The sequence below is a fragment of the Panthera tigris genome, chromosome A3, assembly GCF_018350195.1.
Source record: "Panthera tigris isolate Pti1 chromosome A3, P.tigris_Pti1_mat1.1, whole genome shotgun sequence".
Lineage (NCBI taxonomy): Eukaryota > Metazoa > Chordata > Mammalia > Carnivora > Felidae > Panthera > Panthera tigris.
In genome coordinates, this window is record NC_056662.1 from 63,108,715 (window position 1) to 63,397,072 (window position 288,358).

At 40.4% G+C, this 288,358-nt stretch overlaps 4 protein-coding genes across 11 annotated transcripts; 2 read left to right on the forward strand and 2 right to left on the reverse strand.

Annotated features, from left to right (window-relative positions):
• Positions 1–1,795: 1,795 nt before the first annotated feature.
• DYNC2LI1 (dynein cytoplasmic 2 light intermediate chain 1) lies at positions 1,796–44,251 on the forward strand. Of its 2 annotated transcripts, XM_042981295.1 has the most exons (14): positions 1,796–1,929; positions 4,212–4,329; positions 15,587–15,621; positions 18,449–18,518; positions 20,528–20,616; positions 26,194–26,380; positions 27,550–27,618; positions 28,225–28,302; positions 32,701–32,777; positions 33,380–33,450; positions 36,612–36,709; positions 37,058–37,150; positions 40,889–40,997; positions 44,155–44,251. In XM_042981295.1, exons 1-13 carry the CDS (start codon positions 1,922–1,924, stop codon positions 40,949–40,951), a joined length of 1,056 nt encoding a protein of 351 aa, XP_042837229.1. In that variant the 5' UTR covers positions 1,796–1,921; the 3' UTR covers positions 40,952–40,997; positions 44,155–44,251. The 2 variants fall into 2 exon arrangements, with proteins under 2 accessions (XP_042837229.1, XP_007097902.1); XM_007097840.3 differs by lacking the exon at positions 44,155–44,251 and having other exon boundaries at positions 1,797–1,929; positions 40,889–41,187.
• ABCG5 (ATP binding cassette subfamily G member 5) lies at positions 38,259–85,831 on the reverse strand. Of its 7 annotated transcripts, none has more exons than XM_042981293.1 (16): positions 85,569–85,831; positions 81,224–81,356; positions 79,756–79,902; positions 75,237–76,906; positions 74,477–74,598; positions 67,644–67,780; positions 67,464–67,562; positions 62,145–62,277; positions 60,842–60,981; positions 59,955–60,084; positions 59,279–59,492; positions 58,991–59,196; positions 58,070–58,208; positions 52,324–52,509; positions 45,470–45,582; positions 38,259–38,313 (listed from the first exon to the last, which is right to left on the reverse strand). In XM_042981293.1, exons 4-16 carry the CDS (start codon positions 75,380–75,382, stop codon positions 38,291–38,293), a joined length of 1,788 nt encoding a protein of 595 aa, XP_042837227.1. In that variant the 5' UTR covers positions 75,383–76,906; positions 79,756–79,902; positions 81,224–81,356; positions 85,569–85,831; the 3' UTR covers positions 38,259–38,290. The 7 variants fall into 7 exon arrangements, with proteins under 7 accessions (XP_042837227.1, XP_007097946.1, XP_042837223.1 ...); XM_007097884.3 differs by lacking the exon at positions 38,259–38,313 and adding an exon at positions 43,175–44,300; XM_042981289.1 differs by lacking the exons at positions 38,259–38,313; positions 75,237–76,906; positions 79,756–79,902 and adding exons at positions 43,175–44,300; positions 67,877–68,022 and having other exon boundaries at positions 74,477–74,591.
• On the forward strand, positions 75,764–93,230 carry ABCG8 (ATP binding cassette subfamily G member 8). Its single transcript, XM_007097841.3, has 13 exons — positions 75,764–75,826; positions 81,243–81,344; positions 82,515–82,665; positions 85,083–85,321; positions 85,857–85,989; positions 86,091–86,360; positions 88,768–88,930; positions 89,020–89,103; positions 89,989–90,188; positions 90,633–90,709; positions 91,422–91,689; positions 92,658–92,785; positions 92,871–93,230. The coding sequence occupies exons 1-13, from the start codon at positions 75,764–75,766 to the stop codon at positions 93,006–93,008; spliced, it is 2,016 nt and encodes a 671-aa protein (XP_007097903.3). The 3' UTR covers positions 93,009–93,230.
• Positions 93,231–99,802: 6,572 nt separating this feature from the next.
• Positions 99,803–211,657, reverse strand: LRPPRC (leucine rich pentatricopeptide repeat containing). The gene is made up of 38 exons (XM_007097885.2): positions 211,486–211,657; positions 196,257–196,453; positions 194,815–194,937; positions 191,750–191,871; positions 191,585–191,643; positions 190,774–190,860; positions 189,814–189,940; positions 189,321–189,465; positions 188,858–189,003; positions 188,499–188,604; positions 188,310–188,417; positions 179,191–179,309; positions 177,352–177,445; positions 174,241–174,307; positions 161,936–161,963; positions 159,853–159,910; positions 158,659–158,765; positions 158,359–158,436; positions 157,981–158,025; positions 157,520–157,633; positions 156,354–156,484; positions 155,561–155,646; positions 153,934–154,141; positions 144,287–144,411; positions 143,700–143,806; positions 134,487–134,555; positions 133,604–133,694; positions 126,484–126,626; positions 126,240–126,348; positions 123,035–123,161; positions 116,929–117,017; positions 113,034–113,238; positions 111,130–111,269; positions 110,882–110,997; positions 108,266–108,340; positions 106,310–106,394; positions 103,966–104,108; positions 99,803–101,855 (listed from the first exon to the last, which is right to left on the reverse strand). Exons 1-38 carry the CDS (start codon positions 211,632–211,634, stop codon positions 101,799–101,801), a joined length of 4,185 nt encoding a protein of 1,394 aa, XP_007097947.2. The 5' UTR covers positions 211,635–211,657; the 3' UTR covers positions 99,803–101,798.
• Positions 211,658–288,358: the final 76,701 nt, after the last annotated feature.

A 288,358-nucleotide genomic window follows, 5' to 3' on the forward strand; every position in this document is an offset into this window, starting at 1 on the left:
CCACGTTGGGCTCTGTGCTAACAGCTTGGAGCCTGCAGCCTGCTTCGGATCCTGTGTCTCCCTCTCTCTGCCCACCCCCCTCAAAAATAAATAAACATTTAAATAAATAAATAAACAAACATTTAAAAAAATTTTTTAAAAGATGCTAGTAGTGTGCCTGGATCATAGCAAGCAAAAATATTAGCTGCCGCTTTTGTTATTCATATCAACAGGGCTTTCTAATTAACACACAGAAGAGTTCCAAAGTTCCAGAACCCAAATTATCACACTGTCTCACATCAGTTTGTAAGCTTATAGGCAAGCTACGCCCAGGATGTAGATGCTGATTCAACGATAGATGTACCAATCTCACTTGCGATCATCCTCGATTGAACCACACTCCTGTTATATTCCTTTCTATGTGCAAATGTAGCCTTCTAGGTCTTCAAAATGCTCCTAGGTGTTGGGAGGATTTTGTTCTTAAAGATTTTATCTCAAGCAAATGCTTTCTTTTCCCCCTTAAAAATTTGCCAGGTGCCTGGGTGGCTTAGACAGTTGGGCATCCAACTCTTGATTTCAGCTCAGGTCATGATCTCATGGTTCATGAGATCAAGCCTGGGGGTCAGGCTCTGCACTGACAGCATGGAGCCTGCTTGGGATTCTCTCTCTCCTCTCTCCTCTATCTGCCCACGTGCTCTCTCAAAATAAACATTTTTTTTAATTAAAAAAAATTTTTGCTTCATTTCCAAGAATGTGATCTTTGTTTTCGTTCAAAGTTGCTGATCAGTAGCTTACAACTGATAATAACAAGCATGAAGCACTTGTAAGGTGTCAGGCACACATAATTTATATTTTACATATATTTATTTCATTTAAAACTCACAAATTTCCCCTGGTTTACATGATCAGATACTGAGGCTCAGAGATATTGAGTAATCTACCCACTGTGTCAATGTGGCAACTTAGCCAGTGTGACTTAGGACATAAAAGTCCATCTCACTCTAAAAGCCCATGTTCTTGAACATCACACCATCCATCACCCAAAACCAAATGGCAGAAATGTAGAAGGAGAGTATCTCCTTCAAATATTCAAGACATCCTGGGCTATAGAGGCTGGGTCTACCCAGCCTTCAAAACAGATCAAATGTTGTCACTGCCATGAATGTTTCAACAACTCCCTTAAGCATAATTACTTATTCTTATGTAATTTTTTGTACCTCTCTACAATAGCTTATATCACTGGTTTCCTTTGGGTTATTATATTTAGTTGTGTACATCTTTCTCAAGAGTAGGATCTTGTCTTACTCATCACTTCATTCCTTACTCTGTGTAGCACAGAGTCTTGCATATAGTAATAACTCAATATTTGTTATTGATTTAGAGGTAAAGTAAATGAAGTATAGTGGAGATGCATTTGCTTTATTAGCTTATTAATAAATGATGTGCTATTGCATAAAACTCAAAACAACTAAACAGAACGTTGGAAAATACTAATATCACAAATATTCTTTGCCTCTAGTAAATCGCTAGAAAACAGCTCAGGAATTTGATTCACCCTCCATTCCCAAAGCACTGCTATTGGAGATTGAAAAGTAACTGAAGAGAGAGAGCAGAGATCTCTGACATATAGTCCGGTACTCAGTGGAATATGTTTTAAGTAAAAGAACACTTCCAACCATGGGCTTTTAGGTCCCAGGTTTGTCAGACGCGTCACCTCGTTCTCTCACATCCTAGCCTTCGAGGCGTTGAGCAAGACTTGAAGAGCAACGCCTGGAACTACATTTCCCATGATGCCCCTCGTGTGCACGCAACCCAGCCTGCAACGTCGCTCCCATGGCAACCCAAGAGTCCGCACAGTTCCGCCCGCCTGGGTGATCACCGGCCTGCTTATTTTAGGCGAGTCCCAACGCCGAGTTCACGACACCGGGGTGGTGGAGCCAGGATGCCCAGGTATCCCCGCAGCCGTGCCCGCAGCCGTGCTTGGGTCCGGCTTACGTTTCCCTCGATAGCCTAGCTTTCCCTTCTTTCCCACCCCGCCAGGAAGGGGCAGGAGAGGGAGGGCAGCTGCGGGCATATTTAGGGAGAGGAAACCGGGCGGGAGCTGCCTGTGGAAAACAATTGTGGGTCTGTTCTGCATGCAACCTCTGTCTGGATGGTCAGGAATCCGTAGGAACTACCCTTGAACATGTGGGTTCGGCCACAAGCAGGTAGAAAAGTTCCCCAGGTATAAAAGATTTTGAAAGTTCAACTCCAACCATTCACTTGGTAAAAATTTTTTGCAGGCCAAGGAATGTTCTAGATGCAGGGGTTCAGGCGGTGAATTAGACCACAAAGCCTCCTTCTCGGAGATGTCCCTGACTCCTCTCCTGGTTGCAAGAGTTCAGGACAATAATAAGTGAGGGAAAGTTGAGAAAGCTGTGTGAAAAGCGTAAGATGACGTTTAAAGGGGGCCTGGAAAATACATTTTAGCTCTTCAGTTCTGTGATGTCAGTTTTAATTTCCTGCTTTCAAGATCACGCCTAAACCTTCTCTGAACAACTTAGAAGGACGTCAGGGAGAGAGGGGTTCTGGAGTCCATCACAGAGCGGGGTAAATCTGTTTTTCTCACCTTGTGGATCATGGCCTGATCTCTGTTGAGTTTAATGAACCTTAATGTGAAAAATTGTCAGCTTCCTTCCCATGGGGGTATAATTGGTTGCAGTTATGAAGTTATGGTTATAGTTACAGATTTCACCAGTGGCATGACTGGTCGCTGCACCACCTGCTCTCCTCTCTGCTGGGAATTTGGAAAGCAGATCATCAGTTTGAAAGAATGGTGTATACCCGCGCCAGGTGGCTCAGTTGGTTAATCGTCTGACTCTTGGTTTCTGCTGAGGTCAGGAGCTCTCAGTTCCTGGGATAGGGCCCCATGTTATTGGGCTCTGTGATAACAGTGCGGAGTTTGCTTGGGATTCTCTCTCTCTCTTAAATAAACTTTTTTAAAATGTTAAGAAAAAGAAAGGTGTGTAAATGAAGAGCAGACAAGCCTGGGCTGAGTTCCTGGGGATTCACCTGTGAAAGAAATGCATGCATTTGGTACAAATAATTAGGGACACCTTTATTGATCTTGTATAGCCCCTTTCTTCATCTCTGTTTCTTGAATAATAATTAGGAGCTCCCAGTAATTTTCAATAACTATATATAGGTCAAGCCCAAAATGAATTATCACATTTTAACAATCGTGACCATCTTATAAGGTTGGTATTTTTCTTTAATTGGCAGTTTAGAGATGAAGAAACAGAAATAAGCCTGGAGAAAAGCACAAAATCTTGCCTATATTAGGTGCTCAATAAATAATTGTTGAATTAATTAAAGGAATGAAGGATCCAGAGAGGTTGGGTAATTTGCCATGTAGAAAGCCGCAAATTCTGGCTTAGAACAATTAGATCTCGTCTCTTTTTTTTTTTTTTTTTTTTTAGTTCAAGACTCCATTTTTCATTTTCGCTTTAGTAAAAGGTATAATCTGTGAAAAATTACATATGTTTATAGAGAGATGAATGGAAGGATTATTTTCAAAATGTGATTTTAGGTGATTTTCTTTCTTTCATTACATTTTATATATTAAAACAGGTAATCTTGAGCCAGAAATATAATTTAAAAAACAAAAAAGAGGGGCACCTGGGTGGCTCAGATGGCTAAGCGGCTAAGTGCCTGACTTCGGCTCAGGTCATGATCTCACAGTTTGTGAGTTCAAGCCCCACATCGGGCTCTGGGCTGACAGCTCAGAGCCTGGAGCCTGCTTTGGATTCTGTGTCTCTCTCTCTCCTCCCTTCCTCTACTAGCACATTAAAAAAACAAAAAACACAAGAAATATCTCAGAAAGCAAAGATTATTGGGCTCCCCATTTTCCTAGATGTTGGTGGTTTTCAAGTTGTAAATTTCCAAAATTCTGTGTACCTTCATATACATGTCTGAGAAGCTAACATACACAGCTTTCGACCTCGGCTGGAAGCCCCAAACTAAGGCAGCCTCAAATCCTAGTGGCAAAGACGTGGCTTATTATTTTCAGCTGATATGAACCAGTGCAAGGAAAATGACTAATCCTCAGAGGTTCTATCAGCTTATTGTCCCCCAAGAAAATGCTGTTGATTTGCTCTATAAATTTAACTAAACTAAAATTTCTCTGAGCATGAAACAGAAATTGGAAAAGATTCTCTTTGATTGTCTGAATTTTCTTTTTCTGCCTCTCATAGTGAAACTCTCTGGGAAATTGCAAAAGCAGAAGTGGAAAAACGGGGAAGCAGTGGAGGTGAAGGTGATGGAGTTGAAATTGGAGAAAAATCTGTTTTCTTCATTGGCAGTAAAAATGGGGTAATGCATTTTTTCCTCCTTTTTTTCCCCCTCAAGTATTATGCTGATTTAGCAACTAGTGGTAAAATTTATTTTAATACTTTGGTAAACATTTGGATACTTCAACTCTTTAACCAGATGACCAGTCTCTGGCCTGCTGGTTACCTGCTGGCTGTGCCCTCCCTGGAGAGGGGGCCCTGCTCATAGGTGAGTGGGGAATAACATCTAGCCTCAGCATTTCTTGTCAAGTGGTATGCTCCCGCATGAGCCATAGCAGCCCAGAGGAAGGAGCGATTGATTCTAATTCGACTACTCAAAGGCACCATAAATACTAATCTGATGACCAATAGTTCTGGTAACTTGTACAACTGAAACAGGCATATAGATAACAAAAACATGAACCGTGTAGAATATGATACATTTAATCTTAACCAGAGTCATAGAAACCGAAGGAAACCTGGCACTGCCCTAGTCTTCTACAGTGGGGATTCTCACTCTGGGCCCCATGGGGGTACTTCTTGGGGCCAGGGAACTCTCTAGAAATGTATCCAGAATTGTGTGTGATTGTGTATCAGTGCATTTTTATGGGAAATTAGATTCTCCCAGCGTTCTAGCACTTCAAAAAGGTTAAGAGCCACTATAAAGAGTGGTTATATAGTTCGATTATCTCTAGAAATGGGGGAGTTATCTTTCACAAAGCAGGCTGGTTTCATTTTGTTAATTCCCGGTTACTGGAAAACCTGTGTTTTATTGGAACATCCAGTGTTCCCATTTCTGACCTGTAAAAGTGTCCGGAGAGTTGGTATTTCTGATTCCAAGAACCTAATTCTTGGTCTTAATTCTGATCTGTAAAAGTCTGATTTCTCTTTTACTTGTTACATCTTTAAGTATTTTTAAATTGCCCTTCGAATAATTATAGACAACCATTTTGTTTCCCTGAGTCTGTTTCAGCTTTCGTATCTTCATTTCTTTTGCTCATGCCTTCTGTGTTATGGATTCCATATCAGTCATAGATTCTCTGTCATGATTTTAATTAACTCTCACCTGGAATTATTCTACTGTGTCATTCTCAGGAGGGAACAGAGTTTGTGAGGTTTTGCTTAACTGCAGTAGACTAGGTGTGCCACCTTCTCTTTTTCCAGACGCTGTGCTCCTATTATTGCATAGAAAAATCCTAGTAATCACGTAACCCTGTTCACTAAGGTTGAGCTTGAGGTCTGTAAGCCTTTTTCATTTACATTGTTTTGTCCTTAATTTTCTTAGATTGGGCCCTTTGTTACAGTCTGGTTTTATTTTTAATTATTTTTATTAAAATGATTCACAGATGAGGTTTATAAGCTCAAAGATAATCAAAAGGTGCATAAAGCAGTAAACTTCTCCACATTGTTCAGAGCCTCTCCTTAAAGCAGCCTCTTTCCTTTTTTTCTATAATTTACCTCTGAATGTCTGAAATCACTGATGGGCTATTTTTAGACTTAAAATGTTAGACATTATCTGTTGAATTTTTGATAATAGTAGAAGAGTATTTAGTTCTATCTCTCTTTTTTTTTTTTTAAGACTTTTTTATTTTTAAGTAATCTCTACACCCAGCACGGGGCTCAAATTTACAATCCTGAGATCAAGAGTTGCAAGCTTTGTTGACTGAGCCAGCCAGGTGCCCCTATTTCTGTCTCCTTTGTTTGTTTGTTTGTTTGTTTATTTACTTATAAAAGCTTATGTATTTATTTTGAGAGACAGCTCAAGTGCGGGAGGGGCAGAGAGAGAGTGAGAGCGTCCCAAGCAGGTTCCACGCTATCAGCACAGAGCCCATAGTTCTGTCTCTTTTAAACGCTCACCTCCAGCCCTGGTCTGCAGTATGATTCCTATTATAATTTTGGGCTAAATCAATATTCAGTGGATTACTTTCTTTACCTTGAGTAACTTCTTCCAAAAGTTTCAAAATGCCTTGTTTTTTTATTTGTTTAGCTCTTATATGTACCTTAGTTTTTATATCCATTAGTTATTTGTTGCTATGTAATAAATTACTCTAAAACTTGGCAGCTTTTAAAACAGCAAACATCATCTCACCTAGTTTGTGAGGGTCAGGAATCTGAGAGCAGCTTAGTTATGTGGTTCTGGCTCCCAGTCTTTCATGAAGTTGTAGTCAAGATGTCATCTGGGACTAAAGTCATCTCACAGCTCAGCTAAACTGGAGAAGCAGTTTCGCTCACTGACATGGCTGTTGGCAAGAGGCCTCAGTTCATTGCTGACTGTTGACCAGGCTTCAATTCTTCACCATATAGGCCTCTCCATAGGGCTGCTTACAACATGGCAGTTTGCTTTCCCCAAAGCCAGAAATCCAAAAGAGAAAGGGTGCCCAGGACAGAAACTGCTGTCTTTTATAACCTAATCTTGGAAGTGACATGCCATCACTTCTGCCATATGCCATATGGGTCACAAAGACCCAACTCTGGTACAGTGTGAGGGACCTCACATGGGTGGGAATACCAGGAAGTGGGGACCATTTGGAACCATCCTGGAAGCTAGCTCCCCGGATATCTATTGCTAATTCTTTACACAATCCCCAACAGACATTCAGTATAATTTTCATCTAGGCAGTTGTATCAGATCATCTGAAATTTCCCCTCTCCAGCCGGAGTCCTGCCATCTTTTAACCCGCTGTGTTGATCTCTACTGTTGTCAGGAGTGGCGGCATAGCTACCATCCTTCCCCAACATCTCGGGAATTCCCTTTTCCTCTTTCTTGAGTTGGAACTTCAGTTTCCTGGATCCTGTTTCTTCCCTATTCTTGGTTCACTCACTTATCTTGGTGGAGCACATTCTCTTGTAGTTTCCGGGGAAAGCGTTACATGGGAAGTAAAATTTATGAGATACTGCATGTCTAAAAATGCCTTTATTTTCCCTCACTCTGGGTAGAATGTTTATCTGGGTATAGAATTCTGTGTTGGAATGAGTCACTTCACCTCTCTCTTTGATCCTAGTTTCTGAGTCTGGACTGTTTCCTTTGGGAATGACAGAAAATTCAAACTGAGGGAGGCACTTTTTGAATAGTTGGTATCCTTGGGGCACCTGGGTGGCTCAGTCGGTTAAGCGTCCAATTTCAGCTTAGGTCATGATCTCACGGTCTGTGGGTTCCAGCCCTGCATTGAGCTCTGTGCTGACAACTTGAAGCCTGGAGCCTGCTTCGGATTCTGTGTCTCCCTCTCTCTCTGCCCCTCCCCCGCTCATGCTCTGTTTCTCTCCATCTCTCAAAAATGAGTAAACATTAAAAAATTTTTTGAAAGGTTGGTCTCCTCTTCACTGTTAGACTTTACCTGTATTCCTCTTGTGATGTGTGCCATGGGACATCATACGATAATTCATTTCATACGGTCAGGCAACAGTCTAATTACATACATCACATTCTGCTCTTTGTATAGTATTCCTTCATGCATGTTTGTAAGTTTCCATATAAATACACAAAATGCTGTATTTTCTCTCTCCTTCTGTCTCTTTACATCAATATGTTGAACTCATGGGGCCCCTGGGTGGCTCAGTCAGTTAAGCATCTGACTCTTGATTTTGGCTCAGGTCATAATCTTATAGTTTGTGAGTTTGAGCCCCACATAGGGCTCCGGACTGACAGTGTGGAGCTTACTAGGGATTCTCTCTCTCTCCTTCTGTCTCTGCTCCTCCCTCCCTCTCTCTCTCAAAATAAATAAATAAACTTAAAAAATATTTAATATGTTGCACTCATAAGTCTCTGACACAAGTTTTGGTAGTTCCTATGAGGTCGTTTACTCCCCTGTGATAATACTGCAGTTATTGTTACCTGCACTGTTGTGCATCTGTCGCTGTAAATATTCTTTCCAGGCCTTGTCTCAGCTGTTTTCTCTTGTGAATTACTTGGGCCCTCTTCCATTATTGTCTTTAAATTTTTCTTAATGTCATATGTAATGACATCTCAATTTATCTGCACATTTTTTTCTGATTCTCTCCACTCAGATTTAAATTGTCAAGTCTCTAGGCATGGTCTTGTGATCCTCTGAACGTAGGTTTCTTCTCTTATCAAGTGATAATCACTCAAGTATTCTTAGGGTATTGGCCAGAAAACTTAGTCATTGAGCATTTTACTTCCCAGAGCTTCTGTTCTCTTCCCAAACTTCAATCTCTGGATAGAAGAAAAGTGGGAAGGAAATGTCTTGACTTCTAAATTTTTCCTTTTCTAGTTTCTACAATCTGGTTGTAAGAAGATGCTTTCTAGGGTTCCTTAAGAGATAGCAAATACGAGTTACACATCTTCCACACACATTTTATTGATCACAGCACCCTTTTCCACTGAGCCTGAAGATGACTTCTGATCCATAACATTCCAGGAAGGTGTTGGCACTTGAGATAAAATTGGTTTATCATTTCTGACTCTAGTAATGTCATTTATCACCACACAATTAGAAGAAGTCAGCCAAAATCCATAGGTTAATATATGCACAGGTATAGCATATCCTTCAGATCAACAGAGAGCTGATTTCATTTGGAATGCCACAGTATGTCACTTGAGGACTTTAAGTATTGTGCACCATAGGGGGGAATTTAATTAAGAAATAATTTTGATTACCATATGAATATTCTGACTAAAACATGTGATTGAAAAATATCCAGATGAAATAATTTTAATATGAAATGAAGAATTAATTTTTTTGCTGTTTTTAACATCTAATGTTATAATAACTACATTAAAAAATAATATTTAGACATTTTGCTCAAATTTATGGTAACAAACCCATTGAATTTGAAGTTGGTAAACTCACTTTTACCTAGCTAATACCATATTTAGCAGGAATTAGAAAGTACTTATTGGGGCGCCTGGGTGGCTCAGCCGGTTGGACGTCTGACTTCAGCTCAGGTCATGACCTCCCACTCTGTGAGTTCGAGCCCCACTTTGGGCTATGTGCTGACAGCTCAGAGCTTGGAGCCTGCTTTGGATTCTGTGTCTCCCTCTTTCTCTGCCCCTCTCTCACTCATACTCTGTCTCTCAAAAATGAATAAATGTTAAAAACATTCTTTAAAAAAGTACTTATTGATCTAAGAACAATTATAGTAAACAAAATTTTAAAAAATGTTTAAACTATTGTTTTTCATTTCACAATTTGAAAACATTCAAGTTTTCTATCTGATTTGAATATAAAAGCCAGGATTCTTTTTTTTTTTTTTTATGTTTATTTTTGAGAGAGAGAGAGACAGAGTGTGAGCAGGGTAGGGGAAGAGTGAGAGGGAGACACAGAGTCTGAAGCAGGCTACAGGCTCTGAGATTGTCAGCATAGAGCCCGACACGGGGCTCAACCTCGAGCCGGTTGAGTGCTGAGTGTCTGACTTTAGCTCAGGTCATGATATCACAGTTCATGAGTTCGAGCCCCACATCAAGCTCACTGCTGGCAGCCTGTCAATGCAGAGCCAGCTTCAGATCCTCTGTCCCCCTGTGTCTGCCCCTCCTCCACTGTGCTCTCCCCAAAATAAATAAATATTTTTAAAAAATAAACAACTGTCCAAGTTAGAAAAATAAATAAATAAGTCAGCATCTAAGTGGGTAAGTCAGTATCTTAGTAATCATATTTTGGAATCAGTTACTTTACTTTTAGGATTGTCATTTAAGGAATCATTGAGTTACAATAATGATGTAATGACACAGGGTTATTTGTTATTGTGAAAAACATGTAGAAAATATGGCAGCCTGTCCCCAGGACCACTGATTATTAGTGAGAGACCTCTCCCCACTCATTGTGAGTTTCTGTTTTATTTAGCCAAGGATACAAAGGGGTTTTGGAAGTGGCGATACAGAGCAAGAACAGATGTATCCTATCTTCATCCAACTTTGCTTGGCTCACAAAGTTCTTGCCAGGAAGGCAGGACTGCTGGTGACACTGTCTGCAAAAGATCGGGCTTACAGATCCAAGAGGCTGAAATTTATGTGGCATTATGTTTTGTGTCTATTTGGGTTCATATTACACTTTTATTTTTGTGCTTCATGCTTCCACTGAAGCATATATTGACAAATTAAACTTTCTGAATCTAAGCTGTGCATCAACGAGGCTACATCTTTACCAGATGATGTCAGTGCCCAGGTAGCCAGAACACTCCTCTGTCTTGGGCTGTGTCTTGGAAGGACCCCCCCACACACAAATAGACATCCTTCATTGGGAGATATTATATATACTATCAACATTATAATTAAGGGGGGAAATGTTATACAACTGCAAAAGAGTTGTTAGTGATGTAAGGAAAAACTATAATGTTAATTGAAAAAAGCAGGACATGGGGCGCCTGGGTGGCTCAGTTGGTTAAGCGTCTGACTTTGGCTCAGGTCATGAGCTCACAGTTCGTGAGTTTGAGCCCCACATTGGGCTCTGTGCTGACATCCCACAGCCTGGAGCCTGCTTTGGATTCTGTATCTCGCTCTGTCTCTGCCCCTCCCCTGCTCGTGCTCTATCTCTGTCTCTCAAAAATAAACAAAAAAAATTTTTAATTAAGAAAAAGAAAAAAGCATGACAAATTTTATATACAACATGATCTCAACTTTGTAAAAATGCAAAGATGAAAAAGAGAAATGCATATGGTAAAATTTTAATCACTGTTTTTATTTTGTTTTTAATTTCTGTATTTTACCAAGTTTTCTTGTTGGCCCACTTTAAAAAATCTGAACTATTTAAATTAGCTTAAATAAAACTTTCATAGGTATCATTATACTTTAAAATTTTTAACCCAACTACAGTATATAAACATTTCATCTCATGAGTTTATTGTGAGGAGAGTGATGTTTTCATCGGATGTGGTACATTACCAATTTCCTGCTTACCGCCATATAGATAAATATGTGGATTTAAATAAGCGGGTCAAGTAACTAGTACTAGTCTTCTGGTACAAGTAAATTCCTATCACATAAAGTCTTCCGTGTAAGAAGCTGCTTCCATACCTTTCAGGTGGCTTAAACTAGTAGTACTGATCACAGCACACAAAGGCTCACACGCAAAACGCCCCACCAGCATCCCGCTAGGACTCTCTGTAACTGTTGTTCTAGGCTTTGTTGCAGTGACAGCACATTCATGTTTTATTTGTTGTTTATGGAAGAACCACCCATTTTTTAAAATAGGAGACTGTGGGCATACACAAGCTCCTTTTTATTTTCATTTATGTAAATTAAAACTAATTTTGCTTTTGAAGACGGGCAAACTCTCTTGAGATATGTAGAACTTTTGAAGATATTATTCTTTAAAAAGTATCTGATTCCGTGCTTTATACAGAACATGATTTTGAAAAATAAAGAGAGGCAAGCAAGTAATGCTTCTGTTGTTCAGCTAATAGTAATCACCCTTTACCAAAGAAAATAACTGCCTCGATGCCTTCTCTCTCTTTTTGCCAAACCTCTGTCCATTCAGTGGACACTTACTGAACATCTTCTGTGTGCCGGGTATTCTGCCCGATGCTGGGGAAACAGAAAAGCAAGTCATACTCTGCTGTGCAGGAACTTAGGTGCTAGTACTTGTACAACAGTAGCAACACATGAGACAGATCTATGATGGAAACAAGGGCTTTTCACTCAGTCCAAGAGGCTGGAAGAGGAAAGCCTCCTTATGAGAGCATGATGTCCAGAGCTTGAAGAGCAAGAAGTAAGGAAAGAGAGGTAATTCAGGTGAAGAGGGTCAAGTGGGTATTCTGAGGAGAAAATCAAGAAAAGTGTACGAAACAGCAGTTACAACCAATGGGAGAGAGAACACACTAGACAAACTTTACAGGATTGCTCGTCATTGTTGACTGCTGTTTTGATGATGGGGATTCAGAATTTAGGTGACACCAATCTGCACAGTATGTATAATTTTTCTCCATCATCACTCACTTGTGTGGGTACAAACATGGAGGTGAAGGGAAGGTGATTGGGTTTACCAGGGTTGGTTTTTGCCAACCAAGTGGGTGCAATACAGAGCGAGAAAGCCTAGGGAGGGGGTAATATTTGCAAGGGTGATTGTAATAATAAACTGTGGACTCTAAGATGGAAAAGGTGAGATGTGGAGGTAGGACGGGGCTGATGGAGAAGGAGAAATGTTGACAGGTCAGTGGACTTTTGAGGCCTCTCACTAAGGCCACAGGATGGTTACTCTGGGGATTCCTGAAGAAGTAGTTGGAGAAATGCATTGTTTGTGTGTGTGATTTTGGAAGTGGTGCAATTTCCAGTGGTGAAGTGATTCAAGATATAACCTTGGAAGTGATGTATGGCAGAAGCAGAGTGAAGGAAAGGGTCTCTGTGAGGAGGCAAAGTCACTGAGAGGTCAGAGTGTTAGGTGGATTGCCTGTGCCCACATGGATATGAAGTTAGCAAGACTAATGACAGCAGCTGAGAGGGAAAGGGAGACTGAGCCAGAAGAGGTGACAACAGCCGTCATGGTAGACTGGTACCAGCCTGTAAGACTTGCAAAACAAGGGAAGTAGAATAATTGTTTAAAGGTGGCACTGGGGAGCAAGGAGGGCCCTGTAGTACATGGGGTGGTAAAAAAAAAAAGAAAAAAAAAGCCTTCTTTAACAAGAATGTAGAGGAAATGGTCCAGAAGCAGCCATATTTTAGGTAAGGCCAACAGGTAGAACATTCTGAAGAAGAGGTTGATATTAGGGAGTTTTGGGGGGAGAAATGGGGGGGATTATTGCGCCAGATGAAGGGATGTGTAGAAGACTGTGGAATTAGAGCTCCAGGGATAATGGATCAGAAGAAAAGACTGGATTTCCAGTGTGTCTGAGGTAATGGGAGGGAAGATAGGATTCCTTTTGATAATCCCTGAATGAACTTGTACTAAGTCAGTGTTTATTGAACCAGGAAACCTAGGGGTCTCAGAGGGCAACAGTTTACTAGTGAATTTTTAAAATTTGGATCATATTTTAATGATAGTCTAAAAGCGTATTTCAGTGCCCAGAGTTGAGTTTATGTTTATTTGGAATTGCCACCAAGTAGTACATTTACATGAAATTATAATCAAAATTTAAATCAACGCTATGGAACTATGAGCATCTGAGAAAAATGGCTAGTTATATCTAAGATTCCTTCCAATCTGGAATCTTTTATCTAAGATTCCAGTAATTCTGATTCTGTGCTTTCTTGTACATAGAATACAATAATTTTTAGGTATAGCAGCCTCCCCCCTATCTGCGGGGCATATGTTCCAAGACCCCCAGTGGATGCCTAAAACTGCAGAGAGAACTGAATCCTGTACATACTCTGTTTTTTCCTATACATACACACCTATGATAAAGTTGAATTTATAAATGAGGCACGGGAAGAGATAACTAAAAATAACTAAAAGTAAAACAATTATTACAACATACTCTAATACAAGCTATGTAATGTGGCCTTTCTGTCACAGAATACCTTGCTGTACTACACTCATCCTTCTTATGATGTGAGATGCTAAAACGTCCTCTTGACGAGATGAAGCGGGGTAAATGGTGTAGGCACAGTGATGCAGCGCTAGGGTACTCCTGACCTGATGATGACATGTCCAAAGGAGGGTCATCTGCTTCCAGACTGCCGTTGACCATGAGTAGCTGAAACTGTGGAAAGTGGAATCATGGATAAGAGGAGACCACTGTACTACAGTCTTCATTTATCTCAAACTTCGAAAATATGCTACATGTGATACATGTTCAGTATATGAAAATTAGAAAATCCTGATTTTCTTAAAAAAAGAAAAAATTACCAGAGGTGCCTGGGTGGCTCAGTCGGTTAAACGTCTGACTCTTAATTTAGGCTCAGGTCATGATCTCATGGTTCATGAGATCAGGCCCCACATTGGGCTCTGCACTGACAGAGCCTGCTTAGGATTCTCTCTCTCTCTCTCTCTCTCTCTCTCTCTCTCTCTCTCTCTCTCTCTCTCTCACACACACACACACACACACACACACACACACACACACAAACTAAACAAACAAAAAAAACCCAAATAATATAAATTACCAACAAATCCATCACCTAGAAATGTTTACTGTTAGCTTAGTGATATCCCTCTAGATCTATTTATTTGTGTGTGTGTGTTTCTGTGTCTTTCTCTGAATCTGTTAATGTGTATGCGTATGTATGTACGTATATCTCAAAGAAGCAGGAAAAGATATTTTAAAATTGAAAACAGTTATGCTAATCTGTCATAAATGTTTTACCATGTCAATAAGTATCTTCGTAGATCGTCATTCCTAACAGCTGCATGCTATTTCATTATAAGGATTGTCATAATTAAATTAGCCAATCCCCATTGGGGGAAATTTAGGGTATTTCTTGTTTTTCACTTTGAAAGAATACCTGCCAGCAAACATCCTTCAGTAATATACATTTTTGGTCGTATGCCAATTATTTATGTTTCCCGTCATTTAAAAAAAAAAGTCATTCAATTTGATCATATCCCAGATATAATCCAGAGTAATTTATTTGTGATCATCTTTTTCTTTTGGTAAAAAAATTAAAGGTTTTAGGAAAAAAACCTACCTAGTCAAATGGTCTGTGTTTTTGTCAGTCCGGCATTTTCCGAACTATTTTCCTTGGAACCCAGCAGCTTCCTCCATTAGAGCTTTCCCTGCTGCTCCTCTTTTATCTGTCTTCTTGTAAGAGATCTTTTTTTGGCTTGTTTTTTGTTTTTAAGTTTTACTATTAAAAAAAAAAGAAAGTGTGATTAAACCACTGAGCCAATCCCTGGCTAAAATGTGAGGTTAACTTTCGTGTGGTAGAGATGCCCAGAACCTATATTTTCTGACTCCTAACACAAAACTTAGAACGAGTACCTTCTCTACAAATAAAAAGACAGACAAAAAAATACTCTAACCCAGTATTTGGATTGCCTACTTTGAACATATTTGCAATATGTCCTTTATTTGTATGTTACCTTTTTTCTTTATTTCCACTTCAACAATTGGAATTAAAACATTTTAGAAGACACTAATCATCTGCTTAACCAGTAATTAGCATTGATGAATAGAGAGAAAATTTCAGACAGCTGCCAAGTTGACCACTAAAGTGAGGTATGATTTGCTAGTATTTGTCATCTGCAGGACTTCATAATTATAATAATAGCAGTGTAGTTACACTGTGATGGAAAGTTGACAGTTAACTTTTTCTACTTATCAAACTTAGGAACAATTCTGAAAGTTTCTAGTTTCCAGGTAATTTATCATTCGAGTGATTAAAAGCTATTTTTGGCCACAATTACGAATAACAAAATTTTACATATGGGTGACATTAACACAGTATTCTTTTTTTTTTTTTTTTCTATTTCCAGGGAAAGACTACTATTATTCTAAGGTGTCTTGACAGGTAAGTGTTATGTTAACCTTTAGACTATGTTTTTTGTTTATTCTAGTTATACAGGGCAAGTTAAATTCTGAAAGACTTGGGAACGTGAATAATTTTGAGATTCAAACAATAACTTCTTAGTGAATTCTTTGTATGGCCTTTAAAATCTCCTTAAAAAATTTTTTTTAACATTTATTCATTTTTTGAGAGACAGAGCATGAGCAGAGGAGGTGCAGAGAGAGCTGGAGACACACAATCCAAAGCAGGCTCCAGACTCTGAGCTGTCAGCACAGAGCCCAATGCAGGGCTCAAATCCCCCAACCGTGAGATCATGACCTGAGCCGAAGTCAAACGATTAACTGACTGAGCCACCCAGGAGCCCCAAAATCTCCTTTAAAGATAAAACCAACAATAAGCAAAAGTAAATAAATAAAATTATACAGGATTAATGCTGAGTTTCCCTATTATATGGGGAAGCAACGAACGTAACTCTGATAGTACTTGGCTGCTTTTTGGCTGTGCTACTCTGGTATTTGATTTACTTCTATTTTACCTAGTCCATTATTATCTGAACATTAATTATAATCTTTAAATTGGTCATGGAAACATTTTTGAAGCACAGTGTTGATCCTCAAACTGTACTTTTTATCATTTGTTTCTTATACTTCCTAACCTATATGGTCATCAGATTAAGTTTTAGGATTATGATTTAGGATATTGCAGGAAACTGCTTGTTCCCTTCATTCCAATACCTACTTCTTATAACTTCTCCAAAAAATATCAAAATAGATGTAATTTTGTCTCAAGGTCACATTAAAGAAACGTCATCCATTTGAAAAATACTAGTAAAGAATTCAAATAATAGAATCCTGACTTTGTGTAATTCCTTTCACCAACAAAATTGTTTCTTAGAAGAACCGTCTATAGTGACACCTGCATCATATTTCCATCCCCTGGAATCATGGCTCTCTTTTGACCATATGTGTTTCTTTCTACAAACAAGTTCTGTAACACAACATCAGCTTAGGATGAAATACTTTGAAATACAACACTGAACTGAAAATTCTTCATTTCAGTTCCTTGATAGTTTACTTGGAAAAAAAAAATAGTTCTATTATACGTTGAATATCAGAGCTTATAAATTTTGTCTTAAAAGTAGCATTTTGTTTCATAAAAGAAAATTTGTATCTTTTATAAAAGCAAATATAACCAAATATTCTATATATGTATCAAAAAATATGTATGTAGGGATGATATGCAAGATATTTAATAAAGATAAATATATAAATCACAAATTTAAAAATTCTCTTCTCCACATTAAAAAGATATATACCAGTATTATTCAGCCTTAAAGAGGAATGAAATTCTGACGCATGCTACAACACGGATGAACCTTGAGGACATTATGCTAAGTGAAATAAGCCAGTCACGAAAAGATGTATACTGTATGATTCCATTTATATGATGTATCTCAGAGCAGTCAGATTCACAGAAACAAAAAGTAGAATGGTGTTTGCCAGGGTCTGGAGGGAGGGGAAAATGGCGAATTACTGTGTAATGGGTATAGACTTTCAGTTTTGGGAGCTGAAAAAGTTCTAGAGTTTGTGCAACAAGGTGAATATACTTAACATGCTACTGAACCATACACTGAAAAATGGTGACGAAGGCAAATTTATGATACACATTTGTACTATAAGAAATTGAAGTAAATAAGTACGTATGTACAATAAAGCTGTTTACCAAACAATGTAAGCTGCAGTGTAAATAATTCATCAAACCATTTGTCAGTTTTTAGGACTTGTTGATGTCATTTGTTACTTTGCAGCTCTCGCTAGTTAAATGATGCCCATGTTCGGGCTGGGATTTAAAATAGAGAATTGTGGGGCGCCTGGGTGGCTCAGTTGGTTAAGTGTCCGACTTGGGGTCAGGTCATGATCTCATGGTTTGTGAGTTCGAGCCCCACATTGGGCTCTGTGCTGACAGCTCAGAGCCTGGAGCCTGCTTCAGATTCTGTGTCTCCCTCTCTCTCTGCCCCTTCCCCACTCACACTCTGTCTCTCTCTCTCAAAAATAAATAAACATTAAAAAAATAAAAGAATTGCATTAAAGTCTGTTGATATCTCCATTAAATTGATAATCATAAGATTCACAGCTCCCCACATTGAGGCCGAGCAAAACCTGGTATAAGTGCTCCCCACATGACCTGAATGCCAAGAGCTTCCCCTAACATGGCCACCAGCATTGCCAGCTGCACTCCATTCTCCACTCGCTCCAACAGTGCCTGTAAAGACTACGACATTGTGCCGGTGCCATTAGTCATCGTTGCAGCTGTGACAAAAATCCTCGAAGATGGTTTTTTGAGGGCTTGTCTTTTACATCAAATTTTTTATCATTTTTACTTCAGTGCTATTCCACAAAGTAACTTTTCTACTAATAGATTAACATTTTTAAGAGGAAGCAAAAATGAATTGGGTAATATGATAGCATGAGAAAACCCATAATGGGGTCGCCTGGGTGGTCCTATCGGTTAAGCATCCAACTCTTGGCTTTGGCTCAGGTCACAATCTCCCACTTCGTGAGATCGAGCCCTGCATCCAGCTCTGTGCTGACAGCATGGAGACTGCTTGAGATTCTCTCTCTCTCTCTCTCTCTCTCTCTCTCTCTCTCTCCCTCTCCCTCTCCCTCTCTCTCCCTCTCTCTCCCTCCCTCTCTCCCTCCCTCTCTCCCTCCCTCTCTCTCTCTGCTCCTCCCCCACTAGTGCTTTCTCTCAGGATAAACAAATAAACATTAAAAAAAGAAAAGAAAAAAGAAAACCCATGATGGTAATACTATCTGTCTTTATTGTGCAGGGATGAGCCACCAAAACCAACCTTAGCTTTGGAATATACATATGGAAGAAGAACAAAAGGGCATAATATAGTGAGTGTCTTAAGTGATATTGCTGTGCCTGGGGATGGAGAAGTAATGATGCTGACTTTGTTTTATATTTTCATCTTATCTGTAATCAATAAACATATCTAGTTGTACACTTCATAGCTATGTGCTTTTAAGTCAGATTCAACTCAGCAGACATGAAGTCAACCTGAATAGGAAAATAATTTAGCCGTCTCATTTGTTGTGTCTTAAAATGTGGAATAAGATTCCTTTGTAACTTTAATTTACAGTTTTTGGACATATTTATATTAATTGTGTTAATGTGGCTTTTTCTTCTTTCAAGTGGGAATAATATTGTGAGTTACATCCTGTCTCCCAAAAAATCTGCGAAAAATAGGAGTTTGACTTGTAGAATATTTATGAAAATGTACTACTCAGAGTCCAAATTCTTAGCATTTTTACAAACATATCTTGAAGTTAGTAATACTACTTGAGACTGAGGCTCTAATTTGTTACAGTCCTATTTTCACTAGAGTGTCTCTTCAGAGGAAAGTTGGAGATTATTCAGAACGGAAGGAGAGTGCACGGTGTATATTGGATAAAAACATTCAAAATAGAATCCTCTTTTGGAGTTCTCCCATGAAAAGGTCTTTTCTTTTCTTTTATTTTTTTTTTATTTAAAAAAATTTTTTTTTTAACGTTTTTATTTATTTTTGAGACAGAGAGAGACAGAGCATGAATGGGGAGGGGCAGGGAGAGAGGGAGACACAGAATCGGAAGCAGGCTCCAGGCTCTGAGCCATCAGCCCAGAGCCCGACGCGGGGCTCAAACTCACGGACCATGAGATCGTGACCTGAGCCAAAGTCGGACGCTTAACCAACTGAGCCACCCAGGCGCCCCAAGGTCTTTTCTTAAATAGAGTTAGGTGTAGGGAAGAACCATCTATAACAGAAGGCCCCACTTCTGTCACACAGGCAGATTTTTACAGATTGATCTAGTCCAAATGTTTGATCATTAATAAGAGTTAACATTGCCTGTTGCTGCTTTCTAGATAAGTCAGTGAAAGTTCATTATTAAAACTGTGAGGTTAAAAAGAAAAGAAAAGAAAAAACATTAATATATTGAGATGTGGGAGAACTCTATGTTTGTGACTTACGTGAATTTTGACATGAGTGATGACCTATAAATGAGATTGCCCTTTTCACTGGAAATGCTGAAACTGCTTTCACCGCTTCACTGTGGAGAAGAGCTCTAAGAACTGCCCTTCGTCAAATGGTGAATCAAGGGGGATTTTCCAATGCAAAACTGCCTCCCCCACGAACATTAATAATTCAGATATCAACAGCAAATATTCAAATATCAACAGAACAATTTTAGTGAGTATGAGATGATAATTTGTCAAAAATCTATATATTCATCTAAAACTTGCTTCAATGACTATCTCTTCCAAGTTCATGGCAACAGATATATTAAAAAGGTGATTTTTCTTCACCTATTTTCTCTAACACTTTGTGTTAGCAAGTTGGGCTTTTCCATATTCATTCTGGAAGATCCATGTCTTTCTCAGATTTCATGTTCCCTGAGTTCTAAGTGGAAGCAGTTAGTTCCTCCCACAATCGTGGTGTTACTGAAGGCTCCTCAGCAGCAGGATGGAAGCAGAGATGCAATTAGCTAGTCGTCCAAGAAGGTTGTCATGGAATAGATGGTCGTATTCCTAAGCCACGTGGCTGCCTCACTGTTTCACTCCCCTAATACTTAAAGAATCCTATAAAAAGGGAATCGGTTGTTCAGTCTCTTCTTGTTCCCCACCTACCATGTTAATGTTTCATCTTTGTTTTTTGGAATAGATGTTTTGGTGCATTTTGAGGGATGGGATAGAGAAAGGGGAAAGTTTTGATTGCCAAGGTTTATTGAGGACTACAGTATTTTGTATCCATAATTATTACTGACTGATGTTAATGAGGTGTAAGAAGTATTTAACATTCAAAAAAGATTTTAAAAATTTAATATGAAAAATGCCTGTTTTTGTTTGTTTGTTTGTTTGTTTGTTTCAGCCAAAAGATATTGCTCACTTTTGGGAACTAGGTGGAGGGACCTCTTTATTGGACTTAATCAGTATACCCATCACAAGTGACACCTTACGGTAAGTGAGCCAGATCCAGGAACGGTTGTTAGTAAGTACCCAGTGGTGTCCACAGGATGAGTATGAGTAGGCTTTCAGGAATCGGAATTTGGGGGGACAGTTTTATGTTGCTGAAGGTTTATACTCTCTTCCTTTCTATGCGCTTAAAGTATAATGCTTTCAAAGAGATTTTAAAAGAACCAGGGTTCTGGCCTGTGCTGACAGCTGGCATTCCAACCAGTAACATATTTTGCAAGCCTGCAAACAAAGTATGTCAAATAACACTTGAGCAATGAATTCACTTGGCAAACATGAATTTGAAAAGCTTAATTCTTTTGAATACCCATCCAAGTGTAAGCTGATTCAACCCTGAGTTTTTTCTTCAGCTGGATATGGTAAGTCTACCTTTGAATTTAATGCTAATTAGTACTGTTGAAGCTTCACCCAGGGAACAATGAGTTTGTGGAGGGAGAAAGTCTATTTGCTGACCGAAAAGAAATAGAAACTTGGGGAAAACCTCAAACTCTTTGGTCGCGTTTCCTGACAATGACTCCCACATGTTGGCCAAATCAGATGTGGAAAATTGTGACATTTCTCACAATGTTCCTGGGAATGTGTCTCAGCCAAGGAAAACAGATTTTTACATCTGAAAGATCTTACTTTTGTCAGAGTTTAACACAAACCATTGCTGCTGCCTGGACCAAATACAAAGGGCTGCACTATTATTTGTTACATTTCAGCCACTTAGATCTTTAGGGTATGGAATTGTTTCCGGTTAACGCAATTGTTTTTCCATAGCTAGTTGGGTACAGATAATGTTGGCTTTATTTTTTCAGCGATATTTTTTCTTTTAAATAAATTTAATTTACTGTCTTTTACTTATTATAAAAATAGTACCGTATATGTTCATGTAGAAATCTTGGAAAAACGTTGAAAGGTATGAAGAAAGTAAGAGCGCCCTTAATCACCTGAGAAATAACCACTGTTAACATGCCGAGGTAGTTCTTTCAGTGTTTTCAGCATTTGTAAATATATTGTATGGGGGCGCCTGGGTGGGTCAGTCAGTTAGGCGTCTGATTTTTGATTTTGGCTCAAGTCATGATCTCACAGTTCCTGAGATTAAGCCCCATGTCGGGTCCTGCACTGAGCGTGGAGCCTGCTTAGGACTGACTCTCTCTCTTTTTGCCTCTCCACTCCTTCCACATACATGTGCACTCTTTCTGTCTCTCTCAAATAAATAAACTTTAAAAAATGACATTATAAATATACTTTGTACAGATTTGGGATGTTTTATAGATATGTTTAGATCTTTCTTTTTCATTTGTAACCACCATATGCCCCTGACATACTTTTTCAGAAACATGGAATTTTACGGCTATATTGATTTTCGTTTGTCCTCCTTTAACAGAGAAAAATAATTGAGGCCACTGGGAGTTAGGACCGCTCCTGGTGGTGTGGTTGAGAGAAGGCAAGGACGGGAGTTGCTGAGGAACCAGAGCTGCCAGTCAGTGTGCCCAGGGGCAGAAAGGAGTGAAAATGGCTGGGAGCTGCTCTTATCTGGGGTCTGAGCTGACTTCAGCTCTGGCCCTGACTTTGTCACTCACTTCCTCTGGTCCAAGAGGCTTTGCACCTGATGGCCTTGTGGAAATTCTGGTTTCTGCAGGAAGCCACATTTTTGCACAGCTTCTTTAGTTTTTTATTTAAAAAAAATTTTTTTTAGTGTTTATTTTTGAGAGAGAGAGAGAGAGAGAGAGCATGAGCAGAGGAGGGACAGAGAGAGAGGAAGACACAGAATCCAAAGCAGGCCCCAGGCTCTGAGCTGTCAGCACAGAGCCCGCCGAGGGGCTTGAACTCACAAACCATGAGATCATGACCTGAGCCAAAGTCGGAGGCCCAACCAACTGAGCCATCCAGGTGCCCCTGCACAGCTTCTTTAATGCCTCACTTTGTGAGTTCTTGGGTCTTCTTCATTCCCCTGGTTCTACCCCAGGGCAGCCACAGCTTGCTTTAGGAGAGAGGGGAGGTCAAGGTTTTGATGAACAGAGGGAAGGGGAGCAGTAGGCCTGCGTCCAAAGTAGGTTGCTGAGTGGTTAAGAAATTCATGAAGAACATTTCACTCCTAATGTTGCAAATCTCAAGAGTGTTTTGTGACTGGAATCAATCTGACACATAATTAACTTCCTTGTGTTGGACAAAGCCTAGCAACTTGAGAAAAATAATATTGCCAAATGCTATTAGATACTGTTTGTCTTTAAAATGATTGTTCATAGAATAATTATAAATACATTGAACAGAGTTTAGATAATTTGTAATGGAGCATTTCCTGTGGTTTCATTCCCTGTTTAAAGAGCTGTTGAGTTTTTTAAAAAAACTTTTTTTAAGGATGATACTGTGCCATTTGAGACAACATGGACGGACCGAGAGGGTATGCTAAGTGAAATAAATTAGAGAAAGACAAATACCATAAGATTCCACTCATAAATGGAATTAAAAAAAAAAAAAGAGAGAGAATAAACCAAAAGCAGAATCAGACCTGTAAATACAGAGAACAGACTGATGGTTGCCAGAGGGGAAGTGGGTAGGGGCTGGGCACAACGGGTAAAGGGTGCGAGATACTGGCTTCCAGTTATGGAATGAGTAAGTCACAGGAATAAAAGGCACAGCGTAAGAAACACAGTGAATGATATTGTGATGGCGATGTAATGGGACAGATAGCAGCTACACTTGTGGTGAGCACAGCATCATGTAGACACTTGTCAATTACTAAGTTGTACACCTGAAACTAACGTGACATCCTATGTCAACTACACTCATATAAAAAAAAGTTAGCTGTCATCTGCTATGAAGGTAAAGGTAACACAAGTGTTTCCAGTGCAATGGAAACAAATTTTAATCTTGGAAAAAAGTCGAGAATTCTGTCTTGTTTTCACTTAAATTTTTTATTTTTCATTTGGAAAAATGATGAATTTTATGTTATATACATCTTACCACAATAAGAAAAAGTGAAACCACAGTCGTTTTTTAAAAGCATTTAACCATACCAAACCTCTGAAATAAAATTGATTTCTTTACTATTAAAAAATATATATTATTTGTTATAGTCAAGCAAAGCTATTATGAGTTTATTGAAATGATGTAGATATGATTGGCTGGACAGTTTAATGGCACACTAATTTTATAGAAAATCCTGATAATTACTGTCTAAAAGACTATTTTCTGAAGTGACACCTATATAGTAAAGTACTGTTTCGCTTCAATTACACAAAATAGCTGGTTTGCTCAAACTGAGCAAAATAACTGACAATATTATAAAATAAGTAACATGTATTATAATTCCTTGCTACACATACTAGCAGGATGTTTGTCCTGTTGATCGAGGATACAGTAGCCCATGGTTATGGCTCTCCATGCTTATTATGACCACTTTCTGAAATAGTCCTAGATCTATTTTTTATTTTGATAAAATATCATAACATTTATCATTTTAGCCATTTTTAAGTGTGCAGTTTATTGACACTATGTATATTCGCATTGATGTGCAACCAGCACCACCATCCATCTCAGAACTTTTTCATCTTCCTGAACTGAAACTCTGTCCCCATGAATTAATAACTCTCTACTTTCCCCTTCCCCAGCCCTTGGCAGTCATCTTTATACTTTCTGTCTCTAGGAATCTGGCCACTCTAGGTACCTCCTGTAAATGAAATCATGTAATACTTGTCCTTTGAGCCTGGCTTATTTCACTTTGCATAATGTCTTCCAGGTTCACCCATGTTGTAGGCTGCGTTAGAATTTCTTTCCTTTGTAAGGATGTTCCACTGATCTTCTTTTGTGTGTGTATAACACGTTATGTTGATGCATTCATCCATGGATGGATATTTGGGTTGTTTCCACCTTTTGACTGTTGTGAATAGTGCTGCTAGGAGCGCTGGTGTACAAATGTCTGTTTGAGTCCCTGATTTCAAATACGCCTGGAAGTGGAATTACTGAATCATATGGTAATTCTATGTTTAATTTTTTGAGGAACCAGCATACTGTTTAACAAATGTAGGAATTTTACATTCCCACCAGCAATGCACAAGGGTTTCAATTTCTCTATATCCTTTTTTTAAAATTTTTTTAAATATTTATTTATTATTGAGAGACAGAGAGACACAGAGCGTGAGCAGGGGAGGGGCAGAGAGAGGGGTAGACACAGAATCTGAAATAGGCTCCAGGCTCTGAGCTGTCAGCACAGAGCCTGACGTGGGGCTCAAACTCACAAACTGTGAGATCATGACCTGAGCTGAAGTCAGTCGCCCAACCAACTGAGCCACCCAGGTGCCCCTCTCTATATCCTTTTTAAAAATATTTCTTTATTTTTTTGAGAGACACCCATGAGTATGGGAGGGGCAGAGAGAGAGGGAGAGAGGAAACCCCACGCAGGCTCTGCACTGTCAGTACAGAGTCTGATGTGGGGATCGAACCCACAAACCATGAGATCCGAATCAAAGGCTTAACCGACTGAACAACCTGGGTGCCCTCAATTTCTCTATATCCTTACCGACACTTGTTACTGTTTTGTTTTGGGTTTGGTTTACCATAGCTATCCTAATGGGTATGCGGTAGCATCTCATTGCGGTTTTGATTTGCATTTCTGTAATGATTAGGGATGTTGGGCATCTTTTCATATGTTGATGGCCATCTGTACATCTTCTTTGGAGAAATGTCTATTTGAGTCTTTTACCCATTTTTAAACCGGTTTGTTGTTGCTGAGTTCACATGAACACAGGTACACATTCACGTGGCGGTGGCAGTGGTGTGTGTGGTGGTCAGAGGTGTGCTTTCAGAGAGGCACCACAGTATGGCAGAAACGTGTGGCTTTGGATCTCCAGCTCTACAATTTACTAGTCATATGAACCTGTGTCTCAGCTTTCTAATCCATAAAATGGACATCATAGCATCTTCCAGGAGGGGTTGTTGTGAAGATGGCATAAATGATGTAGTCCACTGGCTGAGTCCATCAGTAAGTGTGTTCTTCACCTAATGGTGTGTTGTTGCTGCTGCTCTTACTGTTTTTGCTTCCCTTCTCTGGCGCATACAGTGAAATCAGATCTAAACATGACACTGTTGAACCCATCTGCTTGCAGATTCTTTGAACTGGATTATTATCAGTACAAATGAAACCTTCAGTGCCACTGGTGGTTGTAACATTTAAATACCACTAGAGAAAAGCACTGGAATAAATTAGGCTGTAACTTTGGAGGTGCCTGGGTGGCTCAATCAGTTGAGTGTCCCATTTCAGCTCAGGTCATGATCTTACTGTTCATGAGTCTGAGCCGCGCATCAGGCTCACTGCCGTCAGCGCAGAGCCCACTTCAGATCCTCTGTCCCCCTCTCTCTGTCCCTCCCCCGCTCACACTTCCTCTCAAAAATAAAAACATTTAAAGAAAAAATAAGGCTATGACTTTGGAGGGTGTGTGTGTGTGTTTTCTTAGAAAATTGCTGTTTTATTTTTTCCTTAAGCTGTAGTGTTCTTAAATAATAAATTTCAGTATAATAGGGTTTCAAAACAGTAATTATTGTGAGTCTTCTTTAAGAGATGTTTTTGTTTTTTAGGACATTTTCTATTGTTCTTGTTCTGGATCTTTCAAAACCTAATGACCTTTGGCCCACCATGGAAAATCTGTTGCAAGCCATGAAAAGCCATGTAGATAAAATGGTAATGAAACTGGGGAAGACAAATTCCAAAGCAGCCTCTGAGATGAGACAGAGGATATGGAGTAATATGCAGAAGGACCATCCGGTGAGTTGCTGTTGGGATTATTCCCGGAATCCTTAGCCCAATACATAGCTAAAGACAACATCACAAACAACTTGCTGAGGTTTTTATGCGTGATTGGAAATTCATTTGATGTAGATGAACTTGTTCACTGGAAAATTATAGCAATTTGATAAAACCTCAGTGAGAGCAAAACCAGGAGAAAGATGTCTTATGTCTTCTTGGTAGACGTCCACTGTGACTGTTACGGCATATTATACCAATCAAAAGAAATAGGGTGAAGTAGTTTGATATTGATTTTATAATCTCTATAAAATGAAGATAAAAAAACAGACTGTACAAAAACTCACCTGGCAAAACTAGATGAAGCTACACATTTAAGCAAGGAGTAGAGTTTTAACAGCCTTTCTCGCCACCCTCTGTTTTACATTCATTTGGTATCTGTCCCATATTCCGTGTCCTTTGATCTTCTGACAACTAATAAAATTACAAAGGTGCAATGATGGTAACACAGGTCCTTTAAATACAGTCATGAGGGGCGCCTGGGTGGCTCAGTCGGTTAAGCGGCCGACTTCGGCTCAGGTCATGATCTCACGGTCCGTGAGTTCGAGCCCCGCATCAGGCTCTGTGCTGACCTCTCAGAGCCTGGAGGCTGTTTCGGATTCTGTGTCTCCCTCTCTCCCTGACCCTCCCCCATTCACGCTCGCTCGCTCTCTGTCTCAAAAATAAATAAACGTTAAAAAATTTTTTATAAATAAATAAATAAATACAGTCATGAATATCATCTTCTGGAAAACCCACAGCAGTATTTGGCATTGTCCAGGGTTTATAGGAGTGTGTTTTACATCACGAATATCAGGACAAAAGTAACAGCTTATGGTTCACATCTATGCAGTGTAAATGCTATAGCAACAAAAGATAATACCAAGTAGTAAGAAACAAAAACGGGAAGATGGCATGTTATTTAAGAGAATAGGACAGAACATGATGGTAACTTAGGGAACTGCCATTTCTAGTTTTACACTTGAGAAATATAACTTAGTAGAAGTTAAATATTAGAACATGTCAAGCAAACAAAGTCAACATCTACGAAGGGACTAAAAAGGTGTATTTTTGGAAGTAAATAGAATTTGCTGAATCCATAGTATTAAACAGTTAATTACAATAAATCAATGAAATATGTTTGTTAACAGGATCGTGAATTAGTCGACCCATTTCTGATACCTCTGGTCATAATTGGAAGTAAATATGATATTTTTCAGGTAAGCTTTTCCACTTCTAGTTAAGGTGGTTGTTTATGCTTGGGACAGGAGCAAAAATAATAGTGAAATGAGAACAATGACTCTGGAAGGGAGAGGTCAAGGAGTCACACATCTTAAAGATCTGGAAAAGAGGATATAGTTGGGAAAGTGAAAATATGTAAAGAACAATAAAAATACAGTGGACTGGGGATGAAGCAGAATGGGGATAAGGTAGCTCAAGAAACTGAATCTTTCACCCAGTCACTGAGGGAAAGAACTTCCTCCCCAACTTTTAAATTGAAGAAAGCAGAAAATTGGTTTCTTCTTATCTTTGCTTGTCAGAGAATCCCTAGGGTATTCCACACTATAAAATGTGTGCTCATATCTCAATTCTGTTGAGCTACATGTTTAAACAAGGAAAGATCTGACAGCTATAGTTCTGGAAGGCCGCAGCTATTGTTCAACTCTGTATAGAAACAAATATCAAGGTAATGGAATCCTACTCCTCAGAGTACGTTCCAAAAAAAAAAAAAAAATCATCTATTTCCACACTTAATAATTTGTACCTTCCTGCTACAGATATTTAATTCTCTCAACTTTTTTCTTTTTAATAATGTATTTCTTCAGGATTTTGACTCTGAGAAGAGAAAGGTTATATGCAAGACACTTCGATTTGTTGCACATTATTATGGAGCATCATTAATGGTTTGTACCTTTCCTACCCTTTGGCTTGAGTAGACAGCACCAAATTTAGAAAGGTTAGCAACTTGATGCACAGTTATAAATACTAGTGCTTTTACTAATGCACATAATCCCCTCCTTTCCTTTCCCATTGCCCCCAAACCCTCTTGTTACAGTGTTTGATAATGTATTTCTAGAACACCCTTTGCTAGATGGCCTTCCATGTCTTTGGAGCAGCTGCTTATGCCCATAAGCCCCAGTCCATCTTAAAGAGATAAACTGGCTATTAACTTATTCATTTTTAGTTTCCCCTTAAGAATGAAAATCTGTATTTTCTTTTTTTTTTTAATTTTTTTTTAATGTTTATTTATTTTTGAGACAGAGAGAAACAGAGCATGAATGGGGGGAGGGTCAGAGAGAGAGGGAGACACAGAATCTGAAACAGGTTCCAGGCTCTGAGCTGTCATCACAGAGCCCGATGCGGGGCTCAAACTCAGGGACCGCGAGATCATGACCTGAGCCAAAGTTGGAAGCTTAACAGACTGAGCCACCCAGGCGCCCCGAGAATCTGTATTTTCTTAAGAGAAAAGGGGGAAAAAAAACCTTAACAAAATATTCTTTTTTAAACTTAAAAAAAAAAAAAACACTGCTCTTTGTTGTAGAAGTTAAAAACATGAACTCGGGAGTCTTGCTGCCTGGGTTTGAATCTGAGGACAACTTTCTAGATGTGTGATCTCAGACTGGTCACATAATCTCACTTAAGCCTCAGTCTCCAACAGGGTAAAATAGACAAAAATAGTGCCTTCTTCATAGGGTTGTTGTGATAAAAGAAAGTAACGTGACATGCTCACCACAGTGCCTGAAACAAAGTGTTCCTTAATAAATGTTGCTTATTATAACTGTTACCATTACGTTCCACAGCAGGACCAAAGGATAAAGGATATCCTTTAATGCAATAAGATATAAAAGCACTTTTATTTAAAAGAAATAGTATCTTCCCATTTGAATGGTTTCTTTTTCCCCCTAAATGAAAGTGCTCAGGGGAAGCGGGAGACAACATGGGCTAGCCCCTAGCCTTCATGGGTAGTATATTATGACTAAAGGTAACATTTTAAACTTTTCAGAATACTCCAAATAAATTGCATTGTGTATTTTCTTAAAACTCAGTACCTTTTATGTTTATACTGTATCTGCTTACATATTAAATTGACAGAGTACTTTGGAAATATTCTTTTTTAGAGTTTTTAAAAAAAGTTTATTTATTTTGAGAGAGTGTGCATGCGTGAGTGTGGGAGGGGCAGAGAGGGAGAGAGAATCTCAAACAGACTCCATGCTGTCAGCGCTGACCCCGATGTGGGTCTTGATCCCACAAACCGTGAGACTACGACTTGAGCTGAAATCAAGAGACACTTAATCGACGAGCCATCCAGGCACCCCTAATTTTTTTTAAAGTTTTTATTTATTAGAGAGAGACAGACGGACAGCACAAGCGGGGGAGGGGCAGACAGGGAGAGAGAGAATCCCAAGCAGGCTCTGTGCTGCTAGGGCAGAGCCCAACATAGAGCTCAAACTCACGAAACTATGAGATCATGACCCAAGCCAAAACCAAGAGTCAGACGCTTAATCAGCTGAGGCACCTAGCCCCGCCCCCCCACCCCGCCTAATTTTTTTAAAGTAATCTCTACACCCAATGTGGGGCTCAAACTCACAACCCCGAGATCAAGAGTCGCATGCTCTACTAACTGAGCCAGCCAGGCGCCCTAGAAATACTCATTTTTACTATTTCAAAAAGATAGGGGAGTTTAAAAATGAATGATTCCTCCAAGATACAGAAGCAGAGACGATGGATCTTGTAGTTTCTTATTTTTACCACAAGATAAAGCCCCACAGATCTGGTTAGTTAGCTGAGGGAAATCTCTTTCTTTAAGAGCAGATCACACCTGATGATCAGTCAGGGCCCAGTCTGGTCTTGAGGGTACAAATTTAGATGAAGTCAGACCAAGCCAGGACCCAGCAGGCCTAGATGGCCCTAAATCATCAGGGTTTTCTAGGGAACGGATTTGAGAAAGGCTTCATCTCAGCTTTCAGTAAGCCTGAGGGATGAGAGGTTGGGTTAGAGGAGCACTTCTAGACCATCAAGAGAACCATACAGCTTGCCTAGCTTCCCAGACCAAGAAGACAGTAGCCAAAGTTTCAAAGCCCCGTCTTTCAGTTTCACTTCAAGGAGGACAGTTTGGGGTTGCTTTACAAGATTGCCAGATCCTTTAAAATTCAGTCAAGAAAATGGATTCACTATTATGAGCAATCTGATAAAGTTATTAAAAATAAAAATAGAAAAACATTGAGAGGTAGGACCAGATTCAGTGGAGAGCTGCCAGGATGGTTGGAGATTTAAAAATGTGATATATGAGGAGGAGTATCAAATCATCTAGAATGTGATAATGCTTTTTAAATATTCAAAGGACTGTTCCATGGAAGAGGGAATAGGTATATTCTTTGCTCTCTTACAGTCAAGAACAAGGAATCAATAGAGTTTAGATCAAAATAAGAAAGAACTCTCTAATCCTACCATTATCTGAAAATGGAATGAACCGCTTTGGGAGGTGATGAGTTCCCATTGAGTTGATACAAGCAGAGGCTCTACAGCTATTTGAGGAGGATGTTTCAAGGCAATTGATGCAGCAGATAGGGAAGTTGAGTCAGAAAACTTCTCATGTCCTCCCAGCCCTACAGTTAGTTCTATGAAATATGTTTGTGATGAGGTATTTTCCTTTCCACACATATTCATCATCATCATCATCATGAAGTTGTGTTTTAAAAATTCAGTTAGTTTTTATACTTTTAAGCCTTCTTTCAAAGGAAGTATTAAAATTATTTCAATTTTGAAAAGTCAATGTATTAAATTTTATATATTCACATGAATAAATAATTTGCCTGGGAGCCTGTTCTTTTTTTTTTTATTATTTTGTTATTTTATTTTATTTTTGAGAGAGAGAACGCGCGCGCATGAGTGGGGGAGGGGCAGAGAGAGAGGGAGACACAGAATCTGAAGCAGGCTCCAGGCTCCCAGCTGTCAGCACAGAGCCTAACGTGGGGCTTGAACCCACGAACTGTGAGATCATGACCTGAGCTCAAGTCGGACACTTAATCGACTGAGCCACCCAGGTGCCCGGAGAGAGTCTGTTCTTAATCCAGAATGAATCTTATCCTGAAAACTGATTTCTTTGCCTTATAAAATTCCATGTCATTTTGGTTCATGGTTGTTTTTCCCACTTTCATACATGTTAACTATTCTTATTTGGCTGAATAACTTTTGATATTTCCAAAAAACAAATCTAGTCTTAAAAGATTTGTAGGGTAACCAACCACATATCCTGATTTTCACCTGATGTCTCAACTTAATTATTACTATTTTTTTTAACGTTTATTTATTTTTGAGACCGAGACAGAGCATGAACAGGGGAGGGGCAGAGAGAGAGGAAGACACAGAATCTGAAGCAGGCTCCAGGTTCTGAGCTGTCAGCACAGAGCCCGACGCGGGGCTCGAACCCATGAACCATGAAATCATGACCTGAGCCAAAGTCGGACACTTAACTGACTGAGCCACTCGGGTGCCTCAAGCTATATGATATTTCTTTTTTTTTTTTTTAATTTTTGTTTAATGTTTATTTATTTTTGAGACAGAGAGAGACAGCATGAACAGGGGAGGAGCAGAGAGAGAGGGAGACACAGAATCTGAAACAGGCTCCAGGCTCTGAGCTGTCAGCACAGAGCCCGACGCGGGGCTTGAACTCACGGACCGTGAGATCATGACCTGAGCCGAAGTCGGACGCTTAACCGACCAAGCCACCCAGGTGCCCCTCAACTTAATTATTAATAGTACCCACCCACTTTCATTCTCTGAAGTGTTATGGTTATGGTCACTCTAGTTATTATATACCACCACTGAGAATCTTCAGGAACTTGTTTTGCAGGCTCAAAGGCAATTCTGAAAAGTTAAATGATCATTTTAATGACTATCAGTATTGTTGAATTAGTCTGTAGCCTCCATGTTGGCCTTTTGGAAGACAGTACTATGCCCTTGGATGGAAAAGTTATTTATGATGTAAACCTATTTTCTACCAACCAGATTGCATTTGGGCAATAGTTATGAGCCATATGTGGGAGTAGCCAAAATGACCAGTGCATAAACACCAGTCCCTTCCGTATCATGCACTCATAAAATGTGAAGAGTGAGTTAAAATTTATTGAGACTTCTTTATTTTCCTTTATTCAGGTTTTTTGTCTACTCAAACAAGTGTGTGTTGGGCAAATAAATAGTAATTCTGTCTGCAATTTGCACGTGTTCAAAGCCATATTTATTTTACCTGTTTCTGTGATCTGAAAGCAGAGCATATAATTTGTTCTCTTGATTTTTTTTAGTTTACCAGTAAATCAGAAGCTCTATTACTAAAAATACGTGGAGTTATCAACCAATTAGCATTTGGCATTGACAGAAGGTACTGTTAAAATAGATTTTTTATATCTTTTTATTATTTTTTGCCAATAATCTCCTCTGATTATTGCTCATATCAGGCTTTTGTTTCTTGATAGGAAAGGGCCTCCAGGTGGCTCTTCTTAGAGAAATAATTTCATATTATTTCTCATTTCCTATGTTAAATATTTCTCAAATATTATAACTAAAATGTTATGTAATGCTTAAAGATTAGAATAAAATAATCATACTACTACCCTTGTTTCCCTGATTTACTTTATTTCTGTAATCTTAGTAGCTTTCCCTGTATTATCATTTTCTTATATTGATTATAGAAATTGAATTGATAATTGTAGTATGTATATTTTTCTTAAACTTGCTCCTTTTCTTGGTTGTCATTTAAGGTAATTTATGTCTGTCACTTTTTTCCCCCCCATAAAGCCTTTATTAATGCCAGACTTTAATATTTGAAATAATTTAAATTGATATTCACTCATTCATTTAGGAGCAGTGTGCTCTCTCACCAGCAGCTAGACGTAAAACCTGGCTCTTGTATTTACAGTAGAGCATGGCAGGATATTCGATTGCTAAACTAAATTAGACTCTTTTTTCTTCTTATCCATGTAGCAAATCAATATGTGTGGATCAAAATAAACCACTGTTTATCACAGCAGGATTGGATTCTTTAAGTCAAATAGGTTGGTGAACTTATTAAGATTGTTCAATCTTTTTTTAATTGCTTATTGATTTTTATCCTACCCTACGTTCACTTAATCTCCAACATACCACCATTTCGATTTCATTATCATTGCTGTTATTTCTTATGCGTTTATTTGTATACACGGTATTGATGCAACATGCATCACACTGACATATTTGGGATGGAAGGAATGTTGCACCTAAGAGACTGGTTTTGGATTTCTAGTTCACTAAAAAATTTGCATGTATTTCTTTTCCCTTGCTGATTTCCAGGTACTTTTAAATTTTAGCTTGTTGGGTGTAGAAGAAAACCAGAAACAGAGTGGTCAGGAAATTCAAAGCTACAGATTATGGGCAGTGATGAAAAATATGAGATTCAAGTGTTGGAATAAACCAAAAAAGAACAGTTGTACTAATTATGTATCCTTTAATTCATTATGAAAATAGCTTGCTTCAAAAATAATGGGATATATTTCCTAAACGTATGGATATGTTAGGCTCATGAAGTGAAAATAATTTTTTTTGGTTTTTTGTTTTGTTTTGTTCTGTTTTTTGCGAAAACAATTGTTAAGAGTTTATATAATCAAGCTCCTTATCTTCCCACAGAAGCTATTTTCATTGTGGAGGTTTGGGCCCTAGCAAACTTCTACTCTGTAGCTAGAAGTTTGGTTTTAACACTCTAGTAGATAGGAGTTTTCTTTTTTATTTCCCATCACCTATTACTCTTACTAAAGTTGACTGGACTTCAAATGTAGATCTTTGTAATATAGATTGAATTGGAATGAAAAGAATAGAGGTGGTTAATGAGTGATCACAAAGACTTAATTTCATTAGCAGTGAGAATCACGGTATGTACTGCCAGGTAATGCCCCTGTAAATAGCTGGAGGTCGGACAAGGAACGAGAATGACTGAATTTAAAAAACAGGGAGGGTGCAAAACATAAGAGATTCTCAAATATAGAGACCAAACAGGGTTGCTGGAGGGGTTTGGGGGGGGTGGGCTAAATGGGCAAAGGGCATTAAGAAGGACATTTGTTGGGATGAGCACTAGGTGTATATGTAGGGGATGAATCACTGGACTCTATTGAAATCATTATTGCACTACATGCTAACTAACTTGGATGTAAAATAAATCATGGAGCTTAGACCTCATCAAAATTAAAACTTTTTGCTCTTAAAATCCCACTTGAAAAGAATAAAAAGACATGCCACATTCTGGGAGAAAATATTTTCAACTGCATATTTGACAAAGGACTAGTATCTAGAATATATAACTTAACGGTAAAAACAGAATCCAACTAAAAAATAGGCAAAAGATATGAGCGGGCATCTCACCAAAGAGGATATAGAAATGGCAAACAAGCATATGAAAAGATGTTTAATATCTTTAATCATTAGGGAAATCAAATTGAAACCACAATTTGCTAATCAGAATAGCTCACAAAAAATAGTGACAATGCCAAATGCTGGCAAGGATACAGAGAAACTGGATACTCACATTGCTGGTGGGAATGTCAGATGGTAGTTTTCACTCTTGAAAACAGTTTGACAGTTTCTTATAAAACTAAACATGCACCTACCATATGACCTAGAAATTGCATTATTGGGCATTTAAGAGAAATTAAAACTTATGTTCATATTAAAATCTTTACACAGATATTCACCGTGGCTTCATTTGTAATAGCACAAAACTAGAAACAACCAGAGATGTTGTTTAAAACTATGTACTATGGTATGGTATATCCATACAATAAAATACTACTCAGCAAAAAGGAGGAACAAACTGTTGATACACACAATAATTTGGATTAATCCAAGTGTATACTGAATGGGAAAAAAGCCAATCAGGAAAGGTTCTACACAATAGGACTCTATTTATTTAAATTTTTTGTAATGAAAAAAATGTTAGAAATGGAGGAAAGATTAATGGTGATCAGAGGTTAGGGACAGGACTGTAGATGGGGAGGTAGAAGAGATTGGGAAGAGAGTGGTGTGGTTATAAAAGGCCAACACATAGGATCCTGAAACAATGGCACTATACAGTAAGTATCTTAACTGAGGTACTGGATGTTTACCTACAAAGGTGATAAAATTGTATAGAACTTACTACACACACACATACACACACACACACACACACACACAAATGAGGACAAACAGAAACTTAGGAAAGCTGAATTAGATTGGTGGATCGCATTACTGTCTTTCCCACCAAAGTGGTAAAGAGGTACTGAAAGATCAACAATGTAGATGGTAGAAGAGAAAGAATTAGAAATCTCAAGATTATAGACAACTGCCAAGAAGTGGCAGCAATTTTTCAAATTGAATTATATAATCAATACATAAAGGCATGCTCATTATAAAATGTTAAAACAGTACATAAGAATCAAGTTTGATATGTGTACTTCCAGACCACTTTCTAGATGTGTGAATGTTGTAGAAAAAACTATTTGTTTGAACATAATTGTATCATTCTCTAGCTATTATTTTTAAAGTTTCCTTTTCTACTCAATGTGTGTTAGTGGTTTTTCCACAGTAGTGCCACAGCTAGGTCTGTTTGGTATTTTGACTGCTGGACACAGTTACAGAGCATGGCTGTGCATAATTTAGTTTACTATGCCTTTACTGATGGACAGTTTGGTTGTGGCCAATTTTTCACTAACACTAACGATGGTGCAGTGTGAAACTGTTAATACGTGTGTGCAGGTGTTTCTGGGTTAAACACCAAAAACGGGTTTCTGGGTAATAACATACGACTTTTTTCTGTATTTACATAGGAGGTAGTAGTGCCAAATTACCTCCCCGAATTAGTTGTCCCAATTTGCATTCTAATGAGTAGCATGTTAAGACAGTCTGTTTACATACAAATTCACAAACACATGAGAATACCAAACTCGGTATTTTTGCTGGACACCAGTGTACGTGTGGGGAAAGAGAATCACAGTTGACCCATTACTCTTGTCTCCTCTTCCTCTGGTGCTAGAATCTGGGGCAAGTGGTCTTGCTATACTGTGTTGGGGTAAATTTTAATAGCGGCTATGTTAGGGAGAAGGGAAATGACTGATCTAGGATTTATGCTTTTCTAAGTGCCATCTGTTTTATTGATAGTTTGTCAAGTTTTAATCAGTGCAGTCATTTGGAGTACAACTTCCAATTCTAGGATCTCCTCCTGTTCCTGATAATGACATTGGAAAGCTTCATGCCCATTCACCAATGGAATTGTGGAAAAAAGTGTATGAAAGGGTCTTTCCACCAAAGGTATAGATTTCTAGTTCTTTTAAAGCAAGACTTTTTTGTACTACTCAGTTATTGGGAAGTGTTCCTGAGTTTATTATGATTACTTTGCTTTCTATTCACATGCTCAAAAATCAAGTATGTGCCAAAAGTCTATTGTACACAAGGCACTGGGACTTAAAAGGTGGGCAAGACATAGCTCCCACTCCACTTTCAAATGCAGCTTGCAGGCTTCCTGAGAGGGAGAGATAGTGGCTAGAAGGAAAGGGCGGGAGAGGGCCTGGTAGAATTTGAATGGGCCCCAATGGCTGGCTGAGGCAGGCAGTAGTCACTGGGGGTCTGGGCATGAAATGACTCGAATTGTAATTTCAGAGTATCAACACACTAAAAGATACCAAGGACCCCGCAAGAGACCCTCAGTATGCTGAAAGAGAAGTTGACGAAATGAGAATGCAGAAGGATCAGGTATTATCCTAAACACTTATTTTATTGCATCTTGAGTTTTATCACAAAATACATCTGGAATTACATAGATTTTTCTTATTTAATGTTTGTTTTTTACTTTTAAAATTATTGAGGGGCGCCTGGGTGGCTAAGTTGGTTAAGCGTCTTTGGCTCAAATCATGATCTCACAGTTCATGAGTTCAAGCCTCACACTGGGCTCTGTACTGACATCTCAGAGCCTGGAGCCTGCTTTGAAATTCTCTCTCTCTTGCCCCAACCCTGCTCACACTCTCTCTCCAAAAATAAACATTAAAAAAAATAATAAAATTGAAATAGCACATCTTCACTCTATAAAACAATAAAATTCTGATGTGCACAAAGAAGGAATTTAAGCCACCTGCCATTCCAGCACCGAGACATGACGTAATGTTCACATACTGTTTTTGGATTCTCCCGTTTACTTTATGTTGAAGAGGGGTAGTGATTCTTACCTTGCTGTTGGGGAGACAGTTTCATAATATGCTTTTGTTTGTGGGATTAAAAGGTTTTGTTTTTTGTTAAAACATTACATACTTAAAACTTTTCTTGTACCAGAAAAACTCAGAACTATCCAGTCTGAAACCACATAAACATAGGATCTCCCAGGAAAGTGATTAAAAATGGACACTGAATGGGGCATCTGGGTGGCTCAGTTGGTTAAGCGTCTGACTTTGGCTCAGGTCATGATCTCCTGGTTTGTGAGTTCGAGCCTCAAGTTCGGCTCTGTGCTGACAGCTCAGAGCCTGGAGCCTGCTTCAGATTCTGTGTCTCCCTCTCTCTCTGCCCCTCCCCTGCTCGTTCTCTCTCAAACATTAAAAAAAGAGAGATGGAGTTCCATATATGCCTAGCTAGTACCATTTGTGATACACAAGTCATGTAAGAATGCAGAAGCTGGTAAATTCATCATGACCCAATACTTAGATTTTCTTAGATTTCCTTCTAGTTTGATAAAGTGGGACACTGTGCAGAATCCAACCTTACACAAGTAGGCACTATAAATGGGATGCCCTAACAACCTCTCAGGTGGGATTTGTAGTGCTATGTCACTCGGGACAGTCACACTGCTGTGTAACCTGAACACAACCATCCACTGGAGCAGTGACCAGAGTGATTTTCTCAGCACTAGCCTTTCATCTTCAGGGGCCCTAGAATAAGAAAGCAAAGCATTTTATTTAAACAGAGTCCACAAGACTTTTGAAAACTGTGTCATGAATAGAGGGTTTCATTGCTGTAGCAAAGTGAGAGGCATGATGTAGAAACAGATGACCTCATGTAACCTTTATTATGTGTGCAATTGACTAAAGATTAGTTGGAAATCATCGTGAATTAGTATCTAGGAGTCAATGACTTAACTGCTGTTGTTATGTTTATGTCACATAGTTTGATCTCTTTTATTACATTTACATGCACAGGTATTATAAAAGGGCTGGGATGTTTCTCAGCATCATGACTTTTCACATTCAGATCCATCTTCCCTGACCTAAAACCGAAGGAATTTGGAGTGGAGCTGGAAAGCAACCCCACAATACCTAGCATTCTTCACTATTAACACAGCCTATGAAAGAATTTGTCTATGTTAGGTGAAAATCTAGCCAGTTGTCCTCAGCTCTTTCTTCACGTTGCTGTTTTCTTGCTCTTTTTAAGCTTATCCTGAGAGAGTAAGTGTGAGTGGGGGGAGGGACAGAGAGAGAGGGAGAGAAAGAATCTAAAGCAGATTCTGCACTGTCACTAGAATGCCCCATTCAGGGTTTAGTCTCACCGTGAGCTCATGACCTGAGCTGAAATCAAGAGTCTGACGCTTAACTACAGCCCCAGTTTTTTTCCTTTGTTCATTTCTTAAATTCCACATGAGTGAAATCATATGGTATTTACCTTTCTCTGACTTGTTTCACTTAGCATTACACTCTCTAGCTCCATCCATGTTGTTGCAAATGGCAAGATTTCATTCTGTCTTTGGCTGAGTAATGTTGTGTATATACCACATCTTTTTTATTTTTTTAATGTTTATTTCCGAGACAGAGCATGAGCAGGGGAGGGTCAGAGAGAGAGAGAGAGAGAGAGAGAGAGAGAGAGAGAGACAGAATCCGAAGCAGGCTCCAGGCTCTAAGCTGTCAGCACAGACCCTGAACATGGGACTCAAACCCAATAACTGTGAGATCATAACCTGAGCTAAAGTTGGACGCTCAACCGACTAAGCCACCCAGGCGCCCTTAAAACTTTAGAGGTTCTTGAGACAAATTGAAAACCTTTCTTAGTTTTGTGTTCACTTTTAAAATGGCTTTCTAAAATAGCCGTGAAGAATTGCAGTATAAGGAAAATCTTACTTCTTCTTCCTTTAAAGCATCATCATATTATTTTGAATTCCTATGACAGCAGTACTGAAGGTCTTGTGGATATGGTGAGTTGTGTATCACACCAGTCATTCTTTATTTTCCCTGACATGACCTGTGTGACCAGCCCAATTCTTCTCTCAGTTTGCTGTCTGCAGAAGGGAGGTATCTCTAGCAAAGAATTTTAAACAATGTCCTCACCCTTACCATTGGTAAAAATAATTCAGTGCTTGCAGTTAAAAACAAGATAACTGATTACTGTTTATTCCTTGGGAGTTAAACATCTTTGAACTCTTTGATAACTGATGAACCGAATTAATTTCCTTTAAAAAAAAAAAAAAAACAACAACCAAGCTGTGATCTAAAAACTAAGTCTTCAGTTTTAAAAGTTTTAACATTTAAATTGAAACAACTTGAGTACAGGTATGAAAGAGACAATCTGCAGTTTTTCTGAAAATGAGAATGGAATTTTCTTTTCATAGGAACTGTGAACTTCAATTATGTTAGCCAAAGGGCAGTGGTTGCCTTATCTTGCAGAATAACCACTTTTCACTCATCTGAAATAATCTACTTTGTACAGTTATTGAGACAAGGAACAACAAGAGGCCAGGAGGCAATCCCCTTAGGGATGGTCCCTTTGCATATCAATCATCTCATGCAGGGTATCCACCCATACTGGATTTTATGAATTGTCAAAGTAACATATACTTGTCGTGGGAAAAAAAACCCTCAAAAGACATAGAAGTATGTAACATAGAAAGTGGAAGTATCCTATCCTCTCTCCACCTATCTGCTTTCTTCGTGTGACACATAGGACTGCTGTTACTTTCGCCAGATGCCCATGAAGCCATGTGCGAATGAGCACTGATGTCTTCCCTTACTGGGAAAGTTGCCTTCATGTGTGCGCCAGTATACACAGTGCAGTGAATATCCTTCTGTTTATGTTCTTGCACTCTTCTCTATTATTCTGTGAGACACGTTTTGAAAGGTACAAGCACTGGGTCAAAGGATATATACATTTTAAATACAGATATTTTGCTGACTTCAACAGTTTTGACAAATAGGAAACAAAAAATAAGATCACTTTTAAATACTTAAAGTATGACAAATGCATTTAATAGTTGAAAGACAATTTATATGTATATATAGTATGTAATTTCGTCTTTAAGAAGTGGATCTCTAAAGTGTTGCTTAGGCTACCCAGAAACACTGAAGACTACATTTCTAGAAAATCCTAATTGTAAGAATTTACAGAATTGTCCAGAAATTTTGAAAATGATAATACCACAAAGGATATACTGTCATATCTAAAAGATGCTAAGGCAGCATTAAGGCGCCTAGTTTAATTTTTAAAGTTTTTCTCTTCAAGTAATACATATTTTTGTTTTAGGAACTGGAACAATACAAAAGAAGTTCCTGCAAGTCTTGGAAACAAATTGAGCTTGATTCTTGAACATAATTCAACTATAGTGTATTTATTTATTCTTTCCCAAATACAAGTAAGTTTATTTTATTAATTAGCTATTATGGTAATAAGTGAAGAAAGTTAAGATGTCTAATTTGTTAAAGGAAAAGTGGAATTTCTTGTATTAGTGCAACTCCCTGGATACTTTTAAGTCTATAAAAAGGGGGAAAAGTTGTGTAATTACATGCAGTATTTTTTTTTAAATAAAAAGAATCTTCTGCCTGCCTCTAATGTGTTTATCTAGTATGTCCTCAGTTCAGCATTTATAGGTTTCTGCTTATATGGTTTGAGGACTGTGAAAGCGAGAGCCTTTAGTAACAGTTACAAGTGTGAGTTTAAGCATTTATATTAGACACATTCCTTCTTGAAGTATGTTCTCAGGTATGTCTGATAGGAAACCAGAATCCGGGTCACATGCACAGGTGCTATCATTTAATTCTGAAACACAGGCACAAGAAGCACCTGAAGTAAACTATTAGCGGGGAGAGAGAGAGAGACCACAAAGGAGGGGGGGGGGGGCGGCAGACAGAGAAAGAGAGAACCCCAAGCAGGCTCCACATGGAGCCTGACGTGGGTCTCAATCCCACAATCCTGGGATCACGACCCAATCCCAAATCAAAAGTCTCAACTGACTGAGCCACCCAGAACCCTCTCAAGTACCTATTTAAAATGCACATTCCTGGAGCTCCTGGGTGGCTCAGTCTGTTAAGTGTCTGGCTCTTGATCTCGGCTCAGGTCATGATCCTGTGAGATTGAGCCCCATATCGGGCTCTGCGCTGACAGTGTGAACCCTGCTTGGGATTCTCTCTCTGCCCCTCCCCCCGCTCACTCTCTCAAAATAAATAAATGAACTTAAATAAAATGCACATTCCTGACTCCCCACACACAGAGTTCCTGAATCAGTGGGTCTGGAATGGGGTACAGTAATCTGCATTTTTAATCAGCACCTGCAATGATTCTGGCATAGTTATTATGAATATAACTTTTTGAAGAACAGGTAAATTTAAGGAGATATGTTATTAGTAAGCAGGCCAAAGCTTCATGAACTGGTAATAACGGAGATCATTTCCAAGGTGAAAGAGCCTTTACGAAGCTTTCTCGAGCCTATGAATTTGTGTGTCTGCTAGCCAAGTTCAATTTGGAGTAAGCAGAATTATTGTCATTAACCAGGAAAGTCACTGACTCTGTGTTCTTCCCCTTCCATTATAAAATATGTTTGCTCTAATATACCATACCCAGCTTCAAATAAGCACACTAACCCCAAGAACACCAAAATGGATGAGCGGTATCTGAGTGGATAGCAAACTACCTGATCACTGCAGTGAAGTAAGACTTCATCAACTAGTTGCAATGCATGTGGGTCCAGCCCTCTTAACAACAGGATTTTTAGCATGTTTCTGAAGAACCTCAGTCTTAGCAGCAGACAGGCACCCTGACTGAGTACTGTGGAGAAAGAGCTCCCTTTAACAGTGAACATTATAATCTCAGAAACATCACTGACTTGGTGGGAAGAAACAGCCTATTCCACAATAGAAATTTCTATTATATAATTTGATTGTCTTACACATCACTGTCCATTTTTGACTTAAGACACAGACTGTCGCATGTTGAAAGTCATTGTGTTCTTCTAAGGTGGTATCACTAACATTTAATAGCTTGAAGTCACATGCTATGTCAATTTTCCAAATGTTTCTGAGCTAGAATGAAATTCATCTGCATATGAATAGTAGAAATGTTTCCACTTACAGTGCACACCCATATCTTTAGTAAGTTGAAATCAGAGATTTCAAAAGAGGTTCCTGTGGGACTCTCTTTGAACTACTTTAGTAGATTATCATCTCCAGAATTATCTATAACTGATGTGACATATATAATCTGTAAGGTATTATGTAACTATTACACCATAATCATCAGTGTCAAAGACCTTTTACAAAAATTGACAATACTATTCTGGTAATTTGCCAATGTCTCCAGATCCTTAAATACTATTCTAAGAAACAGAATTTTACTATGGTCTCCTTAATGAAATGATCTTTTCTACTATAATGTAAGACATTTCAAATGCTATAATTTATCATTCTTTATAAGTTAGGTCACAGCAATTGAACAAGTTCATGTACTCACTAAGATGGTCTCCCTTGGAATTACCATGGTAACACTGAGACAGTGTCTTTTCAGACTTGTGCATGAATTACTTGACAATCAGAAAGATAGTACAGAACTCATTTTTAATCATCTATATACATCATTTCATCCCGAAAAATATGTAAAATAAGTGTATTTGTATTTATCAGCATTCTTTCCCTTTACAATTCAAGAATCTGAATTCCACATGTGTAACCTGGTTCTTCTTAGTGTAAATGTTGTGTCAGTTGAACATCTTTTCTGTATGGACTTTAATACCTGCTCTCTAGCCTTAAGATGCCATTACTCAATGCATACACTTTAGTAACATACACAAGTGAAAAGTGGAAAAATAGCAAACTCATCTTTAAAAACATTACCAGAGGTTTGTCTGGTATGTGATGTTCTCAGTTCAGCCCATTCCTAGTTTTTCATTTTAACTACCCCCAAAAAATCACCAGGTGCTCTGTTTCAGGGGTCTTCATCATCCAGCATCTGCCTAACATCCTTTTAATGTGGTTGAGTAACTCAGCCCCCTCATGTAGGTTTTTAAATGATAATGAAAGAATTCCTACCTAATTCTGCATGATGCGTGCTTTAGTCAAACCCACAATTCTCTTTTCTGTTATTTACAGTGAGTGATCATTCACATGTCGTCTTCTTACCAAATCTTGTATCAAGTGTAAGCCTAATTTTTTTTGTTTGTAAGCATAATTTTTTAACATGTATTTTTCTGCACTTGGAACAAAGAAAAATAATCTCACCAGTCTCCCATAACTTTATGAATTCTTGATATTTACATATCAAGAATTGGACCAGCTCAGTCACAATTTCCAAATATCACATGTCCCTGCAAGTTGGAATATCATGACCTGTGTGGATCTGAGGGGCACAGATGGGAGTTTTAATGTTTAAAAGACTTTATATTATCAAGAAACATGTGACTTTCTTAGTTTAGACATTCCAAGTAGTCATGCACATTTGGGGTGTAAGGTCCATTTTTGCAGCAATGTTCTTTACTATCTGCTAATGAGATGATCCCTTACTTTAAAAACAACTATTCCTAGGATAACAAGAACTGGGATAAAGGCATACAAAATCAGAAAGTTTGTCGTGAATCTGGATGTTGCACCTGGGCAGGTTCTCTCAATGAATTGAATTCCTTGAGTGAAGGCACACATTGGATTAGTTGTCACAGAACCATTTGAGCTGCCTGCCAGGAAGATTGACAGTGTCAGATATGATGCTTCCCAGGTAATTTAATCAACAAGTATTTACCAACTGTCTGCTAAGTATCTTTTGTCATGAAAGATATAGGACATTAAATTTAGAGAATCCAGAATTCATTATTAGATGAAGCAATAGTGGGTGCTCTGGGTCCTGGCTTCATTTGAAGATGGAAATGGGTTTGTTTCCATTTGGGGTATAAACTCATTATCATAGTACTGATAAAAATCATGATCTCTTATGATCACCTAGTACTGAATATCCTAAGGTTAGATGTTACCACCTAAAAATATCTAAAATAGCTACTAAATTCTGCCCTGTTCTTTAGCTGTTTTCACAAAGTGGCCTGGGATTTCCATGGCCAGAAGGACCTTACTATGTTCCCACTGCCTCTCATGGGATTAGGAAAACAGACTTTTGCCAAAAATGGCTTTACTCAGCTATATATATATTACATACATTTTAGGAAGGAAGCCACTGCAATTTGCTTCAATCTGTTCTGTTCAGTAGGTATAGAAACTGACTCCATCCAGAGTATACAGGGGTTTACCTCAGCATACATTAGGTCTATCTTTTTTTTTTTTTTTTTTTTGAAGATTTTATTAAGTAATCTCTACACCCAATGTGGGACTCAAATTCACAACCCCGAGATCAAGAGTCACATGCTCTTTTGACTGACCCATCCAGGCACCCCAGGGCTATCATTTTCTACAAACAAAAGAGTGGCCTTAAGCTATTGGCCTTTGACAGGTGACTAACTTGACTTTTATTTTAAAAATCAAAGAAACTGGGGCGCCTGGGCGGCTCAGTCGGTTAAGCACCCAACTTCGGCTCAGGTCATGATCTCACAGTTTGTGAGTTAGAGCCTCGTGTCGGGCTCTGTGCTGACAGCTTGGAGCCTGGAGCCTGCTTCACATTCTGTGTCTCCCTCTCTCTCTGCCCCTTCCCTGCTCATGCTCTGTCTCTCTCTGTCTCAAAAATAAATAAACATCAAAAAAAATTAAAAAAAAAAATCAAAGAAACAGACTTTTATTTCAAAACAGGTTTTAAATCTATTATAAAATATAGCTTTTGTTTAAAAAATACATTTCCTCAGGGAATTGCTTCCTCGGAGGAGTATGTAAAAAAGATTATATTCCAAAATAGAGTACTTACCACAAATGAAATTCTGTCCATAAAACTCATTGACTATAAGAATCTCAGAGCAATATTTTTGGAATGTAAAGTAACTGAGGATTTTAAAAGGAAGGGACATTTCTTCTGTGTTTCTGAAGAGAAAGAAATAGAGATGAAATTCAATAGGCTCTGGTAATAGTCCTACCAAATGAAAAGAAAGACAACCCTCATTTTACATTTCCTGTTATGAATATAGTTTTTATCTCATTATAAAAATTGCACTCACTATACAAAACATCAAACAATACTGAGAAGTACAAAGAAATACCACTGCCCAGAAATAACCATGGTTAATATTTTGATGATATATGTAATGTGTGTACGTATGTTTATAAAATTTTACATAATTGGAATCATATTCTTCATGCTCTTTTCTAACCTGCTTTTTTCAACCAAACATATGTCAGACAGCCTTCCAAGTCAGTAAGCATAGCACTCCATCATTTTTAATTATAGCTCAGTGGTCCATTATAGTAGAAACCTTAATTTAACAATCCCCTGATGATGGATTGGTGTCTAATTTTTTTTTTTGATAAGCACCACTGATATAAACATGAAAGAGAAAACACACCTAACACATCACTTTAAAGGAGGATATTTGTGATTAAACAAAGATTTGAAGGAGCTAGTGTGTGAAGTGAAAATTAACTGTAAGAGGAGAGGATGGAGGGAGCAAGCAGACACTCATTGTGAAAATGAACTCTGTCCCCTCGGTTCAGTCTATTTCAGGAGAAACTCCATGCTGACCCTATGGCCTCCTTTGTCCACTATATAACTTCTGTCAATCAAAAAATATGTAATAAATTCTATATGCAAGGCACTAGTTCTAAGTGCTTGAGGAATTCAAAAGAAATTTCCCCTAGAGAACTCACAGTGTAATTGGGGACACAGAATATATACCCTTAAGACTATAAAAATACATAGTGGTAAACGATTTGTGCCAAGTATAAAAATCTAGCACCACATGTCCATGACATTCTCATACTTAGTATTTATGGGGTTTTGTTTTTTTTTTTTTTTAACCTATTCTCAAGGGACTCCCAAGCCCCATGACTTTGAGTTACTGGCAATATTCTAAGGCACAAAATTGAATTTGCCAACTTAGAGGCTGCTAATTGGAAAGGACAGGCAGGAATCTGGGGAGGAAGGAGGGAAGAGGAAGGACACTCCAGGAAGGAAGGGCGGCATGAGCACAGGCATGTCAAGGACTGCACATGGGACTCAAGGGCCAGAAGGGCTAGAACAGAGGCTATGAAGCCATGGGAGCTGGGTTTGGAATGACAGCCAGGCCTTTCAGTGAGCTGACACTGAAAGACCATGAAAATAGTGTTTTAAGGTAATTAATGTGGCACCAGCAAGTAGAAGGGGCCAGAATAAGGACAGATTAGGAAAAGCAGAAAAGCAAAAGGGAGGTTACAGCAGTAGTTCAAGTATGAGATGACAAAGGCCTGCAACAGGATGATGGCATGACAGGCTGATTGCTCAGCTAGCCAGAGGGTTACCTCCTTGAGGTAGGAACCGTGTGCCTTCATCTTGCAGTGCACTACACAGGGTGAAATAGAAGTAAAGGCTCCACATGCATTTGTGATTTGACAGCAAAGAATAAACCCAACAGAAGTTGGTGACTGATCCAGTATGTACACAGTCCAAGGAGAGAGTAGTCATTCATTCATTCACTCAATTCAGCAAATATTTTTTGCCAACCTGTTTGGTTCAAGGCCTTGGGCTGGCCACTGAGAACTATAATGATGAATGAGGCACTGCTGCTGCCCTCAAGAGGATGCCATCCTTTTAAAGGAAGGATGCAAAGAAACTGAATCAGTTATCAAAAGTCTCCCAACAAAGTCATAGGCCAGATGGCTTCCCAAGGGAATTCTACCAGACATTTAAAGAAGAGTTAATACCTGTTCTCCTCAAACTGTTCCAAAAATTGAAATGGAAGGAACACTTCCAAACCCCTTCTATGAAGCCAGCATTACCTTGATTCTAAAATCAAAGACCCCACTAAAACGGAGAATTACAGGCCAATATCCCTGATGAATCTGGATGCAAAAATTTTCAACAAGATACTAGAAAATTGAATTCAACAGTACATTAAAAGAATTATTCACCATGATCAAGTGGGATTTATTCCTGGGTTACAGGGCTGGTTCAGTATTTGCAAATCAGTCAACATAAGACACCACATTAATAAAAGAAAGGATAAGAATCATATGATCCTTTCAGTAGATGCAGAAAAAGCATTTAACAAAATACAGCATCTTTCTTGATAAAAATCCTCAAGAAAGTAGGAATAGAAGGAACATACCTTAACATCATAAAAGCCATATATGAAAGGCCCACAGCTAATATTATCCTCAATGGGGAAAAACTGAGAGCTTTCCCCCTGAGATCAGGAACACGACAGGATGTCCACTCTGACCACTGTTGTTCAACATAGTACTGGAAGTCCTAGCCTCAGCAATCAGACAACAAAAAGAAATAAAAGGCATACAAATCATCAAGGAAGAAGTCAAACTTTCACTCTTTTCAGATGACATGATACTCTACATGGGACACCCAAAAGACTCCACCAAAAAACTGCTAGAACTGATACAAGAATTCAGCAAAGTCGCAGGTACAAAATCAGTGTACAGTAATCAGCTGCATTTCTATATGCCAGTAATCAATCAGCAGAAGGAAATATCAAGGAATCAATCCCATTTACAGTTGCACCAAATACTATAAAATACCTAGGAATAAACCTAACCAAAAGTAAAGGATCTGTATGCTGAAAACCATAGAAAGTGTACGAAAGAAACTGAAGACGACACAAATAAATGGAAAAACATTCCATACTCATGGATTGGAAGAACAAATATTGTCAAAATGTCAATCTACACATTCAGTGCAATCCATATCAAAATAACAACAGCATTCTTTACAAAGCTAGAGCAAAAAATCCTAAAATTTGTATGGAACCAGAAAATATCCCAAATAGCCAAATTAATGTTGAAAAACAAAACTAAAGTGGGAGGCATCATATTTCTAGACTTTATGCTGTATTACAAAGCTGTAATCATCAAGACAGTATGGTACTGGCACAAAAACAGACACCTAGATCAATGGGAGAGAATACAGAACCCAGAAATGGACCCACAAATATATGGCCAACTCATCTTCAACAAAGCAAGAAAGAGTATCCAATGGAAAAAAAGACAGCCTCTTCAGCAAATAGTGCTGGGAAAACTAAACAGTGACATACAAAAGAATGAAACTGGACCATTTCCTTACACCATGTACAAAAATAAATCCAAAATGGATGAAAGACCTAACTGTGAGACAGGAAAGTCATCAAAATCCTACAGGAGAAAACAGGCAGCAACCTCTTTGACCTTGGACGCAGCAACTTCTTACTTGACATGTCTCCAGAGGCAAGGGAAATAAAAGCAAAAATGAACTACTGGGACCACTTCAAGATAAAAAACCTTCTGCACAGCTAAGGAAACAATGAACAAAACTAAAAAGCAACTGAAGGGATGGTAGAAGATATTTGTAAATAACATATCAGATAAAGGGTTAGTATCCAAAATCTATACAGAACTTCCCAAACTCAACACCCAAAAAACAAATAATCCAGTGAAGAAATGGGCAAAGGACACAAATACACATTTTTCAAAAGAAGACATCCAGATGGCTAACAGACACATGAAAAGACGCTCAACATCGCTCATTGTCAGGGAACTACAAATCAAAACCACAATGAGATACTACCTCACACCTGTCAGAATGGCTAAAATTAACAACTCAGGAAACAACAGATGTTGGTGGAACCCTTGTTCACTGCTGGTGGGAATGCAGATTGGTGCAGCCACTCTAGAAAACACTATGTAGGTTCCTCAAAAAATTAAAAATAGAACTACCTTATGACCCAGGAATTGCACTACTAGGAATTTATCCAAAGGATACAAAAATGCTGATACAAAGGGGCACATGCATCCCAATGTTTATTGCAGTGCTATCAACAATAGCCAAATTATGGAAAGAGACCAAATGTCCATTGACTGATGAATGGATAAAGAAATGTGTGTATGTATATGTATATATTATATATATGTATGTATATTATGTATGTACATTATGTATGTATATATAATATATACATCTTTACCACATCTACACACACACACACACACACACACACACACACACACACACACAGGAATACTACTCAGTGATGAAAAAGAATGAAATCTTACCATTTGCAACAATGTGGATGGAACCAGAATGTATTATGCTAAGCGAAATCAGTCAGAGAAAATCAAATACCATGATTTCACTCATATGTGGAATTTAAGAAACACAACAGATAAACATAGGGGAAGGGAAGTTTTGAAAAATAAGATAAAAACAGAGAGGGAGGCAAACCATAACAAAGTTTTAAACACAGAGAACAAGCTGAGGGTTGCTGGAGGGGAGGTGGGTAGGGGTATGGCCTAAATGGGTAATGGGCATGAAGGAGGGCACTTTTCGGGATGAACACTGGGTGTCAAATGTAAGAGATGAATCACTGGGTTCTATTCCTGAAACCAAGACTACACTGTATTATAACTAACTTGAATTTAAGTTAAAAAAAAAAAAAAAAAACAACAAAAACAGAGGTGTCTGGGTGGTTCAGTCGGTTAAGTGTCTGACTCCAGTTCAGGTCATGATCTCACAGCTTGTGAATTCAAGCCCCACGTCAGGCTCTGTGCTGACAGCTCACAGCCTGAAGCCTGCTTCAGATGCTGTGTCTCCCTCTCTCTCTGCCTCTCCCCCCCACTCATGCTGTCTCTCTCAAAAATAAATAAACATTAAACAAAAAATTAAATTAAATTTAAATTAAATTAAATTAAAAAAAAAATAAAATAAAGGAAGGAAGGCTGCAACCTAAGCGGCACTTGACAGGCTCCCAGAGAGCTGATCTAGCCAAGGGACCAGCAGAGAGGCTTCGTGCAGGTGGCAAACGGAGACAAATGGATCCATGAAAGACACAGGAGGACAATCAGGCTACATTATAGAAGCCCCTGGAGTACTTTAGAGAGGAAGGAAACATAGATCTAAATTTACTGACATGGGACTGTCCAACATTATACTGTTAAATGCATCCTTAACTCCTCTACAACAGCATAAGCTCATTCCTATTAAAGATTATATAAAAGTCTAACAAGATACACAACAAAATTTAACTGAAGGTTGCAATACTTCAGGTAACTTTTAGTCTTCCTTATGCACTTCTGTATTGTGTACATTTTTTCCCCCAAGAACGTGCATTATTTTGTAAGCAGAAAGAACAAAGCTATTTCTGTTTGTGTTTAAAGGAGGAGACAGCCAAAAATGGAAATGTTGCGGGCAGTCAGTCAGGAAAGGTGATGACTTGGAAAAACGTGAACTTTATGATTAGGAGGTTGATGTGGTCCTTGAAGAGCAGATTTTCATTTCAGTGATGGGAGTGGAACCCAGGTGAAACCTTGGGATATTGAGGTTTTGCAAAAAGCCCCAGAGTCTTTGGTAATGTTGGCCACTGCCTCTCTTTCAAACAATGAATTCCCTTTTCCAACAAACCAAATACATAAAATAGTGCCAGACGGACTGGAATATGTAATGATTCAAATATTCAAGTGGAGATCCTGCCCAAGGTGGGTCTATCTATACCTTGCTGGCTTGATTGCATACCCTTGGGGTGATTTGACTTGGGCATTTTTTATAGATGCTAACAATCCACTTAAGCAACACAAATACAGTGTAATAATGGTGGTGTAAAAATAATCCTCTTTGATCAAAACCAGCTCACTTCACTTTGTAACACTTCACTTTCTAGAACTCACTACAGCTTATGAAGTGTCTTCCTGTTGATTATCTCATTTGCTCCTCATACTCCCCTGAGGAAGGTGGGACCAAGATCATTAGTTTCATTTATTAAGTGAGGAAACTTAATGTAGATAGAAGTGACTTGCCCATGTGGCAGCTAAGTGCTTAGAGGAAATCTCTAACTCCGGGCAGCCTTGCTCTCCAGGGAGCCGCGTGTGGCCTGTGAGTCTTCACAGTGGTTTGACTGGAGCAAAGTTAAGTATGAGGTGAGTTTAAGTCAAAGAAGCAACCACCGTCACATGTTCTCAGGGACCCGTAGTGTACTTACAGGTCCTGCTCACATTACCTGCCTGGGACTACTGGCACCCTTCAAAAAATTTTCACCCTTTCTGCTACTGCTTTTTTAAAATGTATGTATGTGCGTATATATACTTCTTGCTTATAAAATGATGTTTATTATAGAAATTTACAAAATAAAGGAAAATATGAAGAAAAAATATTACCAGAGATAATTTCTGTTAACATTCAGCGTGTGTCATCTATTCCTAGTATTTTCTTGATCGGTCCTTTATCATACAAGCTCTTATCTGACTGTTCTTACTTCTTAAAAGAAACTGGGAACTGAGAACCAGAATAGAGACTCCACAGTGCCAGGGCAAAAATGGATTAAATGCATGCTATTTAGCTTGCAATACAGGCAGGGAGTTTTTCTGGAGGATGGATTGGTTTTCCTCCTCTTGTTATTACATGTGAATCAAATACGGATAACATGCCTCAACTGTCATTTCCTGATCCTCAGTGTGAAGACACTTTACTGAACAAATAGTAAACAGTTCAAGGTCTAAATAACAATGGTAAACAAGCACTATAAATACTCCAGACCACAAGGTGATACCTTTAGCCAGTATCACATAGCTCTCCTCTGGAATGCCTTATAACGTCATTATCAAGTGACCATTAACAACAAATCATCCATGAAAATCCTTTGAATTGTTGTATCTTACCTTATTAATCCAGATCCTACAAATATCCCAGCAACAGAGAGCAGAGCCACCATGCTATTGACCACATTTGGGTTTTGGACCATACCAAGTAGCACAAGACTTAGAAATTCACCGATCAAGTGGGGAGCCAAGAGAGCAGCAGAGAAATACCCAAATCTGGCAACCTCAGGATATAAACCCAGAGTCCTAGAAAAACATAAAATCTTTAGTTTCCTCTCCAAGAGTTATCTAATAAAAATATCACACTTGCCTTCTACGAATAAGTTCATGGTGGTTAGTGGGTGGGAAGCGTTTGCAGGGTAAGCCAAACTCCCCTTGGAAAGGCCTTTTCGAAACACAGCCAACATCTGAGACCATTCATTACCACACATTGTTTCTGTTGGCTCCAACTCAGTGTGCCACCTTTTCCAGCTCCTTCAGTCCTCACAGGAAAATATTAATACTTAGACAATGGTTGCAACTAGTGCAATAAATAGGGTTGTTGAACTCTCCAGGCTTCTCCATAATTAACCATGTTCTGCCTAGTTAGCACTGCTCCTACTCTAGGTAGCCTACTTTCCCAGGCTCACTCCATGGGCTTCTCTGCCCCTCCATCCCTGCACTTCATCCCCATCATGCGGGGTTGTTGCCCACGTGAAAACCCTTTGCTACCTCCATTGATTCTATTCCATTCTTGTCTTTTATTCTACCAGCCCCTTCCACTGATTTGATCTTCATTTTCATAAACACACTTCCCTATATCCATACCCCTTAACTCTTACATTCCTTCCACTACATACATTTCCCCTGGTGATAGCATGTCCTCAACAACCATTAGACATGGCTGCCCTTTCTTCCATTTGTAGAGTAAGGAAAAGGAGTTGGCATGTCTTATAAGCATGCCTGCTTACCACTCTTCAAGGCCTTCCATCCTTATACAAATCACAAGGTTTGCTTATACTGTTAATTCTCTTTCCCCGTGTAATCCTTTGTGGCTTTTACAACATTCTCTCACCTTTGAGGATTTTATAGCATCTGGACCAGGGTCAGTCTTTGCACTCCTGTCCACTATCATTATCCTCAAGGTCTTTAACCTTCTTGATGAACCACCAACATCAGTGCCTCCTAATTAGGTAACCTGATCAATTCCAGTGGTTCCATCCACCTAATCTTCATTATTCATCATGTCTTAAACTTCAATGTTACTCAAAACTGTTCTACTTCCAAAATTTCAGATTCTAAAAGTGCTCTCTCAGGGCACCTGGGTGGCTCAGTCGGTTAAGCGTCCGACTTTGGCTCAGGTCGTGATCTTGTGGTCCGTGAGTTCGAGCCCCGCGTCGGGCTCTGTGCTGACAGCTCAGAGCCTGGAGCCTGTTTCAGATTCTGTGTCTCCCTCTCTCTGACCCTCCCCCATTCATGCTCGGTCTCTCTCTGTCTCAAAAATAAATAAACGTTAAAAAATAAAAATAAAAATAAAAAAATAAAAGTGCTCTCTCTGATCATGGCATCCCTCCTGTCTCCTGTTTCCCCTAAGCCCTCATTGCCTCAGATCCTTACCTGCTTCTGCTATTCTTTGCCTTCCCAATCCCCACACCTGGGAGCCCTGTTATTTCACTTAGGTTCTCTCCCTGTAGGTGTGCTGAACAGGGCGTAATCCTGTACTAATCAGATCCACTATGCCTCAGCCGGCCCCAAGACCCCTTACTTTTTCTCATTGCTTATTGGGTTCCAATAACACTTCCCTCATGGCTAATATATACCTGTATTTTAAATTATCTCCCCAATTTCAAACTCTCTCCAGTGCTCAGCAGATGGAATCCTCTCCCATTTTATGAATTTCTTGCTAACTTTATCTTCCCTATTTTTTATCTTCCATGTATTGTGCTCATTCTTTCTCTTTTCCCCCTATCATTGCCAAGTTGATCCTATCTACTTGCTCCTTGATTTCATGTTTCCTGATTCCACTATCCCTAACCTGCTCTACTCTGGAAACGTGATCTGTGACTTATCCTATTTTGCTATAGTTTCATCTATTCTCGATCTAATGGTTTTTCCAGATGGTGTTATTTACCATATCCTGAAATATCAATTCCCTGAGCCTGATAACCATGTGAGCAAATTGCCTTCCCTTCATCCTACCCTACACCACCAAGCTTCCCAAGCAGCATCTGCTTCTTCCATCTCTTGGAAGCAAGAGCTTCCAAGCAGCATCTTCTTCTTACTTGTTCCCTTGTAAATCTGACTTGCACCTCCACCAACCTATTGAAGCTTGTTTTTGGAAGACTGCCAATGACATCCTAATCTGATGCTTCATCTCCTCGAACCCCTGCAATATGAATGAGTTTACTACACTTCCTTGAAATGCTCTCCTCCCTCGGTTTCTCTGATGCTGCCTGGTCCTGTTACTCCTTCTACCTCCCTGATCACCCTTCTGTTTCCCACACTCTAAAGGTGCCTCCTAAGGTTTGCACTTGGGGCACCTGGGTGGCTCAGTCACTTAAGCGTCCGACTTCAGCTCAGGTCATGATCACACGGTTCATGGGTTGGAGCCCCATGTCGGGCTCTGTGCTGACAGCTCAGAGCCTGGAGCCTGCTTCTCGGATTCTGTGTCTCCCTCGCTCTCTGCCTCTCCCCCACTAATGCTCTGTCTCAAAAATAAACATTAAAATGTTTTCAAAAAAATAAATAAATAAGGTTTACACTCAAGACTACCTTCTCCCCTTCCAATATTCTCTCCTATAAAATCTATTCCCAGGCCTTTACTCTTATTCCTCTTTTTCTTTCTGCTGTAGCCTACCACCAAAACCTCAGCATGACGTGTCTCATCTGATGTCCTGTAGCATACCAGATGCAACATGTTCAAAACCAAGTCCGTGCTCTTTCCTGTCAAGATGCTGTCACCATCCCATTCCCTCAGATGGAAAACTCAGGCATTCTCTATGACTTTCTTTACCACCAACAAATCCATGGTTTCTAAGCCCATTTGATTCTACTTTCCTAGTATTTCAAAGTGAATCCCCTTTTGTTGCCACTGCTCCTCTCTTCAGTAAGGCCTCTGCCTTTCCCATAGGCTGCTGCCAAGGCTCCAGGGTCTCTGCCCTAACTCCAGTCTGCTGCCAAAGCGGGCCAGCCTCACCCTCCAGAGTCCATCACAGATGGGTCACTCACTGGTTCAGACTTCTCTCCTATGTCCCATCCCATTATCAAATCCACTTCAGCTCCTTAGCCTGGCATTCACCACCTCACCAGAGGGGCCAGTCAGATCTTTCACTACTCTTTATAATCCTTCATTCCCACAGCACAACTGCATCTTTTCTCTGGAAAGGTTTTATGTCGTTTTGCTCCTGAACTTATGCCCCTGCTCTTTCTTTTCCTGGAATGCCCTTGCTCCCTTTTCCATCCATTGGAATTCTGCTCATCTGTCCTCCAAGAGTTTTGTCCTCCAAGAGTTGTCCTCCAAGAGTTGCTCTCCCCGCTCAAACAAATCGGCTCTTGGTCTCCTTTGTAATTGGCTGGGATGGGGAAGATACCCCATCTGTACCTCAGTTTGCTCACCTACAAACAAGGATAGGTATAGTACCACCCTTATAGAATGATTGAAAGGATTACATGAATTGGTATATTTAAAGCTCTTAGTGCCTGACATAAAGCAAGTGCTCAGTATGTGTTAGTTGTTATTATTGTTATATTCCTCAACATAGTGACTGTGCTTCTTTATAACACTAATCTTAACACTTTCTTGAATAAAAGTCATCTGGAGATTTATGTCCACAATCCATCATATGAAATGCTTTAGGGCCAGATGTATTTTGGAATGTGGCAATTTACAGATTTTGGAAAGTCTGTACACTGCACAGACCATACTTGTCACAGTGGGATTAGGGACTCCACCTGTAACCAAGCACATTGATATTTCTGCTGAACAGGAGTGTTTACATAGGAAAAGTACAGAGAACATCGTGTGGGTTCACATCTGATTTTGCCACTGAGTTCATGTCAGCATGTTGCTAGAAGAGTTACAAATACATTCTGACTTTCAGAGATGTTTAACTTTCAGAATTGCAAGCCTGAGGGCAGCACCTCCTGTTCATTCCTCTTTGAGTCTTCTGTTGCACCTAGTATTGTGCTGGCTAAGCTGGTGCTTAGTAGGCATTCAACAAACATTGCTGTCATTTAATCGAAGTGTTTGCTATGTTGCTAACAGCATGCTACCACTGGAAATGATTCTGACTTTCTATATCTGACTTTAATCAAAAATAGTCCTGACCTGTATGCTTACACTTCCCTGTTTTCTTAAATCTTACAGAACTTTCTCATGGGCAGTTTTTCAAAGACTGTATGGTCTTCAAGATCAGTGCTTCACACATTTTAAAGTGCACATGAACCACCAGGAGGATCCTGTTAAATGCAGAATCCAATTCAGTAGCTGGGCCTGAGATTCTACATGTTAAACAAGTTCAAAAGCAAAGCTGACACTGGTCTGTGGGCTACACTGAGTAGCAAGAGTCTAAATTACCGAGGTCTTCAATTTTCAGCCAACCCTGATTTACTCAAAAATGATCAGGTTGTAAACGATCTGTTCCTGGATCATTCAGCCTGAACTAGACAGGCTCATGGTTTATTTACATCAAGGATTAGAGTCAACATGTTCCTGAGTGTCAGAGAATGAGGCTTCATCAGGTCCAGCAGGGAGGCCCCATGGTCCCTGCCATCGCCCTCAGCAGGGAGCCCAATCTGCTAACTCAGAGCAAGTGGCTTTGCCTCTGTCACTCTCCAGAGTGATACCAACTTCTAAGCACCTGCACCAAGACCTTCCCAGTCCTCATCTGGGAGCTCAAACTAACTAGGTCCTGGTTTATCTTTTACCTATGTATCACTTAATTCATAGTTATTATTGGTATTACATATCATGGGTCTGAATACTGGCTATGTTAGGAGCACCTATAATTATTCAGGCAGTCATGAATCCCGCGGCCTGAAGACAACATCTCAAGACTGCCTGAAGTTCTCCTGGGATGACAAGCTGGGCACATTTACACTACTAGAGTCACAGAATACCAAGTAATGCCCCCATCTTTTCTTATGGGAAAGCCACAGGGATTAGGAAAGATACCTCTCCCTATGATGATAAATCATGCAAATAACTACACATTTTCAGATTTATATCTTTTAAAAGCTCTAAGAAACAAAAAAAAACAAACAAAAAGAAGCATTGTCTATAAGCCATCAATCAAAACCTAACAGCATCAGGGATGCTTCATGGCTCCTCAGTGCCTCTTCCCATAGTCATTCTTCCATTGCTCAAACCCCCTCACACCAGCCCAACTGTGATGTCACAGGTGGGTCAGTGGAAACGTCAGGCAGAGTTGCTGTTCCAGCTGACAGGTGCTCGGAAGCCTTGCTTAATGTTGAGCCATGCTTAACAGCTGCTTGTCACCTCCCCCCCCCCCCCCCCCCGGCATCCCAGCTACTTAAGAGCGATCTTCTCTGGCCAGGCCCTGCAGGAGATGTGGGACATGCCTGTCCCTGGCACATGTAGTCCTGCTGATCTGCTCTCAGGTCCCATGCAGCCCCCAGCTGGGTTCTTTTATTTGTCCTGAAGGACAGGACATTGTACTAGACACTGATGGGCAAAGACAGACCCCCCAGGGCCAAGAGCAAGGAGTTGTCCACCCTGGAGCTCCCCCTCCATTGGTCCCAGTGGCCATCTGGGACTCCCCAGGAGGCCTGGCCCAGGGGGACTAAACACCTTTGAACAACCCCTTACCAATAGCACACACTGCTGAACATCATGGTTGCAATGACACTGAAGGGGAGGACGTGCAGCACATAGGCCAGCAGCATCTGCCACTTCTGGTACAGGCCGTCTTGGCTCTCCTGGTCACTGACAGCTCGCAGCACAGGAACTGGGCATGGAAAGCAGGTTTCAGAACAGCTGGCCACCACACAGCTAAGGAAGGAGGGCTAGCCAAAACTAAACCTGAGGCTGTACAGTGGGAACCAGCCGGGGCTCCCTAGTCCTGGAAAGGGGAACCTGCCATCCACAGAACTATAAATACCTTCCACCACAGAAATCTACTCTACTTGAATTACAGTATGGTTGCAAAGGCTGTCCTAATTTATTTCCTTCTAAAATCAAAGGAAGGGTGTCACAAATTCAAGAACACACGTGCAAAACGGTCATGAATGATGTGAGGTACTTTGTCCTCTTTTTGTGCAGGGTTTTGGCACAGAACATCAGGCAACTAGGTATTGCTTCTGGATTATCTGAGTTTTAAAATTAGGTGCTGGCTATCCTAAAATAGTCTCCAAAAAGAATTTAATGGTGCAAAGTTGGCAGGTATCTGGGTTCCCAGGGGCTGTACATCCTAATGGCCGAGAAAGGGATAACAGGGATGATCTTTTTTAAAAAAAAAACCCTTCCCAAACCCTGCCCCATCAGCAGCTCATAATTTCATGTTTCCCTGGATCCTTAGACCCTCAGAGATCTACTTGGTGAACTAATTCACACTAAGATATCAGTAACTTAGTAGTTACCATTCCCCAGGGAGAGAATCTGGAGAGGGCCAAGTTTAGCTCAGCAAAATACCCTTATAATCATGGAGTCTTGCAAGGTGCCAGCTGGAGAAGGGAGATATTCAGGAAGAGAGGAAGTGCCCCCCCCCCAGCCCTAGGCACAGGCACGTACACAGATTCACAGCGTTGAGCATGCCTGTATATGGGGTGGCACCTACAAACTGGTATAGAAGACCCACGCGATCCTGGACAGCACCCTTCAGCACATCGTTCTGGACCCGCAGAAGATAGAAAACGACGAACAAACCCATGATCAGATTCTGAACAAGACGCATAATCACTGCCAGCTTATTTCTCAGTAAGTTTCTTGTCACTCTCCTGAAAACCAAACAACCCTGTTTTAATTCCTTTTCTTTCACTGGTGGATGCCTAACCACCTAAAATGGGCTGAGGCTCTTACCTTAAGAGAACACCCAGTTTAGAGAGAGCTCCAGGAGAATCTTTGGTTTTAAACGGAACCGTTGACAATGTTTTCAGGTGTTTTGCTCTTTCAATATTCTCCAAGGTTTTGTGATAAATTGCTGATTCTTTGTAGGCAGATTCAATCATCTGGACTCTCTTGTAGGTTTCCATTTCCCGTTCTTTGCTTTGAGTATCCACTGATGTCAGGTCCACTAATTTTTTCCCAAAAGAAATGGCCCATGAGTTTTTAAATGCAAATATATGCACAATGGCTTATAATACATGTTTCATCATTGATTCAGGAGTACTAGCCCACCTATAAAATCAAAATATTTTCTGTTCATGCCCACCTATAAAATCAGAATTCTTTTAAAGTTACCTGCAAGGCCTTGAGGATTCAACTGAGGCTGTCTGTGAGAATTTAGAAGCTCAGCTATTTTTCTCTGACAAAGTGGACATGCACCCATTTAAGAGAGATCTCCCACCTCAGTCTGACAGGTCATCTATCAGATGGTAAGTTAAGGGACCCAGCCAAACTAATTCCTTAAAGAGTGAAAACACCGAAACAAAAACAAGAATAAAATCCACCAGTGCTGTTGACATCCAGGCAGAAATCTGAGATGGTTAAGTTTAATAAACATTCATGATGGGAAAGGTGAAAAAAAAAAACTTACTATAAAAGTCAAAAGGGTTTGAATGTTCAGGACAAGGGTAATTGCAGCCATTGAAGAAATCAAGCATTTCCACCGGTGTCCCACAGAAAACCAGCTCTCCACAGCTCAGAATGGCGATTTTATCAAAGAGCTGATTGGAAAATAGATGGTATTAGTGTATAATCAGGTTACCATATTCTTCAGGAGAATAAATTTCCAAGCAGTGAGTCCTTGATTATCTTAGCCATGCATCAGTATTCTTATTGTGTCCCCTGGAGACACACAGAGCATGTCCCTATTTTTTTCAGCTGGGGTTGCTCCTGTGCACAATGCTGCATCCGGCCTGGGCTCAGCATCACATCTGGGGTGGAGGAGAACTCCTGGAGCTGGCCAGTGGACCTGGGTCTGAGTCCTAGTCATGCCACTGAGTGACCTTGGACAAGATGTCCATGTGTTTAATCTCAGATCCTTGTCTACAAGAGGCAAATAACAGCTCCTGGGAAAGTATCCTGGGAAGTATCCTGGGAAGATGAAGTGAGATTTTTGGAAGGAAATCTATATGATTCAGTGGAAAGACACAGCTTTTGAAGCCAACTGGACCATGAATGCCACTTCCAGCTTTTTTACTGTGTGGTATTGACTAAATTTGGCATCATTTCTAAGGCTCCCTCTTCTCTATTAAGTGACAGTACAGATGCCCACCTCATAGGACTGTTGTGTGGACTAAATGAGCTAGTGCACAGAAGGTATTTGGTACATGGTAGGTACCCTTCCTATATCAGGAAGCCCATACTGGCTCCAATTGCTCTGGTTGACAAGTACTAATCTCTCCCTCATGATCCCCATCTCAACACACTCATCTACCCACCCCTGATGAGTTAAGCAGGAACAAGAGACGTCCCTCTCACCTGAAAGAGCTCAGAGCGTGGCTGGTGGATGGTGATAATCACAATGCGGTTCCTGCGAGCCAGCTCTGCCAGGAGGACAACGATCTGATTTGCTGTCATGCAGTCCAGACCTGTGGTGGGCTCATCAAACAGCATGACCTCTGCGGGCAAGGAAGGGTCAGGTTTCTGAGTCACTGATGAGCCTGGGCTTTGGGCTCTAAACTCAGAATTTTGAATAGTTCTTTATGGAGATGTCTCATCCCATCTTACTCCATCCAAATAGTATGCTGTGAGGAGTACCTGCATGTAAACCGGCTTTCAGCCCAAGCCCAAGACAGAGAACCTGACCTAGTAAGACCCAACTCCCAGCTGCATAGCACATTTTGGCTTTAATCCTTGAGGGAACAGGGCAGAAACAAGATCAGCCTCTCACATGGTACTGTGGACTGTTGGGGCTCTGTCCAGAGGACCAATGACAAAGCACGAGGGCTGGTGAGCAGGCACCAAGTTGTTTTCAAAAGGTTGAGAGGAGGCTGGTTAAAAAGACATAACCTCACTTTATGTGGAGCACTTTCCAATACTGACACGGTTTCTGTGCTGCAAAAAACTCTGACCCATACAACAAAGTCCGAGGTGGGACAGGGGCTTAGATTCTTTAGAGAGTTTAAATGTGGTTCTTTCTACCTAAAAAGTGAGATGGGCTGTTAAGAACATCTCTCTTCCTTGTCTTCTAGTGATCAACCACCATCTGAAGAGCAGGCAGTCTTAGTCTCTGCCTCAGTGTAGTATCCAAATGTAGTATGTCCTCTTCTAGGGGCATGTAAGTGCTGAGGTTCCCCCAGTGGCAGGGAGAATGACCAAACTCAGCAGGAGAGGCAGGTGACTGGCTACCTCATCTTGATACTTCTCCCTCCAAAATACACACTTTTTTGTGTATCAAAGTCCTGCTTTAATTCCTGCCATTTCATTAGTACCTCTAGTCACACCAAAACTCACTGGTTTTCCACAGCACACACAGTGGTGCTGCTCTAGTAAGAAGTTAGGATGGACAGGCCAGGCCCATGTGTTCATGGAAGACCTTCACTGCACATTAAAACACAAATGCAGTGTTTCCAAGTCTAAGAGCTGTTTTGTACTCAGATGGTGGAATGGCATCAGGAACTACATAGTATTTCCAAAGAAACTGGGTCCCTGGTTTGATGTCAGGGACGTCAGTTCCACACAAACCTCTCTGCAAATGGAGACTATGAAAAAAGGGACCGAAAACGTCTCCAGACCTATGGAAGATGGGCAGCAGCCGGTAGTAGTTCTGAGTTCCACTTACTGGGATCCTGGAGAAGCTGGGCTGCGATGGAGACCCGGCGCCTCTCGCCATTGGAAATACCCCCAAGGTTGTAATTGCCAATCAGTCGATCTGCCACATGGCTCAGACTCAGCTCTACCATGACTGCATCCACCTGTTTGAGACACAAAGTCCCAGAAGGCTGGTCTGCTGGGCTGCTGCCCTAATTCATGGCCTGCAGGTGGCATGGGAGAGGCAACACACTTCCAGGGAGTGCTCAGCCACTTTCACCACACTCTAGGGAGAACATGCCTATTATGGTAAAATTCAATTTGGTCTAAATCATAATACATGTGTCAGATTAGAACAAATAATAAAACTGTTTTTTAAAAGTCTCTAGAGCAACAAAACTGTTTACATTTGTTTCAGGGAAATTCACCAGGAAACACTGGAGACTTCACTGGACTCCTATTTTCACAGAAATCGTTTTTTTAATTTTTTAAATGTTTATTTATTTTTGAGAGAGAGAGAGAGAGAGAGAGAGAGAGAGAGAGAGAGAGAATGAATGAGACTGACTGGGGGAGGGGGAGAGACAGAGGGAGACACAGAATCCAAAGCAGGCTCCAAGCTCTGAGCTGAGAGCACAGAGCACAACATGGCGTTCGAACTCACGAACCAGAAGATCACGACCTGAGCTGAAGCTGGATGCTTAACCAACTGAGCCACCCAGGCGCCCCTGTTGGACCCCTATTTTCCGATGTTGCATTGAGTCCAGCATAAAGATCCTCCAAAGGTACAGTTACAACATACTTTTTAAAATATGTTTTGGGGGCACCTGGATGGCTCAGTCGGGTAAGCATCTGACTTCGGCTCAGATCATGATCTCACAGCTCATGAGTTTGAGCTCCAGGTTGGGCTCTGTGCTGACAGCTCAGAGCCTGGAGCCTGCTTCCGATTCTGTGTCTCCCTCCCTCTCTGCCCCTCTCCTGCTCGCACTCTCTCAAAAATAAACATTTAAAAAAATATGTCTGGTTTTTGAAATTTTATTATAATAAATGTTTTATATACCAAAAAAAAACCTAATTTGGTTTGAACTGAACCTGACTACCCTTATATAACCCAAATAAGTCCTGGAGTCCCACCTGGCCCACTTTCAGTGTGGTTTTGCATCAAATATAATCCAGTTATCAAAAGTAATTAAAAATAATGCCAATTCTTTACTTGAATATCTTTAAGGACTTTACAGAGGACCCAGTTTATTACCTACAGCCACACTTCATGTCCTGTTCCAGTTCTCTCTCCACTTCTCTTAGACTCTGCCACTCCCTGACACCCTCTCCTTACTCCTCCTCCTCAACTTCCCCAAAACTAGAAACATTCTTTAATGACTGTCTAATCAAGAAGGTTGGCCCTTTCCCTCCCATTCCTTCTTTCCTTCCTCAGCTTAACCCATCTCCAGAGACTCAAAAACCTCTACTTCTGGCCCTGCCTTGCTGATTACCCATATCTACATAGGGCCTGGGGAAAGCAGCTAGAAACAGACTGAAAATACCTACATATATGGTAATGAGTTGCATTCCCATACACATCCAAAGAGACTGTGTTACTTTTACCATGAAAAAAGAAACAAAACACTACATTAAAAAATAACAACAGGGGTTCCTGGGTAGGTCAGTAGTGAGTCTGACTTCAGCTCAGGTCATGATCTCACCACTCGTGAATTCGAGCCCTGCATTGCGCTCTGTGCTGACAGCTCAGAGCCTGGAGCCTGCTTCAGATTCTATGTCTCCCTCTCTCTGCCCCTCCCCTGCTCGCATTCTGTATCTCTCTCAAAAAGAAACATTAAAAAAATATGTAACAACAAAGTAGGGGCGCCTGGGTGACTTAGTTAAGCACCCGACTGTTGATTTCAACTCAGGTCATTATCTCACACTCATAAGATCAAGCCCTGCATCCGACTCAGTGTGGAATGCAGAGCTTTCTTGGAATTCTCTCTCTCCTTCCCTCTGCCCTCCCTGACTTGTGCTTGCTCTCTCTCTCAAAATAAGTAAAAACTTTAAAAAAATAACAACAAAGTAGATTGGAGTAAAAGAGGAGATAATTTGTGGAACAAAGTTCCAGAAGAGCCAGGAGCGGGATCAAAAGCATAGATGTAGATTTGACCACAAGAAGGAATACATCTATATTACATCCAAAGAAAAATGAGGTTAATAATGCATAAATAAACCAGTATGATTTATTTTGGAAAAAAGGGTCTCCTCTTGCCATCAGAGTAGAAGGATCCTGGAATTGAGTTTTGCTTGATATGGCCAGGCTGATGTGCTCACCTGCCAGGGCAGATTCCTGAGCATCCCTGTCATTTGCTCTGCAACAACCAGAATAAAGGAGTAAACTTGCTCTCCTGGCTTGGAAGGGATAGAGAGAGGAGGCATTTATTTAACCTGTTTCAGATGTCTCATACTCTATCCCAAAGCCTCTCTGTTTGGTGAACACTACTGGGAATGGAATTCACAATGTCTTAGAAAAGGAACCCTTGGGATCACTGGGATCAACAACCTCTATGCTATGTGTTCTCAAAATGGACTCATTCCTCACATTAATACCAGGAGAGATGCATTATTATTTATTCATTATGGAGGAGGAAACAGATGCTCAGAGAGGTACATAACTTGCCCAAGGTCACACCACTAGCAAGTGACAGACTGGGACTGAGAGAACTGTCTGGGTTCTCAAGTGGCCCATGAAGCACAAGGTTTAGCCCACAATCCAGCAGACAGAGACTGCCCATGTCAACCACAGCTTTATGTTCAGGTTCCTTAGAGGAGAGATCTGCTGTGCTCTGCCCTCTATTACCACCATTTCCTTCTTACTACTTTGTCCAGATTTTATGTTCTGTGGACTAGATTTGCTCAGAAAGTACTTTCTCAGGCAGAGGAACTTTCACAGGACTTTTAGGGGCTGCCAGTGCCAAGAGAACAGTTACTGGGGGCAGGGGGGGACAATTTTGCCATCAATTGATTGCAAGGCATCCGTGAATTTTCTGAATGTTTATGCATATATGTGCATTTCCTGGGGAAAAGATCCATGGCTTTCTTAGATTCATTCTCTCATTGGGATATGTGACATAAGTGGATCACTAACTCAGAAGAATCTGTTTATGATTTCATTTCTCCCACTCAGATACCAATAGGATCTTTTTCTGCCCTTTTTAGAAACAGAAATACTAAAGCAAGCAGAGACAAAGTCCATAGATGGACTCATCTGTTACTCACTGTCAGGGGTAAGTCACGTGAATATGTATGTGCCTCAGTGTGGGCTGAACTCGACCTCCATCTTCTCTCATCACAATGCAGCTCGGGAGATCCCAGGAGCTCAGGAAGGCATGATAGAACTAGACAGCCTAGGGTCACATCCCAGCTCTGCCATTCCCAACTATCTGATCTTAATCTTGTGTGTTAGGAGATAATGCCTCCCTCATAGGGTTGATGCCAGAATGAAATGCAATACTATGTGTGAACAAAGCCTGACTAATGTCAGCCAGCTATGAGAGTTCAGAGTACAGACACACCTTGTTTCACTGTTCTTCACTTTACTGGGCTTCACAGATACTGTATTTTCTACAAAGTAATGATTTGTGGCAACCTTGTGTCAAACAAGTCTACTGGCACCATTTTTTCCAACAGCATTTGCTTATTTCGTGTGTCAAAGTATTTTTACTTTTTTTAAGTTTATTTTTAGGTATTTTGAAAAAGGGGGAGCAGGGAGAACGAGCATGTGCAAGCATGGGAAGGGCAGAGAGAGAGGGAGACAGAATCCCAAGCAGGCTCTGTGCTGCCAGATGTGGGGCTTGAACTGACTAACCATGAGATCACGACCTGAGCCAAAATCAAGAGTCGGATTCTTAACTGACCAAACCACATAGGTGCCCCTAAAACATTCTTAAATTAAGATGTGCATTGTTTATTTTAAACATAATGCTACTGTACACCTAACAGACTACAGTATAGTATAAATATAACTTTTACATGCACTGGGAAACCAAAAACTTCACCTGACTCCATGGATTTTGGGATTTGCCTTACTGCAGTGGTCTGGAACCAAACCTACAGTATCTCCAAGGAATGCCTGTATAACCTAGTAGAGTAGCAAGAACCTCACCATGCGTTCTGAGTACTCTAAGGTAACCTCCAGGAACAGAGCTAAGTATCACTCTGTGAGGCTGATGGTCCTTTTTGAGGGCCAGGCTCCTTGCTAAGACTCCTCTGGAGTAAAAGCTTATCCTCTAGCACTGTCTAGGACTCTCAAACAGAAGAATGCTCTTTACTCACCCAGGTATTTTATCAAACAAATCTGCTGGCACTTGGGACACAGCTTAGACCTAATTCCACTCTCTAAGCCCTGTCTGAAAGTCCAATGCCAGGGACAAATTGAGCAAGTTCCTGGGGCAGACTCAGCAGTGCTTGATAAAGATGGGGCGCCCTCAGCCGAGATGGAGGATTTCCTTGGAGCCCCAATGGCATTAAAGGAGGCTAACCTTGGAGTCTGGACAGCAGTTACAATTTGTGTGCCCAGGAGGAACCTCGCTGTGGCTTTGCTGAAGCCTCTGAAACAGATGTTGCTGGCCTCCTCTGGTGACCCTCCTCTGAGGGCCTATTTCCCAGGGAACTGCACCTGCTTTGTAGGTGGCACACCTACCCACACACCCTTAGTCCCTGTGGGCTTACCTCTGACTACTTCCAAATTAGATACACTTAAAGAAACAGACTGAAACCCAGAAAGAGTTGACAAGTCAATAGTCCCTTCATTAACTTAATCCAGTTTGGATAAGGCACATTCAAAATGCCTCAAAGAAAGTTGAGAAAAGTCTCAACAGGGCTGCAGAGCAAAGTACTGTGAGGAAAATAACTACTCAAACACTGAGCTCCTAGAACGATGCCATTCCATAGAAATATAATACAAGCCACGTATAGAATTTAAATGTTTTAGTAGTGACATTTTAAAAAGAAACCAGTAAAATTAATTTTAATATAATTTATTTAACCCAATACAGCCAAAATACTACCATTTCAACCTGTAACCAGTATTTCAAAAATTAATAAGATAGTTCATATTTTTTTTCAGACTAATTTCCAAAAACCCCTGGGCGTTTCCCACTCATAGCACATCTCAAGTGGGCCTGGCCATGTGTTGAGTGCTCAAGGCCACAGGTGACCAGTGGGTGCCATACTGGGCAGCGCAAGTCCCCACTAAAGAGGTAAAGAGTGAAGGGGAGGAATGGATACGTGGAGGGAAGGGGGGTGCAGAACCATCGTGGGGTGATACCCTAGGGGGCAGGGCTGCAGAAGGCCAGATGCTACCTACCTTCTTCTGGAGGAAACCTGGGGAGCAGCGACGGACAGCCAGCAGTGCTGCATAGCGCAGAGTCTCCCGCACCGTCAGGTTGCTCAGCAGCGTGTCACTCTGCGAAAGAGGGAGGCATCAGCATGGCAGTGGCCGAGGCCAGGCTGCAGCAGCTGGGGCGGGAACTGGGGATGCGCCCACCTGCTGGACGTAGGAGAAGCAGTCCTGGAACTGGTCCTTGTGCAGCAGCCGGCCGTTCATGAACACCTCCCCAAGGAAGGTCCCCATGCGCCGCAGCCTCCCAGACATGGCATCTAGCAGCGTGGTTTTCCCGGAGCCTGGGAGACAAAAAGACAAGGCCCAAGAAGACTCCCTCCATGAGGTATTGCCAGGCCATCCCCAGACCCTCTGTGGGCCCCTGGTCTAGCACTAACTTGCTCTCTCTTTAGCCTCTTGAGTCAAATGCTCATGCCACCAAATGAGTCTTTCCGGCTTGTCCAAAAAAGTCACAGAGAGACGAGGCATTTCTTTCATCCCAGTCAGGACTGGAGGGGCTTTATCTGCCTATTTGCTTCTAAAGCTATTTTGAGTTGAAAAAGAAAAAAATAGGATCAGAATAAAAAGAAAACCTAGGCTCTTGGAAAACGTTTGGATCTAGGACATCTGAATTTCTTTCTGCACCTGCCTCCCCCAACCAGGGATCAGTTAGTGATTCCTGAAAATAGGGAACACTGCCTAGAACCTTGCTAATCAAGTGTGGTCGGAATACCAACACCACCACCTGAGCACCTGGTACAAATGCAAACTCTCAGCCCCAGCCCAGGCCTACTGAATCAGATTCTGATTTCTGTGTGTGTGTGTGTGTGTGTGTGTGTGTGTGTGTGTGTGTGTGTAAAATACATACTTTTTAAAAGTTTATTTATTTTTGAGAGAGAGAGAGAGAGAGAGAGAGAGGGAGAGAGAACAAGCAGAGGAGGGGCAGAAAGAGAGGGGAACAAAGAATCTGAAGCCGGCTCTGTGCTGACAGCAGAGAACTCGATGTGGGGCTCAAACTGATGAACCATGAGATCATGATCTGAGCTGGAGTTGGATACTTAACCAACTGAGCCACTCAGGTGCCCCTAAATATATATCTTAGTGTTCATTTATTTTGAAGGGGGGGGAGGGCAGAGGGAGAGGGAGAATCCTAAGCAGGCTCTGCACTGTCAGCGCACAGCCCAGCACAGGACTCCATCTCACGAACCATGAGATCATGACCTGAGCCAAAATCAAAAGTCAAATGCTTAACTGACTGAGCCACCCAGGTGCCCCAAGATTCTGCTTTTTAATAAAATTTCTGGCTAATTACCACACATATCAGAGTTTCAGAAGCACTAACCTAACAAGTCCTTTAGTAAAATCAAGTTGGCCTCAGCCTACACTGAGAACCTCACTAACAGCTTTCCCCTGGTTTCATTCTTCTAGTGTTAGAGGTTAGGTGATACAGTTAGGATAAGACACGAGCTGGCCCCTCGTTTTCATACTGGACATAAACCTACATGAGCCCAGAGAGTCAATGGACACAGGAATTAGCAAGGCCAGGCTGCTAAGAAGTTAACAGGCAAGAGGTTCTGAACTGCCTGAAAAGAGAGAATTCTACCAAGGATATGATGATTTGTGCAAAACCGCAGAGAAGATCTTTTGTTCAAATACTGTAAAGCAATTGCTTGTTGCTGTGAGGGGTACAAAGATGAATGAGCCAAACTCCATTAGCGGTGGTGTTCTTATTTAACCCATGGGCTGACCAAGATCAGAGTTAGCTCCAGCATGTTCAGTAGAGGTCAGTGTGGGAAGAGGGGAGGGAGTGTAAAAAAACAAAATGTGACTTTATTCAAGTTGTCTTTCAAAACATGCTCTAAAATTTCCCAGTCATGATCCTAAGCCTCGTATATGGTTCCTCTAACTAGAAGCTTCCTTGACCTTCTATTTCTGTGATCCAACCTCAACTCTGACAGAAGCTCCAAATATCTTCGGGCCTGGATTCCAGTCCCATCACATCAAAACTGGCCTCCCTGAGGTCATCAAGGTTGCCTCCTTGCTGCTGTATCTGGTGGGTACTTTCCTCCCAAAAGCATTTGATACTGTTGCCTGCCTTGCTCTATAAATCTCTCTCCCTTGGCTTTGATGCCACTTCATCCTCTTTGTTTTATCCTGCTGGTCTGGCTGCTCCCTCCCAGCCTCCTGTGGGTGACACTCAGGGTTCTCTCCTGGGCCTTTGGCTCTTCTCATGTTATACATTCTCAGTAAGCAACAGCAAGCACCAACTTGCCAGCCAGCATGCAGGGGAGCTGCCTTGCATGTGGATTCTCCAGCTCTGCTCAAGCCCTCAGATAACTGCAGCCCAGCAGGCTTCTGACTATAATCTCATGAGACACTCCAGACAGAACTACCCAACAAAGTCTCTTTCAAATTTCTGACTCATAGAAACCCTGAGAGATAGTAATGATTTTTATTGTTTGAAGCCACTTAGTTCTGGGATACTTTTTACATAGAAATACATAGCTAACCTCTTTTTAAAGATATCTCAACTTTATTACCTATCAACTCATTAGTCATTGACCAGCAGGATGAAAAAGTTTATTCAAAAAAAATAATACAAGAAACTGATATGTATAATCAGTGGAAAATAAAAAGAAGAAGATGCAAAGTTAGACACAAAAATGCTTAATGTCCTAGAATATGACACCAAAAGTACAGTTAACAAAAGAAAAAATAGACAAATTGGACTTCATGAAAATTAAAAAATTCTGTGCATCAAAAGACACTATCCCCACTGTAAAAGGGCAACCCACAGAATAGGAAAAATATCTGCGATCATGTATCTGATGAGGGATTAATATCCAGAATACACAGAGAGCTTTAAAGCTCAGAAACAACAACAGCAACAACCCAATTCAAGATTGGGCAAAGAACTTAAGTAGACATTTCTCCAAAGAAGATGTATGAATGGCCAAGCAGCACATGAAAAGATGCTCAACAGCACTAAGCATTAGGGAACTGCAAATTTAAACTGCAATGAGATATCACCTCACACTCTTTAGGATGGCACTATCAAAAAATTGGAAAACAACAAGTGTCAGTGAGGATGTAGAGAAATTGGAACCCATGTGCAGTGTTAGTGGGGATATAAAATGGTATAGCCACTGCAGAAACAACAGTAGTTTCTTAAAAAATTAAAAACAGAATTACAATATGACCCAGAAATTCTACTTCTTGGTAGAAAAAGTAGAAGAACTGGGGTGCCTGGGTGGCTCAGTTGGTTGAGCATCCGACTTTGGCTCAGGTCATGATCTCACGGCCTGTGAGTTCGAGTCCCGTCTCAGGCCCTGTGCTGACAGCTCAGAGCCTGGAGCCTGCTTCGGATTCTGTGTCCCTCTCTCGCTCTGCCCCTCCCCCGCTCATGCTCACTTGCTCTCAAGAATAAATAAAACATTAAAAATTTTTAAAAAAAGAAGAAGAATTCTACTTCTTGGCAGAAGAATTGAAAACAGTTTCAAACAGATATTTGTACACCCATCTTCATTGCATTATTCACAATAGCTAAAATGTGGAAGCAACTCAGGTATCCTTTAATGAATGCATTAATGGATGAACAGACCAGCAAATATGGTATAGTTATCAATGGAATTTAAAAGGGCTTTAAAAGGGAAGGAGATTCTGATACAGGCTACAACATGGATGAACCTTGAGGACATTATGCTAAGTGAAATAAGCCTGACACAAAAAGACAAATACTGTATGATTCCACTTTTATGAGGCTGGGTAGTCAAAATCATACAGACAAAGTATAATGGTGGGGCTGGAGGCAAGAGGAATGGAGAGTTATTGCTTAATGAGTGTAGAGTTTGTTTTACAAGATGAAGAGCTTTACAAGAGCTTTGCAAGATGGATGGTGGAGATGGCTGCACAACAATGTGAATGTATCTATTACCACTGAACTGTACACTTAAAAATGGTTAAGATGGTAAAATTTATGTGTACTTTACCACAATAAAAAAAGAAAACAAAAGGTTAATGCCCTATAGGGCAATAAAACCATGACCTTTGGAGTTATCTTCCCTAAACAGACAGAAATTGTTTATAACTAAATAGTCCTCTACAAGGGAGCAAGCAGCCCAGAGTCTGGGTCCCAACTGATAGCAAATAATGAGTCAAATATATTTACCCTCCCCCGGAATGTTGGGTGACCCTAGGCAGGCTTACATTAGACCATTCTGTTGTGAGACTTTGACCATCTAAGTCTTCTTTTGCTTCACTAATAAAGATTTGACAAACAGCGCTGTGTGAGGTAAGACACCAATGGAATCATATGTCATTTTGTGAAATGCTAACATACCACTGATTCAACACATATTACTAAGCACCTACTATGTGGCTAGTCCTATTCTAGTTGTTGAGAATACAGAAAGAAAACAAAATAAAACAAAACCTCACCCCCAGGTGAATTTGCAGTCTACTATGAATTCATAGCCAGTATAATAGGATAGACATTGTTATAAAACTACGATTAGGTATGATCACAAACCAGCCCATGAGCTCCCAGATCAAGGCCTCCCACCTGCTGTCCTGCTGAGATGTGCATGAAGCATGACACTGGCCTGTGGGACACCCTTCTGAGAATGTGAAGTCATTCTTTGTTGTGTGCCACACACCATTCTAATCCTACAGAAAGAAGACAAGCAAAAAACTACAGGAATAACTCAGGTTTTCTTATTTTTAAAGAATGTAATAATTAACAAAAGGAAAATTAGAATGACCCTGAATGTCACAGTACATGCATATAGTTAGAAATATTGAAAAACTGGAAATAGGAACTGACAAGAAATCTCAGCAAAGAGTTAACACTTTTTGTCACTGAATTCCTTCTCATTTAATCTTAATGCTACTATTGCCACCCAGTTGTTTACCTGCTGTAGCAGGGGAATGGCTATGGATTTAACTCCCAGGTCAAATGAGGCTGACTGTGCTGGACTTTTGCAGACTTGTGTTACCCATTGCTATTACAGAGAAGAACGCAAGTAGGTAGTGCCAGGAAATGTCAACAATGCAGTGCAAACAAGAACTCAACCAGGAAACTCCTCTGAAGCCAGTCTGTCAGAATCTTTTACCCTGAAAGTGTATGGGATAACCTAGTGTAGTAGTGGACCCTGTAGTGTCCATGCAGATCCACTCGTCAGGGTCAATGCTGAGGAGTCAACAGCTGTGATCCCCATGGGCCATTGCCCTCAGACACAAGGATCTGCCTCTCTGGAGGCTACACCTGCCCAGAGCAATGACTGGCTGATGTAGGGACACAGAGACAAACAGTGAATTCAGCCTCAAGTGTAGATAACCCAAAATAGAGAAGGAGGATAGAGTGGGAAATGGGCACAAAGATAGCCTCAGTGAAGTGTGTAATATTTAATTCCTTAAAAAAAAGGATGTGATGAAGAAAAAAAAAAAAAGGATGTGATGAAAAGATGCTCAACATCACTCATCATCAGGAAACTACAAATCAAAACCACAATGAGATACCACCTCACACCAGTCAGAATGGCTAAAAATAACTCAGGAAACAACAGATATTGGTGAGGATGTGGAGAAAGGGGAACACTTGCAGTGTTGGTGGGAATGCATCTGATGTAGCCACTCTGGAAATCAGTGTGGAGATTCCTCAAGAAACTAAAAATAGAACTACCCTACGACCCAACAATTGCACTACTGGGAATTTATCCAAGGGATAAAAAAATGCTGATACAAAAGAGGACACATGTACCCCAATGTTTATAGCAGCACTATCAACAATAGCCAAATTATGGAAAGAGCCCAAATGTCCATCAACTGACAAATGGATAAAGAAGATATGGTATATATATATACAATGGAATATTACTCCACGATCAAAAAAAATGAAATCTTGCCATTTGCAACAACATGGATGGAATCAGAGTGTATTATGCTAAGCAAAATCAGTCAAAGAAAGACAAATATCATTTCACTCATATGGAATTTAAGAAACAAAACAGATGAACAGAGGAGATGGGAAAGAAAAATAAGAAAAACAGAGAGAGAGAGAGACAAACCATAAGAGACTCTTAAATACAGAGAACTGAGGGTTGCTGGAGGGGTGATGGGTGGGGGGATGGGCTAAATGGCTGATGGGCATTCAGGAGGGCACTTGTTGGGATCAGCACTGGGTGTTATATGTGATGAATCACTAAATTCTACTCCTGAAACCATTATTACACTATATGTTGACTTGGATTTAAAAAAAAAAAAAGGACATGAAGCAAATACGGTATAATGTTGATGTTAAGATTTGATAAAGCCAGATGTTAATACATGAACTTTCTCTATTCTCTACTCTTGACTGTATATTTGAAATGCATCATAAAAAACAAAACAAAACAATGGATATGGGGATAAGTGGGTATCTTTGTGCTTAATTTTTTTCCTGCCCCTGAGCACAGTATAAAAATCCGGGAAATTGTGTTTACTGGGTACTTCTACATGCCAGGCACCATGTTAGGGGCTTTCCATACTTTGAAATATGAACTAACTAATATGTTAGGCAGGACTTTATTTTTTTTAAGTTGATTTATTTTGAGAGAGAGACAGAGAGAGAGAGAGAGACAGACACTATGTGAGTGGGGGAGGGGCAGAGAGAGAAAGAGAGAGAGAGGATCCCAAGCAGGCTCTGCGCCGCCAGCACAGAGCCCAATGCAGGGCTCGAATCCATGAACCTTGAAATCATGACCTGAGCCAAAGTCGGACACTTAACCAACTGAGCCACCCAGGCTCCCCAGGAGTTTATTCTTTTCCAAGGATCTTTCTAAAGGCGTCACATTAGTACCAGATTCCATTCAGTCAGACATGTCATTTGATTTCATTCTAATACCAAACTTGTGGCCCTCTTGCTACAACTTAAACCTGTTTTCCCAATGTGTTCAAAGCAAGCCAAAGCCTTTTCTGAATGCTCACTGAGAACGTAAATTTAAAGTACTTCCCAAGCTTACCTGAGCTCCCTAAGATGCACAAGATCTGCCCACTCTCGATGTACAAGGAGACATCCTTGAGGATCTGCCTGTCCCACTGCTGCCGGCAAGATGTAAAGTCCCACCAGGGTCCAACCTGGTGACTTTAAAGGAAAGGCAGTGTGGGGTTCCTGAAGGTGCCAAACCCTTGTGCCTCAGCACTAATCCCAGTGGTTTCTGGACAGGTTCTTAAATGTGGTTGCGGTTCAGTGCCTCTCTCTTAAATGTGGTTGCAGTTCAGTGCCCCTCTCTGTGGACACTGGCAGGTAGTAACCGAGAAAGCTCATCTGTGTAAAACGCCTGCCTGGGAGCTGCTCTGAATACCAGCTCTCTTTGATCCTGTATTCCTTCACCAGGCTCCATTACACTTTGTGTTGTAAGTACATTCCCCAAGCCCTCTCCATCCCCATGGGGCAGGCTGTACACGGGGGAACACAAAGGAAGGGGTAAGAGGCCCAAAGCTCGGGCACATGGCAGAGCACAGCTGCCTCACTGTTAGAGCTTCCATGTCCTGCCATGGGCAAGAGGGGGGCCATTCACCATTGTTCATTTACCACTGGCAGCCCTTCCCCTCTCCTCTCTCCACCCTGATCCACTGAGGGAGCCCAAAGCCTCCATGTATGCTCCCCATTAGCAAGGAAAGCCAGCAGAGGGGGTGAGAGGCCCACTCACCTCAGGCCATGACCACAAAAACAAAGCCCAGCCTCAAGTTCCCAGCAGGAAGAAGAGGCATCAACCTTACCTGACACTGTAGGAGGCATGGAGAATGCCCAGGCTGTGTCGAGGCCTTGAACAAGCTGTAGGAACCTCCTCTGGGGAGCTCTGGGGGCCACTGTTTACTTGGAGCCCCAAGGACCCCACAGAGGTCAGAGATGGGAGTTCAGTCATCGCCAAGAGGCAGAAGAGGTGAATTTTTGGGTGGCCGGACCCTTCCTGGGGGAGCCCCAACAGAGGAGTGAGCAGCACAGTGCCCTGCTTGTTCCTCACAGGGCTCTGGAGTCCCTCTCCAGACCTTTGCAGCAGCTGGACTGGGGTTTGGTAATGGATGCCATTATCTGATGTACCTTTACCCAGAGCATGTGCACTATCTTGGCAGCAGGCAGAACACACAGCCTGTGTTTGTAGGAGGGCCTGCCTGAGAGGAGTGCTGGGAGGCACAGTGAACCAGGGCCAGAGATTGCCCAACTCTGAGAAAGAGAAAACACTGGCACAGGTAGCAGCTAAGGTGAAGGAAGCTTCAGCAAAGTGGCACTGACACCGCTGGGCCCCATGGCTGAGACAGTCCCAGAAGATAGAGGGCTGCGGAATAGGGCTGCTCCCCAGGATGCCTCCGTGAGTGATGGGCAGTCACCTCAGTCATGGGGGGTGGGGGCAAATCAGACCTTTCTTTCCTCTCTCCAGAACTTTGTTTTAACTCACCACCAGGACCACAAGCAGAGGGAGAACATGGCAGCAGGACTCTACTTCCTGGGCATCAAAGGGCTGAGGGGAAGGGATTCAGGGGTCAGGGGTGGGTGGGGGGCCTCTGAGGTCACTTCCTGCCCTAAGGCACACTCCTACAGGGAAATGATGTTCCTGTTTGTTACTTGGGCTGATGCAGCTTTTTCTGAATGAGACTCCAAACAGAGATGTGTTCACACACACCGGGGACTCTGCAGTGTTTCCTTCATCAGTGTGTCTGTCAGGCTCAGAGTCTCAGAGGCAGTAAACTGATGACATATGATGGCAGGCAACTTTTATGGGAATATAATAACATGACCACAACAGGCAGATATAAGACCCCAGAAAGAGGTGAAAGGGACAGACAGCAAGTCTGGGGGCCAAGAGGTTGGGGTACAAGTTCTCCACCCAAGTTACATGGAGAAATGTTTACTTGAGAAATGGCCTTTGACTAAAGTAAGGATGTGGGTGGGATTTGAAGCAGGAGGCTAAACTGGAAGACAGAAAGGAAGCACCCCACCTCACCCCAGCCCACCTTTCCATCTTGCCTGCTGTGGGGAGGAGGGAGAGAAAGACAAGAAAGGTCTGCGGACTCCACATCCAAAAGGGAAGGCCACAGGCCACTTGGTCTGGTCCTCACTTGCTAGGACAGGACTTCAACCCAGTCCATTCCTAGTCTGCCCTGCAGCCATAACTAATAGCCAGCTCTGATCTGGGAACATGGCCAGCTCCTGCTGAGAAATGCCTCGTAGGAGCTGACTGCAGTGCTCACAGCCTGAACAGTATATAAAGTCAGTAATGGCTTTAGGGACATTTTCTGCCTAAAAGGCTGACAAATCAGCTACCACAGCATGGAATGCAAATAACTGCCCAAATCCAACATCTGGGAAAGCTTGCCATTTCCAATTTCCTTTTCTCCAATTCTGTAACTCAAGGTTCCAAGTGATAATCTTCCCCCAACATATATGGCACCTAGAACAAGAGGATGGATGAGGGATACATATCTTATGTCTAGTTATTTTAAAGTTATCAATCAAGCTAACAACTGTTAAGTTTCTATCTTCCTATTTTGACATACCTTCCTCACAACCTGAAAGGCCAGATGTAAGTTTAGATATCCTAGGGCCTTTTGGAGCAGCAGCTAGAATGTGGTGGCACAGGGGAGCCAGCTTCTGGCTCCCTTCTCTGTCCCCTTCTCTGCCCACCCCTGTGCTACAGTCTGTCCCCCTTCTCTGCCCACCCCTAGTGCAACATGTGACTCACACACCCCTATGTGGTCATGCCATCCTGCCTACCCACATTCCATTCGCTCTCCACAGACAAATGCCCCTTGGGCCTGGGGTGCCTGGAGTGGCAAGTGCCCTTGGCCCACAGTCCATGGGCAGGAGTGTGGCTAGAGGAGGACTAGAGGGGCTCAGTCCTCAGGACAAAGATGTGTAAGATCTGGTCTGAGCATTTTAATAAAGGCCCAGGCTCATCCCCTCAGCCAAGAACAAACCCTGCATGCTTTTGCACAGACACTGAGTCATCAGCACATCACTACTACTCAAGGGCATGGATTCCTCATCTTAGAAAAAGGAACTTGGGCTCTGTGCTCCCTAAGTTCCCTTCTAATTTGTGCTTCTGACTCAGGCATTTGATCAGAAGTTAATACAAGGAGAAATTACAATGTAGCCCAGCAGGAGCTGAACAGGTTACCTACAAATAAACCTGCTTTTGCTTTTTTGGATGTCACCTGTCAGAAATTTAAGTGATATTCTGACAGTCATACTGATTAAGATGTCAACTGAATAGATATTTAAGTATTTGAAAAATACAGAGAATTTGTCAAAACCTCAAAACCTAACAAATCCATCCTGGGAGTCAAGGAAATACTTAAAAATGGAGCAGAGGCTGTCTCCAACCCAGAAACGAATTCTCTTCCTCTGAAAGTTGTGCTGCATGTGTAGCTCCAGGAAGTCACAATCCCCCCTTTTTCTTTTTAACGTTATTTTTGAGAAAGAGAAACAGAGCACGAGCCAGGGAGGGGCAGAGAGAGAGGGAGACACAGAATCCAAAGCAGGCTCCCAAGTTCTGAGTTGTTAGCACAGAGCTGGAGGCGGGGCTCAAACCCACGAACCAGGAGATCACCACCTGAGCCAAAGTCGGCTGCTTAACCAACTACAGGTGACCCAGAAGTCATGGTCCCTTGATGGCAGCTAAGGTCCCTGGCTGCCTGTGCCCAGCCTACTTAGCCTAAGATGAGGGGTACTGCCCACCCCCCAGCAACAGGGAGCACCTCTTTCCTTTTATCTGTCTTCCTATTGTGACACCTCTTTCCCCAGGGCCCCAGCATGCTCCACCTTTCCAAAGCACTTATCTGGAAAGTGGAACCCACTCAGGCATTAGGTCACCTGCACATATTGCTCCAGAGCCCAAAATGTCCAATGTCCCTTTCTTAGCTGCCCCTCCACTTGAAATATAACCTGGCCAGGTGTTAGTTCACAGAAGCAATTTCTAAGCTGAGTCATATCTTATATCAATCGACTTAATGTCCCTCCTGCAGATGTTTACTTTTTATAACCAAACAAATAAGCATCTTATGTTAGCTCAATGAGTCTCTCAGTAATTGCCAGAATTTCTGATAGTTTAATAGAATTAAATGGAGAAACTAGGCAGTATGAGTGCTAGTGGTGGAAGTGGTGAGCAAGGGTCAGGTGCAGGGTTGACCTGCCTGAAATTCAGCACCTTCTGTAGCTGGCCTAAATCTCCCCCAGGAGAGATCTCCCTTTCCATCTCTGAGGGCACAGACCTTCACCCCTCCTCCATCTCCATAGCCAGCTCCTGCCTTGGAGGCATTGGCACTTGAGGGGCTAGGCGGGAGTACTACTCTGGAGTTCCACTCAAAGGTTCATTCTCTTAGATGGAAAACAAACGTTGAGATAGTTCAGATCAGCTGAAAAAACAGTGATCTCTTATGTACCTGCAACTTAACTACCAAGAACTGTGAAGTTCACTCCCCTCGTTCTTCCCTGTACCCTTCTCTCTTGCATTCCTCTCTATTCCACAGAGATAGTCCTTCTGCTAAAGTAGGTATTCAGGTTTCCCAGTTTCTTCTGTATAATTTAGGATCTTTATGGTAATAATTCTAACATCAGATAAGATAAGTAGCCATGGTCTGCTGTTTTCATACTGCCCTGCAATTCTGGGGACTACTCACTGATAGTTACTGTCATAGATGACCACCTGTATTGATCTTCCATTTCTGTGGTCCTTTCCAAGGACTTCTGACCTCTGCCACTACAGGGGAAGTTTGACAGAGACTTCTGGAGACTATTTTCACATAATGTAAGTCATTTTATTTTCACACAAAGCACATGTAGGCATTGTGTACACAGTATAAATATACCCTGAATGGATGCTTGAGGTCAGCCTGCTCTACACCTGGCCTGTCTTGCTCCATCTTGACCACCTGTCCCATTCATTAAAATCTAAGCTTTTCTGGGGCACCTGGGTAGCTCAGTTGGTTGGGCATCTGACTTTGGCTCAGGTCATGATCTCATGGTTTGTGGGTTTGAGCCCTGCATCAGGCTCTGTGCTGACAGCTCAAAGCCTGGAGCCTGCTTTGGATTCTGGGTCTCCCTCTCTGCCCCTCCCCTGCTCACATTCTGTCTCTGTCTCTCTCTCAAAAATAAACATTAAAAAAATTTTTTTTCATCTAAGTTTCTTTGCATGATGAGAGATGGTAACTACACATATTGTAGTGACTTTGCAGTATACACAAATCTTAAATTGCTGTGTTGTGCACCTGACACTAGCATAATGTTATATACCAATTTTACCTCAATAAAAAGTTTAAGTTTCTCAGAGACCACCTTTTTCACTGTCATATCCCAAACTCCAAACTTGTAGCATCATGTGGGCTCCCAATAAGTATTGGATGCTTGCTTGCTTACTTGACTGAACACATCAGTGCGTGAGTGGCAACTCTGAGGAGGAAACATCATGGGGTCAACTGGAACTTGTTAAAAAATACACTTTTTCCTGCACTAAGAAACAAAAGGAAAAATTGTATGCATTTAAAAACGGAAACCTGAGGGGCACCTGGGTGGCTCAGTCGGTTAAGTGTCTGACTTTGGCTCAGGTCATGATCTCATGGCTCGTGAGTTTGAGCCCCACATCAGGCTCTATGAGGACAGATCAGAGCCTGAAGTCTGCTTCAGATTCTGTCTCCCTCTCTCTCTGCCCTTCCCTGCTCATGCTCTGTCGCTCTCTCAAAAATAAACATTAAAGGGGTGCCCGGGTGGCTCAGTTGGTTTGAGTGTCTGACTTCGGCTCAGGTCATGATCTCACAGTCTGTGAGTTCGAGCCCCGTGTCGGGCTCTGTGCTGACAGCTCAGAGCCTGGAGCCTGCTTCGTTTGGATTCTGTGTCTCTCTGCCCCTCCCCCGCTCATGCTCTGTCTGTCTCTCTCTCTCTCTCTCTGTCAAAAAGAAACATTAAAAAAAATAAAAATAAAATAAACATTAAAAAAAAAAAATAAAAATGGAAATGTTAGTAGGCAGGTTCTTCTTCTGGGGGAGCCTCAATAATTTAAATGATTGAATTGATAAAATGGAAAGAATTTAGATATGCTGATAGCTAATACCATTCAAAGGTATCAGTGATACCACAAAACATCGATTTACTTGATGTACAAATACAACATCACACCAACAACAGCAACAAGATATTGACAATGACGATGACATAACAATGGTGCTTCTTCCAAAATCATCTTGAATGGCTTTGTTATGCAAAACTCCTCATTTAAATAAGATGCAACTTTTCTAAGGATTGTGTCTTCCAAATATTGAGCACTAGTTTTTTGATAGCTGCATCCCTTCACATACCAGGTATGGGAAGTCTGTTTGGCATCAGGAAATAGTAAGTCAGAGGCAGGGAAGAGAAAAGTTAAGGACATGCCCCAGCTAAGGTCTCCCCAAAGCATAGCAGCTCACAAAGCTCTCTCTAGTCCAGAGTCTGGGTCTCATCCACCATAGGGTGCCTGGGTTCGGGCTCCACCAATTTGGGTTGAGGTTCTCTGGAGCCAGGAGCTGTGCTAGAGGGAAGCCGCAAAGCTCCCTCTGAAGGGAAAAAAAGATTGCCCTCACTGATGCTCCTATTTTCTCAGAGCCCTTGGGCTCTACCTGCCTAAACCCTTGTTGCCAGTTCAGGATCTCAACCACACTAGCTGCTGCTAGCTCTCACCTCTTGGGTCTCCTCCCTGTTTTCTCCTAAGTCCTAAGTGGCTTTTGAAGAAGCCCCTCACCTGTCATGTTTCTCAGCAGGGCCTCCAGGACAGCTTGTTCTCCTCTGAAAATGACAACAGCCTATACTTCACCTACAGTGGCCAGTCCAACACCTTGGAGGTCCAGGATCTCAGCTACCAGGTAGAGGCATACCTGAGGACAAGGTGGGAGGAGTGGGCAGGGAAGGCCAAATGATTCCCCAAGTGGAAGGTAAGGGTGAGCCCATCCTGAGGGCCCTCTGCCAAGTTGATGTCTCACATGTTGGATCAAAGTACCACAAGACTTCCTTCAGCTATATATACTGTAGCTGGAAGTTGAGAGGCATTAGAGAACAAGACCTCTGTAAAAACATAAAGAAATTATGTGACCCTGTTGGGGAAAAAACAAATCTCTCAAACTTTAACTTCAGATTTTGAAGTAAGTTTAGACTTTTGGGAAAGTTACAAAAATAGTACAGAGTTTCCATGTAACCTTTGCCCAACTTCCCCTAATGTTAACATCTTGCATACCCAGAGCAAAATAATGAAAACCAAGAAATTAACAATGCCGTGACGCTATTCACTAAACTACAGACTTTCAGGTTTCACTAAACTATAGACTTTCAGGTTTCACCAGCTTCGGGTTTTGTTATTTGTTTGCTTGCAAAGTACACTGTCCCTGGAGCTAATAAAATATCCAAAGTGCAAGGACTCCTGGCCTTTCAGAGGCTCTGAAGGACCCCCTGGTCAGATTCAAGACCCCATTTACCAGACCTCCTTGGGGTAGACCCCTGGCAGTTCAGATGGAATACGGTGGGGGGGCAGAATGGTAAACTTCAGAGGCCCAACTCTGGCTTCCTGTGAATGTGAATTAGGACAAGCTAATGAGCCTCACCATAAGCATTTTCTGTTCTGCCACTTGTTAGCTGTGCGACCTTGAACAAGTAACTGCTCTGAGCCTCACCTGTAAAAACAGCGATTATAATGGTACCTATGTTATAGGTCTGCAAGGAGGACTGAATGGGATAATAAATAGATTTACACAATGCCTTGCACGTAATAAACATTTAACAAATCATTAGTAAATTATCATTAACTGAAGAACTGAAGACATTGTTTTGCTTTATGTTTTTGTTTCCATTCTGCTATTACACATGCTTCCCATGTCTTAACTTCAGACTTGGAAATGGCAGCTTCAGGTTCTCAGCATGGTAGGTGGGGGCCCCTCAGGCCTTTTGTGCAACAGCAGGAGGATGTCTCCTGTACAGTTGAACAGAAGTTGCTGAAACCCTCTATTCCGCCCTCTGAAGAACCTTGCAATATCTCCCCACAGGTGGACATGGACTCCCAGGTGCCCTGGTTTGAGAAGCTGGCTCAGTTCAAGATGCCTTGGGCATCTCACAAGGATTCTTGTGAGCTGGGCATCCAAAATCTGAGCTTCAAAGTGAGAAGTGGGCAGATGCTGGCCATCATAGGGAGCTCAGGTACCATTAAGGGCAAACAGTGAGGCGATGGGTTCTGTCTCTTCTGGAATGCAGAATGGTCCCTCAGACAGATGGATGCTTCTCACAGAATTCTTTGCTGACTAGTAGAATAACCACAGCAGAGTGGGTGAGAAGCACAGGTTCTGGGTCAGGTGGACCTGGGTTCAAATCCCAGTTCAAGTCCCTCCATTTAGTAGCTGTCAGATAGCTGCCACCATTATGAATCATGAGTGTGCCTCTTGAAGCTGCATCCAGAGCAAAAACCTTTGTAAGATCTTCAGAATTGAATGTTCTTCTCAGGGGACTCTTCCATGCCAGGGGCATTCATTCACTCTTCTCCCACAACCTGGTAGGCACAGCACCCACCACAGCTCCCACTTCTTTGAGAGTCCCTCCAAGTCTTAGTGCAGCCTTCAACCATCTGCAAAGATCCAGAATCTTGGAGTGCCTCAGAGTGACTTCTGCAAGCCAAACTTAAAATTATGCAATGCTAAAGCTGAAAGGGGTCTTGGAGAATGGTGTTCACTCTCTCCACTGTATTATTTCTTTCTCCTTACCAGTCTGGAAGCCTCTTTAATGGAGGGTTTTTAAGTTATCTGGTCCTCAATATTTCTAGAGTGTCCTCCTGTCCCCCGCCCCAACATATGAACACCTTCATTTAACAGATGGGGAGACTAAAGTCTAGACAAAGTGAGTGATTCACCTAAGGGCATACATTTAATGCAGAGCTGGAACTAGAACTTTGGTCTTCTGATTCTCATATCAAGGTGTTTCTCTTTTAGATGGTGTTAGAACACTTTATTCTTTTTGATTAATCATTTCCAGAAGTAAAGATTACTGAACTTTTGAACATCTTCAATTTTTTAGTCTTCTGATAAGAAAATTCTGTTTATTGTCCAACCAAAGATCAAACAAGATAATGTATGTCAATGCACTTTGTAACTGAAATAACACCACAGGTCAAGTCCTGCCCACTTTTGGCTCTGCCTCTGCAATTCTTATCTAAAAAAGAAAACAGACACTTCAGAAGCCAATTTTGTTTTTGTTTGTAACTCCTGGTGGCTTTTCCTGTTATATGTGCTTTTCTTCATGAACTGAGAATCTGGGAGATACACGGGCCTTCCAAGGCACTTCCATAAAGCCTAAGAGTCCCCACAATTAATACTCGCTACACATGACCCTGCAGGTGTTAGCATCCCTGAGGCAAGTGAAGTTTGGAGAGGCTGAGCAGTCTCCAGGACTCTTGACTCTAGGTTCAGTGTTGTTTAGCTTCAGGTTTACTTGACTGAATTTATTTAAATGATTTCTTAGAAACACTTATCAATTAGGGGCACCTGGGTGGCTCAGTCAGTTCTAAGCATCTGCTCCTGGTTTTGGGTCAGGCGATGATCTCATGGTTTGTGAGTTCGAGCCCCACATCAGGCTCTGCACCACTAGCGTGGAGCCTGCTTGGGATTCTCTCTCTCTCTCCCTCTCTCACTGTCCCTCCTGTGCTCTCTTTCTTCTTCCCTCTCAAAATAAATAAACTTTTTTTTAAAAGAAACACTTAACGGGGCACCTGGGTGGCTCAGTCGGTTAAGCGTCCGACTTCAGCTCAGGTCATGATCTTGCGGTCCGTGAGTTCGAGCCCCGCGTCGGGCTCTGGGCTGATGGCTCAGAGCCTGGAGCCTGCTTCCGATTCTGTGTCTCCCTCTCTCTCTGCCCCTCCCCAGTTCATGCTCTCTCTCTGTCTCAAAAATAAACGTTAAAAAAAAAAATTTTTTTTTTAAATAAAAAAAAAAGAAACACTTATCAATTATACTTCCTGAGGCTTAACAAAGAATAAAACAAATTATGAAGACTCATTATAATTTATAATAAATCCAAACAGCCTCAGGCATTTTGGCTGCTTCTGTAGAATCAGCAGTAGTGGCAGCAGTGTTTGCCAATGAAGGAGTTTACGGAATTGGAGATTCCAGCCAACTGAATGCCTTTGGTGTTCTCTCCTGATTCATGGAAGGTCTCTCCAGTTGCACTAGGCGGTCTCCACAGCAAAGGCCACCCACACCTCTCCTAAAGTGCTGTTTAGGAAAGTGGACTTCCCACTTGGACTGGGAACCCCAGTGTCCCTGTGAATACTGACAAAGTCCCCTGCCATCTCAGAGCCTGGATCCACTAGTTGAGCGGCTTGAACCCCCGACATTAATGTACCTCCAGCTCCCCAAAGGTGCTCAAGTTGGCTGCAGGTGAAAGCCCTGGAGCTCCAGGTGCTGAGGCTGACCCATCCGGGTCCAAGAGCTGTGCCACTTTCTCTAGGGCCTCGGTCACTTCTGAAAGGACAGAGAAGTCCAGGGTGGTTGAAAGAGTGTGCGGGCAGCCAGGGCTTCCAGGCTAGCGCCCGCAGCTCTGCTCTCAGGAGGTCTCTGGTGGCTTCACAGGGTGTGGGAGAGCCTCTTTGCTGGACGTGATCACCGGGAGAGGCCACGGCAGCAAAATTAAGTCAGGTCAAATCTGGATCAACGGGCAGCCCAGCACGCCTCAGCTCGTGAGGAAGTATGTGGCCCATGTGCGCCAGCACGACCACCTGCTCCCCAACCTAACCGTCCGCGAGACCCTGGCTTTTGTTGCCCAGCTACGCCTGCCCAGAACCTTCTCCCAGGCCCAGCGTGACAAAAGGGTAACTGCCTGACCCTGGTGACCCCAAGAAGCCATGACATCCTTCCCCTTGTCGACCTTCCCCCCCCCCCCCCCCCCCCCCCCCCGCCTCAGGGCCCAGTCACAGGTCAACTCTAAGCAGCCCAGCTCGCCATCCTTCCATAGGTACCCTGCCCTCTGTCCGCCTTTAAACCCATCCTTCTGTAAGCCGCCTACGCCCTGGCCGGGTCCCTTCACAGCACAGGACAAAACGTGAGAGGAGTGTCTACCTGTTTTCCGGTCCTCCGTGTGGGCAGAGTGCCCTGCTGTCCTGTCCCCAGGTCGCGGCCAGGTTCCCAAGATGGCACCGCCCTCTGCGCGTGAGAGCCACTCAGGATATGCAGAAAAAATGCAGGAGCAAACACTGCATGGGGCAGCGAAGGCTACAGCACAAACCCACCCGGAGGGGGTGGGGCGGGGGGCAAGGGTGGGCAGCCGCTTTCTACTCCAGGACAGCACCCACGTAACCTGGAGCGAGGCGGGCAGCGCCGCGCCTAAACCTACGTCCTCCCGCGCAGGTGGACGATGTGATTGCGGAGCTGCGCCTGCGCCAGTGCGCCCACACGCGCGTGGGCAACGCGTACGTGCGGGGCGTGTCTGGGGGCGAGCGGCGCAGAGTCAGCATCGCGGTGCAGCTCCTGTGGAACCCAGGTGAGGGGGCGGGGGGGAGGGTGGACAGAGGCGCCCCCGCGGCTTGGCTCCCACCAGCCACAGTCCTGACGGCTCACTAGGCCCCTGTCTCCGCTGGGAAGGAATCCTCATTCTGGATGAGCCCACCTCCGGCCTCGACAGCTTCACGGCCCACAACCTGGTGAAAACGCTGTACCGCCTGGCCAAAGGCAACCGGTTGGTGCTCATCTCCCTCCACCAGCCTCGGTCTGACATTTTCAGGCTTTTTGATTTGGTCCTCCTGATGACGTCCGGCACCACCATCTACTTGGGGGCAGCCCAGCACATGGTGCAGTATTTCACAGCCATCGGCCACCCCTGTCCTCGCTACAGCAACCCTGCAGACTTCTATGGTGAGCCCCCAAGCAGTGCCCCCCCTCCCCCACCCCCACCCCCCCCCCCCCCCCCCACCCCCGAAGCTCCAGCAGGGCCTGATGGAGAGCTTCAGGAGGGAAGCTGTCAGAGGTTTCAGGGGAGTAGGATATAGGAGCAGGGCGGCCCAGCGGGCTGGAGAATGTGTGTCACTTTGCCAAGTATCAAATACTAGAAACAAGGGCCCAAGAAAATCCAGCTTCTGACATAGCCACTCTTGTGTGCATGATAAGAAACCTGTGAGTTCCAAAGTGGGTGGTGGGGGGATAGAATTCAAGAGGGTTTGGGTCAATCTTCTAGAATTGTGGTCTTTATTCAGACTCTTTAGGGAAATTTAGGAGGCCACCTGGAAATCTTCAAGCTGTGCCCTGGTGCCCCCGCAGAGGCAGGGAGCCTGAAAGCACTGTATGGTGGAGGGACCCCAGGGCCCGGAGAGTTCAGGGCCTTTTGGAGGTCTTGGTCAATGAGGCACTAGGTCTGAAAATTGCTTTGTCACCCCCAGAAAGGCCTTCCTGCTGAGGGTCCTGAGCCCTCAATTGTATAGCCCTCAGGGAAAGCGTGGGCTGGTTCCTGGAGAGATAGTTCCTTTGTTCCTGGAGAGATAGTTGCCTTTACAGGTGTGTGACCCGAAAGCGGATCCCTGAACCCTGAATGCTGAGGCGTGCCATGGCTGCTGGCCAGGCCACACAGCTTTACCAGGGCGGCTGGGGGGAGGGGGCGGGGAGACAGTAGCTGTGGCTTGTCCAATATGCCACCTGGAGCCCCAGCCTTCCTCCCAAGATGGCCCAGTGTAGCAAGGCCTCACCAATAACCATGACAACAGGGACCATGTCCTTGAGGGCAGACATTGGGCCCAAAGGCACCAAGCTACAGAGGGTGTCCCTTTGACTCTCACAGCCCTGTCAGGCCAAGGCCATTTCCATCCATACAGATGAGAAGACAGAAGTCTGAAGAGTTAAACCTTTGGCAGAGAATTTGTAAGACGCAGAACTGGGACTCCCAGCCAGTGTGTCCAGCCCCCAACTTGACTCCTGGCCCTGGGCCCACATCCTCCTGTCAGCATCCAGTGCTCTTCCCCACCCCAGGGGGACTCTCTCCAGTCTGCCAGCCCTTGCCCTGTGCACTCACAGCGTGTGAACTCACATAGAGGTCACCCTCCCTCCCAGTGCTCAGGAGCCAGCTTGGCTTCCTGGCAGCGTATCATCCTGAGGCTAGCCATTTCCAGATAAAGGGGGCAGAGGGCATCTGTCAACCTGGCCACGGGAGCAACATGCAGTAACTCCAGAGCGGGGTTACCAGAAGTCAAATGCCTAGAACAGACCTGAACAGAAGTTTTTCTTTATTTTATATTTTTATCACTTTTGGTGGGGGGCTCTTGCCTACCACCTACCAATCTGGGGTACAGGGCCTGGCAGTACCCAGAGAATCTGGTGTTCTGATCTACAGCCCTGCACACCAAGGAGACATGTTGCATTTTACAAGACCGCTCCTAGACATTATCCTGCCATGGGACGTGTCATGAAAATGGTAGGAAGGAAGAGACAGAGGTTAAGAGGAGAAATGGAGGGAGGTGAGCCACCCTCCAGCCTGCAGTGAGGCTGGGTTCAGAAGGGTCCTGGTGGTGACTGTGTGGATGTGCCTTTCTGACATCGCAGGAGCCCCATGAGAGTAGAGCTGTGGCTGGGACTACCAGATGCTCCCCACAAGTAACATAGAGGTGGGTGCACAGTAGCCTGGTTCTCCAGCTGGTCATGCCAGCTCCTTCCCCTGGAGGGCGGTGACAACTCTGCTTAGAGTTGGCCAGACATTGGCAACCTCCAGCCAAAACATTCTCCCCTTCTAGACAGGTTGCTTAGGGAGCCAAATTACTAATCTACAGTGAGAACTAGAATTTCCCAGTGCCCAGACTTCCCAGCTGTCCTATGGCCAGCCTCCCTTCCCCTCATGGGTAGAAGGCACACCTGGAAGGCTGAGTCCCTGTCACAAGCTTTAATGGCTTGAGCTGGAGTCAGGGCATAACTGTGTCATGACCTTTGGCTCCAAAGGCCCAGTGCATCCTGTTCTGTCCTAGGGATGTCCCCATAATGAGCCTGGGTGTTGGGATGGAGGCCAGGGCCCACAGGGCCTCTGCTGTTGCCTTTTCCCTGAAGCAGGCTTTCCCCTGAAGTGGATGTGGCTAGGCCCAGCACGGGGGAGGCCAGCCCTGGGTATCTCTCTGCCTCTCTCTGCTTTTCCCATCACTTCATGGTCTACCCTCACAGGGTGGGGAGCATGTCCCAGAACCTCCAAGGGCTGACCAGTGTTGTGAGCTGGCCTTGCAGTGAGCTCCTCACCTGTGAGCAGGTGCAGAGACCTGGCCACACATGGCCCCACATCCTCTACTTACAGTGGACTTGACTAGCATCGACAGGCGAAGCAGAGAACAGGAAGTGGCCACCAGGGAGAAGGCTTGGTCCCTTGCAGCCGTGTTCCGAGAAAAAGTTCGTGGCTTCGATGACTTTCTGTGGAGAGCAGAGGCAAAGGAGCTGGGTGAGGGCACTTGCCTGGAGAGGTAAGGCAGGCCAGGGCGGCTCTGGGTGGAGAGCTCCTTGCAGAAGGCAGCCGCCCCCATGTCCCATGACACCCTCTGCCTCTTGACAGCCAGGCCCTCCCCCAGGACACTCACCAGCCCCTGACTTCCACTGAGCTGCCTGGCCCTGTGCAGCAGTTTACCATGCTGATCCGGTAATTATCTGCCATTTCATCCCACCACCACCTCCCCTACCCCAGACCTCTTTATTGTGTCAAATTAAGCCCTTTCTATCTAAAGTGAATTTGAAGGAGAAAGCAAAAGGTAGAATTCTTAAAAACCAGTATCGTCAAGACTAGCACTAGCTCTCTCTCTATAATACAGAACACTCCTGTTACTTTTATTCTTTAAACAAAATCAAAATGTTCTTATTGGCTGAATGATTGTAGAAATTACATAGGATCATTATGAAAAATTCAGACAATACAGGAGAACCTCAGTGGAAGGAGAAGGTCTCCTGTTAGGCCAGCCCTCAGAGTAAACGAGACCCAAGTGTTTGGTGGGTGATATTCCCATGCACACAAGCATTGTAATTCATAAATGGGATCATACTCTGTATATGGTTCTGTAACCATTTTTTTTGTTTTTGGTTGCACATAGAATAGGCCTGTACCTGTCATCCGGTTAGGTCTTCCTCAGCATTCCAATCTAGCCATAATTCATTTTCCTGCAAACTGTATATTGATGGTCAGATTTTTTTAGGCTTATGCTATGACAAGTAACACTGCAACAAACATCCTTGTAGGTGCATCTTTACACACGTGATTGGTTATTTCCTTAAGATAATGTGTTTAAGTAAAATTGCAAGGCTGATACACTGACAGTAAAGTAACAATTGTTTATTATGCACATACGGTGAGACAGATGCTTTCATCCACGATCTCATTTGAGCCTCAGAATCCTTGCGAGGGGGGTACTGCTGTTCCCCCATTTTATGAGAGAGTAAAGTGAGCCTTTCATCCCTGCATAGACAGAAGGGCATCGCTAGTGTCACGGGGCTGGTGTATGTTATTCCCTTGGCACCTCTTTTGTTTTTTAAGTCGTCAGATTTTCAACGATTTCCGAGACCTGCCAACTCTCCTCATCCATGCAGCAGAGGCCTGCCTGATGTCCCTGGTCATTGGGTTCCTCTATTATGGCCATGGGGCCATCAAGCTCTCCTTTATGGACACAGCTGCCCTCTTGTTCATGATTGGAGCTCTTATCCCTTTCAACGTGATTCTGGATGTCATATCCAAATGTGAGTGTGCCTTGCTCTCTGTGGCCCACACCCGGAGCAACCAGAGGACACGGTGGTAGTCACCCCTCTGAGCTGGTCCAAGGCCGACCTCTCTTCCTCCAAACTCCTGGGGAAAATGGGTTTGCTGACTGTTTTCACCATGATTGTGAAATAAAAGAAGATGATGATTTTTAAGGTTCGCACATTAATATTAGTATGCAAATGAACACAGAGTGCCAAGCAGTCTTAGACATTCCTGTAATAGCGGGATTTATATTTGACAGCAGTTCATAAGTTACAGAATTACAAACACCTTAAATTAGGATGGTTTAACTCTGCCTGCTTTTTAAAAATAGGAGACATTTAGGCCACAGGAATATTTACAATTGTACTAAAAGAGACTCAAAAACAGAAACACTGAAAATTAATGTCACTTTTTCATTCTCCTTTTCTCCCCTTTTTTAGGTCACTCAGAGAGGGCAATGCTTTACTATGAACTAGAAGACGGGCTGTACACTGCTGGTCCATATTTCTTTACCAAGGTGACTGGTCAGGGCTGAGAGCAAGTTACCAGGTGGGGGTGCAGGGACAGAGAAAGCTACACTGCATTGTACAGAAGCTCCAGAGTAGTATTTTGCTGAACCAGGGGCCATGCATCATCTATGGTTGCTGCTGTCACGTTCCCTAGGGGGTTATAGAGACTTGCTATTTTTTAAACATTTACCCGAAGACCAGGACTGTAGACCAAGAGTGACACTTTCCTGGTCAGCAGAAATCTGAAAAAAGAAAAGAAAAGATGGGAAACATCCAGCATACTTTACCTCTCCAGTCTCCCCACATCTCCAGGAAGCAGGTCAGCAGGTGTTACTGTACTTATTTCCAGGAAGTGGAGGCTCAGAGATGTTATACGGCTGTCTCAAAGCCCCACAGCTATTTGGTCTGGGCAGGCAGGGTGGGGACTTTGAAACAGGAGAATAGATACACAACTGCCATTTTCACCAGGCCACGCTGCTTCCGCGGGGGAAACTGTTCTGAACTCTCCCAGATGGAGCACGTGGCATCTGCAGTGGGAAACCAGCAGTGAGCTCACGTTCCAGGGTCCCATGGGCCCCTCACGGGCCCTCCTGCTGCAGTCTGGCTATTAGCAGGAGGGAAGGTTGACATCCTTGAGGGTTACACTATCTTCAAACATTTAAAGAACAATTGGCAATGAAGGCATTAGCTCCACGTCCTTGCAAGGGCTATTCTTTGCAGATCTTAGGGGAGCTTCCAGAGCACTGTGTCTACATCATAATCTATGGGATGCCCATCTACTGGCTGGCTAACCTGCGCCCGGGCCTGGAGCCTTTTCTACTGCACTTCCTGCTGGTGTGGCTGGTGGTCTTCTGCTGCAGGATCATGGCCCTGGGTGCCGCTGCCCTGCTCCCCACATTTCATACATCCTCCTTCTTTGGGAATGCTCTCTACAACTCCTTCTACCTCACCGGGGGCTTCATGATAAGCTTGGATAACCTGTGGATAGGTAAGGCGTGCTCCCCTCCCCTGGTCAAGCTTTTTGAGGCCTTCTGGGGTTGGATGAAGCCTATATTCACTTGGGGATGAGGACTCATCACTTAGATCCATTTAAAGCCTGGTTTTTCTGGGAGCAGGTGTCCTTGCCAACTGTCCTGTGTGTCAAAGGAATGTCTCCATGAGAGGGTGCAGATGGCACCTTCCCATATCCCTCAGCTGACACTTGGAAGCCACCCTTGACTCTCACTCTCCACATTCACCTGGGAGTCAGGTTAATTCTGCCTCCCACATCTTTCTCAGATCTGTCGCCTTGCCTGATCTCCCCCAGCCCTGGCCTTACTGTCTGGTGTCAGACCACAGCTACGGTCTCTGTGACCCTGATCCCTCCACATCCCTCTCGACCCTTGCCCATGGAAAGGGCTTTTTGTAAGGCGGAAATCCATGTTGCTGCTTTGCTTGAGTCCTCTAGTTAGGGCTGCTGACTCTCCACTGCCTCCACCTAGCTCTTCTGAAGTCCCCAACACCCTCCATGCACTCACATCTGAGCCTGTGAGGCTCTTCTCTGTAGGGCGCCATTCCCCCATTTCCACAGCTGCTCTCTTCTGCCAGGCCTTTCCTGACCATTCAGGGCAAGTTTGTTCCTTCCTCCTACTCCTAGCTCTGTGATACCACCATTGGGTCAGGGCACAGACTCAGAAATGTCAGTTGTACCTCCATGGAGCTGAGAACATGCTGGGACATTTAATAAGTTACTCTCTCAAATTGTTACCAATCAAACGTGTGGTGACTCCTGTAGCCACTTGGACCTTCTGTCCCAATCCATGTCCCAAGCTACCCCTCTCACCCTTTTGCCCTCTCCCTGCCCTCCTGCTCCCTCAGGGACCTTGCTGCCCTTGCGTAAGAGCCCCATCTCCAGGAGTATTTCCCAGGGAGCAGGTGGTTAGCCTGTGTGAATAACATGAGTCTCGCTATTTTCAGTGCCCGCTTGGATTTCCAAAGTCTCCTTCCTCCGCTGGTGTTTTGAAGGGCTGATGCAGATTCAGTTTAAAGGGCACACTTACCACATGGCCATCGGCAACCTCACCATCCCTATCCGGGGAGACGTAGTAAGTAGCTGAGGCCTTCAACTCTAAAAAGATAACATTCATCTGAACGTCTTCTCAGTGGGTTTACTGATATCTGTGTCCCCAGATCCTCAGCTCCATGGGCCTGAACTCATACCCGCTCTACATCATCTACTTCATCCTTATTGGCATCAGTGGTGGCTTTGTGATCCTGTACTATGTGGCCCTGAGATTCATCAAACAGAAGTCCAGTCAAGACTGGTGATTCATGCCCAGACTGCTGCTTGCTGGTGGGGACTCTAGGAGACCTTTCAACTGCACTCCTTTCCTTCCTCCCAAGGAGCCCCATCCCGGGCACCAGGAGGACAGCACAGGGAGCTCAGCTACACCAGCCCTCAATGTGCAGTGGCACAGGCTGGCCACAGGATGGCAGTAGAATAAAGACAGTGGAAGGGGATTTCTGATCACTGGCCAGAGCTTGCGATTTCTGGGATGGGGACATCTACAATGTTGCTAATTTATTTCCTTTTCGTATGTATTTATATAGGCAACTCAGTGCAAGATGGGAGCGAGTTAGGAATGAATTGAGTAGGCTGTGTGGGAACTGGTAGGATCCATAGGAATCAATAACAATGCCTAGCAAAATGTTTGGCCTCGTCTTCCAGGATCCTCAAACTCTGTGTTAAGTCACTCTCAATACAGAAGATGACCTAAAACATACCGGTGAGATGCCATTCTTTTTGTATGGGATCATGGGCTCCAAAAGCCAAACTGAACAATTAAAGATTTATTGAACATCTGATCTATACCAGGGACAGCTCAAAACACTTATGTGGAGGAGTATCCTAGAATTCTCCACCCTTTGAGGGGTGGTATCCCGTTTTATAGATGAGGAAACTGAGGCAAAAATTCAGTTTGCTAGGTAAGGTCACATGGCTACTATGTGGTAGAGTCCAATGTGGGGGTTGGAAAGCCTTGGAGGCCTTTAGGAGTTGGAGGGCAAAAGGCAAGTCCTGAGCCACTGTAAGGCTTGGAAATTCTAAGAAGGCTCTAAAAGATGAAGATGGTTGTAGAGGCTGTGTGAGCTCAGCCAGGCCTCTCAGAGTTGCCTCTCACTGGCCCTGGCTGGGTCTGAGGACCAGTGTTGAACCTTTCACAGTGGCCAGGGTACGGGATAGATGACACCCAGGTTACGTGCTTCGTTGCCTGGGCACTGAGGACCATCTGATCCAAAACAGGAACACCAAGGGGAGCAGATTGTTCCCAAAGGAAACACCACAGTCTGGGACCAAAAAAGGGAGGAAGGTGAGTGGGAGGCAAATAGTAAATGTTCACCCCAGGTTTCCTTGGGCCCTTACTACTAACTGCTCTGGACAGGCAGCATGGGTCTTAACCTCGGAGCTGCTCCGACAGGCAGAAGCTCACACTCTACCTAGACCTACTGAATCCAAATCTGCATTTTAGGAAAATCCCCAGGTGGTTTATGTACCTGAGTTTGAAAGGCAGTGCTCTAGCACACTGCCCTTTTACAGTACAGCCATGAAACTCAGGGTATTTACACTGCCATTATTTACACTGCCACACTATAACACGGCACATTATGATATTGATACCTGGCCACTGTCGAATGGGCAGGCCCCATTCAAGATTCACTGATTGTTCTGACAAGGTCCTTCATAGCAAAAGGATCAAGACCAGAATCATACATTGGATCTGGTCGTCAACTCTCCTTGGTCTCCTTTAGTTTAGAACAGTCTTTAACTTTCCTTGACTTGTGTGACCTTGACACTTGAAGATTCTGCAAATTAGCTGTCAGCTTGAGTTTGATACATTTTCATGACAAAATTCAGGTCATGGATTTAACGGGATATCACAGGCACTTCTTTTGGCAGGGATGTTGCAGAAGTGATGCACCCTTCTCATTGCATCCTGTCGGTGGTGAGGATTTCAATTTGTCCTATACCAAAGATGTCCACTTGGATCACTTGATCAAGGGAGTGTCTGCCAGCCCTCTCCACAGCCAATCCCCCCTTTGGTAATTAAGCATTCTATTGGTAGGTGCTTTATAAATATGTAAGTTGCCTATATCTCATTAAACCTTCCACTTAGCCATTTTTCAATTTATAGCAATATAAACCTGTAGTGTCCTGTTTTATTCAGTGGGTTATAATCCCTTAGTCTCATGATTAATTTTCACATTCAAATTGTCCCTGTTTTGGCCCTGGGGCCCATTCAAGCTGGTTTCTGCATCCTTTTGATATGTCTCTATCATTGTGTGAACATTTTCTTTCACAAAAAAGTGTTTCAGGCTCATTTTGTTCTTTTCTACCCCCCAGTCCTTAGTCCCAGTGCTTGGAAATGCAGACATTTCTCTAAGAATTCTTTGTTCCTTTTAGTGGAAAATGGCATTTAGAAGCAAAGATCTGAGTGATAAATATGCCCATTGCTATTGCAGCATCACTGCCCCCAGATCCTCTCGGGAGGCAAAACAGGGAATGCATACATGTGGATATATGTACACAGGTCTGTATACATGTGTATGTACACACACACACAAACACATCTACCTGTACATGTGAGTTCACATTAATACATCCAATTCCCAAATACCAGCACACCATAGAGTTGATTCTAATTTTCTCCCTTTCTGCATTTGTATCTGGGTTTTGTTTTGTTTTGTTTTGTTTTGTTAGAACACAAGTGATGGAGGGGCAGAGAGAGAGAGAATCTGAAGCAGGCTCCAGGCTCTATTCTGTCAGCACAGAATCCAGTGTGGGGCTAAACTCACTAACGATGAGACCATGACCTGAGCTGAAGTCAGACACTTAACCAACTAAGCCACCCAGGTGCCCCTGTAACTCCCTTTTCCAATTGTGACAAACCTGGCTTCCACTGTCCGTCATATTTTCACTCATTTGGTTAATCCCCTGTATGTAACCAATCTCCCATCTGCACCCTACTCACTCTGCTGGGGCTGTGTTATCAAGCTGTCCCCTAGTCTGCACAGACGCCATTCTCACCCTACTGCCACCTACCCCACTCTCAATCCCACATCCATACACAGTCACCTAATGGCTTTAGGCCTGAATGGAGGAGATAGAGGACACTGGGCTTTTTTATGAACTCCACAGTGATTCCAATGTGCAGTGAGGGCTGGCAGCCAGTGGGGTACATCATCTAACTGAGTTATGGCTACTCAGTCTACAAGGGGCTTTAATGATTCAGTGGACTCTGGTGCACAGGGCTGTGGGGGAAAGGGGCAAAGTGCTGAGGCAGGAGAATTGGAGAAACTCCAGCAGCCACGGTTTCTTTCTTTCTTTTCTTCTTTTTTTTGTTACAGCATCCTGGTTCTCCACCCCACAGCTTTAACAAATACCACTATGGACCCCAATCCCAGAGATTCTGATTTCACAGGTCTGTTTTTTGAAACCAAAACAAAAAAACAACAAAAACTGCTCCCTGGGGCATGCAGGCTGTCGACTCAGCCCCTCCCTGCATTGAAAGGGAGAGAGGTCGGCTTGTGAGTAATTATCAAAGGCAGGGGATGCAAACTCTTCCGGTTAAGAGTCAGACAGTATTTCAGGCTTTGGGGGCCAGAGTATCTGTTGCGACTACCCAACTCTGTTGCAGCGTGAAAGCCACTGCAGACAATTCTGAAACATGGATGGTGTGGCTGTGAAACATTATGTACAAAAACAGGCAGTGCATTGGATTTTGCCCAAGGTTGTAAGCTTTGCACACTCTTGATCAGAAGGCAAAGGTTTTGAAATTTGTATTTTAAGCCCTCCAATTTCAAATTATGCTATTGACAGGGACATTTTAATTAAGCAGAAAGTAATTACCTATATGGACTCAAATATTTCCTGATGTGATTTTTATTTTCCTGCTCTTGTTCTTACAAAAATGATTTAAAACCTAATCTTGCCCCCCGGTCAAGCTAATCTCCCGGGTCAGGTTCACAGAGATCTTGCATTTGCTGTGTTCCCACCCCCCACCCCCCCTCCACTTGTCTTCTTGTTTTGATTCCAGATTAAACAGCTAGCAGCAGGCATATTTAAATGGACACCAAATCCAAGCGCTAACTACAGACCTGGTAGACATAGGCGTTCTACTGAGACTCAAGTATGTCATTCACAGAGGGGTGCAGCACAGCCACCATGTGCCATTTCCTGCTTCCCTTGGCCCAGCCACAGGCCTGGAGCACCCATCAGGCTCCAGAGGAACAGGGCAAGGGACTGGGAAGCCGAAAGTGAGGAAGCATCTTGCTGACTGACCTGTTCTTTGGAAAATACATCCAGTGCTTACGCCTGAAAGTAAAGGCCCCTATTTTCATAGTCTAAACTAGGTCATTCAAATCTCAAGTTATCTGTCACTTGTTTTTTTATTTTTCAATTTTTTTTTAATGATTGTTTATTTTTGACAGTGTGAGCAGGGGAGGGGCAGAGAGAGAGGGAGACACAGAATCGGAAGCTGGCTCCAGACTCTCAGCTGTCAACACAGAGCCCAACGGACCTGAGCTGAAGTCAGACGCTTACCCCACTGAACCACCCAGGAACCCCTGACACTTGCTTTTGATAGGATAGGTTCTTCCTTTAAAATGGCCAGGGTATAGAGCAATATCCTGGTCCCTATCACATGGTGTCTGCCCAAGACACTGGGGCAGGGGAGGTGAGAGGCAGGTGGAGCACAGCCCATTTCTGTTGGCAACTGGGGAACAGCAGCAGCCATGTGGTATCAGCAGCTAACAAAACAGTAATTTTTAAGCAGCAGGTTGAGATTTTTTAGCACACACCAACTCAAAGACCAGAAAAACACTTCCCAGCTTTCTATGTAGTAATAGTGCCGTTTATTGTATGATAGTCTTGCCATTTTGTAAAGTTGGAGCGATTCCTTGTTTCCCCAAACCGCCAAAAAGCTCCACTGTCCCTCATTTTGTTGATTCCACTCTTAACACTGAGCTGCACCATCACACATTTGAGAGCCCTCCTCATGGCAATAAAGTTGAGTGTGTTTTCATTTGGGCACATGGGTTTTAAAGAACTTGTTGGGCTTCAGCCCCCAATATCCGAGCTCCTAGCTACCGAGTGGCATCTTTGATCTCTTGGGAAGAAGTGTGAGGAAACCCACCAATGCATGCAAGGCACACATCTCAGAATAGGACTTGAAAAGCGGGACAGGTGCTGTGTTGTTCATTGTCATTCAACGATGCTCACTGGGTTGTCAGTGCCAGGTTCTGGTTCTAACTGGTGGCCCTGCAAAGCACCAGGAGACCTCAGTTTAGGGGAGGAAACGACAAAAGCAAGTAAATAATGAGAATTTCAGTAAGTGTATGCCTGGGGCAGGGTTGGTGAAGATACTACTTTCAAGAGATCTTTGTAAGCATGGATCCCAACAGCCAGCCATTGTCCAAACTAATGTGCAGGGATGGTTAAGTATGAAGTCGGTTAAATGTTTTTGCTCTGCCTGAACCGGATGATGTTTCTTTGTGCAAAAAAGAAAAAGATAAGTGCCTATTTTGAATTTGCAAATGCAGCCATTTCCTTTATTTGTACTAAGGCTGCATAATGTGGGCTTTGTAAAGTCCACAGGTCTGAAAGCAGGATACATTTCTAATAGAAACAGCAAAGCGATAAATTACCATGATTTTGTACCCCCTGCAGCTATTAGCTCCACCATACTTCAGGAATGTTGCTTTCATTTTATAGAAACTCTACAAATATTGGTTTGTCAGAAAGACAAATATTAAATGAAAATTGTCCTCAAACACGAGAAAAAGTATAGAGTACACACATGGCAGACTTGTGGAATAAATTGTATGGGGCAGAACAATGTGCAATACAATTTACTGGAATTCACAAACTCGGGTGATTATGCCAGAAACCGAGTATTCGACTAAATGGAAGAAAATAACTTTACAATGTAAAGCTGTCCAGACTGGGAACACTTGTGTTAAATGTGAAAGCTTGCTTTTTAAAAAACAATACCCTAACAGTTTAGAGATTCTGATTTGACTTTCAACGGGATTTTTAACTGAATTTAAAATTTAACTGGATTGCTTGTTTTTTTGAAAGTCAATCCCAGCCATATCACAGCACTGTGATACCGGGGGGGGGGGGGGGTACATTAACTTCTGTAAGCCCCAACTTTCTCATTGTGAATGTCAGGTAAGAGGAGCGTCCGATGCACAGTAGCGGGTACCCATGGTTAAACCCACAGAACACGTGGCCCTGACAACGGTACATGGGGGCTTGCAGCCAGGTCTGTGTGAGGTCCAGGGGTGCAAACACGACACAGAGAACTGGTCCTCAAGGAATTCACGAGCTGCCTGACACCTGCTCTTTTAAGTGGCTACAGGAGCCCTGGAGAGACAGCGAATGTGCTGGGTGGGGAGAAGGGCCAAGAAGCTGCAAAGAGAAGACCCCGATGCTGGCCACAATGAGCACGCCCAAGAAAGGAACAGGAGGGTAGGGAGGAGGGAAGTGTGCCCGGGACTGATCCGTGGTGGTCCCAGTCACCTGCATGGCGTGGAATGCTGCTGACACTCAATGCAGATAAAACCCCCTTCATTTTCAGTGTCCACTTACCATGCGTCCAACTCTACTAATTCTTGCCAACTCTGTACCTCAGAGATCTCAAATTAAATATCCACTTGTCCTTACAACAGAGAAGCTATGATTTCATTTGGTTCTCCACACACAAACCATACACCATTTAACAAAGAAATTCTGGTCGCAACAGAGGCCACCACACAATTTTTAATTTAAAATTTTAAGACTACGGGGCACCTGGGTGGCTCAGTCGGGTAAACGTCCAGCTTCGGCTCAGGTCATGATCTCACAGTTCATGAGTTCAGGCCCCGCATCGGGCTCTGCGCTGACAGCTCGGATCCTGGAGCCTGCTTCAAATTCTGTGCCTCCCTCTCTGTCTTTGTCCCTCCCCTGCTCACACTCTGTTTCTCTCTCAAAAATAAACATAAAATAAAAAAAAAAAAAAAAAATTTAGGACTAAAGTCCTTGAAATGATAAAAGTGGTTATACAAAAATTTGATAGAATTAAAAATGAAGAAGCTCACAAGTTTTTGGGGTACAATTTATTCAAAGCATTTCACAATAAAATTATATTAGGTTCAAATACATGAACATACAATTACATATAAAACACTGTACTTTCCAAAAGTTTACAATGATGTTTACTTTTTAGACTGTTTCCTTGTAATTTTAGTCTAAAACATTATTGAGTTCTAGAATTGTGTCTGCTCTCTACTATTTGTTTCAGTTTTGCAATTAGACATTTAGAAAGCATTTATTAGCCCACCTAGAATATACAATTATATTTTAAATATTTAAATTCGAGGGGGAAGCAGTTATAGTGCTGTTTAGAGTGCTAATGATAGACAATAGATAATAATAATAGAATGCTAGATAATGCTATTTCCTCTGTACTACCCTGCATTTTATCAGAGTCCATATACAAGGCTGGCTTAGAGTCACTTCATACAAATAAGACTACATTCTGTACTCTCAAGTCTCTGGCCCAGGCAACTGAGAAGTCCAGGGTAAGCCCCAAGACCGTGCCTCATCTGAGAGAACTGTTTCAATGGAGATCAGTAAAATATTGCTCAACTAACTTTTGGTTAGTGTGACTGCAAAAAATAAGGCCAGTGGAATTCACTGGTGGAGTGAGGCTCTTGGCAAATCCAACAATATCAAAACCACAACAGGTACGGGTCCTGCACCTGGAGCAAACAAAGGAGAGCTTCATTAAGTCCTCTAGGCCAGGACTCGACATTGGCTGAGGCCTCTGATGCGTTAGGTCTAACTGCACAAAACAGAGACAAAGGAAACAATGCCACGATGACATTTACTTCTTGGCTTCCCTCCTTCAGCCTCCTCTTTCATGCTACTTGCAGGCTCTAGATGAAGGATGGTTGGTTCCATGAAGACTCAGGTTAGCAGTACAACCAGCATGAGGCCAGCTTACTTCCTGTAAGGCAAGGCCTCGCCTCGTGTGGATAGTGGGAACCACTGATTTCAAATGGGAGAAGCAATACGCCAAAACAAGGATAAACCTCCAATAAAACATTTTCAGCTTTCTTGGTAATTAATTACCTAATCCCCAAATAGGTCACTGTTACATATTAAGATACTTTTGTAATGGTAAACTGTTTCACAACCCAGCCTGCATTCTTTTACAGTAATTACTAAACGATTTGGGGATAACTTTGACAAAACTGAATACAAACCACAATCTCCTTCCTATATAAGATCACACATTCATAGGATGAGCATGAAGTAACAAGCCTGGTATGGGATGTACCTATGCTGACAAACACCCGAAACCAAGACAAGAGGAAATGAGCTGCTCGGTTTCATGACCAAAGTCATGGCTAGGACTCAGAGGCATCTATGAACAGAGGCCCTCGGAATTCTTCGTGATAGAAGGGAAAGCATAGTGGGGAGTGTCCAGGCGTTGGCAAATAGCACCCCGACCAAGAGCAAGCAACAGGCTGAGTTTCTGCTTTTCACTGGAAAACAAGTGCTAGATGACTTACAACATGGCTGCTAGTGCCAGCATTTTACAAAATTGGAAAATTATGCAGGGTTTCACACATGAAGAGAATTTCCTATCAAATAGCAAAGCCTTAGAAGGCGCACTGAGCATCATTTTGTCTAGCTCCAAAATTTTCACGTAAACAATATTAACAAGCAAGTCTTAAATAAAGGAATAACATTTTATGAAAATAATGAACAAAACAGAGCAGGGGAGACATCAAGAGTGTTAGAGAGAAGAACCTTGAAAAGGTACAGCTTCAAACATCAGACACCATGAAGAAAATGCTGTGTATTTATGTTGTAGGCAAAACCCCAACAAAGCCTAGTGACTAAGTGCACGCCATTGCTGTCAATAAGGTGTTGAACATGTACTTTATGAATAAAAAAACAATACACAAAGTAACTTTTCATTTATTTATTCTGTCCTCTCAAATATATTTAAAAAATAACATTTTAGACATTGAACCACAAATACACACAAAATAAAGTAGTGACTGCTTATTTCACAGAGGATTTCCCCTTGATTCCTTTAGCTGCTTTGCATAAAATTCGAAGCTTTCCTGTTGAGACAAAAAGGGAGGGAAGTTACAGGTACAGTTTCTAGCAAGAGCTGATGGCACAAAACTCAGAAGTCATAAAATGCTGCAAAGTGATAGCAAAGACCACCGAGCCCGTGGCAGCTGCTGTCTTCTCAAGCCTCCGCACTCCTTTCTATTCATGAAATCACCAGTTCAAGGGCCCCAAGTCCAGAGTTAAAGCCAGCACCAAGAGCCTCCACCGTGTGGGCACATAGGTATTTACGCCTGGGTACAGAAGGTTCAAATAAACATGGTGTACTAACTTGCAAATTAATGACACAATAAAAAGGAATTTGGCATGTATGATTTCTCTTATTAGAACAAAGCAAAACAAAATTTACTGGGCAACCAATTAAAAATGGGCAGAGGACCTGAACAGACATTTTTTCCAAAGAAGACATCCAGATGGCCAACAGACCCAAGAAAAGGTGCTCAACATCACTCATCATCAGGAAAAAGGCAAATCAAAACCACAATGAGGTAGCACCTAATACCTGGCTAGTATCAGAAAGACAAGAAGTTAAGTGATGGCAAGGATGTGGAGATAAGGGAACCCTTGTGCACTGCTGGTGAGAATGCAAACTGGTATAGCGAGTGGAAAAGGCAGTATGGAGGGGTTCTTCAAAAAACTAAAAATGGAAATACCATATGATCCAGTAAGTCCACTACTGAGTATTCACCAAAAGAAACAAAAACAGCAATTTGAAAAGACCTGCACCCTCATGTTCACCGCAGTATTATTTACAGTAGCCAAGACACGGAGACAACTTAAGTGTGCACGAGCAGATGAATGGATAAAGAAAATGTGATGTCCGTATCATTATATGTATGACACATACAACGGATTATTATTCAGCCACAAGAAGAATAAAATCTTCTCATTTGCAACAACATGGATGGACCCTTGAGAATGTTAAGCGAAACGGAATAAATCAGAAAACGTAGATACTGTATAGCCTCACTTACATGTGGAATATATAAAAACAAAACAAAAATCAAAAAACATAAAGCCTCAAGCTCATGGATATAGAGAACAGACTTGTGGTTGCCTCAGGTGGGTGAAGGGGGTCAAAAGGTACAAATTTCTGGTTATAAATGATGAAATCATGGGGATGTAATGTATAGGGCTAGAATATTGTAGTGCATGTCTTTTTTTTTTTTTTTTTAAATAGGCTCCACGTCCAACATGGGGCTTGAACTCAAAACTCTGAGGTTAAGAATCAGATGCTCTACCAACTGGGCCAAACAGGTGCCCCACATATTTTAAAGTAGCTAGGAGAGTGGATCTTGAAAATTCTCATCACAAGAAAAAAAAAATTTATAACTATGTGTGGTGTGGATGTTAATGGATTTACTGTGATCATTATAAAAAAAAATACCGAATCATTACGTTGTACTTCTGAAACTATTATAAGGTAACGTCAATTACACCTCAATAAAAAAAGAAACCGTCCTAGATGAAGAAATAAAAACCAACTTGTTTAAAATGAACAAGTAGGGGCGCCTGGGTGGCTTGGTCAGTTAAGCGTCCGACTTCGGCTCAGGTCATGATCTCACAGTCCGTGAGTTCGAGCCCCGCGTCGGGCTCTGTGCTGACAGCTCAGAGCCTGGAGCCTGTTTCAGATTCTGTGTCTCCCTCTCTCTCTGCCCCTCCCCTGTTCATGCTCTGTCTCTCTCTGTCTCAAAAATGAATAAATGTTAAAAAAAAAAAAAAATTAAAAAAAAATAAATAAAATGAACAAGTAATTAATAGGGACACAATATACTAGGCTATTGAAATACAGGCCATTAAATCCTATTTCAAGTTGAAATGATGACAGAACTGCCCCAAGGACATTTGATAAATCCATACCTATAGTTGAAGGTCTGAGACTGACCTTGTGTTTTAAACCTCAGCCCCAGAGTGCTCCGTTCTCCCACAGCCAAACTCACGGCAGGACTATTCAGTTCCTGAAGCTCTCCCCTGAGGGTTCTTCACAGAGATCTAATCCTCATGTAATTAAGTATTCAACTTATTTTTTTTTTACACATTAATATGAAGCATACGTAAATCTGTAGAGGTATTTTTTCTCCTTAATTAAGAAATACTCACAGGGGGTTCGGTGAAAGGGACAGGCTCACCAGCATTCTTCAGCAAAACTGCATAACGCTTTAGAAACAGATCATTCAATTTTATATTCCTTGCAGTCAAATTTTCATACAGTGCTTTAGCAGACGCAGCATCCTTGTCTAAGACTGAAAAAAAAGATATTAATCATAGATAAAGACCACCTACCTTACTCTCTTCTCAAAACACAGCCGTTCAAGGACTCCCGAATCCCTTTATCCCAAGGCAAATGAATAGTTAACTACTTTCAGCAAAAAGCCACATTCAGAAACTACCAGCTCCCTCCCTCGCTCTTCCCCACACCTCTAATTCAGCATTATTCAGTATAAAAGAGAAGATGATAAATGAGGCTATTAAGAGACCCAGGATAGTTAAAGTGGCCATAAACCAAAGTAAACATACACCATTCAACACTCTTCTGCTTAAAACCATACTTAAAAAAAGAAAAATTTTTTAACGTTTATTTATTTTTGAGAGAGACAGAGACAGAGTGTGAGTGGGAGAGGGGCAGAGAGAGAGGGAGACAGAATCCAAAGCAGGCTCCAGGCTCTGAGCTTGTTAGCACAGAGCCCTAGGCGGGGCTTAAACTCAAGGACCACAAGATCACGCTCTAAGCCGAAGTCGAACACTTAACCGACTGAGCCACCCAGGCACCCCTTAATCCACACCTCGAAATCAAGCCAATTCAAGGACTATTGTGGGGAGGGTCATGTAAATTATGTGGAAATCTAGATCTACATCATGGTGAAGATCATCAGCTAAACACCACCAAAAAGACTTTCAATACATTCTCCTATTGTGAACTAAGCAAGTATGAGGGATATGCAGTTAGCTAAAATGACAAAAATAATCTAAATACGTTAATCAATCTACATTAAAAAAACTACACACATCTACATAACATTAACGACTTACACTAATATTTCACTTAAATGGATGATGAAGTAGCCTAGGAGCTAAGTTTAGCTGGCTTTCCAGTTGTAGCTGATGTGCAGAAATTTTACTTTGAGGTTTACTATTGGGATCACAAGGTCTCTGCTAACAATCACTGTTGGTAACTCAACTCTTTAACATTTAAGCACCTAACAATCTCCTACCCTACACCAGTGCTGTATAACCAATCCCAACTCCAGCACAGCCAGGGCAAGCCTGCAGGATGGATAGGAGAAGTCTAGGGATCAATCTCAGGATCTCCGAAAAGGGAGCGAGTGTGGGTGATTCATCAGCTCTCACTGGGCTTGAACAGATCTTTGCAGTTTGGGTGAAGTCAATTTCCTATCTATAAATCCTTTGTTATCCTCCCTCGGGGACCAAATCCTTTCCCTGACACTGTCAAGGGCACAGCCCAAACTCTACCATCTTCCAGGAAGCTATTCAGAAAACTCTTCCCTCTTGCCTTTCACTACCTTCCTGGTCTCCCTGCTCTTTCCTGTCCCAATTCCCAAGTGGGATTACAAAAGTCAGTAGCAGTTTTATGCTGTTTGACACTACTTTGTGGTATTTAGTCATTATTTAACATCTCCCAATCCCCCAAATGGAACTTTGAGAAATTCTGTGATTATTGTCTCTATTTTGAAATAGATCATGGTCACCTTGTAAGGTGGGGAGAAACGAAGAACCAGATGACGAATTCTGATTGCAGTTTGTTGTCCTGACAACAATAAAATCAACAAAGCAATTCTTTATTTAGCCCTTGCCTCATGTGAGCAAATCAGTTCGTGGCAGGTGGATAGGTGATCATCACTTAGAAATGAAATGCTTACATTTATCTTGACTACTGAGGAAACTTTAGCATGGTTCCCTTTCATGTGTGATGAGCTGGCAATCAGGGAGCAAAGTGCTTAAAAGAGTGGAATTTCAACTGTGGTTTAAAGTAAAATCTTGGGGCCCACTTTTAATGAAGAAGTCTGTTATTTCAGAAATGTAGGCAGGTGGGGAGGGTACTGAAGAGGCAAGAAGGCAAGTCACGTGACAGTCTCAAATATGTGCCTATTTCATGTTTTGTTTCAGGTGGCCTTGGGGAGACTGGATGGGTGCCCAGTGTGTACACTCAAGTGGACTTCCAAGTCTTGCCAGGAGCCCGGGATCCTATTCAACAAAGCTGGGCCCCTCTGAAGATGCCCAGTGATACTTTTTAATGTTAAAATTAGACAAATAATTGCCTATTTTTCTTAAATGTGCTTTTAAAACATACTCTGAAGCTAAGTCAATTATTTATATCATGATTACCTGATATTTAGGATTACTGTCTTTGAGCCAAAGACTTAGTTGACAACACTACAAATATCTAAATGACTTAAATACAACATAGTCAGATTAAACTTATTACCATAGCTTTTCATGATAGAAGTGTATGCTTCTTCCTTTTCAATTAATTCAGGAATCAATTCTAATAAAGAATTCAGAGTTGATGCCTAGGAAATTAAATACAGGAAATGTTACCACAGCTCAAAAGAAGAGTGAAATAAAACACTGGTATACGTACATTATATCAGAGAATCTTCACAACAGTTAGAACAGAACTGCCTATTCAATTTAATAAACTTTTTTCCCTTCTAGTGTATCTTAGTATTTTATTGCTGATTGGATAACTGACAGCCAAACATTTTTCAAAAGTTAATGCAATTCCACTTACACTTCTATAAATTGTTTTCTAAAATATCATAAAGACTGCTTGCTTCTTTTGTCAACTAGTAACCTTACCAAGAAATTACGAAATCCTAAAGAGCAGAAACAGATATCAACGATGTCTCAAGGTGCCAAGATTTTTAAACAAAATGTGAAGAATTCAGTCCTTCTGAGTTTTCATGCTTTGAATATAAACAGAGCATTTCCAGATATCCCTGGAATGTTTACTTGGTTACTTTCAGAGGTATCTAGACACGCCAGTGGGTTTGGTTCCTATAGTGAAGACAGACCTGCCATACTCTAGTGAGTAACCAAACACATTCCAATATTGCTGGATAAACCAAGGATGGATTTTATACATGACCTGGCTTAATTATTCTACTGTCAAACAGGCAGACACTGTAACTGGAATTTTTAAAAATCCTAATTCACTTTTTACATGTTTTCTCAACCTATATATCTGGACCTGCATCCTTCCAGGACTTCCTGCAATTTAAAGTCTCCTGGGAGGAACGTCCTCAACAGGTGTTTTACTGTACATTTCCTGTCCATCTTCCAAGCAAGGCAGTAGGTACTTGGCATGTGGGCGCAGACCTGTGTGTAGAGCGACAAATGCCTTTTAGATTCCTTATACTTTTTAATCCACAAATTAAAAAAAAAAAGTCTCTTTGAAAGGAAAAAGAGCAACCAATAAGTACTTCTGAAAAGCTGTTTGCTGTAAATAAATATGAGTAAGAGATAAAAAGTGCAACTGGGTAAATTAAAAACACCCCAAAACCAGTGTGTTAGCATGAGGGAAATTAAGGAGAACTAGACAGACTCTCAAACTAGAAACCTAAATGTTTTGCATAAAACAAACATTACAACTGGCACTTGGTTTAAAACTTTGTATGTGCCCAAATAAACTGACAATGAGGTTTATGTTGCTTCAGAGGTAAAATCAGACCTACAAATATTTTTTGGAACTGTACTTTTATTTTTTTTCACATCAAAAATAGGACTTGGCTTTGTTTTGTACACACATACACACACGTAGCTTTTTAGTGTGAATGAGGTAACCACACAAATTGAGAACATTAATTTGTGGCACGTGCCAGTTTTAAAGCCAAGTGGCTCATCTACCTGACGGCTTGGACCTGAGAAATGGCTGGCATAGCCACCAGCACAGAGACACTCTGCAGGAGGACAGCTCCCTCTGTAGGGCTTCCCCACTGTTAAATGGACCAAGTGACCTAAGCAACAGGATTTTTATCTTCCTTTCTAGGGCCCTGTCTTTCTTCTTCTTTTATTTTTAAAAGTCATCTCTGCTTATAATGAGGGGCTCAAACTTACAACCCTGAGATCAAGACTCGCACGCTCCATCGACTGAGCCAGCTGGGTGCCCCTGTAAGGGCCCTTTCTTGAGGCTCTTCACACACAACTACGTGAACGGGCGATTCACTGCATGAACGTGTTTTGCATTTCCAGGACAAAAGGAGCCTGGACTGACTCTGTCTCAGTATCTAAAAAAGTGAACAAGTATAGACAAGCAAAATCTTTGGTCTCTGTAGTGTTTTTATGTAAGGCACTGAACCAACAAGCTCTTCTGTGAAACTCAGGTCCCCGAACAAGACTGGCTTCTAGCCTCCCTGACTGGCCAGCAAATCCCGCACAGTACCTTTCCTGGTTTCCGAGAACTCCTAACGCAGAACACCAAGAAAATTGCAGTTTGTTCAGCAATCGCGCCGCATCTCTAAAAATTGAAACGTTATTCAGTAAGCGAAGGTTTTTGATAAACAAGGAGACCAAGGTGAATATTTCCAATTAACAAAGTTCACAATAATACAGTAATGTGTCATTACCAACAGGAAGGCCTAATTGTCAACCACTTTTTTTAAGGCAAGAAAAAGAAAACAAACTCCAGCTATGCCAAGCTTTTGTGAGTGGAGTGCTGTCCTTGGCACCGCGAGTATGAAGTTTGTTTAAAAAGAAAAGGGAAAAATTAAACCGATGCTTCAACAACCACAGAATAAGGTTTAGGACTGCAAAGAAAGAGGGGAAAAAAGAAGCACTATTCCTCTCCAATTATTCTGCCAAGCATTCACAAGTGAGCTAGGGATCATAAGGTTAATTATACATTTAATAAGGTGTCAGGGAGATAACTGCTCGTTTCTTTATAAAAATTAAAATGTACAAAGCAAGTTCTCTTTAAAGTATAATTACCTACACTTATGCATACAAAAGGACTGATTTCAATCTCTCTATTTTATAAAAGGCTTTCATTGCAACAGACAGCCAGCGCTTGAGAAAGAGACAAAAGTTAAACTCAAAAAAAAAAAGTTTATATGACAGACCAGAGAAATCAAGTGTCTATCCCATCTTAGATGCTATAGTAAAATCAAATATGGCAAGACAATATTTTAGTTTACACTCATCACAGATGTCATTCTCTTAAGTTTCTAAGAGCACACTGTTCTTTCAAAGCTTTAAGACATTGTCAATACTAAAACGAATAGTCTAAAAAGAACTTTTGCGGACACACAGAGCATTTACATTATAAACTGATGTTTTCGACATCTGTGAACAAAATATTCTTCACCGCGGCAAGAATAATCTTTTACTGTTTGACAAGCAGGTAAAGGACAGGTGAAGGGTTTATCATCCAAAGCGTCTGTCTGCTGAAGGGGTTGACAACGAAGAGACTGTGGCCGATGTCTCAACGCACAGCTGCCACCAAGAGCCCTGCAGAGGCCGCCGTGTGAGTGCGGCTCCGAGGGCACAGGCACCCACCTCACCCACTGGCCGCTGTGCATGCTAAGAGCCAGGGCGATGATGGCTCAGGACAAGCTGGCAGATAAAACAGCAAGTGCCACTTTCTGAAGAACTATCAAAATAGTGTGTTGAAATGGAGTGAATACTATCACATGTATAATTAGAGACACGTAACTCCCCCGGTAGGTACACTTAGATATGTACAGATACGTACACGCAAAGATAAAGCTTTAGAGTTTATTTCTTTTAGGTGGAACTTTTAACACTAAAGGCAGCAAGACAAAACCACGAAAAGATTCCTGAAATCCCTATGTATGATCAACTGCCTTTGCTGTTTAGTTTAAAAAAAAAAAAAAAAAAAAAAAAAAAGGCGGGGAAGGGGAGAGGAGAAAAAAGTAACCAAACCAAACAAGAACATTCCCAATTAACTAGAATTTCTCTCTGTCCAGGAACAAAAAGTAAAAACAAACAAACAAACAAAAAAAAAACAAAAAAAAACCCAAAAAAAACAACCTCAGAGGCACATGCCAATTTCCACCTTTTGCAAAACTGTTCACACAGGAATTTCTCAAGAACTCCTTTTAAAAATGGCTTGGGTTCTGTTGTCAAACTAGCTGAACTTCAAGGATTAAAACTAGGGCTCCAGCACAGGGGTACGGTTTCCCCTTCCCCATCTACCACTTAATATGTTTCGCATCTCGTAAAAATGGAATGGAATATAGTACTACTTACTATCAGAAATTGGTCCCAGGCCTCAATTTGACACAGGGAGTCTACACAAACACTGCTGTTGGAGGGATCACGGTGACTGTTTGACTGCCACCTGCTGGGAAGGGCTCCCCAGCGGTGCCTGTTTGTGTACATTGCCAGTGGCAGCTCCGATCACCCACCGTTCTGTCGGCACTTGGCACAGCTTTATATTTAGTGCTGTTAAAATGGCATGAATGCAGTTGTCTCCTTCCCTGAAGATTGCTAATTTAACTGCAAGTGCGGGCCACAGAGACCTGCATTTGTCATTTAATGTGTCTGTGACACACAAGTGAATAGAAAGCAAATTCAACTCTTAATAAACCTTGAATAAGGCACTGAGAATGTTTGAGTATTCAAGTGAGAAGCTGTACTTGAAAAGCAAACATTTCCTACTTTTTGTTTGCAAACTGTGTTGCCATGGTGATGCAGTCTTTAGAGCATTAGAGAAATTAAAGTAGGAAATCAAAGGAAGGGCTTTGCATTACCTATCTGCACAAAAGCATTTGTCTTTAAATCGTTCAGCAAAACACATCTTCCCTCACTCCCCCTGAAATCGAAGGGCAGTTCTAGTCCAGTCTGGCATCTTTCAAACCAACAACCTCCCGCTTACAAGCCAGTCTTTGTCATGTGACCTGGATCCACAGTGAATTTAAATGTACTAGCAGCACTATGCTCTATTTCCAGTATGCTACCCTATACTTAGGTCTAGTAATTTCTCAGTTTATTTCCCATAAGCCACAAGCCCCACTGTCCAGATGTGGCGACTCGTTACCTGTAGGAGAGCTCTGGCGTCATCCACTTTGCCTGAATCCAGAAGCTGAAGGAAAAGATCAGTGACAGGTTTGTAAACTGCAAACTGATTGGCCAGTCTCTCTGCCATGATGCTTACTGAAAAAATAACAGGTAAGAAAACTCTTTTGTTTAAACTGTAGTATAACTCATCCACCAAAGAAATCTGGTCCAGCCTCACCAGAGAGAAAATGTGCTTCTGTGTTCTTTTAGCAAGAACAGCTCACTTACTCTTTTCAACTGCTGGTTCCAACTGCTCCTCTATTACTTTTCTGAATAAGTATGTCAAGCCAAAGTACTGGGGTTTCACGGTTTCATTTCCAGAAGTAAGCATATTTTCAATGTTTTCAATTGCAACATCTATGTTATTGCTGTCAAAGAGTAAAACAAATTATTAAAGAAGTATTTGCTTTTGTATTAATCTTGTAGGCAGTTTCAGTATAAGAACTTAAGAGATTGACACATACAAATACTTTAGGAAAAAGTGAAAACAGATTTACAACTAACCAGATAAAAACCACTAGGCAAAGCTGAACTCCACTTTTAGGTCACAAAAGCAATCGCTAGGCAGTTTATGCTACAATAATCGAAGTAGTTGCTTATTGTAAAACACTGCCCTAGAGACAAGATCAAACAGCTAATCAATGACAGTCCCTTAAGAAATAGTTTACCTTAAATATCTAATTTGATTTTGTAGCTCTTTGGGTATCAAATGAAAACTTGTTTAAGTGCTCTAACTTCAGCTTTCTGATCTACAACTGCTTCCTGCTGCATGAGGTGAAGATAATAATTGCATAACACCTCAGGATTCTTCAAGCTGCTGCTGAGGTCTTCGAAGGGCTATCTGCATGTCTTTCAACCAGTCACATCAATTTGTTTTTGTCAGGTATCATACATTTGAAAAATAATTAATTTATACTAAGATTCTCAGAAAAAAGTACCTCTACACTCAAAAAAAAAAAAAATCAATTACATGGCCCTATTTAACAAGTTATGATAAAAAATGATCTGTATGACTATCTTTTTGGCCAAGGTACTCCTAACTGATACTTTACAGTCATGATATGGTACTCAGAATCCAAATAATCAATTTTTTGTTGGAATTCTTACCTAAAACATAAGAACCCTCTAATAAAAATGAACACCCTGTTACAGTAAGTTTTTCTCATGGGTTTCAGTGAGATAGTTCCTTAATAGTGAATAAAATCACATTCTCTACATCATATAAAACTGTGTTTAATATGGTAGCATTTTAAAATTCATCCAGATCTTACTTGGAAAGTTTCCTTGATCTTCTAACCTAAAATAATCACATTCTCTTATTAAGGGAAAATTCAAAGTTCTATCTGGCAGGGGGTGGGAACCATTTTAAAAGGAAAAAACAAAACAAAACACAGCTTTTCTGCCCAAAGAAATAGAAACAAACAAAAGACCCTGCAAAAACAAACATTATATTTTGATTATCGCAACCCATCAACTGTATGTGAGATTAACTACTCAAGAACAAAGCACGCAGAGTGTCGATTCCATAATTATCCCATGAATCTTTAACTTAGGCAACGTACTTTGCTAGAGACGTTAATAAAAATCAAGTTCTGATTTACTGCTACAGTGGCATGCATGTCTCCATAAGGAATCTAGAGGTGATGGTAAAAGAACCACCTCTAAACACCTCGCTTCCTATGCGTGTGTGCTGACAGCAGGGATGGGAAGGACGGTGGGGGAAACAGAAATGCCTGTTTTTAACAAGCTTGCTTGTCCCTCCGCACTCACAATGTTCTAGCAGAGTGTCACCCTCAGTGTTGCTGACAATCACATGAACTCATTTTTCACGTTTGTAATAGTGTTTCAACACAAGGGCCTGGCATGCACATGAAGAAAGTTACCGCCATGGAGAAAGTTTCACAATTTTGAAAAATTTGATAAATGTCATTCGTTGGTCTAATTTAAAGCTAAAACACATTTTGTAACACATAATTATTCCCTAATAGTTCGAGGACAATCAGCAACTGACATCAATATTTCCTCTGTGTTGATATGGCTTCTAATAGCCTAAGAAAAGTTTTTAAAGGTGGTATTTGAGATAATGCTCCTTCTAGTATCCAGTGAAAGAAAAGAAACTTGAAAATACTCACTTCTTTATTTGTGCCAAAGCAATGTTATTGATGAAAACCATATTTGAAAGTCCAATTGAATCTTCAAGTCCATTTACCATCTTCTGAATCTCCTGTATACTTTCTACATCACCCTTCAAGGCACATGCCTGAATAAGGCGGGTCACTGCTATCCTAGAAGGTGTTTGCTCCAGATCTAAGGCGGTTTTTAGCGTTTTTAGAGCCTCTACAACAGAAAAGCAGGCGACAGAGTTCTTCTTTTATGAACCGTACTGACTAATGCATTTTGAAAACCAGCTTTTAGATATGAGTACCAAATGGCTACACACAAAAAGCTATGAATAATTTATTCTAGATTACAGAAAACATTAATACTTTATGAGAAACCTAAAAAAAATAATGATCTATTTGGCTATCTATAAAATATCAGAGGCCAGAGAAATTTCTTCTTTAAATCTCAGAGAAAACACAAATGTTACTGACAGAACATGGGTTCCCTTCAGGGATAACATTTAGTGACCAATTTTAAGGAAACTGACAAGTTCAGAAAAATAGAAATAATTTTAAAAATTAAAGAGTCTCCATAAATACTGTAACTTCTACCACATTCATACTTTACCAGATTTTATTACATTCAAACATTACCTGCTTATCCAAATCTAATATCCCAAAGATTCATCTTTGGAAACAATGTCTCTCTCTAAATAGGAGCGATTACACAGAAGCAGCCAAACTAGAACATTCAACTTCCACACTAACAAATTCATTTTAAATGACTGAACACTTGGTAGATACAGAAAATAAAGATCATCAGATTCCCATGGATATAGCCACAGGTTTTTTTTTTTAAGTATCATACTTGTAAGTACTTGATTACGGATAAATACGAAATATCTTGATTTACTGACTCATGTGCCAGTGTAGCGAAATCATTACATTAAAGTAAAGTGGTAGACTGGGGGGAAAATTTAACACTTAGCCTAACAATCACTACTGCTATCAAGAAAAACTTCACGGCTTTTTAGAATTAAAGCAATGTAACCTAGAAAAAATGGAGACTCTGAAGGCAGCTTCCAAATGAGAACAAACCTATCTTTTACAGAAGAATGAGGGAAAGGGAATAACTAAACAGTCTATTAAAAGTGCTAAAATAAAAAAAAAATACGCTCAGTGTTTATTATTGAGGAAACCATTTTTAACTACTACAAACAAAAAATCCAAATCCGTGATTCTCAAATGGGAAAAATAGGTACTTCAAAAGGCACATTCTCTAATATTTTGTAAATACACATGTATAACTAGGAAACAAAATGTTATTGATATTGTTTTAATAATATAATCTATGAAACAAGCTTGATAAAATCTTCTTTAACTGGTAATCACACATAGATAATCAACTTAAAAATATTCTTTTAACTAAGAATACAGGCTGCTAGGGAGGATCTTCCCACGACTGGATCAAAACAGTACCAAAAACAAGATAACAATAGTGTTGAGCATTTACTACACGTAGACACAATAGTCAGCAGCTACAATCACAACTACCCTTCTGAAGTAAGTACCAATTTTATAAGTGAGAAACTGAGACAACAGAGTTTAAATAATTTGCCCAAGGTCATATTGCTAGACAGCAACCCAAGAATCCAACACCCCTACACCTGCATCTACGGGTGCATGTGTGAGTGCGAGAGAAGGACTGGGACAACAGACCATTTTATGTCCACTCAAAGGGAGCATGGGACCTTAGAACCTAAATCAAATTCCCAGAACAGGAATTGCCTTCCATATAGTTTAGGACCCAAGAGACACTCAAACGGTACCCATCCACACTCTCTCCCTGAGTCCTTTTCACAGTCTCCTTAATTTACTAGTAACACTGATTATATTGCCAAGATGCCATATAAATCAGCTATTAATATTCCAGAACAGTATATGCTTACAAAATTAGATTAAGATTGAACTGGCTTTATTTTTCTGCTTTAGATGGCATTGAGAAAAAGAAACCTGAAAAAGAGAAGGGAATTTTAAAAACTGGGAGCCCTAGTCAGCCATGGAGCAAGATAAGGAGATGGGGACTGTACCAACACCATTGCCATCCTTGCCGACGACCACGGGACTCTAACAACAGGTTAGCCGACGGCGACGGTGGCATGGGGGGGTGGAGGCGGGAGTGTGGCAGGGCTCCCACTCTCGGCCAACTTCCTGCTGAACTGAACAACTGAGAGGAGTAGATAGGAAATCACATCGTAAAGTTTCTTGTAGTTTTCATAGGGTATCTAATATACAAGCGAAGGACAGTAGTCAAGTTAAAAAAATTCAGTTCAGGGGCGCCTGGGTGGCGCAGTCGGTTAAGCGTCCGACTTCAGCCAGGTCACGATCTCACGGTCTGTGGGTTCGAGCCCCGCGTCAGGCTCTGGGCTGATGGCTCGGAGCCTGGAGCCTGTTTCCGATTCTGTGTCTCCCTCTCTCTCTGCCCCTCCCCCGTTCATGCTCTGTCTCTCTCTGTCCCAAAAATAAAATAAAAAACGTTGAAAAAAAAAAATTAAAAAAAAAAAAATTCAGTTCAGATTCAGCTCAAAAACTAACCCCTCAAAATTAAAAAAATGTTGTGTCTTTATCTCCATGTCTACAGAAATATTTATATGGGGAGCAAGTTTACAATGTTTTAAAACTCTTTTTCATTCTACATTAAATGTCAACTTGACAAAAAGCCTTTTTTTTTTTTTTTTACATTGAAAATGAAATGACAGCTTTAAAGTTTTAGTAACAAGCCCTGTCCAAAAGGACTGTCTAGATGGGCTGGCCCTGCCTGTGGAGTGCTGCGATAGAAATTTTGCAAAAGAGAAAAATCATCATTTACCTACTCTGTCCTAATCAATGAGAAGACCTCTAAAGACCAGCGTATTTAAATATTACAGGCCAACATTAAAGATGCACAATTAACAACTTTCTCTCAGGCATGGGAAATTATTTTATAAACGTGCAAGTGAAGAATCACATCATTACTACAGAGCGAGGAAGAAAGGAGACACCATACTGAACAGTGAGAGTTTTTTCAACGTTCCTTAAAGATTTCCTAAGTGGGTTTTGTTAGATTGGAAAACTGTGGTTTTAATGGTTTTACTGTACTGACTAAAATTCAAACGTAAAGCCTGAGAGAGGACGCTTACCTACATTTAAGAGAGTCATCGTTTTCCTCCTGGGGAGCTCACTCATAAGATCTCCAGATCCAAATCCATCCACAAATACCCTCTACCAAACAAACAGCCCCCTTTCCAGTCTTCCCCAAAGTCCTCTCCGCAGCTTTCTGGGGTTATTTTCTTAACGTTAATTTAAAAACACTAAACGCTAAACTCCAAACACTGTATTTTATTGCTGTTGGTATTATGAACTATTGAAAAAGTATTAGATTAAGTTTTAAAAATCAATATTATAATCATTTGGTGCACAACCCCACACATTTAACACTCAATTTAACTCATTTGCTATCTCACACACAACCAACACAATATGCAAGAAACAACTGCTGGGAATTGTTTCAGATGCTCTAAAGTATGTTAATTTCCAAAGCAAAATGACTTGTGCTGTGAATTTTAACGCACTTGAAAGCCTGTACTTTCTCTCGTTCTGGAACACAAATTTTGCATGTCTGAAGAGCTGTGATTCATCTTAAGAAAACCCATCTTGTGTTAAATGGAATGGAAACTGGACTAAGTGGTCAAATGACAAGTACATTCATATTCAAGCTGTATTATAAATGCATGTACAGTAATTTACGTCTCTCAGCTACCACAAAAGGCTCTTGATAAGCAGGTAATTTGCTAAATGGACTCCTTTATCCAAGTATTCGAAGGGCGTTACAAGAAAAATCTGCAGAGGCATTAATGTGACGTAAAGGTCAAGCATTGTGACATACCTTTCAAATAATCCCGCCTAACTTGCGTTATGATGAGGAGGCTGTTGGCAGCATCGTTCAGTGTGAAGCCCTTGATGTGGGTCTCAGCGCTAAAAGAAGCAGACATTTAGAAAGGAATTACTGACATGCTTCTGATACGATAATAAATGGTTGAGCACCAAGGTGAAATTATAAAAACTACTGTTCGTATGTTAAAAATATTGCTGCAAAATATCGACCTGGAGACAGCTTTTGTGTTATCCTGTCAATGGTTATAGAAGGATAATTTTTTTTTGCATTCTGACAGATGACAAAGTTGGAAATGAGCAACAAAAGAAACAAAGTACAAGATTTTTTTTAAACAATCGGTTCAGATTCTTGAATGCTGACATATTAGATGACTAAAATAACTGCATGCCCTGCATTGTTCGGCTGTATCCTAAGCTGGATACTTTTTCCTCTTTTTTCTACATTCACCATAATTATAAAATGTAAAACTATTCTTTCGGCAACAAAAATGAACATTTATTTCCAGCGCTGTATATTTTAAATATAAATGAAAGCATATTACTAACACCGTATCATTTGGTTGATTAATTTTCAAATTTCTGTCATCTAGATACATACAGGTTTTAAAGGTGAGCATACTGCACAACTAAATCCATCGTGACATTAAAATTGAAAATTTCACTCAACAATCTTGTCCCAGCCTTTTAATTTGGCAACCCCCCACCCCCAACTTTTTAAAACTCAAGAACAAAAATCGCTTGACTTCTGGCTAAAACCGACATGATTAAAAAACCCTAGCCTGGGATGATTTCTGTTTGCTACACTGTTTGCACATCTCCTGTGATGAAATTTCAGTACCCTTAATGCCCCCAAGGGTTCATCTCCCGATGAGGAAATCCCCACAGGTCACGAGGAGCAAAAGCAATCGCCGCCATTTGCCTTAGCAAGCTTGGTGCTGATCTTGCTGCCAACAACCTCAGCCTGTCGACGTGAACATCGAAGCTGAGCAGATTGCGAGAAAAGCAGGGTCACTCGTAAATTATTCTCGTCAATCCCAAGAAAATCCTCCAAAGACACGGTGACGTGCCCAGCCTCTCAGTCACTTCCAGCCTCTGAGATTCACCCCTGCAGTCCCCGGGCACAGGATTTTCTTATCCCCCCCACCCCCTGCCTGACCAATCCTCTTAATCCCACCAAAGCACCCATTGCTCAGTTTGACTTTTTTCCTTTGTCCCATCTGTCAAAGCTTTTAAGTCAACAACTCATGCATGAGACTATAAACTGCATAAAGGATTTACTTTCTCATTCTTTAGCATGATTAAATAAACAGAAGACACATTAAAATTAAGCTCACTTCTTAAGTCAACATTATTACATGTATTATACCATATTTACATGAAAATATTACCTAAAATTCATTGAGACCATGCGGTAACAAAACTTCCCTTTTAACTGACATTAAGAGTGAACTATCAACCTTTCAAAAACCTCAGAACACAGAACATTTTCTTTCAATAATTTCTTTCAATCTCAAGAAACTGCCTTTTCTATACAAATATGAAAGTGGGGATCAACAGAAAGAAACTCTCCTCAGTTCTATAATACACTGAGCATCTATATTTTACATATGTACAAACTGACCAATCACAATAAAAATATATTACAAACTGGCAAAAGGAAAAAAAAAAAACTACAAAAAGTTACTGGCAGAGATCTTTGTGTCGGACAATAAAAGTTTACTTCTGACCTATACTTTGGATCTTTCCTTTTATAAAAAAAAAAAAAAATCTAGTTCAGAGCCATCAAATCAAACTTCCTGTGATGATGGGAATATTCCTTATCCATGTTGTCCAGCACGGTCGTTAGCCACCAGCCACACGTGGTTATACGGCTACTGTGATGGAGGAATGGAAATGTCAATTTCCTAAAAACGCAGTTTAGTGTTATCAGAGATTTAAAACAGTATTTTATCTCCCTTACTGCTCTTTGGATAAGCACTTCTCCTCCCTTGAAAGCATTCATTATATCTAAATTTTTATTTTGAAACATGAGGAAGTGTAATTCTAACTAAAAATGAAAGAAAGTTGACTTCTTTAATTTTTTAAAGGCTGCTGTCACTGTTGAGGTGACATACTTTTGAGGTGCCATTATTTGTGGGGAAGGTTTAAATGACCTTCTGAAAATGAAGAAATCTCATTAGAGGTCAAGTAAATGCAACGTATCAGAGGGTACAGCAAGGGTACAGCAAAAAAGACTGCATTCTTTAGTTCACAGAGAAAACTGCTCTGAAGACTGGACAAGAGGCGTCATGCAGGTAAAGTAACAATAGGTTGCTATCTATGGACTGCCAATAACAGTGCCAAAATACATGGGGGCACTGCCACTTGCTCATTTGGTCACGCTACATCACAATAAAGAAGGCCATTTAAAAAAAGCAACCGTTCTTTTTTACTCAGAGCACTGGTACGAAACTGGAAGAAGTGATGACCTCATTAGAAACGTGAACTTCAACTACCATTTCTGAAGTTCCAGGCCAGAGTTATTTTCAAAACAACCCAATGTAGATCTAACCCAAGGTACAATTCTTCAGAGTTCGATATAACATCTCAGTTCAAGGGAAAGGATGTGCATCCAATCCCCAGATTAGGTGCTTATGGCATGGTAAGGCTTTGCATCTAGGATTCTCTTAGGTGCACCCAGCTGCATGTGGAAGGCAGCTACAAAATCCTCCTGGAAGGATAACACAGCTAAGATAAAAGTGCCCTCAGAGTACAGAAAGGCTTCATGGAGATCCAGAGAAGGAGGAAAAGTCAACATACATTTTACACGTTGTGCACATAAGGGGAAACAGGAGGGCTGTGATTGTAGGCATCTTCTACCATCTTCTAGATCAGCAGCTTTCACAACAACTTGTATGATCAAGATCCCCATCACACAGGGTAAGGAACGTTTCACACAACCTACTAGTGTACATTTTACTAAATAAAACTCACAAAACCATCTTTATCACATGGAGTGCTTCGATATTTTCTATTCTATTTCATTTACACAAAATGTTGGTCCTGTCTCACTAAAGAGATTCCATGACCCTTACTGGTTACAACTGCAGTTTGAAAAACCACTTCAATGAAAGATGTGCACACTGCACGAGCACTCTAGGGGGGAGGCAAGAGGCTGTTTAGTCCTCTATTTTTAAATCTTATCCTCTGAAAAGTATCTATTTTTTAAAGTTTATTTATTTATTTTGAGAGAGAGTGAGTGCATGCAAGTGAGGGAGGGGCAGAAAGAGAGAGGGAGAGAATCCCAAGCAGGCTCTGCGCTGTCAGCACAGAGCCCGACATGGGGCTTGATCTCAATGAACCATGAGATCATAACTTGAGCCAAGATCAAGAGTCAGATGCCCAACAACTGAGTTACCCAGATGCCCCTCAATTTTTTGAGTATGTTTTATAATATACTTAACATGTGCTACATTAGTACAATTCATTACTAATGGATATGATCAAAATGTTTATGACATGTGATTATTGAATCACTTGGGGTGTTTAGTAATTCTGGGCCCCAAACCATTGCTGGGTGGATGGACTGAGTCAGATGGACTGAATCAGAACTTTTGGAGTGGGCTGTGGGGAATCTTCATGCTACCAGAATGTGAGGCTTGCAGTTCTAGAACAAACCCAATTAAAATGAGAAAAAATTACAATCTGTACTTTGGGGAATTTCAGAGATCTCTGTGACCAACCCCAGAATTAAAAGTTTAAAAAAATAAGTTTGGGGGCGCCTAGCTGGCTCAGTCAGTTAAGTGTCTGACTTCGGCTCAGGCAGGTCATGATCTCACGGTTCATGGGCTTGAGCCCCACGTTGGGCTCTATGCTGATAGCTCAGAGCCTAGAGCCTGCTGTGGAATCTGTGTCTCCCTCTCTCTCTCTCGGCCCTTCCCCTGCTCATGCTGTCTCTTTCTCTCTCTCTTTCTCAAAAATAAATATGTTTTCTTTTTAAAGTTAAAAAAAAAAACCAAACTTTTCTTCTTTGCTTCTATCCCTTCACTTAATCACACCCAGTTCACAACACAAAATGCTCTTCTCTTTACGCTGCCTCCCTTTCCTCCTAAATCACTATTGCTTCAGAATGCCTTTGATTACTATGGGCAGTGTTAGGATAGAGAGTTTAGGTAATAATTTTCTGAGAAAAGTAATTTTAGGAAAATACCACATCCCCTTGATGACTTCAATGATTACAGATGGCAATAGGCTGTTCAATGTAAAATTTTCCAAGTCACTAATGGAGCATGTCTCGAGTATTCTAGAGATACGTAATTTAATTAGCAACTGAGTAAAAACACAAATGGGATACAGAATACATTAAAAACCTGAACTTTCAAAAAGTCTTAGTGTGTCTATCCTTGATATAGGACATACAAATGATGGCTGAAGACCACAGATATATATGGTGTGCATGTGTGTGTATAAGTATATATTATACTTGTATATATACATCTATATATACTATACGTATACACACTGTACATGGGTGTGTTATGTATTTCCAGACAAGTACAGTCAGATACATTTTTCAAAATGTAATGAAATACAAACAGTAAATATGACCCTATGGTGCATAACTTTTTTTTTTTTTAATTTTTTTTTTTTTTAACGTTTATTTATTTTTGAGACAGGGAGAGACAGAGCATGAACTGCAGAGGGTCAGAGAGGGGGAGACACAGAATCTGAAACAGGCTCCAGGCTCTGAGCTGTCAGCACAGAGCCCGACACGGGGCTCGAACTCATGGACAGTGAGATCATGACCTGAGCCGAAGTCGGACGCTTAACCGACTGAGCCACCCAGGCGCCCCTATGGTGCATAACTTTAATGTAACACTAGCATTAACACCAAATTTTCCAGCAAACTGCAAGAATGCCAAGCATCCACTTTCTATTCAGGATTCTAATATTCCAAAAGTACTGTGACTTAAAAATTTTGAAGGCCAACGTTGAGCCAAGAGAGATTATTTAAGAACTTGTAATACGTTAGGAAAAGGCTGACCTTTGCCACTGAAAGTAAGGTTATTGACTCATCACCAGGACAGCTCTATATTCCCGGGCAGGTGACTGTGATCTATTCCTTTCTAGGCCCTTTCTGGTTACTAACTCAACTTTTCACATTAACTTCTTGGGGATAAGACAACAGAGTACATTACCTGACACACCAGGTAAGAAAACTTCACTCTTGTTCTGAATAATGAAGTATTTTACTCTGAGGAACTAGCCAGAGAAACAAAACCCCTACCATGACCACCACACAGATATTTTTTTTTTTTTTTTTGTAAAAAGTCCAAAATCAAACAAAAAACGCAACAGAAGGGCAAAGAGAAAGGCATTTAAAATGTGCTGAGGGGCGCCTGGGTGGCTCAGTTGGTTAAGCCCCTGACTTGATTTCGGCTCAGGTCATGATCTCGTGGTTTGTGAGACAGAGCCCTGCATGGGCTCTGTGCCGACAGAGATTCTCTCTTTCCCTCCCACCCCCCAAATAAACATTTTTTAAAAAATAAGTAAAATCAGTCATTCAATAAAATGTGTTGAGCACCTATATTTTCTCTACTTCACTCTATGTTCTTCAACACCTAGAAGAGATCTTTAATATAAGTCTTGTTATCATCTCCTCATCACATAAAAGAAAAAATGAGGCTCACAGATGGGAGGCAATTTCCCCAATAGAAATTTCAAGTAAGATTCGAACCCTTGCCTAAGTTCAAAGCCTTTGGGTGTTTTCATTATATTAGGGTCCTCCCACCAAAAAAGGTTCACAGATCTAGCTGCTGAACAAGAAACAGAGTATGATGAAGAAAAAGCAATTACTTTTCTGTATATGGACATCATAAATGAGTGGCAAAGTTATATTAGGCAAATAAAATGTACTGCACTGTGCAGGGCCAGTAAAGGTTTTTTTTTTTTTTGTAGGTTAAAAAGAAACCCATAAAATTAGAAAACCATTTCATAGGATTTTTGTGTGTAGTTGAGGATAATTAAGCAGCTGCTACCAGTACAAATCATTAGAAAAAGTCTAATGAGAGCTGATACTTTTTTTAAGTGACAGGTTTAATAAAGAGACTAATACTTACACATCTTTCACTTGCATTGCTTGTAAGAAGCTATCCTTCTCCAAAAGTAATTTTATCAGACTGCCATAAGTTTCATTGTTCAGCACAATGTTTTGCTTGTGTGCTTTCAGGAAAATACTATATGCATCTATGAAGGAAAAAAACATAAAATGAGGTGACATTACTCTGAAATGGCAAAAAAGGAGGGAAGAAACCCTAGAACATGGCCCCCAAACCACATTATTTCTCCTTGTTTCAATACTCATCCACCATACCACTCTCCACACACACAATGACCTAAACAGCAGATGCCGTCACCCTTCTCATCTTTGTAAACACAAAGTCACAGCTTTGGAAACTCTACTTAAGCCACATGGAAGGTACCTGAAAGGACTTCCTTTTAAAATGACTTTTCATACTAGTTTTCTGAAGTCAATAAATTATTCTCATGGCAATAAAAATGAAAAAGAGCTCTTCTGAATTTGTTTGTCAAAAGATGATACCAGTTTCAAAATAAGCTGCAAAATGTGTGTTAAAGTCCAAATAAACCACAGTTATAATTTAGATTGAGGGGAGCAAAAGATGCATTTTAAAGCACTCTTTAATCTATAAGTGGGTGGTTACAATGGTTAACATTTCAACACAATAGCATTAAAATGAATATAGCCTATAATTCTAAAATTAGGAGATCAAATTATTTGGCTACGACAGGACTTATACAAAAACATACAATTTTCAAATATACAGGTATCTAACAAGTAAACTAAGCAACATTTGTTTGACTGATTAACAGTTTTATTTCACTTGTTCACAATAACTGTCAGTGAATGAAAAGATGTTACCAAAAGAGAAGTAACTACACTTTTCAGTCACTTACTTTTCTGAAATAAAATTGCCTGGCTATAAACATCCAACTGAAACTATAATCCACTCTCCGGTGTGTATAAACAAACCACAAAAGAGAGGGCATAAGTGAACTACACGTACGAACTTCTATAGGTATAAAGCTCAATGTAAGGAAATGCAGTACATACAATTAGGAGGGAACACGATATTGATGCTCAAAAAAACATTCAGAGCCACTTTAGAGGTTTCTGAACAAGCAGACATTACACTTGTATTTCTAAGTTAGGGGAGTTTGTATGAGCCCTTCAATTTAAACTGAGGTGACATTGTGAAAAACCCTCTTTCAAGGTAAACTCAGAGAAAACAAGAGAGAAAAGGTATGACATTAATATCTGCGTCTTAACCAAGGAGAACAGATAAAATCTGTCATTCTGTACACAGTGCTCCCTTTTAAGGGAGCTAAGAGGTTAAATGCAGTGCAATTTTTGTTTACTCCCCAACAAGCATGGTTTCCTGAATGGAAATATAAAATAAGTATAATTCGAATATTTAAGATTGACAAAACAATCTAGAAAATCTTACTGTTTTCTAAAACTACAGGCATTGTAAGAAATCGGTATGTCTGTTTATTATTCTCTACTAGTTGAAGGAAGGAAGGATGGAAGGAGGGAAGGAAGGAGGGAAAAGAAGGAAGGGGCTATCATTGTAAAGTGCCACACTCATTCACCACAGGTTTCTGGTGTAAAAGTTGGTAAGGAGGCTAAACTACCAGAAATTCGATAAAGTGCTATTATGCAAAGCATTCAAATTCCAAAGTATTGATATTTTGCTAAGCACTCAAATCCTGAGATTTGTGAATAAAAACTCTGAAGAATTAACAGGATAAAACAAGTACAATAAATGTAAGTTGCATACTAAAACCAGAATTGGGGTATATCTCCATGTTTATAATAAACACTACATTATATTTATCTAGTTAACTAGTTAAGGTTTTCATTTAAAAACAATTTTTTTAATTAAAAAAATGTTTATTTAATTTCTGAGAGAGACAGAGCGTGAGTGGGGGAGGGGCAGAGAGAGTGAGGGAGACACAGAATCTGAAGCAGGCTCCAGGCTCTGAGCTGTCAGCACAGAGCCTGATGCGGGGCTCAAACCCACCAACCACAAGATCATGACCTGAGCTGAAGTCAGATGCTTTCACTGACTGAGCCAACCAGGTGCCCCCCAAAACAACAATTTTTAAAAAGGTAATATATGAAGGAGCTCTAGAGTCTTCACAAAGTAACTATATACTAATTTCATATTTGTTTCAGTCAAATAAAAACTCCACTGGAATATTTAAATAGTATTGATGATCATAATTAATTTTATATTTAGGTTTACCATATATAAGGTAAGGACTCAAGGATGTATAGGGTGAGTATGCAGCAAAGGAAAATGACACAAAGGATAAAGTTACTCTTCGTGACCCTGTACACTTTACGTCAGTGTCACAAAATTTCCAGTTAAGAAATAAGAGGAAATTATAAATTTCTAAATTGATTCCTTTCTATTGAACACAGCGCATAATGATCAATACTAAAATGAATAAAAATCTACATAACAGTTTAAGTATCATAAAGCATACTTGAAAATCCACACAAAACTGAAAGAATTAAAGAGCATGCTAGCATGCTATGGAGAAAAATTAACAACAAAAAAAGGGAAACAACAGTAATGTATGATTCTGAAAGAGTACAATGAAGTCTAAATGGAAATGTCTACAATGTAATAGGCAAGCTGCTACCAGAGTGTTCAAGATGGTCATAAAATTTTTAAAGTAGTCATAAAGGTGGTAGGCACGTCACGTCAGAAGTTTACTGCTAGAAAACAGGAAGATGAGCAAGACACAGGGTTCACGTCCAGCCTCTAACCTTGAAATGGTGCTTGATCACTTTGGCTTAGATATTTTAAAACAAGTTATAGATATCTTGATTTTTTTTTCATCTCTCAGTACTTCATTATAGATCTCAACATTTAAGGATACTGTCCTATAAGTCATAAATTCCACTATCAAACCTAATAAAAATGAGATGGGGCACCTGGCTAGCTCAGTCAGAAGAGCATGCGACTCTTGATCTCAGGGTCATGAGTTCAAGCCCCACACTAGACATAAAGATTACTAAAAAAATAAACATAAAAACAAAATGAGATAATTCCTTATTATTATCTACTCCTCAGTTTATATTTAAGTTTTCCCAACTGCCCCAAAATATCTTTGTTAATTTAAAAAATGAAAGAAAGTAATTTATACAAGTTCCATCTCTGTCCTAGAGCACTTCTAATTTGTTAAATGGACTTGGATCTCATGCTACTATTAGACCCCTGTGTACAGGTTTACCTTTGCTTTTCTTTCGTTGGCAGGCATTCAACAGATCTTTCTGGATATTTGTTTCTTCACGTGAAGGTGGTGATGAACTCAGGGAATGCTTTTCATCTTCATACCACAACTTAAAAACAAAATTCTTCAGTTAAACAAAAACTGGTATACACAGTGATTTTTTTAGTATAAAACCGGGCTCACCTATGCCCTAACGTTATACTGACAACAAAATCTGTTATGCTTACAGTTAAAAACAAATTACCTCAGGTACATCAAATGGAACCTCCTGATTATTGTTTCTAAGGATTTCTGCTAATAATCTTAAGGTCTTTGCACGAGGAATAATATTTTCTTCTTGCATTTTATTCCAGACAGCATCAGCTCTTTGCCAGTCACCATTTATTTCTGTAAAATTTGATTAGGCAGAAATTAATGAGCATACGAAGTAGAATTCATAAAAATGTTTAGAATTTCCTCCTATTTGATGTTGAATTGTAAGCATTACCCCCAAATTACTGCTACCAGGGAAAGGAACAGGATGATTGTGGACCAAAGATGAGAAGACTTCTTTATGTATACCTCTTGAATTTTCAAATTCAAATAGAAATCCCTTACCTATTAAAAAATAACAACAAACCTCCTACCCTTTACTACATACTCTGAAAACCTTTTTAAAGTAACTGAGAAGTTGCCCATTTCTGAAATCAAAATCAGAAATAGCTAACAATTCAACTATGTCCGTGAAACTCTGGAAAGATGATGGGTACATGTATGCAGTATAATACACAGCCGAAGGTCTAAAGGGAGTGAATACGGGTAGATGTATGATTTTCTTCAAAGGGGACGAATCAACAAATGCTTTTCACTTAGTCGAATAGGGAGAATTCTGTCTCTTCTGCTGACTTGAAGAATGTCTGTGACGTTGTGTGACAGATTTCTCATCCCAACAAATAATGCCACCAGAGTATAAGTATTATAGGGCAAGGGAAGTTTACTGGAAGGAAATAGGCAGATTCCTTCATACTGAATATGTGGTATTCCTTTTATGTTCCTTTTATGTGGTAACCTAGTCTTCACAAATAGCAAAAATTTAATAATCAAGACGTTGTTTTTTAAAACCTTCTAATGGGTTTTAAAAAGAGAAAAGGTCAAAGTCATTTAATATAATAAACTTTTACTTGTGAAAAACTAGACCAAAATATGAAAAATATCATGACACTAATTAAGTTCAATATAACTATTAAGCACAAAGAAATACTCCTTTAAAAGTGTTTTTTAAATTTTCAAATATGAATAAAGAGTATCTTCATTGTGTACCATCAGCTCTAGGAAAGGGGTTATTTCAGAGCACAAAATGTTCCAGAAAACATAAATAAATGTTTCTCAGGAATTCCAAAATATTAAAACAAATGGGATTTTCCTAGATTCTCCCTGACCCCTCCAACTGAAAAGCTAAGTTTTTTGATAACTAATGACTCCTAAAAGTAAACAACTCAAAGAAGAAAAACAAAACACATTCATGCTCCATCAGAAACCTAAGTAAAAGGGTAGTAAGTAGGAAAATTTCACCAGGTCATACACAAATTGCAGTGATTTTGTACATACTTTGATAATAAAATCATTTGTATATAAAACGCTTACATTTACAACCTATTTTCAAAACAAGATTCACATAAGCTAATTATGCTTATCCTTCATTAGAATGTTCTTATGTAATGTAAAATTCAGCTGCAACTTTTCAATTATGTGAATATATAAAACTAATTGAACTAAACACATTAAAAGCAAAACGCCAAGCTCCAGTATCTTTAATCCTGTAGAAAAGGTGGAACACTTCTGTTCCCTGCCAGAGTACTATGGACTATACAAGACACAGGAAAGGTTTCCAAGAACTAGAAACAGCACTGCTAAGGTGCTTTCTAAAGAGATTCATTTTGACACTAACATAACTATTCCAAACACTGAAGAGAAGATGGGTGGAGGATGTACAAGTCTGTGCCTTCAACTGTAAGAATTAGAGGAAGACAATTTTCTTCTAAAAGAGGCACATGTATATGGAAGCTTCCAGTTTGGGGGTACAAGATATTACAGAGATGTACCTTTAATTAACTAGCAACTTATACAAGAGAATATTTCAAAATACATGAAAATTAGATAGTGTTTATACCATGAAACAACTCATTTATATTTACACACACACACACACACACACACACACACACACACACACACACACAAAACACAGACACTTTTTTTTTGTTTAAAGGGAAAAAACTTCTTGGAAATATGCCTGGATCACAAAATATATAACAAACCTTTGAGGCAAACTAGTCAGCGTGCCAACATTTGCACCTGTGTACAAAAACTCACAAAGGCACAGAAAGGCCATGCCTTTCTTGTATAATATCCCTCTGGGGCTTAAAATGCCTTCTACCAAGACAACAACAATCCTACTCGTTGCCTGGGCTGTGGCCAGGGAATGGACACTCTGCCTCTATAATCCCATCACCACCCTCCTGGCACTCTTGGTTCCCCCTCTTTAAAGAATGAGAGGACTGACCACTACACAATCTCTGAGGATTGTTAAGCTACACAACCAACGATTCTGGACACCACTAGTGATTTTACCAGAATACACACTGTTGTGGGATTGTAATTTATGGCAATAGGACCAGTGTGTAACAAGTTGTCACTGTATGCGCAGCCGCTATGGTAATGAACTAAGAGATGAAAATGTCTAGTTTGGGGTTTTGGTTGAAATTGAAAGTTTTTACATATTACTGATCAGAGGGGGTAATTTCCAAATGATGGTTCCACTCTAAAATAACAAATCTAGGGCTCGGACAGGGATCTCGCTATGCAAGCCTGCACAGTCTTGCTTTGCCTGAATACAATCCAAGACTAGCGAGAGGTGTTCTATGACCTGGGAGACAAGGGAAAGGAGTCCCCACTGGTCAAAGATGGAACAATGTGAGCACCTAGAAAACAATGATCGCAATAAACTGAAACACAAATAAATTTTTAAAATATGAACTCACGAATTGAAAAAAAAAAATCAATGTTCAACTTTGGAGATTCCAAGGACACCAGCACTTAAATATGGTAATTAAAGAGAGAAAAGGCACTGATCTTTCCCTGTGAATTTATTTCACATTAAGTAAAAAAGGAAGCCACAGACCATAACGTAGAGTATGAAACATGTAAACAATAAAATAATCAAAATAATAGGTGTATATGTAAAAACTATATGGATACAAATATACAGAAAAAAGGCTGGAAGGCTGGCCAATTGACAAGTTACTTCTGAGGGGTGGACAAAAGGACATTTCCACATTTTGTTCTGTATACTACACTACTGCATTGCTTGACTCTTTAGTAATTTGGAATATACTCATGCCTTATTTGTATAATAAATGCACAGTGCGAAAAGAAATGTCAATGGAAGTACTTGAAAAAAAGGGAAAAAAAAGCACATAAATAACTTCAGAGGTAGAATAAATGCTAAAGTGTAAATGTTGGCTTTTTAAAAATCGATTTGTAAGTCATATAGAGAAGGACAGATTCCATATGTTTTCACTCCTATGTGGATCCCGAGAAACTTGACAGAAGACCATGGGGGAGGGGAAGGAAAAAAAAATGGTTAGAGAGGGAGGGAGCCAAAATATAAGAGACTCCTAAAAACTGAGAACAAACTGAGGGTTTATGGGGGGTGGGAGGGAAGGGTGGGTGGGTGATGGGTATTGAGGAGGGCACCTGTTGGGATGAGCACTGGGTATTGTATGGAAACCAATTTGACAATAAATTTCCCATTAAAAAAATAATAAATAAATAAAAATAAAAATCGATTTGTAAAATTTTAAGACAAAATTACAAACAAACATAAAGCAGTCTGTTTTCCAATAATGTACACAAATAATAAGCTATCTGTATATATATAAAAAGAAATTGACATGTTTAGAATATAAGAAAATGTTCAATAAGGTAAAAATACTATCTCAAAATAATAGTATATTCATTATGCAGATGAGGGGGCTGCTTCATTCATGTTTGTTACAGGTCTTAGGAACTAATTTTGCAAGACTATCACCATGAAAGGTGATATTAGAAAGTGTATTAGAAAAGATAGAGGGGCACCTGGGTGGCTCAGTTGGTTAAGCGTCCAACTTCGGCTCAGGTCATGATCTCAGGGTTTGTGAGTTCGAGCCCTGCATCAGGCTCTGTGCTGACAGCTTGTTCAGAGCCTGGAGCCTGCTCCAGATTCTGTCTCCCTTTCTCTCTGGCCCTACCCTGCTCATACTCTGTCTCTGTCTCTCTCAAAAATAAATAAACATTAAAAAAAAAAAAATTAAAAAAAAAAAAGAAAGAAAAGATAGTTCAAACTAAAATTTGAATTGTGACAGATTCTTTTTAACAGATCACCTATGGACATCATACTGTATACAGTAAGTAGAAAATGAAACGCGTTTAGTACAACTAGTATTTAAAGATATGAAAAGTTTCATTTTCTATTTCTTCATCTAGATTACAGTTACATGAATGTTGGCTATCATAAACCACTGAGCCATGTGTATCGTTGTTTTGTGCCTGTTTCTGTAGTATGCTGTAATTCACAACCTGAAGGGTGTGGTGGGTGGGGGATACTCTTAAAACAAAACAAAACCGCTCTTCGACAAATATCCCAAAATAATCAGGCCAATCGCTTTTAACGACTAAAATTACACCATGAGAAAGAATGAATTCATAAAAAGTTCTGGTAGGTCAAACAAATTACTTTCTCAGAAATCCACAATCCAAGATAGGGATTTTTCAAGTATGATAGCACCACATCTCATACATCATTCCATATTATATGTTCCTTTTCAAACAAATTGAGTCCATAGTGCTTTATACATTATTTAACACGTTTAAGTAGTGGTCCAAGTCAGAGGGCAAAAAGGAGAGCACTGGTTTATTCGGCAGAAAGGGAAGGATTAGGATTATCACAACCGTATTATCTATTTGTAGCACTACAAAGGTTATGAAGTACACCAACCGGGTTAAAAAGTATACTTCATTATAACGATTCCTCTGGCTTCCAGCCTCACAAGAGGCTACTCTCACGTGACTGTGCTCTTCAGACTGCTGGCTCAAATATAGAGCAAAACACTGGAGGGAGGTGTCCAACAGAGCAAAGAGAGGGTGAAGGAGAAAAAATGGTGATAAACTTCAGAGACTGCTTATCCCTAAAGGAAAGTTGAACTTAGAAATTGTTTTCTTTTCTTTAAAAAACAAAACAAAACAAAACAAAACAAAACAAAACAGCAAAGGTCATCTGGACAGGGAAACAGAAGTCTGTGAGGCTGGCTACTTCCACCTTCCCCAGACTAGTACTGTACCTCGTACATTCTTCCAGTTGTTCTTTCACTCTGTATAGCTAGTCTTTAGTCTTGGTCACAGGCCTAACTCTTTCCACAGGGCACTACCTTTTTATCTGCAGGGCCCTCCTCAATGTCTAGCACAGTAAGGGATTAGGGTCTTCTATGGGGATGACTTTAAACGCTGGGACTTGTGTGGAAACATAAATTCAGGGTCTTTTTTCTTTTCCAGTTTGCATAAAATTAAAATTTAAGTGTGAAACTGTTCCTCAAAAGGAAGAAAAAGGGGGTGGGGAAGGGAAAGAATTAGCACCTGAATGAATACAGGTTATAATCCACCGACTGAGGACTAAACTCCTAAAATGTAAGTTTTCTAATTATATATTCAATAACAACCACCTCAGTATTATATGCCAGAATTCATTCAAACCAAAGAATTGAATTTTAAGAATTTTGAGACTTTTAAGAACTACATAGTGAAGTCTGTACTTCAATGCAGCCAACAAGTGAAATGTAAATTTTATGGAAAGTCTTATTTATACCATCAACATAGAAGACAAAGCTTCTAAAGATAATAAATACAAATTCAAAAAGACAAATGAACTAACTTATTCACTGCTGTCTATGGTGTTTGGTGAAGGAAAATTTCCCATGAGAAAAAGAAAATAATCTAGAGCAGATATCTATGAAGTGAAAAAGGGAGGGGAGGGAGAGGAGGGGAGGGGAGGTCAGGTCACTATTCTTTTTTTTTTTTTATTTATTTAAAAAAAATTTTTTTTATGTTTATTTTTGACAGAGAAAGAGAGAGAGAGAGAGAGAGACAGAGAGTGAGCAGGGGAGGGGCAGAGAGAGCGGGAGACACAGAATCTGAAACAAGCTCCAGGCTCTGAGCTGTCAGCAGAGCCCGATGTGGGGCTCGAACTCACAGACCGCGAGATCATGACCTGAGCTTTCAAAGTCGGACGCTCAACCGACTGAGCCACCCAAACGCCCCAGGGTCACTGACTATTATAAGTGTTGTTCCTCTCTACCCAAATACCTTAAAAGAGACTACCAAGTTCCCAGATGTATAAACTGGAATCAACACACTAGAGCAATGTTTGGTAATAGAGATCAAAAGTTTCAGAACACAGGGGAGCCTGGGTGGCTCAGTCAGTTGGGTGGCCGACTTCAGCTCAGGTCATGATCTCATGGTCCGTGAGTCTGTGAGTTTGAGCCCCACGTCGGGCTCTGTGCTCACAGCTCGGAGCCTGGAGTCTGCTTCGAGTTCTGTGTCTCCCTCTCTCTCTGCACGTCCCCCACTTGCACTCTGTCTCTCTCTCTCAAAAATAAATAAACATTAAAAAAAAAAGTTTCAGGACACAAATATAAATGCAGTACAAGGAAACAACTAAGAGTATGCGCAAAGATTACGGCACACAGATGGTTAATGCAGCGCTATTTTATAACATGGGAAACTGAATTCTATTCCAACGTCTAGCATTAGGAGATTGGCTGGGTAAATCTAGTATATCCATTCAATGAAGTTATTTGTAGGTAATAAAATATAAGAAAATGTCTATAATATAGAAGCAGTCAAAACCGTATTATAACATAATCACATTTTAAAAACTAGCAATGAGTTTGTATATCAATATGCGTTCTTCTGGAAAAGGATCTTGTAGACATGAACAGGTCAATGATTATGCTATTTATAGAAGTGACTGATTGATAAGTCTACTAGAGCACTTAAATAAAAAGAAAACATTAGTCTCTCCTCAAAAAGTCCCATTAAATTCTGTGGCCCTGATGAAGATTTTTCTCATCTTCTGATTACTGCAGTAAGATTGTCAGAAATTATGAAACTTGTATGGTATCTAGTGATACAATGTAACATTCTGTGATAAAACTCAATCTGGCCTCTACTTAAGCCTCCGTTAAAGGCTACACATCTAACAATCCCTGGACCTTCCTTATACTTTCTAGCACCTGCCTTCAACAGAATAAATGTCACAAGATGAAAACATGAGGAATGGTCAGATTACTTACTATATAGTTTTAGCAGACTGTAGTACAGCTGGTCTCTATCACATTCAAATAGCTTCTGCGTTAGCTCCACTAATTTTTCTAGAGTCTCAACCTTAAAAATAAGAGTAACAGATGGATCTAGACTGTGTAAAGGATGTATTTTATAATTCACAAATGTCAGTTGAATAATCCTTCAAATAAGCTTTACCCAAAGGGCAGATTAACTTCATTTAAAAATTTAAAGAGCCAAACAGAACAATGTGAATGTAATTAATGCTTAAAAATGGCTAAAATGATAAATTTTATTAGATGTATTTTACCACCATTAAAAAAAATGTTTTAGGTTGAAAAGCTGAAGGACTCTGCAGTCAAGAACAAAACATGAACAATCACCTAACTGAGGGAATCTTCATGAACATGCATTTTGAAGAATTCAAAGATACTTGGGGTAGAGGGTAGAATTAGCACATCCTCTATTTATTAATAAGAATATCCCTCCACCCAATATACTCCTCTTCCCCTGTGGCTTTTACTTTGCAGGATATGAACAAATATCTGCACTGGAGGAGACAGAAAGTAGAAATTCGACTTGGGCTCCCATCAAGTGACTCCTCTGGTCACTAAGAACTGAAGCAGATTTAAACTGCCAAGGAAACAAGGTTAGCCTGCTCAAGCCAACAACTAGGATAAAGCAAGTGAAAATCTTCAGGGCCCCAATTAAAATTTTTTGGGATTCTACGGCACCTCAGAAACAAGGATTAAGCTACCGCTTACCTGGAAAACAACGAAGATAACGCTGCTTCCATTAATAATGCTGTATGTCCCCAAATGCTCATATGACATGGAGGACACTTGCTTTCTACTCACAGTTTTAGGTGCTTGAGACCAGAAATTAAACACAAACCTGATTACTTGAAATGCATCTATCACAAAACCACTGAAGTCTTGAAGATCGAGCTCTAATGCCTGGAGTCTATAAAATAAAATAATTATATAGCACGTGAGGTAAAACTTAGCTAAATGTTAATTTTCCTTCAAAGTTTTCCTTCTACTGAATTTGCCACTTCCTTCCCAAATATATATAATAAAAGAAACCTGTAACTTAATACCATAGTTATCAAAGACTTTTAGGATTAAAACAGCATAAATGGTAACCGATATTTAACCAGTATCTAGAAGATTTGATTTACATCAAAATGTTGCTTTGTAGGTCAATTCTCATTCAATAAATCATTTTTTAAATATTAAAATGGTTAAGCTTTCTTTAGTTCAAAAAGAAACCTTGACTCGAACTAAACTCCAAAAGATGTCAAATCAAATACACACACACTGTTTCTCTCTCTTTCTCAGAGATCCCAATGGACTCAAGAAGCAAAAACTATTGTTACAAAAACTTATTAACCATTATCACAACCATAAACCAATGGCTTTTACTTTTTCCTTTAACATGCTTTGTGAAGTTTAGTGATCAAAAAGTACTGACTACCACAAATGTCTGCCTAGTATCTAAAACTAAATGTTTAAAGAGCTAGGTACTTAAAACAAACTTAGTACTTTAAACTAGCTCACAGTCTTAGTTTACTTTAATTACTGAGACATAGGTTATATCCTCAATCAGAAATCACTAAGGTTGAGTCAATAACTGTGGCTGTAAAACAATTATTTTACAATTCTCATACTGGAATAAAAGGAAAACCAATTCACACATAATTCCAAGGATTTGTCACTCTAACTATAGTATTTTCATCATCTGTAAGAGGGTTTCACCATTAAATACTACATTTCAATCACAGCATTATGATAAGAAAACTACACACTCATTAGCCCTGGCTGCTCCAGTCTAGAGGAGGTACCTTTACTGCTTCCTCCACTCCGCTTTGTTGACTAAACCAGGTACCCCTCCAATCTGATCTCTTATTTATAAGTCTTCATTATTTTTTACCTCTGAAAATAATATTGTACAATGTTAAATTAAGGAACGAAGCAGACACTAACACCTCAGAGTTTTGGCAGAATGACAGAAAAGCTGGTACAGCAGAAGCTGTGTAAGTGTTCTCATTCTAACTGTGCAAGTATGCACACTTGGGGATACAAGAACGAAATGCTGAATAAATTACTTGTTTAAATATATTCTCAAATATCATTAATATTTACATTTGCACACAATTTCTACTCAAGGGTTTTCTCATCTAATTACCTGTTTTGTTTCACATGAATTACACTGAAAATGAAACCAAATGAAATCTAACGTATCCAAAAAGCCCTTGCAAAAATTCTGGACAGTCTTCATTAGAAGAAGGCAAAATGCCAGGACTACTACATTCATTCACTTATAACTTTCAACGTTAACGCTGATCCAAATGCCAACAATCTAAAGAGCACAACTTCTATGGTAAACTCTTCCTTTTTGTGGCTGATTAATCTGCCTGTCACTGGCAGGACAGCTTATACAGCAGATATTCCTATGTTTCATTTTGAAATTGAGAACTGTTTTCACATTATAAATCTCAATCATCAAAAGAACATCTAGGTCAGATTAACTAAATCTCCTAGGCTGCTGTAATAGTCTACATTTCTGGCTTATCTCTTAACATCTTATTGAATTTTAAACACTACAAGTTGAAAGCAAAAATAGAAAATGTAATAAAAATATGGAGAACAGAATTCTAATTGGGATGTTAAATATAACTTATCAAAAAAATCGGTTAACACTTAATTAAAACAATGAACTTACCTAGTTTTTTTTTTCTCGTTTTGCGACAATCTAATTAATGGACAGTGAGGATAAAGTAATTACTGTAATAAAAAACCTGGCATGTTTGTTTCCCCCTGGGTTACTGGGCTTCAAAACATTCTTTGTGATGTTCCAATTTAGTAGTAAGTTCACTTGTATAAGAATAATAGTAATCCAAAAGAAAAAATAATTTTCATTTAATTTCATTACATTACTCTAATATAAATTTCCTGTTATTGTAATAGGCTTCTATACATACTAGTAAAAATACCTATCAAGTAATTATTGTCTTTAAAGCAGAAAGAGATGAAGATTCTTCTACTTCAAATCGATCTCAAGGAAAACTATCTTAAATTTGACTCAAATAGAAGTTTTTACCTGTTTTGATTTTTCCTGCCATTAGTGCTAGAAACATGAAACGGAAAACAAACAACTACCCTAGCCCCACACCCTCTAGGCAGCATGGGAGGAAAACCAAGTGCATGAGACGGACCGGACACACGAAAACAACAAAAACCCAACTATTTATGTCCATAGCTAGAATAGCAAAGGAGGAAAAGGGTATCATGGAACTTACTAAATCTTCCAATATTTGTCCTTTTCTCTAAAATCTTCAGAGATTGACATAAAGACCATGTCTAGAGTAGTAAGGAAAATATGGCTGAGCAAGTCAAACTAGCAGACTAACTATGGTAAAGTAAACACGACCCATTTAACCAGGCATTACAGGAGATACTAAAGAGAGGGGGTATGAACTGGTATGAGAACTGACATCCATCTCTTGAAATGTGGGAGATCACAGGGGAAAAAACTAGCTCTAAAAATCCTTCTGAGGGGCGTCTAGCTGGCTCAGTGGGAAGAGCGTGCAACTCCTGATCTCCAGGTTGTGAGTCTGAGTCCCACATGAGGTGGAGAGATTTCTTAAAAATAAAATCTTTTTTAAGATTTGGTGCAGAGCCCAATGCAGGGGGCTCGAAGTCACAAACTGTGAGATCATGACCTGGGCCAAAATCAAGAGTCAGACGCTTAAGCAACTGTGCCACCCAGGCGCCCCTAACCTTTTGGTTCTAAACACAAAACCATAAAAAGAAGAAAGGTTTTGCCCCCTGAGAAGATAGCAAACTTATTCTGGCTACAATGTGATGGAAGGGTAACAGCAGATAAGAAGAGGGAGAAAAATCAAGAGAATAATCTGGAGAAAGGATAATTTCTTTTGATGGCTTAGATTACTAAGGGGTCAAGAGATCATGGAGGTCATACTGCAATATATAAATGCATCAAATCAACATGCTGCATGCCTTAAACTTATGCAATGCTGTATCTTATCTCAATTTTAAAAAGAGAGAGAGATCACAGAGATAGGAATTGGTGTAAAAGAACCAAGAGAAAATATGAAATCAGGACCCAATTTCAAATTCCATGCCTACTACTAACTAAACCAGCTCCACATGGACACTCCGAACTAGTTTCTTTGCCCTAATTACTTCTCAGAGTTGTTTTGTGAGAGAACCCCAAGCAGGCGCTGCACTATCAGTGTAGAGCCTGATGTGGGGCTCAAATTCACAAACCGTGAGATCATGACCTGAGCTGCCACTAGGAGTCAGATGCTTAACCAACTAAGCCACCCAGGTGCCCCCATAATAAAGTCCTTTCTTAAATGAGAAAATACCATTACACTATATGCCAACAAATTGGAGAACCAAGAAAAAATGGATAAATTTCTGGAAACATACAACCTTCCAAAACCAAATCAGGAAGAAATAGAATATTTGAACAGATCAATTCCTAGCAATGAAATCGATTCAGTAAACAAATAAGTCCCAGGACCAGATAGCTTCACAGGTAAATTCTACCAAACATCGGAAGAAGAGTAAATACCTATTCTTCTCAAATTCAAAAAAAAAACAGAAAAGAAAGCTTCCAAATTCATTCTATGAGGGCAGCATTACCCAGATTTAAAAAAGTAAAACCATTTTAGTTTATGATAATTTCTAGCTATGGGACTAGAACTTGGGAGGTACCTCTAAAGTACCAAGAGGTACCTTAGACCAAATCTCTGTTAAGATAATCATAAAAGAGGTATCATCTACAAAGACAGAACCGGGGCACCCAGGTGGCTCAGTCGGTTAAGCAGCTGACTTCGGCTCAGGTCACGATCTCACGGTCTGTGGGTTCAAGCCCTGCATTGGGCCAGGTTCTGTGCTGACAGCTCAGAGCCTGGAGCCTGTTTTGGATTCTGTGTCTCCCTCTCTCTCTGCCCCTCCCCAGCTCACACTCTGTCTCTCTCTCTCTCTCTCTCAAAAATAAACAAACATTAAAAAAATTTTTTTTAAATAAATAAAATAAAGACATAACAAAGTTTCTGTCTCTGTGTATCAGGGGCCTTAATGGTAATAACATTTCACCTACTTCTAAGAAATGGTCCTATGTAAATAATCTGAAAACCAAATATACCTGTATCTATAGCTTAAGATGTGAGTTATGATTTCTTTGTAATAGTAAACATTTTTCTCAAAAGAAAAATGGGCAAATAAACTTTAGCTTCACTTATACAATGGAATGATAAGGTCATTAAAAATAATGCTTAGAAGAGTTCTTAATTACATGGAGGGAAATGCAGAAGCAGTGATGTAGGGTAAAGCTATGGTACGATTTATTTCAATTATATATAAAAGAAACAGGCACTGAATAAAGTACAGAAAAACCACAGGGATGACTAGACGAGTAGTGAGATTAATAGTGTGTCTTCGGACTTGAAATATTTTAAACAGTAACATGTGTAGTAAATTTTGTTTGAGTCTATTCACAGGGGAAAAAACAAACGTCAGATTGATCATCATAACTGGTACAACACAGAATACAGTTCACAAAATATTTACCTGATATTATTAAATAAGTTTGTAAAAATAATTTGTGAACATTCCCAATTTCATTCCAGAATGTGCCAGAAGAACACTGAGAGGAACTAGGGATAGTTAGCCTGCAGAGGATGAGACTGCAGGAGAGAGACAAAAGGTCTGACTTCAACACAGGGAAGGTCACGCAGAAGGAAGGGAATAAAACTAACATTTATTAAGTGTTTGATAATGCTGCCCCTCACCTGCTTGTGCTCTCTCTCAAAATAAATAAATAAACCTTATTTAAGGGGGGAAAAAAAAAGGCACCTGGGTGGCTCTGTCGGTTAAGCGTCTGACTCTTGACCTCAGTTCAGGTCATGATCTCACAGTTCATGAGTTCAGGCCCCACATCAAGCTCTGAGCTGATGGCTCAGAGCCTGCTTGAGATTCTGTCACTCTTTCTCTCTGCCCCTCACCTGCTGTGCTCTCTTTCTCTCTCTCAAAATAAACAAATAAACTTTATATTTAAAAAAAGTGTTTGATAATGTACCACTCTTTGAGTGTTATCTGATAGAGTCCTGAGAGACAGAACAAGACAGAAGCACTTTTCTACCTCAGAGCCTTTGCACGGGGAGTTCCCTCTACATGAAATGTTTTTGCCGCCACTCTACGTGGCTGGCTCCCAATCCATCCTTTAGTTCTCATCCCAAACATCACTTTCCCAGAAAGACTGAGTCTGGAACAGACCCTTTTTATGGCAATTACTACATTATATAGACTCATTTTTTTAAAGTCTTTCTCTAGGATTAGATTGCAAGATGTCATCAGTAATTATTTGTTAATGATATAAAGAAGAAAGGGAGAGAGGGAAGAAAGAGACAGGGAGGGAAAGAGGGAAGAAAGGAAGAAGGGAGGGAGGGGAAATTGGTCAAACAGGATTGACCTGGAGGGCATTATGCTAAGTGAAGTCAGGCAGAGAAAAGACAAATACAGTATAATCTCAAACTCCTAGAACAGTGGTTGTCAGGGGCTCAGAGAAAATGAGGAGACGTTGGTCAAAGGGTACAAACTTCCTCTAGAAGATGAACAGGTTCTGGGGACCTAATGTACAACACAGTGATAGTATAATATTTGAAAGCTGCTGAGAGTAAATCGTAAATGTTCTCACCATAAAAAAGAAATGTAATTATGTGAGGTGACAGAGGCGCTAACTAACATTACTGAGGTAATCATTTTGTAAAACATAAGCAATCAGAGGCGCCTGGGTGGCTCAGCTGGTTAAGTGTCTGACTCTCGGTTTCAGCTCAGGTCATGATCTCATGGTTCGTGAGTTCGAGCCCTTCAACGGACTCTGCACTGACAATGGAGAGCCTGCTTGAGATTCCCTCTCTCCCTCTCCTCTCTCTCTCTGCCCCACTCTCTCTCTCAAAATAAATAAATAAACTTAAAAAATACAAGTAATCAAATCAACATAATGTACACTTAAACTGACACACTGTTATATGTCAGTTATCGCAATAAAGCTGGGGAAAAAGAACTATTTAGAGATTTCCCTTTCTACTTCTTTGCTCTACCTCTAATACCTGTAGTAACCTTCCCAGACCCCATCAGACTCTCAAATGTTAAAGTACTACTATATTCATCAACCCCCACCTCATACTCTATTTTCTCCAGAAAGTCTTGCCTAATTTCCTTCACTGGGAGTAAGTTCCACCCTTGAACTTTCAGAACGATTCATACTTTTCTTGTAGCAGTTAACATTTCTCAGTCTCATATAGTAATTATCCTCACGCGTTAATCTCACATTCAAAGAGCTTCACATTAGTTCTTAGTCTGATTTCCTTTTCTCTCTTACTTTCATTTGGAAGAGAATACTTTCTCCGAGTATTAAGAATATGTATGCTCATTATAGAAAACTCAGAATATACAGAAAAGTATAAAGTAAAATAGCTATAAATCCAATCTCCTGCAATAATCCATGTGTAGAAATAAAATATAAAGGCTATGTTAAAAGGTATTCTATATGATATATGTACATGGGCTCATTTAAAAAACAACACAAGTTGCTGTTACACTGAATACTGTAATACACACTGAATCCTGTCTCTTCTTTCTTCATTTAATGTGAACATTTTCATAACTGGTTTATCTGATCTCTCACAGTCCATGAAATACAAAGAAGCTTCACCGTACATTCTGCTTTGAAAACTCAACCCCAGCACATCTACCCACTGATAAGACACTATTGGCATTTTTGGAAATGATAAAGAATGTTGCTCACTGTTTACAATATTCTTTCATACACTGATACAGTTGATTAATTTTTATTATTTTTTATATTTCAACAATTCTTAGAAAACTATGAGAGAGAATTCCAGGTCTTGAATTTTTTTATTTTTTTTTTTGGCGGGGGGGAGTATGTGAGAAACAGAGAGAGAGAGAGAGAGAGAGAGAGAGAGAGAGAGAGAGAATCCTAAGCAGGCTCCCTACTCTCAGCATGGAACCAGACGCGGGGCTCAATCTCACCAACCATGAAATCATGACCTGAGCCGAAATCAAGAGTCAGGCACTTAACTCAGCCACCCAGGTGCCCCTGGGTATTGAATTTTAATAGTGAAAAAAATAAGTAAGTTCCCACTTTAATTCAATTCCAACTAACCATCAAAAAAAGAAACTAAAAATGTGCTTCAGTCTATTCTCATGTATTACACACCTGCTGTCCTACCCTACAACACGGCAGGGGTTCCACAAAGCCATTCTTTATCCTTTAAGCAATTTTGTACACATCCACTATGAAAATTCTGTCATCAGTAGACAGCCATCCCTAAATGATTATGCTCAATGATGTGGCATTTGGCAAAGCTTTAAAGTAATTAAGAGGCAGTTTTCTCTTGCCTATTCATGTGACAACATGTACCTTTCTACTGAGCATCATATTGTGAATTGCGCAGGGTAAAGAAGATAACACAATCCCTACTTTTGAGGGGCAAAGAGAATTAATATTATTGATTACTACCATAATCCAGGAAACATGCAAGCTGCTTTACATACATTATGTGATTGAATCTTAAAGAAAGATACTATATTACCTTTTATAGATGAGGAAGCTTAAAAAGGTTTAGTAAACTGTCCATTACCACACTAGCAAGTAGATGGCAAAAGGCAAACTCACTCTTATGCCTTTGGCTCTTCCTATAACGTGTTGCTTATTCCATAAAAAGACACGCATGATTTCCTACTGTAGAGCCACTCGCCACTATTATCTGAATACCTGAGCTTCATTTCTCCTCTGATCAGTGCCCTAATACTGATACCATGCATACAGAGCAGAAGAACTCAAAAGACTTCTGAAGAGGTGAATCTTAAGAGCTTCCTGCATTTTCAGATACACTGTGCACTTTCAATGAAAGAATTTATACTATTTTCTAGAAAATTCAAATGGACTACTTGAGCTACAGAAGCACCTGTCCAAGACAGCACATCCCACTTCCCTCTGACAGGAGGACAGATTGAGTTGTAAGACAGACAGACAGACAGACAGACAGACAGGGAGGAACATTCTGAATCAGTATCACAGTCTTCCCTTTGCATATTTTTCTGCGAAAAACATCAAGAGAAACTAAAGATTTTCTGGGTTATATAACTACATTTTCAATTTCATGATAAGCAGTCATCAATATACAAACAAGGAAGCCACACATCACCTTTGGGAAGTTTTGGAAAAAGACACAGAATAATGGCAAAGTATGATCTGACAGAAACATGATTAAGGATATATTTACAAGTCTATTGTATTTATTTCACATTAAGTATTTTTTCTTAAGGTAATGGGTCTATCCTCTGTGGAATGTTTTATGTAGAGGAAACAGAATTGTTTAATAGTGAAATTAATCATAATTTGGACAGACTTTATAGAGTTGCCCTTTGACTTATCAATTTCAGTAAGCAAAATTTCAATCAAGCCTAGATAAAATACACTAATCCTAAGTAGGCCAGGTTTGTCACCTACCATTTCCCATAAGCTGCTTACATAGTTTAAAAAAAAAAAAAAAAAAAGGAGAAGAAGAAGAAGAAGAAATTTTAAATTAAATGCCAAACAGTTGCAGACAGCACTTGTTTGGCTGATTAACTTGTAGACAAGCATTACAAATAAATCTGAGCATGGTCTGCAGCAAATTAAATTCCACTGCTTTTAAGAACAAAGAATTCCTTGGCAAAGAGGATTAGCAACTTTACACCCAGGAATGCCAGTTTAATTTAATTGTTCCACAATCCAAGATTTAATATGCAAATATCATTTTGATACATAACAGTGAATTTAACAAAGTGAGGAAACAAATTCAATATACAACCAGGCTGCCTTTTCTGAACTGTAATTACATACAATAAAGAAGCTGGCCGAGTACCCCCCAGCCCCCATTACTGGGATTGAATTATATTAACATGAATCAGAACAACTGTAATTAAAGGTTAAAATTCTTAAACATATTCCAATTAAGAGTCTAAATAGCTGTCCAATTAGAATACTGTAGCTAAAAAATCGTACCTCAATGATCTTCTTGGCCTCTTTGTAATTTCCTGTTTGTAGGAAGGCGAAAAAGAGATCATACAGCATTGTCATTTCACCTTGTTCTTGGCTCACAAAGTTCATTGCTAGAGAGGAAAGAAAAAAACAAAGCAGAGGAAAAAATACTAAAACACTTGAAGTTCTGGACAAATACAAGAAAACTTTAAAACAAATACTTAGAATGACTTAAAGACTGATGCTGTATCAACCTATTTTCTGTCACATTCCTTATCTAAGGGTATACATTTATGCCAGTGAGGACCTAAGATTAGCTTCACGGAGGACTGGTGAGGGTGAGGGGGAAAAACTCCTCCTAAAGGCAGATTACCAAGAAGCAGAGCAAAAAATAATAGAGGGGCAAGTTTGCAAAATGAACAGTTGTTACAATCAAGGACATTTATAGCATTGAAAATCTACCTTTTTAATTTAGAATTTAATTTAGAAGCACAACAAAGTTTCTCTGGATGTGCTTCCCTTCCTGTTAAATTTTCTCTTCACAGCAATGCATTAAGATTAAGCAAGCAAGAGGGGGAAAAGAATACACCAAGATACTGGAGGTGACCAACCTTTCTGAATTAGATCAGTCTCGCCTTTCTCTATTAGTTTACATAAGACATCATGAATCCTTGGTAATACTTTATACTTTTCATAGCAGTCAATGGTGACTTCAAGAGCGGCACTTAAGTCATCCCTTGGAAACATCAAAATATTAACAATGAATACACAATGACCAGTCAAAATGTACAAGATGAGCTTTACTCAATAAAGCCAAAATGGGGAGGGGGGAGGGAGAGAAAATAATCCTTATATAGTATAAATAAATGTTCAGAGTACAGACATCATGAGCAGTTCCCTATTGTCCCTCCTTTATCTTTTATTATTTTGTTTGCTAAACAGCACTCTTAAAAATAAGTCCAGGTGCACCTGGGTGGCTCAGTCGGTTGACTGTCTCAATTTAGCTTAGGTCATGGTCTCGCGGTTCATGAGCTCGAGCCCCACGTTGGGCTCACAGCTCTCAGCACAGAGCCAGCTTCAGATCCTCTGTCCCACTTTCTCTGCCCTTCCCCCACTTGCCCTCTCCCTCAAAAATAAGCAAACATTAAAAAAAAAAAAAAATCCAAATGGGGGAGCCTGGGTGGCTCAGTCGGTTAAGCATCTGACTCTTAATTTAGGTTCAGGTTATGATCCCAGGGTTGTGAGACCAAGCCCCACATTTGGCTCTGTGCTGGGTGTGGAGCCTGTTTAGATTCTCTCTGTTTTTCTATCACACATGCACGCGTACTCCCTGTCTCTCAAAAAACCCAAAAAGTCCAAATAAATGAAGGCATTCTCTGAGATTATTACAAATAAAACCTGATTTCACATATTAAGATGCTATAAGAACACATTATTTCTAAAAATAAGGACTACTATCAAATATTTTTTCCAAATACTTATGTATGTTCATGGCCCTTAATAATTCTAGATTCGGGAAACTTTATGAAATGCCCAGCAATAACTACCAAGGAATTTTTGAGTACTTTTTTCTTTTTTTAAGTAATTTCTACACCCCGTATGGGGCTCAAACTCACGACCCCAAGACCAAGAGTTGCACACTCCTCCGACTGAGCCAGTCAGGTGCCCCTTGAGTACTTTCAACTTTATCATCCTAGTTTTCATACTGCCACCTCTCCAGACAAGGAGAAAATAACTTCAGGATTCATAATACAGAAACCTTACTGTGGATAAAAACTAGGATATTCTTAAGATCAGTGAATTCCAGGAGAACCCTGAAGAAATTTCTCATTAGAGGGTGAGGTTTTCAAAATTATTTCCAGGAGTACCTGACTGGCTCAATCAGTGGAGCATGCAACTCTTGATCAAAAAGAGTTGTGACTTTGAGACCCACAATGGGCATAGAGATTACTTAAAAATAAGACCTTAAAAAAACATTATTTCTAATTGTAAAGTTAGGGCTTCTTTTCTGTGGTAATAAATTACAATAAAAAGATATTTTCTAAGTCAGAGTTTCTTCAGGTTTTTTTTTTAATGTTTATTTTTGAGAGAAAGAGAGACAGAGGGCGAGCAGAGGAGGCAGAGAGAGAGAGAGAGAGAGAGAGAGAGAGAGAGAGAGAGACAGAATCCGAAGCAGGCTCCAGGCTCTGAGCTGTTGGCACAGAGCCCAACACAGGGCTCGAACCCATAGGCTGCAAGATCATGACCTGAGCCAAAGTCGGCCGCTCAACCGAGTGAGCCACCCAGGTGCCCCAAGCCAGAGTTTCTTAAACAAGAGGGTGAAAAAACATCGTTATGAGTCCTCAAAAACCACTTTTTCCTTTAAAAGGAAAATGACAGTGTGAGAAATGTGTAAGACCTTAGAAAAACTGTAGAAATTGTGTGATCCAATTCTACATCCCATCCTCCTTTATTTTAAAATAGATGAGGAAATGAAGGCATGTACAGACTGAATGATTAGCCTAAGGCTACTAGGTAAACAGAGGAAGGCACTGCCTTCGGGTCCCTAGACTTCTCACTTTCGGCTAACTACCTCTACTTATACATTATGCTCTATTTACAGTACTGCTGTTTGTTTAACCTTATAATAAGGTGGTGCAATTTGGAAGAGGAAATTAAGGAGTTTTGAAGAGAATGTATGAAATATAGACAGACAGGCATGGTTAGTGACAGTTCATAACAAGCTCTGCGGAGAAAACACCTTTCTCTCACACATGCAACAGTTTTCAAAAGGAAGAAAGCATTTTTAAATTTTCTGTTGAAGCCCTAACATTTTGGTCCATTATACAAATGTTCTGTTGCCCGAGACTGAATTACTATTTTATCTAGATTAAGATTTTAAGCTCTACTGAAAGGAAAATACCACGAAGAAGTGTTAATTTTACTGCAATAATACTGACACAGTGAAAACGAGCCGATCCTGAGGGAGCTCTACCTTCTCCCCTTCCTAAGCCCTGTTTACAGTGCATCTTCTGGCACCCCACAGAGTCATTTGAATTTTTGTCATTTGGGGTGAAGACTAAATTACAGGTTAATTTCAAAACTGCAAGTAGATGTTGCAGGCTAGATTACTGTCATACAAGAGAAATGCTACAGTAGCTACCACATACGCTATAAACCTTTATATAATCAGTATTTCCCCTTGCTTCAGACACAAGTTCAGTTACTAGCTTTCTACAATTCCACTTAACGGAAAACCACTAAAATATTTTCAAGAGAATAACTAACACATACTGATTTTTCTAAAGCAGTACGATCTGCTTTTTCAGATCAACTCCCAAACTAGAATAGTATGTCTCAATTGTATTTCCTCTACATTAGGTCAAAGCTATCAATAAATGAATGAATAATTGTTCTGTCAATCAAAGAGACATGTTAACAGTCTTTGGTCTCCAAATACATGCTTCTGAAGATTATACATACTCAGAACAACAACAGAAAAGACAAGAATAGCAAACTGGAAATAATTCATATATTTGTTAGTAATTTTAAGTACCACTGTTACTGTTCTCAGGTTGCCAACAACATGAGTTAGAAATCTATAATGAAACATTTCATACAAAGTGTACTCATGACAGAAATGAACTAATGTAATGACCTGGGGTGGGGGGGTGGGGGGAGGGAGGAATGAACTAATAATTAGCCGGCTCTTTTCAATCCCTATCATCTACATTCTGACTTGTGGCTGATTATGTCATTTTAAAAAGAGATAAAAATATCCATGTTTCATATGATATGATGTCATCATTAATCTTTCCTATTAAAGCTTAAAAACTTGGGTGATAAAAATTAAAAATATGAAAAAGTATCTAAAATCAACACAAATAGTTGTATACTCACAGGACTTTTGAATTTCAATCCCACTTGGTTGGTAAGTACTACATGCAGCTTTGGCTGTAGCCATGTGATAAATTTCCAGAAGTGGTGATGAAAGGCAGATTATCACAATGGCTGAACTCAAGGATCTATGGGTTCCCTCCCAGTTCTAATTCTCTAATGTGAGGTTCTGTGAATTTGAGCTTATTAGATTCATCAACTCAAATGTTTCACACCACCAGAGAAAATCATCACATGAAAGTACGACTTTTATTAGACAAGATGAAATCAGTAAGAACAGCAAAACATAAAAAGGAAAAAGTGGAACTGCTTTATACCCAAGATGTGGGACAGCACTTTATCAGTGTGCTTCGAGGTTCCGTGACCTCAAATGATTCCATGATCTCCTTTGCACACTTTAAACCCTAGAATGGATTTAAAACCCTACTCTAAAATAACAATAATGCTTTGAAGAAATCTTGTTGATAACATTAATTCTGGATCCAAAGCTTTTGATTCTATGCTTACTTCAGCATATATTCATAACTCTGAAAGTTTTATGTACAATTGAATCACAAATTTTTAAAAGCCCATTCCTGATAAAAATTTAGCCACCGCTGTCACAAACCTCAAATGATGCTAAAAGAAAACCAACTCTATAACATATTGGTATCTCTAAAAATAGGGGGGGGGGTGGCCCCTAGGTGGCTCAGTCTGTTAAGGTTCCGTCTGTGGCTCAGGTCATGATCTCACAGTTCATGGCTTCAAGCTCCACATCAGCTTACATGCTGCGAGTGTGAAGCCTGCTTGGGACTGTCTCTGTCTCTCCCTGTCCCTCTCCCACTGAGGCTTTCTCCCTCAAATTAAATAAACTTGAAAAAAAAAAAACAGAAAAAAGAAAAAAAAAACCGTAACTAAGACTTTTTTTCAATGACTAGACCCTCCCCCCCAAATATTTCAATGAAGTACATAAAACAATTTTCATGAATGAAACTATATATGACAATAAGCAATCATTTAAAAACTTTTTTTCATTGATGCAAACATAAGGTTTATCAAATTCTGTGAGTCTACGAAATGAGGCAGAAGAGAGGAAAGGAATATTCTAAATTCTCAATTTTAAGAACAAGTATCTAAGATAGGTTGAGTCCAGTAAGTAATTTGAACATTTAAAAGAGAGTTCTGAGGCTTCAGTTGGTTAAGCCTCCGACTTTGGCTCAGGTCATGATCTCACGGTTCGGGAGTTTGAGCACCGTGTCAGGCTCTGCCCTGACAGCGCAGAGCCTGGAGCCTATTTCGGATTGTGTGTCTCCCTCTCTCTCTCCGCCCCTCCCCTGCTCACGCGCTGTCCCTCTCTCAAAAATAAACATTAAAAAAAATTAAAGAAAAAATAAAAGAGAGTTTTATTTATCAACGTGAATGGACTTGGCCCATATTAAAATTCACTCTAGAATCTCTAATTCACTTTTTAAGGGAACATGACTGAACATAAAACTACTACAAACTGTAATTTTCCATTATTACTTGGAGGAATATCCAAAATGGCAAGCTTGAAGCTCAGATAGCAAATCTGTTGCCACCTTTTGTTTCGGTCATTATTATGAAATTAAAGTATGTTATAATGTCACTGATGGAAAAACAAACACTGGACATACATCCATATGAGGCATCCACTGAACACAAAAATACCTTCTCAAAGATACTAGGAAACAAAGCACTCTTAAGTCAAATTCCTCGCTCTACATAACTGTAAAAACCACAAATGCATCTCACAGAATCTCATGTTGTTAGAACTAGTGACAACGATCTATTCACCTATCAGTAGCCTCAAACTTAATCTCCTTACTTATCGTAAATAACTTTCCAATCCAGAGAGTATACTTGATTTAAACAACGAAAAAGGGACAAATATTGATTTTTAATTGGAATAAGGTGCTTCGACATTATGCATAAGGTGTTCGTGAGGTGGTAATTTACCTAAAGGGCATACTGCCTGAAAAGCTCTCAAAATCGGAAATCACTAGAGAAAAGGGGAGTCTGGGGGAGAAAAAAGTTTAAAACAAGAAAAAAAAAATCAATTCACTCTAAGAACAAACTATTCTATAAATCTTAAGCAGTTGTTCAGTGTGGAAAGAAATCAATTCAAGAGAAACCATCGTCCTCATAAAAATTATTCTGTAAGGAGAACCAGCCTTTGAAAGAGCTAAATGTTTTTTTTCTGTTCATCATCTATAAATGAGGAATCTTCAAGTAGACTGGTGTTGCAATTACAACTAATCCTCCCCAAAAAATTAACTGTGTTGAAGGCTTTGTAATTTCCCTAGGTACAATTTAGCTGTCACTTACTTTAAAATTTACTCAAACATGCGTTCGGAACAGCACTAACTTCACATGTCAAGAGCTTTCCAGCCAATTGAGTCTAAACTGGAAGTCGGTGTTAAACAACTGAATGATTAGACAAGATAGCTCATTTCCCTGCTCTTTTGTTCAGAATAAAATGCCACATTTACATTATCAGGCTCAACAGGATTTTCTGACAGAGGGAGAAAAAACCCTACTGAACACTGTCCGTACTAAGCACATGAAGCCTGTCATTTACCAATCATCCTTCAAAAAGCAATAGCCATGAATGTAACTTAATTACGACCCAATGATCCTTGACGAAAAATCATCTTATCACTGTCCTGTCCCCCTAGGGCAAATGAACCACTTTTGTCCTTTGGCACTGATGATGCTAAATTCTTAATTGCAATAATGGAGTAAAAGAGCCAAACCTCCTTAATTTCCTTTCAGCACATAAAGAGTTTTACTCTAGAAGGCAAGCATTCCCATAAATAATAAAAGTATCTAGTACAAATGAAGATGCTAAAATTGAAGGGGAGCAAATATGACAGAATAACCAGCATTTTAAAAAATATATTTCCCATTTACATAACATTCTAAAGTGCTACAATGAGTTTTAAAACTTTTATTATTATAGGTTCATCTTACAGAAATTGTGACCTTTATGAAGAACTCCAGATTAACTTAGCAAGAGTTCTGGGATGATTAAATATACAAAGTCCATGATTCACTTAAATGAAATGCATGTGGACATATACAGATTATAGCACAAATCAGCACAGAAAAGTCCTTAATGGAAAGCAGAAATTAAAGCTTCTTTGATCATTTGCACTAAATAATCCAGTTAAACAGCTTCAGATAGTTTTTCCACATGCGATGAAACCAAAATGGATAAGCTGTAAGACACGTGAATCTGAAACTACATCATACAAATTTTTATGCTTTTAAACCTAATGGCCCAGATTTTATTAATTTCATTTCCTTTACCATGGCATAAAGACAAATCAAAAGCTCTTTTAACCTATTTTAAAGCATTTCTTTCTTCCTTAATATGGAGGGCCCAGATCATCTTCCAGAATCAGGCATGATTTCAATGAAAAGAAAAAAAATTTTAAGTAGTTACCTAAAATAAAGTAGCATTCATTTGGCCTACAGGTAGACACGTGGCTTATAAAATAATCCTAATGTAAATGAAACACCTGAAAGTTTTGTTCAACTCGGCTTATTTTTCCATTCAATACAAGTATTATAATTTTGATAATACAAAAACAGATTAGTTAACCAACTTCTTTACAATTTTCCAAAAGTGTTATTATTACTTTGTATTTCTCTTTGCAAATAAATGAAAACAAAGTGTATTGTTTTCCACACCCATAAACTTTTTATACACTTTCCAAGTAACAAACTGACACAGGATTACTTTCTCCTGTGTTTTATCTAATGCTGGAAAAGTCAGCATTATCTTTCAAAATTAAGATATTACGGAATCCGAAACATCATCTTTCTAAAAAACCCAATCTCACAGATTTGTTCCAGAATTACAGTATCTAAGTGGTAGTCTCTTTAGAGTCTTTGCAGTGGCATTCCAAAATGATGCTTGTCTTTGAATGAAAAGATGAAGAGTCTATATGATGTTCTGAAACGTGTTTCATAATTTTATCTCAAGTCTGAATAAATAAGGCTCATTCTCTAGATGAGCTCACACCTGCTGAGGTCAATTACATGATATTATTGAAGATTAAACATATTTAATCAAATCAAATACATGTGGACTTTTTAGCAGGCTAGTGTAGTTAATCCCTGTACTGCTCTCGTCATGATTCTGAATTAATTAGTTATGTTCCACCAGTTACGGAAAACACAACAGAAAAAAAGTTTCAAAGACAATTTTTTCCTCCAACTTATCCCAGACTAGAAGTGCAACTACTGTTTTCTGCAATTCTATAAAAAGGAAATTTCCTTTGTCTTCTCTTTATTACTCTCATGACTTATCTAAAACAGTCAACAAAACCTTTTTATTAAGATAAACTGAAAGATTCTGTCATGGAGACTGCCTCTGCAGAGATACCAAAAAAAAAAAAAAAAAGACTAGGCAAATCAAAATAGTGGGTAATAATTTCTCTATGTATCTGAAAGTAGTAAGAAATCAAAAAGCAAAGATACTAATTTAGATTTCTCTAGCCCAATTAAGAGAGACAGCCCAATTTTCCTGAGATCTACAAATCTCTGACTGTCCTCTATAATCAGAAGCACAGAGCATGCTCTAGGTTAACATGTAGATTCCATGTTATTTCATTTTCCTGTGGATAAGCTCTCCTTGGTTCATGAGCCCCATCTGCAGACCTCTTTCAGAAAACTTTCATGTCTTCTCTGTATTCAAAGTATTTCTATTTGTAAGATACTATTCTACCATGGCCTCGTTTTCATTGTTAATTATTTTATTTTTGCCCAGTAGTGGAGGAGGGCCTAATTCTTCTGGGCACTGGGCCCATTTCTTTCAAATCCCTAAGCAGAGCTTCACATGCAATTTGCAGAGATGGGTCTCTCAAACAATCAAAAAAATTCTAGTAGGAAGCATATTAATTATAGGATTTCGATATAAAGTTGGCTGTGAACATGAGAACTCAGTAACACAGTAATTGTTTGAATCGCTATTTCTTTAAAAGGATGTAATGCTGAGATTGTAGAGGTTAAGATGTGGCCAATCATCTAACTTGATAAGCTTTTTTTTGATTGGATGACAAATTGTTTCATCAAACATATATATGTATGTATGTATCTGTGTGTGTATAAATATATATATATATCTACATTTCCTAACATGGAGCCAAGATGATTTTTATTCCCCATTTTGAATTCAATACTAGGGGCACCTGGCTGGCTTCAGTGGGAAAGCATGTGCTTCCTGATCCTGGGGTCATGAGTTCGAGCCCCACGCTGAGTGTAGAGATTAAATAAATAAAACTTAAAAAAAAAATTCAATAATAAACCATTCATTATATTCAATTAATTATACCCTCTAATTAATAAAGGAAAACTACCAGAAATTTGGGAAGAATATGAGAACGATTAAGATGTATCTTTTATTTTTCCTGGCATTGATAGGGCAGTATCTATACTAAAATCAGAAAAATCCCTACACTTATCTTGATGAGCACTGACTAACATAAGGAACTGCTGAATCACTGTATTGTACACCTGAAACTAATATAACTCTATGTTAACTACAGTGGAATTAAAATAAAATCAGAAAATCAGAAAATCCCAATCACAAAACAGGCAAATTAAAAACTGCATTAAACCATGAAAAAGATGATAAAGAGGAAAGATGTAAGAAATTTTTTTTAAAAAGGCAAAAAAAAGGGAAAACAAATGCAAAAGGAAAAGAAGATATAATAAAGGGTGCATAGTGGTCTTACTAAAATGTTTTACTCACTGCAAGAGAGCAGGGTTGATTTTTATGATTTGTATTGCAAATAATACCTTAAATTGGGCATATTAAAGCATATCAGTTGCTATCAAATGTAAAAATTTTCAAACTAAGTAAACCTCACCCTATCAACAAAATTCATCTTCCTCCTCCAATGCACAGAGACATCCTCTACAGCATTTATCAAAGCTAGAAAACCTGTAATGGCACATACTATTAAAATCAATTACAACATGGAGAAAAGGAGCACCAAAGAGATGCTGCTACATTACTACTCGAATAACAATCAGGATGCAGAATCAAAAGCCCCAGAGAATCCTTCCTTCTTATATTAATAATTAACACCTCTAAGGCTCATAACTGGGAAAAATTAGATTCAATTTCATGTGATATCATCACATGCCCCACAAAAAAAATCAGCGCAGACCAATCCATTGAGAAGTAAGCCATAGGGCCACAGAGCTGCTGGTCATTTTAAATGTCATCTAGCCCATAAAAGTCCTCTTATTTGTGGTAAATAACCTCCAAGGCTTCCATAGCACCACAGAGTATTTACAAAGTGTAATTCCCAAATGATTAGCCTCATTATTTGAATACCAAGATTTAAAATTCATAATTCACTTAACTTACTTTTCCAGATACAGAGTGACCAGTGGGGAACTTAAGGCAGTGGATGGTTTCGCTAACCCCAGAGTCATGATGGCTTTGTGCAACTGTTGTACTGTTTCAGTTTCACCTCTTAAAGCTGCGCCATTCAGGATGTGGAAAAAGGACAAGACTGTTGCATCTTTGATAAGAACATCCTTCTCTTTCATCTCCTTTAGAATGTTAATAGCATCTACAATGAAGTAACACAAAAGACCCTTAGGTAATTTCATGTAGGGAAAACAAACTGCTATTAAAACAGCATTTCAAGCCCAGCAGGAATGTAAATTCTAGTGTATAATGCCGATTTCAAGTTAATTACTACTTGCATTTCTAAACGAGACTACAATTATAAATCCACAATAGCATGGTTTTATCATTTCCCTGCAACTTTGACTACAAATTATAGATAGGGACTGTGTGCCCACTCTGCACCACATAACCCTGTACGGTCTGCCCTATAGCTGTAAGATCCTCCTAAATGGAGGCTTTTATCGTTCAAAGCTAACATCTGCTAAATCACATCATTGTTTCTTCAGCAGATGGCTTGTCAGGAGGCCAGATAATAAAGATGTGTTTACACTGTATATACAGCCAGACTAATGGTCTGATACCGATAGGGCCTGTTTGCTATGTCGATACTAATTAGCCAAGCAGAGCCAATGAAAGCTTTCCAAAAGACTGCATGTTAATACATTAGATTCATTAAGCTTCATTAGGAAGGCAGAAACAAACATTTTAGGATATGGAATAAGTGCGTTTTTATAATGTTGTTCTTAATTATTGCCCAGACAAAATGTTTTGACCGTTTTACAAAAAGTGATTTTTAAAAAGCAGGCTAATGCTTATAAAGAGTTTTCTGTATTAGAAGGACGTCCCAAGAAAAAATTCAACGTTCAGATCAAGTATTTCCTCCTTACATTTTTCACTGTAAAATTTTTCTTTAAATATATTCTCTATAAATAAAAAGGAGAGGAAGGCTAAAAAGGAAGTTTCAAAATCAAGCTCAATGAGAAATTTAAGAAACAAGCAAACAGTACGAATATATGATCAAGTGTAAGTAATTAGGCTTAGTATTATCTCAACAGTGAGAAAATTACAGCATGCATCTCAGTTGTAAAATCAGCAAGGTTTTCCCTGCAAACTTCTAAATGAAAACTTATTAAGGTATATACATTTTTTGTTAATGTTATTAAAAGTTAAGACAAAGACTACAACAGAAATCATATTCTTAAATAAAGGGTATGTTTATAGGTTTTACGTTCAGCCTTCAGATGTTCTTAAGCAAAAACAAAGCCATTAGTGCAGGCATATAAGCAAATTGTGCCATAAGTCATGATCTTCAAACTCAATCCAAACAGCAATGCTAATAAAAACTAGCTGTAGAAATGCAAAAAGCACTGAGCTGTGCAAATGTAAATGACAAGCTTGCCAATCCATTAAAACTAATGGCCTACACTGTCCACGCAGCTCTGGATGGATTCACATGCAAATCTGTATGCAAAGTGTTCAAGCACTTTGCAGGACATGATATACCATTAATATCAATTCACATGTTATTCCAGTGGCAAGATACTTGCATCACCTATTTCCTTTATGTGCCGAGGCTTACCTTGGAGCTTGCCATGTTTTCCCAATACTTTTACAAGGCCTACATACTTGCTGGTGTCAAGGACAGCAGATGGATTTAAACGGTCACTAAAAATTAAAGGCACATTTATGTTATGTTAAAAGTTGATTGTGAAAAGAACTGCAATATCCATGTTATCACTTTTCAAAAACTCATCAGTTGTTCTGAACTGTTATTAGCGTAGGCCTCTACATTTCTGTGAAGGTTTATTTTTGAAGCCATATTCAAATTCACATGTAATTATACTCAAAGTGACAAAAGGGTAAAAACCTAACACTACATGTTTATTGCATCACACCATCTGCAAATGTTACAAACGAAGGAACTCTTTGCTTCGTGGCACTTTACGTGATTCTAACTTTGTGATAAACATTGAAATACTCAAAGACATTATTTTTAATTAAAAAATCTATCAGGATGGGAAACCAAAGATACCTGAGAAATGGACAGAATGTTGTTCACACTACAGAACAGAAAGGGGAATGTTAAGCCTTATAATCACCCCTGTTGTGATATGCAGTTGTAAAATAATCAATTGGGAAAAATCCTTGGCTTTCAGGCACAGGATGTCTTATCATATTTAAACAAAGACTCTTTGCTGAAAACAAGCTGCAATTAATCAAAGGGAGTCATTTTATGAAATTTCAAAAAACACTGACAAAAAAGATTTTTTAAAAATTACATTCTATAAGAGGAATATTCAATTTACATGATCCATGAAGGACTGACTATCCGCATAAATGCTGATGATTTGTTCCAGTGCCAGGGTACTCACAATTCTTGTTTCAGGTTCAATGCATCTTCTGCATTATCATGTCGACAGCACAAATTTATTAAAGCTGCATAGCCACCAACAACCATGTCCGATTCATATTTTGCTTTCAATTCAAGAGCTTTTTGCATGTTCTAAAATAAAGGACAGAAGTAAAAAAGAAAGAAGGAAGATGGTATAAAATGATATAAAAGTAAAAATGTAAAATCTCTAAGCTTAACACTCGGAGTGTAGAAAAAGTTAATAGCACTTTAAAAACAAATGGATCCGGTGTTAATAATTTCACCTTTCTCCTTGGGGTGTTTTTATTCACCTTTCAAAAGCAGCCAAGATACATATGTAGGGTTTAAAAGATTTGTTACATGTAACGCAACATGAGCTGCTACGCCAAATCTGATGTTTTAGCTTTGTAGGTACTGTAGGTACTGTATTGTAAAAAAGATGTCCAAATTAAATGTGTACCAAGTCAGCTCCTACTCACAGTCCAATGTCCACACAGAGAAATATGTATCATCGCAAAGCTCCTCACAGTCTACTTTAATATCCAAGTGAAGCAATATTTTACAATTCAACAGTACCATGTTATAATCTTAAAGTCAGTTATGCTTTTTTCCCCTAAAAACACAGGCATACAACCAAATCATATTGAACTAGAAACTGAAAAAGTCTAGTGATATACCACAAATTGCAGACACACACTAAAACGAACACAAAGTACAGCTGGACGCCTGCTGAAAAAATGCAAGAGACCCTTTATCTCAGAAAGAGCTTTTTTCCAGCAGGAAAATGGAATTTCAATCCCTGCATTAACAACCTAGTAATATTTGACTTGCAAATGACTACTGCATGTATCAGTTGCTTGACAATCTAGATATAAGAGACCGGAGCCATGGCTTGAAAGGACATTTGGCATGTATGATAAACCTATCACGGCTGTTACTATCATTCACTTTGCAGATTATCGTAAACAAACTACAGCAACCCGAAAACATGCCATTCAAGGTGTAGCTGAAATTAGTTAACCTTTCATTTAATTGCACTCTTCACACATGATGTATAATAATCAATTGTGAAAATCATAAATATTATATTTGGCTTTCTTACTTTTATCTATAAGAATTTTTTTTTTTACCTTAATAGCATATTTGAAATACTTAAACAAATATTACCTCTTCTGAACAAAGTACTAGTATGAGTTGTTTTAGGACATCTCCTATAGGTTGATTTTCAGCTTTTAGTTTTTCAAGTGTAGACTCCAAAACAGATGATGTAAGCTGCGTAGTCTGCAGGAAGGGAAAAAGAAAAATTTACTACAAAAAGAAAATGTACCCCTTGTCATTCTTCCCTTTAAACTGACCTTTCCTAGATGTCAAAAGTGCTATCAAGGATATTAATCTGGGGAGCTGGATGTGGATGGACTCCAAGGGTTTTTGAAGTTCCTGAGATACATATGCGAATTTCTTAGATATGCTGATTTTTCTAAGATAGGGAATAGCTGTTACTAACTTCTTAGATATGTACTGATGACAAAAATGTTAGGAATCACTGGTTTCATAAGGACACAATCTAGAATTCTCATTAAATGTGGTGGTTATATAGCATCTAGAATCTACTCAAAAAACCTACTTACTTTTCGAGAGTCTATCTTCTCTCTGTCAACCAACATATTAACATCCTAAAATTGAGATTTAAATTAGAATTAAAAAACATATGGAAAAGTATATCAGCAAATGTCAAAAGCAGATTTTAGGAGTTTCAGCTCATTTTACTATTTTTTCATATTTTCAATCTTCCAGAAATTCTATTCATACTTCATTAACCATTGTAATTAATCTTTTAAACACATTCTTTGAGATATATAATATTTACCAACCATCAATGAAAAAAACCTTATTTCCATGGTTGCCACGTAAACTTTTTTTGTCCAAAAGCATCACACTTAAGTCAAATTTTAACATGCTTTTATATATAAATCAAGCATTTTGAAAAAGTTTACTATTTCACACACCTTAATCAATTCAGGAACGTGGTAGCTATCCAGTAGATTACGAATGCCTCTGTAGATATTTTCAGGAATTTTTACATTCTGTGCAAAGGGAAAGGAGGAAGAAAAAAAAAACAAACATCCTGAGTTTTAGACAACCAAACTGAAATTTGTCTAACAGAAATTATCTCAGACATAATTTAAGTCTCCAACTCGTGTATGTCATTGAGAAGTGGTCTGGTTGTACTTAAAAGCAGCAATTTCAAATCTAATAGATACATGTCAGACAGGACAGGCATTATATAGCAAAAAATGAAATGGTACCATCTCCTTCAGCTGATGGAAGTATTGTCTCAAACGCTCCTCCTTGGCCTGTACCTCTGAGTCACTCATGCTGTCAATCAAGTTATAAAGAAAATAGCCAACAGCTTCTGTGGAAAAAAACAAGAGAAAGCATTCCACTAAAATTACTGAGACTGTCATGTTATCAAGATTAATTTATAAGAAATCATTTTGGTGTGAGATGTCACCCTGATGAGAGGCTCTGAAATGGCAACAATGATCACTGAGGCATAGAGATTATGTGGTTTGGGAGCACATATCTAACTGGTGAGTGAAAGGAATATTAATTATTTTCAGACCGAGTGACAGCTTTTCAGTACTGAATCTTACTTCAATCTATTTTTTTCCACCACTCTGTGACAGAAGTGGTCCTGCCCAAGGCCTTACCCCTTTCCTGTCCAAACCACGAGTAGGAAGAATAAATAAATGCCTTGTACACATTTCGGTACTAATTTTTTTTTTGTGGACAATATTTGGGGAACACGTAAAATTAGAAATGGCTGCTAAATGTTGAGTACAGAAAGTTAAATAATTTTAATAAGCAGATACAGTAATCCTGTGGAGAGCTGCCTATTAGCCAATGAAAAACCAAGATTAACAAAGATGTTTTGTAACAACAGTAATTTTCCTATGCGTTCAAGCATAAAATGTAGAGGGCCATATGTTAATACCTAGAATAGAAAATCTGCACTTTCAAGAAGGGTACCTTCTTAAAGAAAACCATATATTCTAGGCTTCATTAGGTGGAAAACAAAAACCATTAAATGTCAAAATAAGGCATTTTGGATAATAAATTGTATTTACGTAGGAATAAATCTAAAGATCTCTTTTACTATCTTACAAATTTAAAATTAACTATACCTCCAAAACATTAAAATAACAAACACTAAGAATACTGGTTTGTAAGCCTATTTTGGTAGGTGCTATAAGAGGCATTTCTTCAATATCTAAGAAGGAAAAAGCCTCCAATCCTGTCTTTAAAAAAATTATAATGATAAAACCAAACACCTCATAGATCTCAAAATGTTGTAGTTATCAATATAAAGATTTATAACCAAATGTTTTCAAATTTCACTTTCAAAAAGAAAATGTTTACTGCTGTAATCCTTCTAGCCCATCATTACACAGAAGAATGGATTTGTGGATAAGTTACAATCATCGAAATTGAAACGCTACCCGTTGGTCCTGGAGGCTCCTGGCAATAACGTCCATCCTTGTACAACAGTTCTGTTATCTGGTAAGACAGAAAATGCGTGCATTGCAGCAAGAGAAGCAAACAAGAACAAATACAATCTGAAATTGAATTCTTGAAATAATAAAACCTCTCCCCAGTAAGGTATTATTCTATATCACAGTTATTCAACACTACCCCACCTGCCAAGGAGATTGTTTCGTTTTTAAATAATAGGTCTTTAAAAACAAAAACAAAACAAATCCATGTCGAAGAAAAACTACAGTGTTTCATGAAATGTCACTAAACCGATTTGTTTATATATTGTTTTAAATAAATTGTTAGAAACAGGACAGAGCTTATAGGAATTACCAACCAATATTATTTCTCATCATGTTGTTTTGGTCTTGTTGACACTGGGCCAGTTTCCACCTTTAAATGAAGTATTACAGAAGTAATAAAGTAACAATATCCTGGACTCGTAAATAGCTTAATTTTTTTTAGTTTTGTTTTTTTTTTCCAACGACATTTTCCCAGTCATTTCAATGGCATTAAAACCAAAGGGGTCAAGAGCTCTAATGTGCTTGTTCTCAAGGATTCTTAGCAGAGGAATGCACAAATACTCAAAGACATACACACCACTAATTCTTCGACATTAATTCTGCAAGCCAATTTTAACAAAAGAAATCCAAATATGTATTTCATCATGAAAATGATTACAAAACCTATAGTACTGACTTGTGACTTTTGGACACAGTGTTTGACTATGTATCCTTGGGCTGAAGATAGTAAGAAGGGAGTTAAGAATTCTAAACTACTTTATGGGTATTCTACGACTGAATTTATTTGCTCTTAAAATACTGCCTGGCACATATTACAAGTGTTGACAACTCAAAATGCAGTTACTTCTACTACTATTTATTTGCTAATATAGAAAATTAGGCAAAATTGGCCACATCCCACTTTATTCCACCATGTAAATCATGCTGCAGTTAATGACAATTCAAAGGATAGGTAGACCTCTACTTAAGGTAGACAGTACTTAAAAACAAAGTAAAATGAAACAGTTCTTACCTACAAACTATTTTTCACTAACACAGACATGTACAGAAGATAGACAATATAATCCTACTAGAAGTTGTAATTTATAGCCATCCAATAGATATAAGATAGCCACATTTAATACTAAATTTTGAACAAAAACACATTTCATGAATAAACCAATAAAAAAATCTTTCTAGTCAAAAAATCATTTCTAAATACAGATATCCCAAGCATAAGTTATAACTGACTGTATAGTTTGGCAGTATAAGTAATACTTAAAACAGAATTAAAGGAAATTTAGATTAAAAAAAAATTTTTTTAATGTTTATTTATTTTTGAGAGAGAGAGAGAGAGAGAGAGAGAGAGAGACAGAGCGTGAGTGGGGGAGGAGCAGAGAGAGAGGGAGACACAGAATCCGAGGCAGGCTCTAGGCTCTGAGCTGTCAGCACAGAGACCAATGCGGGGCTCGAACTCACAAATTGTGAGATCATAACCTGAGCCGAAGTCAGACGCTCTAGCAACTGAGCCACCCAGGCATCCCTATGGAAATTTAGATTTTAAAAAATATACAAATTGGAAATTCCTGTTAATGATGTATGTTCTGATTTTATTTAGCTACAAATGTTTCCTGCAATTCAGCATAAGGGTAACGGTACTTCTTGCATAAAAGCAATTAACTTTTTAAAAAACTAGCAATTTAAAATTGATCTATACATCATTCATATACAGAGACACACAAATGTCCATATGTATATATAATTTAAAAACTAATTATTAAATTTTATGCCAAATGTCACTGCAATAATGTTAACAGCTGTCCTTTGGAAAAGATGAAAACCTTATGAAGAATTTAGGACGAAGTCAAGGATCACTGCAATCATCAATTTCAGGCTCTAGGAAGACAGTTTGAAAACTACCGATTTCAAGACTCTAAAATTCATTAATTTATAATAATATATCATAAATGTATGAAGCTACTATAACTTTTGCTCTTAAAAGCATTTTAGAAATCACCTTATGAATTGCATTATTAGGAGTACTTACCTTGCTCCAAAGATTTATATCCATAGACCTGCAGAGGGCAGCAAAGGATTAAAAATAAATCCAGAGGCTTAAAAAACATTGTAAGTCACAACACACTGGCAACTATTATATGCAATGCAGATAAAAGCCATAAAAAAAATAAGTAAATAAATTTTTCCAAAGTTAAGTTGAATTTTTGGGATAATCTGGAAAGGCTGACTCTTTGAACTCAATCAAAATAATGATTAATTTAAACAAGATTCATTAAGAATCATCCCTAAATCTTTGCGTCCAAGTTTGAAAGAGCAGGATATATATGCATACTCTCGAAGCATCTGCCCTCAGACTGTTTATTACTTGTCTTAGTAAAGATAGAAACCATATAATGGAGAAATTGAACAACATCTTCACTAGGTGATCAAAATTAGACTAATGGACATTGCTGATGGACAATGTGTGATTTTTAGATTTAACTCCCTGAGGGCAGAATATCACTCCAGTGGTATTCCTCCAGGCAGGAATGTAAAACCTAAAGTTAATCATGGGGAACCATAGTAAGGAATATTCTATAAAATAACTGGCTTGTATTCCCCCAAAATGTTAATGTCGTAAAAGACAAAAGCTGAAGAAACATTCTGGATTAGAGAAAATTAAAGAAAAAGGACAACATCCATCCATGAAGGAGCTTCTGGAAGAGAGGGGGGGAAATACATACATACATACATACATACATACATAAATCTATCTATCTATCTAGAATAAAAAGAGCCATATTAGATAAAAGTATTCCATCAATGTTAAATTTTCTGAATTTGTAAACTGTGCTGTGGTTGTGTAACAATATCCTTGTTGTGTAGCGGGGCCCCTGGTTGGTTCAGTCAGTAGAGCATGTAACCCTTCTAAGTTCAAGCTCCTTGTAGGGTATACAGATTACTTAAAAATAAAACCTTAAAAAAAAAAAAAAAAAAAAAAAAAAGAATATCCTTATTCTGTAGAATAACCCCCCCGAAATCATAAATTTTATTATGTATATGTGTGTACATTGATTGATACATGTACACATGCATACACACAATAAGCATGGGTGTATATTGATTGATAGAGTGAATGAATAATAATAATGTAGAAAAATAATGTCGAAAAATGCTAAAAGTTAGTAAACGGGGCATATAAGAGTTCTTTGTACCATCCTTCCAATTTTCTATACATCTGAAATTACTCCAAAGAAAGCAAAAAGAATGTCTCACCCAAATTTCTCCTATTTAAATGAAAAGCCATTTATGAAACAGGATAACCAGTGAACCAGTGTAACCAGTCTTACACTATTTTTAAGCTTCATAAATTTAATGTCTACAAGTTCTGTACATTTAATTTAAATATATCATCTACTTTAAAAAGACTATGTGTTTTAATGGTAATTTTATTTTTTTAACGTTTGTTTATTTTGGGAAGAGAAAGCATGAGTGGGATAGCAGCAGAAACCCAGGCTCCACACTGTCAGCACAGAGACTGACACGGGGCGCAAACCCACTAACCGTGAGATCATGACCCAAGCCAAACTCAGGAATCGGGACACTCAACCGCCCAAGCCACCAAGGCACCCCTTAATGGTAATTTTATAATGCAAATATAATTTACTAAAACTTACAGACTATATTTACTACATATATTTACATGGTAAAATACCCACAAAATCTACAAGCCTTTTTAAATCTATACCTTTTTAAACTTGATGTTGGGCAGCTGTGAGTGGACTGAATTTTGGTATATGGAGCTAACAAGGCACTTATTTTTTATTCTAAAAACATATTCAGAATGGGGGCGCCAGGGTGGCTCAGTCGGTAGAGCATGCCACTCTTGATCTCAGGGTTCTAAGTCTGAGCCTCATGCTGGGTGCAGATAGATATTATTTAAAAATAAAATCTTAATCCCTCTCAAAATAACACCAGGATTCTTCACAGAACTAAAACAAATAATCCTAAAATTTGCATGGAACCAGAAGAGACCCTGATAGCCAAAGCAATCTTGAAAAAGAAAACCAAAGCAGGAAGGCATCACAATCCTGGACTTCAAGCTATACTACAAAGCTGTAATCATCAAGATAGTATGGTACTGGCACAAGAACAGACACTCAGGTCAATGGAACAGAAAAGAGAACCCAGAAATGGACCCACCAACGTATGGCCAACTAATCTTTGACAAAGCAGGAAAGAATATCCAATGGAATAAAGACAGTCTCTTCAGCAAATGGTGCTGGGAGAACTGGACAGCAACATGCAGAAGAATGAACCTGGACCACTTTCTTACACCATACACAAAAATACACTCAAAATGGATGAAAGACCTAAATATAAGACAGGAAGCCACAAAATCCTCAAGGAGAAAGCAGGCAAAAACCTTTTCGATCTTGGCCACAGACACTTCTTATTCAACAGGTCTCTACAGGCAAGGGAAACAAAAGCAAAAACGAACTACTGGGACCTCATCAAAATAAAAAGCTTCTGCACAGTAAAGGAAACAATCAGCAAAACTAAAAGGCAACTGACAGAATGGGAGAAGATATTTGCAAACGACATATCACATAAAGGATTAGTATCCAAAATCTATAAAGAACTCCTCAAACTCTACACCCAGAAAACAAATAATCCAGTGAAGAAATGGCCAAAAGACATGAATAGACACTTCTCCAAAGAAGACATCCAGATGGCCAACCGACACATGAAAACATGCTCAACATCACTCATTATCAGGGAATTACAAATCAAAACCACAATGAGATACCACCTTACACCTGTCAGAATGGCTAACATTAACAACTCAGGCAACAACAGATGTTGGCGAGGATGCAGAGAAAGAGGATCTCTTTTGCACTGTTGGTGGGAATGCAAGCTGGTGCAGCCACTCTGGAAAACAGTGTGGAGGTTCCTCAAAAAGTTAAAAATAGAACTACCCTACGACCAAGCAATTGCACTACTAGGCATTTATCCAAGGGATACAGGTGTGCTGTTTCCAAGGGACACATGCACCCCCATGTTTATAGCAGCACTATCAACAATAGCCAAAGTACAGAAAGAGCCCAAATGTCCATCGATGGATGAATGGATAAAGAAGATGTGGTATATATATACAATGGAGTATTACTCGGCAATCAAAAAGAATGAAATCTCACCATTTGCAACTACGTGGATGGAACTGGAGGGTATTATGCTAAGTGAAATTAGTCAGAGAAAGACAAATATCATATGACTTCACTCATATGAGGACTTTGAGAGACAAAACAGATGAACATGAGGGAAGCAAAAATAATATAAAAACAGGGAGGGGGACAAAACAGAAGAGACTCTTAAATATGGAGAACAAACAGAGGGTTACTGGAGGGATTGTGGGAAGAGTGATGGGCTAAATGGGTAAGGGCATTAAGGAATCTACTCCTGAAATCATTGTTGCACTATATGCTAACTAATTTGGATGTAAATTAAAAAAAATAAAATTAAAAAAAATAAGTAAAATAAAATAAAATAAAGTAAAATAAAACAAAACAAAACAAAACAAAACAAAACAAAAGAAAATAAAATCTTAAGGGGTGCCTGGGTGGTTCAGTTGGTTAAATATCCAACTCTTGATTTCAGCTCAGGTTGTGATGTCTCAGTTTGTGAGTTCAAGTCCCCCATCAAGCTCTGGCTGACAGTGCAGAGGCTGCTTGGGATTCTCTGTCCCCCTCTCTCTCTGTCCCTCCCCCATTTCATGCGCGTGCATGCGCTCTCTCTCTCTCAAAATAAATAAATAAACATTTAAAATATAAAAATAAAATAAAATCTTAAAAAAATTATTTTTTTCAGACTGCACTATCAACACACACCAAAAACTTAGATGAATTTCAGGGGCATTATGCTGAGTAAAAACAGACCTGTCTCAAAACGTGTCTATTCATATTATCTTTGCAAAATAACAAAATTATATAAATTGAAAACAAATTAGTGGTTGCCACAGGTTAGGGATGGGGTGGGGGCAGGGGTAGGACTACAGGGGGAGTCCTGGGCGGGGGGTATGCGGGATAACTGTGGTGATGGAGTAGTTTTTTATCATCACTGCAGTGATGGTTACGCAAAGCTACACACACAATGTAAAATGTCAGAACTATACACACACATTATACCAATGTGTTTTGATAATGTACTATAATTATGTAAGATATAACCAGTGGGGGGAAATGGGTAGAGAGCACATAGGCCTTCTGTGTCCTATCTTTGCAACTTCCTATGATTCCATAATTATTTCAAAATAAAAACTACAAACATGTCCATGCATGATGAAATCATCCCTCTCACTGATGCACATTAAGGAATTTTGGAAAAAGAAGATGGACTCTTCGCTATAGGTGTAGAAAAAAATGTGTATGAAGCCCTGTGTTTAGTATAGTGTTTATTTTCATTTGGGAAAAATTATTTGAGAAATCAGTTAACAGAAGAAATGATAAACTGACCTAAAAATCATAGCTTAGGGCTGTAGCAGAAAACAATGTCTCAACTATTAATGAGAGTTTTCATCTCGCTCATCCACTGACTACAGTGCAGCCTCCTTGGACTGCTTGACGTTTCCATATGCAAAAAGAAAAGAAAAAAAAAAAAAAGACTTTTATTTTGCCAAATAGTTAACTGAAAGAAGGGTGAGAACTCAAGATATGAGAATATAATGCTGCACAGTGAATGTAAGATACAGTAAAGCCCAGATTGATAAAAATAAGGCATCTTTTCTGACCAGGCCAGAAACAGCTTTGATTTAATTCCAAGGAATCTTAACCTATGGGTACCTACCACATCTAAGGAATTGGTAGGGGTGCAGGTTGGTGGGGGAGTGAGAAGCAGGGAAGTTTGCAGGCAAGTTAGAAGCCAATGCCCCAAAGCACACAACAGTAAGTGGCAAGACTTAGAGTGGTTTGTCACCTTTTTGGTATCTTGGACCCCTTTTTGGGAAGCTGATGAATCCCTCTTCTCAGGTACTGCTAATTTTGTCAGGTGTGATATTATAGTGGTCATGTTGTTGTATTTAAAGTAAGTTCTGAGGTGTATACTGAAGTATTTATAGGTAGAATGACAAAAGGTCTGTAATTTAAACAGTCCAAGTTGGGCGGGGGGTGGGGGCAGGGGAGGAGACAAATGAAACAAGATGGTCTAGATCTTAACTGTTTGCTAATGGGTACTTGGGAGTCTACTTTTGTGAATGTTTGAAAACTCCATAGTAGAAGACAAACATTAAATAATTTGGGTGTAAATTTAAAAAAATAAAAAATAAAATAAATAAAAAATAAAAACATTCTTATAAATAAATAAATAAATAAATAATAATAAAAAAAAAAGACAAACACTATCTCTGGTCTAAATGTTGCATCTCTATTCCAATGCTCAACATTAATAAGCTGGGCTTCCTTTTTTAAGAAAAGCTACTTAATCGTATCTCTCACCAAACATCAACGTACATAAAATAAAAAATATTAAGATACTAAACTGCCCTCCAACCTGGCAATAAGTACCTAGGAAAGGCATAGAAATAAACTTTCAAAACTGTACATTTATCTAAAACAACTGACAATGACTAAAAGCATTACCTTGAATGTGAACCTTCATGATGGATGGCACAGGTTCAAAGAAAAAGTACAGAATCTTTTAAAACTAAGTTTTTGTCAAGAAAAGGCAACACTTCTTCACTGAATGTTCACTGCTATCTGGTCTCTGGCCTCAAACCTCCACTGAAAGTACTCTTGCTAAAATAACCACTAATCTCAATTCAAATTTCAACTAATGCTTTTTAATCTCCCTTGACTAAATTTTGAGATTTGTGTTGTTGATCATTCTCCACCAGTCTCCTACTGATGCTTCTCCTTTCAAAGGACTCCTTTCAAAAATTTCCTTCCTATCTGCTCCTTAAGCAATCCTCTGTACTGAGTTCCAGGTACCTCATATTTTTTTACTTATTTTTAAGACAATCCTGCATGTAGGTTTTAAAATTCCTTGTTTCACAGAAGATGAAACAGACTTAGAAAGGCTAGGTACAGTAGAAAGAGAAAGACTGAGAAAGCCTGGCTCAGCTGGTACAACATGTGACTCTTGATCTCAGGGTCATGAGTTCAAGCCCCATATTGGGCACACAGATTATTTAAAACAAAACAAAACAAAACAAAACAAATCCATCTGGGGCGCCTAGGTGGCTCAGTCTGTTAAGCATCTGACTCTTGATTTTGGCTCAAGTCATGATCTCAGGGTTGTGAGATGGAGTCTTGCATCGGGCTTCACACTAAACGCAGAGCCTACTTGAGATTCTCTCCCTCCCTTTCTCTCTGCCCCTCTCTGTGCTCTCCATCTCTAAAAAAAAAATTTTTTTAAACAGCTAAGTAAAGTTTCACAGGTCCCTCAAAAGGCAACTCAAAGGACCCCACAAACTGTGGATCACCTTCCCTTACCTGCACCCATCTCTCTCCTCTTTGAATATCCACTGTCAGCCTTACCTTCATTACATAAATCTTTCAATGGCTCAAAGCCATGACTCAAAGTCCAAACCTCACAACTTAGAAGAGATCATTGGAATGTACTTCCTTTGCCTTAAATTCTTACTCATCCTTTAATACTCAGCTCAGCACCTTTTCTGCACATCTTAGCCCGGACTCATCCCTCCCTTGACCTTGGTAGAAGACATAGTACCTTCTCCTCTACACGTTGGTAATGATCAAAACCAGTTTGCAGGTGCTTTCTTACTTTCTGGTCTCCCAACTATGAACAACTTGGTGATGGTAAATTTCCTGTTCATCCTTGGTTTCAAGGATGAACCTATTATCTTGTGGTCCCAGCATTTGGCACACACAAATAAGTTAAAATTTCTGAGCACTTAAACCATAGTTCATGAAATACTTCCTCTGCTCCTATAAAGATGTCATGAATGGGAGCATCTTTTCTGACTGAAAAGAGGGCCTTACAATCCGGCATTTAACTTGGTGAATTCAATAGGGTAATGCCAGAAACTTCATTTCTTTTTCCCAACACATGGAAAGGAGCACCACTTCAATGGAATAAACAAACTCCTACTTGCCAAGTTTAGACTATTGCCATTGGGTCAGGAAATCCCTCCTTCTATCACAGAACTCTGTTTCTGTGGCAAAAAAAAAAAGACTTAAAAACTAGCATGCCAATTTGGAAACATTTATCTTTTTGACATGGTATATTTTTGACATGGTATATTCCCAGCCAAGTTGTGAACTAGCTTCAGCGACATTTTGTGTCTTAGAAGTGACTCAATATTTCTGGTGGTAGTTTTCAGTAATATATAATATGTATACTGCCCTCTTTCTTATTTGAACTTTGTTCAGCTAGCACTATTATTAGGAGGAAAGAAAAGTCTTACTCATACTTAATGTCAGTCTACCTTGAATCTGACATAGGAATTTACTAACTTTATCAGTCAGATCTAAAATGCCCTTTAAAATAGACTTAAAAACAGCCTTATTTTTTAAAAAAAGTTTAGAGTTAAGAATTCCCTAATAATCCTAAATAATCTCATCTTCACTAAGCAGTACTGAATTTAAATAGTTTTCTACAGGTGACTTTGCCTACAAATGTTAACAGACAATTTATAAACTGGAAAATTTTAGGAAGGCATATACTTCTTTTTCTTTTAAAGAGAGAATGTGAGAGGGGGAGAGAGAGAGAGAATCTCAAGTGGGCTCCATGCTCAGCACAGAGCCCGATACGGGGCTCAACCCCATGACCCTGGTATCATGACCCGAGCCAAAATCAAGAGTCAGATGCTTAACCAAATGAGCCACCCAGGCACCCCAGAAAGGCATATACTTGATTGGTAACCAATGACCAGGTCTTGAGATGATCAATTTACAGAAATACTAGCTCACCAAACACTACTCTCAGAAGACATGGAGAAAACAGTATTGGTATTTCAAAACTATTGTGGGATAGCATAAAAAATTAATCTGGGCCAACAGGTTACAGAACACATGCTAGGAACTATTTCTTCACAGACCCTGGACATACTACTAGAAGGCAGTTTATTTAGTTTTTTTATTTTACTTTTTTTTAAAAGGCAGTTTATATCAAGGGTAGAGAACTATCCCAAAATTGCATTCCAGTATTGAAATGCATATTCAAGTTTCCCTTATGATTAGTCAAAGTGACTACGGTATCTCATTTAATGCTCTAGAACTTCTTACATTTCGAATGACTATGAATAATCCTTCATAGTCCTTACTTTTGGTAAGGAGTAACTAAGTGAATCTCTTCTGTGTTCATCCTCCCGGCAGTTGCTGAGGGTTAATCTGGACTCTATTGGGAATGCAGATGAGTACCCAGTTGTCTTCTCATTCAGCCAATTCTAAACTAGAGTACAAGACCCTAGAGAAGCATGGAATAGGTGACTGTTTTAATAGTTGTATTAAATGTCCTGCAAAGCGATTTTAAAATATACATACTATTTGATTCAGCATCAAATAAAAGAACAGAAAGCTACATTAATCCTAAGATACTGGACTGTAACAACATTGATTACATTCCGAATTTTTAATAGTTTTTGTGGTGGGAGAGAGCGAAAGAAATCACCTAGTTACAAATGCTTAAAAATATGCTATGAATAATGCCAAATTACCATAGGCTGAAACTTTTCTGTATCTACAATAAGACAAACTCACCAATGTAACAGTTTTGAACCTGAAGACTTAAAAATACTTTCCTGGAAGGGACTAGTTACAACTTGTTGCAGTGTAGACTACCAGAGAGAAGAGACCCTGGCCGAGAGCTCTGGAGATCTGCAGAGCTGGCCTCAGTCTTTAGCGGAGTACTTACAATCACATCTGAGTGAGGCAACAATCTGCAGCCTAGGGAACTATCCAAGACCTTTTGAGAGACTGAAAAAGACAATTCCCAAAACTCACACAGGGGTTGTAATAGCTCACATTCCCAATGATCTCAAAAATACATGGTCTAGGGGTGCCTGGCTGGCGGAGTTGGTGGAGCATGTGACTCTTGATCTCGGGGTTGTGGGTTCAACCCTATGCTGTGTGTAGAAATTATTTAAAAATACTAACAAAAAACAACAACAACAACAACAAAAAAAACATGGGCTAGCAGGCAAAATACTCACAAGAATACTGCCTCAATAATGGAGCTGGATTAATTTACTGGGAATAATCCTAGACTGAAGGCTGATCTAGTCCTGCATAATAAAGCATAAAAGCAACAAGCACTAAGAAAACTGTTCCAATAACTTAAAACATCAGAACAAAAGCTCAAAAATATTTAAAGGAATAAAAAAAAAAATCCACATTTAACAGAATAAAATCTACAACTGGCCTCCAATCAGAAATCACAAAGAAACAGAAATGATGTATACTGAGAAAAAATTTAACCAATAGAAACAGACCAGAAATGATACAAACGATAGAATTAACAGACACATCAAAACACCTATCGACAATATTCCATTTAGTTATGAAAGAAGAAAAAAAAAGCTTAAGCATGTCAAGGAGATATGGAAGATATGTTTAAAAAATCCAAATTGGATTCCTAGAAATTAGAAATATATCCGAGATTAAAATATATTCTAAATGTATCTCTGCCTCAGCCAAGCCTCCGCACTGCACCAATTAAGTCTACTTTCTTCAAGATAAAGGACAAGTTCCCATATGTTATTTACCACATTTCAGTCTGATCCCAACCAGCACCTCCAATCTCCACAATAAATCAAAAATAGCAAATTACTGAAGGATGCATAGGTTACTTAAATACACTGAAAGATGTCAAGAGCAAAGCAAAAGCTCTTACAGCAAAGATGATGACACAAAATTAAAAAGCGGAAACAGAGAGGTGCCTGGGTGGCTCAGTCGGTTAAGCATCCAACTTTTGATAATGGCTCAGATCATGATCTCACGGTTTGTGAGATTCAGCTGCACTGTCAGTGTGGAGCCTGCTTAGGATTCTCTCTCCCTCTCTCTCTGCATCCCCCCAAAATAAACAAACATTTTTTAAAAAGCAGAAACAGAAAACACAACAAATTTAGTGTAGAGGCAAGCAACTCTGCATACTTCAATCACTGAGGCACTCCCAGCTCAATGACCGACCTAGGTATATACCAGAACGTACAGCGTGGTTTTTCTCCGTCACACTGGACCAACTTTACAGTCCAAATACCTTGTTTAAGAAGACTAGGACATGTGAAATGTAACAACTGCCATTCAAGTGGACTACAAAAACATAAAATCAGTCAAGTTAAAGAAGGAAATACACAGGCCTGGAAGTTTATACAACAAACTTTCAAGGACAAACAAATGACAATGTTACTATTTCACTTCATAATATATTATGGGTTTTTATTTTAAGTTTACTTATTTATTTTGAGAGAGACAGAGCGCAGAGGAGGGGAAGAGAGAGAGGGAGAATCCCAAGATATGGGGCTCAAACTCACGAAACTGTAAGATAGTGACCTGAGCCGAAATCAGGAGTCAGATACTTAACCAACTGAGTCACTCATGTACCCTGGTTCTTACTTAGTTTTATGGGTTTTTTAAAAATCTGGCTCTACTAGCATTTTGATCCACTTAATTATGTATTTTGCATTTTTAAACTTTAAAGGCACAGCCCTTGGTTTGTGTTTCAACCTAATTCAAAACTATGACTGAAAAGAGTGGAACCACACTAGAAACGGTAGCAACACAGAATCCCACCGACCTGTTCTACCTCTCCTGGCCTGCAAGGGAGGTGCTGGAGAGGTCTACAGAAAACCCTAGTGTTCCCACCGATGAAACAGGCTAAAAATTACTGAGATTAGCATCAGAAATTAGAAAACAAAATTAGAAACCTGTCCTTTTGTAATTACCACTGTGAACAACTGATTCAACAAGGATTACCAATGACTGCTAAAAAACACTGAATGTAAGGTTCTGTGAAAGAGGATAGACCCACTGTCTCAAAGTATCATCCCACAGACTTCTCACTAATCACAAAGGGAGTGAGGTTCCTTTGCAAGAGAGACATGGCGGCCACCACCATAACCAAGTGATCAAACTCAGTTGATGACACCAACATTGTATCTCTTGCTGCAATAAGAAATGCCATCACCTATCAAGTATTCTTGCTAAAAATATTCAACCTGAGTCTGATTATGAGAAAGAAACTGGATGAATACAAAATGTGGGAGGGACATTCTACAGATCAAGTAGCCTGGGACCCTTCAAAAAAGTTAATGTCATAAAGACAAAAAGAAGGTAGGGGAATTGTTCTGGACTAAGAGAATATAAAGAGGCAGCAACCAATGCAGTGCATGCACTTACTGAATCCTCAATCAAAAAGTAAAATAGCTATAAAAGAAATTTTTAGAACTAGGGACAATCTAAACATGAACTATGTATACTAGATGGTATTATAATATTATTAAATTTTAGGAGTGATATCGGTATTGTGATTATATAGACGATGACCTTATTTTTTTTATTTTTTTCAACATTTATTTATTTTTGAGAGAAAGACAGAGTGTGAGCAGCAGAGGGACAGAGAGAGAGGGAGACATACGATCCAGAGCAGGGTCCAGGCTCTGAGCTGTCAGCACAGAGCCCGACATGGGGTTCGAACCCACAGACCGCAAGATCATGACCGGAGCCGAAGTCAGACACTTAACTGACTGAGCCACCCAGGTGCCCCACGATGATGACCTTGTTCTTAAAGAGAAAAAAGTTGAAGGATCCAGAATCACGATGTCTACAACTTCAAGTGGTTCAGCAAAAATGGAAAAAGCACATATACGTATGTGCTTGTGTGTACATATATGTTTGAGAAAGCAAATATAGCAAAATATCAAAAATGGTGACTCTACATAAAGGGTATGTGGATGTTTCCTCTACTATTCTTTCAACTCATTATGTTTGAATTATTTTGAAAATAACAACACTAAGAAGGAAAAAGGTCATTAACATCCCCTGAGCACACAGAGGAAGACAGTAGTATTATCCTCACTAAAGTCACCTTGTAATTAAATATTCAAAGTACCAAACATACATACAACTTTGGAACTCCAACCTGCCATTTTCAAACAGTGCTTTCTTCTCTGATACAAGACCTTTACCAAATCTGTGTGTATTTCTTGGAAACGATGATATAAAAGACTGCCTGCACTCAAGTCAACTACTTAACAGGAAGAAGAAAACAGGTAAGGTTATTTCAGGTAACTAGCAAATGGAAAGATTTGGAAGACAAGAATATCTGTATGTTTCCTTACACAGCAAGTCAAAAAAACAGGAGCAATCAGGCATAGAACATTATGTAAGGCAATCATCTTACCTCCTAAAGCCTAGAATTAGGCTGCCTCTCAAAGAAGCAAATGAGAAAGGCAATGTATTTGATTCCACTGCAAAAGAAAGTGATCATCATTAAATCCCAGACCAAACCCAAAAAACTTAAAAATTATCACCTTATTTGGAAACACATTTATAGCAATACTTTTTCATTTTCATTTTGGAAATTGTTTTTAAAACGGAAATGTTCTGATACAAAATTAATTAGATAATGCAGTAATATATACCTACAACATAAGCCATCCTTTAAAAACATTTTTATTCCATGTTCATGAATATATACAACAAATGAATTTGTGCTTTTTTGGTCTAAATGGTAATAAGTAATCTACCGGCACACTGACAGTCAGTCTGGTACGCATGCCAAAACTGTACATTAGTAGACAATGTGGCCCTACAAAGGGAGAAACTGTAACTACCCATAGGACTTCTGTCCTTTAAAGGAGAAAAGTTCTGGGGCACCTGGGTGGCTCGGTTGGTTAAGCATCTGACTTCGGTTCAGGTCATGATCTCACGGTTTGTGGGTTTGAGCCCCGTGTCAGGCTCTGTGCTAACAGCTCAGAGCCTGGAGCCTGCTTCAGATTCTGTGTCTCCCTCCCTCTCTCTCCCTCTCTCTCTCTCTCTGCCCATTCCCTGCTCAAATTCTGACTCTGTCCCTCTCGCACACGCTTGCTCTCAAAAATAAACATTAAAAAAAAAATTTAAGGAGAAAAGTTCTTTTCTCAGAGTAGCACTGGGTTCTGTAGAACCACTTACACTTTGTCATTCCATTTTCCACTATGATCAATAACCTCACACACGTAAGAGTGACAGCCTAAAGTCATAATAAGTCTTCACCTCTGTTAGATAACTGATTTATATTCTCACCTTCCACTTTTCTAAGTATTTGTTTGTTCTATTATTCATTTTATCATTTAACAATTTACAACTTTGTATGTTTCAATGATGACATTGTAAGCCTGATTGCCTTACCACATAAGGCCTGATACTTCACATAACCCTTACTAGCAAGGGAGGAAATCAAAGTAGGTAACTCCTGAATTTATTTTTCCCTGCCACTGTTATTAAAATGGTGCCATGTTGCAAGTAACTGATTTAATCTTTTCATACATAATGTGACTACTGAATGATCCAAGATGGACAGAATTAGAGAGGAGCTCATAGTTGAGGCAAATTCTGAAAACAGAATTAATAAATACAGTTTAGTGAAGATTAAGATACCTGGTTAACTTAAAAACAAAAACACAACTCATGGGAAAGTCACATAAGATTTTAAGAGTATTTGCCCATCTCTCCTAAACATGAATTAAAATTTAACTCACACACATAACAAAATTATTTTAGATCAACTGTTATATCCTTCAACAGGGAATATAAGTTTCTCAATGGTTTTACACAGCACTAAAAAAATCTGAAAATCATTTTTTAAATGACCAGCATTTAGTCACTCAAGGAAGTTTTAAAGTGGACATAACTACATGCTTTTCAGCAACCTTTAATAAAACTGCTTGATGAAATTAATTTTCCACGCCTACAAACACAAGTGGGGAAATGTTTCCTACTACTACACAAAGTGGATCAAGACAAGCCACTTATTCTTCTCTACTACTTGCTATGCCTTTTGATGTAGTAACCAAAAGTGCATACCTCAGAGCTGCCTACAGGGAATACCAGCAATTATAGAACTAACTGCTTTTCAGAGACCTGTAAGTCAAAGCAGGGAGGGGAGGGCACTGACAGGAGTGGCCTGAAGTACTTCTTAAGTTCCTAGAATTTTTCTTTTCTAAATTTAATAGCCTCTTGAAACGTTATTTTTATACTATTCACACTAGTATTTTACAGAATATTGTCAAGTTTTTATTCATTAAAAAGTGACCAGAAACATCTTAGCAAGATGAAAGCTGCCGACAAAAAGCATCTAGTTTCCTTGGCAACAAATAAGTCTTAAAATCAGGTGGCTGACAACAAAGTGGAATGGATGCTACAGGGAAAAAGGCAGCTCTCGTGTATACACCTCATGCACCCAGATTCCTCTGCTAACGCTTCTGTTTTTGACCTGTGAGGAAGGCAAATTTTTATATTATACTGAGTAGAAGGCAAAATCAATACCCTCAGATAGCAGCTAGCATTAACACCCAACCTTAAACTCAAATAACTACACCTCCAGGAGTCACCATTCTTCATACTGAACACCTTGCCTTTCCCTTATGATATTAAGATGAACTATTTTCAATACCAGTAATATGGTTTTTACAATGTTTCCACCTATGCAGTCTAGGTACACATTAATCCAAGATGGACTTCTAACATTTTAGGGGTGTAGAAACTGATGTTTGTGTGTTTTCTTTTTAAACAGCATCTTTTTCAAAGGATTAGAAAAATGGTCAAGTAATGTCATAGATAAGTTCAAAGATGAAAACTTTAAGAAATGTCTTATTCATCAAAGTGTGGGTAGGGTGAAAGAATCAGGTCAAATGAGACAATCTTGGTTCCGGCTCAATCACTAACTTTGACCAAATCATTTAACATCTCTGCCTTTCTTCATCCATCAATGCAGGTAATTTTATTAACATGTGATGAACACTGTAAAGCATCATAGCATTTGTTAAGTGTTTAGTAAACATCTGCTGTATTTTGGTTAATGAGGACTAGGAGATGAGCTTCATGGAACAGTGGCTATAATATGCATCAGTTTAGAAAACACTTTCAGAAACAATATCTCCTATGATTTTCACACTGACTTGCACAAGGCAGAGAAGTAACACTATCTCCATTTCAAGAAATTGAAGCAAAAGGACTGTTCCAGGTCCCATAATCAGTGGGTTAATTATAAATAGAACCAAGTCTTCTGGGTCCTAACCTACTACCAAATAATCTCCAAGGTTCTTTTAACTTTAAAATTACTTCCAAATTGTCCATAAGTTAAACTCATAAACTGTCTTATCAATCTCGCTTAAGCAAAACATATAAAAAAAAACACAGAAAGTTACCTTGACCTTCCCTGAGGTACGTATCAAGGGCATGAACTACCCTGCATGCCCTCAATAGTAACTGAAATCAATACCTGTCAAGTTTACAGCTAATGTTGCATACTTACAAAATGATAAAACATAGGGTAAATTCCCAGTAACTGCTTCACTTCTGAATTCAGCTTGTGAAAATACATTATTTTCAGGTAGACATCCATTTTCCTAGGGATAAAGCATATTTCAATGATAACATGCCTCAGCTATAAATATGTTGATATGCCATTCAAATTTCCTGTTTTCCCATTTCTTTATACCAACACATTCTTTGATAATCCTTCATCCAAAACAATCATTTTCTAGAATACATAAACTGAATAAATGAACTTTAACAAAAACTATGAGATAGAGTTTCAACATTCCAAATTAAATACCTAATCTTCAAATTCAAATATGTGTTACCCTTAGGATGCCTTCCTTCTAGAAAGAATTTATTATTGAAGGCATGAGACCAATTCTCTCATTCATAACAAAATAAAAATTCAACGCACTTGGATTTAACACCAAATGGTGTTAAACAATTTAACACCAAATGGTGTTAAACCAATTTAACACCAAATGGTTAATCATGTGGCCCAATGCCATCATTTGTTTAATAATTTAATATCTGAGCCAAAATTCAACTCCAATACATTTACTGACTCACTGTATACTAGCACAATATTGAAAACAACCTAATCAATAATAAGCAATAACTAGAAATAAATTAAGGTATATCCATACAATAAAACAGCACTCAAGCATAAAAAAATAACTGTTGGAATTACACACTGGAATAGAAAGTGCCAAGTGAAAAAAGTAGGTTGGGGAAGTAAGACCCTGTGGGGAAATGAATTTTTAAATATAAATTTTTTAGCAGTAAAATATGTATACCACAGGCTCAAAATACTCTGCTAAATACTCAGGGAAGAGAGGTAAAGACACTTAAGATATAAACTCTGCCTTTAAAAGGACTGTAGTTATGTAATTATTTCAAAGAAAGAAAAGAACACTAAAATTATTAGAAAAATCTAGGCATTATGGGAATAACCACCTAGGAAACAGACCTTCTAAACAAAATATTTCTTTTTTTTTTTTTTTTTAAGTTTATTTATTTTTGAGACAGAGAGAGACAGAGCATGAACGGGGGAGGGTCAGAGAGAGAGGGAGACACAGAATCGGAAGCAGGCTCCAGGCTCTGAGCTGTCAGCCCAGAGCCCGACGCGGGGCTCGAACTCACAGACCGCGAGATCGTGACCCGAGCCGAAGTCGGACGCTCAACCGACTGAGCCACCCAGGTGCCCCCAAAATATTTCTTATTAAGGTGGCTGGTGCTCTGCCATAATGTTCCTAACTGCAGACCACTTTGTTCTGAAAACACAAAGTACAGCCCTTGCTGATCCAATGCACTATCCAAGTCAATTACTTCATTTGCCCCTTCATAAATGCCTTGCCTCTTCTGATAGAAACAGGAATTACTGGGTAGGAAAATAATGCTTTGCAGTCAAACAAAAGATTATTTTAAAAAAAGAATAAGTGTACTATGTATGTTAAGTATACTAAGACTGTATTATGAAAATTCATATACAAGTGAAAAGTAATGGTCAAAAACTGAAAACTTGTAGTTACACTGTAAAGCAGGATTAAGGAGCGTCTAAATGTTTTATTTACATTTTTCTTGATATTGACATATTGCCTTTTAACACACAAGAAAATTGGTGTTTTACCTTTTCAAGTTTTTTAAGTTTAACCACTATAGATGTTATACTAACTGGTGTTTTTACAAAGCTTTTAGAAAATTGTATACAGACAATGACCATTTTTAGTACTAAGCTTAATGACTTTTCTTTTTTGGGGGTTACTACTAAACAATTAGGGAGGAAAGAAATCTCTTCAATTATGAAATTAAAACCACACTTACTTGTACTCACCTGCAAAACCCCACGAACTGACCTCACGCTATCAAAGGATGGAAACACGTAATTTATATAGGTCTCCTGATCAGGATTTACTCCCACTTCATTCATTGCTTTGAGAACTTCAATTATACCTATAGGATAAAATTTAGAAGCACAGAAATGAAATACTTGTAACAAATTAACAAAAGATCAGAAAGTTCAGTTTATTTACTTTCTGAATCATAATGTATGAAAGAATACTCATTTTGTCTAAAAAGAGAAAGCAGAAAAGCAAAAGAACTGGGAAATACTATGACAAATCTATTAATCCAGTGGCAAGTACTAAGGGAATATCCCACAAATTATAACTGTAAGAAAATTTAAAACAATTGAAAAATAAGCCTAATACTTCTGGTATTATACAAATAAACACAGATCATAAAATAGCATTGCTATTACACAGCAGTGATGGATCAACACAATAAAACTTGACCAGAATAAACACTGCAGAGGGAAGGGATGAGCGGGGCACAGGGCGAGGGGATCTGTCAAGGACAATAGCGTTCTCTCAAGCCATTATATTAAAAATTCCCTAACTGTTAACTTTAAAAAAATTTTTTTAAGTTTTTATTTATTATTCTTGAGAGAGAGAGAGCGAGTGAGCAAGCGAGCACGAGTGGGGTAGGGGCAGAGAGAGAATTCTAAGCAGGGTCCAAGCTGTCAGCTCAGAACCCAATGTGGGGCTTGAACTCACGAAACAGGAGATCATGACCTGAGCTGAGATCAAGAGTCAGACACTCAACCAATTGAACCACCCAGGCACCCCTTAACTTCCGATTTCCTATTTTATAGGAGTAAAAAGGAATAAGGAACAACAGATTCTAAGAAATTATTATCTCGATATAGTTAAAAATAAAAATCTACAAGATTGTTTCTCCCTTCTCCCACTTACAAAAAAATCTTTTATTAACGTCTTAAAAGTCACTGCATGTTTTCCAAAGCTATAGTTAGGTTCAAATAGTGCGAACAGATTCCTTTTTTAAAATTTATATTTTAATGTTTATTTATTTTTCAGATAATGCGAGAGACAGAGTGTAAGCAGCAGAGGGGCAGACAGAGGGAGACACAGAATCTGAAGCAGGCCCCAGGCTCTGAGCTGTCAGCCCAGAGCCCAATGCGGGCTTAAACTCATAAACCGTGAGATAATGACCTGAGCGGAAGTCAGACACTTAACCAACTGAGCCACTCAGACGCCCCCAAACTGATTTCTCTATACAAGACCAATTAATCTGGAAAATTACCAAACTACTCAGGTGTCACCTAACTTGACACACAGTTTAATAAAAGAAAGGACTCTTTAAAACTTATTTTCTTTAGTTTCAGTACTTTCACATTAAAACTTCCCCTAAAGATCCCTGTGTTTGCCCTATCACATCATCTACAGAAAAATTACATTTCTACAGGGGCGCCTGGGTGGCTCAGTCGGTTGAGCGTCCAATTTCAGCTCAGGTGATGATCTCACAGTCCGTCAGTTCACACCCCATGTCAGGCTCTGTGCTGACAGCTCGGAGCCTGGAGCCTGCTTCAGATTCTGTGTCTCCCTCTCTCTTTGCCCCTCCCCACTCATGCTCTGTCTCTCTCTGTCAAAAATAAACATTAAAAAAATTTTTTTTAATTACATTTCTACAAATTTGTTATATAATGTGCTCTAGCGCAATACTTGATTGTAAATTCCCACCGAGTACAGAAATATATAGGCAAGTGTGACAACATTATGAATATCTGCACATTTATTTATTTTAATGTTTATTTATTCTTGAGAGACAGACAGAGACAGAGTATGAGTGGGGGAGGGTCAGAGAGACAGGGAGACACAGAATCTGAAGCAGGCTCCAGGCTCTGAGCTGTTAGCACAGAGCCTGATGTAGGGCTTGAACTCACCAACTGTGAGGTCATGACCTGAGCCAAAGTTGGACACTTAAGCGACTAAGCCACCCAGGCACCCTGCACAATTCTTTTAGATAAAATTCAGATTATTATTCAGATTAAACAGTTTATTATACTTAAAATCACCTAATGATCTTCAAAACCTTAAATATTTAAACATATTTTTTAAGATACAAATACAATACTTAAAAAACCCTCAAGGTAAAGCATGTGCTTAGTTCTAAGTTTAGGAGAACATGCATGTTGGTCCATAGAGCACACAACAGGCATAATAATATTTGTAAGCAAAATTTAGGAGAAGTATTCCTCTAACAATTCACTAGGAATTACTACTAATAACATTGATAACTATCATAAAAAATGGCAAATCACACTATGCTCTTCTTTATATGCAAAGATTACTAAGCACTTGAGAGGAGGGCATAGCTAGTTGCCTATCAATTACTAGTAACAGACTTGTGCTAATCTAATGTCCTCAATGTCCTTTCTCACCAATAGGGATTGCTTTCATGACCATGGTTTAAAGTAAATAACTAAGTTTCTAATAAGACTCTCCAGTGAAATGACAAAACAAAAACAAGTTCAAAGTTTAAAGAGACCTTTAAGTTTAAAGAGCTTTCTACCCTGTTCTTGCACTTAATTCTAGTGTAAATCTGAGCAAATAACTTCCCCTCTCTGAGCCATAATTTCTTTTTTTTTTAATGTTTATTTATTTATTTATTTATTTATTTTTAACGTTTATTTATTTTTGAGACAGAGAGAGACAGAGCATGAACGGGGGAGGGCCAGAGAGAGGGAGACACAGAATCTGAAACAGGCTCCAGCCTCCGAGCTGTCAGCACAGAGCCCAACGCGGGGCTCGAACTCACGGACCGTGAGATCATGACCTGAGCCGAAGTCGGCCGCTTAACCGACTGAGCCACCCAGGCGCCCCTATGTTTATTTATTTTTGACAGAGAGACAGAGCATGAGTGGGGGAGGGGCAGAGAGAGGGAGACACAGAATCTGTAGCAGGCTCCAGGCTCTGAGCTGTCCGCACAGAGCCCAATGTGGGGCTCAAACTCATGGACCGCAAGATCATGACCTGAGCCAAAGTCGGATGGTTAACCAACTGAGCCACCCAGGCGCCCCTCTGAGCCATAATTTCTTAGCTTACACATTAGAAATAACAATATGCCAGGAACCATGCCTTTTAGACACTTCATCAAAAAACACTTGGCTTAATCCTTCCTAACTACCATCCTTGTTAGATTCAGCAAATTGATATGTGTCAAGGCACTCAATGAATGGAAAATTTTTCTGACTTATAGAGTCTAGGCCTAGTGAATAAATAGAAACGGTATCAAGAACTGTAAGTACTACCCACAGGCATGGAAGAAATTCTTGTGGTCTAGGCCTAGAGGAAGACTGAGAACAGGAAAAAGAGAACACACTGAACAGAAAGAATCCTAGTACTTAGTTTTGATCAATCTATCAACAGCTGACTCCTGAACAACATGGGTTAGGGGCGCTGGCTCCAGTGCAATTGAAAATCCGCACATAACTTCTGACTCTCTAAAAACTTAACTACTAACAGCCTAATGTTGACCAGAAGCCTTATCAAAAACAATCAATTAGTACATTATTTTGTATGTGCTATGTATTACTGTATTCTTACAAGAAAGTAACCTAGAGAAAAAAATGTTACACAGAAAGTGTAAGTTCTCTCTCTCCCTCTCTCAAAGTAAAGAAAGAAAGGAAGGAAGGGGCTCAGTCAGTTAAGCACCCAACTCTTGATTTTGGCTCAGGACATGTTCTCACGGTTCTCTCACGGTTCATTAGATCAAGCCCCGCGTCCAGACAATGCAGAGCCTCCTTGGGATTCCTGCTCTCCCTCTCTCTCTCTGCCCCTCCCCCGCTCACATGCACATTCTCTCTCAAAATACTAAAAAATAAACTCAAAAAAAGAAAAAAAAATCATTAAGGAAGAGAAAATACATTTTCAATACTGTATTTATTTAAAAAATCCGGGGGCGCCTGGGTGGCTCAGTCAGTTGGGTATCTGACTTCGGCTCAGGTCATGATCTCACAGTTCGTGAGTTCGAGCCCTGTGTCAGGCTCTGTGCTGACAACTCGGAGCTTGGAACCTGCTCTGGATTCTGTGTCTCCCTCTCTCTCTCTCTCTCTGCCTCACCCCTGCTTGCTGTCTCTCAAAACTGAATAAACATTTAAGAAAAAATTTTTTTTAATAAATAAATAAATAAATAAATAAATAAATAAATAAATAAATAAAATAAAAAATCCATGTTTATGGGAACCTATGCAGTTCAAACCTGTTACCTGTATTTTCAGGGGCCAACTGTATTAACAAGGCTTTCGACTCTGTCTACTGGGGGCAGGGGGATGTACTTCTCTATGTAAATAAAGCTGGAAATGTCTTCAGAAGTCAATCTTTATTTTAACCAAAGTGTTAAACTGAATGATTTCTCTAAGATCAAAGACATATCTTGAATAAGAAACCAAGTCTCCTAGGGCAGGTGGGTAGCTCAGGCAGTTGAGCATCCAACTCTTAATTTTGGCTCAGGTCATGACCTCACAGTTCATGGGTTTGAGCCCCATGTCAGGCTCTGCGCTGACAGTATAGAACCTGTTTGGGATTCTCTCTCTCCCTCTCTCTCTGTCCCTCTCCAGGTCGCATGCCCTCTCTCTCTCAAAATAAATAAATAAACATTAAAAAAAAAAAAAAGTTTCCTAATTGCTGGCAGGTGCTCGTAACACCACAAAACTGCAAAAACCTACACTTTATCCTGGAATCAGAAGAACGTGGGATCAAGTCCTTGCTGTCACCAAAAACTGATTTTTAGCAGTTCTTCGTCTATAAGAATGATGATAATAAAACTTTCCACTTAGCTCTCAAGGTGGTCATTTAAATTAAAGGAAAAAATGTGTGAAACCCTAAAAATACTAAATAAATGTTACTAGTAACAATAATGATTTCATTTTTTTAGCTGTCTTAAAATACCCTAGTAATTTTTTAAATTTTCTTAGTGATACACAGAGTAAATGCAGAATAATGTAACTATGTATTTGATTTTCTGATGTCTGAAAATAGACCAACAAATTGAATGTAAACAGAAGATTTTTATTTCTGTACAAAACACTTCACTCTGATATCTAGGATCCAAAGACATTTTACTCTCTTAACTCATTGTTCTTCCAAAAGGTACATTAGGGGGAGGAGTGTATTCTGCTCATTTAGAGGATGTGTGATGCCAGCATTTTTTAACATGTATTTTTCTAACTGAAATTAAAGTTGGTTTAAGAAAACCCAGGTCCAGGGGCACCTGGGTGGCTCAGTCGGTTAAGCGTCTGACTTTGGCTCAGGTCATGATCTCGTGGTCCATGAGTTCGAGCCCCGCGTCAGGCTCTGTACTGACAGCTCAGAGCCTGGAGCCTGTTTCAGATTCTGTGTCTCCCTCTCTCTCTGACCCTCCCCCGTTCATGCTCTGTCTCAAAAATAAATAAGCATTAAAAAAAAATTTTTTTTTAAAAGAAAACCCAGGTCCACACCTGTCTGATCAGTTAAGTTCAGTCACTCCCTTAGGCATTCTGAGGGAGGATACAAAGATATTCACTTCAATAACTACAGTCCAATGGGAGGACAGAAAAACTTATCAATAAGGAGAAAAAAACATGATTGATCTCACATACCCACTTACCTCCTCCTAAAAAATACAATTCATATATTTTTTTAATTTTTTAAATATTTACTTATGTATTTTGAGAGAGAGGGGACAGCAGGGGGGGAGGAGGAAAGAGAGAATCCCAAGCAGGTGCCTTCATATTTCTCTTTTACTTATTTTTACTTTTATCTTTTTTTAAAAATGTTTTTCTACGTTTATTCATTTATTTTGAGAGAGAGAGAGAAAGCACTAGTTGGGGAGGGGCAGAGAGAGAGGTGAGAGTGAGAATCCCAAACAGTCTCCATGCTGCCAGCACAGAGCCCAACACAGGGCTTGAATCCACGAACCGAACCATGAGATCATGACCTGAGCCGAAGTCAGATGCTTAACCAACTGAGCCACCTAGGTGCCCCTTGTATTTTTCTTTTAAATAAAAAGATTAAAATAATCATATATTAACCTAGAGAAACATAGATTCCAAACCTCTGTGAACTTAGAAAATCAAACTAAGACTAAGCAATCGAATACAAATATTTAAGGAGCACCTGATGGCTCAGTTGGTTGAGCCACCAACTCTTGATTTCGGCTCAGGTCACAATCTCACAGTTATGAGATCTGAGCCCTCAGCAGGGCTCCGTGCTGGGCATGGAGCCTGCTTAAGATTCTCTCTCCCTTTCCCTCTGTCCCTCCCCAACTTGTGCACGTGCTCTCTCTCTCTCAAAAAAAAAAAAAAAAAAAAAAAAAATTTCAAAGATAGTCACGACAAAGTTTATGAATCCAGAGGAAAGCCTCCATTCAAAAAGCTTTGTAGAATTAAAATAGTTTATACTTTTGGGAAAGATAAATGGTTGATCTGAACAACTTTCACAAACTATGACCACTTACTCCACATGATTTTTGAGTCTTATGTAGGGCACTCCCTCTACCAGAGACAATATCTTATTTCTTGAAAAGTATTCTCTATTCAACCAACTTTACTCAATTGGCATTCAAGCTTCTGTATGGCCCCTTCCTTATAGATCTTATCCCTTCTATACTCTTAACTTTTCGGTTTTCTAAATATACTCAGAGATATAAATCCTCAATCATTTTGGGTTATTCCCTCTCATTCAGGCCAACTTGCTAAAATTCGAAGTGGTGACTTTTCCATTTGTGCCACAGAGAAAAATACTAGTAAAATGAGCTATAAGGAAATCACTGTGAGAATCTTCCTTAGGGGTTGGTGATGGCTGAACTGGCAGCCAGTAATATTCTAGAATTCAATAATAGTATGAATGATCGTAGTATCGTTGAAAACTCTTGCTTCAGTTTGATCTGATCTCTAAATACCTTTCTTTGATTTCATGAAGGGTTTTATCTATTCCTTATGAAACGCTCCTCTACATCTTCCAACACTACAGCTGTTATTTTCTTCTGTTCTTTCTACCAGTTTATATAGGACATTTTCCTGGACAAGAACAAGTTCATTGCACTGATAAAAATGTGACCTTCTTACCTGACCCTGAAGAAACCATACAAAGTATATATAGCCATTTTGTTGTCACATGAAGGACAACTGGAGAACACATACTTTACTATATTTCTGGAGCTCCCACAAAGGGAGAAACTAGTTTTTAAAAACTGTAACACAACTGACAGTATCTTGTACCTCAAGTTACCTTTCTCAACTTTTATGTTTTTCCAGATAAAACCATCACTGATTAAAAAACTTATACCACTTTTTTAAATGTCCTAATGTAAAAACTGGCACCTAACTTTTAGTTAATAGCTAAGAATTTTTATAAAATAAACACAACATAACACTTACAAATGTCTAACACGGAGGTATTTTGATATTTAAAAAGAGTGTTTAAATTTTTTTTTTTTTTACGTTTATTTATTTTTGAGACAGAGAGAGACAGAGCATGAACGGGGGAGGGGCAGAGAGAGAGGGAGACACAGAATCGGAAGCAGGCTCCAGGCTCCGAGTCATCAGCCCAGAGTCCGACGCGGGGCTCGAACTCACGGACCGCGAGATCGTGACCTGAGCTGAAGTTGGACGCTCAACCGACTGAGCCACCCAGGTGCCCCAAAAAGAGTGTTTAAAATAGAACAGAAATCCTCAGTTCTAAGCCCAGCAGCACTGACAGCTAGGTGTGGAATCCAAGGTCAGTCATGGAATCTCTCTGCTGCTCTCAGTTACTTCATTAATATAAAGCAGTCTTTCAACAAGGCACCTTTGTGATCTAAATTATAAGCTTCTAAGAGAGGATGGATTCAAGATAAAGCCCATTTTTCTACTAGTCTGAGCTACAACTATCAAAAGAAATCACCTGAATTCTTCTATGCTTACTAAGTTGTTAAAGTGTGGTAACCAATTCAAGTCTAGACACACTGATACGGTTGAAGAAAGCAAATTTTCCTGATGAACAAACAAACATTTCAACAGGGGTATTTTCTTATCTGTGTAGAGGTGGACAATATGAATATGCCCGAAGATTTTCATGGAATGATGTAAATTTTCTCTGGTTCAAAAATACTGTGTTAAAGGTTACTTCTTGGGAGCTTTCAGAACTGGAGGATGTGCAAAGAGTTAATCAACTAGCATACTGTTTTCATGAAGATTTTTCTAAAAAGGATTTTGAGACTTTTATAGCCAGAAACAATTAGGGAATACTTGTTTCACTATTTCCTTTAGACCAGAAGACGACTATATATTTAAAATAAAATTGCAATATGAAAGTCTGCTAAAAGCACTTTTTTTGTTGTTTGTGCATTTTGTTTGTCACCCAGTGTCATACTAACAACTCTGCATCTCATTCTAAAGCACATTATACTGCGAGATAAAATGAAAAAGACCATTTTTTGTTTCCCCAAGGGGGAAGTACTTCTGTTAAAAGCATCTTTTTATGAGACTACTCTTTCTGAATTACCAATAATGCAAACCAAAGAATTAGATACTGTACTCTAAAATTTAATATTTGTTCAATTCTTATTCATATCCTATAGGTATCCCATGTGTACAAGGAAAAAGTATGCTAAATGCATAAGCGTACTTAAGAACCTGAGAGATTGAACATTTCTGTCCTTCAATCAGCAGGCTGTCAGGTCATGAGCACTCATTTTGCAATAAAAGTTTTCCTGCCTTTCCTATTATTGTAACTCAGCTCAGTTAAGGAGACTGGTCCACAAAGAAAATGGCTTGATTATGTATAACTTTATCTTGAATAAGGCTAGACAAATTAATTTTGAACGGTATATGTAAAATCAAAAACTAAGGAGCTTTTCGAAAAACTTAAAAATAAAAAACTGTTTAAAACTACACTCACAAGTCTGAGTATCAAGATCAGAGACGAAGTCAGAATGAAATTAAGACGAAAGAAATCCACTATGTTTTTAAAAATGCTTGCCCAATTCTTGACTCTGACTTCAATCAATTCTATTTTCTCAGAAGGTCTACTACTCAGAGAGAAGTTTGCCTTCCCAAAGAATCCAACTAGATGTGTGTAGAAACTTACACTGGATCTCTGGACCATTATGAATCTGTAAAAGGCAAAACCTAACCTTGAACATTTTTCTCCTTCTGATGTCCAGCTAGCAATGGCCAGAAATAATGAGTTCTGACAGGAAAACCTTCTTCCTTCAGAGCCTTCATTAGAGCTTTTGCCAAATCTGAAAGAGATATCATAAAATATTACAAAGCTACTTCAGCAAAACTTATTTATGTCAGTTTTAATGATGAGAATATCATACCAGTTTTATTGGCTTGTAATGCGCAGTGGAGTGTGAACTGCAAAGGAGATGTATGCATCTGGGATTCCTTTAACTGCTTGCAGTAATCTTTCAGCTTCTCTGCAGGCTAGGGGGAAAGGTACCACACATCAGCTGGGTCTGCAAATATCCTACCATTTGACCTTCTGCAGATATGCTACCACTCCTGGAATGAAAAATTTCAACCTCTCGTCCTCTTTCTAACTGATAAACTTATAACACAGAAACAAAGTTTTCATAATGTTTGTAACTGGTCTCATCTCATAGTATGTTCTTCTACTTTATAGACTCTTATTTCACTGCCTATTACACTGTCAATAAAGTAAAAACAGACAGGATACCGTATTCATAGTCACACAGTGTCGTAAAAAGAAACTGCCAAAGTCATTCAGATTGTCTTCCCTTGATACAGGACATGCTAATAAAATTTGGAATGCTGTATCTTCCAATTTTTCAGTGACTAAAAGCAGAATGAGGTTCATTGCATCTGGGAAGAAAAGAAAAGAAAGACATATTCTGTTACTGAATTGAATAATATTTTTACACTGCAGCCACTCTGAAAGACAAACTTATGAACTACAAAGGCCAAAAGGATATATCTCCCCAGATAACAGTGAAACACTTCCAAATCAAAACATTCCCATCTGCTCATTAACTCAAGTTGTTTAGTTCATTAATCTGACTTCTAAGAGTCCTGTGTTCATGCACTACAATCCCCTATCATTAGAGAATGCCCTTTCCATCATGTAAAAATAGTAATTCAGATTTTTAGAAAAATCATAAAAATAAATTTTTAAAAACTACCTGGAATATATCTTCTTTCATATGTAATTTTTTCCAAAATTTCTGGGACATATTGAGAATACCCAGCTTTACTGAAACTAAAAATAATTTGCAATAAATCACGGTCCATAAGGTAAAGATCAGACTTCTTCACCTTCTCCAGAGTCTGTAGACAGTTTCAGAAATTAGAACGAGTTAGAAACCAGTATTTTTAAATTATAGCCAAATAAATTAAAATACCAAAATTTAAAAAATAAGGAACATACACCATCTAAAGGTTTAGGGCTTATATTATAAAACAGAAAACATTACATTTCAGCAATAACTGTAAGATCAACACCAAGGTACCAAACTTTAAAAGTTCTCCATCAATACTAATGTCTACAAGAAATACCTTTAAAAACAGATATAAGCTACACTTTTCTGCTTCATGCAAAACATAACACAAGCTCACACAAATGATTTTTTTTTATGCAATAGTTTTAAAGTATTATTTACATGACATAAGACATACCTGCTTAACATGATCAATGTCACCCTTTTCAGCATATGCATTCAATAATGCTAAGTATGTGTCTGGACCAGGCTCAATTCCAGCCTCTCTCATCACTGTGAGAATATTTTCTGCATTCTCTATATCTCTGGAAGTTATTCAAAGAAAACAGAACAGATTATTATAATACTGGCAAATGTAATACTATCATTCTAAAATATATTAGCCTGTACTTATTAAAATTAACAACTCTTATAAACCATTTAGCAAAGGACATCAGAAAAGAGCAAATACACATGAAACCAGCTGTAGGTTTCTGAAACAACAAAAATAATAAATGTTCCAAATTAAAGAGAAACCAAACTGCATAATAATCACCTAGACCTTAAATTAATGTGCCCTCTTTCATCAAGTGTGCTATGACTCAAATTTACCTTTTTAGGGAAGAATAACATTTAGTAAATTATTCTTCAAAAATAAAACTGTTTTCCAAGAGCATCAAGAGAGCAGTTAAAATACAAAGTCAAGGGGTGCCTGGGTGGCTCAGTCGGTTGAGCATCCGACTTCAGCTCAGGTCATGATCTCACAGTTCATGAGTTCGAGCCCCGCGTTGGGGCCTGTGCTGACAGCTCGGAGCCTAGAGCCTGCTTCGGATTCTGTGTCTCCCTCTCTCTCTGCCCCTCCCCCACGCATGCTCTGTCTCTCTCTCTCTCTGTCAAAAATAAATAAAAATTTAAAAACAAACAAACAAACAAAAAGTCAACTAGTTTGGATCAGGCCCAATTTTTAAAATTGAATTATTTTCAAATAAAAGTTTTATGAAACAGATAAATTTAAGAATAAGTTCTTAAAAAATTGCATGTTCTACTTCACACGCTCAAAATTTTTGAGGGGTTAGATAAACATGGTTTAAAAATTTTCTACAATAATTTCCTATAATTTAAACGTCGCTCGAGAACAAAACCTTAAGTTGAACATTACCCGGCTCTTGCATGCCCTGTAACAAGAGCACTGAAAACTGCCTCCGTGATTGGCAGGTCCTTAGTTTTCATAAATCCAAGAATCTTGCTGCAATAAAAGAGAAATGAAAATACTTTTTGGAAATATACATCAGAACCACTTTTTACAACATACAAACACAAAATCTCACTCCCTGAAATTATATCAATTATATCAAATTATAGATCTTGAACTACCCTTGGTAAAAATAGCAGGTAAGTTTTTAAAATGTGATTGTTTCTTCTATACTAATTAACCTTTAAAAAGCCTATAAAGCTTAATAAAAATCCATTCAATTAAAAATGAATTATACATTTCAATTTATTCCTTATTTCCTAAAGCTGCCATCCAAAAGCAGTACTAAATTTTACAGAGAAATAAACGTCACAACTGATTTTATATGAATCAGCAAGATAGAATATTGCAAGTTTTATAAATGAATAGTTTACATGGTAAGAACATTTCCTTTAGGAAATAATCAATTTAAAAGGACTAAAGCCAACTTTATACACCTCAGCAATTTTAAGCCTCTGTTCCAGTAAATCCAAATTTTAATTAAAATAGCAATACTCAAAAAAAAAAAAAAAAAAGCAATACTCATTTATCTTTCTCCTCTTACACAATTTTATATTTTATCTAAGTCATATTACCAAATTTGCTAGATTAAAATCCTTCTGAAATAATTTCCCTAAGAATAAGCTTAAAAGAAAAAAAAAAGACAAATAAACGTATCCTAGGTTTACAGGACTTAACAAATTTGTTTCCTTAAACATACATTTATAGAGCTCCATACCTGGCACCTTCAATATCTCCTACATTACAGTAAGCTGCGATCAACCTCTGGTATGTCACCTGTCAATGAAATGGGCTAGTTAATATTTTTTAAATACTATCTTTTTCCTGGGGTTGAAAAAAAAAGTGATATAACCAATAAACATTTACAATAGCAGCTACCTACTCGATTTGGTTGAATGTTTGCTTCCTCCATTTTTGCCAAGAAGTCAGTTGGTGAAAATTTATATTCATTTTGAAGATAGACTTTAAGTAAAGCATTATAATGACTTACATCATACACAGTACCTACAAATAAAATTTAAATCAAATTTTTAGAAAAGGACCTAAAATCATATTCTTTATCACAACTAAAATATGCATACTTAAATTTAACAAACAAAAGGGGTAAAATGGTCACTTCAGCATTTCACCCCATACTTAGGCCCAACTATACAGAAATCTTGTCAGAACAGAGCAAGTTATGCATTTAAGACAGTAATTAACTGAATTACTATACAATCACAAGTAACTGCTTATTCAGATGTTAAGATGTAAAGTGACAAAGATTTCCTTACTTATGAAGCATAATATCCCTTCCTGTTAGAAAATGTTGACAATACCTCTGTATTTAAAGTGACAAACATTTTTGATAGAAAGTAGTCCTTGCCACAGAACAGACACACCAAGACGGACTGTGACTGCAGTTGTTCTATACAGGGAGGACTGTACTAGCAGACCTGGTTATTTACTCACCAGGCTACTCAGTGTTTGTTTGAAGGCTCCATTTCCAGTTACAGTTTCTAGTCTGCTATTGTTAATTACCCCTATTCCAAAGCTCTTTGTTTTCTTCCAGGCCCATCTTGCCTAAGGCCACATCAATCAAGGTAGCCACTCAGCCTTCCTCAACCCACTGATGACATCTTGGTCATCGTATCAATCTAATGCTATTTTTTTACTAAATTTGCATGAATTAAATTTTATTTCTAAACTGCCTGTAGCAACACAGGCCTCTGGTCAGTCACTTTGAGATTCTAGACCACACAGGACTTACTCTATTAATATTTGCTTTTATCTTACTAGACTTGTACATACTGTGCTATGTTTCAGAAACTGTGCTAAGTGCTCTGCATCTAGAGGCTCTGTTAGTCTTCACAACAGCTTTGAGACGTACTCTTATCCCCATCTTATGCATGAGGAAAACTGACTCTTCCACTTGTCTAAGGCCACATGGCTAGTAAGTGACCACAGATTTGAATGTAGGTGGTCTGCCCTGAGTGCCCAATCTGTTAACCGTTGTAACACTTTATATAAGGCCTTAAGGGGAACCATGTACAATTCAACATCTGCAATGTGATTGTGCATCAAGGTTACCATACGGTGCCTGAAAACTTCTAAAAAATCATCAAGTTGAACTCTAATAATGGTTGGCTAAAAAGCGGCTCTAAGACTGAAAGAACGAACATATATCCTTTTTCACAAAAATTTCTCCCAGTTCAACATGTATTTTTAAATCACATGACTTACTGACATACAGAAATTTCTAGTTTTTTTGAAGTCAATTCTTTATTTTCACTTTCCTGCTGCTTTTATACCTAGAAGACTATTTTCCATTCTGAAATCCATTATTCATCTATTCTTCTCAAAACTTTAAACAGGGGCGCCTGGGTGGCGCAGTCGGTTAAGCGTCCGACTTCAGCCAGGTCACGATCTCGCGGTCCGTGAGTTCGAGCCCCGCGTCAGGCTCTGGGCTGATGGCTCGGAGCCTGGAGCCTGTTTCCGATTCTGTGTCTCCCTCTCTCTCTGCCCCTCCCCCGTTCATGCTTTGTCTCTCTCTGTCCCAAAAATAAAAAAATTAAAAAAAAAAAAACTTTAAACAAACGAACTTGTCATCAAAATTAGTTCTAGATGAATTCAAAACTGAGGTGAAGCTCTGTGTTTATTGTATAGTTTTTTTCCATATAGATACTACATGTTTCTTGAAGGATATTCATAGATATTTTATATATTTGTGACTAAACTTAAAACCTTCTACCCATTTTATTTTCTAACTAGGAAAAGTTATAGATTCATGAACATTTAATATTTCCTACTACTTTACTGTAAGTTGATTTTCTGGGATTTTACAGGTAAACAAGTATATCATCTAAAGAACCGTAATTTCTCATATTGTTTCACAACTTATTTCACTGCATGATATTAGTTGTTGGCTTTAAATTTAACATGTTAAAGAAGTATCCTTCTATTCTTTGTTAAGGTTTTTAAAAATCAAGAATGAACATTGGATTTTATCTAATGGTCTTTTAAACTATGTTATTTTCTGAATAGATACTATGTTCACGGTTCAAAATTTTCAAAGCATAAAAAGGTACAGAGTAAAATTGTATCTGGTATTTATTATCCTTCAAGAATTATTTTAATGTTATATGCATATACAGATATAAATATTTTTCTTCAAAATAGTAGTATACTATATACACCATTCTGCACCTTAATTTTTCCTTCTATTTTGGAGAACACCCCACGTTAGTATAGAAGAACTCCTCCTTTTTTAACAGTTGCACAGTATTCCATTTCATGGACACCCCATAATTTATCTGATCCCCAGTGAGAGACATTAGAGTTGGTTCCAATTCCTAACTATTACAAACAAGCCACAATAAAGGATATCCCTTTGCACATTTGAATATATCTGTGATCTAAATTTTTTTTTTTAATTTTTTAATGTTTATTTATTTTGGAGAATGGAGGAGAGGGAGGGGAGGGTCAGAGAGAGGGGTACACAGAATTCGAAGCAGACTCCAAACTCTGAGCTGTCAGCACAGAGTCTGATGCGGGGCTCGAACTCATGAACCACAAGATCATGATTTGAGCTGAAGTCAGATGCTTAACCTGCTGAGCCACCCAGGTGCCCCTGTTATCTAAATTCTAACAAATGGAACTGCTTGGTCAAATGGTATGTGCGTTCCCAACTTTGACAATACAACTGCCTTTTTATCCTGTCCTTTTTCTTTTTAACTTACCATAAAAGTAATAATTGTTATGAAAATTACTTTATTTTTTCATTTGAGTATAGTTGACAATTATTTTATTCTCAATGCCTCTAGATGTCGCTATAACTCACCAGATAAATATTACCAAGTAGCTCTTCCATAAAATTGAATTATAGCATTTATGTAAATAAATTCTTATTTACCAAAAGAAAAAATATCTACACTTTTTACATATACACATATTTTTAAACAATCATACCCAATTTCTGAAGTTTGTCCCATATCCTATGAGCAAATTCGGTTCTCTCTGATAACTGTAGTTCAGGCAAGAGAGAACCACAGCTGCGCAGGAGAAGCAAGGCTTGATTACCACCTGGGCTCCCTGTGAAAAAAGGTAATGGATATCATTTAACACAACAGCAATATCATACAGGTAAATATCAAAACTTAAACTGAAATCCGTAAATAGTCAAAACTCTCCTGACTCACTGAGATGTTAAGAGTACCCACAAACTAGAAAAACCCTACTCAAATCCACAAGTAACATTTACAATGTTACTAAAAATTATGTTTTTAAAATTAGTCTGCTTTTAAAAAGCTAAGGTTATGAATCCATGTAATCTGCAAGGCTCTATACCATATAAAAATACACAGAACTTAATTTATAAGCACTACTTACTACAATTCAAAGGCTAAGCTCAGTATCTTATGAAAATAGTACAGAGCAGTACAATTAAAACCCATGAATACCAAGTTTACAATCAATTACAAAATAATATAAACTTCCTTCTCCCTTTATCCATGGCCTTTATCTACATGTCTCTGAAAGATGACTTTAAAACCAAACAAAAACAAAAAACAAACCACTCACTGTATGATTCCACTTAAATAAAATATCCAAAATAAGAAATCTGCAAGGCCAAAAAGTACACTAGTAGTCGTCTAAGGCTGGAAGGGATGAGGGGTTGGGGGACAATGGCTACGGGTTTGGAGATTTCTTTTTGAGGTGATAAAAATATTCTAAAATTAACTATGGTAATAGTTCAACTCTGAGTAAATCAAAAAGAGAAAATGATACAATAGCTTTTAAATACACACAATTATAACTGACACTTCTTTGATATCCATCATCATTAGATTCCATAGCTTCTTAATGTGAATGAAATCCACAGATGGGCTTTAGGAAGCTGGTGAATATTCTGTAACTACATGCAAAATTATGTGCATGTTTGCATGCTCAGCTTGTGGGGGGTGGGAGGTGGTAAAAGGGCCTACAACCTTCCACCAGATTATCAAAGTAAGTGATTCAAATGGATTATAATAGCTAAGTGAAAATGAAAGGGAAATAATGATTATTGGTCCTTCTGGGAATCTATCATATGTAAGCATCTTAGGGACAGTTGACACCATACAAGGCAAGATAAGAAACAGCTTCCAAACGATTTACCACTGAGTGACTTTTTTTTATAAAAAAGTGGAAAGCAAGAAGACAATTTTTATTTGCTGATTTTGGAAAAAATATCTAATACAAAAATGTTTCATGCAAAACTTTGCCCTGATGAGTTGGAAAGATCAAAAGATCACAATCATAACATAAAATCATGATCAATAGAAATAACAAACAAAATTAAAAGTATCAAATAACATGTTTTGCAGTGATCTTGCCCTGAAACAAGAAAATATACAAAAAATTTGAAATACCTGAGTGACAGGTGTTATCAAAGACTTTTTGTAGAAGAGTCTTTGGGATGCGGCCAGTTCTTCGGACAGAATTATCCAGTCTCATTAGAGCCCAGTCAAATTGACTGGCATTCTTTCTATGAGAGGAGGGCTCCTCTTGAAGATAATTCTTTTTCTCAACAGCAATGGCATATAGCCTGGCTTGGCTCAGCAGCCCTCTATAAAATGAAACACAATTGGTAACTAACTAAACTCACTTATTATCCATATAAATTCTTTTATTGAGCAAAATTTATACAAAGTTTATTGGTTACCAAATACCTAAATTCTGGTACAAAACCAGAAATGCTCAGAGAAGTGTAAGATGGTAGGAAAGAAAAGTTCTGCCTTTTACTCTAAATAAAGTCACAAGCACACACAAATTGTATGCAAAGTAAATCTCCTGAATAACTGTGTCTTGATAACTTTCCACATGGAATCATTTCAAAGTAAGACAATAATATGATGTGGTTTAAGCGTGTGTGTGTGTGTGTGTGTTTTATTTTCCTTAAGTAAAAACAGCTTAATGAAGGAAAATGAAGCAGTTTATGCTACAAAGTTCTTCTCACCTTTACAGAGATCTAAAATGTACTTAAAATTCTGATAACTGCTTTCAAATGTTTTCTAGGTGTAATCTCATTATGAATTTAAATTTAAAAGAAGACCAATAACCAAGTTTAAATTATGCAATTTTTTAAAGAATCATTCAGGACCAAAGAATTTTCAATCTCTCTAAATAAATTTGAAACATTTTATAGTGACTGTTTCGGCTCTCAATTCATAGCTGCTTTCCATCTGTCAAAATACTAATTATATAGTACCTTTCTAGTTATTTTAACAACTTCAATCATTGAAAATAAAACTAGATTTCTGGTATTAAACATCATTAATTTTCAGGGGCTCCTGGGTGACTCAGTCGGTTAAGTGTCCGACTGCGGCTCAGGTCATGATCTCACGGTTTGTGGGTTCGAGCCCTGCCTTTGGCTCTGTGCTGACAGCTCAGAGCCTCTCTGCCCCTCCCCCGCTTGTGCTCTGTCTCTCAAAAAATAAATAAACATCATTAATTTTCAAAAATTAAAAAAAAGTTTATAAATTAGATAAGGTCAGATTAATACATGTAGGTTTATAAAGAACAAAAAACCTTTTTTTTTAAATTTTTTTTTTAACGTTTATTTATTTTTGAGACAGAGAGAGACAGAGCATGAATGGGGGGAGGGTCAGAGAGAGGGAGACACAGAATTTGAAACAGGCTCCAGGCTCTGAGCTGTCAGCACAGAGCCCGACGCGGGGCTCGAACTCACGGACCGTGAGATCATGACCCGAGCCGAAGTCGGCCACTCAACCGACTGAGCCACCCAGGTGCCCCAACAAAAAACCTTTAAAGCATTCAATATTTTAATAATAGGAGAACTAACACATAAGCCAAATGCTCTAAAACATGAAATCAGAGGTATTCCATACTGCAGAAATATAGGCTATACCTAATTTACAAATAACAGACTTAAAAATAATCCTTATGTGTGAGAAATACCCTATCATGAAACTTTGAATTGAATTTAAACTTTCTCTGCATTCAAACACCACTTTTTAACACAAAATTTCTAATGCACAAAGATTTACATTTATTCCAAAATATCTTAGAGTTTCCAATAGCAGCTAGTTAAGTATAACTAAATAATGTATACAAAGTACATATTTTTTTTTTGATTGAAGTACAAATTGGAATCAAATTAGGATTTTTTTTTTTAAATTTTTTTTTCAACGTTTTTTATTTATTTTTGGGACAGAGAGAGACAGAGCATGAACGGGGGAGGGGCAGAGAGAGAGGGAGACACAGAATCGGAAACAGGCTCCAGGCTCCGAGCCATCAGCCCAGAGCCTGACGCGGGGCTCGAACTCATGGACCGGACCACGAGATCGTGACCTGGCTGAAGTTGGACGCTTAACCGACTGCGCCACCCAGGCGCCCCTACAAAGTACATATTAACAGAGTGTGATATAAAAAAATACTTATTAATCCAGGGACACCTTCATGATAATCCCATTTTTCTTGCATGTGCACATTTTTACCCCAATTACCAATAAACATTTACATAGTAGTAAGTGTAAAAATAAAGCTGTTAGTTTCCTACCCTATGTTCTCTACCTGGAAAACCAGTCACAAATTGAATGATTAAGTATATGATACTACATTAAAGAAATCTACGCCAAAAGTTTCACCACAAGGTTATGTAAAATACAGAGGCAGTAACAGATACTAGACTAGAAATTCTATTACTGTGATCTGGGACAAATCACAAGCACTCTGGCCATCAATGATTCTACCTATGTAAACAAATTGGAAAACAGTGGAAAAAATCAGGATACTAATTAAATAAGACAATGTTTTCTTACCTTTACAAACCTAATGATCAGCACACTGTAGATGGCTAATTGATTAATTTGTAAATGGCTCATTTGTTAAATGAGCTGAATTAATTAAATGCTAATTACCTATGAACCATAGAAGATACGCTCCTACTTATTTATTCATTATTTTCAAAGGTTTTCTCTGGCCATTTGCCTATCTACTGGATCAGTTGTTACTAAACTATGCCCTTGTTAGGCAAACACAAAACAGCATTATTTTAAATCACCCAGAACATGTCAAGTTCAGGTGAATATGCAATAAATAATACTGTTCAAAACAACCAAAGCTAATTAATACGAGAATTTCAAAATTGTAGTGAAGTACATTTGCCAAGATTTTCTTATACAACCCAAATCTTATAAACTGTGAAAAAGCACAAAAATAAACCTTTGCTAAAATGCAGTTTAAGACGTAAGATCAAACAAACACAAAATTCAGAGAGAAGATAAAGTACACTATTCTGAACATTTTAAAGCTAATTTTTCCACAAATAAATCTTTAATGCAGCCAACTCTCCTTCACACAAGTATACTCAATTTCATTTTATTTTATTTTTTTAAGTTTATTTTGAGAGAGAGAGAGAGAGCGTGCGCACACACGTACAAGCAGGGAAGGAACAGAGAGAAAAAACGGAATTCCAAGCAGGCTCCGCACCATCAGTGCAGAGCCTGACGTGGGACTTGAACTCATGAACCCTGAGATCATGACCTGAGCTGAGATCAAGAATTGGACGCTTAACTGCACCACCCGGGTGCCCCAGCATATTCACTCAACTTTCGTTAGATAAGCTGAACCATGGACCCACCATAGAATGAACTGGGGTGAGGGAAGGGTTACACATTTAACCAAAAGATTCTTCACTCTTCAAAAGGAAGTCTCCAGTGCTTCCCTACATGGTAGTGCTTTCTACATTTAAAAAAATTTTTTTTTAATGTTTTTATTTATTTTTGAGACAGAGAGAGACAGAGCATGAACAGGGGAGGGGCAGAGAGAGAGGGAGACACAAAATCGGAAGCAGTCTCCAGGCTCTGAGCTGTTAGCACAGAGCCCGATGCGGGGCTCGAACTCATGGACTGTGAGATCATGACCTGAGCCGAAGTTGGACGCTTAGTGACTGAGCCACCCAGGCACCCCATATTTATTTATTTTTTTAATGTTTGTTTATTTCTGAGACAGAGAGAGACAGAGCATGAGTGGGGGAGGGGCAGAGAGAGAGGGAGACGCAGAGTCCAAAGCAGACTCCAGGCTCCAAGCTGTCAGCACAGAGCCTGATGCGGGGCTCAAACTCACAGACCGCGAGATCATGACCTGAGCCGAAGTCGGACCCTCAACCCACTGAGCCACCCAGGCGCCCCTACATTTACTATTTGGCCCAAAATTCATTTCTAAATTCCTCAGTAACAAGAATTTCATGCCTGGAACAACAGGTATGTTGTGACAGAAAGTAAAGAAAAGAACAAGTCCGGGGTGAAGGAGAGTCTATGTAGTATAGGCACCTACCCATCAAGCTTGCACAAGCTAGAACGCACTGCCTCCAATCTGATGACCAAAACTGATGTAACTACATAAGTGAAAATTATTTCATCATCTCATCGACAAGTCATAAATGGCTCTTTTGAATTTTTGAGTTAAACATCTTAGGTTCCCTCCAGAGACTCTGGCACTCACCACTAACATTCAGATTACCCACGCATTTCCTCTGGCAAAATGTGGCATTGTTTTTCTCATTTTTTTTTTAACTGGTGGTGGTTTTTATTTCAACTCTTTAGTACAAAAAAATAATGACTTTATAGTTGAGTGTCCATATTTCAAAAAGGTACAAGGACCTATTATTATAAGCAGGCTTCCGTGAGATTCCCCTCTTAAGCCTGTACTTTTTTCCAATACTTTACTTTTTTCTAATATTTTACTTTTTCAAGGCATTTTTAGGTTTACAGAAAAAGTGTGCAGAGTACAGAGTTCCTGTATATCCTCTTCCCCTTCACCCAGTTTCCCCTATTTACATCTTGCATTAGTGTGGTACATGTGTTACAAACGATGAACCAATCATGATACATTAACTAAAGCCTATAGTTTACAATAGGGTTCACTCCGTGAAAAACCTATGGGTTCTGACAAATCTATGATAAGCACTACAGTACCACACATAAGAGTTTCACTGCCCTGAAAATGCCCTATGCTCCACCTATTCATCCCTTCCCCCCCTCCTCCTGAACCACTGTTAACTACCTTTGTCCTTCTCTATAGTTTAGCCTTTTCCAAAATGTCTTACAGTTGGAATCACACAGTACGGAGCCTTTTTCAGACTGGCTTCTTTCACCTACCAAAATACATTTAAGGTTCTTCCATGTCTTTTTGTGGCTTGATTAACACATTTCTTTTTAGTGCTGAATAATACTCCATTTTACAAATTTACCATAATTTGTTTATCTGTTCACCTAATGAAGAACAGACATACTGGCTGATTCCAACCTGGGCAAATATGAATAAAGCATCAATAAACATTTGTGTGCAGACTTTAATGTGGATGTAAATTTTCGATTCACTTAGGTAAATATCTAGGAGTGTGACTGCTGGATTATAGGGTAAGCTTATGTTTATTCAGCTTTGCAAGAAACTGACAAACTGCCTTCCAAAATGGCTGTACCACTTTGCATTCCCACCAGCAATAAATATGAGAGCTCCCTACTGCCCCACTCCTCACCAACATTTGATCCCGAAGATGTTTTGGATTTTAGTCATCTTAAAAAGTATGGTATCTAATTGTGGTTTGAATCTGCAATTCCCTAATGACATATGATGGTGAACATCTTTTCATATGCTTACTTGCCTCCTATATGTCTTCCTTTGTGAACTTTCCAAATCTTCTGTTCATTCCCAATTGGGTTATTACGTTTTTCTTTTTCTTTTTTAATTTTCTTATTGTTGAGTTTTAAGAGATCTTTGTATGTTTTGGGTAGTCTTGGTGTTTATTTTTTCAAATAAACTTTTTATTGAAGTGTTACTCATTCTTTTTAAACTTCAAACGTACACCAAACAAACACACATTCTCAAAACATCATCTTCTCTGTTACTGTCATCATTTTGCTATTATAAGTCAATCCAGCTTCTAGCACTTTGGAGCTACTAGAGTTTAAAAAAAAGATATAGATATGCAATAGAATAGATATAACCAGTAGTTAATGTATATTATGCATTTAATGATGCATGCTAAATAACAAAAAATTATTACTATAATCCTCATTTTACAGATAAAACTGAAGCAACTTGCCCAGAGTCACAGTAAAAGCTAGTTAATGACAGGATAACAGGTCCAGGATTTGTACTTGGGTAGTCATCTTCTGAAAGGAGTTCAACATGGCAGAAAGGCATCAAGAAAATGAATGCGGCTGCAAAGGGGGTTCACAATGGAAAGTGGTAGCAGTGGGGATCTCAAACTTATCTCATGTTCTTACCAATCCCCTATTTTAATTATTCCACTCGAGTTTTCTTTAGCCTGTTGATACGGTTGACTACATGGATTGATTTTCAAATGTTGAGCCACCATCGCACACAGTTATAATTCTTTTTATACATCTTATATTACTGATTCCACTTAAGTTTTAACATGTTAAAAATTCAAAAAGATAATGCCTTTTTTTTTGGTAGGCTCCATGCCCCATGTGTGGCTTGAACTCATGACCCTGAGATCAAGAGTCACATGCTCTACTGACTGAGCCAACCACATGCCCCAACAGAGAAAGTTTTTAAATATTTATTTATTTATTTAGAAAGAGAGAGAATGAGCACACGTGCAGGGAGAGGCAGAGAGAGGGTAAGAGAGAATCCCAAGCAGGCTCCACACTCAGTGTGGAACTCAGTATGGAGCCTGACTTGGGGCTGGTTGCCACAGCCACCATATCATGACCTGAGTCAATATCAAGAGTCACTTAACCCACTAAGTCACCCAGGCACCCCCCAGAGAAATGTTTTTTAAAAATACTAGTTGTTCACTTCACAATTCAGATTGGTACCCCAAACCATAAGCTGTATCGTGACTTCAATAAACCCTATCTTTGAGGGTCAAGGAGTATAATTTCTATAGTAGTCCACACAAGAAAAAAATACACAATGCCTCCTTTTAAAAGTGGTTGGTACTCCTTTCAAATTTCTCTACTGCTACTGACTACACCACCACTACGTGGGTTCCACAACCCTGGAATCGTGACTGGAGCTGAAATCAAGAGTCGGCTCCACCGACTGAGGCACCCAGATGCCCCCAGAATACATGGGTTTTTTGCAACAAACTCCTTACTTTCTTAGGCTTCAGCTTTTATTAATACAACTGCCAGATCAACCATCCCCCAAACCATCTTCATGTCATTCCCTCTTTAATATCCTTTAGTTGTTCTTTACTTTTACACAACAAACCTAAGTTCTTTGATTTATTAATTCAAAAAATATTTACTGAGCACCTTCTATGTCCAAGGCACCGTGCTAGGATCAGCCCTTCTACTTATCTAGTAAGTAAATCTGATAATCAATTAAACTTCAAAAAAATTTAAAAACTGCTGTTAAGCTCTAGAAGGAAATAAGAGACTTCAATGAAAGAGTAACAGCAGGGTTCTATTATGAATAAAATGTTCAAGAAAAATGGGGATGCCTGGCTGGCTCAGTTGGAAGAGCATGTGACTCTTGATCCCGAGGTCATGAGTTTGAGCCCACACAGGATGTAGAGATTACTAAAAAATAAAATCTTTTAAAAAATGCTCAAGGTAAATGTAACTTTAATTTTTTAGCTGAGGATGAAAATAAGCAGCCATAGACAAGAGGGGATAAGTATTCCAAGCAAACTAGAACAGTCAGCAGGCCAAGCAAGTGAGCAACAGATGGGATGAGGTTGGAGAGGGAGACTGTGCTAGATCATGAAGGATTATGAAGATAAAGAGTCTGGATTTTATTCTTGGTACAGATTTTATGCCAGGTACAGAACTGTATCAGAAACATATTGAAGGTTTATAAGCAGGGGTTATGGCTTATTTCTGTTTTGAAAAGATTAGTCTAACTGCTGGGTGAAGAATAAATTAGAGGGCACCAAGAATTAAGACAGAGAGGGCCACCGGAGTGGCCCAGTCAGTTAAGCATCTGACTTCGGCTCAGGTCATGATCTCAGTTTGTGGGTTCGAGCCCCACGTCGGGCTCTGTGCTGACAGCTCAGAGCCTGGAGCCTGCTTTGGATTGTGTCTCCCTCTCTTTCTGCCTCTCCCCCACTCACACTCTGTGTCCTTCTCACCCAAAAATAACATTTAAAAATTTTTTTTTGAAATAAAAAGTATTAAGACAGAGATACCATTTAGGAAACCACTGCAGTAGTCGAGGTAAAAGGCCAAGGGAAGCTACACCACAGTGGGTGATGGAGATGGAAAAGAAATACCTGGTACCAAGGCCCCCAGCTGATTTTTTTTTTTTAATGTTTCTTCATTTCTGAGAGAGAGAGAGAGAGAGCACAAGCGGGGGAGAAGCAGAGACAGAGAGAGGGAGACACAGAATCCGAAGCAGGCTCCAGGCTCTGAGCTGTCAGCACAGAGCCCAGGGTGGGGCCTGAACTCATGAACCATGAGATCGTGACCTGAGCGGAAGTTGGATGCTTAACAGACTGAACCACCCAGGCATCCCGGCCCCCAGCTGATTTAACTGCAAATTCCAAGCAACAAGTCTCACCAATACAATTTGTTAATTCTCACTTCCTTATAAATAACCAAGAGAATTTCATGTAAAAGTGCCTTAGAGAGGCTCCCTTAATCCTCCGTATACATCCTACCCTATTGCGTATCATTTTCACGAACAATGGATAAGGACCATCTTAGAGACAAAAACAGAAGGCTCCACGGCATGGTGGAAACACAGGAGCTCTGAGCTTAAGAGCATGAGTCTGAGTCCTACAGTCCAGCCTGAATTCAGGCACTGCCATTTATAAGATGTGTGACTTGGCCAAGTTACTCCAACTTTCTCTCAGCCTGTAAATTCTGGGAGTATTTACCTCACAAGGACATCACAAAAGATTAATGGAGATAATACAGTGTTTCCCAAAATATCACCCTTCTGCTAGGCAGGATGATTTTAGATATAGCATTTAGGCAAAAAATTTCCATTTCAGTACTTTTATCTATTTTAATTAATATTTAAAAATAACTACCACATCAAGCTCTTTATTTTACTAACATTTTTGCTTAAGATGAAATTAAGTTATAAAAAGATCACTTTAAACCTAAAACCAATGTAAAGAAAAATATTAAATATAATTAATGGTTGCAGTTACACTCAGGTTTCACAAAAAAATCTGAAGGCAGTACACAAATGCCCGAAGCTTGAGCAACACTGAGACAATGTACATAAAAGACCCGGCAGAGTAAGCATAATAAATATTAACTTCGCATTTCCTAGAGCATTTTCTTCTTTTAAAAATGTATTAGCAGAGGTGCCTGGGTGGCTCAGTCGGTTACGCATCCGACTTCGGCTCAGGTCATGATCTTGTGGTTTGTGGGTTTGAGCCCCACATCGGGCTCTGTGCTGACAGCTCAGAGCCTAGAGCCTGCTTCAGATTCTGTGTCTCCCTCTCTCTCTGCCCCTCCCCTGCTCGCTCACTCTCTCTCAAAAATAAACATTAAAAAAAAAAAAAATGTTTTGTAAAGGTACTTCAATGAACTTTCTCACTCAACTATTTTGCAAAACCTCAATTCTCCAAAAAGTCTTGCCCAGTTAAGCTGTATCCCAAACACAGTTCTATGCTTTATGGTAAGTCACAAAATTTTAGACTAAAAAAGCCACTTGAACTCTTCTACACTTAAACGTCTCCTGGCTTGGGCCACCTGGGTGGCTCAGTTGGTTAAGTGTCCGAGTTTGGCTCAGGTCATGATCTCATGGTTTGTGGGTTCAAGCCCTTCATCGGGCTCTGTGCTGACAGCTCAGAACCTACTTCGGATTTTCAGTCTCCCCCTCTCTCTGCCTCTCCTTCACCTGCACACTTGTGTGCTTGCTCTCTCTCTCTCTCTCTCTCAAAAATAAATAAATATTAAAAGAAAAAAGAAGTCTCCCGGCTGGAAACACCAATTCCTTTTTACCTATCCAGACGTCCTCTCCACCTTAGGCTCTCCCGGTCCAAAGGTACGTCTCCTTTGTCTCGGCTATGACAGGAAGGGATGAATAGTCAATTACCCCAGTTGGGACCTATGATGTAATATGGAACAGGATACTCTCTAGAATCTATGAAGGGAGAATCTGGATGGACAAGATTACTCTAAAGATCCCTTGCAGAGTTTACATTCTAAGATCATATCATATGCTTACTCACTTAGGATAGTCTTTAATTCCTAAATTTATGATGTATCATATCACCTTTTTAAAATGGTATACCCACAGGTAATCCATATTACTTACGTATATAAGTAACCTAAACACCTAAAGCACAACACATTCAAAACACTTCAAAACTGGGCATCACAGTGTCTGTAGTAAATCCCAACTGGAGATTTCAGATAAATTACTTTGTTCTTCTAAGCTTCTTTCCTAATTTGTAATATGAACCCACAAGAGATGAAATGCATGTGTGATGTATTCATACAAAGCTTGAAAACAGTAAAGATCTAATCTGAAGGTACTACTATTTATCCTCATCTCCAAATCTATTATGCGTAATTCCGCCAAAGTGCTGACCAACTTCCTGTTCTCAATCTCTCAAGAAGCAAAGGAAGTGTTTGTTTTTTGGTCTTCAGTTCTGTACCACCTAGCTGAGGTCCTATTAGCCCAAATCTGTGGTATCAATGTTGTTCCTACTGGTCTATCCATCCCTGGCCTCTATCTCTCCTATAGTCTGTGTTAACTTTGTCAAGACTTACACCTCTCAAAGTTCTCCAATGGCTTTCAACCATCAAATGACCAACTTCTTTTTTTTTTTTTTAACATTTACTCATTTTTGAGAGTGAGAGAGACAGAGCATGAGTGGGGGAGGGGCAGACAGAGAGGGAGACACAGAATCTGAAGCAGGCTCCAGGCTCTGAGCTATCAGCACAGGCCCCGACGCGGGGCTTGAACTCACGGAGTGCGAGATCATGATCTGAGCTGAAGTTGGAAGCTTAACCAATTGAGCCACCCAGGCACCCCTCAAATGACCAACTTCTAATCAACCTTAATAGCTACAATAAATCAACCAGCCTTCGCAGTATCAACCCCACATAGCCACATAGGATAAAAGTATGGCCTCGAACAAGTCTCCTCCTCTTCTCTTCCCCTGGAACGCTTTGGCTGCTCATTACCAAATGTCCTCTTAAACTCAAATGAGCCCCTAACATAAACAAATGTGACTGTTCTTCTATCTGAAATACTACAGTATTATATTTTTTAATGTTTATTTTTGAGAGTACACAAGCAGGTGAGGAGCAGAGACAGAGGAAGAGAGAGAATTCCAAGCAGGCTCTGCACTATTGGCGCAATAGCCCCAAACGGGGCTCAAACTCATGAACCATAAGATCGTGACCTGAGCTGAAATCAAGAGTTGGATGCTTAACCGACTGAGCCACCCAGATGCCCCAGTATTATATTCCTCTTTTATGAACAGCATATATGAGTTTTACATGTGCCTATCGTAGCCCTCTGTAATGGATAAATTTATATACACAGAGGTTGAATCATAATGCCAAAAGGACCCAGACTCTTAATATTTGTTAAGATTCTTGTCTTATTAAAAAATAAACAAGGGAAAGTTTTCTTTCCTTCCAACTTGAGAAGTCACATCATTCTGTCACAGGGCAATATGTGCTCTTCACCTTTAAGCCAATCATCAATCTAGATCCACTTCCAAACTGATTTGATTCAAAGCTTATCTTTCCTCTGAAGCACAGAGGCCTAAAAAAGTCTCACAAGAAAATATAAGCAGTTTCTGATCCAGAAGTGTGAGAAAAAGAGAGTCTGTGGGAAAGCAACAGTGTTTGCCCCTCAAATTCCCCAAAAAGATAAGCTAAGAGCTGGTTTTTAAGAAAACAATTGTCTAAAAAAATGAAAAAAAAGTGCTGAAATGGGAAATGAAAAGCAAGACTAAAGAATATAAAAGTATATACTTTTTGGCGCTTGAATTTTGAAAACAAATTAATAAATTCTAATAATTTTACTCAATGATACTCATCTGTCCTTCCCAGGACATTCTAGGAAATCAAGACTGGGGTGAACGTGTGGAGGTTTGCCACACTATATGCATGGATTACATATCCCCTCAAACTTCTCTGCATGTCATGATATTCCTTCCTCCATGTCTAAGATTTTCACTGATTTACCCAACAAATATCTGACACCCATACTACTATGTGCCATGAAGTCAGCCACTAGAGGAGGCAAAAAGAATAAAACAAAGTCCCTGCCTTGAAGGAACTTACAGCCAGGTCTGGAGTGCTGGTGGGCACACATGCAATCGTGCTAACAGGTGCTTAGTGATTCAGGATCTGAGGAAAGCACAAAAGAGTGGTCAAATGGGAAAAGCAGTCAAGATTTAACAGACTAAAGGAATGGAACACCTGAGTAGAGAGAAGGGGAGACACGTTCCAAGACTGAACACCACATTCAAAATCAAAGAGATGTGCAACGTGGCCCCTCCAGAGACTTGCTGGTCAATAGACTGACAACAGTACTTTATAATCTGGGGGCCTGTCAGAAATGCAGAATCTCAGGCCCCTGCCTAGACCTGCAAAATCAGAATCTACGTTTTAGCAAGATTCCCACAAGGAATTCTTATGCTTGTGAAAAAGCCCTGCTGCAGAGGACTCATTAGTATGGTATGGCTAGACTACAGGATGTCATGGAAAGGAACTCACAAAAAGTGAGGCCTCAGAAGCATCTCCAGATCATGAAGCACCTTATCCTGGAACTAATGGAAGCCATCACATTGTCTAACCTTAAGTAGGAAAATGACATGATCACAGTTATCAAGGAGACTAGGGAATAATGTGAGGGTTGGAGGAAGAGGAGATTTATTCCAGATGAAAAAATCTAACGGAACTTAATCATTTGTATAATCAATACATAGGGGGTGAGTCGGGTAAGGGAGATGTCAATGAAATAAGAATGAAAAATCTCTAGGAAGCAGATAGAAATGGCAACATTCACTAAAACAGGGAATACGCAAGGAACAGATTTGAGAGGAAAGATGAGTCCAACTTGAGATTTGATGGGTTTGAGGCACAAGTAGTTTAACCACTGGAGGTGTCTATATCCAGGAAGAGAAAAAAACACCATGATCAGATAGGTAGGTAGGGGCTGATAAACCCAACACATCAGCATTTAAGAGATGAAGTGAAGAAAAAGGAAGCAACAAAGCAGGTGAGAAAAATCCTAAAGAGAAGAGAATCATGAAAGACTCATGCAAAGCAAAGGGTCTCATGAAGGGCAAAATGGGACACAGGGTAATATGCCAGAGCTCAAGGCCTTAAAAGTGGGTCTGGTAATTAAGTCCCTGGGGAAAAAAATAAATGAAATAAACTTTCATCTACACATACATAAATTATGTATGCATACATACATACAAACATCCATACACAAAGGACATATATATCTCAATGGCTCTCTCTGGGTGATAGAATTAAGGATAACTTTTTTTTTTAAGATCTTATTTTTAAGTAATCTCTATACCCAATGTGGAGCTCAAACTCACACCAAGAGATCAAGAGCTGCACACTCCACCGACTGAGCCAAGCGCCCAACAGTGACTTTTAATTTATAACTATTCCCTCTCTATTTTGCAATTGCTCCTCAAGGCACATGAGTTTTATAATTTAAAAATATACAAGAAAAAAGTAATAAGACAATGATAGCTTTTACCAGTAGTGTGACTGCAATGGGTGAAAGAGTGAACACAAAGAGAGGAAATAAAGGAGACAGGAATACGAACAGGGAAGGAAAACTGGTAAGCATCTACAGTTAAGTCCAGAGTTCTAGGAAAGGTTTTGTTTTCCAGGCGGGAAAGATGTGGGCATGCTTACATGAGACTGTATAAAAGGATTGTTAAGAGTGCAAGAGAAAGAGGGAATACTTCTTTATTGCTTGCTATAAGCTCAGCACACAGTGGGGAGCAAGACAAAGTCCTGCTCTTATGCAATTCACTTTCTCTACTAAGGAAACAAACAAGTCAGACACACCACCTAAAACAAAAATAGGATAGTTTTTTAGAGTGAATGTTGAGGTAAGCCTTCTCTGAACAAACAGTGTTTAAGTTGAATCCTGAATGACAAGAAATCAGCTTTGCAAAGAAGGGAGAAAAGCCTTGTTACCTTTACTTTACAGATCATGAAATTGAGACTCAAAGAGGTTAGGTAAGATTACGTAGCAAGTAAATAGAATCCAGGTCTGATGAACATTGAGACCAATACTCTTTCTACAGATTGTGTTCTATTGTTTTCCACAAATGCAACAGTGAAGATGAAAGATAATATCGACCCTCCTCTGGCCTCACAGGAATAAAGATTAAAAAAATTAAGAGTAATTGGCACAACTTTCTTGGAAGGTCTTGGAAAGCAAAGAAATGCAGTTCTGTGGAAGCAGAGGCATGGCTCCTGAAGGTTAGCTGTTGCAGGCCTAATGAGAACAACCCAGGCAGGCCATAAGTTACAAGTAGGCTACACTCCAAAGATCTGTAACTGACTCCTTAAGAAGTCATAAAATGTTTCCTCCATATAATTTTATGCAGAGAGTAAGTTTCCAGGCTGCTTCACAAAGATCCATGCAATCATAGTTATTACTAGTGTAATAACTAATAAAGCACTAAGTACCAGGTCCTATGTTAAGTGCTTTTTATAGATAATCTCACGCAGTACTACCAATGTTATTACCACTCCGTCTAACTAAGGAAACTGAGGTCTAGAAATATTGAGTAACTTGTCCAACAGCAAATCCTTAGCACTTAGTCCTGTTGTCTCCCAAAGTACTTTTTATCTATAAACAGTCTTTCAAAATCATTTTTTCTCCTATTTTAAAAGCTCAGTGCCCATCTCCCCTTCTTAGGTGGGTCAGAATACTACTTGTAACACTTTTCCATCAAAGTTCCTAATCCCCCTACTTCCAAGTCTATGTCTGACCTATCTCCTGATAAACCTCAATCCATCAGAGCATCCATTCACACACTGACACCCACTGGGAATTTAACTTCCCTTCCACGTGTTCACTTATTCATCCATTGACACTTTTACAGAGCCCTACTGTGACAATTCCCAACTCATACCACACTCTTGTAAATAGCTAGGGGAAAACCCCACTTCAGAAAATGCATGCAAAAGCCCAAGCTGGTAATAATTAAACGTCCCTCTCTAAATGATCCCTAGCTCACGCAAGTTCCCAACCTATTCCTCCCGTCCCCCCACAATAAACCTCTCGAAATACACGTCCTAGCTGATTACTGATCACCGATAATGTTCCCACGTGGGACAGCACTCAAGCCGGGTCAATCCCAAGGAGAAGAGTAACACCCTATCCCAGCAGCCGCGTTCAAAGCCCACCCCTCAGCCCCCAGCTTCATAGGCCGCTGGTAGCCGGAGGACAGGACGACCCAGTCCTAGGCAAAAGCAGAATCCATGCCGGAAGCAAACCATGCACACGGCCATGACCTTCCAAAGTCGACCGACCCTGTCAGCAGTAAACCCCCTGTGGGGAAGGGGGTCTAAGACCCCAGGACGCTCGGCCCCTAGAGCGACGGAGAGGGACAGGCGGACCTGGCCCCCACCAGCGCCACGATCCCGGGGGGACGCCCGCGCTGCAGGCGGACGGGGACAGAGCATGGACACTCACCCGGCGACCGGCCCGGCGCGGGCCGCGGGCAGAAAAGGGGCGGCGTGCAGCCGGCTCGCGCCACCTGCCAGGAGGCGCAGGGATAGTGGGAGGCGCGGGTCCGCCCCGACACGGAGGAGCCAGCGGGCGGATCTCAGCAGGGCTGCCATGGCTCGGCCGTCCCCAAGGCAGAATGCACGCTCGGCGAGAGGGAATGGGGGAGCACGTGATCGCGGGGTCGCCCGGCGCGGAAGAGACCAAAGGCTGGGCGCGCCAGACGTAGGGGGAGCCACGCGTTGTTTTCGCATGGAAGGTGGACAAACCTATTTCTCTGAGGACAAATGAGCCCCATGCGATGTGCTATTAATAATGAGACTTGACTGATTATTTGAGAGAGGTTCTGTTTTCGTTTTCTAGCCTTCCTCCCAGCATGCTCAGTGAGTCCACCCCTGCGCTTTTCAGTTGGTAGAGTCAGAAGAGGTCAACTCCTCCCAGGTTAGCGCAGGGGCTTGCGGGGGGCCAACTAGCAAGGACACCCGGGAACTCTAGAGAAGAGCCGACCGTGAAAGTCCCAGAGTGTGGGACAATTCGCGGGCGTGCGCCGACGTCGTCGCAGACGTTCAGCCGTCTTGGCTTGGCGCCGACGGGAACGTGTTGTTAGGAAAGCTCTGAGAAATGCGAGACGGAAAAAACGTTGAGGACCTTTGCGCTGTGCTAAGGACCTCTAAGGTTAATAGGATGAGATTTGTGTTATTGGGGCTTGAGAACAGTGTAAAAGGATACGCATGTCCGGGCCTAAGTCCATTAGCAGTGCCTCGCTTTATGAAAGAGGGGTTGCTGACCAAGGTCGGATAGTTTTAAAGCTGGAACTGAATTCTCTACCCCCAATTCCCACTCCGCTTCTTCGTTCAGTAAATGCACCAGCATCGGAGGTAAGGTAACGATAGGATTAAGAGACTGGAGCCAAATCTGGGGATTTGGAGGTCCTAGCCTTTACAAGGTTTAGTCTGGAAGGGTTCCCCATGCACACGTGGGAAGCCAGGAACAGGCTTCCACTCCCTCTTCACGTAACTGAATCCTACCCATTCCCTGGTGAACACTCAGAAGTTTTCGCTGGAAGCCCTCCATGGTAATTCCCCGTGTGGCTGGTTATCCCACTCAACATCCAGCTCCTTGACCGCAGGGACTGTGACCTTTCCTTGTAGGTGAAGCACCTACTCAGTGCCAGGCACACAGTAGACAGCATTAAATATTTATTGAGTAAATGAGCATTTTGAGATTACCTAGATTATCTCTCTTTTGAGAGATGAAAATGAGGTACAAGAAAGGCTAAATGATTTACTCTGGGTTATACTACTAGGCATTAGTAGTATAATTAACTCACTCAACACTGATTTATTGAACACCTATTCAGTGATATGCACTGTTTTGAGATGGGAATCCAGCAGGGAACAAAACAGTCCAAGTCTGAACTCTAAGGGCTCCAAAGTTTAGTTTGGAAAGATAGATAAGAACTGCCATGTAAAATAAATCAGCATAGGGGCACCTGGGTGGCTCAGTCGGTTGAGCATCTGACCTTGGCTCAGTTTATGATCTCGTGGTTTGTGGGTTCGAGCCATGCATCCGCCTGGGTGCTGACAGCTCAGAGCTTGGAGCCTGCTTCAGATTCTGTGTCTCACTCTCTTTCTGCCCCTTCCCCACCCACACTCGGTCTCTCTCTCAAAAATAAGATGTTTAAATAAATAAGTAAATAAATCAGTATAAAGAGATTGAAGGTGGCATATTCAGGCCCTTCAAAGAACAGCAAGGAGGACCATGTGGATTAAAGGAAAGACAAAGGCAGGGAGGGGAGGGAGGGTGAGCCTGGAGATCTGAGGTAGTTGGGGACCAGATTATGCAGGATATTATAGGCTGCTGTAAGGACTTTGATTTTTATTCAGAAAAAGATGGAAAACCATTGGAAAGCTTGGTGTCTTGCTGTGATATGAGTTCATTTGCATTATTTATTTATTTAAAACATTTTTTAATGTTTATTTATTTTGAGAGAGAGAGAGAGAGCAGGGGAGGGGCAGAGAGACAAGGAGAGAGAGAATCCCAAGCAGGCTGTGTGCTGTTTGCACCCAGCCAGTTGTGGTGCTCAATCTCACCATGAGATCATGACCTGAGCCACCCAACAGACCCTACATTTGCATTTTTAAAGGATCACTCTGGCTGCTGTTTGTAGAGGTGATTTTAAGGGGGTAAAGGTAAATAAAAGTAGGGAGACCAGTTAGGAGGCTCTTGCAATAATCCAGACTAGCCCTAGTATGCTTGAACTAGGGGGTGGTAGCAGGTGAGACAATGGGAAAAGGTCAGGTTCTTACTTTATTTAAATAGTAGGACAAAGAATTTACTGATGGATTGGCTGTAGGATATCAGTCAAGGATGTCTCCAAAATTTGGAGCCTGGCAATTAGAAAGATGGAGATGGCACTGATTAAAATGTGAAAGACTCAGGGAAGAGCAGATTTAAAAGCTGAATCAAAAATGATCTTACAGAATATGAAGTTTGAGGTGCCTGTTAGACATCCAAATGTAAGGTTTCAGTAGGGGGTTTGCTATAGGATATGCAAGCAGTTCAGAGCTAGAGATATGTTTTGGGCATCCACTGCTTATAATATTTGAAGCCATGGAGGTGGATGAAAGCATCTAGAAAGAAAATATAGATGACAATGAGGTTTAAGGACTGAGGCTTGTGACATTTCATTATTTGGAGGATGCAAAGGTGAAAATCCAGCACAAGAAACAGGAAGAATAGCCAGAGAGGTAGGAGGAGAACTGAGAGAGAGAGAGAGAAAGAGAGAAAGAGAAAGAGAGGTAAAATCCCAAATAACAGGCAAGTCTTTCAAGAAAGAAATTAACACCCATGTAAAATGTTGCTGTTCGGGTAAAATGAAAACTCAACATTGACCATAGGATTTGGCAACACAGAGGTCCCTGGTGATGCTGAGAAGAGCATCATTTGGGTGACATGTTGAGTCAAAAGATAGATTGAAGTAAGTTTAAGAGTACACGAAGGAAGGGGGCACCTGGGCGGCTCAGTCGGTTGTGTCCAACTCTTGATTTTGGCTTAGGTAATGATCTCACGGTTCGAGGGATTGAGCCCCATGTCAGGCTCTGTGCTGACAGTGTGGAACCTGCTTGAGATTCTCTCTCTCTCTCCCCCTCTCTCTGCCCCTTCCCTGTTTGCACGTGTGCTCTCTCTGTCTCTGTCAAAACAAATAAATAAACTTTTAAAACATACATAAAGGAAGGGAACTTGGATACAGGGAGCATAGACAAACAGTTTGTAGAATATGTTGTGAAGGAGGGAGCAGAGAGAGAATGGGATATCTAGAAGTAATGTGGAGTCAAGAGAGGTTATATTTTTTAAGATGGAAAAAATAACATGTTTGATGTTGACAGAAGTCATTTGTATGTAACTATTAAAGTTAGTTTAAATTAAATAAACTTATTTTTTTTTAAGTTTTTAACTTCATTAAAACCGGCTGAGACACCCAGGAGCGTAAATTAAATAAACTTTTCAAAATTTAGTTCCTCAGTGATTAACCACATTGCAAGTACTCGATAGCTATTCAAGTACTCAAGTGGGTAGTAGCTACCATACTGAACAACACAGCACAACAGAGAACATTTCCATCATCTTAGAAAATTCTATTGGATGGGGCTGCAGTAGGGAGTGAAAATGTGATAATGCATGAGAAAAGAGAATGAGTACATTGAGGAGGCAGGAGGGAATAGGATCCAGTACAAAGTGAAGGGGTTGACTTTAAATTTTTTTTTAATCTTAACATTTTTTTTTTAAATTTTAGAGTGAGAAAGAGCACACATGTGCAAGTGGGGAAGAGAGAAAATCCCAAGTAGGCTCCATGCTCACTGTGGAGCCTGATGTGAGGCTTGATCCCACGACCCTGAGATCATGACCTGAGCCAAAATCAAGAGTCAGACACTCAACTGCCTGAGCCATGAAGGGGTTGACTTAGATAAGAATCCAGACGTTCCAGCCATTGTCACAGAAGGAAAGACAAGGTATGTGGTTAACAGATGCAGCAAGGCTGGTAGAGGTAGTGGCGAGAATGGATGATGTTCTCTTCTCATTGTTTCTAGCCCCAAAACCCTTCATTCCGAACCAACATTCTTTCTGTTGCTGTACCAGGCTTCCTCTTAAAGTATGAAGCAACTACTGATGAAATTGGCCTAGGCATTTATTCATTCGTGAACATATTCCCTATTTATTGAACACCTGAGATCGGTCAGGCAGCAGTTAAGTGCTAGAAAAAATATGATGGGCCAAAACAGTAGTTGTCCTTATGATGTAGGAACTTGTATCCAAAAGGGCAAAGCAGTTACTAATCAAATAATCACACTAAATGAGTTACACACTGAAACAGGTGTTCTGAGGGAAAGAGACATGTTTCCATGAGAGAATATACCTCACCTGGGAGTCAAAAAGATTACCAGAAAAAGGATTGTTAGATTGTGGTCTGAAGGATGAATAGCTAACACATGCAAGGTGCATACACACACGTATGTGTGTGGCTGTGTGTGTGTGTGCGCATGCATGTGTGTGTAAGAGGAAAAGAGTGGTGTTTGCTTGTTTTTCAGTTCAAACTTCCCTAATTCTTCTCCAAATTCTTTAGACTCCAGAAACTGGCAAATTGGAAGAGAAGTCGAGGTTGATCATCCTTGGTTTTGCCCTTAGTTTATCCTGAACTATGAAATGGATTCAAATGTTGGTTAAAAATTGAGAGTCTGTATCCCAGTGAATGGAATAGCCTCAGAACATAATCTTATTAGGAAGGACAGCTTAGGGGATGCCTGGGTGGCTCAGTTGGTTAAGCGTCCGACTTTGGCTCAGGTCATGATCTCACGGTTGGTGAGTTCAAGCCCCACAACAGGCCCTATGCTGACAGCTCAGAGCCTGGAGCCTGCTTTGGATTATGTGTCTCACTCTCTCTGTGCCCCTCCCTGCTTGCTTTCTATCTCTCTCTCATTCTCTTTTGAAAATAAATAAGCATTTAAAAAAAGAAAGAAAGAAAAGAAAGGACAGATTAGGTGCTAGACTTTGCAAAAGTTCTTAACTGCTTGGTTTCTTTTGTTTATTTTGAGAGAGAGAGAGAGAGAGAGGGCACAAGTGAGCAGGAGGCAGAGAGAGAGAGAGAGAGAATCCCACGAGGGGCAGAGAAGGGGGGGAGAGAGGAAAAAAGAGAGAAGCATGGCTCACCCAAAGGGGGAGGCTCATACTCCCCAGAAGCGGGGTTTGAGCTCACCTGACGTGGGGCTCAAACTCACAAACCATGAAATCATGACCTGAGCCAAAGTCCAATGCTTAACCAACTGAGCCATCCAGTCGCTCCAATTGCTTGGTTTCTTATATGTGAGGCTGGTGATACCCTTCCAGAATTTTTGGGAAATATTAGATAAAATAAGTGAAGTTCTTACAGTAGCAGGCATATAGGAAGCTCTGAAGAATGATGTAGCTACCATTGTTGTTGCTTCTTATGATCTAGTCTAAACCTCATAAGTTTGGGTTCTTCTCTGGTCTCTCCTTGGGGTCTGGTTTTTTGACACTGCCTAATATAGCTCATGTCTCAAACTCCTAACTCAGTTTATTCAGTTGTTAAGTGCTTAGTGTTAACAAAGCACAGAGCAAGTAACATCTCAAGGCAAAGACATTCTGCATCATACACGTAATGAGCTTAATTTATATGGTAGGATAAAACATATATTGTATCCAGATAACCATTATTACCAAAGGCAGTGTGATGAGTACAAAAAAGAAGAGGCAAGCCAAGTGACAGCTGGGCAGGAGAACAGAAAAAGGCTCCATGATGGCAATGACATTTGCCCTTGGAGGCTGGGGAAGATACGAAATGGTAGACATGGTGGTGAGGGGAGTTCTAGGCAGAGGGAATGGCAGGAGCAAAGATACAGAGCTCTCCTTCTTGTGCATACATCCTTCCTTAAACTACAGAAAGTGTTTTGGATACCAAAATCTGCAGAGGAGAGGATCACTAAACCAATGGCTTTCACGCTTCTGGTGACCAGGGCCAGTGGTAAGGAAATACGTTTTACAAATGACATAAATACACACATACAAAAAGAAATTCCATAAAACAATAACGAGCCTTACTACATATGATGCCCTTGGATATTCACTCATCTGTTTTCTCCTATTTCGCCTTTTTAAAAAATGCTGATTGATCTAATTTGAACAAACCAGTTCAAGAAAACATTATTTAGACATTTGAGGTATATTGCACAATACCAGGAATTATTGCTAACTTTTTAGGTGTGACAATGGGCTATGTGGTTATGTAAGAAAATATGTGATAATGTCTTGATAATCATTGTATATGGGTGATGGGTGTATGGGAGTTCATTTTACTTTATTCCCTCTACTTTTCTATGTTTACGAATGTTCCTAAAGAAAAATCTTAAATGCTGGTTGTATCTTGATTTCACTACTCACTAGTACAGCATGACTGGAATTTTGAAAGACACTTTATTCAATCATGTTAATATAAATGCAAAGTAAGTAGCACCTGACAGGCAAATGTACCTGCGAGAGCTGGAGACCTGTTCATAGGGGCGATTGACTTCTCCAGCAAATAGTTTGCTCAGACATCAAAATTTGCTTTGTTGGGGCACCTGGGTGGCTCAGTTGGTTGAGCATCCAACTTCAGCTTGGGTCATGATCTTGCGGTTCATGAGTTCAAGCCCCACATCGGACTTGCTGCTGTCAGTGCAGAGCCCACTTTGGATCCTCTGTCCCTCCCCTGCCCACACTCTCTCAAAAATAAACATTTGAAAAAAAAAAAAAAAAACTTGTCGTTGTTGCTATATCATTTTTACACATAATATGAAATACCTAAGGTTGTGGCCATTACAATCTATGACAAAAATTTTCATTTAAGACCAAAGTGGGGTGTGTGTGTGTGTGTGTGTGTGTGTGTGTGTTTAAAAGAACATTTATCTTCAAAATTTGAGCTGAAAGTATGGTACTCAACACCCTAAGTGGAAAACTTATAAGGCAGTGGACATTAATCTCATTTTATTTTGGTCAATTAACTTTTTTTTCCCCCTCATAACAACTTATGATGGATCACAAAGAATCAGAAAATAGTACTGATCATTCACAACTGTTTGTTGGCCTTTTTGGAGTCTCCTCCAATTTTCACACAAATACATTCAAAATAGTGTGAGCAAAGGACCAAGGGATTGCCTTGAGTTTAAAAGCCTGTTTTGCTTAAAAGTCTTAACATATTTTAAGCAGCAGATTTAATGTATAGCTATGATTGTATTTTCTCTTAAGGCATTTGTCTGATGAATCAAGGGCTTCCTGCATCTGACTACATTTTTCATATCCAAACTTATTCATGTGTGTAATTCTCAATTATTCAAAAAATATTCTGCTCAAACCTTTATTTGCACATAGCCCCCAGATTCTCATTATAAGTGGAGGTCCAATTTGTCATTGTTACACCCTTCAGCAACACTTCTGTCAAACAATAATTGATTCATAAACACACAAACCAGGAAGACAGGTGCAGGGTCATTTACTATAAGAAAGTAACCAGCACTGGCAACAAGGGGTTGTTGCTGATATTTTCCCAGTGTTACCATGTGTGAAGGCTGAAAGTTTAAGCATTTCCCACAGGGCTGATAGTGTCTAGATAAATCAATACAGAAAAGTAGTCAAACATAATTGCCATTTCAGTGTACTATAAACCCTTCAGACAGAAGACCGTTATAATCCTTGTAACAGCTGAACATAAACTTGAGAAAGTTTTTTTCTTTGAGAGAGAGAGAGAAAGAGCATGAGTGGGGGAGGGGCAAAAGGAAGGAGAGAGAGAATCTTAAGCAGGCCCCATGCTCATCGCAGAGCCTAGTGTAAGGCTCAGTCTCACAGCCGTGCAGTCATGACCTGAGCTGAAATCAAGAGTCAGACACTTAACCGACTAAGCCACTCAGGTGCCCCAATTAACAGTCATTGTTAATTCCTAAAATGCGGCGTAGATTTTTTAAATTTCTTGGTTAATTGAAGTTTATTGTTTTGTTTTTAGGGAACTAGAAAATGTATTTAATTTTCTTGGAGCAATAGATAATGTGGAGTTTTTGTTTTAGTTTGTGTCTCTCTAAGGGTTGAAAAATAATTTACCTTTTAATAGTTGGACACTCTGGGGATGCCTGGCTGGCTCAGTCAGAAGAGTGTGCCACTCTTGATCTCAGGGTCATGACTTTGAGTCCCATGTTGGATATACAGGTTATTTAAATAAATAAAACTTTTTTAAAAAGTTGGACACTTTTATGCAACTGCTTTCTGATAAGTTTAGTTCAGTTTGGAGAGGGAGATTAATAGCATTTACTTGGGCTCAGTAAAGAGTATATGGATTTTCTGGGGAGCCCACACCAGGCTCTCGGCTGTCAGCGCAGAGCCCCCTTTGGATGTTCTGTCTCCCTCTCTCTCTCTGCCTCTCTCCTGCTTGTGCTCTCTCTCTCTCTCTCTCTCTCAAAAATAAAAAGACCAAAAAAAAAAAAAAGAGTATTTGGATTTTCCATTGCATTAAGTTGCAAAGACACTAATATAGTTCTTGTTCCTGGCTGCCTATCTTGCTTTCCAAGCCTGTTTTAGAGGAATGCAAATGGCCTGAAAATATGGTACACAGAACGGAATATAGAAATGTTATGTGTCTTTGAGTTGTCTCCCACTGAAGAGTGAGTGGTGTATTTTCAGGCAAGTGTGGGACAGTTGAATTATGTTAGATTGAAACACTTTATGGGAAGAAAGATATGTGTCTATAATGCATGTTAGAAGGCTTGTTTTAGTCAGCCTTCTGAGTTACTCTACAGTGTTTCCCCTACATACATACTTTTGATTTCTTTCTTTCTTTTTTTTTTTTTAACGTTTATTTATTTTTGAGACAGAGAGAGACAGAGCATGAACGGGGGAGGGTCAGAGAGAGGGAGACACAGAATCTGAAACAGGCTCCAGGCTCTGAGCTGTCAGCACAGAGCCTGACGCGGGGCTCGAACTCACGGACCGCGAGATCATGACCTGAGCTGAAGTCGGCCGCTTAACCGACTGAGCCACCCAGGCGCCCCTCTTTTTTTTTTTTTTTTAAAGCTTCATGCCCAGCACAGAGCCCAGCATGGGGCTTGAACTCACAACCCTGAGATCAAGACCAGAGCTGAGATCAAGTTGGACACTTAACTGACCGAGCCACCCAGGTGCCCCCATACTTTTGATTTCTGATACCACCCTCCCCCCCACTTCTGGTCACCGGGATCAGCACATGACCCAGGTCCACCCTCTGAGACAATCCCATCTTTTTGGCCAGAGTGGTTATTTTGGGAATCCAAACTAAGGCAATTCGTGTAATTCATTGGATTTTACTAATTGTGGCTGGTAGGTGAGAGGTCTTGTCCTAGAGTCATCGGCCCTGAGAATGTGAATCAACAATTGCTGGTGGCCATTCTTCCTGCCCCATGAAGACACCTGTATTTGGTTGAGAATAAGAACGTGTGGAGAAGCAGAGCTAAGGACTGGAGAAAGGCCTGATGACTTCATTGACTTCCACTTGTACTTGAAGACAAATTTACCCCTGGACTTCCCAGTTACTTGAGCCAACAAATCACCTTTGTACTTGAGCTAATTTGAGGGGTTTTTGCTGTTGCGCTAGAAATAGGCCCTACTTAATATTGACTTCAGATAGGATCCCTGTTCTCCCTAGTTTTAGGTTTCACTCTTTAATAGTATCCTTCCTTTAAACATGAATAAGTGTTGGGGTTTTTTTGTTTTTTTAATTTTTTTTTAACATTTATTTATTTTTGAGACAGAGAGAGACAGAGCATGAACGGGGGAGGGGCAGAGAGAGAGGGAGACACAGAATCGGAAGCAGGCTCCAGGCTCAGCCATCAGCCCAGAGCCAGATGCAGGGCTTGAACCCACAGACTGTGAGATTGTGACCTGAGCCGAAGTCGGACACCCAACCAACTGAGCCACCCAGGTGCCCCTATTATTTAAATGTTTTAATTCATTCTCTGTGTTCTCATCATTTCTTTTATCATTTTGTTGATTGTAACCCATTCCACTTTTTTAAAAGAAAATAATGCACTGAAAATGCCAAAAGAGTAAAATATAACCAAGCTATCCTCCAGAGTCTCAAAAGGAGCAAGGGTGACTGCATTTTTTCTTTTCTTTTATTATTTTTTTCAAAATGTTTATTTACTTTTGAGAGAGAGAAAGAGCTGGGGAGGGGCAGAGAGGGAGGGAGACAGAGCATCCGAAGTGGGCTCTGTGCTGACAGCAGAGAGCCCTACATGGGGCTTGAACCCATGAATTGTGAGATCATGACCTGAGCCAAAGTCAGACACTTAACTGACTGAGCCACTAGGTGTCCCTGCATTTTTTCTTTTAAATCAGATATACTCCTAATTGAAACTAACACACTGGGGCACCTGTGTGCCTCAGTGATTTTAAGCATCCACCTCTTGGTTTTCAGCTCAGGTCATGATCTCAGGGTTCCTGAGATCGAGCCCCACATGGATCCCCACATCAGGCTTCACACTGACAGTGTGGAGCCTGCTTGGTATTCTCTCTTTCTCTCTCTCTCTCTCTCTCTCTCCCCCCCCCCTCTGTTTCCCTCTGTCCCTCTTCACTTGTGTGCATGCTCTCTCTCTCTCCCAAAATAAACTTAAAAAAGAAAAAAAAAGAAAGAAAGAAACAAAGACACACCCAAAAGTATTTCACAGCAAAATAGTGCAAGAGGTTGAGGAGAACTACCCTAGGGCAAACAAAGGTGGAATGGCCCGCTGACCAAGTGGCCTGGCAGTAAGACTTTCAAACAAAGTCTTAATTAAATTCTACACTACATGCTACCACTGTCTCCCCAGATATATTTAGGTGCCCTAGGGGGCATCATTTCTTCAACTTCTACAGACCCCATAACATAAATATGTTACATAAACTTCCCAGGTGATTCCTATGCACACCAAACTATAAATGTATTGAGTGAATTACATCAATTAACTCACTTAACTTTCATAATGGTTCTGTCAGGTGGATTCTATTATCAACTACATTTTAAAAGTGAGGAGGGGTGCCTGGGTGGCTCGGTTGGTTGAGCATTTGGCTCAGGTCATGATCCCAGGGTGGTGGGATAGAGCCCCACATGGGGCTCCATGCTCAGCATGGTGCCTGCTTGAGTCTCTCTCTCTCTCTCTCTCTCTCTCTCTCTCTCTCTCCCTCCCTCCCTCCCTCCCTCCCTCCCGCTCTCCCTCGCTCCCTCCCTCCCTCTGCCTCTCTCCCTTGTTCTTGCTCACTCTCGCTCACTCACTCTCTCAAAATAAAAATAAATTTAAAAAAATAAAAATGAGGAAATGGAGACACAGAACGGCTAAGTTGCCTAAAATCCCACAGATAGTCGATGGTTGAGCCAGGTTTGAAACCCAGGCAGGTTGATTCCAAAGCCAGTTATTTAACCACTATCCTGTACTGTTTTAAAGTAATGGCCTTCGCGGCAATAATGGCACAGCAGTAATGGTGACTGACAATTGTAGGCAGGCCAGGGCGAGACATGTTTGGATTCATTTGGGGAACTCTTCCAAGCCGGGGGAGGAGCAGGGGGAGAGGGAGAGAGGGAGAGAGAATCTTAAGCAGGATCCAAGCCTAGCATAGAGCCTGATGCAGGGCTTGATCTCATGACCATGAGATCATGACCGGACCCGAAATCAAGAGTCAGACTCTTAACCAACTGAGCCACCATGTGCCCCTGAACTTCTGACACTCAAAATCAGCATCCTACAATTTGGTATCGAATTCTATCCCTTTTGTGCTGTTAGTCTTGCCTTTTCAACTGTATCAGAAATTAAGTGGGGTGCCTGGATAGCTGAGTCGATGAAGAATGCCATTCTTGGTGTCAGGGTAATGCGTTCAAGACCCATGTTGATCGTGGAACCTACTTAAAAAAAAAAAAAAAAGAATTGACCATGAACTGAGGTCCAGTTTTGTCTCCCCTTGCATGTAGCACCATTATTTGCTGACCAGATTTGGAAGTGGTACCATTATTTGCTGTGTGGTGTACCATTATTTGCTGACCAGATTTGGAAGTGGTAAACTGACTTTCGAAACCTGCTTACTTGTGAATTTTAGATGCATTTGGCACTGAACTCTTGAGATTGACATTACATTTTTTATCAGTTCCTGCCCTTTTGTAGTTTTAGATGTTCAACCAGATATTCCCTTCCTTTGGTCACATCAGATATCCTTTTGTTGATACCACTCAAAGCCCACATTTCTTTTGCTAATCAAATTGGTGTGGGAACATTCCTTTCCTGCAGCTGAGAGCAGTTCTTAAATTTTTTTGCTTTTGAGCATGCTTCCAGCAAGCTCTTTCCTCTTTGACTTTTCTTTGCTTCCTAGAAATGCTCATGCTGGGACAAAATTACTTTATCCAGATGCCAGTGATTGAAAAGACATTCTAATTTTCTGTCGATGGTAAATCATAAAACTTGTTTGGGAACCAATTTGTTGAGCTTGTGAGTGTTCAGGGCAAAGAGTGGTTTACCTAGTGCCGCCAAAATAAGCTTCTATTTGGAAAGGCTGTGGGCTTGAATACATTGAATTATAAATTGAATCATTACTAACTTAACCTCTGGGAGGTTTTCAGTGATTGTTTTATTCAGCTTTGCTGACTACACTGCCCACAGCAACTCTGGCAATGATTCCCCTCGCGGCGCGAAGGGGCTGCCCAGCTGCAGAAATTCATGATGGCTGCATTTGCCTGCAGAGTTTGGAAAGATCTAAGGTCTTTGGAGACTAGAAATGTGTTTTTTCCTTGTCTTAACTGGCAGCATGAGCCTCTGGCATTTCAAAGTGCAAGTCATTAGTGTCCACCGGGGTGATGTTAATCTGTCTGTATTTCAGTCTCAGGACATTTTCCAGTTGCTTCTGCCACAACGATCTCTGCCATCTCAGTGCCTCTGATGCCCCTTGTGAATTCAGAAAGCTCTGCAGTGCCAGCAGGACTTCACAAAAACCCGTAGCTAACCGATCCTCATTCTCTTCTTTCTTTCAGTCATCGTTCAAGGAATCTCAAAGCTTGTCTGAAAGGTGGGGCTTCTGCTTGGCATTTTCAAACATGAGCTGAGAGAAACCTGTCATTTTGGTTTTGTTTTTGTTTAATTTTCAGTAGGAAGGAGACTTCCTTTCATTTTGAACTTAGGGCTTGAGTCATGCAGTCTGGGGAACTTAAGCTGATGTTGATCATGTTCACATTCAGGAGAACATAAGACTATCGGATGGGGAGGAGGGAGACGTGAGAATTGCCAGAAAGCAAACAAAACAAAGCATTTGAATGGTTGGAGGAGACTCGGGAAAGCCAGAGGGTCCCAGGTGATGCTTGAAATGGGTGTGAGGGGTCAGAATTGTCAGGACATCCTATCCTCCTTCATCTCCCTAGAGTGACTAAGCTGGACCCCTGTTGTCTGAGCTATAGTTTGGTGGAGAGCCAAAAGGAGGAGGGTGTTCTCCTTTCATCAGATCGGTCCAGACTTCCCAGTGTGTTAATATGACATGGAGCCAAACCATACCGAAGAGCTAGTTGACGGCTGTTAAGAGCCTTGGCCTTTTATTTAATCATCAGAAAAACCAAGGCTCGTAGGCGCTGGGAAGGTGCCAGATTAATTATTCAGAAACAAGTGTCTGGGATTGGACCAAGTATTGTCTCATTAGCATGCAGTGTCCATGCTGGAGGCTGGTTAGAAAAGCCTCAGAGCCAGCAGGAGGGGTCGATAGGAGAGAACCAAGAAAAAAATGAAAAATTGACTTTCCCTATATTGTGCTGTGAAATCTATTGGTATAATAGAACGCCACCCTTTCCAATATAGGATACTCTTCAGTAATGTGCCCTGGCCTAGGCTTCTGGAATATGCAAGACAATTATTCTACCAGCCTCCTGCATCTGTGCCCATAAACCTGGCCTTCTTTCCTCTTATGATCCATTGTGTCGAAGGTTAATCCTCCTGCTTATATTCAGATCTCATCTCCTCTTGCCTCCTCAAGGACTTCACTCCTGACATTCTGCCTTCTTTTTCCTTTTTAAGTTGCCCTGTCTGCTAAGTGATTCCCATCAGCATGCATTCTAATGTATTTTCCATGTTTAAAAAACCCTTCAGGCTCAATTTCTCCTTCCAGCAACTCCCTGGATTTTTTTCCTCTTTACGGTAAGATTCCTGACAGAGTTGTCTATACTGGTCTTCATCAGTTTCCATTCAGTCAGGCTTTTGTCCCCACCATTTCATTTACGTTAATACTTAATGTTGCCAAATCCAGAGGTGAATAGTCCTCCCAAGCCTATTTTTACTGGGTTTCCTCCTTTTTCCAACCTCCAAACATTGCAGTAACATGACCTCAGTCCTTGGATTCCTTCTCTCTCTGCCTTGGCAATCTCCTCTAGTCTCGTGGCTTTATATACCATCTTTATGATGATGGCACCCGAAGTCCAGTGTCCAATTCCCCATTCCCACTTGGATGTTTACTAGAAATCTCTGAACCCAACTTTTTCTTCCAGTTTTCCGTGTTTCATTCATGGCTGTTACATTCTCCTAATTCCTGTAAGCAAAAACCTAAAAATCAGGTTTTTTCCTCCCTTCTCCATGCATCCAGTTCATCAATGAGCCCTGTCAACTCCACCATCAAGGCATATTGCTCTTAAGATCACTTCTTGTGACTCACACCATCATCTCCCTCTACCATCAGCTCTCACCTGGACCATTAGAATAGCCTCCTGACTGTTCAACTGCAGCATATTTTCCACACAACAGCCAAAGTTGTATTTTTAAAACAAATCTAATCATTTTATTCCCCTGGCCAAAACCCTTTATGGCTTTTCTGTCACACTTAGAACAAAAATCCAACATCCTGGAACACCTGGGTGGCTCAGTCGGTTAAGTGTCTGACCTTGGCTCAGGTCATGATCTTACGGTTTGTGAGTTTGAGCCCTGCATCAGGCTCTGTGCTGATAGCTCAGAGCCTGGAGCCTGCTTCAGATTCTGTGTCTCCCTCTAACTCTGCCCCTCCCCTGCTCATGCTCTGCCTCTGTCTCTCTCAAAACTAAATAAAAACATTTTTAAAAATTAAAAAAAAATCCAACATCCTTGCCATGGTTGCATGAGATCCTATGTGATGTGGCCCCTGCTCCTTTTTCCAGCCCCATCAACTTGCTCCCTCTTGGTGCTTCTTTCCACCCAGTACCCTTCCTGTGGTGTCCCCAACACCTACGTTTGTCTCTCAGGTGTTGTAGTCTCAGGTTTCACTTATAATAACAGTGTTACCACTTATTGAGCTCCTACTACAGGCAAGCCAGTGTGTAGGTATTTTACATAGGTGATTTTTTAACCATGCCACCTCAACATAGATATTATTATCTCCTCTTCACAAAGGAAGAAACTGAGGCTCAGGGAGGTTAGGTATTTGCCCAAAGTAGCAGAGCTGAACAGTGATAGAACTAGGATTCACATTCAAGTGTATCTTGTTTTAAAGTTTAAGCACTTTCCATTGCATAATGGCACGTCTCTATGACCAGGACTTCATGCCCTCAGTAAAATGTGTTTTTTTTTAGGGTATGTGTGAATGTGTGTGTGCTGATGTCCCAGGGTTCATTCTAAAGCTGACTTAAGCTTTTGAAAGAGGTTGCTGAGGAAATTGATCCTGTTTGTAAACTCCTTGGATCTCCAGAAGAGAAATGCATGGTGGAGTGGGGGTGGAGGAGATACAGCATCTTCCCACCTGAATGATGGAGCCCATAGTGCTGGGGAAATGAGCCCTGGGGGAACGGCTGCAGTGAAGACTCTTTTGTTTCCAAATGCTAATAGTTCTGGATTCAAAATCTTTTCTCTCTTTGACTGGACCCAGAGATAATAAAACAAAAAACTTACAGCATATAATTTGGCATTTTACTCGTATGGTAGGCTCACAAAATTTTGTTCTCCCTGACAAGGCTCAGATAATTCTATCAAAATAAATCTCTGAAGGAAAAAAAGCTTTCTTTTAAAGTCTATGAGAAGCCTTTTCAAGAACAAAAATAACACTTAAAAACCGATATTCTGTGTATCTTCTTTTTCTTCTCTTTTTCAGAAGAAATTCTGCCCTTTCTGATAATAGAAAATAAAAAATGTCAGTGGGGAAAATGTCAAAATTTGGCATGCTGTAGAGAGTGGAAATTTCTCCAACACTGTACTTTGAATTTTAAAGAGTTGGGGCACAGGTTGTTCAGGAGTCAGTGTTCCACATCCATTTGTATTCTTTGCCAGCGCCCATGTCTGTGAACGGCTTCACAGTATTTGCACTCATTCATCAGACCTTGACTGAGAACATGACTGTATTAGTCAAGGTTCTTCAGAGAAACAGAGCCAATGATATATTGATCAGTAGATAGTAGATAGATACATATGTACGTACATACGTATGTATGTACATACATACGTACAGATATATGTAAGAAGAGATTTATTATAGGAATTGGCTTATAGAATAACGTAAGTTCAATAGTCCCACAAACTGTTGTCTGTAAGCTGGAGAACCCATAAAACTGGTAGTGTAATTCAGCCTGGATCTGAAGGCATGAGAACCATGGGAGCCAATCCTAATCTCAGTCCAAAGACCCAAACAAGAGTCAGGGGGGGGCTAGTGGTAAGTCCTGGTCTGAATCCAAAGGCTTAAGAATCAGGAGCTCTGATATCCAAAGGCAGGAGAAGGTGGATGTCCCAGCTCAGGTAGAGAGCAAATGCACCCTTCTTCTATCTTTTTGTTCTATTTAGGCCCTCAATGGATTGAATGGTGCCTACATTGGTGGGCTTTATCTTCTTTACTCAGTCTACTGATAGAAATGCCAACCTCTTTGGGAAATACCCACACAGACACATCCAGAAATATTTTATCAGCTATCTGAGCATCCCTTAGCCCAGTCAAATTGACTCATAAAATTAGTCATCCTAATAACCATTTCAAGAGCCAAGTATTTCAACATCTTCTCCAAATGGTCTCTCTTATGTTTGCTCTCTCAGGTTTTGTGGACACTTCTCTGCCCAAAATGTGCTCGATCAGAGATGGTCAGTTTTTGCAGGTGGATCATATAGCAAGGTTGAGTAAACAAGCTGAATTTTACATGCATTTCAGTACAGCCACATTTACCATGTATTTAACATGTGGTAGGTGGTATGAAGGTTACAGTGGGGAAGAAGAAGAGAGCTTTATATAGGGTAAAGATACCTATATACATATTTGCCTATAAATAGGTAAAGATTGTTCTTCACAGTTAGAGAAGTGAGGCTCTGAAAGGTAAGGATCTCACTCAGCGAGGCAATGGAGGAGCTAGAATTGAAATTGAGAATTGTCTGATACTAAAACGCCCTTTCCATTGTACTACAGTGGCACAGAATTGAAGTTGAGATTCCCTTCTAAATGTACTATGGTCCAAGATGAAATGTCACATTTGTCAAATAATAAATTCTAAAGAAATTTGGAGAGGAGGAACAACTGAAAGTACTTGGGTTATCAAGGAAGGTTTCACAGAGGAGGCAAGGTCGGAGCTAGAACTTGAAATCTGGGTAGGGTTTTTATGAGTAGAAGGGAAGTTCATAACAGGTGAGAGGCATTACAGTCTGGGAACCAGAATGAGCTAAGACGTAGAGGGGAATGGCAGTGGCACATGATGAGGGAAGAGACCATTGCTCTTGCTATTGCTGAAAGTAGGAGATAGGGATGTGCAGGTATTGTGATCAGATTGTAGAGTAATTTCAGAACCAGATAGAATTATAAATGGAGAGATGTGAGGAAGGAGGGACAGACCACGGGCCTTCCAGGGGGGAAATTTTGTAATTAACTGACACATGATAGAACTCACTGTATGTGAATTTACTGCATATATTTGGATAGGTAAATTATAATTTAGTTCTGCAGTATAGTAAAAATGAAAGTTATTCTTCAGATAGAAAATCGACTACATACAACTATGCCCATTGTGGCATAAATGCTCACAAGGACTTTAATTTCACCATCATTATTGTCTCAGAGTTCAGAGAAACAATCAATCATGTAGTACAGATGTGTCAGCACCATGGACAGCGATGCCGTGGCCCCATGCTGCATCCACCCGCAAAGGAATTTAGACTTGGTGTAATAGATCTGTCACACCAAGCCAGTGGAATGGAATCTTTTAGTGAACTTCAAAGACTAATTTTTCTACCGAATTTCCTTTTCTTTGGATTCCAATCAGAGGCAAGAGAGCCCCACATGTATTCTCTTTAGAGAGTTGGTGTGCAGATGTGTGCCTATGTGCATGCGTATACTCACAGAGAAAACTCAATGCTTTCAGAAAATTAAAACTAACTCTTTTTATGAAGAATGAGGACCCTAGAAGAAGAAAATAGGGAGATTTTAAAGGGTCACTTCTCCCGTTCTCAACTTTTCCTGCCATAGAACTCAATTATCCATTATATTGAGCACCCTAAGACCAGCCAATTATCCCTAGTCTGAGCCCCCCAGCTTGCTTCTCGCTAAGGCCCAAGACAGAAAAGGACAAAAATCTGCAAAGTTTGGGTGGCCTGATTCTAAGAGTGTATTTTGAGTTTTTTCCACTTTCTTAATTCTCATCTACAAACTCGATCAGGCTTAGCTTGAGGTTGAGCCTAAATGACATCTCAGGATAGAATGGTATTCTTTGCTTCAGAGAGAGAGAGAAAAAGGATGCAAAGAGAATTGTAAAGGGATTTAGAATCCATAAAAAGCATTTACAACACATCTCCTCTTTTAAAAAAGGGGACAATTCTGTCACTGAGGGACATTGCTTTTTTTTTCTCTCTCTCTCTTTTTGGACACAACACAACTGTGATGGAACTACTTTCTGATGACAAACCTTCAATAGAAAATGCAGTATTATTGTTCTAAGTCTTTAGCATGGATCTATTCCAGGCTGACCTCATACTAATGCCTATATCACACATTGGAAGGTTCTGCTTCTCTTTGTCTAGTGCTTTGCCCATTTAGACCTTATGGGCCTCTGAACCATAGTTCTCACTGTTTCCTATGCCAGACATGCCAAACACACCCCACTTTGTCTCTTTCTGAAGATTTTACCCATCCTGTAAGCCCTTTGTTTTCCTAGGTTTGTTCTAATTCCCTAACTAAATAAGGTGCCTTAAGCCCCAGCAGCACCTACAGTGTGTAACTTTGCATATTGGTACTTTGTGTAGTTGGATTATCTCTCTTCCACTAGTTTGTATGTTCCTCGAGAGTAGTGATTGTGACTTATGTTGTATGTACCACATGGCAATCCATAATGATTATTGAGTTTAATTATTTGAGAAAATTCTGTCAGTCAAGATATACTTGTGTACCAGTCCTTCAATTAGACCTTTAGCATATACTCTGAAGGCTGAGAATTGCTCAGAAGTTAAGGTAAAACAGATAGGACCTGAGTGGATTGCCACAAGTCACCCCTTCCTCTCACCTCCCTTGAATTCCTTTGTAGCAAAGAGAGTGCAGTGTTGGCTTCTTCACTTAATCATCACTGTGGTTTTCAAGGCTCAGAAAAATTAGCTTTACCCTAATGCTTTTCTAAAATGCCACTTGACAACAGTGTATGGGTATTTTACATAACTACTGTATACTGGAGGTGTCTTCAATAGAATGTAGTGATCAAAATCCAGATCATAATTATATCTCATCAGTGTTTCCATTATAAGCTTCTCTCCGCAAGGATTTGTTACTCATTTGTTTAATTTGTACCAGGTTCAGCCTGACATGTAAGTTCTCAGTTCTACTGTAATGTAGAGAATCTTTTTCTGCTTCAAAATATACATGTTAATCAATATAGTTAATCAGTATAGCGATTCTGTGTGTGGAACTCTGTGTTTCTCTATCAGGAAGCAGACTGAAGTGTCCACACCAGACATGCATATCAACATTGGATATTCATATCATTTTATCTTCCTGGGGCAACTATGAAGGTCAGGCTGCTGCACTGCAGTGTTCCACGTGAACCATCCTGTGGATTGGGTGTCATCCCTAAACACGTGACACAAGGGCTCTTGGGCACATGAGCGAGTGTTTGTCACTCTGAATCCTCATGTTAAAATGCTAAAGACAAAGGGAACTCAAAACATATCTCAGCCAGAATGCCTGGCTTCCTCTTACCTGCTGACCCAAGCCACCAGTGGATCCTCAAGAGAACTGGAGACTCTCTGATCCCCCATCCCAGAAGTCAGTCTTATTTTCATTCTTCCAGGTCTGCCTCAGCCTTTGGAGCCCCAAGGGTATTGCCCCTTCACTCATCCTAATTCTGAAAACTTTGTACCTAGCAGAGTTGAGGGTTAAGGAGGGAAGTGCTTGCTCTTCACAGGTTTACTTTAGGGAGGATGACATTTCCCACATCTGGTCTCCCACCACGCCCCTCCCCTGACCCCGGCCAATCCCTATTCTTCTTGATATTCTGTTTGTTTTTGGACATCTATAGTGGGTTTTTATTTTCCTTATCTTTACATTGAATTTTCCTGGGACACTTATGTGATGTTAAAGGGTGTAGAGAAGGAGGGATTGGAAGAATGGAGAGAAGGTAAAACCAAAGCATGTTCTTTTGATTCTCACAAGTTTGCTATGAGAATTCCTCCTAGAAAACTTTCTATTTAGAAACTTCCTGCTTTGCGAATTCTACCAAAAGACTTGCTCTGTAGCTCATGTCCTGTTACTTTAGGTGGTGTGGGAGGGGATTCATTATTTAATGCAATAACAAACACTTACTGAGCCAGCAAGAGGAATACAAACCATATCCTTATGCTGCTCACAAACTAGCCATGGTAATGAACAGTTAATAAGCACTGGCAATATCAAAAAGGAAATACATATATGTCCACAGGGGCCCTGACAAGGGAAGTTTTAATGGTGGTTTTCCAGAAGTATCATTTTAGCTAAGGGCTGAGGATGAGTAGAGATTGCCTGGCAAGAGAAGGATAAAATGCAATCCAGGCAGAAGTCTCGAGGAATAAACATGGTCTAATTTGAAGGCTATATGTATTTTTTTAAAGCTCAGCAATAACCATAGCAATTGTTCAGAAGTTAGACCTATAAAAGAGATTCTGCATTGTATTAACGCCCTTCACCCAGACACAAACAGGGACACACGTGTAGTGGAATAAGTTATGTTTATTATTGTTGCACTGAGGGACAATGCACACCATGGGGAACTATGGGATGTCTCAGTAAGAGGGTGTTAGAAAGAACCTATTTGGTTTGGATTTGGGCTTTAGTTGGGTAATCTGGGGGAGGAAAGAAGGAATTTCTAAGGAAAGAAAGGCTCATTCTGAATTGGGTGCTATTAGAAAATGGGGCAATTCTGTGATTGGGCATCTCAACAAATCTTATCATGAGGAGAGTGGGTACTGAATCAAAGGTAAAGCTGTAACTGGTAAAGCAGTCAATCATATTAGCCAGGAGAGTGAGATATGTGGGATTGGGTGTTGCACAGTGACCATGTCTGAAGTGGATACTCTACAACATGTTTTTGTACAGCAGGAGAACAATATAGCTTAGCTTTATCAGATCAGTTTGTAATACATTGAACTGACTGCATTAGATCTGTTTCTGGAGATTAGAAGCTGGTTTTTTTTTTTCTTCTCACTGTCATCATCTAGAGTTGCTAGCATACTGAAGGGGTTCAGAACATGCCACCCCACAGTATGCTGTTTTGACTTATTTTGTGCAGAAGGCACTTGAGGAACAGCAGGTACAGGAAGGGCTCTCTGACCTCTCCCTTTCTGCCTAAATCAAGCCAATAAAATTTCCTCTCCCTGTATCAGGAAGAGAAGAACATTTTTATCACAGGAGACTGAGAATTAGTGCCATAATAAACTTGTGCAAACAAACCGAAAGTAACTGATCTTCCATCAGTTTCCTTCATGTATTTCCCAGCCACTGTCCCATAATTTACTGTCCCCTAGCCCAAACCCCTTTGTCTTGTCACCTCTCTACAAATGTATTTTTTATTTTTTAATTTAATTTTTTTTTAAATTTACATCCAAATTAGTTAGCATATAGTACAACAATGATTTCAGGAGTAGATTCCTTAGTGCCCCTTAGCCATTTTAGCCCATCCCCGCTCCCACACCCCCTTCAGTAACCCTCTGTTTGTTCTCCATATTTAAGAGTGTCTTATGTTTTGTCCCCCTCTCTGTTTTCATATTATTTTTATTTCCCTTCCCTTATGTTCCTCTGTTTTGTCTCTTAAAGTCCTCATATGAGTGAAGTCATATGATATTTGTCTTTTTCTGACTGACTAATTTCGCTTAGCATAATACCCTCCAGTTCCATCCACGTAGTTGCAAATGGTGAGATCTCATTCCTTTTGATTGCCGAGTAATACTCCATTGTATTTATATACCACATCTTCTTTATGCATTCATCCATCGATGGACATTTGTGCTTTTTCAATACTTTGGCTATTGTTGATAGTGCTGCTATAAACATTGGGGTGCATGTGTCCCTTTGAAACAGCACACCTGTACCCCTTAGATAAATACCTACTAGTGCAATTGCTGGGTCATAGGGTAGTTCTATTTTTAGTTTTTTGAGGAACCCTTATACTGTTTTCCAGAGTGGCTACACCAGCTTGCATTCCCACCAACAGTGCAAAAGAGATCCTCTTTCTCCGCATCCTCGCCAGCATCTGTTGTTGCCTGAGTTGTTAATGCTAGCCATTCTGACAGGTGTAAGGTGGTATCTCATTGTGGTGGCTTTGATTTGTATTTCCCTGATGATGAGTGAAGTTGAGCATTTTTTCATGTGTCGTTGGCCATCTGGATGTCTTTAGAGAAGTGTCTATTCATGTCTTTTGCCCATTTCCTCACTGGATTATTTGTTTTTTCAGTGTGGAGTTTGAGAAGTTCTTAATAGATTTTGGATACTAACCCTTTATCTGATATGTCGTTTGCAAGTATCTTCTCCCATTCTGTTGGTTGCCTTTTAGTTTTGTTGATTGTTTCCTTTGCTGTGCAGAAGCTTTTTATTTTGATGAGGTACCAGTAGTTCGTTTTTGCTTTTGTTTCCCTTGCCTGTGGAGACCTGTTGAGTAAGAAGTGTCTGCAGCCAAGATCAAAGAGGTTTTTGCCTGCTTTCTCCTTGAGGATTTTGATGGCTTCCTGTCTTATATTTAGGTCTTTCATCCATTTTGAGTTTATTTTTGTGTATGGTGTAAGAAAGTGGTTCAGGTTCATTCTTCTGCATGTTGCTGTCCAGTTTTCCCAGCACCACTTGCTGAAGAGACTGTCTTTATTCCATTGGATATTCTTTCCTGCTTTGTCAAAGATTAGTTGGCCATACGTTTGTGGGTTCTCCACAAATTTATAATTTTTTTGTTTAAAAAGTATATAAACTCTCAGTCTTAACTGCTTCCTTGGGTCTTCATTTTCCATATACAATCCCCCGTATGCACATGAAAATATTAAATACGATATATATGCTTTTCTCCTATTAATCTGTCTTATGTAAATTTAATTATTGGGCCCAGCCATAGAACCTAAAAGGGTAGGAAGGAATTTTTCCTCAGTATTTGTTTTTTTTCCAAATTTTTCCTGCAAAATTGGTTTTCAAACAACACCAGTTTAAACAAAAATATCACCTATAGACGATGCATCAGACAACCCATTGCTGTCTCCACCCAGAACAGACTGCTCTCATCATTCCACTCTTGCTTCACCATTGTTTGTCTGTTGAGAAGGAATCTTGTGAGATCAAAGGTTGAAGGGGATGAGGAAGTAGATGACAGGGGTTGGTCACAAAGGGCCTAGTTAGTCAAGTTAAGACAATTAAACCACATCTCAAAACAAGGCAGAACCATTGTAAGATTTTAAGCTAGGATTACAGATCTATATTTTAGAAATCTGTACTCATTGGGGAGGACGTTGAGACTTTTGCAATAATTCCGGCAAGAAATAACGGTAGTTGAACTAAGGCACTGGAGAGGTGAATACAGACTTGAGAGAAGATGAGAAGTAGGATTACCAAGCCTTAGTGGCTGGTAGGATATAGATGAGAAAGTCTCAATGGTGCCTTCTCCTTAAATAGGAGAGTTGTTGGTGAGGCTATTCTCCCAGCCAGGGAGCACTAGCAGTTTGGGTTGAGGTGGGAGAAATGATGAGCTCAATCTCAGATATATTAAGTTTAAAGTTCCCAAGGGGCTTTCAAGTGGAGGTATCTACTGGGCAGTGGATAACAGAATCAGGATCTCAGAAGAGAACTCTGAACTGGAGAAACATTCATTAATTCATTAGACAACTATTGTTTTGCATCAGCTGCCTACCACCCACAGTGCTAATGATGACATAGCAGTAAGCAAAATGAAATTCCTATCTTCACCGACAAACAAGCAAATAATATGCCAGATAGTGATAGGTTTTAGGGAGAAAAGTGAAGCAGAGACAGGGAATAGGGAGAGTTAGTAGGAGACTCATCAGAAATACAGGTTTAGTTTTAATTCCTTGGCTCCAGGAATTTATGAGAAATGCAAATTCTCAGACCACTCAAGAAAGGTCAAGATCCAGTCTCTGATGGCATGGTCCTGTCTATTTAGATCCAGAGCAGAGTCTACTCTGGGGTTTGCCAGACTTCCCAGATGATAAGAATCATCTGAGGGTACTTGTTAAAAATACATAAACTTCTGCTTCTCCTAATTAGAGTTTCTTGCGGGAGGGGCCTGTGAACTCGAGACTCTTACCATCAGGGAAGTCTGGGAAATATTGATCTCGTCTTTTTCTTTAGAAGGGCAGCTTTTTTTTTTTTAATGTTTATTTATTTTTGAGAGAGAGACAGACAGACAGACAGAGCGTGAGCAGGGGAGGGGCAGAGAGAGAGGGAGACACAGAATTTGAAGCAGGCTCCAGGCTCTGAACTGTTAGCACAGAGCCCGGTCTGGAGCTCGAACTCTCGAAGCCCAAGACCGTGACCTGAACTGAAGTCTGATGCTAAACCAACTGAGCCACCCAGGCACCCCTGGAAGGGCAGCTTTTTATGTTAGATTATTTAATAAGTGGCTGAAGGGTAACTGTCCAGTGGATGGGGAAAAGAATAAAGCTGGATCACTCTATCGAGATAAAATTATTATTTTTTAATTTTTTTGATGTTTTTATTTATTTTTGAGACAGAGAGAAGGCACAAGCTGGGGAGGGGCAGAGAGAAAGGGAGACAGGAACCGAAGCAGGCTCCACGCTGACAGCAGAGAGCCTGATGCAGGGCTAAAACCCACAAGCTGCGAGATCATGACCTGAGCTGAAGTCGGATGCTTAGCCAACTGAGTCACCTTGGTGCCCCATCAAGATAAAATTCCAACGAGTCAAAGATTCAACCATAAAAACACAAATCCATAAAAAGTGAGAGAGGAAAATGGGTGAAATTTTAAAAATATAATCTGCAATAGAGAATATTTTGAACTTCCTAACTTTCAAAATATAAAACCATGAAGAGGGGTGCCTGGGTGGCTCACTCAGTTAAGTGTCGGACTTTGGCTCAGGTCATGATCACAAAGTTCGTGAGTTTAAGCCCCTATCTGGCTCTGTGCTCATAGCTCAGAGCCTGGACCGTGCTTTGCATTCTGTGTTTCCCTCTCTCTCTGCCCCTCCCCTGCTCTCTCTCAAAAATAAATAAACATGGGGGAAAAAAACATTAGATAGTAAGAAAAAGATTGACCCAGTTATTTAACCAACCACTAATCTAGATGTTGCTGTGAAGATATTTTGTAGATATCATAGCATCTACAACCAGTTGAATTGAAGTAAAGGAGATTACCTTTGATAATGTGGGTGGGGCCTTCCAATCAGTTGAAGGTCTTAAGAACAAAAACTGAGGTTTCCCAGAGAAGAGATTCTGCTTCAAGACTGCAGCATTGGGGTGCCTGGGTAGCTCAGTTGGTTAAGCATCTGGCTCAGGTCATGATCTCACAGTCCATGGGTTTGAGCCCCCCATCAGGCTCTGTGCTGACAGCTCAGAGCCTGGAGCCCGTTTTGAATTCTGTGTCTCCTCTCTCTACCACTCTCCACTCTCAAAAATAAACATTAAAAAAAATTTTTTTTTTTAATGGTAGAAAAAGATTGATGTATATGCTTGGATGTAACAAATTTCAAAACATGTAAATTAAAAAAATGACCACAAAGTTAAAGCAAACCTGAAAGATATTTGTAACCCAAATGCAGACAGAAGGTTGTATTAAATTGACAAGAAAAAAAACCAACAACAATCCTATTAAAATAGGGAAGAGATATGTATCAAAAGGTAGTTCATAGAAAAAGAAATACAAATGTGAACTCTCACTCAGAATGAAAGATAAGTAAATCAAACTAATGAGATCTTAGGTTTTTTTTTTCTTTTTGTGTTTTGTCTACCAAGTTGTCTCATTCAATTAGAGCTTTAGATATTTTTTCTTTATAAATATATAAATGTTTATTTTTGAGAGAAGGAGAGAGAGTGTGAGTGGGAGAGGGGAAGAGAGAGAGGGAAACAGAATCTGAAGCAGGCTCTAGGCTCTGAGCTGTTAGCACAGAGCCCAACTCGGGACTCCAACTCACAAATCAAATCTCGAATCTCGAGATCATGACCTGAACCGTAGCCGGATGCTTAACTGACTGAGCCACCCAGGCACACCTCTTTATATTTTTAAGACCAAGATGACAACGAGGTTTTCAGTTTTTTTCTCACTTTAACATTTGTTGTTGCCATTTTGAACCTTTTTTTTTTCTTTTTAACGTTTATTCATCTTCGAGAGAGGCACAGAGAGACAGAGCGTGAGTGGGGGAGAGGCAGAGAGGGAGGCACAGAATCCAAAGCAGGACCCAGGCTTGGAGCTGTCAGCACAGAGCCCGACGTGGGGCTCAAACCCATTATCCATGAAACCATGACCTGAGCCGAAGTTGGACGCTTAAGGAACTGAGCCACCCAGGTGCCCACGGTTGTTGCCATTAAAAAAAATTTTTTTTCTTAGCATTTATTTATTTTTGAGACAGAGAGAGGCAGAGCATGAACGGGGGAGGGTCAGAGAGAGAGGGAGACAGAGAATCTGAAACAGGCTTCAGGCTCTGAACTGTCAGCACAGAGCCCGACGCGGGGCTTGAACTCACAGACCATGAGATCATGACCTGAGCCAAAGTTGGACGCTTAACCAACTGAGCCACCCAGGTGCCCACTGTTGTTGCCATTAAAAAAATTTTTTTTAATGTTTATTTATTTTTGAGACAGAGAGAGACAGAGCATGAGCAGGGAAGGGGCAGAGAGAGAGGGAGACACAGAATGTGAAGCAGGCTCCAGGCTGTCAGCACAGAGCCCGAGGTGGAGCTTGAACTCACAAACTGTGAGATCATGACCTGAGCCGAAGTCGGACACTTAACCGACTGAGCCACCCAGGTGCCCCTGTTGTTGCCATTTTAAATCACATCACTTGAATGCCTTGATTGTTGCATACGTCTGGGTCATGTTATAATTCAAAATTATGTTTTGAGTAGTATTATAGACCTGCAAATGGATGCTCTGTCTGGATAGGTGAGGTAGCCACCTTAGGTTACTTTAAATTTCCTTAAAAGCAGTGTTTCTCGGCATGTGGTCCCCAGACTGACAGCAATAGAATTACCTGGGAATTTATGAGATGTACAGATTCTCAGGCTCCTTCCCAGGCCCACTAAATCAGAAATTCTGGCAATCTATGTTTTAAGAAGACTCCAGGTGACTCTGATGCCAATTTAAGTTTGAGAGCCACTGCTTAAGAGGATGCTGATCCCACCTTCAACTTGGCCAATCATGTCATCATCTGGGTCTGCCCTTAAATACCAACTTAGAATACTTGTACATGTTTGGGAATATAACCTTACATTCACTGCTACTTGTTACTAGATTTTATTTGTAAGCAATCTCTACATGCAACGTGGGGCTCAAACTCACAACCCCAAGATCAAGAGTCGCTTGCTCTACCGACTGAGCCAGCCAGGCACCCTGAGACTTCATTTCTAGTGAAGCCTGCTGTTAAAGAGAGTTTGAAAAGTATTGTCACAAACCAGAGTACCTGGACTACACTGTTTTGGCCCTCCCTATGTTTACTTAAAAAAAAAAATCTGGGGGCACCTGGGTGGCTCAGTCGGTTAAGCAGCCGACTTTGGCTCAGGTCATGATCTCGCGGTCCGTGAGTTCGAGCCCCGCGTCAGGCTCTGTGCTGGCAGCTCAGAGCCTGGAGCCTGTTTCAGATTCTGTGTCTCCCTCTTTCTGACCCTCCCCCATTCATACTCTGTCTCTCTCTGTCTCAAAAATAAACGTTAAAAAAATTAAAAATAAATAAATAAAAATTTTAAAAAATCTGATTCGGGGTGCCTGGGTGGCTCTGTCGGTTGAGCGTCCAACTTCAGCTCAGGTCATGGTCTCATGAGTTCGAGCCCCACATTGAACTCGCAGCTGTCAGTGCAGAGCCCTAACTCTAACTCATCAATATTGAGAGGCATTATTTTTTTAAAAAAACAACCTGTGGAAAAACATTGTTGTATTCACTGGTAAACTGTGCAATGCTCCATAATATAGTGCAGTGTCCCCCTTATGAGGACCCATAGGACAAAATGCTTCTATCTCAGAACCATACATGTTGTGCTTCTATGGAGCAAACTGTTTACTTTTATTTCAGGAACACAGTGAAACATATGCATTATTCTGTTTTCCTTTTTGCATCGACTGCAAGAAATCTTAGAGCCAAATTTTGTGTTCTACTTCCTTCCCCTGTCCCATGCCCTTTTGCCTAGATTTTCTGTTAATTTTTTCAATGGATATTTTAGTGACATATCTTAGGTTCATTTTCAAACAGAGTGGAGTGTGAGTAAATAAATAAGTATATAGGAAATTATTAGCATTTGAGTAGTAGTGGAAATTGAGGGGTGAATGAGATAACCCAGGGAGAGTGGGCAAAATAGGAAGAGACAACGGCCAAGGACCCCCCAGAAAAGCAAATTTATGTGGTTGGCTAAAGAAGGAGAAACCAGAGAAAGGGAACTAGCAAAAGAGAGCACTTCAAGAAAGAGGAACTGGCCAGTGGTGTCCAAGAGTAGAAAGAAGTCACATAAGATAAAAACTGAAAAATGGTCATTGGATTTAGCAGCAAGGAAGACAGTGGAGACCTTCACAACAGTTTCAACAGAGGTATATAGCCCCGGGCTAGATGGCGTGAGTTGAGAGACAGCACGGGTTGGGGAGGGAATGGGAAATGAAGTAATGCCGATGGACCTCACAAAAGGTTGGCTAAGAAAAGAATTAGAGAAGGGGCGCCTGGGTGGCTCAGTCCGTTGAGTATCCGAGTTTAGCTCAGGTCATGATCTCGCGGTTGGTGGGTTTGAGCCCCCCTCAGTGTCTGTGCTGATGGCTCAGAGCCTGGAGCCTGCTTCAGATTCTGTGTCTCCTTCTCTCTCTGCCCCTCTCCCGCTCACATTCTGTCTGTCTCTCTCAAAGATAAACATTGAAAGAAAGCAAGAAAGCAAGAAAGCAAGAAAGAAAGAAAGAAAGAAAGAAAGAAAGTTTAAAAAAAAAGAAAGAAAAAAGAATTAGAGAAGAAGGTGGCTAAAGAGAATATAAAATGGAAAAGGAGCAGTTTGTCTTAGTTTTTAAAGATAGGTAGATACAAATATGATTATACGCTGAAGGAAAAGTTCCAGGAGAGAAAGGTTAAAAGTAGAGAAAAAGAGAGGTGCCTGGGTGGCTCAGTCAGTCAGTCATCCGGCTTCGGCTCAGGTCACAATCTGGCAGTTTGTGAGTTCGAGCCCCACATCTAGCTCTGTGCTGACAGCTCAGAGCCTGGAGCCTGCTTTGAATTCTGTGTCTCCGTCTTTCTGCCCCTCACAAGCTCACTTTCTTCTCTCTCTCTCAAAAGTAAATAAACATTTTTTTTTAAGTAAAAAAAAAAAGTACAGAAAAAGAGAAGAGACGGCAGTTGGTGGTGCAAGATCCTGAAGGAGAGGAGAGGGGTGGAATTCTGAGAATCATTTCCTAAGGCTGGTGATGGGTGGAGGCATACAGAGAGGAGTGAAGACATAGGTCACTGAAGCTAGGGTGTCAAGGAAACATTTTTGCTCCCAAATTAAAACTACTTAGAAAAATATGCTCATGAGACACATGAAAAGTATATCCTAATATTTCAAAGAAGATTAAAAAAATTGAGAAAATGATAGAAGAGATAAAAGAATGGGCACTTCAAATGAGAAAAATTCGGAAATGAAGTGATAGGCCCAGAAAGAATTCGAAATAAAGGGAAAGATTTATTTCAGAAATGAAGACTAAATTAGGAAATCTCAAAAGAGAATAAGCACAGGGGCACCTGGGTAACTCAGTCAGTTGAACATCTGACTCTTGGTTTCTGTTCTGGTAATGATCTCATCATTCATGGGATCAAGCCCCAAGTCGGGCTCTGTGCTGACAGCATGGAACCTGCCTGGGATCCTTTCTCTTCATCTGTCACTGCCTCTTCCCTGTTCACTCTCTCTCTCAAAATAAATAAATAAAAACTTAAAAAAGAGAATAAACACAATAGACAAATGACTGAAGAGAAATAGTAAAAAGGAATAAAGAGATTTTTTTTGAAGGAATATGGGCCAAAACAGAGTAAAAACATACAAATACTTCCTGTGAGAGGGGGAGGGACTAGAGTAGGAGGATTAGAGATAATTAGAATTCTCTAGGGGCGCCTGGGTGGCTTAGTTGGTTGAGCATTGGACTTCGGCTCAGGTCATGATCTCATGGCTTGTGGGTTCGAGCCCCGCATCGGGCTCTGTGCTGACAGCTCAGAGCCTAGACCCTGCTTTGGATTCTGTGTCTCCGTCTCTCTGCTCCTCCCCCACTCACACTCTGTCTCTCTCTCTCAAAAACAAATAAAAATTAAAAAAAAAAAAAAGAATTCTCTAAATATACATTGTTCTCTGGATTTGCTTTGAAGCCATCTAAGTGTTACACAGCTATAAAACAAAATAATATTTAAAAAGCAATCCTGAAAATAAAAAATAGAACACACACACACACACATACACACAAGTTTGACTTAATCTCCCTAAAGATTTCAATGTTCAGTATCGGTAATCCTAGCAAAGTCCTTCCTGTTTCAATCTTGTTTGTTCCTATGGAAAGTCAAAGAACACTTTCCTCATAATAGACTTTTTGCATTGGAAGGGAGTGAACAGAACTTCCCTTATCCTGGGCCAAATGACCTCAATTCTGCTTCACTTTCCCCTGAGTTCCAGTTTTAGCTTGCTTCCCAAACTTTACCTTGATGCTTGTTAAGATTCTCTAGGTTCAAGCCTAAGATAGAGACGGGTCAGATTCATGGCAAGAACATTTAAACTTGGCTTTCTCTCACAATGACCTGAGGCAAAGGCATCACCAGGAGAGTAAAGAGTAATTAAAATGTCTTGGAAATTGCCAAAGAGTGATTGGGAAGATCCCAGAACATATTAGTTTTTATGGATATTGCTTATTCTCTGAGCAGTTTGTTTGTCAAGACCCCAAGTAATCTGGCAAAAAAACCCACTCCCTCCAAGCTAAATCCTCTGGGTTACAAGAGGTGGCATGTGACCTGCCTTCACAGAACTTACAGTTTAGTGGGGGAGAAATGGCCACCACACATGAAACCGAGAACCAGATTTAAGCTGAAAACAAACACACTTCAGCACTGTTGACTTGTCCTTCTGTATCCTCCAAGTAGGAAAGGTCATCAGTCCCCAGGGAGTTACTGTGTGGTGTCCCTGACCCCTACTGGGACTAACATGTATAGACATGTAACTATGGACATGATGGACAGAAGATGGGTGGCTAAGCACCCTCCCAAACACCATCAACCTGAAATGGAATCCCCAAGCACCCCAACCCCGGGTAGATGAAATCAAGCAGCAAAAAAGGAAAGCAGTGATTTTCCTGGAATCTGAAAAACAAGATGAGGAAGATGGAGAATGTAGAAGAGAAATAAACCTTTGAGGGGAGTTGGGGTAGGGCAGCTGACCTTCATCATCTCATGTAACCAATAAGCTTGTGAGACTAATTGTACCTTCCCACTTTGCAAATGAGGAAACAATCACAGACAAGTAGCTAGCCTGAAATAAAGAATTTGCTTAAGATCCATCTGCTTTCTAAAGCTATAAGCCTTTCATCTGTGACAGCAATTATCCCTCTCTTCTTTAGGTGATCCTTGCTATCTTGTGGGGCATCTGCTGGCAGGAATACACTTGCTGTAGGAGCGATATGGAGCCAGGAAGTAGTAGTTTCTCCACCTCCCTTGAGCTGGGAGCTTTGCTGATCCTCTTTTCCCATCTGCTCTTATAGGATCAATAGTCATTAGAGACCTCTTCCTTACATGTGTCATAGGTTGGGGCCACCAGGAAGCAGATTCCAAGGTGGGTTTTAGCAGTCAGTTTATTTATTAGGGGGTGCTCTTGGGTCTGATACCTATGAGAGGAGAAGAAATGAAGATTGGGTAAGAGAGAAATTGGACTGTGATGCTATCCCAACAAAGGTATTAGCCAACCCTGTAGGGAACTCTGACACCAAGATGACCTTCACTTCTCCCAAATTGGGCCAGTCTTTGTACCCCGACACTGATCAGAAATTGGATGGCAGCCAGCCCTGTAAGGAAGTGTGGCCTTGTTGAGGAGGGGCAGTTTTTGAGGCTAACAGCTGAAGGCCAAGTTCTAGTAGCTCTCCCAGCAGCTGGGGGAGTAAGTCCTTCCTTCCTGAAGGGGGTCTGGACAACACATTATAGCATTCACTAAAACTCCCCCAAATTGTGGAGATTCAGCCAAAGTCAAGACTTTAGCCCAAATGATTATTATCCCCTTCTGTCCATTTCTTATGACTTTCCAGTTTGTATCTGCCCATCTCTGTCTATTTCAGAGCATGACAAACCTTCCAGAGTAATTGAAATGCAAAGAGAAGAGGTGTTGTCTGGAAGAATAAGCCATCTGACTGGAGAGAAGGGCAAAAGAGGAAATTATAGAATCACCCATTGTCATGGCCAGTTGGCTTACAGTGGGGATGAAATCAGAACTGAGTGACGGATCCACTTCAGGTCATTGAGAATGGCTGGTGAGCAGGTGCCATGTTAGTTCTGGATCAGATTTAAAGGTCATCCATGGTTCTTCTTCTATCCACTGTCCACCTTAGGTATATTAAGAAATCACTGGGAGGATAAAGAAAAACATGCCCTCACACCTTGACCAGCCATGTTCTCCCCAACTGCTCCTCAGGACCCCACTGTTGTAACCCAAGGCCTCCAGTGCAAGCCGAGAGATAAGAAAGAGGGGGAAAATATCTTTTAAAAATGAAGATAATATTCCCATTTTCTGCTCACCCTGGAGGCTTATTTTGAAAATCACAGTGATTTAACTTGTTAGCAGTTTAATTCACTTTTAAAAGATTAACCAGACTAATTATTCATCAGATTTCACCATCTTTGTCAGCCTCAATAAGGATCCTTTGTTACAATGATTAATGTGTTTTAATTGCAGCTTCTCTCAGAGCAATAATTCGATCGCACAGTATTTGCCGAATCTATGGAAATCTTGGAAATGCTTTGACAGCTGAGCTATTCTTGGGAAATGAAAGTAAAGGAATATATGTAACTAACAAAAAGTGTTTTATAGCATATCATTAATATGGATTTTCCCTCCCTGACAGACCTTGCTCTACTTCAGTATGTGAAGCCGCTTGCTGTACACATCAGTTTGCCATCCAGGAACTCTCAGGAGGTAGAGATCTGTTACCAACAGGTTACGACTTTCTCTGAGTGGGTGCCCTCAAACATACACTAGTCATAATAATAATCACAGCAAATGCATAAGTCCCAGGGAAAGTTAACCAACCACCCGGTATCCATAAATCATCAACCAGTTAAGAGGCTGGATCCTGTGTTGGTCATTCTGTTTTATACACAATGCTTCATCTTCATTCCTTTAACTGGTGGCTACTGTCCAAGTTAAGGATATTTACAGTACCAATAAGATGTCTGTAGAAGCTGGTGGAGAAATTGTATGTGGCCAATACTAATTTTGAACTTAAAATGTATTTTAATGGTTTTTTTCTTTTAAAGCGCAGTGGTTCTAGGACCTTTGGAGTCAGACAGATCTAGAGTTGATTCTTGGCTCTCTTATTAGCTGTGAGAACTTGGGGGGAAATTAGCAATATCTAGCCTCTCAGTTTCCTCATTCCTAAAATAGGTGTAATAATATCCACCTCATAGTGAGGATTAAAATAAGGCCTAATATATAAGACCTAACACACTACCTGGACTATAGTAAGTTTTCAATAGCGTTATGTCTAAAAAAGCAACAGGTCTTTCTATTTTAATAAAATCATATGTACCTGAACATCTCTGGGTCTCACAATCACCCCGAGACAAGCAGGAAACGTGTGCTGCTGTTTTTGTTTTTCGTAGACAAGAAAACTGGGCACAGGGGTGTGGTAATCTTGGTAAATACGTCCTATGTGTTCATCAGCTAATTCCTCAGTTAAACACAAAGGATGCCTCCAAACCCACAGATGTTGATTCCTATTCTAGTGCTTCTTCTACTGCAACCTAGAGGTATCCAGGCCTCTGAATGAGGGGAGCAGTTGAGCACAAAATGACCAATTCTTTGCCTGTTGGCAAATATTAGTCCCTCTGTTAGGATATATCTATCTCAACAATAGCTGACAGAGCCAGGCATTACCTTATTTAATTAGTATAGCAGGCCTAGGAGGTAAACATCCCTACTATCCCCATGTCACAGCTGAGGATACTGACCACTTAGAGACAGGAAATAACTTGCCTGACAGATTTGAACTTGGGTCTGTCCAACTCCAGTGTCTGGGTTTTAACTGTGCACTATTCTGCCTCCTGCCAATCCCACTTTACAAAATGCTATTTTAAAAAGGAAGTGTTTTGAGATGCCTGGGTGGCTTAGTCGGTTAAGCATCTGACTTAGGCTCAGGTCATGATCTCGTGTTTTCGTGAGTTCTAGCCTAGTGTCAGGCTCTATGCTGACAGCTCAGAGCCTGGAGCCTGCTTTGGATTCTGTGATTCTGTGTCTCCCTCTCTCTCTGCTCCTCCTCTGCTCATTCTCTCTCTCTCTCTCTCTCTCCCCGTCTCTCAAAAATAAATAAAAATGTCAAAAAAAATAGTAAAGGGAGTGTTATGAGACCTTTGAAGTCTATATGGTAACCAGTTATCATGCTTTAAATTACTCCCTTAGAGGGTGCCTGGCTGGCTCAGTCAGTAAAGCATGCAACTCTTGATATCCGGATTGTGAGTTCAAGCCCCACATTGGGCATAGCTTACTTAGGGAAAAAAAAAGATTAAAAAAATAAATTATTGGGGCACGTGGGTGGCTCAGTCAGTTGAGCATCCGACTTTGGCTTAAGTCATGATCTTGCGGTTCGTGGGTTTGAGCCCCGCGTTGGGCTCTGTGCTGACAGCTCGGAGCCTGGAGCCTGCTTTGGGTTCTCTTTCTCTTTCTCTGTCTGCCCCTTCCCCACTTATGCTCTGTCTCTCTTTCTCTCAAAAATAAATAGACATTAAAAAAAATTTTTTTTAATAAATTATTGCCTTAGTGGTTCAGGCATCATGACTCAAAAATGTCTTTAACTCCTGAACCAGAGGTTGGGAATACTGTTGTTCCTTCACTTGAAGAACAGCATTGGCTGTACAAAGGGTTTATAAGATCAAATATTAGAAAATAAATTCTTGGGGCACCTAGGTGGCTCAATTGGTTGAGCATTGGACTTTGGCTCAGGTCATGGTCTCGCAGTTTGTGAGCTCAAGCCCTGCATTGGGCTCTGTGCTGACAGCTCAGAACCTGGAGCCTGCTTTGGGTTCTGTCTCCCTTTCTCTCTGCCCCTCTCCCACTCATGCGCTGTCTCTCTTCTCTCAAAAATAAACATTAAAAAAAATTAAAAAAAAAAAAGAAAGCAAATTCTTCCTTAGGTGTTCATCATGCATGCTTACATAAAAAAGACACTGAAAAATACCATGGTTAAAAAAATTCTGGGGCACTGGGTGGCTCAGTTGGTTAAGCATCTGACTCTTGGTTTTGGCTTTTGGTCATGATCTCACAGTTCGTGAGTTTGAGCTCCACATCGGGCTTTGTGCAGATGGTGCGAAGCTTGCTTGTGATTCTCTCCCCATCTCTCTCTGACCCTCCCTTGTTCACTCTCTATCCCTCTCTCTCTCAAAGTAAATAAATAAACATTAAAAAAAAATTGTTTGGTTCTGTTAAAGCTGGCTCCTAAATTTACTTGACCGCAGAAACTTTTCTTGTAGTTAAGGTCATTAAGGGCCTATGGAAACCCGTTTAGGTTCATTGAAATAATAATCAGGGCCAAATGTATGGTGCCCTTATATACTCCAGACACTGAACTCAGAACCTCACATGTATTCACTCGTGATAAGGCTCTCATGATGCAGGTATTTTTAGGATGATCTTATGAGGTAAATGTTTTTATTAAACAACTTTTCAAGATCACAGACTAGTAAGTGGCAGAGCCAGGATCTCAACGCAGGGTACCTCTCTCCACAGCCCATGCTGTCACAGCTGCCATGAAAGAGCTGATTCAGCTCACCATACTCAAAGTTATGACTTTTTTTTTTCTAATTTACATATGAAAGAAGTATGCTATACTAAACTGCCTTTTTTTGTTAACGTTTATTTATTCATTTTGAGAGAGACAGAGAGCGCAAGTGGGGAAGGCAGAGAAACAGTGTGCGAGACAGCCTGACGTGGGGCTCGCACCCGGGAAACCGCAAGATCATGACCTGGGCCAAACTCAAGAGCCCAACACAACCCACTGAGCTACGCAGGTGCCCCTAAGTTGCCTTTTTAAAATTAAATTGACCCCACCAAGGGGGAAAAAACCTGACAGAACCACCTCTTTGAATCAGACACTCAACACAATCAAATTTGTCTATCTGATATTAATAACTACATTTTTTTCCTGCAGTGCTGTTCGATTCTTAAAATACTTGATCCCATTATAGACGTCTACTTATATTTTGTGTCAGACACAGAGGTAACATCTAATCACCATGTCTCTTCCCAGAGAACAGTCGCTTCCATTTTCCTTCAGCACTAACGCACCGAGATCAGACAGATGAGATTTCTCCCTTAGAGACAGTCAGGTGATCACCCATCTGAAATAGGAGACACGGTATTTACCCCAGTAAGGCAAAGGCACAAGCATTTTCTTTTCTTTTGTCTCCGTTGCTTTTGCTTTCCTTACTTTTATTTTATTCAGTTTTCAGTTTTAGGTGGAGAGTGGCTTGTGCGGTGGGACTCCCTCGCTTAACTGAAGATTCCCCAGTATAGAAAAAGGACCAGGAGAAAAGCCTATGGCCCAAAAAGTACAAAAGGCCCCAAGAAAGCCTCCAAGTACTGTTGTTGCCTTTCTTTCTTTTGATCCTCTCTCCCTATAGAGTGGCTTTTTTTTTTTAAAGCATACTTTTCCAAGTTGTTACATTAACAAATTTGCACTGATTTCTTTATCCTTGTCATATAAAGACCACCTTGTTGGTGAATGGTGAACTTTTCCTTCATGCCAGGCCTGCTGCACTGTCTAATGTCACAAGTGTCTGCTCACATTAGCTCCCGGAGACTGGAGAAGATTCCGCATGGGGCCTTTCCAGCAAGTTGATTTGACAGAATGAGTCCCCATGCTAGCTCGTGGCACTTATCAGTTAGTCAGCCTTCCTTGGGGAGGAGAATTTAGAGTGCACCATATTCAGTTTCCAAATCAACTGCTGTCCCCTCAGGAAGCTGTGTGTTGCATTATTAAAAGAGATGCCTTTGACCACAGCACCATACTTAAACATTCATCCGCATTAAAAAAAACAAGGTAGAGTTGGGAGACAACACTCCTTCACTGTGTTAACTCTTTCTCCCCAGGTTTCAGGTCTCCCTCAATGAACAATCCTGTAACTTCTGTTGGTGAGCATGAACACTGGTTATTTTGTGAGCCTTGCCTTTATTTTAAAAGGGGTGCTTTTACACTACTTGGAATGGCTGTGAAACCTTCCCTGAACTTGTAAGATCTTGGGGCTGAGATCACCATGTTCCCAACCTCTTCTTTTCACTGAGCTCCCATAGCAAAGTCAAATCCCCAAATCTAGCCACCAGAAACAGCAGTGACTTTGGTTTATCTGTTACCTGCCTCTCCCAGGAGCTCAAATGAAATGCAAGAATTAGTTTTGAGGTGAAAATGAACAGATCTGAAGCTCACACTTGAGTAATTATAACTTCACATATTTCTAACTTTTTAAAAATAAAGTTTATATCCAGTTTACCTTTATCTTTCCAAAGGAGAAATTGACAAGATTGGTGGAAAAAAAGGAGGGATCCTTTTTAAGGCTGCATGTTGATATAAATATGAAAATGGATTAAACTCTGCTTCCAATTTCCAAACATGTGTACTTCAATGAATATTAAATGGCAGGCCCCTATCACCATCATGACTTATTTACTCACCAGAGTTTTTATCAAAAAGGGACTGGAATTGCCTGTGGAGCGTGAAAGTCTCCTGTAATTGAGTTTAGAGTGGTAAATCCACTAAACAGGCCACGGCCCCAGAGACACCCCGAAACCCACCTGTCAGCTGGTGTTAGATCACAGTGCAAACAAGGCACGGCTGCCTGCTCCCGCTAAACACTGCTGTGGCCCAAAACAAAAAAAAAGGAGAAGTTATTCCCCAGGGGATGAGGAAGGGCTGGGGGCAAATTGTGGGGGTTGGGAGGGCAGACGAGAAACTCTCATCTAACAGCTGCCCAGTGTCAGCTAGAATCATGATCTGAAACTCAGCTCAGGAGGGGAACTGGCTAGGGCCTCATTCGGTAAGGTGTCATTTCTTCATTCTAACATCCATTAGGTAGGAGCGTAATGGAGTGGACACAAAGCTTTTTCATCATGGTTGAGCCATGGAAATCAGAGCTCATAGTTTCTATGAGAGTAAAGATATAATAGGCTTAAGACTGGCGCAGAAAGGTCCACATGTGGAATGAAGAGAAATGTCCAACTGAAGACATGCTGGTCCAGCCAGGGATGAGAATAGGAACATTTTAAGCCAGAGAACCATGATTCATCCAATAAACATTTATTAATTGTTTACCAGTGCCAATTCCTGTATGGAATCGCTGAATGTATAAAGAATGTATGAATGAAAATTGCTGAATGTATAAAGATAAATAAGACATAGTCCTTGCTCTGAAGGAAAATGTAAAACGTGCTTGGGGAAACACACAGACAAGTTGACTATTGCAATACAGTGTGTCAAGGGCAATGGAAGCAAAAATATATGCCTAAAATAATAAGTTAGGAAGTCTTCCAGGAGAAAGTGACATTTAACCTGGGTTTTAATAATGACTAGGATTTGGCCAAGCAAAGGAAAAAGAGTAAGGTGCATATGGGGATTATGGTAGGAATGAGCACCCTTATAGGACTCCCATATAGGACTCCCAGAAGCTTGATGTGGCTGGGGCATGCGTGATGGGTTAGAGCCTGAGGGCAACGGGCAGACGGAGGGAGAAAGGGAAATCAAATGATTAAGGGCTTTGTCAGCCTAGCCAATCAGTCTGAAGTTTATCTTGAAAGCCATGGAGAGCAATAGAAGGATTTTAAGCAGAGGAGTGATGTGGTCAGGTTTGCATTTTAGAAAAACCAGTTTAGGGGCACATGGGTGGCTCAGTCAGTTGAGTGTCCAGTTCTTGATTTCAGCTCAGGTCATGATCCCAGGGTTGTGGGATTGAGCCCCACTTTGGGCTCCACGCTAAGCATGGAGCCTGCTTAAGATTCTCTTTCTCTTTGTCTCTCTCTCCCTCCCCCTCTGCTCTTCTCCCACTTGTGCACACATGCACATGCTGTCTCTCTCTGTCTCTCAAAAAATAATGATAATAAAAAGAAAGACAAGTTTACCTGTTGTGCATAGCATGAATTAGAAGGGGCAAGGCTGGAAACAGGAAGGCCAAGTGGGAGGCAATTGACAAGAGTCTTTGAGAGAGAAGGTGATGGCCCAAACCAAAGAAGTCACAGTGGAGATGGAGAAGAGGGGACAGAATGAGAACTATTATAGAAAAGAATCAGCAGGACTCAGAAGGCAATTGAAAATGGAAAAGGAGGGAGGAATTCAGAATCACTCCAAGGATTCTGGCTTAGGTGTAGGGTTGTTAGATTTAACAAATAAAAATATATACAATATATGGGACGTATTGATACTAAAATATGATTATTTATCTAAAATACAAATTCAGTATTTAATATTTAATTCAATATCCAGAAAACCTACTTGGGGGGCTGGGTAAGTGGTAGGTCATTTGTTAAGCTGGGAATTGAAGGACTCACGGTTGGGAACAGAGACAAAGAACATGATGAGGTTACACTTATTTATATTGAGTTTGAGGTATCTGAGAGATAACTGAGTTCCGATTGTCCCCCAGTACCTTTCTGCCCTTTTGTAGGGGTAGTGGTAGGTGGCACATAGGCGCTCAGCTAAAGATTTTACTTCCCAGCTTCCCTTGGAGAAAGTAGCCATGTGACCAGGCTTCAGCCTATGGGATGTGAGAAGAAGTGATATGTGTCTTGCTTGCTCTTAGAAGGATCGGGTGTGAACTCTCCTGCCTCTTTTCTCCTTTGGCAGAAAAGATAACCAGCACTGGAGAAGCCACCTTGGGCTCAGAGGTGGAAATGTTGAAGATGCCAGTGCCATGTAACTTGCCCTGGGCCAACTACCTCCGAATTGTTACATGAGAGAGAAAGAAGCTTAGTCTGTACCTTAACTACAATGCAGCCTCCTAGAGGAAATGTTCAATAAGCAGTTGAACATACATGTCTGCATCTTAGGAAAGAGCAGGAACTAGTGACTGAGAATTGAGAGTGGTTGGTATCTACGCACTGAATGAGGCTTTAGTTTAGATGAAGTTTCCTAGAGGGAATGTGTGTCATGAGAATTAAGAACAACAAGGTCAAATGTTGTCTTTTTACTATGGACATTTACTTGCCCTCGGGTTAATCGAGATGTTCCAGTACTACTAGGATGGATGTTTGAGAGTTTTGTTTTCATTTGCCAAACCTTCTTCCTCTGTATGGCCACGTGTTAATGTTCAGTACTACTAAATTCATTTGTTTGTCTCTGGATTCATATTTCAGCAGTGTCTGTGAAGCAGGTGTATACTCATGCCCTGTGGGTAGTTGGACATTTGTACATATGGGTGTCTGTGCTGGGGTCAGTTTACCTGTGTGTAGTCTGTGTGTACCTTCCTGGATGTGTCAGCACACATATTTGTCTGCTCCTCTGTGTTCTGACTTGTCGATGTGTGCCTTGAAGGTGTCTTTCACATGTGTGTGTGAGAGATGCAGGTTATTTTGGTTTAGTTAGTAGCAGTTCCCAGTACTGCCAATAAGTAGCCTTTTAGATTCTTCTCGCCTAAAAGTCCATTTTGTCCCATTCTGTCCATTTTGGAGACTGTAGGACTGTAGAGTAGCTTTTTTGTTTTTTATTTATTTATTTATTTTAAGTAAGCTCCACACCCAGCATGGAGCCCAATGTTGGGCTTGAACTCATGACCCTGAGATCAAGAGTGGCATTCTCTACTGACTGAGCCAGCCTTGTACACCTGTCTTCTTTTAAATAGGCTTTATTTTTTAGATCTGTTTTTAGGTTTGCAACAAAATCGATAGGAAGATACAGAGATTTCCCATACACCTCCTGCCTTCACAGGTGCATAGCCTTCCCCAATGTCAGCCTCCCCAACTAGAGTGGTACATTGGTCACAACTGATGAGTCTACATTGATACATCATTATCACTCAAAGTCCATAGTTTACATTTGAGGGTTCATTCTTGGTTTTATACATTCTGTAGATTTGGGCAAATGTGTAATAACGTGTATCCACCATTGTATTATCATACAGAGTAGCTGTAGGATTTCGCACATTGTGTTGTCAGTGTTCTGGATTTTGGCCATTCTAATAGGTCTATTGTGCTATCTTGCTGTTTTCAGTTGTCTTTTCAAATCCAGAATGATTGAAGGAACAGTCTTCCAAACTTGCCCAGGGGCGTTTTTTGCCTCTTCCACGTGAGTCTACCTGTTCTCCCCAAACCCCAGACTGAGGCTGAGTTTTACATAATATGATACAAACTGAGATCTGCATGGGAGTCAAGGACACCACAGTGCGTGCGTGCGTGTGCGTGTGTGTGTGTGTGTGTGTTTATCATGGTGATTTCAAAACATACTCAAAATTAGAATAAAAGGACCTTCCTGTATCCATCACTCAACTTCAATAGTTGTCAGCATTTTGCCAACCTTATTTCATTTGTCTTTCCCTTTTTTTCCTGCTAGTGTACTTTATTTTTATTTATTTATTTTTATTTTATTTTATTTTATTTTATTTTATTTTATTTTATTTATTTTATTTTATTTTATTTTACTGAGAAAGAGAGAGCTCCAACAGGGGAGAGGGCCAGGGAGAGGGAGAGAGAGAATCTTAAGCAGACTCCATGCTCAGCATAGAGCCTGATGCAGGGCTTGATCCCACAACCCTGGGATCATGATCTGAGCCGAAATCAAGAGTTGAACACGCAGGCACCCCCTGCTTGTGTATTTTAAACAAATATTAGATATCTTGTCATTTCACCTGAAACATTTCAACTTATCTCTAGTTGATAAGACTTTTTTACACCCCACCATGTCATTATTTACCTAACAAAATTAACAGTAATTCCTCAATATCATCTAAACCCAATTCATATTCAGATTTCTTGATTGTTTCAGACATCATGTTTACAGTTGGCTTTTTCAAAATCCACATATTGCATTATGGTTGTGTCTCTTGGTCTCTTTTATTCTGAGGCAGTCCACCCTGGCCATTGATTTGAAGAGGAACCAGATCATTTGTTCTGTATAATGTCTTGTGTTCTGTATTTGATTGTTTCCTTTTCTTCTTTTAATTCTTTTTAATGTATATTTTTGAGAAAGAGACTGTGTGAGTTGGGGAGGGGAAGAGAGAGACACACAGAATCTGAAGCAGGCTCCAGGCTCTGAGCTGGCAGCACAGAGCCTAACGTGGGTCTCGAACCCATGAACCATGAGAACATGACCTGAGCCGAAGTCGGACACTTAACCAACTGAGCCACCCAGGTGCCCCTTGTATTTGATTGTATTCTCGTGGAGTTAGGTAACATGTTCCTCTATCCTCCATATTCCCTGTAAACTGTAGTTATATTTAAGGCCTCAATTAGATTCAAGATCAATATTTTTAGGCACCAACACTTCATAGGGTGATGCTGTTACTGTGAGGCATGTATCACTTTTAACACTGGATGTTTCTTGATCCGTAGGTTTAGGTAGTGTCGGCCCACAGAGTTCCCCATTAACCTTTCGCCTGCTGATTTTAGCATTCGCTGGTGGTTGTTACCTAGGTCCATTATTTCACTTGGAGTGTTAGTGATTTTTGAAAACTTTTAAAATTTTTTCTGTATTTATGAGCTGGGACTCTTCCAGCTCCAGAATACTGCTGAGCAAGGGAATAACAGAGTTGCCAGGCACTCAGGGCCAAGTGAGGGCCCTCTTTTCCTGACCTTGTTCCATATTAAAAAAGATTAGTTCACCCTCCTCACCACCTAATGGCCCAGCTAAAATCCCAGGCTCGTTACAACTGAAGTGACCCTTTGTACTCAGATAATGTTGAAGTTAACAAGTATCCTAGGAGAGGGGTCTACCTTTTGCTTCTGGAAAAGAGGGCTCTAAGTGTTGCAGAAGGGACCTTTTCCAAGACACAGAGAGCTCAGGACTGTTCAGGAGGTTTGCTGGTTTGGGGAGGACTTTCTTTAGCCTCTCCCGCCTCAGCCGGCCTCAGTCTGAGGCTCTGACCCTCCTGCTTTTCAGGGAAGTATCTATCATTCACCGACCCCAGGGACCAAATGTCCGAGTCTCTGATGCTCTGAGTTTCGGGCACACCCCTCTGTGTTCTCAGACAGACTCCAGACCCTTTGCCAGCCATGGCTTGGGCATTGAGCTCCTCACTGTCTTTGAGAAACAAGAATAGAGCTGAAATGCTGCCTAGTGTCCCTCCATTAGCCCTTTCCTGGATCTGAAGTCTTCTGAAGAAAGCTCCATGGTAAACAAGACCCAATTTCTGGGTTCAATACACAGTTCTGAGGGGCCAGCACTCGAAGGAAGACTGGGCTCTGTCAGGCTGTAGGGATGACTCCCTTCTCAGCAGCTGAATAAATCAAAGAAACCATTCTTCTTATAAAAGATGGGTCTGCATGGAAAAAGCCACACCAACACTCGTTTCTGGGGGTGGGGTGGGGTAGGGACATGTATTTTAAATTCTCTATAAAAAGTACTTTAGTAGGATTCCATGGTATATATTGTCGGCTTTAAAATAATGAGACTTTTGGGGCACCTGGGTGATTCAGCTGGTTGAGCATTCCACCTCGGCTCAGGTTGTGATCTCGCAGTTGGTGAGTTCGAGCCCCACATCCGTCAGGCTCACTGGTGTCAGCCTGGAGCCCGCTTAGGATCCTCTGTCCCCCTCCCTTTGCCCCTCCTCTGCTTGTGTGCGCTCTCTCTCTCTCTCTCTCTCGAAAATAAATAAAACATTAAAAAATTAATAATAAAAATAAAATAATAAGACTTTTAATCCCAAGACACTAATCAAAAGTATATACATTCTTCAAAATAATCACTTGCCTTTAGATGGTTACAAACTACAGAGGAAAATCTGTATTATTTCCCTGTACTCCCATCAATAACCGTTTGGCTTAGAATGACTTTTAGCTGTTTCTAAAAAATCAAATCCACTTTGAAAGCAAAGTGGTTTGCCTTCGTGGAAGGTGGCCAAAGAATATTCCACAGGCTGAGCCGGGCCAACAGGGTGAGGAGAGCCTGATTTGCCCCTGCGTGTCTCAGACTTGGACACTAGATGGCAGGCTTACCTTCCAGATAGAGGTGTCTGCTACCTTGTGGATAGAAGTGTCCCGGCCCGGGCAGCCCTTCCTCTGCTTCCAGCTGCCACACACTCTCAAGCAGATCTCAGGGACATCTGGTGGCCTCCCCAGGGAGGGTGTGACTAAGCCTTGGTGAGAAGCAAGGGGAAGAGGTGTCCGGTTTGGAAATGCCTGCCTGACTGCAGCTACAGTAGGATCAGGGTCAGGGCTCCTTGGATCCCAAACCTCATGACTTGTGGCTATGGTGACTCCACTGCAGCGCCAGCCATGCCCCTCTCCTACCTGCCTGCGCTGGGTGTGGGGCTTAGGAATGTCTCCAGCTCTCTTGCTGGCTCAAGGCGCAAGGTCCTTCAGATCTCCCAAAACCAGGGAGTTTATGCTTTTTGCAAGATTCTGTCAAACAGAGGGTCCTGCCCTGAGTATGGGGACTGCTGAGTGCCAGCAAGGAATTACCCAAGCTTGTGCTGACTTTGGGCTGAGGTCTGTGGTTCATTAATATTCAAGCCTTGTGGTCTTCTTGACACTTCTTTTGCCTGCTCCTGTCTTCCTCCCATCCCATTCAGGGTTTAGATATCAAGATACAGAAGTCCTTTCTGGCCCTACGACCCAGCAATTGCACTACTAGGCATTTATCCAAGGGATACAGGTGTGCTGTTTCGAAGGAGCACATGCACCCCAATGTTTATAGCAGCATTATAAACAACAGCCAAATTATGGAAAGAGCCCAAATGTCCATCGATGGATGAATGGATAAAGAAGATGTGGTATGTATATACAATGGAGTATTACTCAGCAATCAAAAAGAATGAAATCTCGCCATTTGCAACTATGTGGATGGAACTGGAGCATATTATGCTAAGTGAAATTAGTCGGAGAAAGACAAATATATGACTTCACTCATATGAGGGCTTTAAGAGACAAAACAGAAGAACATAAGGGAAGGGAAACAAAAATAATATAAAAACAAGGAAAGGGACAAAACATAAGAGACTCATAAATATGGACAACAAACAGAGGGTTACTGGAGGGGTTGTGGGGGGGTGGGTGGGCTAAATGGGTAAAGGGCATTAAGGAATCTACTCCTGAAATCATTGTTGCGCTATATGCTAACTAATTTGGATATAAATTAAAACAAAAATTAAAAATAAATAAATAAATAAGTCAGTCCTTTGTTGGGGGCAAGAACCTTCGTGGGTTTAGTTCTGGATTCTTGGTGACTGGCACGTGGTGAGGGTTCAGTGGATGTTTGCCAAATGAATGATTGAATGAATGAATGTCGAGACTGAAAAAAATCATTTCGTTTAACCTCCTGGAAAGGGTCCCAAATGGATGGGAATGTGTATTTTCTGGGATGCCTGCCTTTACTTTTATTCCTTTTTCCTCACCTCAGGTGAGATTCCACCTCAGGATCTCAATTTGGAATATGCCTGAACCTTGCTTATAGCCGAAACCTCCCTCCCTGCAATTTGAGACTGTTCTCTTTGCTATGACCTCAGCACAAATCAATGATAGCATTGGGGGAAAATATTGTTATGGGATGACTTGTGCCCACCCCCGATTCATACATTGAAGGCCTCCCTCCCCGCCCCCCAGTATCTCAAAATGTGGCTACATTTGGAGATAGGGCCTTTAAAGAGGTAATTAAGGTTGGTAGGGTGGGCCCTAATCTAATCTGACTAGTGTCCTTATTGGAAGAGGAGATTTGGACACACACAAGGGAGACACCATGGGTGCGTGCACAGAGGGACGACCACGTGAAGAGGCAGTAAAAAGGCGGCCACCTGCAAGCCAAGGAGAGAGGCTTCAGAGAAAACAAAATCTGCTGGCACCTTGATCTTGGACTTCCTGTGTCTAGAACTGGGAGCAAATAAATTCCTGCTATTCAAGCCAACCACTCAGTCGTGTTTTGTTATGGCAGCCCTAGCAAATGAATACAGATGTGATATGATTAAAATATAACAAACATGATTTGATACATAATGTTTTGCCCCTTTTGTCAGCATGTCCAGTATCTAAAGAACTGTTGCCTAATTGATTGGGTTTCTGCCCCACCTCCAGCCCCTGGCCCTTGCCGGGTGGGCAGGAGGGAGAGAGAAAGAAAGGCCTCCTAAGAAAGGAGAGATGTTGACAGCCTTAGTCACTATGTGGGCTGTTCTCCTAGGTCCTTTGTAGAAAAACCCATCATCTGCTGTAGTGAAGAACTGGTTGATACAGCCCTCAGGAGAGGGGGGTTCCTGGACAACACAAGAGCTGAGCTCCCCAAAGAGGTCAGCACGGCCTCTGTGGCCCAAAGGTTGATGCATCAAGACAAATCAAGTCTATCAGAGCAAGAAAGCAGCACACGAGGCTGCTTGTCAGAGATTAGATTAGACCAGAGAAGATTTGGGAAAGGCTCCCAACCTGGGAACGAGGACATGGGAGAGAAGGACAGGCACTGGGCTGGCTATGGAAGTATCAACGAGAAACTAAATGCTGAAGAAAAGTCAGCTCAGTGGACACAGAACACCTTGGGGTCAGAGACCATTGAGAGGGGAGCTATGTAAAACAAGGCAGTACTTTCTCCTTCTGGAGTCACTTGATAGTGGTAGGATTGGGTCTTGTGAGGACTGACTGCAGGTAATTCACTCTATAAAATGGAAATTCTGGGTCACGTTATGGGAGGGGGGCCGGGATGGATGGAGGAAGCTCAGACTGAGACGTAGCTCTCCCGGGCATGTGATCGCAAGTGACTGTGGCAGAGTGAGGCCACTCCTTCCTTACATGGCTGGAGACCTTCCCTGTCCTCCCCTAAATGCCTGTGTGAGTAGACATCACTGGGGAGAAGAGAGACTTGCCCCATTAGGAGCACACATAGAATACATCTATACAGAGTGCCTCCTGCCTTTGCATAGACATACAAGAAGGGAAGTGGGGGAAAAGGGCCTTTTTCTTCTGCCCTAATTTACCTTTGTCTGGCTCAGATGAGGGAGCTAAGAATAAGCCTTGGTCTCTTGGTCCTGGACTCAGAGGATTAGTGCCCCACTGCCCTCCACCTACCCACCTGATGAGGTTTTTGGGACCCAAAATGGGGGAAAGGACCTGCCAACAGTCACAGGAATGATCAGATCTTCTAGTAGGTATTACCTAATATAGCCATGTGGGTGGCTTAAAAACACATCCCATAGAGTAATAGTTCAAATGCAGGCTTTTTTTTTTTTTTTTTTTTGCCTATGTACCAATCTAGTCTATTTTTTTAAAAGCCAATCTTGAAGCACTTTAAATATCCCCCTAGCTACTTTGTGTCAAATAAAATTCTCACACACGCACGAAAATAAATAGAGACCACTCCCAGGTAACCATGTCTGGGGGGGCAGTCACTTCTGGGCCCTGAGTTTTATAAAGCATGTCAACATGGTCCGTGAGTGGCAAGCTAACTATGATGGTGAAGCATATGGAAACGAGGCCATACAGAGGAATAACTAGGAAAATTCACCTCTTAGAAGAAAATGCTGAAGAAAACTATGGCAATGAGCTTCAGAAGGTGAAGGCTGAAAGTAGGAGAGGTGTGAGTCACATAGGTATTGTTCCTCAGAGCAAAACTGGGCCTAAACCTTCTAGAAGTCAGATTCAGATCAAAGGAAGAAAGAACTTTCCAGGTTAGAATGGGATTTTCCTTCCTCCTCAGTCTTCTTGGGAGAGGGTTGTCTTAGCTTGGGCTTCTGTAACAAAATACCATAGATTGGAGGGCTTAAACAACACATGTTTCTCACAGTCCTGGAGACTAGAAGTCCAAGGTCAAGGTGCCAGCATGGTCAGGTTCTTGGCAAGGACCTGCTTCCTGTTTATAGATGGCCGCCTTCTCCCTGTATCTTTACATGGCAGGGAGAGAGAGATGGACCTCAAGTCTCTTACTTTTCTTATAAGGATGTTAATTCCATCATGGAGTCCCACCCTCATGACCTGATCTTCCGTAACTACTTCCCAAAGACCCCATCTTCAAATACCATCACATTGGGCTTTAGGGTTTCAACATTTGCATTTGGGGAAAGCACACATATTCAGTCTATAATAAAGGTCTTTTGTAAGATACAACTGATTAATAAGAGAAAGGCCATTACCTTATAGATGTTTCTCTTTGAAAGACCCAGAACCCCCTCAAAGACCTCAAGGAACTGAGTGCTCTCTACAATGAAGCCAGCATTCTGTGGAGGGCAGACATATAGGAAGAACCCAAGGAGCTCATGGAGGAGGAAAAGAGAAGTGACAGAAGGAGCTCCTGAATGCCTGGGTGTTGTGGTGCTTCTTAAGCAGTTGGTTGAGCCTTAGCCGGGGGTGTGCAGGACAAGACTTCTCTCGCTACCATGGGGTTATGGTGCTTCTTGTATAGGGACCCAGGATCCATTTTTCTGAGCACATAGGATAGAGCAAACTCACAGTTGTATTGTGGGGTATTTTTTGGTACATCATGGTTGCAGACCCCGCAGTCAATGTGACATGTGGGACGTTTTTGAATGGTATGGTGGCAGTGGCACATTTAGTACCCTCAGCCCTCTCCATTGGAATGGAGCAGAGAGGGACTCAGTGTCCATAAAGGCAGGACCACTGTTGAAGAAACTCCAAGTACTTGTGCTCTGCCATTCTCCTTCAGGTCCTCCCTGAAGCAGGACCATAATTGTGTACATTATAGACTTGCACAACTCCAGAAAGCACCATTGCCAACCCATGCAATGCTAACTGGCAGGTCTATGTGAAGTCGGAGACCATGGGGAACCTAAGAGCCAACCCCAAATCATTATTTCAAAAATACTCATTGCCTTGGCATGCCTGGCTAACTCAGTCACTGGAACATGTGACTCTTGATCTTGGCATTGTGAGTCTGAGTCTCACGTGGGTGCAAAGATTACTTAAAGTTAAAATTTTTAACTATTGAGGCCTGCACAGGTCCCAACCTGTCTGTGGTTTGGGGTTGCCCTCTGTCTCAAAAAGCAAAGTAGAGTGTTTACTTTCTGGGAAGACAAAGTCGTCTTCTCCTCTGAAAACCCTCCTACATAGTTGGCTTTGGCATCTTCCAGGAATACGGAGGCAGGGATTGAGGCCTCATGAGTCTGGGTTTTCAGCTGAGGTAGAGAGAAAAGACAGTGAAAGTCCAGAGTCTGATGTAATTACCTCCAGCACTCATTACTGTTAACCCAGCCTGGGCTTCATGACAGTCATAGAAGTGGCCTTCTTAACGGTAAAATAATAATAATAATATGGTTAAAAATAAAATAAAATCTTAAAAAACAAAACAAAACACCAAACTCACTGCCTTGAGAGGGGCAACTGACCTTTTCACAAACATTGGTATGAGATTGACAGGATTTTAGCCACACGGCCAAAGAAAGATGAGTGGCCCTCCCAGTTATTTCCCTACTGGAGATGACCTTCAGGAAAATTACAAAATGAATGGTTCTCAAGTTCTCATGCTAAGTTGGATATTTTTATTTTATTTTTCCTTTACGTTGCTCAGAAGCAACTTAACCAGTATAATATGCTGATGGAAAGTGTTGCATATTAAATCTCAAAGTATAAGTTATAGGCTTCATTTTAGCCTAATGTCATTTGAAATGGGAAACCATAGTTGCAAATAGCCCTGAATACGATTAAACCCCAATGGGGGTTGGGAATAATGGAGACATGACAGACCTCTTAACAACAGCTCACTGCGTGCAATAGGCTAATGAAATTATGTACCTGACACACAGTGTATTTTCCAAAAACTGAAAATACACTTAACATCTCTGCAGTTGATGTGCCAGGTATATATATATTTTTTTCCTACGGAGAAGAACGTTACATTTTAAAACTATTTATGTATCTTTTTTAAGTTGCTAGGAAAAACTGACTTGCCAGTACTACTTACTGGAAAATCTATGGCTCTCCTGAAAAAAGTCCCCCTGCCTTCCTGGGTGAACATGAGAAATTTGGAAAAGAATGACAAATTGACCACGATGTTAGGAGGGAGAGAGGTGGATGTGGCCAGAGTCACAGGACAGGACTCAAGGAACTCCTTGGTTTTCAGAGAAACTTGGGTGGGGATGCCTTCAGTCACAGAGAACCCAATGGCATGCCTTATTCTGGAAGAACACTGAAACACCACCTGTCTCTGGATGAGAAGGACAGAAGGGAGCAGAAGGTGTGGGCAACTGTGTCTTGAAGACAGTATTTGTTTCCCATAGAACAATTCATCTTTTTTTTTTAATGTTTGTTTATTTTTGAAAGAGAGACCACAAGTGGGGAAGGGGCAGAGAGAGAGGGAAACAGAGGATCTGAAGCAGGCTCTATGCTGACAGCAGCAAGCCCGATGCCAGGATCAAACTCACAAAGCACGAGATCATGACCTGAGCTGAAGTCAGACGCTCAACTGACTGAGCCACCCAGGTGCCCCCCAAAATTCGTCTTTGATCCCCCTACTCCACCTCATTGATTTACTTCCCTTTCCTGCAGAACTTCTCAAAAATTCACTATTCCCTCTTGAAACCTCTCAGGTTTGGGCTTTTGTCTCCACTACTTCACAAAACCACATTTGCCAGGGTCCCCAAAGGCCTCCACCATAGGAAATGCAATGGTCGCTTTTTGTCCTTGTCTTCTAGACCTATTAGCTCAACTTGGACATGACTGATCATGGGTTCCTCCTTGAAAGACTTTCTTCCAGGATCCCACCTTCCCCTAGTTTTCTCCTGTTTTACTACTTGTCCTTCTCAGTCTTGGCATCTCTGTTTGGATGTGCAATAGGCACATTATGCTCAAAACTGGACTCTTAATATCCACCATCCAAGTTTACTCTTGCCACATGCCGGTTAATACTTAGGCCAAAAATCTTGTAATCATCTTTAACTTTTTTTCTTTTCTTTGTTTTAATATCCCACAACTAGTCCTTGGGCAATACCTTTCAAATGTACTTTCAGGAGGATCTGACCTCTGCTCGCCGTCCCCACTGCTGTTTCCCTGGTTCAAATCATCCACCCCCCACACCTCATGATCACAATAACCTCCAAACTGCCTTCTGCTTCTGGTCCCTCCCTGCCTCACAGACTGTCCTCAACACACCAGCCCTGGTGAGCTAGTGAGCCTGTTCACGTTTAAGTCAGACCGCAGGGTCCAGAAGCACATTCTTTCTCTAATACCCTGCTGCCCTCCTCCTTTCAAGAAGGTCACGGTCACATCTAGGTGGGCAACAAGGAAAGGATTGGTGGAATTAGGACGCGAGTCAAGCCTGAATAACAAAGAGGATTTGAATGGGTAAGAGGGCAACAGTGCAGTCTGGGGAAGGCCACGGGCAGGGTCCCCAAAACAGCAAGGCTCCCGTGTATTCAGAGATCGGAGAAGGGCCCAGTGGGATGGCCATCCAACATTCATGTCAGGGAGTGACTGGAAAGATAAGTGGAGGGCCGTCAGTGTCACGCTCAGGAGTTTGGCCTTTATCCTGCATTTTCCAGTAGACTTGGGCATAAGGAGAGTGGGGGCAACTCTGAAATTCACTTAGCATAGTTATCTCAGCTGCCTGCCAAGTCGTCTATTTAGTCCAATTCACAGGCAGAGCTTTGTTGAGCATTGAGAAGTCACTTGCTCCGTGTGAATCCAATCACCACGGCAGGCACACCTCAAAGAGGGAACACACAGCCGCCTCTGAAAAGCCTGCCCCACACTCTGGCAACTCAATTCATGAATATGCTTTTCCAACGTCTGACGCTGCTGCTTAGCAAAGATATTATGGGACAAATCCTTGATTTGACCTTTTGTATCTCTATCCATCCCACTGTGCTAAAAGCAATTATGTGCATCTTGTGTGTGGCTGTTGGAATGGGGAGTCACTTAGCGACGGGTCCTTTTCACACTCCAACTGTCCTCCCGCTCATTCCTTACCCCCCTCACCATGGCCTGCACAGCAGGCTTCCTCCGCTGCTTGGCAGAATCTAAAATGGCATGAAGGGGAGGCGAGCAGGATGTAAACAGGTGGAAACAGTTCCTGTCATGGCGATTAGCATTCCCCTTGGCCAGGCACAGCAATGGATGAAAAATGGGGCTGCAAGGGGGCAGGGAAGAGAAAGCTGGCTGGGGAGCAGGAGGCAGAAGAGGGCTGCACTCATTGTCAAAGGCACAGCCAACTTTCTACAAAACTTCCCACAAAACAAAGCAATCCCAGTGTCAGGGTGAGTGAGAATGGTCTCTGTCTAGGGAGGCTCTGTCAACTCTCTTCTTTGCCTAGAGTAGATTTATGTGTGCTCACGTCTGCGTGGTTAAACATGTGTGTGAGTATCTACGTCTGGGTGTGTAAGAATGCACAGCTGTGTCTGTGTGTGCCTGCGTGTTGTTGTGTGCGCTCCAGTGCCTGTATGAGTGCCTGTGTGTGTTCTATGTGTATATACTAATAGGTGTGGATGCCAAGGGGAACACATGTTCGGTCTGTCAAATGTGTCTGAGGATGTGTATACGGACTGTGCGTGTATACATGGCTGCATTGCATGTCATTTCTGGGTGTGGTATATTCCTCTATGTAACACATATATGGAGATACTTGTTGGCATCTATGAAAAAGGGCTGAGTGGGAAAGAGCTCTCCTCTCCTTCTCTCTGATGGAGCAGTTCAGCATGACTATGGAGGCCATTCTAATCCTGGCCAGAGAGGGGAGCCTTCATGTTACTAAATTGCCAAAGGGTTTGTTCTTCGGGAACTTATACCCTTGATTCAGTTTTCCATGTCCCCCAAACTTCAGTCCTAAATGTAGTGGAAAGACAGACACCAGAGCTAGGGAGGATGTCCAGGAGGACAATAGGAGAGAGTTAAAATGCTGGAAGCAAGACCCCAGAGGAACTGGGAAGAGAAGATCAAGGATCTTTTATGAGCCTTTGTATATAAATAATTTACAGTGGAAAAGTGAGCTGGCCTCTTGGGCAGGAGGTAAATGCAGACAATGAAATAATGGTGAGTAAAGTGATCTGCTCCCAGCCCAGGCTCACCCCCTGACTGAATTGAGAAAAGACTGGAGAGGAAATAAAACTGGCAGGTGCTAGAGCGTTATCAGAATTAACCTGGACCATCTCTGCCTTCTGGAGGAGTGCTCACCTCCGAGTCCCAAGTACATTCACCTGATGATGCCGCCGTTGACTCGGGAAACTACGACAGAAAGGAGAGAATTAGCAACACCTGCCATCAGAACTATATGTTATTGTCCAAAAAACCTCCCAAGCACAGCAGATTTTACTTCAGTTGCCAGCTTCTTGCCACTCCAACATCCAATCAGCAGCATGTGACCTGACATGATCTCATCACCCATTCCAGATCATCTTGGGGCCTTTCAGATTATTTGCAAGGTGGGGAGGGGCTGATGAAACCCCAGGGTTAAACTCTCTGCTTTTAAAATCATCCAGAGACTCACTCAGACCTTTTATGATTGCTCATTGATTGCTTATTGTATGCAAACTAAGAATAGAGATAGAAATCAAAATAAAAATTATCCACGAGGATGCTGCCTGAAATAGCCAATATTTAACATTCTGATGTACAACTGCCCAGGCTTTTCTCCCTCTGTGTATATGGCTATGCACATATACATATATATCTACAAGCTGTTTCATAACTTATTTCACTCATATTTTTCCACTTATTAATATATCTTAAATAAATTTTCATGTCAATAAAAATCGACACGATTTTACTTTTTTTCCAAGTGTTTGTTTTGTTTTGTTTTATTTTGATTCTAGCTAGTTAACATACAACACAATAGTAGTTCCAGGAGTAGAATTTAGTGATTCCACACTTCCATACGTCACCTGGTGCTCATCACAATTACCCTCCTTAATCCTGTTTAACCCATCCCTCACCCACCTCCCCTCTGGGAACCATTAGTTTGTCCTCTATAGTTAAGAGTCTGTTTCTTGGTTTGCCTCTCTTTTCCCCCCACCCCATGTTCATTTGTTTTGTTTCTTAAATTCCACATATGAGTGAAAACATATGGTATTTTTCTTTCTCTGACTTATTTTGCTTAGCATTAGTCTCTCTAGCTCCATCCATGTCATTGCAAATGGCAAAATTTCATTGTTTTTTATGGCTGAGTAATATTCCACTGTGTGTGTGTGTGTGTGTGTGTGTGTGTGTATACACACACTAATTACGTCTTCTTTACCCATTCTGCTATACACATAGAGGTGCATGTATCCCTTCGAATTAGTGTTTTTGTATTCTTTGGGTAAATACCCAGTAGTATGATTACTGGATTGCAGGATAATTCTATTTTTCACTTTTTGAGGAAACTCCATACTGTTTTCCACAGTGCCTACACCACTTTGCTCTCCCACCAACAGTATAATCTACACCTTTTTTAAAATTTATTTTGAGAGAGAGAGAGAGAGAGAGAGAGAGCAACCGGGGGAGAGGCAGAGAGAGAGGGAAACAGAATCCCAAGCAGTCTCTGTGCTGTCAGTGCAGAGCCCCTTGCGAGGCTTGAATGCACTAACCATGAGATGGTGACCTGAGTTGAAGTCAAGAGTCTGATGCTTAACCGACTGAACCACCCCTAAACTCTACACGTTTTTAAATGGCTGCTCAATATCGGGGTGCCTGGTGGCTCAGTCAGTTAAGCATCTGACTTTGGCTCAGCTCATGATCTCATGGTTCGGTTCATGGGGTTAGAGCCGGGCATTGGGCTCTGTGCTGAGAGCGTGGAGCCTCCTTGGGATTCCAGCTCTCGACTTTCTCTGCCCCTCCCCCACTCACACTTTCTTTCTCAAAATAAATAAATAAACTTTAAAAAATATGGCTGCTAAATATCTCATTGCATGGACATACCATAATTTATTTAACCAGTCTTCATTTGTTACTTAGGTTTTTACTTTTTATTTTTCTTTTTAGTTTAGATTTTAAAATTTTGAGATAGTGGTAATTGGTAAGTTAAAAAAAAAAGAAGATCTTTCATAGTCCCTTACATGGTCCTGGTGGCAAAGGTGATATTAAAAGCAGAGAACTTGATGCTAGGGTTTTGCCACTCCCTCTCCACTTGAGAATAATCTGCAGGGGCACCTGGTGGCTCAGTTGGTTGGGCGTCCGACTTCAGTTCAGGTCATGATCTCGCGGTTGTGGGTTCGAGTGCCTCATCTGACTCTGTGCTGATGGCTCAGAGCCTAGAGCCTGCTTCAGATTCTGTGTCTCCCTCTCTCTCTGCCCCTCCCCTGCTCACTCTCTGTCTCTCTCTCTCTCTCTTTCAAAACTAAACATTAAAAAAGATTAAAAAAAAAAAAAAAGAATAATCTGCAGTGGCCCAGAGGTGACCTGGGAAGGGTGATAAAATCATGCAGGTCCCACTCTACTGGCTGGCTGCTGGATATCCAGGAGCTGCCAGTAGCCATGAAATCTGTGGTGTTTGGAGGACTTTCTGGAGTGATGTATGTCACTTGATTCCAGGCTCTGCTAACTTTCTCTGGAAAGCAGCCTTCCCACCCAGGTTCCAGATACAAAGGCAGCACCATTGAGGACCCTACAGGGAACAACCACTTTCTGCCCTCAGCCCTTCCAGACAATAAAGAGAGACAGGACAGAGAGCAGAGCAGAGACTTCCAGCAGACTTACTCTCCAACGAGCTGCATGTAGAGGGTTTTATTCCTCCTTATTCTGCATTACTCACTCTGGTTTTATGTCTACCTGGAGCTCCTAAAAGTTTGGTTTGCCTGCATTTGCTCCCAAATTAGAGTTCTTTACAATCAATTCTATAAAATCAGTTAATTCATTCATTTATTCCATATATACTTATTGTACAACTACTAGTGCCATTTATCATGCTGGCACTTAAGGGCACAAAGGTAAGTAAAACACTGTCCTGGTTTTTAGGTATTTCCTGGACAGAACCAGGAAGCAAAAAGATAAAGCCAGAATCACAGCTCTCTTCCAGAGCTGGGTGAATGCCTCCTCTCTCCATCAGTTCCCCCAGGCAGGGGGCTTCCCCATCTTGACTCCCACATCTCAGCCATTACAGGGACTGAGAGCCTCTCAAGGACAGGGACCGGGTTCTACTTACCCTCATGTGCCCAATACCTGACCCTGTGTCAGACACACACAGCACAGAAGAGGCTAATGAGTACTGCATAGGAGAATACAACGTGGGAACCCCCGCCAGCCAGCCTTAGTCCCATTGGGTCATCATTCCCATTGTCTGCACTGATGACCAGTGTCCTTCACTCCTGCCAAGGATCTCAGCCAAGACCATGGGCCCTGAAGCCAGAGGGTATGGATTCAACCTCCTTCTCCTCCACTTACTAGCACAATCCTGGGTTAGTCACCTAACACATCTGTGCCTCAGTGTCCTCATTTGTGAAACAGGAGTAAGAATAGGACTTATCTCATCACAGAGCATGGTGACGATTAGTTGGGTAATATTTGTACAGCACCAAAATCAGGAAGTGAGCACTTTGTAAGCTCTCAAAAATGGCCAGCTGTGACTATTACCATGATTATTACCTCAAATGGAAATAAGTGTTCCTTGAGTGAGCCTTTCAGTCAACCTTGGAAGGCTTGGCTTCTTGTAATTATATCTCTTTCAACTCTTCAAATGAGCTCTTTTGAGTTCCTCTCTTCCTCCCCCCAGGGACCTGCAGCATGCCTCCCTGGAAGCTATTAAGCATAGCATGACCTGTGCTGCCTACATTACTCAAGGCAGAGTTCTTGTCTCCATTCCTCTCCTGAATCAGGCAGAGTTCTTGGCTTCTCTTAGGCACTTGTCTCAGGGATTAAAAGACAGTCTTTGTCTTCCAATCTTCATACAATTGGGAATCTGACCATTGGTTCCAAGATCACCTTAATAATTTTCCCAAGGACCCTGGAAACCCTATTCATGCTGATATGGTATTGGTGGCCTACGGTGATGTCTAAAGCTTCTGAGGTGGGCACATAGACTTCCAAGAACATCGGCACATTGTCTCCCATCAAAAAAAAAAAAAAATGATGTGTGCTCCAAGTTGTACATCTAGGCTTGGGAATGGGCCGTACAGAATTATTCACATTCTCAGAATCCTTTGTGATCTATAGTATGCTTTTTAGGAGGGGCTTCTCTGGAGTTAGGGAAACTACATGGAGCTCCAGTAATGCAGGTCCTTGACAACATGTGAGGGAGATGAAATCTGTCACCAGTACTCCTGTCTGCCCATTCAGGCCCAGCTTATTGATTCATTCAGTGGGTGTTCCTTGAGTAACTACAATGTGCCAGGCAGTGTCTGGTGCTGGGATAGTGAAAAATCCAATATGGAACCTGAGCCCTTGGAGCTCACAGTCAACCAGGTATATGGATAACGAACGATCATATAGTACAGTGCATTATGTGCTATGATGAGGAAAACACAAGGAGCCATGGGGATACATGGCAGGGCCATGAGATAAGTAGAAAAGGCCTCCTGGAGGAAGTGATGTCTGACTGTAATTGGGAGGATGAATAGGAGTCAGGCAGCCAAAGGAGTGGGCATAGTATGTTGAAAGGCCAGAAAGCAGAAGAGAGCAGGGAATGAAGAAGGATACAAAAGATGTTGGGTGTGTCAGGATTGGAGAATTACAAAGGCAAGGTGATAAGAGAAAAAATTGGGGAGGCAGGCAGGGACCAGATCCCGATGGGTATCTTGAGCCATGTTAAGGAGTTGGACTATATTCCCTTCCCCCAGGTACTTGTCCTGTGTCCTATTCTTCCTCATTCCCAGTTGTTATGTCTGTTGATAAGACTTAATACTTATGGGGGAGACAGGACAGGGTGCATTTTATTTTAGAAGGAACCTCAGAAGAGAAATAAAATTTTTGTCTAAGAGAATGAAGCTATGATGGCATAATGGCCATCAATGGGATGGACATTTTGGAAGTGAGGAATGTTGTCTAACTCTTCTTTAAGCATCAATGTGTAAGTAGCTGCCTGCTTCTGAAACTCAGGGAACATGTTCTTTTGTTTTTGTTTTTCATTAGAATCAGGTAGACCAGTTTTTGCCCCGTAAGGACGCAGAAGCCATAATCCTGTGCACTGTGTCAAGAGAGAAACCAATGAGCACATAGGAGCAGTTTAAATAGACTTAAGTGTGGCGACATGTGTGAGAGGGCCTAGCACAGGGTGGACATTAAATACTTGCTAGACTTGGTGACACCATTTCAACTAACCGCTCTCAGATGCTCATTCATCCTGAGTGCCAGCCACAGTAGGAAGTGAGCGGTGCGAAGAAGTACAAGACCAAGGAGCATGCGGTCCAGCTCAGGAATTCAGGCATCTCCACTACTGATTCTCATGGCAATAAATGCACATGGTGGGGCACAGTGTAAATGTACATGGTGGCACACAGTGATATTGAAGCCTGACAAATGGATGGCTGAGTCAAGTAGAACTTTAGGAGCTCTCTTCTGGAGAGTTTCCTGGAGGAGACAGAACTTAGTAGGGCCAGAATGAGAGTATTTTACCTAGGCAGAGAAAACAGGAGTCAAGGGTGGGAGGGAGGGACATGTTTTGCTAAAAGCTGAGAGGACGGGGGGGCGGGGAATGGAGGTGGGAGTGGGACTAACGTCAGCAAAGGCATGAACAAAAGATGCTATGCCAACAATGGCTAGGTACTGCAGACATCTGGATCAGGCATTGAACCCTGGTGTCACCTCTTATAAGCTGGGCAAATCTGGGTAAGTTATTTACCTTCTCTGAGTCTCAGTTTTCCTCATCTTTAAACTAAGACTAATAAGAACCCAACTAACATGAGAAGCAACATGGCCTAGGCCATATGCCACAGAGGTGAAGAGCCAGGGTTTAGCAGTCAGGCAGAACTAGTCTCACCTCACTCAGCAAGCTACTGTTGGTGCAGATTTGGGTAAATTAACTAAGCTCTCCCAGGCTCACTCTCTTGTCGGTAATGGGGATTGTTGTAGTAATACCGTGTTATAGATCCGTCTAGAAGAACAAAGAAGATAACACAGGTAAAGGCCATGGTGCATGGCTCTTCCAGCATGATTGGGTGCCGATTACTAGGTAATAGAGTGGGAGGAATACATCCGCAGAAGGAGAGCAATGTGAGATCAGTGCAGGGTAACTTGGCCATTAGCTCTCCAGACCAGAGGGTACAAGCCTAGAGACTCCCTCCCATCCCTTTTACCAGTGGCCAGAGGCTGCCTTAAGCAAACCACACGATCTACCTGGAACTGAAGCAACATGGGAGCTTCTGCCAAGTGCCCCTAGAGCCTGCCAAAAGCAGACGTTACTATGACTGCAAGAACAACAAGGCCCCCAGATTGACATCTGAGTGCTACCGTCTGTGTTTCAAAGGACAGGAGGAAGACGCTCTAATTAATCAGCTGGGAAGGGGCTGAATGTGAATGCATATGCATGGGTGTGGCAGGCAGTGTAGAGTAAAAGGAGTGGAGAAAGAGCAGGTCACGTCAAGATTCATTAAGCTTTATTGACCTGGATGCTGGTGAGAGAAGTCAACATTGGCTTCTGGCAGAAAGTTTTACTGTGGATCAAAATCCAAAGTACAAAAGAGTTGTCTGAGTTTTTCCATCACAAGACTGCTCATGGGTGTGTAGGCTTGGCTACAATTTTCTTTGGTCTCTTGAGGCAAGATTATAACAAGTACACTTGAAGAGAGAAACACATTTCCACCCCCCACCCCTGGGGTAGGGAATCGGGGGTTACATCAGGTCTGACCAGGTTAGAGGGGGCCTGTTGCACAGGAAATGGAGCACACGACAGTCAAGGCCCAGGACCCATCCTCTGCCTCCCCACACCTGCCTCTGCACTGCTCTGAAGTGTCCCCATTCTGGTGGCCTTTATTTCCCTCACTGCAATTTCTACCTCCTACCTGAGAAGGATCTCTTTGGCCATATTTGTTTAGGTTGGTTTGTTTTTACCCTAAATTGTTGAGTGCCTTCTACTGTGTTCATGTTGCATCCAGTTTTCACACTCTGCTGGGGAAGGCAGACACATACAGGTAACATATACCACAGGTGATCATCGTTTTGGTGGTGGAATGGGCTCTGTGTAATAGTTGCTTAGAGGCGAGGCCAGAACGAAAGTGCAGTGCTGATACACACCGCCTCACTCTGTCCCGAGTCCATCACTGGAGGGCAGAGCAAGGGTCAGTATGGAGAGACTACCCCCTTCAGAGGGATCTGGGAGTACTGGTAGCCCCAGGCTCAGCAACAAAGCCTGGGCTGAATGTTTTAATCATTTGACTACTAACATGTAAGATCGTTTGGAGCACAAGCTCTCCTATCTGGAACAGAGATGTATGCTGGCATGATCAAGGAGTGTAGTTAGGAAAGACCAAGGGACTAGACTATGGGAGGGAGAGGAGGGAAATGATATCAAGGTGGTTTGGAAGGGTAAACCTCAGTCATTCGTTTGCTCTGATTCAGTCATTTGGGTTTTATTAGGCATTATAGATTTGAGAGCTTGAAAGAACTCCAAGTGATCATTAGGCCATTCCATTTCCTTTGGGCAGTACCACCCTCAAGTGAAGGTGACCAGATGGCCCAGACCGGCAATTACAGACATAATAGCAGTAGCAGTGGTTCCCATTTATTGAGAGCTTAACTCTCTGTCCACAGGACTGTGTTAATCATGTCATGCACATTATTCGGTTTAATTCTCCCCACGACCATGTCAAGGATGCATGAGTTCTATTTCAGGGATGAGAAAGCAGTCCAAAGTACTCATTCAAACCAGAAAGCTTCACAGGCAGGACTCAACTCCACAAGTATCTTGACCCCAAAGCCTATTCTTATAACTGCTCCTCTACATTGCTTCTGATGTACTGTATTTCACTGTGTTTTCTGGGTAAAAGTGGAATTTTTAAGTGAAAAAATATCATCATCCCTTGACCATGTCTTATGCATTTCCTCTTCCATAACTTTGTTTACTTCTCTTTATCTCTCACCCTTCAAAGTGTGATTCCACTCACGCTTCAAAGGCCAGATCAGGTGCACGTCTCCATGAAGACTTCCCTTGTCCTCTTAGATCAGAATGGTCTCTCCCACTCTAAATTCCTGTAGCACATTTTTCTTGAAATCTTTTTGATAGACTATCATTTTTAAGTATTAAAGTATATGGGGGTGCCTGGGTGCCTCAGTCGGTTCAGTGTCTGACTTCAGCTCAGGTCATGATCTCATGGTTCGTGAGTTCAAGCCCCACATCTGGCTGTGTGCTGACAGCTCAGAGCCTGGAGCCTGCTTCAGATTCTGTGTCTCCCTCTCTCTGCCCCTCCCCCATTCACACTCTGTTTCTCTCTCTCTCTCTCTCTCTCTCTCTCTCAAAAATAAACATTAAAAAAAAAAAAAGCCTGCAGCATTAACTCCTGAGTTTCTAGCCTGCTGACCTCCCATATGATTTCAAAGATGCCAGCCTCCACAACTGCATGAGCCAATTTCTTAAATTTTGATATAGATATATACACACACACATACACACATATATACACATACACACACATATAAATATGCATATATCTGTGTATATATATATCCTATTCGTTCTGTTTCTCTGTTTCCAGATTTGGGCTACAATGAATAAAGCTTCTATGCACTTTCTCATATATGTCTTTTGGTGGATAGATGTACTAGTTTCTCTGGGGTATATCCCTAGGAGATGAATGCTGAGTCATGGAGCACCTATTTTCTGAATCACACACATGAGGGTTATTATTGACTGCCTAGACTAATCAGTCACATTTAAAGTGGATTGGTTAGGGCCCAAAGGGACTGTAGAATTTGTTTTGTCCACATTCTTCACTTTCCATAGGAGAAATGTGAGCCTTAGAGTTATCTGCCCAAAGTGGTAGAATTAGTTATGTAAATATTTAGTTACTGCTAATAGAATATTTGAAGCTACAAAAAACATAAAACTTAATTCAAATTAGTTTAAACAATAAGGAAATGTTCTCATGTCATATGAGAAAAAGTTCACTCATACAGGAGCTTCAGACTTGCTTAATTCAGCAACTCCATAATATCGTCTAAGATCCAAATTCTTTCCACTGTTCTGTCATCCTCAGGATGTTGACTCTGACCTCAGATTGGCCCTGCTTAGTCACAAATTGAGTGCGCAGAAGTTCCAGGCGTCAGACATGTCAGTGTCCAAAGGAAGAAGAGATTATCTCTTCCCCTTATGTTCTTTAGAAGAAAAAGAATCCTTCTCAATAATCCTCCAGCATTCCCCCCACTGGCTCTTTGCCAGAAATGGGTCAGCCAGCCACCCCCATGTCAATTACTGTCAAAAGGAATCAGATCCTCATGTATTCCTGGGTCTCTGATAGGGTCTTTCTTTCTGGAGTCATGTGGGAAAGAGGTGGATATTTGGATACAACTAGGGGTCTGCCAGCATGGATATTGTGGAGTTAAGGAATAGTGTTTCCTACATTAGTGCACCCAGGTGGCTTAAACCTACTTGAGGACAGACATTGTGCATTTTCTGGAGTCTTCCATAATACCCATGAAGACAGTCAAGGGCGCTTTAAGCTTTTCTGTGCTAGCAGAGATTTATTTTTTTAAATTTTAACCTCATGTCCAGTCTTACATATATAGGGTAAATAATGCATATTTATTCTACTTGAAACATTCTAGAGGTATTTTTTCTTCATGTTTCTTGTATTTGGGGTTTATTGAGTTTTTTGGATCTTTGGGTTTATAACTCTTCATCAAATTGAAAAGTTTTCAGTTATTATTTCTTCAAGTAGATTTTTTGTGCCCCCACACTCCCTCTCAGAGACTGCAATTATACATTTATTAGGTTGCTCAAAGTTGTCCCAAAGCTCACTGATCCTGTTATTTATTTTCACACTTTTTATCTCTCTCTCTCTATTTTTTGTTTAGGTACTTTGTGTTGGGGTTTTTTTTAGCTGTATTTTCAAATTCATTAATATTTTCTTCTGTAATATCTAACAATCTGCCATTTTTCCTATCCAGTGTATTTTTTCATCTCAGATAGTGTCGTTTTCATTTCATAGATGTTTGATTTGTGTCTTTTTTTATATCTTCTATTTCTTCACACAACTTTTTGATTATGTAGAATATAGTTAAAAGTGCTTTGGTGTCCTTTTCTCCTAACTCTAACATGTGTGTCAGTCTAGATCAATTTTGATTGATTATTCTCCTGTTTATGGGTTGTGTTTTCTGCTTTTTTCTGTGCCTAGAAATTTAAAAAAAAATTTTTTTTTACCGTTTATTTATTTTTGAGACAGAGACAGACAGAGCATGAATGGGGGAGGGTCAGAGAGAGAGAGAGACACAGAATTTGAAACAGGCCCCAGGCTCTGAGCTGTCAGCACAGAGCCTGATGCGGGGCTCGAACTCACAGACTGTGAGATCATGACCCGAGCTGAAGTCGGACGCTCAACCGACTGAGCCACCCAGGCGCCCCTCTGTGCCTAGAAATTTTTGATTGGATTCTAGATATTGTGAATTTTACCTTGTTGGGAGCTGGATATTTTTGTTGTAATTCCAATACAGTTAACATACAGTGTTATATTAGTTTCAGGTGTATAAAATAGAGATTCGGCATTACTGAATACATTACTCAGTGCTCATCATGATAAGTGTACTCTTTAATCCCCTTCACCTAGTTCACCCATCCCCCCACCCACCTCCCTTCTGGAAACCATCAGTTTGTTCTTTATAGTTAAGAGTCTATTTTTTTGATTTGTGTCTTTTTTTTCTTTGTTTTATTTCTTAAATTCCATATATGAGTGAATAGTATAGTATTTGTCTTTCTCTGACTCACTTATTTTGCTTAGCATTATAGGGAGCTAGATATTTTTGTACTCCTACACCTAGTGATGCCAAGCCATTATCTAAGGCTTTCTTCATTGTCTAGAAGCCTATGTTTATCCTCTTTTTGGTAATGTTGCTGGGAATCTACCTTGGAAACCACAGTAGTTTGTCCACTCAACTATCTGTATAAAATTAAAAGGGCCTTATTGCTCTGACAACATTTAGAGAGGAAAAAAAATATTGTTCCTTCTACCATTCTAGGTTTTCAGTTGGGAGTTTGAAACAAAAGGCATATTAATAAGATAAAAGCATACACATTTAGTGTAAGTGTTATGTGATATGAGAGCCTTCATAGGGAAATAAAGATCCAAAGAGGTTGTTGGGGCATCTGGGTGGCTTGGTTGGTTGAATGTCCAACTTTTGATTACGGCTCAGGTCATGATCTTACAGTTCCTGAGTTCTAGCCCTGCATCAGGCTCTGCACTGACAGTGTGGAGCCTGCTTGGGATTCTCTCTCTTCCTCTCTCTCTCCCCCTCCCCCACTCACATATGTGCACTCTCTCTCGAAATAAACTTTAAAACAAACAAAACACACACACACACACACACACACACACACACACTAAAATGGCTGTTAAATCTTAGCATTTTTATATGAGGTTTGATGAAAAGTGAGAAGTGGTGGAAAAACACGATGGGGAAAAAAGGGGATGAGCTAAGGGTAGTAACTTATGGGAAACTTAGCAAGTCCTGTTCATTCATATTCTTCTCTGCATCTCTCTATCTTAGGATATAAAAATACCACTTTCCTCCAGGTATAGGAAGTGCACCTCACATGAGGATCTTATGAACTGCCTCAGGGGAGTTGGGAAGAGAAAGGTCAAAAAGACCTGCCTTCTTCTGCTGTTTTCTCAAAATCCTTCAGCTTAAAATATTCAGAGTACCAAAGTGCCATGTTTGGGGGTAGCATATCTTGAACCCCACCAAATTCATTTCACCTGACCCAATGAAAATTCAGATTTTCATAGATTTTTTTGTTTTTTTTTAGGCTTTTTTTTTTTTTAAATAGACTTCACATCCAGCATGGAGCCCAATGCAGGGCTTGAACTCATGACCCTGAGGTCAAGACTTTACCTGAAATCAAGAGTTGGACACTTAACCTTCTGATTCACTCAGGCACCCCTGTAGATTCCTTGTTGGTTGGAGAGTGTGTGCTGCTGTTCCATCCATCTGTAGAGGTGGAGAGTCATGATTGGTTTCTTCCCTTGTATTTAAAATCCAAGAGTCCTCGGACTCTCCCAAGTCCCATGCTATTTTCAGCACATCAGCACTGCCTCACATATATACAGGGAGACAAGACCATGGGAGAGGTGCATACTTTCATTAAAGAGAGAAATTAGAAAAAAAAAGAGATAAATTGATTAAAACTATATTTATAATATGACTTTCATCTATTGGAAAACATATTTATACCTGTAAATACATAAAGAAAACACAGGAATGTTCAATGATACATTGAAACAGATGTGAGTTTATAGGGGACTTTTTTCTTTTTGACTGTCAGTATAATGTAGGGCAGCACTCACTGTCCAATGGAACTGACTGCCATGATGGAAATGTTCTATATCTGCACTGTCCAATTCCAGCAGTCATTGTGTGTGTATTGAGCACTTGTAATTTGTCTAGTCCTAATTGAGAAGTAAGTGTAAAATACATACTGAGTTTTTAAGTCTTAGTATGAAAAGAAGAATGTGCAATAACTCATTTAGTTACTTTTTATATTGATTAAATATTGAAATGATTGGATTTTGGATACACTGAATTAAATAAAATATTATCAAAAGTAATCTCACTTGCTGCTTTTTACTCCTTTTAATGTCACTACTAGAAAATTCTACATTATATATGTAGCTCACAGTATATATCTATTGAGTGGCACTGGTCTAGAGTTTAAGAGCATGAAATTTGCTATTGGGCACACTTGAGCTCAGTTCCCAGTCTTCACTTTTCTAGCTAGGTGACCTTGAACAATTTACTGAACTCATCCTTTGTTCTTTTTCAGTTGTGAAACAGGAATATTCATTGTCCCTAGCTCACAGAGTTATTGTCAGGATTCAATGAGTTGATGATGGAAAGCATCTATAGCAGGGGAGTGCCTGGCACCTGTTAAGTGCTCAGTAAGAATTAGTGGTTATTCTTATTTTTATATTTTCTAAGATGGATGTGAATCTTATATAAGAAATATTAAAAAGAAAATTGAAACAATTAAATTTTAAAATAAAGCAGCTGTTTGTAACCATGGTCAGAAGCTGAGTATTTATGTTGCTTTATTTAAATCCATCTAGTAATGTTTGCTTTGTTTTAGTGTGTGTGTGTGTGTGTGTGTGTGTGTGTGTACAAACCTTGGACGCAAGTGGAGTTGGGGACCATGACAAGTGACCGTTTATTAGGCAATCTCATTCTTTCTTGCCTTCTGATCCTGGTTCTCCCCCTCCATCGAGGGGAGGGGGTAATTGCATCATGGTTCTCCCTGGCGTGCACAACACGCCAAGTGTTTGCCTATATTTAGCCAACATGAAGTCACTGAAACTCTATGCCCACTAGATGCAATTATGCTTTGTTATTTGTTGTTCACATGGCTTATATCCTGACTGCTCTGCATAGTTTGTGTCCTTAGATGAATTTAAAAGAACTGAAAACCTTTTGTACTGAGAAAACTGCTTGGGGAGTAGGAACTGAAGTCCCAAGTCACTAAATCCCCTGGAAGGGACCCTGTGGTGAATGCTTGCTGCCTCCTACAAACCAAGGATACCTCAATTATCCTCCTTTTTGATGGCAGGGGGAGCAAGCTGGGGAAGGAAGGGTTGTTTATATTCTACCCAACCGGGAGAAGCAGCACTTCTGGTCGGTGGCTCCCGGTAGTGGTCCCAGCTCCACTTTCCTTCCTGCAATCAGAAATGGCACATGGAATGCAAAAACACAGCAGGGCTGACCCTGCAAGTGGACGGGGCAGAGGGAGGGGGCGTGGAGGGGGTGCTGCCCACGGGCCTGGTTTCAGAGGTCCTCCGTGTTGCTCATGCCTCCATTTTACTCTTGGGGCCTTCTTCCCTCTAGTTCAAGGCTTTCTAGTGCTGTGTGTGTGTGTGTGTGTGTGTGTGTGTGTTTGTGCATGACACTGGGAACATTAGCTTATCGTCCCAGTTCTCAAATTTTTCTTTCTCAAACTTTTCCCTCACTTTGGATGGCACAGACTTACTCTTATCAGAGATCCCGGTTTAGTTTAACTCAATATTTCAAAAGTACAGAGGTACTCATAAAAGGGTTTTTACATGGTTAAGGCAAGACATTCCTGAGGCCAAAGATTCTAGACAAAATTTAGAGGCCAGTTGACACATGTTTATACCCTCAAGCATTACCATGCTCTTGTCCCCTAGGTTTTATTCTATCACTCAGACTTTTATTCTAAAACAGATGATTTTATGATGAAAAATATATAAAAATAACATTTAAAGGAATATTAAACTTCATTTTGAAAAACATGTTTGAAACTATTGTTTTTGTATCACAAATGGTATTAAAAGTGAGTAGAAAAAAATGAGTAAATATCTCAAAAAAGTATAAACAAACCCTATTTCATTTGTTAACCACATAAACACAGATTTTAATGAGTTTTAAATATTCATTCACTTAACAAATATTTACTGAGCACCCAGGGTGAATAACAGTAGAGTACATTGTGTCCTCACTTTATCTGTCTTTCATTAAGTAATCACAATTTTTATAATTTTACTAACAGATATGTTTCTGGCATCATTCTTCCTCACTTGCAATACAGATTCGGTGACATTATTAAAAACCTACCCGTGGACAACACTAAAGAGAAAATGAAAACAAAGATATAAACTCAACTCAGTGGCAGTTTGAAGTGGCCTTGTCAATGAATGGGACATTGTTATCTCCCAAAGGGCTGTGAGAAAGAAGTTACAATTACCAGCACACCTTTCTCTCTCTCTCTCTCTCGCAAAAGAGGTTGGCAAATAACATCAGGGTAATTCATTTCAGAGGAAACACTGAGTCAACTCACATTTATTAAAAAGTGAAGTATTTGAAACTCAGCATTCTATTATTAGTAACAAGTTAATTTCCACATACCTCACACTCTAATGAGAATAGCTGTGTTGGACAGTAACCAGTCATCAACACCTCAGTGTGAATGAAGATCTGAGAGTAGATGCTAAGAGAAGTGAGGTAGAGAGAAGGAGAGAACAGTGGGTACTTGGAGCAGGGAGGGGGCCCCCTGGGGAGAAACATCTCTAACTTCCTAGTTTGCCTGGGAACCCGGGTCTCTGGAATAACCTGCCTAGGGCCAAGTCCTACTTTACCCTAAATCACAGCAACTGAGTTCTTTCCGATTACGATTCATATTTGACTTCTACTAATTGCTATGATTACCATTACTAATTACCATGATGGAAAAGAGAAGTCTGCTCCTTCTGAGAGCTTTTATAAATTAACAGTCATTATAGTGACCATTTATGGTAAGTTTTTAAATGCATTAAAGTGATTGTAGTAAGACTGGAAATAAATATTGTTGCTATGGTTTTAAGATTTAAGATAAAAATAGTAATTCCATTAGTACAATACTTAAAATATGCCATAGTATAATTGATTATAACTTTAACTCTATAAGCATATAACATCATTTTTTAAAAATTTCATAAAGATCGTATTTTCAAATATGAAAGAGATTAGTCAATAAATGGGGTACCTATTTGAAAAAGAAAATAAAGAAAAATAAAATCTCAATCTCACTCTTCGTATAAAATCCATTTTAAAAGGTCTAAAAATTTAAAAATAAAATAAATGAATACATTACAATTCCAGAAGATAAATTGAGTGTATATTTTTATAATCTTAGAGTAAGGAAGCTCTTTTTAAGTAGAAATTCTCAAGGAAAAGAATGTCAGTTGGGGCTTTTTTTTTTTTCTTTTGACGTTAAAACATCTCCACAGCGAAATAAAAATGTCTCCTTATCCTACAGAAACAAGGTTGAAATAATAATAGGGAAAATTTTGCAATATTTAACAAAATTAAAGCTTTCACTTATTTATTTTGAGACAGAGAGAGAGCACAAGCAGGGGAGGGGCAGAGAGACAGGGGGACAGGACAGAGGATCCGAAGCAGACTCTGTGCTTACAACAGAGAGCCCAATGCGGGGCTTGAACTCATGAACCACGAGATGATGACCTGAGCCGAAGTAAGACGTTTAACCGACTGAGCCACCCAGGCGCCCCAGAAATTTTGCAATATTAATGACAAAGTGCTGAGATAAAATATGCATAAAACACTTACAATGACCATAATAAATTTTAAATATAGGAACAAACAATCCTATAAGAAATGGACAAAGACTTGAATAAGGAGTTCAAAGGAGAAGCATAGTGTCCCCACACTGTTGAGCATAGTTAAGATGTTAAAGGGAGACACTCTCCAGATCACCAGCCCAAGCCCCCATTTTACAGAGGGAAATGTAAAGAAGTTCAGTGACATGCCTCATGTCAGCCATGTAGAATTAATTCAACTTTACCTTGAGAATGGTCTCTAGAGATCTTTATACATCAGAAGTGAACAAAAGAAGTTGCTGCCCTCCACATTCAGACCCATATGTGTGGCTTCTGGAAGATCATCAGGGAGAACGCTTGAGAAGCAAAAGGGGACCCCAAGGTCCTGTTTGTACTCCTGTCTGCAGAAGATGAGGGACCCAGATCATTTGGCTTGGCCGCTCTTGGCAGTGGCTTTCAGAGGCTCAGGATGTGAGACACTGAGTTAAAAAGACAGTCCAGGTCAGCCCCCATTTGTTTGGATGACAACCTCTCGCCCAGCTCTGCTAAAGGTCACTGCCTGCAGGGCAAGGCCTTGCCAACAATGGCTGCAAAGACCAGACTTGTCGTCCAGGACTGGATGCTGATACAATCTGAATGGAAACTAAGAGGAGGGCAGAGAAAGCAAATATGTATAATCCCAGTGGCTTTAGTTAATGCCGGGGTCAGGGGTTTCCTAAGTGTGGCTTGCAAATAACTATGGCCATGGGAAATAATACTTTTAGGTAGGATACAGACACATTAAAAATTTTAATGGCCCGGTATCTGTCTCATTATGTATAAACACATAACTGGCACAACAAAGTCATGATCTCACATATATGGTTTATAAAGATGAGGCTGCCGTAAGTGTTTAAGTTTTAAAAAAATGACTTCATTTAAAGAACAATACTAGGGGCACATGGCTGGCTCTGTCAGCGGAGCATGGGACCCTTGATCTTGGGGTTGTGAGGTCAAGCCCCACGTTGAGTATAGAGATTATTCAAAAATAAAATCTTGGAAAAATTGAGAAAGAACAACACTGAGTATTAATGGTGCAGGTGTCTGCATACAGCAAAGATTGTGAATAAGGTTCGCAAATGGCTGAAGTTTGAGAAACACTGATGTAGTCCATTTCGTGTCATTTTTTGGGCCAGTTCTGGAAAGAAATACATTTTACAAAGCCTGCCAGCCCATGCATACATACATGTACGCAGCTGTAAGAAAGACTTTGGGAAACCACATTTAACACTATTTAGGTGATGCACTCTGGTCCCTACAGTCATCTTTGACTCCCCCTTGCCCTTTTCTTTCTCCTTCTCATAACTGATTGTCTTTAAGTTCTTCCTTCAATTCTGCTTCTAAAGGCTCTTTATTCATCCCTTTTTTCTTCTCCAGGGCTTCCTTCCTGGTCTATGCCCTCATTACCTTTCACCTGGACTGTATCTAGCTCATCTCCTTGTCTCCAATCCAATTTTTCTCCTTCAATCCACCCTCCACACTGTTGCCAAAAAGCTTTAAAAAAAAAAAAAAAAGAACACACAAAACGTCTGATCTGACCCTTTTGTGCCCCAGTGCACAGGATAAAGTCCAAGCTCCTCAGCAAGACTTGAAAGACACCTGGTTTCTGGTTCCTGCTGACCCTTCCAAATTCCAACACTGGCAGAATCAGGACTAGAAACCCAGGTCTCTTGATTCTCAAGTCTAGTCGTCTTCTCAGCATACCACACTGCCTCCACAAAGAATCTCTTTGCGTTTTCATTCCACAGGTGATACCTACATAGCTAACTCTGCCTTCTGTGGCACAGGGTGTTTTGCGTAAACCCTGTCATGAGACAGAATGTCACGAAGTACACCAGATGTAGACAAGGATATTGTGTCCCTTGTCCATTATGAGCACATAATGTCACGAGGGATAGATGTGAATAAAAAGGAAATTAAAAGCATCTATTAGGCAGGGTGCCTGGCTGGCTCAGTTGGTAGAGCATGTGACTCTTCATCTTGGGGTTGTGAGTTCCAGCCCCACTGTTGGGTGTAGAGAGTACTAAAAATAATAAATAAATAAATAAATAAATAACAAACTTAAAAAAGTTTTCTATCAGGCAAAACTGAATTCATGTTGAGGACCACAGATACTGTATAACGATTATCTAGGCCATCCTCATGTTCCATTTCTTCCACAAGAAGCAAATGGTCTGTAGTGAGCACACAGTGACCCATTGGTTAAATCCCGGGCTAGGTCAGCTCACTAGAGTAAGCAGAGTATAACCCACTACCCCTGACCCTGACCTCACCCCCACTGATTAGACTTGCTTTGCCCAATGTAATATTAGCTGACGTGACACACTTCCAATTGTGCTCCCCTATTTTGACTTGGCCTCTTGAACGGGGCACACCCTCTGCTACAAGAGCATGCCTCAGGTAGCCTTTGTCCTTTCATCCTGGGTCAGGAAATTGAACCACGTGGAACCCGTATCTGACCCTAAGACTGGAGGCCAGCTGAGTTCACGCCGAGACTGACTTGCAGACCCATTAGCAAGAAAAATAAATGCTTGTTGACCTCCGTCACTGAGAATTTCAGGTAGTTTGCAACGAAGCAAAAACCGACTAAGTACAGCGGGTTTGGTTTTGTTTTTGTTTTTATCAAGCTAAAAAGCAACTCCTCATTTTCTTTTTGTGGATCATCTACAGGGGGGAAAGTAATAACGCTCCCCAGCATTGACCTTCTCCTAGCCCCCAGCATATTTCTGGGGCACCTCCCAGCATGCCGGTTGCGTAATGCAGAAAGCTCTGCGGCCTCATTCTCACATCGGCCTGACAAGAAAGTAAATTAGGACTGTTACACTCCGGCACTCCCTCCCCCACTTAAGTCACTGCCAAGTCCAGAGTAAGACAGAAAATCCGGTGGCTCTGTGTTTAAATTAGCACAGCCAAGCCACTGTTTCTCCTTTCAGAAACTGCCAACTGTCCTTATCGGGGGTCTCCAGCGTTGGGGATCCTGTCCCACTAGTTTTAGCCATGATTATTTCCAGCGACAGTTCATGGTACCCGAGCCCTTTTATAAAAGGAACGTTCCCTTGAAGGACGCCAGCAAGGGTCATCGCCACAAGGTCCAACGGCCCGGCTCACACAGACCTCTTTTTCCTCTGGCTGAGGTCACGGAGGATAGTCCTTGTCCTCTGTTTGGGTTCCTCCCTGTATTTCTTCCCCTCCTCGGGGCTGCTCAGCTCTTGCCCGCTGTAACCCAGGTCCTGACCGCGGGCAGAGGTCTGCTTGCCGGCAGCCCAGAGCCTCCGCGCCATTGCAAACGCTCTCCTCCAGGTGGCAGTAGAGAGCCGCTCCCTGCCCTGCAGCTTACGTCACCTTGTTTACCCGGCTCCGGGTCATTTTTAGATCTAAGATCACAGGATGTTAATTGGGCCAATGATTTCCCATTCGTTTTGGCAAAAGGCCCTTCATGTGGGCGTCGGGACAAGCACGATGTCCTTCTTGACAATGAAATTTTGCTGCGGGGAGTATTTCTTTGCAAACACTTGGAATTTCATCTTCAGGAGATGGGAAAGCTGCGCGTTTGTACGTGCTACGGGCTTGATTCAGGGTCACTTTAGTTTTGGAGCCAAAGGAGGGTAGTGTGAACTAGGCAGAGTGGGGAGGCCAGATACAACAAGGGTGTCTGGGAGACTGCCAGAGCCAGCTGGGAGTCCGCAAAAGGAGTCTGCCATTTTACTTCCCTTTCCACTTTATAAAATAATTACTCAGCAGGAAAACATTTGGACTTTGGAACTTGGAGGGATAAGGAAAACAGCTGATTTGGCCAATCTGTGTCCTGACTCATTGTGGGGAGACACCTTGAAGTTCAGGGGCTCAGGAGTACCTGCCTCAGATGCCCTCACCCAGGAATTGGACCTGAATGTCTCATAAATCACGCATTTCACAGGCTGGAACTGTTCATGCCAACAACAACAAGCACCACTCACTTATTTATTACTCATTTATTACTCCCACACTACCCAGTACTGATGAGGACAGGTGAGTCCCAGAGGAGGTAAATGGTCAAGCTCACTCTCTCATCTCCAGGCCTGGGTAGTTTGAGCACAAGTAAAAACATCAAAAGCTCTGGAGTTTCTGCTCTCTCTTGCACAGCTTTGGTGACTAGGGGATGGAAGGCACTGAGTTTGCCAGTGACTGTGCAAGAGGCAAAATAAACAAATAGAGTTCTCCAGTTATGCAATCCTTTACAAGAAGAGGGTAGACACGTCTTATGCTAAAGGAAAGAAAGAAAATCTATAATGTTAAAAATAAATGAGCCTCATAGTTAAGTGCCTGTGCCTCTCTGTGCACCTCCCATCTCATTCTTTTAGCACTCCTGCTGCTGCTACCGCGTGTAAACCACCTCCCAGAGAGGGCAAAGTCCTCTCCCCCAGGCCACGCGCAGTCCAGTGACATGATCACACTGGCCTGGAGAAATAGACGGTTTTCACGTAGGCAGGAAAGGAAAGGAAATCCAGTTCAGTTCGATTCAACGACCATTTCTTGAGCTCCTGATCTGTGTCAGATCAGATAGCCTCAGACAGGCACTATAGGTTATAAAAACATGAAAAGTCACGGTCACTGCCACAGCAGAACTTTGAGTCTAGTCGTGCTTATAGTCCTACGGGATTTGGGCTCCTTTTGCAAAGCACATGATGGAAGAGGGGTTGAAAGAGATTGCAGTAGAAGAGGAGAGCGGCAGGTAAATAGTTTGGAAAAGTGTACCTCCACTTTGGTGTCTACTTAAGAGTGGGTTGGGGGCAGGGCCCGACGACAATGGCAGAGCTGTTCCATGGAGAACAGGAGCCCCACACTGTAGGCACTCAGGGACTCTAAGGAGACCGAAGGAGGTGGAAACAGGAAACAGGAAGACACTTGCTCAGGGTCAAATGGTACATCGAAGGGCATGGATTTGGAGCCAGTCACCAGGAACCACGGAGTTGTCCAAAGAAAGTTCAGGAGTAGGGAGCATTCCCTATAACTGCTTACCGTAGGACGAGCTTTGGACCTGCTTCAGCTTCTTGCATCTGTGAATAGGCAGTAATACATGAATAGAAAGAAGTAAGCAGCCCCGGATCCACTTGTCACCAGTGAAACTGCCTTTTTAAATGCCTTCTGTCATGAACCTGGTGATAACTCAGATCCATCCTAATCGCGGGGAAGTGCAAACGGAGAGAAAGCAAACAATGACATTTTTTGTATGGTTACATGAAATTTTAAAAAGATTTTCAAGAACCTTCTAATTGTTGACTATAAAACAAATAACAGGCAACAGCATAAAACAAACATACGAATGAATAAATCATAAGGCAAATACTTTAGTAACCTTGCAACTACCCATGAAAGGAGAGAACCATGCCAGCAATCCCAACAACAACTTTTTTTCTTTCTTTTTCTTTTCCAACAAGAACTTTTTAAGCCTCGGTAACTGCTGCAGGCTCCAAGGACACACCAGACAGGTCACTTGAAGGATGTTCTGAAGCCTCCAAGGAACAGAAGGGCCCTTCAACCATCAACCAAGCACTATTTATGGAGTGCATCGTATAATGCTGCCACGTACCAAGTATAGGGCCTCATCCCCGCACGCTTTACCTGAATAAGGTGAGAGAAGAAAGGGACCAGCATTTATTGAGTACCTACTGTATGCTAAGTGCTTTATTTATGTTATCTCTGAGTGAGATAAATTAAGCATTAATGCTCACTGTAACTTTGTGAGGTTGGGGTTATACTCCCCACTTTACGGAGGAGCAAACTGATGTATAGAGAGGTTAAGTAACTTGCCCAGAGACACTCGGCAAGTAAGGGGCAGTCGGCACTTGAAGTCAGGCGGCCTGTCTGCAGAGCCCCACGCTTTGCCACCGCCTTGACTAAGAAGTTGGTTAGTGGGCTAGATACTTCTGTTTGCCCTGGCCAGAGGGAGTCCTAGGTGGAAGATCAGAGGGAGGGAGAAGCAGGAGGGAGACCCAGGGTGGTGGCACTCCCAGGCTGGCTGCCTCCCTTTTCTCATGGCCACAGCTCTTGTCAGGTGGCTCTAAGAACACAGGGCGCACTCTCCAGGTTTTGGCAACTGCACCTCCCCTTGCCCCTTCGGGCCTAAGGGTAGTCAAGCAGCTGTTACTTATTGCACTGCCTCTGTGGTTTCCCTACATCCTGCCCACACCTTTGTAAATAGCCCCTTTATTCAACTTTCTTCAAGTTACCCAATTGGAGTGTGCCATCTGTTTCCTGCCCAGGTCTGGCCTGATATAAATAGGGAGGCAGGAAAGCAGCAGCTCTGTGTCTTCCTCCCTGCGTGGGCAACATTCCTCGTGGGCACAGGACCAGTCACAGGGGAATCAGAATGACCTCTCACTCGAAGGGCTTCAGGATGGTCTCTGCATGTGTGTTAGGGGAGGGGAGGGGCGTGGAGGGGGTCCTGGCACTGCAAGAGTGAGTCTGACTCCCCCCAGACTTAGGACCTTCTGGGTCAAGACAGGCCACAAGGGTTCTGTTGGTTGAAAGGAGCCTAGGCCTTACTGGAGAAGGGCTGAAGGGAAGAAACAGAATGGAGCGGGGCGGGGGATGGAAGAGGCGGGCTCACAGCCATGTGGCCTGGGTTCAAATCCCAGTTCCTCCACCTACCAGATGTGTGACCTCCAGCAGTTCATTTAACATTTCCATGCCTAAACTTCCCCATCTGGAAGGTTGAATGATAACAGTAAAGGAGTCCATAAATGCAATGTCTGGCCCATAGTA

What these genes read in the sequence shown, in the direction of transcription:
- DYNC2LI1 (XM_042981295.1), top strand. An exon ending in GTAAATATGATATTTTTCAG is followed by an intron (nt 27,619 to 28,224) that starts GTAAGCTTTTCC and finishes GTATTTCTTCAG; the next exon opens with GATTTTGACTCTGAGAAGAG. An exon ending in TGAGAATGCAGAAGGATCAG is followed by an intron (nt 37,151 to 40,888) that starts GTATTATCCTAA and finishes TTTTTGTTTTAG; the next exon opens with GAACTGGAACAATACAAAAG.
- ABCG5 (XM_007097884.3), bottom strand. Translation starts at nt 75,382, where the DNA reads ATGACTGAACTCCCATCTCTGACCTCTGTGGGGTCCTTGGGGCTCCAA. An exon ending in AAACCCTTTTGACTTTTATA is followed by an intron (nt 59,493 to 59,954) that starts GTAAGTTTTTTT and finishes GGAAAAAATTAG; the next exon opens with TGGACCTGACATCAGTGGAT. An exon ending in GTAGGATCTGGATTAATAAG is followed by an intron (nt 45,583 to 52,323) that starts GTAAGATACAAC and finishes CTTTCTCTTCAG; the next exon opens with AAACACAGAAGAAATGTCCC.
- ABCG8 (XM_007097841.3), top strand. Translation starts at nt 75,764, where the DNA reads ATGGCTGAGACAGTCCCAGAAGATAGAGGGCTGCGGAATAGGGCTGCT. An exon ending in CTGCTCCCCAGGATGCCTCC is followed by an intron (nt 75,827 to 81,242) that starts GTGAGTGATGGG and finishes GTTTCTCAGCAG; the next exon opens with GGCCTCCAGGACAGCTTGTT. An exon ending in AGGCCCAGCGTGACAAAAGG is followed by an intron (nt 85,322 to 85,856) that starts GTAACTGCCTGA and finishes CCTCCCGCGCAG; the next exon opens with GTGGACGATGTGATTGCGGA.
- LRPPRC (XM_007097885.2), bottom strand. Translation starts at nt 211,634, where the DNA reads ATGGCAGCCCTGCTGAGATCCGCCCGCTGGCTCCTCCGTGTCGGGGCG. An exon ending in GATGCATTTCAAGTAATCAG is followed by an intron (nt 133,695 to 134,486) that starts GTTTGTGTTTAA and finishes CTTATTTTTAAG; the next exon opens with GTTGAGACTCTAGAAAAATT. An exon ending in TTCCATTTGATGTACCTGAG is followed by an intron (nt 126,349 to 126,483) that starts GTAATTTGTTTT and finishes TTTGTTTTTAAG; the next exon opens with TTGTGGTATGAAGATGAAAA.